The sequence below is a fragment of the Peromyscus maniculatus genome, chromosome 1, assembly GCF_049852395.1.
Source record: "Peromyscus maniculatus bairdii isolate BWxNUB_F1_BW_parent chromosome 1, HU_Pman_BW_mat_3.1, whole genome shotgun sequence".
Classification (NCBI taxonomy): Eukaryota; Metazoa; Chordata; class Mammalia; order Rodentia; family Cricetidae; genus Peromyscus; species Peromyscus maniculatus.
The window spans coordinates 115170322-115428845 of record NC_134852.1 but is presented as its reverse complement, the minus strand read 5'-3'; the positions used below and the strand labels follow the sequence as shown (position 1 = coordinate 115428845).

Here is a 258524-nt window from a genome sequence, read left to right as displayed (position 1 = left end):
TAGAGAAAGCTGAATTCCTATGGTGTTAAATCCCTAAAGTATAACAAGGAAATTAATTTAGAGGCATGTTTCTTATTAATGTAATCTGACACCTTACATTAATAGAAAAAACATCCTCCTTCAGGAAAGCAAAATGATCCTATACTGGATAGGAACTTTTTTACCGTTTAAGTAACTTTTTTACTTTTTTAACTTTTTTACTATGCTTAAGCATAAAAATTCAAACAACTATAAAATCTGTGATTATAAATCTTTGAAAGTTTTTAAGAAATATTCGGAGGCTGGAGAGATGGCTCAGAGGTCAAGAGCATGGCTGCTCTTCCAGAGGTCCTTAGTTCAATTCCCAACAACCACGTGGTAGCTCACAACCATCTATAATGAGATCTTGCTCCCTCTTCTGGCCTGCAGGGATACATGCAGGCAGAACACTGTATATATAATAAATAAATAAATCTTTTTCTAAAAAGGAAAGAAAAATTACTTCAGTGTCAAGGAATTTTAAAAAAGCAACATTCATTCATTCAAAAACAAAGTGATCATTACTCTTAGTCTCCTAAAATTTATTGTCTAGTGGGAGTAAGGGAGCATAACATTAAATTTAAAAGGAAACAATTACATGAATATAGATTAGATAAGTGTCTTCAAGCCAAAGTACTTAGTGAGGCACAAAAGCAGACACACAGACAAATGCAACAGAAGAGAGAATCTGAAAATAAACTCTGCATAGCTACAGCCACTGTGTCAAGAAGATACACTGGAATAAAGACAGCCTCTTCAGTAAATGGTTCTGAGAAAACTGAATATCCACCTGCAGAGGAATTACACAGATCCATGCTCCTTATCATATATATATGCAATTAGTAGTTGTTAGGAGTGAGGGGTTCAAGGGGCCACACAATTACCCTCTGAGCCTATGAGCAGTTCATTGCTGGGGGAAATGTAGAGGTATTTCTTAAGTGGTATAACCACTATTACATTGCCCAGACTCTGACAAATAACTCCTCACTCACATTTCTGTGAGAAATCCTAATTGAACTAGTTGGGTCACCAAAAATATATTTTTAAGACATAAAAGTAGAAAAAGGGATAGAGAAGGAGAAGGAGAAGGAGAAGAAGGAGGAGAAGGAGGAGAAGGAGGAGAAGGAGGAGAAGGAGGAGAAGGAGAAGAAGGAGGAGAAGGAGGAGAAGGAGGAGAAGGAGGAGAAGAAGGAGAAGAAAGAAGGAGAAGAAGGAGAGTAACAGGAGTGGAAAGGATGAAAAAGGTGGTGGCATGAGATTAATATGATCAAAATCCATTATGTACATGCATGAAATTTTTACAATTAAGCTTGTTATTACAAAAGATTAGTGTATACTAAAAATCTTTTTGAAAAAGAATGGTTCTTGGTTAAGAATATAATTCAGTAGCAAACAATTACTTAGTGAAATGTATAAGACTAAGCTTGATCTTTATCAACACTAACACACAAAGAGATATAGAAGAAAATTAGCTATGAAGAAAACATACCAGTGAACTCAAACAAATTGTGAACCCAAGAAATAGAAGTGGATGATGGGATGAGGTTTCATCAGCATATTTCAGGCTTTCTTGAACACGAAAGGAAGTAACAAAAAATGAATACATCAAGAAAAGAATAATGGTTATAGATGCCAAGTTTCATACACAGATTGGAATTTGAAGTCGCTTATTTGAATCATTTTATTTAACTCTATGGTACGGAAATTAGTGTACATTTTAAGTATGGAGGAAGGTATTGTAGAAGGCAGTTGCGTGTGGTTTTAAAAAATGTTTCATTATAAAACATGCAGTGAGTAAAACCCCAGAGAGAGAGTGCTGAGAGCCCCATTAACATGAGAAGTCATGAGCAAGTAGAAACACCTTTGTGTGCACTTGCAGGAGTTTATTCGGAAGCATTGCAAGCCCCTAGCTCAAGAACCGGAGACAGAGTACAGAAAGTCCTAGAGTTACAAAAGTAGGTTGGGGACTTTGGTGCCAGAAAGATGTCAATTCAAAGAATGAAAAACTAACTCAGTAAAGAAGTGTCATATTTAGACTTGTATGTACTTTTTTTTTTCTTTCTCTCTTTTCAGGGTGGAAGTAGGAATTGAGACAGAGGTTTGTTATATAGCACAAGCTGGTCTTGAACTTGTGATTTTACTGCCTCAGTTTCAAAAATGGTGATATCATAGGCCTATACTACTATGCCCATCTGGAATTAGACACAATTCTTAAAAATATGTTAAGGTTATCTCAATACAAGGACTGACATGCAAAGTGACAACTGGCGAGAGCCTGTGAATTCTTTTTGGTCTTCCCATTGACTAGTATAATGTTTCCCTTAAAAACAGTACCTTGCATACTTTACTACATTAAAATATATGCAAACCATTTTCTCTGCCTGTCTGAAGTACCAAATCAACAATACTTATTTTCTCAAACATGGGAATTTTCAAAGGATAGATCTTAGTTTTTCTCTCTCAAGACTGATGCTTTCTGAGGACAGGAGAATGTGTAAATGTCCAGGAGTCTTGTGTCCCATCAACATAGGACAACAGGATGACAAAAAAAAAAAATGTCTCCCGTCAAACTAAAGATGATTGTTTTTAGTGGCATATAGTAACACACCAACTGTTTGAAGTTACTCTTCTTGGAGACCTGGAGGCTTGTGTGTATAGCAACCAGTTTCTAATTCCCATTTCACTGATGCGGTTAAGCACTCTTTACCAGGGACTGGAAAGATGGCCTGCTGGCTAAGAGCTTGCTGCTCTTGTAGAGGACCTGAGTCCAGTCTCTAACAGCCACATATTGCAGTTTTCAACCATCTCTAATGCCAGTCCCAGGGGATCTGATGCCATCTTCTGGAGTTCACAGACAATACACACAGAAATACACGCAGGTTCAACACCCATAGAAATAAAAAATAGCTCAAAAGAATTTTTTAAAGACCCTTTTACCACATTCAGTTAGCTAAGAGTAAACTTGCCCATTCTTCATTATTAAAAAGCAATTGAGCGCCCGGCTATGGTGGTGCATGCCTTTAATCCCAGCACTCGGGAGGCAGAGGCAGGCGGATCTCTGTGAGTTCAAGGTCAGCCTGGTCTCCAAAGCGAGTTCCAGGAAAGTGCAAAGCTACACAGAGAAACCCTGTCTCGAAAAACAAAACAAAACAAAACAAAACAAAAATAAAAGCAATTGATTAATAAATATTGGGTGAATAAAAGAGTAACTAAGATTTCCCAATCTGGTTTGTTTGTATACATGATTATTCTTTCCAAGATCAGGGGATAAAAGTCAATGGCTTTACAAGGGCCCTCCTAGTGATGACATGCAAGTACATCTTAAACATAAGTACATATTTTCAGGGATAATATGCATGGTCATTTGGATTTATGTTGGTTCCTTAGAGACTGGAGGCAGGGAGCTATGTGTGAGATGGACAGCTTGAAGTTAGAAATGAAGGTATGTCCCAATCTCTCCAGTCCGCTCATCCACAGAGGTTCTAATGTCTTATGCAATGTTCTCAGTTCAAGCCTCTGGACAGCTGTTCACTCCCATTGTGTTTATTGAAAATTCACTTCTCTCTTTTCCTCTTGAAGGTCTAATGGGGAAAGACAGGGTTTGTGAAAAAGCTTAAGAATTTCCTTGCCATTGTCCTGTCTTCTGATTCTTCCTAATGCTGTGAATTTGAACTTCATGCGTGGGATGCTGGGAGAAATCCAGAAAGTGTGGGGACCCTGTGACTATGCAGAAGCTCTTCTGAACTGGGTACCTATCCAGGGCAAGAGAAGCTTTTTCTATGTCTAGATGGAAGAATGTTCTTATGTTATACTTCTCTGAATCAAGGAGAAGAAACAGAACCCCCTCCCCTCTTGTGTGATTTATGGATATTGTAAATGAACACAAGTTTTTACAGAGGATCTTATCGCAGCATTAAAATATTTTTCCAGTTTCAAATACTAAGAATTTCTTAATCTCGAAAAGATGTTTTTTAAGTTTATGTACTCTATATACTCCATAATTACTTAGATGCTTTGAGTCCAGTTCCTTGTCCCCACTGAAACACCTTGGCAACCCTTTCACGAATCTCCCTGGTCTTCACTCCGTATACCATGGGGTTAAGAGCTGGTGGGAAAAGCAGATAGACATTTGCTAAAAGAATATGAATGTGGAGTGGGACATGGCGGCCAAAGCGGTGTGTAAAAAAGGAGAAGAGGGCTGGTGTGTAAGAGATAAGGATGACACAGACATGGGAGCCACAGGTACCTAGGGCCTTGGATCGGGCTTCTTGGGATGAGAGGCGAAGCACAGCTTGTGCGATGAGGGCATAGGAGAGACCAATGCAGAATAAATCAACCCCAATGACCAACAGTGCGGCTGTCAATCCATACACACGGTTGGGCCTGGTGTCTCCACAGGCCAGCTTCACCACGGCCATATGCTCACAGTATGTGTGTGGGATCACATGGCTTTGGCAGAAGCTCAGACGACCAATGAGGAAGGGACATGGAAGCATGAGCAGGGAGCCTCTCATCATAGCTACCACCCCAATGCGAGCAATGATGGTATCAGTGAGGATGGTAGAATAGCGGAGTGGGTGGCAGATGGCCACATAGCGATCAAAGGCCATGGCCAACAGCACCGTGGACTCCATCATGCAAAAGGCGTGAATGAAAAACATCTGTGCCAGGCAGGCGGAGGCAGAGATATGTCCAGCTCCACACCAGAGAATAGCCAGTAGCTTCGGTACTGTGGAGAAGGAGGCAGCCAAATCAATGGTCGAGAGCATGCACAGGAAAAGGTACACAGGTTTGTGCAAGGCTGGCTCTGTGGCGACAACAACCAAGATGGTTATATTGCCCACAATTGTGGCTGTGCCCAGACAGCACACTGGAAGTGAGAGCCACATATGGAATTTCTCTAGACCTGGGATGCCCAGGAGAAAGAAGAGAGAAGGATCCGGGTCTGTATGATTAGGAGACTCCATGGTCTGGGCTATGGTGCTGGATATCATCTCTGGTCAGAAATCCCCATACAGTATCACATTGCCTGGAAAGACAGCATAAGATGAATATATGAATGAGATCACAATAACTTTCACCAGCTACAGAATGTTTGGAAAACTATTATTCTTAAAATGATAGTCATAATCATACCATTTATTTCTTAAGTTAGAGGAATTCTATATATTAATATTTGCAAAAATGTTTGCATAGTGCCTAATAGATGAGTGTTTAACAAAGTAAGTAACTATGGGAAAGCGTTTAAGTCAGTACTTAAATGAACTATGATTGCAGCCTAGTTAATAGTTCTTGTCTTCAAAGAAAGGAATACAACCCTTTCTTTGAATGTAGCTGAATACTCATGCAATATAGGAAAATATTAGTTTGGGGCCAACAGTCCTGAAAACACAGCTTACTGGTCAAATTGGACATCATTTTTTAATATCTAAGTTAAAACAGTATCTGATTTGAGATCTGCTTCTTAGTAATTAGTTTTCAAGTTGCACATACAGTAGTTTCTATTCTTCATTAATCCAAGGATTTTTTGTGTAAGTACATATTTATTTTTGTTTGCACACATATATTGATATTTATATTTTGTATATACTCAATCACATTTACATTGCCCATTTAGTTTTTAGCAATTTCCATTGAAATATAAATGAGCAGAATAATAAGACAAGGGGCCATGTAACTGTCTCTATGTTAGCTTATGCTAAAGACTTTCTTGATGTCTACATGTAACTTAAAGTTACTGTAAAGGTTCACAGAAATTTAAATACTTAGTTCCTCCACTCTCATCAGAAACCCAGTAAGATATTTCACCTCCCCCTTACATAGTGAAGTTGATTCTCTTTCAAACTTCGTTGTATTTCTGAAAGGAAAGTGTCATCTTTATCACCTCTCCATCAGGTCTCTATTGTTGCTCTATCTATAGTACATGGTCATCTGAAAGACAAAATTACATCAAATCCTACTCATTCTGACTCTTGCATAACAGCAAGGAGAGATTTTTGAAGATTACCTCGATTTGTACCTAGACAGTAATGACTCATCTCTGTGAAAATCATTTTACCTGAAAGTTTTCAAAATAGGAATAAGAGGCTCACTGCCTAGAAGTCTAAGTGTACTTATTCAATTGCAATGTGCAGTACTGTATATAACTGGCCCTATTCCAGATGCTGGAGATGACAGAAAAATCTGTACAGAAGGACCAGGATGTGTGAGTGATTGAAGACAATTCATCAGGAAGGAATCGCTTCTTTGCCACAATTCTTTCTCACTCTGTATATATGTTAAAAGTAATGTGTAAACTTTCCCGATCCTTAATGCATCAACTAGCTACTTGGTTATAGTCACTAGAAAACAAGTTCTCAGAAGACACTTCCTGGCTGTCCGTGAAACCTTTCCTGGCAGGTGAAGCTGGCAAAGAAATTTGAGTTGATTTTGTGTCTGAAAGATTTTGACTCAACAAACCAGACATCTGCACCCCCATCCTTGAGTATATCTGTGAAAGTCTAAATTTACCATCCATACACAGGGACAGTCAGTCTAGCTAATTTTTCCTGTCAGCTTAGCTAATTATAGGAATCAGTCTTCTAAGTTTCTCACTGTTTTGTGGAACAAAGGCTGAACTGTGAGGGCTTGTTTTATTTACCAGAATTACATAGTGTGGGAGAAGACATCCTTCTACTAGTACAAAGAAATAACAGTGCCCAAAAAGTGAAGAACACAGTGCCAAGGGTGTGGGACAAATCCCAAAGCTGTTTTAGGAGGGAATTAGGGTAGCACAGAAGAGAATTACAGACAGTATTCATAAGCAATATTTTTCATAAGCCTTGCTTATGAATTTCCTCCATCAGATTAGTTGATCATCTGGTGGATTTGCCTTATAAATATCAGCTGTTATCTACTGCGTATCTTTTCGGACCCCGACAACACTTCCCTACTACACAGGTGTTCCTTTGATACAATATAAAGAGATATAAGAAAAACTAAACTAGGTCAAAAAGCCCAAGTATGTTGGTAAACAAGATCAACTATTGGTAGTTTTTAACTGTTTTTCTGAAAGACATGGAGATTACCAAAAGAAATGGAGCTTGGTGATAAACCTATTCTAATTACTGATCAATGTCAATAAAGCACATGACTCAACAGGAGAGAGATAGAGAACTGTGGCTTATAGCATAGAATTTGTAAAGGGTTGTAAACATGCTGGTATATGAGGTCATGCCCTGGAGACAAGGTTGAGCAAAGATCTTCGTGTCCAGTCCCTTTGAGCCAGGGACTTGTCTTCTCTAAGGAAAAGCACATCAAGAAGACATTTGGGGACTTAATCAAATATATGGCCTTTATTGATGTGATTTGCATTTTCTAGACATCTACTTGGTTATAGTCAAGCAAGAGTATAAACATCTCATGCAATACATATGTGAGTCCACCAGGGATAAATCTTTGAGTTTACCTCTTGTTAGTAGCATTAGTATTTTTCTTTGGATCCCTATAATTTCCTGAACCATAAGATAGAAATAATGATACATTGCAAGATTATGAGAATCTAAATAAAAGGACTTACTGAACTCTGTGGCCCATATAAGTTGCTTAATAAATGCTATTTACTATGCTCAATCTAATCTGTACTATTATCAGTCAAACATTCATGAACAAATACCTTTTCGGATTTTCCTGTATGTCTTTTAGTGTCTGATTAGGATGCTGGAAATCAGATTTCCAGACTGCCCTTGGACAAACTGGAGGCACTCAGCTATAGTATATATGAACCAGATTTGCTTCCTAGGCTAATATGCATCTCTATTTAGCACAGATCATGGACCTAGAGTCAGACTGCAGAAGCCCAGAGGTCCTGCTTTCCATATTTCCTCCAACTGAGTCTACATCATACAATACACATTCTTGATTTTCAGTCTTCTCTCAAAGCCGCTCACCCATATCCAGTACGCTTGACCTGGTCATTCTTAGTGCTTCCTTCCTTCTCAGTAGTTTTCTGGCTCTATGCTTTAGGGCTTGATTTCCTGTAGATGCTGCAGGAAGTACAAATTACCACATATAATTTAACTAGCTGTCCTAGCTTAACATAACTGAGCATGACTTACATGCCCTTTTCTTTCCTAAAAAAAACACTCTGAACTTTACACTTACTAGCCCTTCAGAGGGCCACACATTCTCATCCTCTGTTCAGTCCCACGATCATCATCCCACCTCCCTCCCATATCTGCAGTTTCACACATACCCTGCCCAAAACACTTTGTGAAACTGCTGAATGTTGGCCATCATTCTCACTTTCCCAAGAGAACTCGTCCCTTTATCCCATCACTATTCCAAGTCCTACTATGCCATTATAGCCAATGCCTCCAGAGCAGTAAAAGTTCTAACAACCCAATTGGGGCTTGAAGCCTCAAAACTGTGCCAATACCAAACCCTGTCAGTCTGTTTTCACAAGAGCACACCTAAACTTGGGCTTCCTCTGTCAATTGTGAAAATCAAAGTGCGTGGGGCTGGGGGCAGGGGGGGGGGGAGTCAAGATCAGGAATCACTGAAGTTAGGCTGATTTCCTCTACCCAATTTTTTGCCTTTGATCTCTACAATGTCTACTTCACACAAATTTCCCTTAAGAATTATTTTTTTCTATTTAGTAATTTGCAAAATGTTAAGATGAATAGATTCCATAATCTGTCTTCACAGTGCCTCCCATTTACAGGTCTGGATAGCATGTACCTTCCTCCTTCCTCTATTGTCCTGAGCCCCTTTGTGCTGGTTTCAAGGACCCAGCCAAATGGCAAACTAGAACTCCTAAAGGAAGCTGCTAACTAAAACCTCAAATCAGACTATACAAAGATGATTTCTCAAGAAATTCCACTTCTTTTAAATTTCCCAGTTTTCATGATCATCATGGGGAAATCTACAGAGACAACTGAACCAAGCTCATAGGAACTCACAAACTTTAACTGACAGCTGTGGAATCAGCATGAGACTGGACTAGACCCTCTGTATATGGGAGTCTGTTTGAGGGCTCCCTGGCAGTGTGATCAGAATTTATCCCTGGTGCATGAGCTGGCTTTCTGGATCCCATTACCTTGGTCAGACACCTTGCTCACCCTTGATGCAGAGGGGCATGAGGGGGGGGGTTGGTCCTGCCTCAACTGAATGTACCAGGCTTTGCTGCCCACCCCCCATGGGAAGACTTACTCTTTTGGAGGAGGAGATAGGGAGGGGGGAGAAAAGTGGCGGGGGGTAGGGTGGGAGGAGGGATGGGAGGGGGATCTGTGGTTGGTAGGTAAAATGAATAAAAAGTTTAAATTAAAAAAAAATCTCAAAACAAAAAAAAAAAGAAATTCCTCATTTTCTCTGCTTTAAAGCAAATTTCTCATGACCAGTTTCATGGACAGAGTTCTCTCAAAGGATAGATCATCCCCTTTTTTTAGAGTTTCTTCCCACCCAAACTCACATGATCCTGGAAGAGCATAAATGAGAAGGTGCTGCATCCTGGAAGCGCCTCATGAAATCAAAGAGCCTTTCTTGTTTCCAAACATCCTCAGCCATCTGAATGAAGAGCTCAGAAACTGTTACACTGAAGAAGCTATTATACTGGACCTCAGGGACCCAGGGGAGTTTGGTGGGTTGCACTGAGTTTAAAACTTACTGCCATCTAGGGAGCATCTGTTTCCTTGGAAATTAAGCACCATATTTTGTTTTTTTGTTTTTGGTTTTTGATTTTTGTTGTTGTTGCTGTTGTTTGTTTGTTTTGGTAGCTCTACAGTCTCTTTTATTAAGGAATTTTTTTATTCATTTTATGCTGTAGATATCATTCTATATAAATAAAACACTGATGGCCAGTGACCAGGCAGGAAGTAGGTTGCCAGGCAGGAAGTAGGTGGGACAAGGAGAGAGGAGAATTCTGGGAAGTGGAAGGCTGAGGGGAGAGACACTGCAGCCACCACCAAGAGAAACAGCATGTGAAGACGCCGGTAAGCCACCAGCCACGTGGCAAGGTATAGATTTATAAAAATGGGTTAATTTAAGATAAAAGAACAGTTAGCAAGAAGCCTGCCACGGCCATACAGTTTATAAGTGATATAAGCGTCTGAGTGATTATTTTATACGTGGATTGTGGGATTGCGGGGCTTGGTGGAGCCTGGAGAGAAGCCCTCCAGCAACAATTTTACATACCAACCCAGATCCCCTTCTCTTCCCTCCTCCTGCCTCCCCTCCCGCCCCCTCGCCCCTCCCCAGCCCTCTCCCTCAACACTCCCCCCCAATTCTCTCTTCCAACAAGGTAAGGCCTCCCATGGGGAGTCAGCAGAGCCTGGTACACTCAGTAGAGGCAGGTTCAAGCCCCTCCCCCTGCATCAAGGCTGAAGCACCATGTTTTCAATCCTGGCTGACCAGGTCAGAATGTATAGACCAAAGCAAGGAAGACAACATTTTAGTCTATTCCCTAGGCAATTTTACATCTCTTTGTTTTGCTTTGCTTTTTAATTTCCCACATTTCAATGCCAGTTTAGCAAAGGACACCTGACATTTTTAAGCCACTGAGGCTATCAGAGATCATGTGATCCTAGTCTCTTTCCATTTCTAATGCAGCTCCATTCTGTGAGGATCCTAAGACTTGTTACTCTTCTTTTTGCTCTGTGATTATCCCTGTCACTTTCTGCCATGGTTTCTGTTTTCTATTTATAGTGTCCCCAGACTGGCCTTTGTTACTCAGCCCTGCTGGCTTTGTGAGATGCCTCTCCACCTGTGAAAGATAGAGCAAGATGGTAGAGAACTCAAGAGGCTATTATACTCATTTGTAAAACCTAGGTGATGTGACTTGTTAATGGTGTTTCACTACATGGAATTATCTTAGGAACTGAGAAAGATGGAGAAGGCTTATACATTAAACATCACTAAATCTGGATCTCCAATACATTCTTCTGGGAACCTATACATATACCTATAGCATCATTGTTCATCTCAGTAAAATGTTTTGTCCAAGAGATCTTTTGCTTTAAGCCTATAACCCAGTTTTCCACAGGACTCAATCACTAGCACTCCACCACATAAATAATACATTTGAAAGAACCTTACTGTGAATATAATTTACTTCAGTGTACATCCCAAAGCCCCTCCAGGACACAAATGAGTATCTTAACATCCTAATTTCAGAGAAATAGCTCCTGCAAAATTTAGGTCCTGACATTATACAGAGAGGCTCCATAGATTTACAGATCTTTCTGTGAAGTACAGCAGGTGGTCTCCTCTTGACCTGTGCAAATGCTCCTCTTATTTATCCTTCCAAAAATAACTCAGCCATCATGATCTATCACCACAGCTATTAGTTAGGTCTGAGTTCTGGTCACCTGCATATGCTTGATCACAGTTTCTGAGGGACTCTCTTAGCCAGTGGCATACAAATTCTACTGCACTTCCATCTTACCTAGGGCTTTTGTTAAACACACATTGCTAAATTATACCATTGCAGTTACCACTTAGTTGAAATTTTCCAGTGTAAATAACAAACAAAACCCCCAAATGTCCCTTTCTAAGAAGGTTTCAGCCAGGCGGCAGCGGCGGCGGCGGCGGCGGCGGCAGCACACCTTTAATCCCAGCACTCGGGAGGCAGAGGCAGGCGGATCTCTGTGAGTTCGAGGCCAGCCTGGGCTACCAAGTGAGTTCCAGGAAAGGCACAAAGCTACACAAGAGAAACCCTGTCTCGAAAAACCAAAAAAAAAAAAAAAAAAAAAAAGAAGAAGAAGAAGAAGAAGAAGAAGAAGAAGAAGAAGAAGAAGAAGAAGAAGAAGAAGAAGAAGAAGAAGCTTCCAATTAATTTTGATGCTTCGAGTGCTGGGCATGTAACTAACCACTACTCTAAGACAATGAACATTCAAGACAACAATTGGCTGAGTGTTCCTCCACAGCTGCTAGTTAATTTCACTCTGGATGTGTTTGAGAGAGCAGAGTAACAATCAGTTTTAGTGAGTTATCTTCAAAATCTAGAGCAGAATAGAACATGAGGAACTTTCATTTCCCAAGACTCCACCCACCAAATTTCATATCTAACTAGAGATAAGTAGTTTAATCCATCTCATTTCAAATAATTAAACAATTAAATAACGCAATAATAAAAACAAAAGAGAGAAGAAACAGCACATGATTTAGGTGGTTGGTTGGTTGGTTGGTTGGTTGGTTGATTGAGGTAAGATCTCACTATGCTGCCCATGTTGATTTGGAATTAGCTATATAACCAAGCAGGAAGGCATTGAACTCTTGATTATTTAGCCTCCAGTGCTAATATTTCAAGTCCTGTCAAGAAATGGACTTTGAAACTCTTTTTCTCATCCTCCATGAGCAAGTCGACTCAGAAAGTTCTGAGGAAAGTCCCAGATAGCATATTCTGGAAGAGGAAATTGTAGGTTATTCACCAGGGAAGACTGCTTGGACATGATTTAAGTCAATATAAAGTCTTTATTAGCCAGCTTGTGACTACACTGGTTGCTCAGGATCCCAGTGTAGCACTGAGCCTTTTTCAGGATGAGCTTTTAAGAACAAAAACCTTGGCCAGGATTGACATATTTCAGTTAACAAGAACAGTTAGCCAGAAGCAGAACTACAGAAGCCAAAAGGCAAGGTTAGTATATTTAGAGGCCTTCCCAGAACTATGAACTTTGATGGATTAGGCCTTTCTGTTAGTTTTGACAGGTGAAACTGTCTACATGCTGAGTTTTATATCCTGAATGGTATTTCCATTATGGATTCAGTTGTGCTGAGGTTTCAGGGCCTACTAAGTTCCGGGGCCCTGTTACAGAAATAACATCTCCTATGGCAGGTCAACTTGATGAGGCTGGAATGAATTCCTTAGAGTTGTCTTTCTAATGTGATTTTATATAAAAGGGCTAGTAGAGATAGCCTCTGGTGTCAGTGAGATAGAGTGAGCCAACAGCCACATGCACGCACACAATTTCCAGTTGTTCCAATGCCAACATTGGTGCTTTGCAAATGGAACTCCATAGATATACTAGAACATTCTAATCAGATGACTTTAGATTAGGGGCTGGCCAGTTAGTCCTGAATGATCAGAGGGAAGATCTTGAAAGTAAGTTTGGGATTGCCTTGGGAAAAGAGACCCATGTCCAAAAAACTAGCTTCATCTCATGCCTGGAAATTGCCAGCCTTCTTGTAATCTTTACTTTCTGACTGCCTGCTCTCTGGATTTCAGTGTTTTCCCAGCCAGCCCTCAGACATGTGTAAGTTAATCCATGCAGTGTGTGCTTGTCTGCGTGTCTGTGAGAGAGAGACAGACAGAGACAGAGAGGCAGAGACAGAGAGACATGGAATGAAAAGCTTTAATACAGCAACCAAAAAAATAATAGTAATCTCAATTTATTTCATTGTTTCAGAGAGGGAAGAAAGGAGAAGGGAAGGAAGGGAAGGAGGAGGGAGGAAGACAAGGGAGGGTGAACACATCAGCCACAGAAAATATGAAAGTGCTGTACGATGTTAACAGAAACCTGATGGAAATAGGTAGAAATCATAGGCCATCGTATACTTTTAAAGAAAATATAATGAAAAGCACATATGGTAAGATATGGAGGAATCAAAAATGAGGAAAGTATCAGAAGAACTGGGTGTTGCATGCACACCTGTAATCCCAGAATTCAGAAGCCTAACAGAATAGAATCACCAAGGATTCAAGGTCAGCTTTGGCTACAGAATGAGACTGTGTCTCAAAAAGGTAATGCCATGAGAAAGAAATCCAATCTCACCTTGCACGATATGGCTTCAGTTAAATATCAAGAAGAATTACACAGAACTTGACAAATAAGGAAACTTAAATGTAAAAAAGTTGTCTAGGAATAGTTAAGCTCCTTTCTTCTTTCCTTCCTTCCTTCCTTCCTTCCTTCCTTCCTTCCTTCCTTCCTTCCTTCCTTCCTTCCTTCCTTCCTTCCCTCCTTCCTTCCTTTTTTACAACCTGGAAAACTGAATTGTTTTATTGACACAACAAGAGACAATGTCACGTTCTAACAATATTATACTATAGAATAAGGCCTTTAACCATTAAATTCTACAATAGGCATTAGTGAGTTTTTCTTCTCTAAACTTACTTGGATAAATATTAGCAAATGAACTAAAAACCTCTTTCAAATTTAAATGAATGTAACTGATAGAAATGAGTGCTTTAAATCACTTAAATAAGATAAAGGTACTCCTTAAGTTTCAGGTAGAGAGTCAAGATTACCAAACTATCCTATAATTTTTATATCTTTTGAAACCTCACTGTCCACAACCAGTGACACACCTTGCAACAAGGCAACACCTAATGTTTCCCAAACAGTCCTACTAATTGTGCATCAGTTATTCCAATATATGAGCTTACAGGGGACGTTCTCGTTCAAGCCAGCACAGTGTCTGCCTCATGTATATGTGTTTCTGAGGAGGGTGCCTGTAGAAATCAGAAGAGGCCGTCAAATTCAGTGGAAGCGTAGTTACAGACTGCTGTGAGCCTCCTGAAGTGGGGCTGGGAATCCTACCATGCACTCTGGGGAGCAGGAAGGGCTTTTTTTTTTTTTTAATTAAAAAATTTTTTTCAGACAATATATTTTGATTACAATTTCCCTCCCCCAACTCCTCCAAGATCCTTACCACCTCTGCACCCACCCAGTTCCATACCTTTTTTCTCTCTTTGTTTAGAAAACAAAACAAGAAAACAACAACAAAAACCCAAACAAATCATAATTTAAAAAACACAATAAACACACACACACACACACACACACACACACACACACACACACACACACACACACACACACACACACACACCGAGATATCTCTCCAGCCCTGAGATTTTAATTTTTTAGTTAATTTATTATTTTTATGTATATGTGTTTTGCCTATATGTATATATGTGTGCACCCCATGCATGCAGTTCTAGCTGAGCCCAGAAGATGGCATGAGATCCCCTGAAACAGGAGTTTCAGGCAGTTGTGGTTCTGGAATTGAAACAAGGGTCCTCTTGAAAAGCAGAAAGCAACCCCCCAGCCCCACCCCATTATTATTGAAAATACATTCTTTTCTCATATAATATATACCAATTATAGTTACCCCTCTGGTTAATCCTCCCAGCTACTCTCCCCTGTCACCTCCTCCTGGATCCATTTCCTTTCTGACTTTGGTTAGAGAACAGGCTTCTAAGAGATAACAACCAAACATGACAAAGTAAAATATAAGATAGAACAAAAACCATTACACCAAAGTTGGACAAGGCAAACCAGCAAAAGGAAAAGAGCCCCAAGAGAAGACACAAGAGTCAGAGACCCACTCATTCATACACTCAGGAGTCCCATGAAAACATTAAAGACCTGGCACAGCCTCATGCAGGCTCTGTGCTTGCTGCTTCAGTCCCTGTGAGTTCTTATGAGCTTTGCTCAGTTGATTTAGAGGGCCTTATTCTCCTGGTGTCCTCCATCCTCTCTGGCTCTTACATCTTTCTGCCTACTTTTCCATGGGTTTCCCTGAGCTCTGAAGCGAGGGATTCTCTGGAGACATCCCATTTAGAGCTGTGTGTTCCAAGGCCTCAGTCTCTCGCTCTTTCTCTGTCTCTCTCTGTCTCTCTCTGTCTCTCTGTCTCTTCTCTCTCTCTCTCTCTCTCTCTCTCTCTCTCTCTCTCTCTCTCTCTGTGTGTGTGTGTGTGTGTGTGTGTGTGTGTGTGTGTGTGTCTGTGATGTCTAGCTATAGATCTCTGGTTTTATTCCTATCTGCTGCAGGAGGAAGCTTCTCTGACGATGGTTGAATAAGACGCTGATCTGAGTATAGGAAAATATCATTTAGGAATCATTTTATCACTATTTTTCAAGACAAGTAGTATTTGGTTTTACCCTAGGTCTCTGGGCTATGTAGTCTCAGGTTCTTGGTTACCCAAGTAGTGTTAGGTATGGGTTCCGTCTCACGGAGTGGGCTTTAAGTCAAATCAAGTTGGTTGGTTATTCCCACAAGCTTTCTGCCACCATGTCCTAGAATATTTTTCATGAAAGACAGCGTTGTAGACAAAGGATTAGTGGTTGATTTGGTGTTTATGTTGCTCTTTTGGTAGCCTGCAGAGTACTTTCCCATACCAAAGACACTAGAGTGTAGGAAGGAAAGGTTCTATATAGGCACCAGCTCAACCTCTCCATGTTCAATGAGTCGTATGTATATTATCTTCAGCAATGGGGCCTTGGAATCAGTTTGAGAATAGCCTTTTGTCTTGGCAACAGTAGCTTAAATAATGAGAAATTAGGAAAAAGTGTGTGCAGAAAATAATATGCTAACACATATCAGTAATGATTCAGATGAAAAGAGTGCCCTAACCCTGGCATTTACTGAGCAGAAAGCACATGTATAAAATTCTGCATGAAACTGCCCTATGCCCACTAATATTTATTCATGTAAGTAAAATATCTTACTCAGCACTTAGGCCAAAACTAAAATAAATACAAAACACTTTGGTCTCATGGTTTTATTATGATACTATTGCATAATGATATCTGAAACTCAATAGATCACATGGTAGCCAAACTGCAACCTTCACATACCCAGAAGGGGCCCACTCTGCACTTCTGGCCACTAGAACAGTAAGATAAAAAAAAGTTGTGTTGCTTTCTGTTATGAGAGCAATGTCAGTCTGTAACAACTAGTATTTTTTTCAGTCCTAGATAGCTAGATTGACTCTAGACTAGGCAAAGCTGGACAGCTATGTAGATAAGGAACATTGTTAGAAGGTGTCCTCAGGATCTGACTGTTTATATATTAGTTCCAAATATGTTCACTCGGGGCTGAAGAAGCAATTCCTGGAGCCTCCTCTTCTCAGACTAGATGCTTAGCCTCACCAACCACTTAAAGTGTCTCCTGTGTCATTTCTGCAAAGATCCCAATGTTCAAAGCAAGTCACTGTCACCCAGATCAAAACCACATGAACATGCTTGCTTGACTTTATTAACATGGAATTTCTAACAAATGAAAAAGAACATGACATTGAGAGGAGATATGTTGAGGGAGCATTTCATAGGTAAAGTGTAGAGCAGATATGATCAAAATACTTTGTATATGTATATGAAATTTTCAAATAATAAATAATTTTTTAAGATCATGGTGTTTCTATATGAATCTACCTAAAAACTTATGACTGTTTCTTCTTTAACTTATGTAGAAATTTACCAAAAATAGTTTAAATGCTGATAGAATGTAATTTATTTTACTTAAATAGCCCACAACATGCACCTTTGTCTATGTTTGGTATCTAACTTCTTCCCTGTAATTCTCTTCTTGCTATGCCTGAGCATTACACAAAGACATGTTTCTATTGTATATATTACATGTATCATCATATATATACATGTTTATATGTATATTATATGGATTATATATGCAACTCTTACTTGTAATATTTTTTCCAATGCTATGTTACAATTAGGATAGTGTGCATACATGTCTATTAAGTGATTATGCATACAGTTCCATAATTTGGAATTCATTAAGGCAATGTTGTATTTGAGCAGGACATTGAAATATTCAGTAATGAGAAAGAGCAAAATTTTCTCAATACTATTTAGATCTCCAGAAAGAACTATAGCCAACTCCCTACCACCCGAAAATGAAAAACAATACTATTAGTGAAAATCAAAAGAGGAAGAAAGTTGAACTGGAAAATCTAAATTATTAAATGAACCTTTACTTTCATAGAGTGAAATCATCACTGAAAAGCTGTTCCTAGCTTCAGAAAAGTGATAAGCAATAAATAAAACTTACCACTACATGGAAACTGGGAATGGTCAAGACAGTTCCCTTTCCTCTGGGGCTTTTCATGACATGCTAGCCTTCTAATAAAAGACGCAGTGGGATTCCCTAATGGGCTATTCTGTGTCTCCCTTTTTCCTTGGTCTCTGAAGACCCATCACTATGCTCAGAGTTCTCTGAAGATGAAATCATAGACTGCAACACTTCCCTTATATGGTGAGAGAGCCTTGGCTCACAGAAACTAGGAAACTTATATGTCATCTTACAGAAAGAAATACAGGGAGGAAACACTTTTCCTTTCCAACACAATAGAAAATCAAAAACACACTGATGTTATGACCCACTGATGGGAATACTCTGCTTGTCAGGAGCAAGATGGCTGGTAAGAAGGCAATAGAACGTTTCCAGGTAAGCTCTAATTTAAAATTTAAAAAAAAAACCTACATTTCTTTTGATAAGACTGCCTTCTCTAAATGTCTACCTGTAGCTCCCATTGATTCTGTTTAACTGGCACTTACTCCCTAGTCAGCCAGCAACTTTGACATCGAACGCTTGAAAGTGCTTCCTCCCTTCTGAAAGATGAGAACGTTCACGGCAGATTTAAGGGGTGAGGAAGTACAGATCCAAGAATCTAGGTTTGTTTTTTAGTGGTGAAGAAATGTGACATACGATAGGGCAAGTATTTTACAAATCCAGCCTCATAATGAGTACTTAATCAGCACAAGTTAAATGGAAAAGATTTCTTAAAGAAAGGAAACTTGAACTGATTGATGCTTAAGAGAAATATAAATGTAGGAAAAGCCGTAGTGTGGGCAGAGAGGAAAGATGAAGATGGAAGAGGCTATGAGTTCATCAATAAAGGAATGTAGAAAGCATGCTGTCAATCAAAGATACACTTATGAACCTGCCCCCTAAGACTCCATGTTGTTGCAGCAAGATCACACTTTGTTTCTAACTAAATTTTCTGACATTGTGTGTCCACCCACCTACCCACATCCAGAATGCTCCCTGCCCCCCTGAAAGTCTGGTAAATGTTACTTCTTTACACTTTTCTTTGTCCCTATACAAGGAAGTCTCCCTTTAAGTGCCACAAACTCTTGTCCATCTCAGTTACAACACTTACTAAACTTTATAGTCACTATCTGTAAATTTACATAATGGATAAAGACAGACAAGTCGGATGAGGTAAAGGAAGAGAGCAAAGGAAAGGGGGAACACCTAGTTTCATGTGCCATGAACCACAATGTATTGGGTTGGTCGTTCTCAACATGGTAGCACAAGGAATAATTTCATGTGCTCTAGAGAACAGAACTGCTAGGCTCCAATGCTGCACATCTGGGTGCAGTTATCTGGGTCTAGGTATGAGCTGTGAGTCACCTTGTGACTCCATGAAGTATAAATGCTTTCAGAAACAAAAGCTATTTTAAAAGTTTGGGTTTAGTTTTTTTTTTTTTCTAAGAGAGAGAAAGAACATGAAGTTAGATGGGTTGAGAGGAGTTGGGGAATGGGAAAGAATATGATTAAAATATACTGAGTGAAAAGTTTTTTAAAAAATTTAAAGACCTTTGATCAACAACAAGATTATATGTGGTTTGGTATCATTTACACAGATACTGAAGAAGCAATAAGATTTTCATGGATTCATATACAATAAGAAGTGAATCATACAACATTTTGTGGGGATAGAATAAGTAATAAAAGCACTGGAAGGCTATCAAAGTTTATCATGCTGAAGGATGATCAAAATGACGAAGAATGAAGTGAGCCTGGGGGACAGTGGCAACAACTGAGACTAATGAGATGAGCCCGGATGCTACATTAGGCATCCTGAGTAGTGACCATTCACGATGAGCGCAACTGAACATAACTTCTGAGAAGCAGAATCAGGACCATTGGTCAGTTGCTCTTGGGAGGTGCGGAGCAGATCAGGTGGGTGTGACAAGGGTTGTGTTGTTGCTCTGTGAGTACTAGCAAGGGGTGGAAACAAAGCACAGAAAGTGATCATAGTGATGTTGGGTAACCTGATGAGGAGGTAACATGTAATATGCAAAGAAGTGATAGTACTCTAGGTTGGAAAGCCTTTTGATTTCAGACTATTGAATTACTGGAGTAAAAATGTGCTGAGAAAATGAACTGGGAAAAATAAGAAAGCTGATTTTAAAAAATAAGATTAGAAGGTGGTATGGTTGTTCTATAGATTAATTTCAATAATGTCAGTGGCTGAGCTAGGTGAAGAGAAGATCCCTGGAAGTCAGAAGTTCAAAAAATAAAAGACCATGATTCTTATCTCATGGATGATATGAATTAATTTTAGGCAAAATTATGATAGAATGACTGACAGAGAGAGAGAGACCAAAGCAAAGAAACAACTTTTTTCTATACAAATAGCAGAAAATAAATGTGATAAGGAAAGATGAGTGAACAAAGACTGAAAATGGAATGGTCTGATGGCTGGTGAGTTTGGTGGGGGCTGGGTTTGGAAGGGAAAAAAGAAGCAAATATCTAGGCAGCATAACAGAGAAAAAGATCTCACGCATGCCCCACTTTTACGATCTGTAGTCTATGAGCAATGAAATGCATAAAAGCATCCTTCATTTGACTATGCATAATCAGTCTATGGCCTGAGCACATTGGTTTACCCAGAAGAAACTTAAAGTAAAACAGAATAATATGGTCTATAACTTTTCTTTCTTTTTTTTTTAGCCTTTATACAAGTCCGTCTTTATTTGTAAAAAATAATATGTAACTAAAGCTAACTTATCAAAGTTCATTTAGTGATAATGCACATTTTCTTTTTAATGGTACCTCCCATTTCTATATCTGTACTATTATTCCCATTCTGTGTTTATGTCTTTTTAACTCCATAATCAATAAAAATATTGGTTTGTGCCATGTTAATTATTTTTGTGCTGAATGCTTAATTCAAACCTAGTCCAAATACTCTGACTAGAGATCATTTTTAAAGATCTCTTAAATTCTGTGTATTCTTTTGCTTTCTACAAAGGCATTGATTTTATGAGTGGGTTAAAAGAGTAAGTGTAAGAGGCAAGGGGTGATGCTGCCAAAGTACTTCAATTGTGAAAGTCAGTTTGGATCAGCTAACTATATGAAAAGCAAGAAAATCTTTGATAATTTTATAAAAGCAACAACAGCAACAATAAAAGGAAATGTAAAATAATTGTGGATAAACTCGGATTCTGTAGTGTGAATCAAAAGACATATCTATGGATTTTTGAAAGACAAAGACTATGCAGAAAATATTTACAATAAGTTTAATATTTAAACAAATACTTAAATATTTGTTTCTGCTCCACACAGGAAGTTATAAAGATCCCGACCGAAGTATAGTTTGCTCAAATGACAGTGTCAGCAAACGCACAGATTTACAAGGTCTTGTCAGAAAGTCACAAAAGTGTCCCATGTCTCAGCCGTTGGCTTCTACTATAACAAAGGAGCTCAACCTGCACAGCCAGATAAATGCCTCCATTCCATCTTGTGTTGTGCAGATCTGTAGATTATCCTCAGCTGCCCTCATCTGGAATGTTCTGGCCTGAATCAGAATGAACTGTCTTCAATGCCTGCTTATCATGCAGGCAAGGTCCCTTCTAAGGGCATCCCACGTCATGTTCTCGCTAACATGTTTAAAGTATTGATAATATTACTTGTTCTGCCAAAGATTTTCCTAGTTTGGGTCCTCTCCTCCCTCCCTTATTACACATTCTGCAGTAAAGATTAGCTTCTTATTAGAAGTCCAAGGGAAGTACAGATTCTGTCTTTATGCAAATAAAGTGATGCTACTCTCTGAAAGAACCATCAATCATCCTCACAGCTGCAACAGCTCAGAAACTTTCTGAATGTCACGTCACATCATAATATCAAATTTCCCTACATATAGACACACAAGCAGAGATTATAGACTTACACTGAAGTCTGTGCTTTTGAAAAAAATAGTTGGAATGGACAAAGTGAAAGATAGAAAAAAATAGATAAAATAGAGGTTGCTATTTTCTTTTTTAAGAAAAGGCCATAAAGTGTAAGAACTCACTTGAATATAATATCTTACATAGGCTTCTTTTCTTTTCTTTTAGTTATTGTGCAAAGTAATGGGTTTCATCTTTTACATTTTCAAACATCATGTTTTATTTTTATTCACCTTAACCACCCTCTCTTATCCTCCCATTTCTGGTCTCCTTGTCTTTCCAAACAGTCCTCTTTGTGCTTTCCCATCATGTACATTCCATTACCCCGAAGTTGTTATTAGTGGAGCATGGTCCTGATTTGATTACTACTTAGATTGTTCCCTGGAAAGAAAATACCTGCCGACTGATGATGAAAACTGATGAATGAGTGAGTACTCCTAGGGGACCCAGTAAACTAATATAAAGTAAATATTCATAATTAAATATAAAAGAGTCTACATTCTTCATATGAAGGACAGATACAGTGGAAAAGAAAGTGATACCTCAAGGAATTATCCAGGGAGTGCATATATGTACAGTTCAAGAGATGAGGAGAGGCAGTTCTCTCATAAGTAGCCCTGTATAGATTCTTGTCTTCCATATTTTTTTTATCCACCAAGCAGAGGCCCCAGGAAGAGAAAGGATGTTACTACCAGAGACATCCCTGAAAGAAGGATAGTGTGTAAAATTAAAAGATCTCAAGTAACATTTCCCTTAGCAGTTCAGCCTTCCTGGAACAAGGAGTGAAGAAGTGTACCCACCCCTCCCCCTTTCACTCTCTATATACAAATGAAAATATGAGATTCTATCAGGTTGTCTCAGCCTTCATTCAAGGATAAACATAACATGTTTCTCCTATTATTGTTCAGAACTTGAGAAATTTTTAAGTTTTATTTATTTTTATTGAGTGTGTGTGTGTGTGTGTGTGTGTGTGTGTGTGTGTGTGTGTGTGTAGAGGTCAGAGAACAACTTGGTGGAGTCATTTCTTTCTGCCATTATATGGATTCCAAGAATTGAAAGAGGTCATCAAAATCGCACAGCAAGCACTTTACCTGCTCAGTCATCTTGTATCTGGGGGCTTTTTTTTTTTTTTTTTTTAGCATAGGATTGCTGAGCGGCCAAAGGTGAAAATGAAGACCATTTACATCCTTTATATTGGAATCCAAACTCCATAAAAATTGATTATGCGAACAATGAGAAGTCTTAGAAATGGGACTGGAGATGGGCTGTGGATTTCACGACTGTAAGACATTTTCCTCTGGGTCCCAAATCAACAAACCATTGGAACCAAAACAGTAAAGCAACCAACACCATGTCTCATTGGCAGGTATTCCGCTTTCTTTAACAGCTGCTACCAGTTTCTGCCATGTTATTCTTCAACCACTCCAGCTCCATGACTTTTACTCTCATGGGCGTGCCTGGCTTAGAGTCACAACACTTGTGGCTCTCTGTTCCGTTTGCCTCCATGCTCTTGGCCATCCTCATTGGCAATGGTGCTATCCTCTTCCTGGTTGCCACAGAGCCCACACTTCACACACCAATGTATCTGCTTCTGGCTCTGCTGATGATGGCTGACCTTGTCTCTACTCTAGCTCTTATGCCCAAGGTCCTGTGCCTCTTTTGGTTTGATGATCGAGATATAGCTGTCCAGGCCTGTTTCACACAGATGTTTTTCATCCACGGAGCTTCAGTGGTTCGATCAGCCCTACTTGTTGCAATGGCCTTTGACCGCTTTGTGGCTGTGTGTGAGCCACTACGCTACAACACAATCCTGAGCCATTCTCTAGTTGGACGTGTAGGACTGGTGGCTCTCGCCAAGGGTGTGATCCTTATCCTGCCCATGCCTCTTCTACTTCAAAGGCTGACTTTCTGTCACATGATCATTCCTCATACGTACTGTGACCACATGGCTGTGGTAAAAATGGCCTGTAGTAACACCAGACCCAATCGAATTTACGGGCTCTTTGTGGTCTTGCTTGTAGTGGGACTTGATCTGCTTCTAATTGGCTTCTCATATGCCCTCATCCTGCATGCTGTGGTACGCCTCAACTCTCGAGACGCTACCTTCAAAGCCCTCAACACCTGCTCAGCCCACCTCTTTGTCATCCTCATCACTTATGTACCTGCACTCTTTTCATCTATCACCCACCGCATTGGCCGCAACATTCCACCTCATGCCCACATTATTCTCGCCAATCTCTATCTTCTTGTACCTTCAATGTTCAATCCAATTATCTATGGTATAAAAATGAAGGAGATACGAGACAAGGTGGCCAAATGCTTGTGCAGATGAGCTTCATAGGATATGAATCCAAGTAACAATCCATTAACTAAATGAATGATGGAAACATCTGACAAAACCTTTGACAACCATCTAAGTCCCAGTAATATCTCCAGATAAACTGTGAAAAGTCTGGAAAGAGTAGACCACAAAGAACTGGTCTCCCTTCATTTTTTTTCTATGCATTATTTCTCAACTTACGTTTATTTCTAATTACTATTTTCTTGCTAAAAGAATCCTGGTGTGCCTCTCATTGGATCTCACTTTATGATAACTGTTCAGGAGCTGAAGAGTAATTATTCAGTTTGTTGGGACTTTTTAATTTGATAGTGATGTGGAATTTTCCCAAGACTAACCAGATTAGTGTGATAATGTATACAATAATATATATATGGATTATTTATATATGGATTTGTAGACTATAGAAATACATAATCTGAATGGTTTTGTTGCAACATAAGATAGATCTAGATCCTTAATTCAAAATACTCCTGTGAGAGGGAACTCTACCCTAAAAAAAAAAAATGCAGGTGAGGTGGACTACTTGTTCCTGAAATGGCACTAGACGAACATGAATTCACCCACAGTGGCTTAGCTCATGCATAAAGATCAGCTTACATTATTTTGATGAAGTATGGCTCTGTTGCTATATTTTAAAACATTCTATGAGTAAACTTTCTGATAATGGATTGGTGTAAAAAGGCAATTATAAAATGTCATGTGCCAGGCGGTGGTGGTGCACGCCCTTAATCCTAGAACTTGGGAGGCAGAGCCAGGCGGATCTCTGTGAGTTCGAGGCCAACCTGGTCTACAGAGTGGGATCCAGGACAGGCACCAAAGCTACATAGAGAAACCCTGTCTCAAAAAACCAAAAATAAAATAAAAAAATAAAATAAAATGTCATGCCTAAAACAAGGTGCACAAAATAAAAGTATGAAATGTAAGAATAATTTTTAATCATCATCTTAGTATAAAGTTAAACAGATGTGGCCATTGAGCTTAAAGTTGGGAGAACAGATTTTACATTTCTGAACCCCAATTTCAACATGTGGCATTGTGCTTGAAATTCTTAAATGATAAAATGTTTGTAGTCTTTATCTCTAGCCATCACCTTTAGCCTATCTAAATTTCTTCTTTACTTAGAGTAGGACCGTCTATAAATTCTAATAGCAATTTCAGCTGTCTGAATGCTCTACCCTGGATTTCACTTGGTCTTGCTTAGACTAGGAAGATGCCCAAAACAAAACATATATGCATTTTTCAGATAAGGTGTTAAAGAACCCACTGATCAATCTGTTAAAACAAAACCCATTTCATTCATAACATAAACATATTTTTATGGAGTGTTTTAGGGGGAGTGTTGTCATGGGAGGAAACTGTAGCATTATCATGAGTCTACGGTGGCTTCTTCAAGTCTTTTATTTCCCAATAAAGGTTCAAGAATGCAGAGAGGATTTGCACCTGATGCTAACTTTCAGTCACCATACTGATCAGCATGTCAGAGTGCACAAAGAGACTAAGAAAATTCATGACTAAATTTTTTGTTATCATCCAAGTATAATCTCATTTATGAAGGATCATAGGATGCACTTACATTATGGGGGCAAAATTTTGAGCAAGTAGGTCAATATACTCAGTAATAAGAAACTCTAAGAAAAGTTCAGGGCAACAGCTAAGGTTGGAATGTTTCTCCATTAATGGAAGGCCACATTTTCTATGTTTTACTTTCCACTGATTCCAAAAGAAAGTATCATATGTTAGTGCAGTTACCTTAGGTACCCCAGGAATTTCATATATAGTATTTCAAATACAAATCAAACTGTATGATAATATGCCTTGCATAGTGACTTTAAAGGGCTTGACTTCTTTGTATATTTTCCCCTATGGTCATATAGGCAATAAACAGTTAAACCTCCATTCAGATCCTGACCCATCTGACTCTATCTTCCCATTCAGTTATTCTGGGGTGAGCAGTTGGACGGAGATGGTAGAATGAGTAAAAAAACATGCAAAATGTCATAATGAAACTTACTGCTTTGTACACTAACTGAAAAAATTAACTAAAATATAATTTTTCAAATGCAAAATAAGAATATTGGAATCAGCCCATGTGTTTGTTAATGTTGGGTTGGTTGAAGACTGCAGGCACACCTAGGAACTCACAGCAGTTGTGACTGCAGCTACAAGACCTTCACAAGCTACCCAGTTTGTGACAATTTTTTATACCAGCGCTGAGATCCTGACACATGTTATAACAGTCATCATCTGGGGGATGTGTAGGTTCAACATATTTTATAGTTAAGAGTTTATGTTGTGTTTGATTTTTTTATGATCTGTAAAAAAACTGCTACATTAAGAAAGAAAAAGTAAGGGCTGGAGAGATGGCTCAGCAGTTAAGAGCACTGGCTGTTCTTCCAGAGGTCCTGAGTTCAACTCCCAGCAACCACATGGTGGCGCACAACCATCCGTAATGAGATCTGGTGCCCTCTTCTGGCCTGCAGGCAAACATGCAGGCAGAACACTGTATACATAATAAATCTTAAGAGTTTAAAAAATATATATTTAAAAAAAAAGAAAGAAAGAAAAAGTAAGCTGAGGAGGGTGGTGCACGCCTTTAATCCCAGAGGCAGAGGCAGGCGGATCTCTGTGAGTTCAAGGCTAGCCTGGTCTACAGAGCGAGTATTAGGACAACCAGGGCTACACACAGAGAAACCCTGTCTCAAAAAGCCAAAAAAGAGAGAGAGAGAGAGAAATGTATATACTCTTTTCTCCTATAGTGTCATTTCTACATACTTATTCTTCAATAATACTTATTTGTGCAAATAGTGAATGAATGATCTATATAACAGAATCCTCATGTGGTTCTTCTAAGCAACAAAACCCTGGAAATAAATATCTCTCAATAGGTGACTGCTTAAACTATGTTAATAGACATAAACACAGTTCTCTAGAGCCGTGGCTCTCAAGCTGTGGGTTATGACCCTGTTGGCAAACCTCTATCTCCAAAAATATTCACACTGTGATTCATAAAAATGACAAAATTACAGTTATGAAGTAGCAATGAAATAATTTTATGGTTGAGGGTCACTACAACATGAGGAGCTGTATTAAAAGACTGCATCTTTAGCAAAGTTGAGAACCACTGTTCTGTAGCATTGAGATAACTAAGTAGATGTATTTGTGCTGGTATGGAATAGTCACAAAGAGATATAACCAAATAAACAACCCAAACTTCATTATATTCCCTGTAGCAGGAGTTTCTGCAGAGCTCTGCAGCTGGTTTGATTCCAGGTGTTAGCACCTGCCTTTTGTGTCCGGTACCTTTTGTTTGAAGTATGTAAATCTTAACTGAGAGTTTTCTAAAGGCTCAAAACCCATACAAAACTTGGTTGGGGAAGGACTCAGAGAACAGATGTCCTGTGACTGGGAATTGCTTTGACATTTGTCTTTTTTGGGGAGCTTCAGATAAGAGGTTTTGGGGTGCAAAAACTGACTTGCTAAGGTGTAAATTGTATAACAATAAAAAAGCCTTTTGCAGAGCTACAGTCAGTCAGTTCACCAGAAACTGACTCCCCTGTGGCTGCAAAGGCTAAAAATCATCCTAGAGTGATCCTGATTCTTGCACAGACCTGTGTGAACCAAACACCCAACATATTTACTGAATGCATGTCTTCTAAATGAGGTGTCTCCATCAGATAGATACCTCCCCTCACATCTCAGGGAACTCCACGGAAGAGGGAGCAGAAGGAATAGGGAGACAGAGAAGATGGAGAACACCAGGAAAATAAGGTCCTCTAAAACAACTGAGCAAAGCTCATGTAAACTCCCAGAGACTGAAGCCGTCCTCACAGGGCTTACACAGGTCTGCACCAGGTCCTCTGCACATATACTATAGCTTCCGGTTTAGTACTTTTGTGGCTCCCCTGAATGTGTAAATGAGTGGGTCCCTGATTCTTGTACCTTCTTGTGGGGCTCCTTTATTTTTTTCTGTTGGCTTTTATTTTTTGATATGATGGTTTTTGCTTTATTTTATTTTGTTAAAAAAATAAAGGGATGAATGTGGCCCCTCCCTTAAAAAAAGAAAGGAAAAAATCATATATTGTATTAACATTTTTAAATTCTTGGTCTATCAAATCAGTAAAAATTTCTTTCAATCACAAAAAACACATTTGATTTATATCTTGTCTTTTTCATATATTAGATAAAAAAACTTCAGTTTTTCACACAACTAGCTAGAAGACAGCTTTTATATTATATTAAACATTCTAGTACACTTGACTGCCTTATCAAATACACATATTTCTTTAGTAACAATGTAATGGGAACAATAATAATGATAACGTTTTTATTTTTCTTTGCATGAAAACTAAGACTTGGAAAGATGTAAATATTGAGAATGATGTCACCTGTAGAAGATCTTTCTAGAATTGTTTTATTTGTTTCCTAAAGAACACCTTCTAAAGCAGCCCAGATGAACTAGATCTGTGGATTCTGAATTTTCTTAACAAAGATAAATGATTTTTGTATTAAAACTTAGAATTTTTTTGAAAATGTGCTGCTGGGTGTGAATACACACCAGTTTAATCTCAGCACTGGGAAGACAGAGGCATGCAGACCTTTGAGTTTGAGGCCAGCCTGGTCTACATATTAAGTTTCACATCAGTCAAGTACATAGTGGAAGAGGCAAACCCATGGGATGAACTGGCTACTAATCCCAGAGTAAATCTTGTGTCTGTACTCAATCCATGGATTTCTATCAGACAGTCCTCAAGCATAATTTCACAATCAGTTCCAGTGCAAAGCTGAGTTTCACAGCTTTGGCTCTTAAGACGGTCTCAGAGTTGTTCCTTCACAAGAGATGGCTCAGTGGTTAAGAGCACTGATGGCTCTTTCAGGGGACCTGGGTTCAAATCCCAGCACATGGCAGCTCACAACTGTCAGTAATTCCAGTTCCAGGGCTTCTGACACCCTCACACAGACATACATGCAAGCAAAACACTAGTGTGCATAAAATAAAAGCAAACAGTTTTAAAAAAAAAAAAAACTACTTCTTTAAAAAAAGAGAAGGTCTTCTCACATGCTGGTTTTGGTTGTGAGAAACAGAAGCATTGACTAGCAGTTTTTGATAGAATGAAATTAATTAAAACCCATATCAACCTTTTCATTCTAACAAGAGTTTCCCAATGTTTTTCCTTCTCTTCCAAAGTTTCTCTATAAATCTGAGCTTGTGTCCAATATACAGACCATAGACTCAAAAAGAAGCAATAAATCCTGTCGTCCAAATGTGAGTGCAAGTCTGGGACGATAAAATGATGACTCTAAATTCATCTTCAAACTTCCTTGACACTTTCACTCCTCTCAAACACCTTTTCCATCTCCCAAACTCCTCTCCACCACATAAATACACACAGAAAGCCCTGCATCCGGCTTGACTGCGCACGCCTTCGCAAAGCATGATTATATTATATTATTATATTATATATTATATTATATTACATTACATTACATTACATTACATTACATTGTATTATATTATATTATATTATATTATATTATATTATATTATATTATATTATATTATATTATATTATATTACCACTTATTGAGAATGAACAAGTTTCTCTGTGGTACTCTGTGTGAAAATGTTCCACACTCTCTCACATGGACTGAGTATATGATGGCATCCAAAGTGCTTTTACATACATTATCACAAGTAGTTTGCTCAACACTGTTAGATATTAAGAGCAGATATCGCCAGGCGGTGGTGGCACACGCCTTTAATCCCAGCACTCGGGAGGCAGAGGCAGGCTGATCTCTGTGAGTTCGAGGCCAGCCTGGACTACCAAGTGAGTCCCAGGAAAGGCACAAAGCTACACAGAGAAACCTGTCTTGAAAAACAAAAACAAAAAAAAAAAAAAGCAGATATCATTATTTTATTCCATAAGGGATAATTTCATTGCCTTTTCTTTACTGAAACCAAGAAGTTCTCACCTGTCTAAGCTTCTCTATCCAAGAATAAATACCATGGCTGCTAACCTGACATCTTTTTTTTTTTTTTTTTTTTTTTTTGGTTTTTCGAGACAGGGTTTCTCTGTGTAGCTTTGCGCCTTTCCTGGAGCTCACTTGGTAGCCCAGGCTGGCCTCGAACTCACAGAGATCCGCCTGGCTCTGCCTCCCGAGTGCTGGGATTAAAGGCGTGCGCCACCACCGCCCGGCTAACCTGACATCTTAATGTATCTCTACCACTAGTCAGTTTCCCTTAGACATTTACCATTGCTTCCTAATACTCACAACTGCCAGATTATCAAACAACTTTCTGACTGTGAGAAAAAATGATAGACTCCTTCCTCCTGCATAAATATTTGGTAACTTTGTCCCGAAATTCCTTGGTTTTCACACCATAAATAATAGGATTGAGCATTGGCGGCACAAGGAAGTAGAGGTTGCCAAGAATGGTGTGGACATGAGGTGGAATGCCTCTTCCAAAGCGGTGAGTTAGAAAGGAGAAAAGGCATGGGGTGTAGGAGACTAGCATGACACAGATATGTGTGGTGCAGGTGTTGACTGCTTTGTGGTGGGCCTCCTTGGAAGAGAGATGCATAATAGCTCGTATGATGAGCACATAAGATGAGGCAATAGCTGAGATGTCTATCCCGACCACCAACAAGGCCACGACCAGACCATATATCCGGTTGACTGTGGTATCCACACATACCATCTTCACCACAGCCATGTGTTCACAGTAAGTGGTGGGGATGACTCGATTGGCATGAAAGGGCATACGTTGGAGGAGGACAGGCATGGGGAGAATAAAGAGGATCGCTCGCACCAAGCTCACTAGGCCAATGAGTCCAATGCGACTATTGGAAAGGATGGTGGAATATTGCAAGGGCTTGCAGATAGCTACGTAACGGTCAAAGGCCATGCTCATCAGGACAGATGACTGCATGGCTGAGATAGAGTGGATGAAGAACAGCTGCACCAAGCAGCCTTCATAGCTTATCTCACTCTGCCCAAACCAGAATATGCAGAGAACCTTAGGAATGGTAGTCGTAGACATGCCCAAGTCTGTGAGAGCCAAGAGGAAGAGAAGCAGGAACATGGGCTTGTGCAGTGAGCGCTCCATGGAAATGGTGAGAAGAATGGTACAGTTCCCCATCACAGTGATGAAGTACATGGAGGAGAAGGGGATAGATATCCATCTGTGCTTGTCTTCCATCCCAGGAATGCCTTGAAGAATGAAGAAAGAAGGGTGGCCAGTGCTGTTACAAGGCATCATGGTGGCACCCGGGTGAAGTACCTGAAGGTAACAACAAAGAAACTACCTAGGCTTAAAGTTCTTTTAAAAATTCAGATGTTTTAAAAAGAAAAAAATTGGAATATTAAAACACACAAAACAATCTGAAATAATAATAGTATATGTTATGCAACATGGCACTATACTATGATGTGCAGTAATAATGTAGTGTTACTATGACAGCATCAATGTCTGAGAGAATCTATGCTGTGAGAAAAGCTTTTAATAGAGAAAAACTGTTGATGACTCATTGTTAAAACAGTATAAAATGTAGGTGAATATATGGTGAAATAGATACATTGTCACTAAAGATCAGCTTGAATTGTGTCAGAAAATGAACAAAAATGCAAAAAAGAAATAGATACATTTACTTCCAGAAACAATCTGGGAAAAAAAATGCACCAACAAGAAAAAATTTTTAATTTAAGAACACTTTAAAATTTATACAAAATTCTACATCTGAAAATTAAAGAATATCCATTTCTAGCTGACAAGGGATCTGGAAGGTTTTGTGTGTGAGAGAGAGAATTTGGCGGTGGTAATGAAGGTAGAAAGAGGCACTGGGTGACTGGGCAGCTGAAGCTCAGTGGGCATGCTGTGCAGTACATTGTGAAGGTAAAACCTACTCACCTACACCCTCTTACCTGAATGTGAGGCCCTGAGAACCTGGGCAGCTGGTCACAGCCGTCTTCAGCAAGTATTTTGAGGTATGTATGTACATGAGTATGGAGGTGTATTTTAAGAAGCATCCACACTCATTGCCCTGCATCTCTCCACTCTCCTCTCAGGCACAAGAAGCCATGATGTGCCTCTTTAAGCCACCTAAGAAGAGGCCCCCAAGGTCTCCAGAATTAGCTCCTTGACAACCCCACCCTGCAACACAGAACCACAAGGCAACACAGCTGTTATGGGTAAGACTGACCCTGGAGATGGACTGAACTCCCTCAAGATAAAGCTGGTTGATCTTAGGGATTCTGGAAATGCTCAGTCTTCACTGGAGAGATCAAAGTTAATGACGAGAAAATGAACGAGCAGTGAGAGAAACTCTGCAGGGTGTTTGTGTCTGAACATTGTCAGTCTTGAGGGGAAAAAATCCTGACTCTGGCCACAACAGAGACAGATTTGGTGGAAACTACGCTAAATAAAATAAGACATATATGGGGGAAAACCATGTTGTGAGCTTACTTATATGTATAATCTGTAGAAAAAAACATACAAAATTCAGACAGACAATAAAATGATACTTCCCATGGAGCCAGGTGGAGGAAGTTTACAACAAACGGAGCAGATAGGTCAGATAAGAACCACAAAGCTCTAGCCACCAGTGAGACCTGGTGATGACACAGTGCCCTGTGTTCAAGACTTTTGCTGAATAAGTAGATTATAGTTTCTTGTGACCCTGGGAAGGAACAATGAATAATTAAGATGATGGGATGACTTCATTTGTTCCTTATACTATTTGACCAAATCAAAATCACAAAACCAGGAAAACTCAACAAAAGCTGGACTCGGTCAAATTCTGATGAAGCCCTGCTTGCAGACAGATCTAATAGAATGATGGCAGTAAGAGATGACTGTTGGGAATATTGAAACAAGGGCACAGAAAGGGGACTAGAATTGGATGCCTTGTGACATGCTTAAATAGAGGAGTACAGATGTCCTTGACTATAAACACGTACCCTCATCAGATACCATAGAGCTATGGTTATTTCAGCAGAACATCATGGCTTTCCTAACCTTCAGAAACCCAGACTTCTGCCATGTATCTCCTGTGTGTTACAGGTGATCCTGACAACTAACAGTGGCAGGTAGATGTCAGTGGCTGGAAGCAACCAAATGAATCATTTCTCCTAGTTCTGCTTTCCCATATTACATCCATAGGTTCATCATATCCCCGAAGGCAGCTCCTTAAGCAGAAAATCTTGCGTTATAGGCCAGAATATTCTAGCCTCTTTAGGAGAAAAAAAAAACTTAACCTAGTTCTTTAGATAATCACAATAAGGATAAAAACCCAAGCCTTTGTAATCCTAACATTTGTGAAATGCTTGGCACAAAATAGGCATATAACAAGCATCTAATAAATCAATACACAGATGAGTATCAAACAAATAAATTCATTTAGAAATAAACTAAAAGTGTATCCTAGTTCATCAGTTCTTATTCATTTTAGATATCTAAATGCTTAAAACACAACTAGTATGAAGGCTATTCCTTCTTAAATGAATTTATAACATGCGTTGTAAAACCAAAAAGTGTCAATGTATGTCAAAGCATAACGTCCACACTACTTTTTTCTCCTCACAATCTGACTATTCTCATGTGTTCCAGGGTTTTGAATCCTAGGAAAGGCTCTTTAGCTCAGATCTGACTTGTACTTCCTTTCTCTTGCACCCTCCCTGCTGTAAGCAGCATCAAGACTACACCTCCATCTGGTCCACCCATTTCCCCACTTTCCCTGCCATATCAGAAGCTAGCATACAGGATAACATTTGCATGTTTTTCTCATTATAATTCCTCCCTTACTCAGGCATGTTCTTTTGGGCAGACAGCGGAGCCTCAGCATCATGTCTTATGATCCACAACAAAGGCTAACTAACAGCTGCTACCGCCTACCTAGGATCCTGTCTTATCTGTGCTACTTTCAAGGACTGCAATAAGTTATTTAGTCCATCAGCCACTTTCAATATGTACTCATACTGACAAGGTGGACCCCATTCACCAAAGAGACATGATACCCTGCATTATGTAAATAGAGACAGCCACCATTGGACTCCCCAAAAGGTTGCTCGAAAGGTTGCTCCAAGCTCAGATAGCTCAGCTTAGAATGTCTTGCCACCCATCATAGGGAACACACAATTGCCACTACAGCAAGGAGGTATACCTTCCGATGCCACATGGGAGAAGGTCATCACCTTCGGATTGTCCCCATGTACTCTTTACTCTAAATGGATAAATCATCAATGAATTCTTATTACTCACTACATGGCCCACAGAACCACTCCTCCTTGGCTCATTTTTTGGTTCTGTCAGATCCAGTTTGGGCACCAATGTGTTGCATGACTTTTCCCGGGGTGACAGGAACAAACATCTATCCATGTCATAGGACACCAATGGGAGATCAAAGAAACAACTGAACCCAACTCTAACTTAGTGAACCAAATAGTTTACTGGAATTATTTCAGGAGCACATGCCTAGTGATCTGAGCTCAATTCTTGGAGCCCACATAAAGGCAGAAACTCCACAGAGTTGTGTTCTGATCTCTACACACACACTATAGCATATGTGCCCACATGTCATGTGTGCATACACACAGACAAAAATAACAAAATTAATATAAAAATTTAGGGACCAGTGAGGTGGCTCAGAAGGGACAGGTGTTTGCCATCCCTCAGCCTCCGTGTTAGATCCCTGTAAGCCACATGGTAGAAGGAGAGAAATAGCCCTGAAAGTTGTCCTTGGACCTCCACACATATGCCGTGGTTCACTTGGGCCCACATGCATACACATACACATATATTCACATTACAGAGACAGATGGAAGAAAAAAGTTAAACTAAAAGTGCATATTCATTACAAAATCCTATGTTTATTATAAAAGCTGTTATAATTTATTGGGGTTACAAATTTAATGTAATATACATGCTGTTTTAGTAATGTATTGCTATAAGTGATCATACTTTTAAAACTAATGTTGATAGTTCTGCATTTGCAGTTTGCTCATTTGTTCATTATATTCTTACATTACTGTTTTTCTAGTTATGTATTTCTATTTCTATAAGTCTATATTAAAATAATTTTAGAACCTTAAGTTAGTGAAGAAAATAATTTAGGAGTTCAAAAATATGGACCTTTAAAAATTCTCTTGGGAGCCGGGCAGTAGTGGCACACACCTTTAATCCCAGTACTGGGGAGGCAGAGCCAGGTGGATCTCTGTGAGTTCGAGGCCAGCCTGGTCTACAGAGCGAGATCCAGGACAGGCACCAAAACTACACAGAGAAACCTTGTCTCGAAAAAAAAATTTTTTCTTGGGTTTAGCCATACTGAATCATTGTACCAAAACTCCCTCTTTTAAAAAAAATAAAATTTTCATAAATAAATTTTTACGACTTTGTGTTTTTAATACATGGTTTACAATTATTTTTTGACTTAACTGTTTTTATATTCATATCTTGTGTTTTGTTTGTTCTTGGTTTCACTAAGGCCCTAGTTTCAAAGTAATAAAAACTATTAAGATGTCTTTTGTACTTAAACTTTAGAGACTCTACATGATGACTACATGTCATAAAAATTTGTTTATGTCTTTAAAAGGGGTAACAGATGAGCTAAATATGATCAAAATACACTATATGCATCCATGGAATTCTCAAAAAATTAATTTAAAAATCATATATTTTTTAAATGATAGAAATAATTAGGCATTCTATTCTCTAATCCAAGTAATGCTATCATGAGAGTTTTGTTCTTTATACAGTATAGGAGAAACATATTTTGATGAATGTTTGTTTCTGGAATTTAATGAAACATTCATTTTCACTGTTACTGTAAACTCAAACTCACAAACTATTCATCAAATACATCATCAAATAAATAAGAGGCCTTGGTGATTTAACAAAGGTTTCAGTGTCTCTAATTATTTTCGCTATCAGAATAATCACATGCTAAAGTTCTTAAAACTTAATTGCAACTTATACAGAAATTGGATGGCCTATTTTGTAGTTTTGTTAATGCTGGTTGATATGACAAACTGATGGATGTTGTTTAAAATTACCTCCAACAGGTAAGGGCCACCTCCTTTTACCAAATTCCTGCTTACCTTCTACCAAATAATCTTAGAAGGGAATAGTGGATATTTTATAAACCAAGAAACAAAAGGATTGCTCTTGATTCTGATGAGAGCAGATTTCTCAGGTGCAGATAACAACCAGCCACATTCTGAGAAGTTCATTCCTGCACATGTGTTTTCACCTGACAACGCCTTTGTCCTTTTCCAGTGTATGTTATTAGTGAATTACCATCCAGAACAATTAAGATTTGTATCACTGTCTTTGTTTCATGACTAATATTATTTGTTACCTTAATTTAGTGTGTCTTAGTGTCTGAGGGTTGTTCAGTTCACTGAAACGTCTTTACTATAATCACAGCCTAATTTCATTAAGTATTTTCTTTGCTATCTAATGTATAATGCAACTCATGAGCATGGGTGTGTGTGTGTGTGTGTGTGTGTGTGTGTGTGTGTGTGTGTGTGTGTGTGTGTGTGTTTTCAAGGCTGGATCTTGACCATAATCAGTTGAGTTCCTTATCTGAATTCACACACCACTGACAGTATAGAAGACTCCCATGCCTTTTATACTGAATCATCACAAACAACATGGTTTGCTGAAACCACATCATCATCTCTTCACCCACCAAGGTGGTGACTTTACCAAAGTCTGGCACTTAAGCCTATTTACCTGTAAACTCAATTGTATACCCGGTATACAGTTGGTCCTTGATAAGTATTTTTAATAGAAGCTCAATTACAATAAATAAGCCACACTCTCTTAAAGCTCTTACAACAGATTTGTTCTCTGTGAACTTCCTTGGCAGAGCAGACTGAGGAATGGGTAGTTATTGCTGACTGGTTACAGAGTTTCTACTTGTAGTGATGAAAAGCTTTACAAATAGAGTTGAAGGTCTCCCAACCTTGTAAGCATAAGTCACTGAATTGTAAGGCTTAAGATGGGCAAAATGACAAAGTTCCTGGAATGGATAGTTTTATGATACCAAAGTAGAAGTTCATGTTCTCTGTTCACATGACTCTTAGTAACCAAACCCCTGATAATAAATTAAACCAACTATGGATAGGCGGCATGCTTCATCATTGAAAAAGAAAGATACTGAAGTTGCAAAGTAGGATGGATGCCCTCGATGATCAAGAATGTCTAGTAATGGGACTACAGTGCTCAGTAGTTAAGAGCACTAGCTGATTGATCTTCCAGAGGACCTGGGTTTGATTCCCAGCTCTCTTACCACTTTTATTCCAGCTCCAGCACTCAAAGGAAATATGCATGAAGGCCAGTTGCTTGAGGATTCTTGTCACCCTAACTGGGTGCCACTAGCAGGAAACTGTCCATGGAATCCTTGTACATCCAGGCTACCTACTGAGGTAAATCACAGATTATACCAAGTCCACCATGGCCTCTAAGATGTTTTGCATATTGAACTCATCATGATTAGAAAGCTAGGAAGCAGAGGCCACAAGTCATGAGGTGAGTATGTCCTTTACAGAGTGGCATCTTTTGAAGTAATTCCTAGAGAAACTTCTGCTCTTCCCTCCCTCTGCAATCACATGTTTCCAGACTTCTCACAGTGACTCTCCCAACTGCCATCTTCATCTGGGTCAAACCCCACCTCAGGTCCAAAGGGACTTAGCCTGTTATAGCTTTCTGTGGCCAAGGCTGAGACTCTCATTGATGACACTGGTTCTAAGAAAGTGATGATATCAGCTAATTAATAAATATACATGTGCATTCTGAATTCTTTGAAGTGAAAAGTAAATAGGTCTTTAACCCTACTTTTCTTCTTCTTCTTCTAACACATATATAGAGACACAGAAAATCTCCATGGCTCTTCTTTCAAGTATTCTACATTTCCCCCTGACCTATTACTTTTCCTTTCAAGACCTGAAGATCCATCCATAGCCTACACTTGACTTTATAGATATGAAGGAGTTGCTCTGAGATCTTCAAAATCTCAAATATTACATTATACTGACTTACTGAGGTCAATAGAAGCAGCAGCCTCAAGCCCAGAACTCATTAGTCCCTGGTACATGTAGAGATTATTGTCACCTCCTCTTTATAAAAAAGTCAAATATTCTCAGTCGGATTTGTTTGGTATTGATTCCATAGACTAAGGGGTTGAGAACAGGAGGTACAAGGAGATAAAGATTTGCAAGTATGATGTGAACCTGAGGAGGCACGTGGTGGCCAAAGCGATGAGTAAAAAATGAAAAGAATGCAGGGATATAGAAGACAAGAATTACGCAAATGTGGGCGCCACAAGTGCTGAATGCTCGGAACTGGGCATCCTTTGAGGGCAGTCGCAGCACTGCCTGCAGGATCAGGATGTAGGAGGTGGCAATGAGGACCACATCCATTCCAGTGACTGAAAGTGCTACAGTAAGACCATAGATGGTGTTAGGCTTAATACTGGCACAAGCCAGCTTGGCTATGCCCATGTGCTCACAGTAGGTGTGAGCGATGATGTGATGCCCACAGAAAGGTAAGCGTTCAATGAGAATGACAAAGGGGAAGACAAAGAGAAGGCCACGCATCACACATGCCAGACCGATCTTCCCAATCACGATGGCATTGAGGATTGATGTATAGTGAAGTGGTCGGCAGATAGCCACATAGCGGTCAAAAGCCATGGCCAGCAGAACAGCTGACTCTGTGGCAAAGACCGCATGAACAAAAAACATCTGGGTGAGGCAGCCATGGTAGGAAATGACATGGGAGCTGAGCCAGAAAATTGCCAGCATTTTAGGCAATGTTGTTGAACAGAGGACTAGGTCAGTAATAGAAAGCAGGCATAAGAAGAGGTACATTGGCTCATGGAGAGCCCTGTCAGTTATAATGATGTAGAGGATGGTGCCATTTCCTACTAGAGCCAGGATGTACATGGAGCAGAAGGGAATGGCAATCCACACATGCTGGTCCTGCATCCCAGGGATTCCAAGCAAAACGAATGTGGCAGGGTGGAAGGCAGTGTCATTGAGGACAGAGGCAGAGAGCATCATGATGCAGGGAACACACCTTCTTCCTAAAAGTAGTTAAAAAATGAAAGGATGTTATCCTGTGTCATCTGTCTACTAAATGCCCATTTGATTTCTTGTCCTACATTTACACCAATTCTGTTCAAATTCATGCCTTTCTTGCTTCTAGTATACATTATTAAAACGCTTTAAGTAACAGTGTTTATCTCATTTCCAGGATTTCCATCTTCCAATAAGACTTCTACATCATGTCCCAAACATTCTAATATGAATACAGTCAATGTCAATTCAAACTTAACCTTTTGCTTAACATTTTGTATTCAATGTCTCTAGCCTGCCCTCTAGCATCTTGTATTATGTCCTGGGCCCTGGGTCACTGGCATGGATTGTATTCTCCACTTTTTTTTACTAGTAAAAGAATTTGACCACAGAAAATAGCAAGCTTCTGCAGGAGATGAGGGAACTGAAGGGTAGGCATTTATTTCTCCTACTATCTTGAAGAAGTGTTGTTAAAGCTTTTGGCTTCCTTAGCTGAATTGTCATTTTGGCCCTAGCTTACTCTAGTGATCATATCTTCCTTTTATTTCTTCAGTCCAAAGGTTGTCATAGTTCCTGTGTTACTTACCTGTGGAACTCCACAGCATCTGTAATGGCCCTACACATACCCACCACTTTGTAAATGGTTTCTTAATTAAGTAGAGTCTAAATATAGTATCTAAATAGAATACTTGGTATCTTTCTTTTGGGGATGCTAACACAAGACATGCAAGCCTCTTCTTAGGCTTGCTTCTGCCTTCCTACCTAGCATATTTCACCTCATACTTTACGACATACTTCATATTTCTATCATAGTGAGTGCTGTGAAATATCTGAGGATTGTGAAATATCAAACCACATGCCTTTCATATGGCATTCTTTCTACTCAAAAGACTGTTTCCATTCGTCACCTGATACATTGTTGTTAATTAGATGTTAGCTGAATACATTTTCTTCCAGAGAGAGAGAGAAAGAGGGGGGGGAGATAATTGTAATTGCTTAATAATTATGTATATGTTTCCACACACAGACCTCATTACACTGTGAAGTTTCCGAGTTTTAATTTTTCTTCATGTCCACCATGTCTGCCTTACTGACATTAGGACAATAAATAATGTTTAATGAATAATAAATAAAGGCTTGAACTCAGCACTTAAGTTTTCTAATAGACTTGGAAAGGTGACTAGAGTTAAAAAATGGGAAATTCCTCCTGGAAACCCCTTTTAAGAACAACATAAGACTTCCCATCCCTAGATGTGTGGTTTCTACCACATTCTCTTCTGTATATATATTTCAGAATAATAAAAATAATAAAAAATAAAAATAATAAAAAGGCTCTTTTTCACCTTTTTTTAATATACTATATCATATATAATATTAATTAACTTTTAAGATTAGTAATACATAACTTAATTGAATTTAATCTAGATAATACATTTCTGTCTGTTTCTAGATATGGCATAGGCATGGGTTTGCTTATAGACTATCTCCAGACTGTTGTGCTTAGTATGCAATATGTCACAGCCACTTACTCCTGACATTACACACATGGATGCTCTGGGACAGGTGCCAGGCAACAAACAAAAAACAGACTTGTGGTCAGGCAGTGATGGCATATACTTTTCATCTCAGCACTAGGGAGGCAGAGGCAGGCAGATCTCAGTGAATTTGAGACCATCCTGATCTACAAAGCAAGTTCCATGATAGCCAGTGTTGTTGTTACACAGAGACACCAGGTCTTTAAAAAAAAAAAAAAAAAAAAAAGACTTATGTGAGAAGCGTGCCATGTAAAAGGCATGTCGGTTTGAGATAGCCTGTCTCAGATATTTCACAACTTGATACTACATTAAACTTGTAGATGAAAGTAAGAAGATAGACTAAACCAACAAAACCAACAAGAAATGTCAATGTAAGAACAGAATGCTGCATTGGTGTGTGCTGTGAAGAAATGTTACCTAAGCCAGTTTGTACTCACAGAAGTCTTCCTGGAGGAAATGATAGCAACTCTCCAAATCCAAATCTTCAAATTCTTCAGACATCTTTCAGGCAGCCTGGCTTCCAGTATTATTCCTCTTTTGTAGCTCTGTTCTGTGGTCCAGTCTGAAACAGGAGAGCTAGAACCTAGATGTAAACCGCCTGGATTAAAAATATGTCTCTACTACAGTTACTTGCTAATGGTACTAACTTCAGTCCCTTTTTTAAGTTGCTCTCTGTTCTTAGATTCTTAGTAAAATACAGATTATAGTACTTCATGCATATATTACTAATTCAATGATTAGGCCTGTGAGATCGGTGATGTAGCCTAAATGACTTAATGTACATTAGTTAAAATGTTCACTGCTACTTCTCAGGATTCAGAAATCTGATTCCTTGGCTTATGTACTTAGCTCTAAAAAAAAAATTTTATTTGAAATGCTCAAGTTGCAAGATGTATCATCTTTTCTTGAGTTGTGTTCTCGGGTGTGAGGGCCTATGGTTTCACCATTCCTCAAATCAAGGTCCCATTTTGAACATATTCAAGGCTGGTCCTCCTTTGGTTAGCTGGGCTAGGTAAATGCCCACAATATATAAAATAAGAAAACTCCCCAACAATCCCAGTCCTACCAAGTTGCCAGTGTTGTTGAATTCCTCTCAATTTTTTGGGAGGTCAAAGAACTATTGCAGCATTTGGTGTCCTTCACATATAAGGAGCAAACATGTTCTATGTGCTATGAAGAGTAGAGATGTAAGAATGATTACATTACTTAATAATGGAAATTTTCTATTGCTATGTTTAGTCAGTCACCAGTTTTCACCAGGAAAATGTTGCAGCAAGGATATATTTGGTTGGTGGATCTTTAAAATTTATAGACATGAAATTCTAGGGCTATCTACATAAGGTGAATTAAATTTAAAAGGTACCATCTATGTTTAGATACTGTGTAGACAAACTGGACTTTCTGGGAATACTGTTTCTGGGTTCTAAAGAACTCAAGAACAATGCTACCCATTAGTAAATATAAAAGGTGCTGTTTATATCCAGTTGGTCTGATGTGAGAGAGAGCAAGATATGATTAAGGTTTTCCACTGTAGTGATCATTTTACTATCTATAATTCCTTATAACATTATATTTTATACCTTAAATATGCACAATGAATATTTTTTTAAAACTCCAGAAATGCTGACCTCATTGTTTTAAGGATGACTGCTCCTAGAGATCCATCCACCTTATCTTGAGATCACAAGGAAAACAGCTAGAGATTGAAACCTCAGACTGCCACATAAAGGATTCATACACACACATGCACGCACACACACACACACATCACTTGCTTATGAAATCTTGATATGCATTATGCATTGTTGTTACCCAAATACCTATGGGATTCAAGGAACTAATTTCTGTAGAATAGAGATCAGTCTGAGATGACCTATAGAGGAGTGAAAACAAACAAAAAGTGTCAGTATTTCTGCAGAGCTCTCATCTCTCCTGCCCTCCCTACCTCTCTTCCTGCCTTCACAGAATTATTCTTGACATTATTTACAGTCCATTGTATTCATCAAACACTCACCCCAGATTCGGTGGTCAACAGAAAACTGTGGACCCAGCACAAATAACATAGTTCCTGGTATGTGAGATCAGGTCCTATTTACCCCTAACTTGTGGTGGTGTTCTTGGTCCAGAGAGGCTGAGGTTGACTCAAAGCACTAATGGTCCCAGATGCTAAAAATAGAGGTACATTTTCAGATATGCTCTCAGGGGATACACACTAGCCATGGTAAGATCTGCTTTTAAAGTGTGAACAATGTTTTCTAATTCAAGGGAAGAAGTTACCATAGCTTTACACTAAAAGGATAACAGACTCTCAGACTTTGAACAAATAGTGTAACCAAAATGTGCCAGGCTGTTGGAGAGAGTAATTTAGGAAAAAGGAAGGAATTTCTGAGTAAAGGAATAATGCAAAGGGATAGACAGTGAGTTCAATTTACAGTTTTGTTGCGTTGCCTGACCTAATCCCCCATATTAGTTATTTTCAAGAAGAGATGTATCTAATCTGAATTCCTGCCAGATGATGTTGAAGTTGATCATTTCCCTTTAACATTTTGGTATATTTTTCAGGGTGATTCTTTTTTCTTATATTTTCTACCCAAATCTACAAAGTGATAAACCATTTAGTTACTGTTTATTATGGTTCAGTGTGAGTCTAGGGAAAAAAGAGCCAAGGGAAAAACACTCTGCCCCTGACTTGACCCCAAGACCAGGGCTAAGGGAAAAATACCCTTCCCCTATCTGACCCACAGCTCCTAGTCTTGGAAATCCCTGGCCCCATGACTCAATGTTGATGGCCAAACAATGTTTTAGAGTTAACTGCCAAGCTGTATTTACTTCTGGCTCCAGAATCAGTTTGGTAAGAATGTCTTCTAAGGTTTTATTCATCCTCTCTTTCTGTTCTGAGCTTTTTTAAGGATGATACACACAAGGAAGTTTCCAATCTGTCTGTAGACGCTTGGCTACAGCTTGAGTCATGTGTGCCATAAAAGCTGGCCCATTGTCTGACCGTAGCTTTAAGGGAATTCCAAACCTGAGAACTACCTCACTTACGATCTTTGTAGTGAATAGGGCTGATACCATCCGAGTATGGAATGCTTTAATCCAACCAGAGAATGTGTTCACCGGAACTAATAGGTATTTGTGTCCACTTAGTACACTTTTTAATTCAATGAAGTCTAATTCCCAGTGTTCTCCTGGAGCGGCTCCCCTTAGATTCTGACCTTCTGGCAATCTTTGTGTCCTTTGATTAACATTAGCACAAATGAGACATCTCTTTGAAATAGACTCTATGGTACTGTTTAAATTGGGAATATGAAAGTCTCTTCTCACCAGCTCAGTGATCATGGTGGTTCCCAAGTGAGTGGCTTCATGTACCTGTTGTATACATTCTTTCCCCATAGCTTGGGGTAAAAAGATCCAGCCATCTAACAGGACTTTCCATCCTCTCATTTCTTCTTGGGCTTTTACTTCCTTGATTAGCCACAACCCCTCTGTGGTTGTAAGAATGCTGAAGAGGAAGGTGCTGAGGTAGGAAGAGAAGGATCCCTGTTTGGGGGCTGACCTTCTAGAGAACCACGTGTTTGGTCTCCTTGTCAGCCAGATAGTTTCCTTTTGTCACTTCATGGGAACTCTTTTGTTGGCTCTTGCAGTGGATGATAGGTAGTCCCTTAGGCAACCAAACAGGCTATAGGAGCATGAGGAGTTCTTCTCAGTTTTAATCTCCTTTGCAGCAGCAGTCAGAAGCCCTTGTTCTTTGTAGATGGCCTCATGCCCATGTTCCTTGACAATGGCATAGTGACTGTCAGTGTAGATATTGACAACTTTTCCTTCACCCCATTTGAGTGCCTGTTCAAGGCTATCAGTTTGGCCCTCTGGGCAGATATTCCTTTTGGTAATGGCTGTGACAAGATCACAGTTCCATCAGCCAGTGTGATGGCTGCCCCAGCATAGTGAAGTCCCTCTACATGAAATTGCTCCCATCTGTGAAGAAAATGGTGTCCAGACATGGAATGGGTATATCTTTTAAATCATCCCACAAGCCCATTATTGCTCTGACTGTTTCCAGGCAATCGTGTATTGTGTGAGAACCAGAGAAGGAGATGGTGATGTGGCATAGGAGGAAAATGTCTCCTCCAAAAGAAAAAAATCAACCCAAGAGTTAAATTGTTTTGGACTCAGGTTCAATATCCTGTGAGGGAGGTGCAATAAGGTGAGGAAATGGGGATCTGGGGTTGGTATGTAAAATGAATAGAAAATTTCTTAATAATAAAAAAAGAAAAAAATAGTAACAGACATAGTTCCCGGTGTGATCCAGTTTGAACAACTTCAGCTGTTTTCCCTTCCTGCATGACTAGGTCCAAGCAATCTTCGATGCAATCCATTTCCTTCATTCTAGACACAAGGCCACCTACTTGAACCTGACAGAGTTTTGGGGGACCTATCTCTCCTCATTCCCCTATTTTCTTGGTAGGGAGACAGCCTTACTAACCTCACCAAACCCTACCACTTATTTGTATTTTTAGGGGCCTCCACGTTGCCAACTCCTTGCTAATGGTACCAACCTGCCCTGTCCCCTTGCGAGGAAGGGACCTCCTAGCCAAAGCGGGAGCCTCTATTTCCCTCACTCCCCCCCCCCATCCACTTGACCCTAGGCTCCCTAGCCATTCCCTCCTTCTCTACCAATCACACAACCCAACATACCTTTTCCCTTGCCGGCCTCCCAGGTGCATCCCTGAGTATGGGACACCCAAAACCCCTCTAGAGCCAAATGTCATCTTCCTCCCATCATTCAACTACAAAACTCTTTCACCCCCATCCAGAGCAAAAAGCAGGACATCACCCTCCTGTCTGGTTGTTTGGAAAGTTTTGTCTGTCTGTTTTGTGTGTGCAAACGGGTCTGTGATTTCTGGTGTGTCCTAAGTCTTGAGGCAAACATGGAAGCTGAGAAAGAAACGGGCCAGGCTTAGTTGAGTGTATGAATGGTGGCGGCACTGCAGACTGGCTGCTCTCCTGTACGCAGGTGAGCTTTCTGGGCTCTGTAGGTATTAGTTTGCGGGGGTGGGTTGTTCTGCTTTGTTTATTTGCTGGCTTGCTTGATTGCTTTCTCTGTTGCTGCCAGTCACCAGCCACCACTGCTAATGCTGCTTTGACAGCCAGGGCTCAGAGTTTAACTCTGGGGTTTCTGTTCACTGGATTCAGTTTAGCAGAGTTTCAAATTCTGAGTGTGGATAATATTAAAGTTGTTTTATGTTGTTTGGCTCTGGAGTTGGGTTATGTCCCTCCCTCCTCTATACCCAAGCATGTTTATTTAAAGATTTCCTTCAAAATCTCTGTCCCTTGTCAGCTGGGCCACCAGATGGTGACAGAGAAAGGAAAGGAAAATGAGACAAAAACTTAAAGGAACTTGGCCTGGCAGTGGTGGTGCACGCCTTTAATCCCAGCACTTGGTAGACAGAGCTAGGTAAGTCTCTGTGTGTTCAGGGATATAGCCAGCATTGGAGACACACGCCTTTAAGACCTGGAGGGCTGTACTTACAGGCAGTGACGAGGCAGTCATGTGTTTGGGTTTAGAACCAATGAGAAGGCAGAACAGAAAGACTATGTAAAGACAAACACACAGGAAGTAGGTCTCTTTCGGAGAGCTAGGAGCACCGCAGGGGGAAGGGTAAGGTTTTAGCTCTGAGCTCTGACCTCTTGACTTTCTTCTTTACATTGGTTCTGTGTTTCTTATTTAATAAGACAGTTGGTTACATCTACAGGTTAAATCTACTAACAACAGGGAAGGGTGGCCTTTGCCTCTTCTTCAGGGAGGAATGTTGTCCAACAACTCTAGACATATCTCCATAAATGTAAGGAACAGCTCTTTGTCTCTGGCCAAAGGAGTATTGACAGTTCAATATGGAATTGGATACTACCTTTCTTAACTCCTCTTCTCCTCCTTCTCCTAATTCTCCTCCCTGTTTTATAAACTTCTTGTCTAGATTTTTTTAACAACAAATTCAAAAAAATTCTAACTAAACTTTTAATTAGTTGTTATTACAGGATTATCAGTCTGTGAGTACAGAACCAGAAGCCAGCAGCTCCTGATTATACCTCAAATATCAAGCTTGCCAACATGGGCTTCAACACCCCATACAACAGCAAAGAGTTTAATTATAATATTGCCCTCTTTCCTGGCCCCTAATTAGTTATCAATAGTAAACAAAAAAGTGAGGAATATAGGGGAAGGGGGGTCAAGGGAAGAACACCCTGCCCCTGACTTAAACCCAAGCCCAAGACCAGAGCCAAAGGAAATACACTCTACCCCTGTTTTGATTCTGAGCTCCTTGATTTGGAAATCCCTACCCCCATGATTCAGCATTAATGGTCAAACAATTTTTCAGCATTAAGGCCAAGCAGCACTTCTGGCTGTGCAGTACTGTTCCACTAGCTCACTGTATATGCTCCAAAGACCCTATAAGTGCTTACCCCTCCACTGAACCCTCTGCTGTCTCTCTTTCCATTCAGAGGCAGCTGCCATTCTGTGTTTCTCTCCAATAAATCTCTGTGTAAGGTTTGTTGCATGATGTAACTTTGTGGTATTTCTTAGCTCCAGACTAACCAAGATGCCTTTGTGCAGGAAAAACACTTACAATGAGGTGTAGATTTTTCCCAAAATCTACTAAGGGATTTATAAATTGGGAGTTATTGTGCTGTACGATGGACTTTTCCTGGGGAGATGCAACAGCAACACACACAGATACTCACATACACACACACACACACACACACACACACACACACACACACACACACACATCTACTCTCCTCAAAAGTAGAACCCACAATAGAGCAAAGTAATGATCATACCAATATTCAATTTGGTGGGTTTGGGGGGGCGGTTATAAATAGGAATATGAGTTAGGGGTTACTTATCAGGGGCAGAGATGACTCAAAAGCAGCTGGATCACCAGAAAGCCCACTGTAACATGAATCTTAAAAGGGTCTTATTAATAAAAACAAACCCAGAGCCAGGTATCGGGGTGAACGCTGGAAGATCAGAGAAACAGAGCACGCCACAGCCAACCTCACCTCGCCAATTCCTCAGCTGATCTTGTTTCCTCAGACAGAAAGCCTCTGAGTCCTCATCCAAATGGCTCTCCGCTGAACTGCTGCTAAAAGACTAAAAGCTTAACAAATCAAAAAAACCTCTAGTTCCTGGTCTTTATGCCTTATGTACCTTTCTGCTTCCTGCCATTACTTCCTGAGATTAAAAGTATGTGTCACCATTCCTGGCTGTTTTCAGTGTGGCTTTGAACTCACAGAGATCCAGACAGATCTCTGCCTCCTGAATGCCAGGATTAAAGGCATGTGCTACCACTGCTTAAGCCTATGTTTAATATAGTGGCTGTTCTGTTTTCTGACCCCTAGATAAGTTTATTGGGGTGAACAATATATCAACCACAGCCCACTCCAACACAGGAGATGACTTATAAAACCTACAAGCCCGGAGTTCTACCTGCAGCTTTCAGGAAGTTCTGCTATCCCAATATCTTTCTTTTTACCACTTTCTTGATCAGAATTCCTAGTTCCAGATAATGCTTATTAACTCTTATACTGGGTAGAGGGTCCTCAAAAAAATTGTCAGAGTTCATGCTGTTTTCAACATATGACCTTTTGTTTATCTCCTGAGGCTCATGAGTTCCCTCTCCTTGGAGCAAATGCTTCAATTTGGAGGGGATGTTACAATCTAGGAGAAAAAAATGCTATAGGACAGACATATTGATAAACAAGAGAGGAAGGACTTCAGAGAAAAAGTCCAAACTGGTGATGGATACATTTTTAACACTTTGATATATGTATACAACATATTGTGATTGTACTAACCCTCCATTATCTCCTCTCTTCCCCCACTCCTGCTTAACCCTTTCTTCTTTGCAACTAATCGTGCTCCTTAAGAAGACTGAATCTTACAGTATTCCGCTCCATCTTCTGGTTCTTACAGTCTTTCTGCTCTTCTTTTGTCCTGTTGCCTGGGCCTTGAAGTGGGTGCTATAGACAAGGTGGGCACTTTCAATCATTATTATAATGAGAATAATTTAAAGCTATGTTATTGAATGAGATCATCATGCAGGGAATATCTATAAAAAGTACCAAATAGTAACCCTAATATTTACCAGATGAGAAGAATCAGTGAAGGAGATACAGAAGGAGTAGTCACAAGATAGAAAAAAAAAATGCCACTGAAACCAGCTGAGGAGGACAATTTGAAAGGATGCAGAGCTCTGAGGTTGGCTCAGTTGCTAAAACGTTTGTTCTATAAGCATGAGGGCCTGACTTCAGATCTCCAGCTCCACATAAAAGCACGTGCTACAGTGCCTAACTATGACTGCTGTGCTGGGAAGGAGAGAACAGGTTCCACCTGTTCCATAGAACAGAGCCAGTGAGTCAAGCCAATCAGTGAGCTCCAGGTTCAGTGAAAGACCCTGCCTCAAAAAGTGAGGTGGCAAGCTAATGAAGAAGACATCCAACATTGATCTCCAACCTCTACATGCATGTGCACACACATGGTACACAGATATACCACACATACAAACAAAATGAGGACATGTATATAAAATAATACATAATGATGTAAAATGTCATCAAAGACTAGAAGAACTTATAGTTACCAACTGAAGTGATAAGTGGTTATTGTCTTTCACTAAAAGACAATAAATAATAATGCAATGTAGATGGGAGCTAGTTAAGGAGAATGTTGGGGGAAGAATGGGAAAGAGTGGATGTAAGCAAATGTTTCAAGGAGATGCTCTTCTGGGGAAGGTACAGAATCAGGGCAACATCTGGAAGAAAATTGAGGTCAAAAAAGAGTGTCCAGGGAAGACAAAAGCTACCAAATGCTTGTGCTGACAGGGAATAAAAATCCCATGGAAAGAATAAATTGTTCATCAAGAATGAAGAGAGAATCCACGGGCTTGTGGCTGCAGGCACAATGTGGGAGCAGAGTTAGACTGAGCTGTGTTTGCTGTGCTGCTTTAAAAGCCTAAAAAGTATGTTTTAGCGGGAAAGGAGGAAAAAGAGAAAGGGGTAAATAAGGAGAAAATTTTTATATTCAAGATGAATTCTAAGAATTGACCATAAAATTAATGTTGGCAAAAAGGATAATTAGGAAATGGGGAAATTGAGTGAGTGTGAAAAGGCAGTGAGATCAATTTATCATTGATATCATTGAGGTCAAAGAGTGTTGAGAATAGGCTCTGGAAAGTAAGAAATAATGTGGTAGGGATTAAATGCCTGAATGTTAGATTAAGAATAATTTGCATATAATGAAACAAATTCAAACTCCAAGGCATTTCCAAGGGCTGAAGTAGCAGGGGTGCAGGTGTTTGAGCTTTGAAAGTCAGGTCAGAATTCTGAGGATTGAGCTGCCTCAATCATCTGTATGAATAGAATGGTAAATGTCTGCTTTGAAAACTGTTTATTACCATCTCTAACATAGCCTCATTGAGACCTGTTGGAAATTTCTTACTTTGATTTTCCTCTTGGGTATCTACACTGAGATATTTGATGAAGTTATAATCAGGACCAACCTTGATCAAAATTAATGCAGCAGATGCTGACTGTTAGCTTGAAACCTGGCTAAAATTGTCAGCTTCTGCATATGACTTAATAGTCTCACAACACAGTGGTTATGGACTAAAAATTATCCAAAATGTAAATGTTTAAATGCATTAAAGAGAAGGCTGTGAAGTTTCTTTCTTTGGCGGGGTGTTGGGGTGGGGGTGGGGGGTTAGGGAGAGACAGTGCTTCTCTGTGTAGCTGTCTTGAATTTGCCTTGTAGACCAGGCTCTCCTCGAACTCAGAGATCCACCTGCCTCTGCCTCAAGTGCTGGTATTAAAGGTGTGTGCCACTCCCCAGCAAATGAAGTTTCCTGGAACGGAGTGATGGGACTTGGTGCCTCTAGCTGAACTCGGGCCCAGAGCACTGTGAGAACTGACTAGGGGAGGTCCCACATCTTACTCCCAAGGAAGCCTTCATGCAAATGTGTGGGGTAAGGGGCCCCCATAAACCATGGTGAAACCAGCTAAGATTCATAAAGAGAGCAAAGGGTGACAGAGGGCGGGGGGCGGGGGATTGGGGTGGGGAGCTGACCTAAATCAAAGCTTAAGAACAGCTGTGGCCTCAGAAGGGAAAGGACCCCTAGGAGGTCAGGTCAGGCCTCCCCTGGTCCTCTTCCTTGGTCCTCTCACCCCAGCATCTGGGGTGTGATTTCTACACTAGTGGTTCCTATTCATAGCTAAAATAAAATATAAATTTAAAAAAAAAAAAAGGTGAGTGCCATTACCACCTGGCTTGCTGTGAAGTTTCTTATAACATTGCCTCGTGTATCACAAAATGACACTTCCATTTTTCAAGAAATCAGTAATATCATTCAAGAGACAAAGGGAAGAGTCAGGGTACACATCTTGAAGCAGTAACAAGTAATACTGCAGTTAAGTGTATGGGACACAAAATATTTTATCCATTCTTGGAAAAAAAACTAAATGAATTAATCTTCCAGTTGTAATTATATGTATCTTCCCCATAACCATTCCCAGTATGGAATTAGCAAAAATCCAAACTGTATAGACGTCGAGAGTAGAATAGTTCCAGAGACTGGAGCAAGGAGAAGGGGGGATGGGAGAGTAGTTGGAAAAGGCTACATTACCATTGGATAAGAATAAATGTAGCCAAGTGGTGGTGGTATGTGCCTTTAATCCCAACAGCTGGCAGACAGAGGCAGGTGGATCTCTGTAAGTTCAAGGCCAGGCTGGTCTACAGAGCGAGTTCCAGGGCAGCCAAGGCTACACAGGAAAGCCTGTCTAAAAAAATGAAAAAGAAGAAGAGGAGTAGGTTTGAGGTTCTATGGTTCATTGGCGTAAATATAGTTAGCAATAATGAATCTATACATCATACTTCTGTCTTCTTGATATGAAATATCTGTTGCACATGTGAACTCACACAACTTGCAAAAGATCAAACCAGTTTAAACTTTCAGTTGGATGGGTGAGGGACTACCAAGGCCTACCCCTCGATGAGGAACCATTGGCAGTTTATGGCTGCCAGGGGAGGAAGAGTCACTTTTCTTTGGAGGAGTAGCCTCTGGTAGATTGCCTATGCTCCAGTGGGTGACCTCACACCAGTGCACACATTGACGCATTAATTTGGTTCAATAGATTAAAAAAATAAATATATAACAATATTTACCCAATACATAGTTACATATGTCATTAAAATGATAAATGATCTGTAGTTATATCTGAAAATATTTTTAAGCTCTCCCTCTGCTGTAGGGAAAATTGTAAGCTCAAAGATTTCTGTTCATTGGACAATGCCTATCTGTGCTCCTTTAGGTAGTCACTGGATGATGTTATGTTCCTAAGTAGTTCTCCTAGAGACTCTGGGTTCTCTGTGGGTGTTGTAGGGTTGTCTCCATTAAACAAGCATCATTCCTAACAAACACTTTTACATTGTCTACTGTCGGGTTTGGGCAAACAGTTATAATGTTATAGGGAAATATCTGTTAAGATCCTTAGAAGTTTCTTTGTCCAGATGAAAAGATTTATTAGATGCACTCTTAATATTTCTCTGCTTTTAATGAAGAATATTCTTACAGCCTTTTGCTAGAGATGATACTATATCCTGTGACCATATTTGCTTGTATAGTCTTTTATCATTTGGAATTGCTGGGAGGGAGGAAGTTTTATTTGAACCTAGCTAGTCATGACATCTTTGCATTTATTCTGCTTGAAATGAAATCGGTTCATTTTCATCTTATCTCTTAATCTTATCACATGGTAAAATAATATTGTACATTCAGTACTACAATATTCTTTAGGCAAATGCACCAGTGAATTGAGTACATTTCTGTCTTCCATATTACTACTATAGCTAGCTAGAGTCTCAACTGAACTGATGTCCAAATTGAGCCACTAATACAGACTGCAGCTGTTATTGGCTGTCAATTAAATTCAAAATTGGGACCATTCACTAGAACATTTAGAAAGGGCTTCACATGTTGCTTAGGATGTATATGTCACAGTAGCTAGTGTCCAAAGGGAATCTAGTAAAATAAAGCTCATTAAGAGACCCAGTTGGAGGCCTGCCCCTTTATGAACAAATACAGAGGAGGGGTGGATTGGGAGGACAGAGGTGAGATGGGAGGAGTGAATGGGAGGAGAAGAGGGAGGAGAGGCTGTGGTTGGGACATGAAATTAATTAATTAATTAGTTAATTAATTAATTATTAAAAAGAGAGAAACCCACATGGAGGCAGGCGGTGGTGGCACACATTTTAATCCTAGCAATCAGGAGGCAAAGATAGGTGGATCTCTGTAAGAGGCCAGCCTGGTCTGCAGAGTGAGTTCTAGGACAGCAAGGACAAAGACTACACAGGGAAACCCTGTCTCAAACAACAGCAACAACAAAATCTCAAACAATTAAACAGACAAAGAGACCCAGATGGAAATTGCCAAGATTTTTTTTTATGATATAATTTTATAAGCCTCCAAAGTCACTTCTACTGAACATGATTTGTCAAAGAATGCTGCAGTTCGGCCTATATTCAAGGTGATTAGACTGTAAATGTTGCCATGAAAACAACAAGAAGTTCATAGTACAAGTAAGTAAAGACATCATAAGATATTGTTGTGACTAGTTTTGGGAAATAAAATCTGCCACATTTAGTAATTAAAGGATCATCTATAGAGATACTAAAATCTCCAATAATCATGTTAGCAGTATATTTTTGTGGTTGTTGTTTTGTTTTGTAGAAAACAGTACTGTACAGAAGTAAAACATCTTCCAGGAGAAAGGCTCAGGCCTGGGTGGAAGCTACAGTAAGTAGAGGTGATTAATGATATATTTGAATGTGAGGCTTAGGGGCGGGAAGGTTTAGGATAAATTGTTAATGTTAGTCCTGTGGCAGTTATGTGGAGCATAAAGAACAATGATACCTTTAGCTCAGAAAAGCATAAGAACCAACTTTATAGAATTTGTCAAAAAAAAAAAAAAAAGACTGGAACTTTTTTATCTGAAAGTGTGGCAAAGATGTGCTGGGTATCAGAATCACCTAAGGAATCATTACAAATTGTAGAGGTTCGTTAGAATAAGAGTGAATCTGAAGTTTAAATTTTATCAAGCCCTGCTATCCACTATAATTCAGAAAACCACTGTCTTGGAGTATTCATTATCACAGAATATTGTTTTAAGAGAGTAATCATTTGCTGATTCCAGCTCTTATCTGGAAAATATATATACAGAGATATACAATGTTGTGATGTTTTTAACTAATCTGCTTCAAGTTGTTTATAGTTATAACCTATCTACATTCCACGTATTCAACATACTGCCCCCCACATCTTGGGAATCTTATTTGATACTACACTTGATTTCAGCCCAAAGGCCAAGAGGTGATTAGAAATCTTATTTACAAATGAGAGCTAAATCTCCCTCTTCTCTATCTTGTCATGCAAAGATGTCGTCTTCAATTCTTTCTTGGCTTCTCCAAATATATATATATATATATATATATATTCTATCATCTAGAGTAGACTTTCTACAACTTTATATAAATTTAAGTAAGTATTGTGGGTGTTCCAGCTTTAAGAAACAAGAAGCACTCCCAAATTGATATCATTGCCTGTTTTTCTTTCCCAAGCACTCAGTGCCACATCAAGGGTTTGCTTTGGGGAAGAACAGGAGGTTGATTTTGTCCCGAATCTGCTTGGTCTTTACCCCGTAGATGATTGGGTTGATGGCTGGAGGGACGGCTACATAGAGGTTAGCAAACAGTATGTGAAAAGAGTGGGGAATATTGTGACCAAAACGGTGGGCAAGTACAGAGAATATGGCTGGTGTGTAGAATATAAGAATGACACAAACATGGGAACCACATGTGCTAAGGGCTTTGTGGCGGGCATCCCGGGAGGGAAGGTTAAAGACAGCACGAAGAATAACAGTGTAGGAAATGCCAATGAGGATCAGGTCTGACATAATAGTCATTATAGGTACCGCAAAGCCATACCAGATATTGATGGAGATGTCAGCACAGGCCAGACGAGCAATGCCTATGTGTTCACAGTATGTGTGGGGAACGATGAGCGCTCGGCAGAAAGGCAATCGCTTTAACAGGAACACACATGGGAAGATGATACAAAAGCTCCTGCTGACAATTGCCACCACAATCTTAGTGATAATCCGATGAGTGAGGATGGTGGTGTATCTTAGGGGGAAGCAGATAGCAACATATCGATCAAATGCCATGGCCAGCAGGATAGCAGAATCCATGGCAAAGCTGAAGTGGAGGAAAAACATCTGAGTAAGACATCCAGGAAACGTGATCTGCTGAGGACCCAGACAAAAGATGCTGAAGGTTTTGGGAACACATGTATTACATAGGATGAGATCTGTAGCAGCCAGCATGGAGAGGAAAAAGAACATGGGCTCGTGCAGGCTGCGCTCCATAAAAATGAGGTAGAGGAGGATGCTGTTGCCGGCAAAGGCCACAAGGTAGATAATAAAGAAGGGAATCCCAATCCATATGTGGAACTGCTCCAGCCCTGGGATTCCCAGGAGGATGAAAAAGCCTGGATTGAAGCTGCTGAGGTTGAACGTGGCCATTATCAGCTTGGGTTAAATGACTGTCGCAAACTGAAAACAAAAATGGTATGATAGTTACGGTGATCCACACAAACTTCCCCAATACTTTTCCCTTTCAGAAATGATCAATGTATCATTCTTCTCTTCTCTTTGTTCATAAACCTTTGCCAAACTTTCAACCATTTAACATACATCATTGAAATGTTTTCCCAGAGACTTAAGTCATATTATGACTGAATCCAATCCTGACTACTAATAGCAACCCAGCAAAGTTTCCTTGGAATATTGGTGCAAGAAATACTACCACAACAAAGAATGAACCAGGTACGTTGTTCAGTGGTAGAGCACTTGCCTAGCATGTGTAACTTCCTATGTTCAATCCCCACAAATGCAAAAAAAAAAAAAATTATGACAGAATGTTCCTCTATCAAACTTCAAGTATCAGTAGCTTATTCTGCCCTTCAGACATTCCTAGACTGGAGTCTATTCAAGAGAAGACAGAGTCTGACAAGTGACTATGCCAGGTTTGTCCCAGGAAAGAAGAGAGAGGCCACCTCTTACCATAAACCCCAGTGAGAGACACTCAGGCTTCTGACAACACTACACAATGGCACTCTTGTCCCTGCCTAACTTTTTCAATGACTCATCCTCGTATGACTTCATCGAAACAGCAAGATTATCTTCTAAAACTCTTCTCTTTTGTGATCTGATACACAACCCTTCTGCTCCCACTCATTTTTAATTATTTCTATTTTTTTCTCCTGTATTAGAATTCTACAGTACTCTGTCCTTATCTATTGTTTGTGCAAGCTGCACCAAAGTGATCTCCACTAATGATATGACATTAACTGGGCCCCTGTTGTGAACATTCTGAAGTTTCTGATTTTAAATACAGCTATCCCTCCTTGGTTTGAGGATTAGGTATTCTCTGCCTGCCTTCTTCATCCAAATACATTATTGGTCTTTCTATTGACCCACCCCATTCCTGTTGTGATGTTTTCCAGCTCAAAGACTGTTCAACATAATCAGTATTCCCATCTCTTCATACAATCATATCTCCCTCACACACAAGAAGCCTACTCATCTCTAAATGATTATAATCTTGCAAGTGTTCACTCTGAGTATCTATGTAACCCTATAGGATTGTTCTATCCTACTTACCATCCACTCTTGCCAAGAGCTCTGTTTTCTAGTGTAAATGCATGTTTTTCTTTTACAATTAGAAGTTTAGAAAACATCCAGAAATTATTTTCAGAAAAGGAAAAACGTATTTTAAAAATATATCCCAGCTTCCTCCCCGTAGTTTAGCTGTCAAGGCTGTCTGTGGAAGTAGGGCTTACTCTTTCTGGAGAAAAGGTATGGGCTAAGATCTTTCTTTCCCAACCGCAGAATGAAGAAGGTTGGAAGCCAATTACTCCCAGAAAGGAAGATACAAGGAGACTGGTGTCCACAAGTGATTTTCATTTATGCTGAAACATCTCCATTATCAGAAGATCCAGATACAGGATATTTTGATCTACGAAGGGGCTTCAGAAGAGTTTAGATGAAGGTGCAAGGATTCCTGTTAGATATTCCAAGGCATTAAACTGCATTCCCCACATGTCTCACGTCTAGCAAATGTACCCCTAGGTGATGTCTATAGAAAAAAGTAGAAAACTTGGAAAACCTAGACGTGGTAATGCATACTATAATCCCAGCCCTTGGAAGACTGAGGCAGGAGGATCACCAATTTGAGGACAGTCTGGCTACATGGAGAGAAAAGGAATGGGAAGGATCAGCTGTTATACAAAAAAAAAAAAAAGGAGACAACAGACTTTGTGACAAAAGTACAGTAACTAAAGTTAACTTCAAATGATGATACATAATTCTATTAATATTACAGATTACAAAGGTAAAGCCCCTTGAGCCAAAGGAAACTTGGGTATAATGGATATGAATATGATAATGTATTTAGATAATTAAGTCACATAAAATATGAAAAGAAAATTCTGTCTCTTCATTAAATTTGTTGTATAACAGATGAGCAGTACTAGTTATCAGTTTAACAAAGATTTTCAAAGGCTGATGATACTGAGTTCTATGAAGTGTCTGTGATATAAGGATCTGTTATAGACACTTTTGTAAAGAATTTAATGTAGAGCACTCCTGAAGATTATTTTAGCTGTGTGTATCAAAAAAAATACACATCCCCCAGTAGCTTCAATATAGAAATGTCCCTGAAGATGTGGTTATACAAATCCAAAAAAGCAAGGATATACTATGACCACAATTACAACATGAAATTCAAATACAATTATAAAGTGGAAAATGAGCATTGTTCAGATGACATGCATTTACACCTCAAGTGAAAACTTATAGTGTATCCATTCACAGTGTAATGGGAAAGTATTCAGACTTTAAGAAAAATGAGGTAAAGCTGTGTGCAGGAGAGGCAAAACCACCAGATTACTTTTGTTAAATCAAGACCAACTGGAACACACTGCTGCTGTATGTCAGGAGCACTGATGGACATCACATCAGCATTTGCATCAAAATTCCACAATATAAGTCAGCTGTTCTACGAGTGTATTGATGGGGACATCATTTTTTAAAGTTAAGTGGAGAAGAAAATTTTAACTTTTAACTTTTACATACATATATTATTAATATATCTGGTATCATATATATGTACTTTGTTTTAAAAAGAAAGACACTTTTTCTGGGCATGGTGTTTCACACCTTTAATCCCAGCACCTGGAAGGAGAGGCAGGCATATGGATTCCAGGCCAGCAGAAAAGAAATTTTCTGCACAATTGAAATGATACACCTAAGTGGGAATGAATAGTAAGGGCCACCAAGATGGCTCCACAGGTACGTGTGTTTGCTTGCTACCAAACCTGACTACCTAAGTCCATCCCCAGGACCCACTTATTCAAAGGAGAGAATTGACTCTTCAAGATGTCTTCTGACCTCTACACATGTCCTGTGGTACATGTATAAACACACACACACACACACACACACACACACACACACACACACACATGCACACACACATGATAAATGTAATAAAATTTTTGCAAATAAAAAGTTAAAGAGAGGGGGCTGGAGAGATGGCTCAGAGGTTAAGAGCACTGGCTGCTCTTCCAGAGGTCCTGAGTTCAATTCCCAACAATAACATGGTGGCTCACAACCACCTGTAATGAGATCTGGTGCCCTCTTCTGGCCTGCAGTCATACATGCTGTATACATAATAAATAAATAAATCTTTTAAAAAAAAGTTAAAGAGAGAAATGGAGGAAGGAACGATTTTATAATACTAATATTTTATAGAAACTCTAATGTTTCAACAACTGAAGTTAAACTGAAGATATTCAGAAATAATATATAAATTAACAAATATTATTCATGAATACTCAGAAGTATAAATTGGCTAACTTATGCAAAATAATAGAAAAGGTTCTCATAAATGATCTCCTCCCAAGTAACACCTCATTCAGACAGTGTAATTAAGACTGTTTTTACTTGGTTTTGTTTTCTTTTCACGGTGCTAGGAACTGAACCCAAGGCTTCACACATAATCGGCAAGCATCCTATCAACTTATATTCTCGTCTATCTTTTTATGTTCAAAGAATAAATAACCTACTGAATGCACAGGTGATTAATAGGCCTACAGAAGCTTAAAATCTTCTGTGCTTACTTTAAAGGTTACTATAAGGGTTTTGTGAGAATGTAGGCATTTATTCATTCAGTCACCCAAATGAGAGTTCTCTACCGGCTGGGAGTATAGCTGAGTGGTAGAGTGCTTACCTAGCACACACAATGTCCTGAGTTCAATGTCTACTTTGTTTGTTTGTTTGTTTTTCTTAATTTTCTTGAGTCAATATGTCTCCACATGGACTAGACCATAATTATCATCTACAGGAAGTAGATTTTTTTAAATGTTTTAATGAGGTAGATAGTGACAGCCTGAATTATTGTAACAGAGAGCCTAGTAAATTGATTTGTAACATGTAAGAAGATAAACAGTGAGACTTCTTAGTCCTTGGGAAGGGGATGGAATGAATAGCATCAAGGTGTTGGAAATAAAAAAGCTCATGGCCATGAACTTCAAACCAGGTTTTCACTTGTTAATTTTTTTCTTGTTCATAGATCCCACTTTATATTTTAGCTTTCAAAAATAATTTTAATAGCTATTAAAAACATGCTCACTTCTTTGCTATCTGGCAAGAATAACAAGCTCATGTTAACTTTAATACACATTTCTTGAATGTATGAATTCTTCTCATATTCTTAACTCTCTTGTGAATATCCCCTCTGCAATACACAGTGAAGAATTTCCATAAATCTCTTGGTTCTCTACCTTACTGGATCCTAGTTGTGATTGATCTCATTGTAGATACATGGCTCCTAGATAAAGTGCCAATGATTCCCTTTGCCCAAAGTACTGCATTAACTAACAATGGTCCTAGGTGAGACTCTCAGTGACAAAAGTTCATATGGCCCTTCTCCACATCACAAGTGAGATAACTAGTTTCCTGTGTCACCCCAACTGGAAAACCCCCCACCCCTGTTTGATCTACTCAAATGTCACTCTTTTGATGAAAGCATGTATTTATCCACTGTCCCCACCAAATTTTCTCACCATATGTAAGTTGGAAAATATTTCCAGGCATTCATGATTATCAAGTCAGAGTGCTGATTACACTATCTTATTTTGTTTCCTGAGGCCAGGAAAAAATCATGGGTATTCTTAATTATATCCTCAGGACAGTATTTAATGCAGTCTCACTTAGTGTGGATAGTATGAATACATGAAGGAAGGCTCTTGATATCCCCATAGTAATTAATTTGATCAGTCAATAACAATCAATTATGTTATGAATAAAGGTTATTCTTGTCCCCAACCATGAGAGTCACTCATCTCTCTTCATCAATATTGAATCATAACATCCTACCATAATAGAACAAGATAGGCATTTTACCTCTTGGAATTGCAAGATCTGGAAGGCCATGAACATTGGCGCCCCACATTTAAGTACTCCTGAAATGGAGGAAGAGTACTACCAAGGAACCCATCAGAGCCGCTACACCTCACTAAAGGATATGGGAAATCAGCACCTTCTCCAATCACATTCGAAGTTCTAAGGTCCTAAGGCCCCTTCCAGAAATTTTGCATTAAGTATGCATGCTACTCCATGATGTCCAGAGAAGGTAAATATCTTGGTACTTGCACCCATCACCACCAAAAGAATGTGTTCACAAATACAAACCTCTTGCTTATATGAAATGACCTGTATATTTCCAAAGTGGTCTTTCAGACTCCAATTTCCAGATGGCAGGCTGCAGTCTGGGATGGTCAGGCAAAAATATATGATGAATACATATTGTCATTAATGGTTCATATTTGGGGGGGGGGTGTTAGAACATTTGCCCTCCTAAAAAGCCTAGAAATGCTTTGAGGAGAGCATTGGGATGCACTAAGATTTAAGCTGATAGGCACTCGTCTTTTACACCATTGTCATATGTGAAGGTATGTTGTAGAAATATATTCAAAGTTGTAATCTTACCCCTTCTATCTCATAGAGCCCACCTTTGTCACAGCTCTTACTCTTCACTCCACCAGCCCTAGTTCTCTCCAGACCTACCAGTTGTACTTCCTCGAGGACTTCCCACCAGTTTATACCTTGGAGGTCTGGTCCTTTTGCAAAAGCAAAGTTAGGACCAGAGACTGTAAAAACACAGCAAGGAAAAGGCAAACCATAAAACAGAAGAAGCCGTCTCAGAGTCAGGGAAGAGAGACACAGGGACAAAAGTAGCATATAGAGGACCATGCTCACAGCAGAGAGGAGCTAACGCAGAGCCTACGGGTGAAGTGTTGATAAACATGCCTTGTCTTCTCCAGGGATCACAAACTAGAGGAACAGAGAGTCTCAAAGCCTGGGAGACTTAGATACCGATCTCCCAGGTTAGCCTCGGACATGAGTAAATATCCAATCAAATTAACACCTGGCAGCTTAAGAACCGATCCTGCTCATGTTAGTGGAAGTTTGGAAGGTGTACAGTGAAAAAATCAGAATGCCTTTTCTTTTTCCTTTCCAAGATCTATGGCCAGCACTCTTATAATAAGGGCTGAATTAAGCAAAGAAAATCATTAAAAAAAAAAACATTTATTTAATGTTCACATGAGGAAGGAGAATTAAAAAACAAGGATCCCAAGAGCTGTGAATTCTGTGTTATTATTTTAGGCTTAGTTATTTTAAATATAGTAAGCCATTACTGGTACTAAATTAGGTGTCTTATCAAAGTCTACTTGACTCGTATTCTTGCTGACCTCTCTGTGTGGTAATAATTTTCCTCAGGTAGCAGATACCACACTTCCAGAATGTGGCTTTTCTGATATGCTTTCAGGAAAGGTACAGCATGACCTCTTTAGATTTTATGACTTGCTTTGGGCTAGAATTCTAGTTTCCCTGATCTGCTTTAAAGAAGAATTTTATCTTCCACAGCATGCTTCTTGGGAGTAAGTAGGGGATGGAGAGTGAGAAAGGGAAGAAGTCAGAAGGAACATTTCACTTCCGGAAGCCCTTCTCATTTCCTTCAGTTCAAAGTAGTTGCATACCAAGGAACTACACTTTGGGATGTCATGTGCAAGATATCATGAACACCAACAGAGAGACAGGGCTGAGTGCTGATCTAGAAGCTCCATGAGTATAAGAACTAGCAAGCCATCTGTCCCAGGACAGAATCCCTTAAATGACTTGTTTTTGTCACCTTCTGCATCCGTAGCTATAAACAACTTTATCATGAGTGATCATTAAGTATTGTTGAACTGAAACAAATTCTCTTGGAAACTTAGATAACAAAACTCTGGGGACATTTGTGTCATTGACTGATATCTTTGAAGGTTCAAGGTAGCCTGTATTTCTAGACTTCAGCACCCACTCTCTCTTGGTAGGTCTCTCATCCTCCTTCTGTAGTGAATCAACACTAACTTTGGTTGAGTCCATTAGTCATATTATAGGGCATTAATCTATTTGTATGGAGTAAATCTCTAGTACAGATAAAATTCAGGTTCAAAAGTACTAGATACCCAGTCCGAGTTCAGTTTAGCCCTTCTAGCAGGGAAATCTTTCCTATAACCTCTCATCAATCTAACAAGGAAATCTACTTTTCAAGTCCAGAGCTGGAATTCAGTTCTTGCTCTGTTCTATCCTTCCTTAGAGCTCCAAGTCAATTTAATCAGTTTTCATATATGTGTAAGGATAAAGATAATTTGGAAATGTTTAGAGTCAGACATGGTGGCACACACCTGTACTCCCAGCAAAGGAGCCTGAGACAGGAAGATTGTCTGAGCTAATTAAAACGTTCAAGGTTAGTCTGAACTACATACCAATGCTCTATTTCAAAGACTCCACTAAATAAATAAATATTAAAAATAAAGGGAAGTTCTGCATATTATATGCTGTAACAATTATCATCATTCTACAGGGAGGGGAAGGGGGGAGATAGTCTCTCTGTAGGAGTAGTCTCCAAGTTTCCTGACTGTATAGACTGACTAATGAGTCCAGGCAGACTATTTTCGTGAAAAATATGGATTATTCTCATTAACTAAAGGCCATTTGTGTGCATATATAAGACAAATACTTACTGAATGTTCACTGCATACCAGATATGTTGAAGATGATGGAGTGAATAAAGAAGCATGCTTAACCAATGCAGCACAGAATCTTAAAAGTCAGTACACTTATAATGACCTCACTGAAGTTGTAATAGAGTATCCAGGAAAACATATGGAAAAAAGAGAAAGGAGAAATTATGTGAATTTAAGTATCTAAAACAAGGTAAGTTGTGGTTGATACATTGTGAACCCCAATAAACTTATCTGGGGGTCAGAGAACAGAACAGCCACTATATTAAACATAGAGGTTAGGCAGTGGTAGCACAAGTCTTTAATCCTAGCATTCTGGAGGCAGAGATCCATCCAGATCTCTGTGAGTTCAAGGCCACACTGGAAACAACCAGACATGGTGACACATGCCTTTAATCCCAGCACTTGAGATCTCATGTCTTGCTTGGGAAACACACCTTTAATCCCAGGAAGTGATAGTAGGAAACAGAAAAGTATATAAGACGTGAGGACCAGGAACTAGAGGTTTTTAAGCTTTTAGGCTTTAGCAGCAGCTCAGCTGAGATCCATTCCAGTGAGGACTCAGAGGCTTCCAGTTTGAGGAAACAGGATCAGCTGAGAAGTTGGCAAGGCGAGGTTAGCTGTGGCTTGTTCTGTCTCTCTGATCTTTTGAAATTCACCTCAATAGCTGGCACTGAGTTTTTTATTTAATAAGACCTTTTAAGATTTGTGTTACAGCAAATGTGGTGAAATTGATTGTTTTAATTAATGAATAATACTATCAACCTGCCTCATGGGGTTATTTTCAGCAATTTCCAAAAAACTAGAGAAAAAGACTTTAAAGTCTAGGAATAGGGGCTAGATTATATAGGAAAGACAGGTGAGTTTAAGACACAAAAAACAATGGACTAAATAATGCACTGCAGGAAATAAGCAGGTTAGAAAAGAAAGAAAATGTTAGCAACTCCAGTTAAAAGCAGTGTGTAGCATGAATCTTAAAAGTTCTTATTAATAAAATCAAACCTGGGGCCAGTTATTGGGGTGAAATGCTGGATGGTCAGAGAGACAGAACAAGCCACAGCTACCTCACCTCGCCGGATCCTCAGCTGGTCTTGTTTCCTCAGACTGGAGGCCTCTGAGTCCTCATCCAGAATGGGTCTCAGCTGAACTGTGTTGCTAGAAGCCTGAAAACTTAACCAACCAAATGCTTAACCAGGCCAAAATGCTTCTAGTTTCTGGTTCTCATGCCTCATATACCTTTCTGCTTTCTACCACCACTCCCTGGGATTAAAGACTCGCTTTCTGGGATTAAAGGCATGAGTCACCATGCTTGGCTGTATCCTTGAACACATGGATTTCTGCCTCTGGAATGCTAGGATTAAAGGCGTGTGCTACCACTGCCTATCCTCCATGTTTAATATGGTGGCTGCTCTGTCTCTGACCCCAGATAAGTTTATTAGCATGCACAATATTTGGGGGAATACAATACCACAGCAGTGTGTCACACATGAGCATCTGTAAGTCAGAGGACAATCCTCTTTCCACCATGTGGTTCCCAGGGATTGAATTCAGGTACTCAGGCTTGGTGTCAAGTACCATTCAGAGAACTACTGAACCATCTCACTGGCCCAAATTTGAAAACTTTTTGAGTGTGGTCTAATAAAGCAGCCACCACCAGAGACTCCTGTGAGCTTCTAATAGGGTATTGGACAAAACAAGAGAAATGACACATACACACCAGGTCTAACGTGACTCTGAAGGGACTCGATATGTTCACCGTGACTAAATATGCATGATTTCATTTCCCCTGCAGATTCTAGGATATATCCTCAGGTTTGTTTTTTAAATAAAAGCAGGTTTATGCATAGCTTCCACCCAACATATATGAGATGTGCATTGCATTGGTCAATTGTCATGCTGTTTCAGCTCACCAAGAAGCTGGTTCTGAAAGTGAGGTTGCCCCACTCCCATTTTTTTTCATAAGTATATTTGCCTCAAAGTATCCTCTAAGACCACTCTAACTCTGTGACAGGAAGAAAAGACAACAACAAAACACCTCAAGGGAAAAATAATGTACCCTTCAAGGAAGATTCTTGTAGGGTGGTATCGATGACTGTAGGCTCACAGTTGAGAAGGAGAGACACAGAAGGCTTCTGTGACAATCTCTCTACCTCATCCCACATCACCCCACCCCACAAAAGAAGCAGTAGACAGGCAATCATTGAAAAGAACTCTTAGTTCGAGGCCAGCCTGGGCTACCAAGTGAGTTCCAGGAAAGGCGCAAAGCTACACAAGAGAAACACTGTCTCGAAAAAAACCAAAAAAAAAAGAAAAGAACTCTTAAAAATTGTGTTAGTGATGCTGCAGTGTAGCTCTTCACAGTTGATGGCTTCCGGTGGGGGTAAGGTTGGGGAAGGATTTTAAGGGGGTGGCCACTGGAGGTTTGACCATGCTCCAGTGAGTGTACTGGCAACACAAATTGGACTTGATACTTTTTTTCCTCTTTTTTCTTCTTCTTCTATTGTTTTGGGGGAGGTCAGAAAGGTAGGGGATGGACCTGGGAGGACTAGAAAGTGAATGTGATCAGGGTGTATTATGTGAAATCTCCAAATAATCAATAAAAATATTATGTTAAAAATTTTAAATGTATTCTTGAGAACAGCTAGAAAGCATTTCCAACAGAGGTCGCTGCTGTTTGCCCCGTGGGATGGAAGTGGCTGTGGTGTGGAAGAGAAGCAGGATCAACCAGAGGAAGCTCCTCCATAGAGAAAAAGCTCAGCCAGAACTTCCCTGACTCCACTTCCCTAGTCAGTTTCAGTAAGATGTTTGCAAGCCCCAGATTTGCTGATGTTACCTTGCTGCTGTTTGTCCTTTTCCGAGAGGACATTTGCCTGAGAGGACATTCTATTATTCCCAGGACACTGTATCTGGAACTTCAGCTGACTGGTTCAGCCAGGATCCCTTGGTGAATTTCTGCTGGATATACTAAGCATCCAATTTGATGATGTCATGTCATCTGTCTATATGTCTACCTATCATTTGATTTTTTTTTTTGCTTTGGCTTGTTATATACTTAATAAATTCACTCATTGAAAGCCCAAAGCGTGACTAGCAGAGATCATTGTCCATACTACACAGAACACCATGCTAAGTCTTGTTTCATACAAAATAACAGGGCACAGAATATGATAACACAAAAATAGAACATCTAGAGCAGTTTGCTCCAAGAGTCATGAAAGTGAAGATGAATTGGAAATAAGTTAAGCATGAATCCATGTAAATAAGATGCAAAGTTTGAATATTATGAAGAAGAACATGTATACATGATCCTAGGACAATGGAATCATTGAAGAGTTTCAGAAAGATGAAAAGTGACAAACACATTGTGAATTGTGAAATGTTCACTCTGCTGTTTGTAGATGGAGCCAATTATGGGGCAAGGTGGCAACTTCTTCCAAAAGGACCTTGAAATATTTATGGAGAGATAGACAATAGGTTGGAGCATAGTCCAAAGGTGAACAAAGGTGAAAATGTAACACGTATGCACATACACATACACTCATACACATGCATACGTACACCACACACACACACACACACACACACACACACACACACACACACACACACAAAATCACACAATCACATCTCCACCAGAATAACTTATAAGCACTTCAAATTCAAATATTCAATTCAAATGCTGGACTATTTTTGCTACAGGACAGCATAAGAGAACAGAATACACACAATCAGTTTCTGCTTTAACAGCCATGTTTTTGGTGGTGCCATTTGCTATAAAGGAAAACAAAGAGGAATACACTTTTTATGAAGGGAGGTTCTAAATCAGTTTTGAAGGAATTAATTTTGAAGGATTTATAATCTATGTGTGCATGTGAATTCACAAGATTATTATATATATTGTTCAGAGTTCAGAATTACTGAAACCCCTATATGCATACTAGGTCTATTAATATGTTGTATAATCTTTACAGCTCTTTCTTCTCATCTGTAAACTAAATTAACTAGCATTACTTTTTCAAAATTATTTTAATTAAATATACTACTACTAAATATATTACTACTAAAAAACCACAATAAGTCACAAAAAGTGATTTTTCTTCAAGCATGCAATTAAGAAAATTAGGACCAAAAGAAAAACAACTCTATTTAATCCAACAAGGGCAGGGTGAAAAGGAATTAAAGAGAGATGCTTGTCTATTTCATTCATTTTCTAAACAAGTAAAGGAAACAGGAGGAACAATGGTCTGAAGAAATGTAAGCAAAAGAAATGAATAATTCTAGCAGAAATATTAGAATTGGTAAGTACTTGAGAAGGAAAAGTACAGTACACCGCCCTTCATTCAGAAGCTGTGGAACACACAGGTGGTAGGAAACACCAGTCCTTCAAGTATCTATCAGTAAGAAATGCAAACCTCAGTTGTGGCGGTGCTCGTTAGCACGAAAGATCATCAGCTTCGTCCACCAAAGAGTATGACAACTCAAGCAAAAGAAGCCTCCGTTTTTCCAGAGGGCTGGTAGGTCTCTCCCCTCTCCTCTTCAACTGCTCTTTGAACATGGATAGAATGATCACTTGCATTTCAAATGCGCAGGAGATAAAAGTGTCACCACATCGGTGTAACCTAACTTTAGTTCTCAGTGCCCACTCATTGTGTCTTCCTCAAAGAGAAGAGAAGAAGGAATTTGTCCTGGATCTGCTTGGTCTTCACTCCATAAACAACTGGATTTAGAGCCGGAGGGATAGCCACATAGAAGTTGGCAAATAAGATGAGAACATTACGAGGGACACTGTGCCCAAAACGATGAGCAAGAATGGAGAAGAAGGCAGGTGTGTAGAACATGAGGATGACACAGACATGGGAACCACATGTGCTCAGGGCCTTTTGGCGGGCACCCTGGGAAGAGAGCAGAAAAACTGCCCTGAGGATAAAGATGTAGGATACAGCAATCAGGATGACATCTGAGATGACAGTCATGAGAGGAACAGAAAACCCATACCAGATGTTGACAGAGATGTCTGCAGAGGAAAGCCTGGCAACGCCTATATGCTCACAATATGTGTGAGGGATAACACGTGTTTTGCAAAATGGCAGCCGCTTCAGCAGGAATACATCTGGCAGGATGACTGAGAAGCTCCTCACAATAATGCTCACCATAATCTTGACCATCACCTGCGGAGTCAGGATGGTGTTGTACCTCAAGGGCAAGCAAATAGCCACGTAGCGATCAAACGCCATGGCTAACAGGATAGCCGAGTCCACTACAAAGCTGAAGTGCAGAAAAAACATCTGAGTGAGACAACCAGAGAAGGTAATTTCTTGGGAGCCAAACCAGAGGTTGCTGAGCAGTTTGGGTACTGTGGCAGTGGACAAGATGAGGTCTGTGCTGGCCAGCATGGACAGGAACATAAACATGGGCTCATGGAGGCTCTGCTCCACTGCAATCAGATAGAGGAGGATGCAGTTGCCTACAATAGCCACAACATAGATGATGCAAAAGGGAATCCCGATCCAGATGTGGAACTTTTCCAAGCCGGGTATCCCAACAAGGATGAAAGAAGTCGGGTTGTAACAGCTTAGGTTGTACATGGCCTCTGCGGGATCTGCTGGTTCTTGAGCCTGAGGACAGAGATTCTTTCAGAATCATTTATAAAAGGTAACAGTTCCACTCGAGCGCAGATTGTTGGTAACAGGCCAGCACTCCTGCATGGAAGCACTTCCTATTCCCAAGATGAAGAAATACCTGTAGATTGATTATTTATTGCCTGATCTATTTGGCAATGGCTTCACTTCATTTTGATGTGCATTTATATCAATTAGTAAACAATATAAAAAAGTCATTCATGGCGTTGGGGATTTAGTTCAGTGGCACAGCGCTTGCCTAGCAAGCGCAAGGCCCTGGCTGGGTTCGATCCTCAGCTCAAAAAAAAAAAAAAAAAAAAAAACCAGAAAAAGTTATTTATGTAAGTCAGAAAATGTGAATAAGACTCTTTAAAATAAGCTAATTTTTGAAAGTGGGGAAATGCCAAGTGTGAGGGGGGGAAAGGAGAGGAGTGAGAAAAAAGAGGGAAAAGATAAAAAATATAAGTATTTAAAATGCTGTACTGGGGGCTAGAGAAATGGCTCAGAGGTTAAGATAGAGCACTGCTCTTCCAGAGGACCTAAATTCTGTTCTCAGTACTCTTTTTTTTTTTAAGATTTACCTTTTTTTTTTTTTTTTTTTTTTGCCGCTAGCATTCTTGCTAGTTTTTGTTTGTTTGTTTTTTAATTTTTTTCCTTTTATTTTATTTTACAATGCCATTCAGTTCTACATATCAGCCACAGATTCCCTTGTTCTCTCCCTTCCCGCCACCCCTCCCCCATTCCCTCCCCGATTCCCACCTCCTCCAGGTCAAAACCAGACCAAGACCAACCTGGTAGACTCAGTCCAGTTCCCTCCTCCCAGACTGAGCCAAGCGTCCCTGCATAAGCCCCAGGTTTCAAACAGCACAGGACCCCATACCACTGCCTAGACGCCTCCCAAACAAACCAAGCCAATCAACTGTCTGACCCTGCCTGATCCAGTTGGGGGCCCCTCAGCCCTTGGTTCATATGTATACAGTGTTCTGCTTCTGCTTGCATATATCCCTTCAGGCCAGAAGAGGGCGCCAGATCTCATTACAGATAGCTGTGAGCCACCATATGATTGCTGGGAATTGAACTAGCCAGTGCTCTTAACCTCGGAGCCATCTCTCCAGTGCCATCTCGCCAGGCCTGCTCTCAGTACTCTTGTAGGGCAGATCACAATTGCTTGTAACTCCAGTTCCAGGGATCTGACTTCTTCCTCTGGCCTCCACAGGCACCTGCACTCATGTCTACATATTCACTTTCACATATACACACATATACACAGAATTTAAAATAAATCTTAAGTTTATTTTTTTTAATGCTGTACTGGATGAAGTTGAGATGTAAGAAAAAACAACTGACTTTTATAGGGCAAATCTTGTGTTTCAGACAATACATTTGATAAAATAAACTGATGGGGTTGAGTGATCAAGGAGGAAAGCTAATAAAGAAGAATGGACGAATGAGCAGGTTCTCATGCTGGGTGGTGTGGGAGCTTCTGCTTCAGTAGTTGAAATGCAGTTTGATCCAGTGTATAGGCTTTTGAGGATGCAAATACAAGAGCATGCATCTTTCAGAAGACACATGGGAAGAGGGGAGCAATATTAATTATAAGAGAAAGCCATGAACCCAAAGTATATTTTTGAAAAGTCCTAAAGTTTAGGCCCTCAGTGCCTATGTCCTAAACCTTATGTGATCTCACCTCTCCATTGTTAGCAGAGGAGATGCTTCCACCACCAGAATGGAGGAGCCTCCATAACCACAAATCCCAACAGAGGAATTTATCTAGGCAAAGTGCCTGCTGAGTCTTACCTCCTAGAGCAAAAGGAAAGAATCATAGAAAAGTTTTGCCTCAAAGTTTTCCTTCCTTGTCTGCTGGTGTCTAGACCCTAACTGTGAGAATCTCTAGCTTTACTCTAAATAGAGCCCCCATTTAAGGATGGCACGTACATGGGAAAATGCCCTTTGAATTCTAGCTCAGTTTCTGTGACCTATTTTAGACAGGTTTTTGTTGTTGTTGTTGTTGTTCAGGTGGAAGGGAATGATAATTGAACCATCAATACCAGGAAGCCCCCCATTGTTGAGGGCCCACAGATTCTGAGTCATACAAAGGTAAATGTCAGAGAGAGTCAGTGCTTATCCAAAACCTAAGCAATTAACCTTAATAAAATTACAAAGCCATTCAAAGTGTAGGGAAGTGACTTAACAGGCAATTCATAACAGTTCTGCTAGGACTATTATGGGGGGGGGGGGTCTGTAGTCTTCTGCCCAGGAAAAGAAAACCTAGGGTCTCGTAGGCTTTGTGACATGTCTTCTAGGTCCCCAGTCAGTGCTTTACACTAGTGAGCTACTCTTTCTTAATTGCCATTAGCACTTGCCTTAACCAGCCAAGCCAATACATTGCATCCACCTGAAAGAAATGCAGATGGCCATTTTCTAAGTTCCATTCCATGGCCTGGTGCAGAATAAACTGCCAAGAGCACAGAACAATTTTGAACAGTGTACAACAGCAGACACTCCATGATGTTCTCCCTAAAATGATGGCCATGTGATCTCCTTTGGCTGAGTAAACTCTGGAAGCCCCACCATGTCAAAACATCTCAGTAGTTTAGGAAGTTCAAGTTCAGCCTATTAGAGCACAGATTTGCTGTTACTTCCACCCCAGTCTCACGGAAGAGTCACGGGGAATACACCAAAGTGGGAGAGAAATAATCACTCATCATTGAAACTGTGAAGGGTCAAAGCATCAGTACCAAGGAATCTTAGTTTAGTCAGAACATATTCTAAACTCATTTCTTTTGCCAAAAAACCTCTACTGAAATCCTGGAAGTTTTTCTGAGGACATTAGCTGTTCTAACTTGAAATCAATAGCTTCCTATTAAGTGCCCACTGACTTATCATAGAATCATTGGTGTTGGGCCTGAGAGATGGCTCAGCAGGTAACGACACTGGCTGCCAAGACTTTTGATCTGTGTTAGATCCCTAGAAGCCACACAATGGAAGAAGAGAACTGGCTCTCACAAGTTGTCCTTTGACCTCCAAATGTGCACCAAGGCACAAATGCATGTATGTGCATGTGTGAATATGTGTGCACACAAGCACATGCACACACACACACACACACACACACAAACACAAATAAATGTGACTTTAAATTTTTTTTTAGAAAGGATCACTGGTGTCAGGAAGATCCTTTTCTCCCACAGACAGGTCTTCAGAGCACAGTCCTTAGACACTGAGAAGTGAACTAGGAGCCTGTGATTTGATAAGATCACAGATACAGGGCCAGGATTCTTCCTCACTTACCCACTGCAGTGGTCAACTCATCAGAGTGGAGTCTCTTGGTTTGCAGGTGTAATGGAAAGAATTTGGAAGAAGTGAGTGCACTTTCAGAAGGGGAAGATGCTAGCGAGAGGTAAATGAAAGCATTTATGAATGACTCTTCAATTCCCAGGAGATCATTAGGGTGGAGTGACCTCTCCATTCACATTTTGACACAAGGGATAGGACTAATAGTGTGTTGTTTCCCTTGAGGAGGAATGTATCTCACATGTTTTAATAGCCTTTAGACATCGTGTCCCTGGGAGATTCATCCAGAGACAAATTATACAGTCAGTTGAGGCAGAAATCTTGGATGTCTAAGAGTGTTCCTGTACCTTTAGTTCCCTTTAGTCAGTTTATACAAACTTCTACCAATCCTATGTAAACAACATTAACATGTTCTAGATATTGAAGAATAAACTCTACACTTTGGTCATCAAATTTTTCTTTGCCTTTTCCATCAGTTTTCACTGACAGTTTCTCAATTTTCAAATACACACAAATACAATTCACATATTGATTGCATAATATGGAAATATTCAATAATTTTATGGTTTAGAATATTTATATTATAAATATTAAAAATGTATTCCTTCAGCCGGGCGTGGTGGCACACGCCTTTAATCCCAGCACTCGGGAGGCAGAGCCAGGTGGATCTTTGTGAGTTCGAGGCCAGCCTGGGCTACCAAGTGAGCTCCAGGAAAGGCGCAAAGCTACACAGAGAAACCCTGTCTCGAAAAAACCAAAAAAAAAAAAAAAAAAAAAAAAAAAAATGTATTCCTTCATCAGTGGGGTCTGTTAATTTTCTCAATAATAGATTATAATCTCCATACTTACTTAAAAATTAAAACACCCTTTATTATATGAAGGTTATGTAAATATTCTATAGTCTTTTTTTTTAAGATATCACAGGGCTGGAGAGGTGACTCAGTGGTTAACAGCATTGGATGCTCTTTCAGAGAACCTCAGTTCAATTCCCAGCACTCACATGGGGACTCCGCCTACATTCCACTTCAAGGGGTTCTGATGTCTTCTTCTGGCCACTGCCAACACTGCACATATGTGCTGCACATATCTGCATGCTAAATATGTCATATAAAATAACAATAATTAAATAAATAAACCACAGAACACTCTATGGTATAAAACTACAGAAATGCATTATATCCTTTGCTATTCAATAGTACAGACTTGCAGTACAAAGTGTAAAATATGGTAAAAGCTGGGTTTCTTGGGGGAAGATGGGACTGTAAAACAGAATTCTCTTGTTTCTTCAAAATGCTCCCTTCTTATCTTCAAAGTCAGAAACATTACTTCTATCCATTCTTAACAGTTAATTTTTTAAAATTTTGTTTATAACTTCGTATGTATATCACTCCTGTCCCCCCCCTGCCGCCATCAACTCTTCCCATGTCCCCTCTCACTTCTAAGATCATGATCTCTTCACTATTGTTATGTGTCCCTGCCCGTGTTGGCTTATCACCTGGTGTTGTCATTACACCAATCTTGTTCAGAAAACAAGATTGTTGAAATTTTATGGGTGTGTTTTCTCTGTCATGTCTAGGGAACAATATATAGTGAAGGTGTGCTGGAACTGTGGCTCTGGGAAGTTGCTTCTGAATTTATAGCATAGTCAAATTGTCCTTTGACTCCCTTCTTCTGCCTTCTGGTCCACCTTTAAGAAACCTTGTGATTGCATTCAAGAAATTCAGATAAAATAAGATAGTCATCCCATTCTAGAGCATATTAAATTGACTTTATATGAATTTTATTTGAAGTTCAGACCATTAAAAGTAATAGACAAATGAAAAGTAGAAATTTTCTTTATATATGTATCTGATGAAGGATGTATGCACAAAATCTGTAAATAAAGCCTCAATTCAATAATATAAATTAGCTAAGACAACCTAGTGAAAAATGAGAAACATCTTGAACATTTCATGAAATAAATATATAAAATAGCCAGTTTGTACATGTCAAAGATCCTTACTGTTACCAATTCAACTACACATAAATAAAAGTCCCAATTAAAAAGCCATACACCCCTCTAAAATGCAATACTGCAATGACTTAAAATTCAAGTCTTGACAAGAGTGTTGACAACAGGAAACACGACAGAAGAAGAGGTGGAAAGGATCTTAGAGCTGGAGGAAGAAGTGGAGTGTTGAGAAATGTTGCCTTCGGGACATGGCATGGCCATGATACTCATGAACTCTCTGTTCTTTTCTATTTTGTTTTGTTTTCATGCACTCATGAACTGTTAGCACCAGTGATTACCTACACCAGACCTGAGCCAGTCAACATTCAATTATGGAAGTGGGAGGAGTTCCCAAGTCCCCACCCATCCTGAGGATTTATAGGCAGTGAATTGTTGGTTGCTAGAGAAATAAGACATTCTCTCCACTGGTGAGGCTCCCGTAAGAAACTCCAATAACTCCTAACCTATGAAAATGGAAGGAGACCAGTTGGAAAGAGGAAGGAAATCAGGAAAACAGGAAGCAAGGATAAGGAAGGGAAATGAGGAAGGTACACACAATCAAAATACATTTTACACATGTGTGGAAAACATCATGATGTAATCTATAATTATATGTAATTAATATGTCCTATAACAAAGGTGTAAATGGAGGCACAGCTTTCTGTCCCATCTGCCTGATTATACTCAGCAGTTGCTTCCAAAATTATCACAGAGGCTTATATGAATTATGAATGCTTGGCTGATGGCTCAGGCATATTACTAATTAGCTCTTATATTTAAATTAACCCATTTCTATTAATCTACATATTGCCACGTGGCCAGTGCCTTACTGGTCCTTTCACATCTTGCTTCTTGGGCAGCTCACAGCATCTGCCTGACTCTGACTCTCCTCCAAGTCCTCAGTTTGATTGAACCGCCTAACCTAACCTTGCCTTGCCATAGGCCAAAACTGCTTTATTATCAACAAATGAGAGCAACACACATTCACAGAGTAAAAGGACCATCCTATAGCACAAAGGAATTCAATCTTCAGGCAAATTCACAAGATAAATAACAGACACATGTACAAGAAGACTTGTATATGTATGTCCATAACACATCTTTATTTGGTAACATCTAAAAAGTCAAGACAGGATCTATCAATAGAACCATAAACAAGCTCATTGCATATAGTCTTATGAATGAATGCTAATCAACAATACAATGGAACAATTCACCAATACAGATCAGATTATATAATATATGAATGAAAAACAAAAGTGTTAAGATAGTTGAAGAAGTCTTACAAAATGGAGTTTATATTGTAAGACTCTTCTCTTTTACTGAAAATGGATTTTTTATACAATATATTCTAATTATGGTTTCCCCTCCAGTGACTCCTCCCAGTTTCTCTCCACCACCCCTTACATTCACCTCCTTTCTCTCTCTTGTTAGAAAACAAACAGGCATTAAGGAATAATAACAAAGAAAGGTAAGATAAAACTAAAAAAGAACAATTGGAATAGGACAGAGAAAACAAACAAGGAAAAGGACCAAAGAAAAAGCACTGTAGGGTCCAAAGAAGTGCTGAAGGAAGACCCCAGACTCAAATAGTATGTAAGAGCAAAGAGCATTTATTAATATTCCAGTATATGTGAGGTCATTCACCTGTACAAGATGGCAATGACCCTGAAAAAAAATATGCAGGCTCCTTTTTAAAGAACTGGAACCTAAATTCAGTTCTGAGGGTGGGAGAATTTAACCCCTTCAGCACAAGTAACACACATATAAACAGAAACATACACATTCACACCCACGGGAATCCAGTAAAGACACAAAACTAAGAACCCTAATATATACACAAAGGAGCCATAAGGTTGAAAAAATCCATGATACAACACTATGAGACAAAGAACCTCTAAAGGTGCCCTTGAATTCATGTTGTTGGCCATCTACTGCTTGGCATACACCCTAACCTTAAGAGTAGTTTGGGGCTGGAGAGTTGGCTCAGAGGTTAAGAGCACTGACTGCTCTTCCAGAGGTCCTGAGTTCAATTCCCAGCACCCACATGGTGGCTCACAACCATCTGTAATGAGATCTGGCACCCTCTCCTGTGTACATAATAAATAAATAAATCTAAAAAAAAAAAAAAGTAGTTTGTTTCTCAACTGAAGAAGGGATTAAGAAAATGTGGTACCGCATTGGCATAGGAGATCACTTCCTAAATATAACACCAGTAGCACAGACACTGAGAGAAACAATCAATGGGACCTCTTGAAATTGAGAAGCTTTTGTAGAGCAAAGGATATGGTCAACAAGACAAAGCAACAGCCTATAGAATGGGAAAAGGTCTTCACCAACCCCACATCTGACAGAGGGCTGATATCCAGAATATATAAATAACTCAAGAAATTAGACATCAAAACGCCCAACAGTCTGATTAAGAAATGGACTATTGAACTAAATAGAGAATCCTCAACAGAGGAAGCTCAAATGGCTGAAAGAAATTTAAGGAATTGCTCAACATCCCTAGTCATCAGGGAAATGCAAATCAAAACGACTCTGAGACACCACCTCACAACTATCAGAATGGCTAAGATCAAAAACACTGAAGACAGCTTATGCTGGAGAGGATGTGGAGCTAGGGGAACTCTCCTCCACAGCTGATGGGAATGCAAGCTTGTACAACCACTTTGGAAATCAATATGGTGCTTTCTCAGAAAATTGGGAATCAATCTCCCCCAAGACCCAGCTATACCACTCTTGGGCATATACCCATGGAATGCTCAATCATACCACAAGGGCTCTTGCTCAGCTATGTTCATATGAGCATTGTTTGTAATAGCCAGAACGTGGAAACAACCTAGATGCCCTTCAACAGAAGAATGGATAAATAAAATGTGGTACATATACACAATAGAGTACTACTCAGCAGAGAAAAACAATGACATCATGAGGTTTGCAGGCAAATGGATGGATCTAGAAAAAATCATCCTGAGTGAGGTAACCCAGACTCAGAAAGACAAACATGGTATGTACTCACTCATAGGAGGATACTAGATGTAAAACAAAGATGACTAGACTGCTACTCACAACTCCAGGGAGGCTACCTAGAAAACAGGACCCTAAGAAAGACACAGGGATTGCCCAATGACAGAGAAATGGATGAGATCTACATAAACAACCTGAACATGAGTGGGGGTAATGAAGGGTAAGATTTGAGGGGAAGATAGCTTAGGGGAGTGAGAGATCCCAGCTGGATCAAGAACAGAGAGGGAGAACAAGAAATAAGAGACCATGATAATAAAAAGAAAAAGAGAGAGAGAGAGACCATGATAAATGAAGACCACATGAGAATAGGAAGAAGCAAAGTGCTAGAGAGGTCCACAGAAATCCACAAAGATACCTCCACAATAGATCACTGGCAATGGGTGAGAGAAAGCCCGGACTGACCTACTCTAGTGATAGGATGGCCAAACACCCTAATTGTCATGCTAGAAATCTCATCCAATGACTGAGGGAACCAGATGCAGAGATCCACCGCCAGGCCCCAGGTAGAGCTCCAGGAGTCCAATTGGCAAGAAAGAGGAGGGTTTGTATGCGAAAGAATTGTAGAGACCAAGACTGGAAAAAGCACAGGGACAAATAGCCAAACAAATGGAAAGGCATGAACTATGAACCAATAGCTGAGGAGCCCCCAACTGGATCAGGCCCTCTGGATAAGTGAGACAGTTGATTAGCTTGAACTGTTTGGGAAGTATCCAGGCAGTGGGACTGGGACCTGTCCTCAGTGCATGAGCTGGCTGTTTGGAGCCTGGGGCTTATGCAAAGACACTTAGCTCAGCCTGGGAGACTGGACCTGCCTGAACTGAATCTACCAGGTTGAACCCAATCCCCAGGGGAGTCTCTGCCCTGGAGGAGATGGGAATGGGGGGTAGGGGAGGAGGCGGAGGGGGGAGGCAAGGGAATCCCTGGCTGATATGTAACATTAAATTAAATTATAAAATAAAATTTTTTTTAAAAAAAAGAAAATGTGGTACATATACACAATAGAGTAATACTCAGCAGAGAAAAATAATGACATCATGAAATTTGCAGGCAAATGGATGGAACTAGGAACTATCATGCTGAGTGAGGTAACCCAGACTCAGAAGGACAATTTTAGTATGTATTCACTCATAAGTAGATACTAGATGTAAAGCAAAGGATAACCAGACTACAACCCATAGCTCCAGGGAGGCTAGCTAGCAGGAAGGACCCTAGGAAGGATGCATGAATCAGCCAGTGAAGGAGACATAGATGAGATCTATATGAGCAAACTGGGGGTGAGAAGAGGGTAATAGAGGGCAAGGGATGGGGCATGAGAACATAGGGGAATAGGAGGTTTGAGCTGGAACAGGGACAGAGTGGGAGAGCAAGGAAAGAGATACCATGATAAATGAAGACATCATGGAACTAGGGAGAAACAGAGTGCTAGGGAAGTTCCCAGGAATCCACAAGGATGACCCCAACTTAGACTACTGGCAATAGTCAAAAGGGTGCCTGAACTGGCCTACTCTAGTGATCAGATGGCTGAATACCCTAACAGTCATCATAGAAGCCTCATCCAGTGACTGATGGAAGCAGATGTGGTGGTAATCTAATTGTACTGAAATGTGATTTTGATTGTATGTTAATAAATAAAGTTGCCCGGGGGTCAGAGCTATTAGAGCCATAGCAAGAGTGTGGCGGTGGTGGCACACGCCTTTAATCCCATAGATATCTGTATGTTCAGGGATATAGCCAGCATTGGAGACATATGCCTTTAAGACCTAGGGGGCTGTACATTCAGACAGTGACGAGGCAGTCACGTGTTTGGGCTTACAACCAATGAGAAGGCAGAACAAAATACTTTAAATAGACGAACAGACAGGAAATAGGACCCTCATTCGGGAAGCTGGGACACCGCAGGCGGAAGGGTGAGATTTTAGCTCTGAGCTCTGACCTCTCGGCTTTCTCTTTGCATTGTTTCTGTGTTTCTTATTTAATAAGACGGTTGGTTACATCTATAAGCAGATGCAGAGATCCACAGCCAGGCACCAGGCCTAGCTCCAGGAGTCCAATCGATGAGAGAGAGGAGGGATTCTATGAGCAAGGGACTTAGAGATCATGATGGAGAAATGTACAGAGATGGCCAGTCACACTAGTGGAGACGCATGAACTGAGGACCAATAGCTGAGGAGACTCCATGGTACTGGACTAGACCCCCTGGATAGGAGAGATAGCTGTTTAGTTTGAACTGTTTAGGGGGCCCCCAGGCAGTGGGATTGGGAACTCTCCCTGGTACATGAGCCAGCTTTTTGAAGCCCAGTACCTATGGTGGGACACCTTGCGCAGCCTTGGGAACAGGGGCTTGGACCTGCTGAAACTGAATGTACCAAGCTCTGTTAACTCCCCATGGGAGGCCTTGCCTTAGAGGAGGTGGGAATGGGAGGTGGAATAGGGGAAAGGCTGAAGGGCAGGAGGAGGGAGGAGAGGGGAATCTGTGGTTGGTATGTAAAATGAACAGAAAATCTCTCAATAATAATAAAAAAGAGGGCTAGAAAGATGGCTCAGAGGTTAAGAGTACTGACTGTTCTTCCAGAGGTCCTGAGTTCAATTCCCAGCAACCACATGGTGGCTCACAACCATCTATAATGAGATCTGGTGCCCTCTTCTGGCCTGCTGGCATATATACAGGCAGAACACTATACATAATAAATAAATAAAATCTTAAAAATAATAATAATAAAAGAAAAAACAAAACAAAACAACAACAAAGAGTAGTTTGTTTCAACAGTGAGACTCTCTTGGAGAAAACTATTTTTTTTATTTGCAAATGGTTATTAATTGAAGGTAGATTCTGGGTTGTGAATGGGCTGTATGTCCACTTCTTTCATTCTAAGACTCCATCCGGTGAAGACCTGTGCTGGCTTGTGGCATGCTGCCACATTCTCTGGTATCATCTGTGCATAGGTCCTGATGTGCTTAGAAGGCCTTGTTTCCTTGGAGCCCTCCATTTCCTCTAGCTCTTACACTCTGTCTACCACCTCTTCTGCAGGGTTCTGAGCTCTGAGGGGAGGGATTTGATGGAGACATCCCATTTAGGGCTGAGCGCCCTATGTCTCTGACTGTCTGCCTATTGTCTGTCTGTTTTCACCTGCTGCAGGAGGAAGCTTCTCTGATGATGGTTGAACAAGGCACCGATATATGGGTATAACAGAGTGGTTCTCAACCTTCCTAATGCTGCCACCCTTTGATGCAGTTCCTCACGTTGTGGTGACCCCAACCATAAAATTATTTTCATTGCTGCTTCACAACTGTAATTTTGCTACTGTTATGAATCATAATGTAAATATCTGTGTTTCCTGATGGTCATAGCTGAACCATGTGAAAAGATCATTCATCCCCCAAAGAGGTTGTGACCCATGGGTTGAGAACCACTGGTATAGCAGAATGTCTTTAGAAATCATTTCATTGTCACACTCCTTTTGTATAATAGCAGTAATTAGTTTTCCCTTAGGTCTCTGATCAACTAGTCTCAGGATCTTCGTCACCCAAGCAGTGCCAGGTATGGGTTCCATCTCATGGAGCAGGCCTTAAACCAAATCAGATACTGGTTGGCTCCTCCCACAAGCCTTGTGCCACCACTGCACTGGTGTCTCTTGCAGGAGGGACACCACTGTAGACTCAAGGCTTTGTAGCTGGGTTGGTGTTTACCTTTGTCCTCTGGTAGCATGCAAAGTAAATTCTGGTACCAAGAACACTAGCACATATGGATGAAGGTTCTGTGTAGACACCAGCTCAACGTCTCCATGCTCCCTGAATTTTGTAGCTGTTGTCTACAGCAATGTGGCCTTGCTGTCAGTTTGTGGAGAGAAACCTATGGTTTTGGCAACACCCTGAGTTCCTTGGAGTTTCTCATGGGACCTCTTTGTCCCATAACTCGATTAGATGTAATCCATTCCCAGTACTGGGATCTTCATTTGGTAAAAGAGATGTCTAGATGGGGCTCTGTCTCCCCTATTATTGGTCAATTGCATTTGGATCACCTTCATATATGTACATACTTAGGAAGCTTCTACTGTATTAGGTTTCCAAGTGACCCCTAAAATGGCCCTCAATTTTTGTTGTTCCTCAACATCTTCCTTTGCTCATCTCCCTCTTTCCTCCTTTTCCCTGTTTTATCCTCCCATTTCTTCACTCTTGTTCAACCATAACTATCTATTCTAGTTCCCTTTCCTAGGGAAATCATTCCTTCTACCTAGTCCCTTACCTGTACATAATCTCTTTGGTTCTACAGATTGTAACTTCGTTATTATTGACTTCACAGCTACCAGCTGCATAAAAGTGAATACATACCATATTTGTCTTTCTGGGTCTGGGTTACCTCACTTGGGTTTTTGGTTTTTTTTTTAGTTCCATCAATTTACCTGTGAATTTCGTTCCTTTTAAAGGTTGAGTAGCACTCCCTTGTGCAATTGTACCATCCTTTCTTTATCCATTCATCCACTGAGGGGTATCTAGGTTGATTCCAATTTCTGGCTGTTGTGAACAGGGCAGCAAGGAACATGGGTGAGTAAATGTCTCTGTGATAGAATGAAATATCCTTTGGGTATATGCTCAAGAGTAGTATAGCTGGATCTTCAGACAGAACAATTCACATCTTCCTAAGGAAGCTCCACACTGATTTCCATAATGGCACTCTCACCAACAATGAATGAGCATTCCCCTCACTCCAGCAACACCTTCGTGTTTACAATACAACCTAAGAATTACAAGGTCCCCACCAGAAGCTTCCTGGCAACTTCATTTGCAACCCCAAACGGGGAAGAGAATAAAAGCGGAGTTAGATAGGAGCTGGAAGAAATCAGAGAAGGAATTTATGTGCTAGAAATCTATCCTTACTGTGGTTAGGTGAAAACATTCCGAGCCTATCATAAATGTGCTCAAACTACAAACGGACAGGTGATAGGGTAAAGATATCTATAAATCACTAAAAATAAAACTGCCACTCTTTTTCTCTGCAACCAGTTTCCTGACAGGGCGGGGGAGGAGTACTGCTAGCTAGTCAATTTGCATCACAGCTTGAAGCACCAGGTGAGAGGAAATCCTGTTTATCTAAGAAGTTGCTCTGGGACCTCGGAAGACCTGAACTTGATTTGCACAATAAACAAAGCTATACATCTGGTAGCCTGTTAGTCTCCTAGGCTCAGCAGGAAAGGTAGTACCTAGTGGAACAGAGTCTGAGAAGCTTACCTGTTTGCCAAAATGGTTTGGAAGTATTTGGGCACGCAAGAATTTCATAGCAGATAACAGCTGAAATGTTTAAAACTGTATAACACCAAATATTCAAAATAAATGGCTTGCCTTTTGACAGACCCATGGCTGGGAAAAGGACAGCTGTAATACACAGCTGAATCTCTTAATATATTCTTGCAGCCCACAAGACCTAGTAGCCTTGGGTCTGTGTCATGACTTCCGTGCTGAGGGGAGGGACTGCTCGCCGGTGCCCACACCACCAGGGCCAGCCTCTACTGCACTGCCCACAAGGTACACAGGCTACTTTCCCAAGTCCAGGTGTGGGGCCAGCTCTCCTACAGGCAGACCACCAGGGCTAGCTCCACTGTGCTTCCCAGGGGAGGCTGACTCTCCCAAGTGCTGCAGCTGGTGAGGGGCAGGTCAGAGCCAGTTCTGTGCAGCCCTCAGACATCAACATGGCCCCAGGAAGCAGCCTAGACCAGGGTGTTCACATGGCCTTTGGTGGTGACATGGGGCACCAATATCATCCCAGACCCCTGCTGCTGCTGCTGCACAGCCATGGACCCTGACATGGCCCTCAGTGGCAGCACAGGCCTGGACACCACCATGGCCTCTGGTGGCAGTGCAGGCTACTCACATCAGGCTGTTCCTCAACATTCTTCTCAAGTCTCCAGTTCTGCCTCTCTCCATAGTATCTAGTACAAAACAAAACAAAAACCCCTGGTTTGTAGTATTTTGTTACTTTTTTTTTTTTTAATCATAGCACGAGCAGACTAGCACATTAGTAGTGGATTAAAGAGGAACCCCTGAAAGCCCAGGACTAAGCTGTGGAGAAAGTGAGAGTATCTGATCAAGTGTCCATTTCCCAGGAGCTCAGAACTGCTGGGGAAAGTGGCATGGACCACATGGTGACCTCTGCTGCTTGACAAAATTCCATCAGCTGACATGACAGATCACAGCTCTCCACTACCTTTTTACTTTCATTTTTAATAATTCTCACAGCCAGCTGCAACGCCAATCCAAAGAACTGCATATCCTCTTATAACCTACAAAGTTAAAACACCCATGTACACACAATAAAAGAAAAAAAATGAGGAAAAAAAGATTTAAAAATTAAATAATTCTTTTCATCTTTTTTCCTAATATATTTAGAGTTAATTAATCTTATAGGTGTGAGGAGCCCTAATGAATACATGGGTTACTAGGGATATATACTTTTGCTTGAATGTATGTCAGAATTCTGAAGAAATAGGCTGTAATGCCAGTGAAGGAATGGACATGGTAGTTAGAAGAAGAAAAAGCATGCAAAGAGAGGACAAGGTTCCTTAATCCATGCTCTTTATATAGACTGCCAGCAGGAGCTGTGGGACAGATCAAAGATGGATCATATGAGCACTGGGAAGAGGACTTGGTCTGTTCAGCAACAGAATATATTATCTGTAGGACTGCACTGGGCAGCTAAAGAGCCCTCTGCAGCTTGCTAGTTTACCTGTTGTGAGTGTGGGGAAGTGTTTCTGCATGGCTCTGCACAGGAATCCTCCCCATGCTGTCCCTGCTGGGTAGGAAATCTTGAGTGTGCAGCAGCTGCCCTGAACTGCAGCTTCCTTTCTGTTCTCATCCCATTAGTGTACAAGTCCAACTCCAGAGGAACATTTCAGTTCTGCCTCTCACCTTGGATTTCCTTCCTTTGGGCCACACCTGCCAAACTAAAACAAAACCCAGCCATGAAGAGGAGCCCATGGGGAAGGCTTTCTTTCTTCTGGACCAGCTTTTCCGGGGGTCGGGATCTTAGGGGTGATTGTGACATGAGCCTGACCAAGTGACATAAGTTCCTATAGCTCTGAAATATGTCCCAAGCTCCAGAAAGGCTGCGCTGACTCAAGGCGACTGTCGCCCTCTGGTGGTTGAACCGCATACACCGATGTGGTGGCATCCCATTGGTTGGTAGCTCTGTAGTTTCTCTTTCTCAGTTCCTCAAGTCTTAACTTTCATTTCTCTCCTGGTTCACCAGAGATCAGACGTAGAGACTGAATCCTCAGGGCGTTTATTCTGGTCTCCATTCGCTCCCGTCCACAGATTCAGGATCTCTTGGTTGGTGTCTAAAGGTGTTGAGAGCAATTTACAGGGCAGCGTTTGGAGGAATTGAAAAGAAAACACCCTTCGTTTTGGTGAGTTTAATTTGAAACTGAGACGGGGCGGGGAAAGAGGGCCTGCGGCTTCCTGCTGAGGGCTCAGGGCGTTGAGGAGACTGATGGAGGAGAGGCTTTAGAAAGACAGGTTTCAAGAGCCAGAGAGGTCCAGGTATTTCTCCAGGTGGAGTTCACTCTCTTCTTTCCTCATGTTTAATTTGGGCTGTACCAAGAATCCCCTGTTGCCAGACAGACGCTGCTGTCCATCCATGTCCCCTCACCCCGCCTCCGCTGAAGGAGTAAAGTCAGAATGGTGTTTGAAAACAGAGTTTAGGGTCTCTCTGTGCAATGGTGAATTACCCATGATTCTATGGGTTCGTTCCCTTTGCTGCTGTCTCTGTGACTGGAAGTCCCAATCTTGCTGCAGCCTCTTATACATTTCCTTGTCCTATGAAACAGCCTCAGGCCTGTACAGAATTGCTAATGTTACTCAGAAGTCATTACATTTGCCTGCCTTTCCCTTGGTCCATGTCTGCCATGCCCAGATGAAATTCAGTCCAGACTAGTAATTCCAGCTACAAAGAAAGCTGATGCAGGAAGATCCTAAGTCCAAGACCTGCTGGGGGACCTATTAAGGCCAAGTCTGAAGAAGAAAAGGGAAATATCAAGAAGGTGCAGCTTATTGGGTGAAGTTAGTGGTGGGGGTGGGGCATTAAGCCCAGGATTCAATCCCATAGAAAGAGACAGAGAAGGAGGTGACGGGGAAGGAGGAGAGAGAGTGTGAGAATACTGGGAGAGCACACTTTCTGGAAGTGACAGCTTTTCTGTTTCTTTTTGGACAGATTGCCCTTATATAGCCCAGGGTAACCTCATGTAACTGGCCTGTATCACCCTCCCCAGACATTGGGATTACAGGTGAACATTGCAGCCCTGGGACTTGTGTCCCTTTCAAGAATTAGAATAAGCTCCAGATTGATTTTAATGGTGTGAAAGACTGAAAGATGTCTGCTGTTAGGAAGATCTTGAGAGCCATGTATAGCCGGAGAGCTTCTCTCCAGGTCCCACCAAGCCCCCGCGTCCCACAACCCATGTAGAAAATAATCACTGAGACGCTTATATTACTTATACACTGTATGGTTGTGGCAGGCTTCATGTTATCTATTTCTTTTATCTTAAATTAAACCATTTCTATTAATCTATAAGTTGCCACGTGGCTTGTGGCTTACCGGTACCTTACATCTCGCTTCTCACGGCAGCGGCTGGCAGGCCTCTTTGCCTCAGCCTTCCACTTCCCAGAATTCCCTTCTCTGCTTGTCCTGCCTACACTTCCTGGCTGGGTACTGGCCCATCAGCATTTTATTTATACAGAGGGATATCCACAGCAGACATGAAAGGACAGGGAGCAGGGAATCCCAGCTTCACCCAAGCTAATGTAGATGCCAGAGGACACAGGCCAGGTCTCTGTATCCAGGTTGACTTCGAGGATTGTCATGAGCCCATCCTCTTTCCCTTTGCTCTCTCCTGCTCTTAATCAGTTGTGTCTTCTGAACTCAGCCATTGACTCTCTCTACCGCCATATGTTATGGGATATTAAAATGCGCATATTTGTGTTTTCCACTGTTAATTTGCCACAGGGAGGAAGTACACCTTAAGTTGCTCTGTGTAAGCCTGGGACAATTTATTTGCCCAGCCTCTTTGTAAAAGGACTGTTTCTCATATGACATTGTACTCTGAAGTTTCATAAGAAACACGTTAACTTGTTACAGAGTTCACATCCAGGAGGAAAAGACTACACACTCAAATTATAATTAAATGAATTTATTAACTACTGCTAGTAGGCCAACAACAGCCTTAAAGACAAATCAAGAGCTGTAGCAGGGTCCTTGCTGTTGTTCCCTTTGGGGGCGGGGCCAAGTAGGCACAGAGTCAAACCACACAGACTCCGGGGAAAATGTAGAAACAACAAGCTCAGTTTATTCAGGAAGAGGCAAGCCTTATATACGCTCCACCCCACCCTGGGGGGAGTTCTTGTTACACAGAAGAGGCTGGAGGAGGGGTTTTTAAGGTGGGCAGCACAATTATCTCATTTGTGTGGAATGTGTAGCTGAGGGAGAAACTGTTTGAACTCCCCTCAGGTGTGTTGAGCTCTGTCCCTGCTACACAGCAGTAAACAGGTTCACAAAAGCCAGAGGAAACACTTCATCATCTCATAGCACTTTTACAATTACGGGAAGTGTAGCAAGGAGTGAGAGTTGCCAGGAGCTTGTCTTTGAGGAATTTAGACTGGGTGTCTAGCACAAAATGGAGATTTCCTTAGCCATCACAGACTCCAATCACAAAAGAAACAAGCTGTCTGCAGCCAGATTGTTTGAATTGACCAAACCTAGTTATCATTCCTTGTTGACTCTTTAAAATGTGATTTATTTGGCTGAAATTGAGGGGCTTTGAGGGAGGATGTGGAAACCTAATGCAATGGAGACCGCCTAAAATACATTAAGGCGATCGATCTACTGAGGTCTCCTACTAATGGGTGATATGGAGTCTCAACAGGCAATGTCTTGTCATCAAAGAAGGCTTCCATTGGTAGGACTGGGGTGTATTCAGTTGAGATCTTGATCAAGGATGTCATATGGAAGTCCCCAACCAACCCAGGCTGTTGCTAAGATATAGGGTTGCCCTCTAGAAACTGAAAGTGGATTCTCATTGCCTAGGACAACACCCACAGAACTCATTGAACGTGAAGAAGTTGAGCTGGTGCCTACCCAGAGACTACATCCCTACATCTAGGCTCTGGTACAGGAAGGTACTCTGCAGGCTACCAAATGCAATGTAAACACCAACCAGGTCACAAAGCCTTTACCTACAGCTGTCCTGCCTGTAAAATATGCTGGGGCAATGGTGGCACGGAACTTGTGGCAGTCGCCAGCCAGTGTCTGATTTGACTTAAGGCCCTCTCCACCGGAAGGAACCCGTGCCTGACACTGCCCTGGTGACCGAGAACCAGAGACTGGGTAGCCCAGAGGTCTAGGGTAAAAACCAAACATTATTGGTCTGAAAAGAAAAAAGAAAAACTCAAAAACAAGCAAACACAATTTCATTGGTTTGAGTTGTGTGTTTGTGGGTCTGCCTGTGTGTATGTATGCACATCTGAAAGGATGAGTTGAATGGTCAGAGCTGCTGGATTCTCTGAAGCTGGAGTTACAGGCAACTGTGAGCTGCTTCATGTGGGTCCCAGGAACTGAACTTGGATCTTCCGTAAGAGCCGTAAGCTCTCTTAACCACTGAGCCCTTTCTCCAGCCTAAGTAGTATGTCAATTTATTGATTCATTTATTTATTTTGATTTAATGTTATTTTATGTGCATTGGTGTTTTATCTGGACATAGGTCTGTGTACCACTTGAATGCCTGATGCTCATAGATGCCAGAAGAGGGTGTCAGATACCCTAGAAATCTATTTACAGACAGTTGTGACTCACCTTGTTGGTGCTGAGAACAGAACCAAGGTCCTCTGGAATTGCAGCCAATGTTCTTTTTTTTTTTTTTTTTTTTTTTTTTTTTTTTTTTTTTTTTTTTTTGGTTTTCCAAGACAGGGTTTCTCTGTGTAGCTTTGCGCCTTTCCTGGAGTTCACTTGGTAGCCCAGGCTGGCCTCGAACTCACAGAGATCCGCCTGGCTCTGCCTCCCAAGTGCTGGGATTAAAGGCGTGCGCCACCAACGCCCATCTGCAGCCAGTGTTCTTAACCCATGAACCAACTGTTTAGCCCCAGTATAGACATTTTAACAATGTTTAAATTCATTACCTCAGGTATCATTATATATAATTGTACCGATTCAATTTCTTTCAATATTTTTATAGTTCTTGTGTGCAGATCCTTCATCTTGCAATAATCAATTTTCCTAATCACTCATTTATTCTTGGTTTTAATGGTTTCATTAATATAATTGTTCTTTTGTCTTCCTGCTTGTATATTTCTGCACCATGTACTTGCAGGTTCCACAGAAGCCAAAAGGGCATGACAGATTCACTGGAACTGGAGTTACAAGTGGCTGTGAGTAGCCATGTGAGGGTCAGGACTGGAGCATAGAGTCTCTGTGAGAACAGATGATGATGCTCTTACCTGAGCCATTCCTCCATCCCTTTCCTTGTGTTTCAAATGTAACACTGCTTTTCTACAGAGCCACAATAGCCTTGAACTTGCCGTCCTCTGGCATCAGTCTCTCAAGAAACTGGGTATAGAGGCCAGTACCACCAGGCCCAGCTTCTTAATTCATCTTTGGGTTTCTCACCATGTGTGGCTTTTCTTTTTCTTTTTTTCGAGTTTCTCACCACGTGAGGCTTTTCTTTTTTTCCTTTTAAATTTTTATTTATTCATTATCTATACAGCATGTATGACTACAGGCCAAAAGAGGGCACCAGATCTCGTTACAGATAGTTGTGAGCCACCATAAGGTTGCTGGGAATTGAACTCAGGACCTCTGGAAGAGCAGACAGTGCTCTTAACCTCTGAGCCATCTCTCCATCTTTCTTTTTTGGTTTTTTGAGACAGGGTTTCCCTATGTTGCTTTGGTGCCTGTCCTGGATCTCACTCTGTAGACCAGGCTGGCATCCAACCCACAGAGATCCGCCTAGCTGTGCTTCCAAAGTGCTGGGATTAAAAACTTACACCACCACTGCCTGCCTATTTGTGACTTTTCTATACTGGATATTACATATTGCATCTATACTGAACTTACTAGCTTTTCTTTTACCTGTACAACAATTCTTGTTTGCATGCCTTTTATTTATTTATTTTTAAGGTTTTCTTATACTGCTGGTGCTTCCCTTGCCCCTGCTGTGTTTAATAGAAATGACAACAATAAGCATCCTTGTTTTATGCATGATTTGTGTTTGGTGTTTCATTTTATTTATTTATTTTTTTATTAAGAAATGTTTGTTTATTTTACATATGAACCACAGATTCCCCTCTCTTCCCTCTTCCCGCCCCCCTCAGGATTTCCCCCCAACCACCCCTCATTCCTCCTCCTACAAGGTAAAGCCTCCCATGGGGAGTCAGCAGAGACTGGTACATTCAGTCGAAGAAGGTCCAAGCCCCTCCCCCTGCATCAAGGCTGTGCAAGGTGTCCCACCATAAGTAGTGGGCTCCAAAAAGCCAGCTCATGCATGAGGGATGGATCCTGATCCTACTGCCAGGGGACCCCTTAAACAGACCAAGCTATGCCTCGCTTATGCAACTGTCTTGCTTATGCAGAAGCCCTAGTCCAGTCTCATGCAGGTTCCACAGCTGTTGGTCTAAAGTTCATGATCTTGATACCCCTTGTTCATAGAATCCCTCTTCTGTCTCTTCCATGGTACTCCTGGAACTTGGCCTGGTGCTTGGCTGTGGATCTCTGCATCCGCTTCCATCAGTTACTGGATGAAGGCTCCATGATTATACTTGATTTTAAAGAAATGTCTTTCAATTGCCCTGCATTTTCTATGACCTTAGCAGTGGGCTTTTCATGTGTGGCTTCAATATAAGGAAACTTATATTTATACCTAGAAATGTTTAGGATTTATTGCTGAAATAATGGCGCTTATAGTCAAATACTATTCAAATAAAGAATGAGTTTTCTGTCTTTCATTTTGCTGCTGAGGTTTGGATTGTCCATTGGTTTTGTATGCTGAACCAATATTACATGTTATGGGAGGGTCGGGGAAATAACTCAAAATGGTTTGAAGTATAATTGTTGATGTGGTTTGGATCTCATTATCTTGCTGCCATTCCTAAAGGAGTCTCCCATCAATGTCTTTGTCAAATTTCTAGACCAAGATAAACTCTCAACATTTACAGACACAAGATTCCTCAGAACCCACAATGGTTGGAGGCATAATTCCACACATCCATTGTTCTGGCTACTATTCTGTCCTGCATGTCATTGCTTTTTTCTTTGGTGAACCCTGTGGGGTAGAGCAGGAACCTCTGAAAGAAGGTTCTAAAAGGATGGTTTTCATGCCTTTTGAGAGTGATAAAGAAAAATCAGGGGCTGGAGAGATGGCTCAGAGGATAAGAGCACTGGCTGTTCTTCCAAAGGTCCTGAGTTCAATTCCCAGCAACCACATGGTGGCTCACAACCATCGGTAATGAAATCTGGTGCCCTCTTCTGGCCTGCAGGGATATGTGCAGACAACACTGTATACATAATAAATAAATGTAAAAAGCCCTTAACCATGTCCACAAACACATACATTGTCATTTACTAAGTGGCAATAAGAGAAATCATTGCCTATGTGAATCAGGTATACTCATGTGTACCTGTGACCTGTGTACACTCCATGTCAGAACTAGGCAATCTAATAAGAGACTTGTAAAGAGAGAATCAGAGAGGGTCACACTGACGGGTGCAGATAAAGAAGACATGAGAAGTTCAATGCTTTTAACATGAAGATGTGCTTTTTTCCTGGGAAAGAAAGGGATGGATAGAATGTAGGTTACACAGGCTGTTGGAAGGAGATACTTTCTTTCTGTGCTTCAGTAAAAGGAAATAACAAGCCTGCATCTGAAATTTGTCACTTGGGATGAAATTAGAGTAGAGGCCTTGGAGGTATGACAAAATGCTCCTTTATCCATGTCGCTCAACTTCTGTCCCTATTTCTCTCCTGTGTTCTTTTCCCTTATCATGGAGGTCACTGTTGATGTCTACACAGTGTCCATGCTGATTTTCCCTTTCTTACTTGTCCCCCATTTCCTCATTCCAATCACAGGTACCTGAGCATAAGTGTCAGGAGTCAGAACAGACAGACAGGATCACAGCAAGAATGGCCTCATCAGTCCTGGTGATGATCCAAGAGGAGGTGACCTGTCCCATCTGCCTGGAGCTCCTGAAGGAACCTGTGAGTGCTGATTGTGACCACAGCTTCTGCCGAGCCTGCATCACACTGAACTATGAGTCCAGCAAAGTCAATGAAGGGGAGGGCATCTGCCCTGTGTGCCGAGTGAGTTACCAGTTTGGGAATCTGAGGCCTAATCGACAATTGGCCAACATAGTGGGGAAGCTAACAGGGTTCAAGTCCAGCCCAGAGGAGGAGCAGAAGGTGAATGTCTGTGCACAACATGGAGAGAAACTGCAGCTCTTCTGTAAGAAGGACAAGGTGGCCATCTGCTGGCTTTGTGAGCGGTCTCAGGAGCACCGTGGTCACCAAACAGCTCTTATTGAAGAGGTGGCCCAAGAGTACAGGGTAAGAAGTGGGAGGGTGTGGGATACAGAGCAGGAGACAGTAAGAGATGGGAAATCTCCACTTGGTGTGACAGGTCAATAATGTGGACATCATAGATTCGAGGCTTGATATATCATTCCATCCTTCCCTACCTTTAGAGTCCTAAAAACACATGATGATTTATTCCACTTACTCATATGAGAATGTGCCTAGACTACAAATAGTAAGATAGAAAAAAATGTCTTGGAACTGTCCCTGTGAAGTTGAGTCAATGACCAAGAAAAGCCAAGAGCAGAGCTGCTAATTTATTCCATATTTATCTTCTTTCAATGTTTATGTTAGATTCATTCATCTACCTAAAATCCTGTCTAGTGATATCAACAATGGAGTTAGTAAATGAATGACAGACAGCAGCAAAGAGAATGTGCATGTGGCATCTGGAAAGAGGGGAAAGAATTCCATAATGAGATACTCAGAGGCAAGCTCTGTGTTGGGTCTTTGTTTTCTGTTGTTTGTTTGTTTTTGAGCCCACATACGAACTCACATAGACTGTTGCAGCATGCACAGGACCTGGAAGGGTCCGCACCAGATGGGATCCTAGAGCTGGAGGGAAATATAGATAATTGCTGCCACCCCTAACCCAGAAGCATTCTCCAAATGATAGCTACTTATAAATGAAATTGAGTTTTTTCAAAGGGAGTCTCACTGGAGAAATAATTCATTTACTTGTAGGGACAGGTCTCATGCCCAGCAGTAGATGGATGACCAACACACAATTAACTGAACCCATATTTGGAGGTTCTTTCTCTCATAACAATAAACCTGGACTTTTTTCCCCCTGCTTTACCAGTCCTTTGCATGCATATTAAGGCTTAGGGTTTTAATGAGTTTCCCATGTGTTGGAAACTGTGTGTCTCTACATCTATATGCATTCCTTGTGCTTTTTATTTATCTCTTTTTCTGGTTTGTTTGTTTTGTCATATTCCAATGGGTTTGTTTTTTATTTCTCTTACTGTATTTTCTTTTATTCTGTTACTATTCTTTAGATGCCTTTGTTTTGTAACAGGAGACAAAAAGGGCATAGATCTGATAGGCGGGGAGGTGGAGAGGACCTGAGAGGTGTCGGGACAGGGGAATCTGTAATCACAATATATTGTATGAAAAAAATCTATTTTCAGTGAAGGAAAAAAAATCTTAACTAAAAAAAAATATACAATTTTAAAAAAGAAAAGAAAACTAGAGAGATGGCTCAGTGATTAAGAGCACTGGCTTTCTTTCCGAGGACAGAGGTTCACTTCCCTGCATGTACATGGCTCCTCATCTGTCTGTAGCTCCAGTTCCAGAGGATCCTACACCTTCACACAGATATACAGACAAAACACCAATGCACATGAAATTTAAAATTAAATAGAAAAGGAAATAGAACAGGAAAGAATGTGCATGTAGACAGTGTGGTGGTGATGACTCAATCCCAGAATTCTGGGGTTGAGGCAGGAGTTTGAGGGTATACTGGTCTACAAGGAAAGTCCAGGCCAGCTAGGCTACATAGAAAGAAAACATTTTTTTTTTTTTTAAAGCAGGTGTTGGGATGGAGAGATGGCTCAGAGGTTAAAAGCACTAGCTGCTCTTCCAGAGGTCCTGAGTTCAATTCTCAGCAACCACATAGTAGCTCACAACCATCTGTAATGAGATCTGGTGCCCTCTTCTGGTCTGCAGGCATGCATGCAGACAGAATATCATTTACATAATAAATAAATAAATTTTGGCCCGGCGGTGGTGGCACACGCCTTTAATCCCAGCACTCGGGAGGCAGAGCCAGGCGGATCGCTGTGAGTTCGAGGCCAGCCTGGGCTACCAAGTGAGCTCCAGGAAAGGCGCAAAACTACGCAGAGAAACCCTGTCTCGAAAAACCAAAAAAAAAAAAAGCAGGTGTCTAATAGGACATTGCAGGGTCATGTGATGTATGTGTATATTTATATGAAAGAATCAGAAAAGCTAACACAATTATCCCAGTTTTCTGATGCCAGAATCAAAGTGACAGGTTTGTACTGGGGTGATTGAATAAGGGAGATTCTATTCTTTGTCTGTATGGTGGTTCTGTGTATATAAATAGGAGAATGGAGCCGGGCGGTAGTGGCACACGCCTTTAATCCCAGCACTCGGGGGGCAGAGCCAGGCGGATCTCTGTGAGTTCGAGGCCAGCCTGGGCTACCAAATGAGTCCCAGGAAAGGCGCAAAGCTACACAGAGAAACCCTGTCTCGAAAAACCAAAAAAAAAAAAAAAAAAAAAAGGAGAATGGATTGAGCTGGAGACTGAAGACTTACATACTTTATGTACATAAATCATAGCACAACTTTTATAAAAGGGAACAGTGTTAGGCTTCCTGTTTTTCCAGAAGGTTTTCTTGTATTCGGTTAGAAACAACTTCCCTACTACAGCTTGACTCGGCTACAATTCCTCTCCCACAGGGGAAGCTCCAGGCAACTCTACAGAAACTGGTGGCAAAAGAAAAAATATGTGATGAGTGGAAAGATGACCTTCAAGAGGAGAGAACTTTCTGGAAGGCAAGTGGGGACCGTAACTCCTAAAGGACTTAGGCTGATGCCTGGGAGGGACCTGGACATGGAATGAAGGGTCCCTGTCTGGCTCTTCTTCCCTGATAGTTGATGAGGACAAGAGGCCTTGATTAGCCCTCTCTACCTGTTCCCTTGGAGCTGGGGCTGCACACTGAGAGCATCACAACTGAGCCTGGCTATGTGGGGAGCTGACACCATGGAGGGGGTCTGGTGAGAGTGGGCACTGAGTCCTGGATCTCACTCCTGTGGTGTTATCTGCAGCTATGACTGCTGGGGAAGATGCTTGGGAACAGGCACAGTTCTTCTATTCTTGGGGTTTAGCTTCTCCCATGGGTTCAGAGGTAGAATGAGGAGATTTACAGGCAGGAAAAAGAGTCTGGGTCAGCTGTGTGAAAACTGGGCCACACCCAGGCATCCCACTATGGCTCAGATGGCCTTAGTAAAGGTGACCTAAGATTTTGGTTTTGGAATGTCATCAACAGACACTAAGAGGAGACACATGCTTCTCTGAGACTCCCTCCCCTTCCCAAGCTCAGTTTCCTGTGAGAACTCCCCATCAGAACTGTTTTTCTGTCTTCCAATTACATTAGGATAGTCTGAATTCCTCTCCCTCTTCTTATCCCTGAAGAACCAAATACAGGGTGATGTAGAAAAAGTTCAGATGGAGTTTAAAGAACTTCGGGAATTCCTGGACTCCAAGGAGAAGAATGAGGTGCAGAAGCTGAAGCAGGAGGAGGAAGACATTATGAACAGCCTGGCAGAGTCTGAAAGTGAGCTGGTGAAGCAGAGGGAGTCAGTGAGAGACCTCATCTCAGATGTGGAGCATCAGTTGCAGTGCTCAACCATGGAAATGCTGCAGGTAAGACTGCAGGAGGTCCCAGCATCTGGAAGTCAGGAGACCTGGAAGCCATTTCCCTCCCTCTGAGCTGCTGTGACCTTCCTGGTGGGGGCAGTAGGGTTCCCTGGGCCCTCCCTGAATTCTGTCCTAAATCAGTTTCAGAGTCTGGGGAATTATTGCGTGCAAGGATAGCACGGGGAAATTGCATTTTTTAGTTTATCAAGTATGAACCTTGAAGAGAAGATCAGTTGCATCATGGGTAGTTATTACCCTGCTGTGATGTTCAGCATGTGTGAAGCACATTTCCACCTGTCAAGTTCGTCACTTCACCTGAATTTGAAATTAATAGAGGTTGTTTCTTTCCTGGAATGATTTGAAACTTTTACTCTCACTGGTTCCTGATTCCTGAGAGAGGAAGGATGGGGGTCATTGAGGGTGGCTGTTGTTAAACACAAAATTAACCTATAATCCCAAGGACAAGGTAACTTTCTGGAATTCTGGGAGTGGGAGTTCTTGGAAACTAATAGCAAAGCCTCATGGGAAAATATGGTGGCCTGTGGGTTTTCCCCTTGTAAGCTCTGCCAACAAATATCTCTGGCCACTCACCTAGAAAGTTTTCCAGGTGATGGTCCTTTCCACATTTCATCCTGGTCACTATTTAATATTTTAAATCAAATCTTGCTTAAATTCAGCCAAAATGGTGGAACTACTTTTTCTGGCAAATTTTAGGATTCATGCTATTAATCATCCAAGATCTCAGAGAGGTTTCCCTTCCTCTGTCTTCAAGTTGCTAAGATGAAAGGTGTCTTCTTTTATTCTTACAGGTATAAAGTTTGTACTGTATTTTGTCTCTATCACGTTTTTAAATAATTTAAACCAAAGTCTTATTTATTTGAATATCTCTGTACGAATTTGATTCTTTCATCTCAATTGTCAATGTTACCAATAGACCTTGGTAGTTCTAGGAATTCTTCACAAACCTTTAATTTATGGGTTCCATTGGGTTAATTTAATTATAAGTGAAAACATTCATTTATCAGCTATGTTAGATGAACTTATGTATATATGACTAAACTAAACTGGTTCATATAAATACTAACTATAGCCACCATACTCTACAAGCCTGAAATTGTATGTCTTAACCTAATAATCTGCCCACCTTTCTCTGCCTCCAGCCCCTGATGACCCAAATTCTAATCTTTACTTTTGGGAGATCAATTTGTGTACATGACACATATTTAAATATCATTTAGTGTTGTTTTTTCCTGTGCCCAGCTGGTTTAGTATAACATAAATTTTCTGAGTTCAGCCAAGTTACCACAAATGGCAATACATCTTGCTTTGAATGTCTAATATTTTAACACATATACTTATTATATCATTTTTATACATTCATCTGGTGATTAGTTCTCCAGTTGACTCTATTTTATCTGCTATGATAATGACTCAGTGGACATGAGCATACAGATGTCTCTATGTTTGAACATCAGAATTCATGTATAATTAGAATTAGTTCTTTCCCAGAATTCTTTTTACCATGGATCTAATTTTGTTAATTTATGTTATATTAAATAAAGCCATGTGTAGCCAAGCATCTACTGCCTGTGATCCCAGGACTTGAGAGCCTCTCATACACAGAGACAAAAACATGAGAAACAAAGAACATTAAAAATAGAATATAAGCTTCCCAACCTAGAGCCAGGTATGCTGGCTCACTCCTTCAATCCCAGCAATTGAAATGCAGAAGCAAATGAAGCTCCATAGGTTCAAAAGCCTGCCTGATCTATTTAGTGAGTTCCAGGCCAGCGGGGTTACATATTAAACCCCACAGCTGGTGAAGGTGGGAATAGTAAGACTTCAGAGTGTCCAGTTTTAAATGCAATGTATATACTGCACCTCTAATTTAAAGGCCCAGGGATCATTACAGAAGAAGGGCAGAAAGAGTGTAAGAGTCAGAGCTGGTGGGTGAGTACAAGGAAAACAGTGTCTTCTGCACATAGCTTAGCAGCAGCACAGGTGAACTGCAATTGGCTGTGACACCAAACCCAAGTCCCGTGTAAGCCTAAACTAAAATTCGACTCTGGAAAATGGACTTTCATAGGAAGTCCAGCCACATCCAAGGAGTTCCTGACAATTGTTAGCTGTTAGGAGAGAGGGGGTCATATTTCTCAAAGAATGTGACTTCAGGTAAATCTACCAATATCTATTGGAACCCAAACATGCAAGAATACTTGCACAGTGTTCGGTCTCAATCCCAGGACAAATGGGTAACTGAGATGCCTATTTAACTTATCAAAGTAGACCTGGTGGGTCAGATCTTGATATGTGTCCCATATAAAAGAGCAAAATTAATATTGGAAATCAGGAAAAGGATATTTATTAATGTGGCCATATTTTGAAGATGGACAAAGAGATTAAAAAACCCCCTCTGTCCATCTTCAGTTTCCCGAAGTGAGTTCAAAGTTTAAACTGAGAGTTTATATACGCATGTGAGTACTACAGGTCAAGGTGTGGTCCTGTCCATCATTCTCCTATCATTATCTGGGTTATAGTCTCACAATGTGGTCTGACAAGTAACTAAAACTGCTTAAAATCTTTTTAGACCACTATCCCTGTGGCCAGAGCTATTTTTCTTCCCCCAGTGAGAGATTCCTGGAGAAATTCCATTTCTTCTGGGTCAGTGTTTCAATAGTTTGTCAAATTGAGAGACACAGACTCACTTCTTCTCCTGCCAGGACAGTTACAGAGAGAGAAGGAAAAGAGACAGAGACATGGTTAGTTGGTTTTAAGTATCAGACAATCTAAGCTTCTGGTCCTTGTGGCTTCTTCATTACTAATATGTTAAATCATGTCTAAAGGACTAAAATAATTTATAAATCAGCTTCTCACAATGTTAGTTGCAGATACTGTAATTGATAGCTTACATGCAGCACCAAAAGAGTCATATCATGTCTTGGAGAACTGTGAGGGCCATATTTGATTCTCTTTTGACTTTGTCTCTGCAGCCAGTGAGAGTGTGAGCAGGATTTGCAAGAACATGCAGAACATGTTATTCACTGTGTTTTCTCCCTTCTCCCCAGGGTATGAATTCTGTTCTAACAAGGTATGTCTGGGCTGATGGGGAAGAATAGCACTGTTGGATGGTGAAAATGATTTAGTATTCAACTAGAATAAATATCTTATGTGTTTGGAGGAATTTAAACATAATACTATTATGAACTTCCAGTAAAAAAGGAGAGAGGGAGAGTGGGGGAAAGGCAGGATCTGCCAGTTTTGTAATATTGAGAAGAGATTTGATTGTCTTTTAGGGACCGGGTAATGGGGAGTTGTAGAGTCACACTCAGCAGTGGGATGAATCAAAAGGAGCTATAAGCCGGGCGGTGGTGGCGCACGTCTTTAATCCCAGCACTCGGGAGGCAGAGGCAGGCAGATCTCTGTGAGTTTGAGGCCAACCTGGACTACCAAGTGAGTTCCAGGAAAAGCACAAAGCTACACAGAGAAACCCTGTCTTGAAAAAAAAAAAATCCATAAAAGGAACTATAGGTGTTTTCAGACTCCTTGTGGTTCTGTCATTCTGTCCATACTGTGTGCTTGTATCTGGCTCTGGATCTGCCTTAACAAGTACTTGATTCCTCAATTCATCCTAGCTAGGGCATGTCTTCTCTGTCTGCAATGTTCACAGAATTGTGTATTGGGGGAGCTTCCTGTGTATTTATGTTTCTCATCAGAAGACTGAAAAGCTGTACCCTTGTATGTAAAGTGTAACACCCAGGCTGTTACACTTTACATACGAGCATCAGACTCATTCTGAACCTATGGGGCTCATGTTATTATTAATTTGGTGTTTCTGTCTTCTTTGCCAAATTATGTCATTGTAACAAAAGTACTTGAAGAATCAGAAGAATCAGATGCCAGCCAAGAGTGTCTGTCCATATTGACAACAGGGTTTGAACTCTTGGCTTTCTCCTGTGACTTTCCCACATTCTGTATGCAGGAGAGGTGTCTGTGCTCCAGGCTTTAGAACATTTCCTTGAACACCAACATCTTTTTTCCTCCTTTCTTTTTTTTTATGATTTATTTATTTATTTATTTATTGTGTATACAGTGTTCTGTTTGTATGTGTGTCTGCACACCAGAAGAGGGCACCAGATCTCACTATAGATGGTTGTGAGCCACCATGTGGTTGCTGCGAATTGAACTTGGGACCTCTGGAAGTCAGTGCTCTTAACCTCTGAGCCATCTCTCCAGCCCTCCTCCTTTCTTTATTTCTCTTTTCTTCTTTTTTGTTTTTGTTTGTTTGTTTTTGTTTTTGTTTTTTGCCTTTTTTTGTTTTTTGTTTTTTAACAGTATTACTCTGTGTAGCACTGGTTGTCCTGGAACTCTCTCTGTAGACCAGGCTGATCTTGATCTCAGAGATCCTCCTGACTCTGCCTCCTACCTGAAGGAATTAAAGGCATGTGACACCATGCCTAGCCCACACATTATTTTTTGAAAAACCTTAGTTTGGGTTGTTTTAAAATTTACTAATTCGGGCTGGAGAGATGGCTCAGAGGTTAAGAGCACTGACTGCTCTTCCAGAGGTCCTGAGTTCAGTTCCCAGCAACCACATGGTGGCTCACAACCACTTGTAATGAGATCTGCTGCCCTCTTCTGGCCTGCAGTCATACATACTGTATACATAATAAATAAATCTTTAAAAAAAAAAGATGTTTAAAAAATTATTAATTCATCATTTCTTCATATTTCTGGGAGGGGGTGAGTGGGGAGAGTAGGGGAGCAAGTTTGACTGTACAAGTGAGGAGTACTCTCCGCTTCTGAGAGTAAGGCTTTCCCAACATCACACAGCAAGTAAGTGGGAGGCTCATGGGTGTGTCTCTCATGTCTCCAGAGTTAGTAGTCAACCCTCTCTCCCCTTCTCAGAATTCTCAGGAGAGCTCCAGGACATCTATGGTTAGAATGATAGGGAGTCAGTGGTGGTCAGAGGTCACACTGTCTGAGATGTGGAGGTCAATGTTTTGTCCCTAGGAGTCAGACCTTAAGACTGAAACAACCTGAAATGATCCCAAGAAAACAGAGAAGGATCTTCCGCGCTCCAGATCTGAAAGGCATGCTGCAAGTGTTTCAAGGTGAGAACAGCTACATCCTGTGGGTAACTGTCAGATTCTAGGTGTGCTGGGGCTGCACTCTCTGGGAAGACAGTGGTATTTCTGAACGTAGGTCGAGGGACTCAGAAGAGCAGATACTGTTCCCCAGTAGAGTCATCATATTTCATGGGAAATCATCATTCATTGCATCCTGTATCACAATTTCCATACCTTCCCCTAATCTGCAGAGGATTGACATTAATGTTCTGATTCCTTTGCGTGAATTTAATGCTGTGAATTTTCATCCTTTCAGGGCTCATGGATGCTCAACAATACTGGGGTAAGGAGAAATCACACCATCAGCCACTCCCTTCTTACTGTCTTTCAGAGTTTCTCTACTAACCCTCATGTGTCATGTTACTTCTCCCAATCTGCCTCTTCTTGACTGTAAACAAGGATTCTCCCCCTCACTGTCTCCTAAGGATTCTGCTCTGCTGTGCCCTGCCTCTCTTGTGACTCTAATATGTCTCCTTTTTGTGCAGTTCATGTGACCCTGCATGGAACCCACGATAAAAACGTTGTCATTGATAAGGACAAAGGAGAAATACAACATCGAAATGTTAACAGAAAAAATCCGCAAGTTTCTGAGACCTATAAGTTGGGTGTTCTGGGATATCCAGCTATCTACTCAGGGAAACATTACTGGGAAATAGATGTGTCTAGAAGTGATGCCTGGCTCCTGGGATTAAATGATGGAAAACGTTCTCAACCCAAACTTCATGCACCAAATGAAAAGGGCATCAAGGTCAAATACAATCCTGATTTTAAACAATATGCAAATTTTGTGTCTAAATATGGCCCTGAATATGATTATGATTATGATTATGAACAACATGACTATCAGCCTAAATATAAAGTTAAAGATGATTCTGATGTGAAAAAGCATGTAAATTATCAACCTAAATATGGCTACTGGGTTATAGGGATGAAGAATGGGTCTGTATATAATGCCTTTGAAGAATGTTCTGTCACTCACAATGGCAGTGTCTTGGTCCTCTCTTTGATTCGTCGTCCCAGTCGTGTTGGAGTTTTCCTGGACAGAGAAGCTTGTACTCTCTCATTTTATGATGTTTCCAACCATGGAGCTCTCATCTATAGATTCTGTGAACCTTCCTTCCCTGATGAAGTTTATCCATATTTTAATCCTATGTCATGTTTAGAGCCAATGACAGTATGTGGGCCACCCTCCTAAACCCTCACCCATATCTGCACAGTGCCCCATGTCTGATGTATCTCATGCCTGAGCTCCCTGGCATCATTATAACTGTTTCTGCCTTTGCTCTTTCCCTTTTAATAAACTTCACTTGTCAGTACAAACCAACATGGATTTTTTTACTTGCTCAAGTTGCTTGCCCATTTACAAGGCAATAGTAATTTATCATCTCCCATATTCCCAAAGAAAATGACTCTTTCCTTATTAGGTGAGGTGAAGCCTCTGCTAACCCCACTTCCTGTTTTGTGGTGCCACAGAGGGAAGACAGGGCCTTGTGCATGCTGAGGAGGTGCTCTACCACTGAGTCACCTGTCCCAGCTCTGCCATGTCTGCACAAGCCCATGCCTTCTGCCACTGACAAGAGATGAAAGAAAGTTCTTCGCCAGCTTGTCTATTTAGTTTTGAAAATTATATGTAGGAGTTTCTAGCCTAGGAATGAGCCCTTAGTGGTACGTCAGGTTAACCACAATGTTTGTGCTTCATCCAAACTTAAGAAGGAAACATCTGCAATGGTACCCACTAAGACTGCGTGTTCAGAGTACCTGGGTTCTATTCTGCCACTCCACACAGCACTGTAACCCTGAATAACATCCTCAAAGGCATATCCTTATTATAATTTGTTTACCCTTTTGTATAAATAGTACACCTACACTCTAGGTTAGTGTAAGAGAATAAAGGGGGGGGCGTTGTTAGAAGACTCTGAGGGTAAAAGCAATCCTGAGGACAGTTCAATCACTCCAATCCACCTGGGAGGAGGCAGCCAATCCTCCAGATTGTCCTCTACCTCCACACACATGCTACAGTACACACTGATGCAGCATGAATGATGTAAGTTTTAAATAGAGAATAAATTCACTAAGAAAAAAGCATCCCCTACACTCAGTAGATGGTTGTTATGTTAATATGGGGGAAGAGGTGCTCTACTGGGTTTCCATGCTACAGTGGCCCACAGGGCAGGGCTCAGGGGATGACTAATGTTCGACTTTCCTGATGTCTTGCAGTTAGGTCCTTGAACTGCCATCAAATCTACTGTAGATGTACATTGTCTATTGTACATACCTACAAACATTTTTTGATTTTTGTGGAATTCCAAATCCAACAGGTCCGTGGAGCATGCCTGTACCCCATAATCTCTCAGGGATTTACTGTAGGAGTCCAGCCTTCATTCCTAACTCAGGGGAAAAACCTGGATGCCCTTCATAGAGACATGAGGTCACATCATTTTTAAAGTCAGCAATTCTTTTCCTCCCTGACAGAAAGCTTGTGCCAACATATGTTATTTTGCTGGCAGCCTGCCAGCTGCTAAACTAAGGGACCTGCCACCTCTGCTGCTGCCACATTCCTCTTCCCTCCCAGCACTTCCCCTGAATGGGGGGGGGGGTGCTCTTTGGTATTTGAACTGCTAATCCCTGCTTGCCCTCAATTCAACTGGTGAATGCAAATTAGGTGAACAATTCCACCTCTGTATGCAAATTAGATGTATTTTGTTTATTCTTTGGCTTTAAGCTACATGTTAACTATCCTGTTACCCCAATAAACAGGCTGCCTTGTATGTACACTTCCTAGCTGTTCTTTGCTCATACATAAAGCCATCCTACACCCCAGCCTCTGTTCTTCCCTGGGTCCTAAGACTACTCATGCACCCTGGAGTCTTGAGGTCAGGGGACAAATGACAGGCTTTCCAATCTTTTTTGAGAGGGTAAGTGTTGTGGTACTATTTAGTTCTTATCAAGTATGTTAAATCCTATGATTTTCCCCTCTTACACTGAATGATGATGATGACAATGATACCAGTAAACTTACCTTGTGCTGTATGGTGAAATGTACACAATAGAACGTTTCCAGGAACTTATGGCATGTAAGTGGCATCCACCATGGTGTCTGTGCTATCTCCTTCTGGCTGTGATGTAAGAAAAGATTGTTGAGATTGAGTCCAGAACCTGGCATGATGGTGTTGATGCAATCCCAGCACTCAGGAGGCAGAGAGGAAGGCTGTTCTGCCTCTGAGGCCAGGCTAGTGACAGAGGAAGATCATGCTCTGTTTTGTTTTGCTTTTACAGAGGAATGTGCCAGGTTTTGAATGAGGTAGTTGGTTCAAAGGGACATTGTAGGGATTACTGGGCGATAAAGAATTTATTTGGGCTTTGCAGACGCCGCTATCCCCTTGTCGCCGCTTGCTGCAGCCACCATGGTCAACCCCACCGTGTTCTTCGACATCACGGCTGCTGGCGAGCCCTTGGGCCGCGTCTCCTTCGAGTTATTTGCAGACAAAGTTCCAAAGACAGCAGAAAACTTCCGTGCCCTGAGCACTGGAGAGAAAGGATTTGGATATAAGGGTTCCTCCTTTCACAGGATTATTCCAGGATTTATGTGCCAGGGTGGTGACTTCACACGCCATAATGGCACTGGCGGCAGATCCATCTACGGAGAGAAATTTGAGGATGAGAACTTCGTCCTGAAGCATACAGGTCCTGGTATCTTGTCCATGGCAAATGCTGGACCAAACACAAATGGTTCCCAGTTTTTCATCTGCACCGCCAAGACTGCGTGGCTGGATGGCAAACACGTGGTCATCGGGAACGTGAAAGAAGGCATGAACATTGTGGAAGCCATGGAACGTTTTGGGTCCAGGAATGGCAAGACCAGCAAGAAGATCACCATTTCCGACTGTGGACAACTCTAATTCTTTCGACTTGCGGGCTTCCTACCCACAAGACCATTCCTTCTGTAGCTCAGGAGAGCACCCCCACCCCATCTGCTCGCAGTACCCTGTAACCTTCGCTCTCACTGAAGTTCTCTGGGTTCCGTATTCTCCTCATTCCCCTCCCAAGTCTAGCTGGATTGCAGAATTAAGTTTATGATTATGAATAAAAACTAAGTAAGAAAAAAAAAAAGAATTGATTTGGAGTTGGACTGCCATAAATAGAGAGACAGAGAGTGCACCATGATTGGGGTTCCCAGGAGAGTTCCAGCCCCAGCACCAGAGATGGTTGAATGGAGGGATGTCCAGAGCATCAGGGTCTCTGTGGCAGAACAGGACTCTTTTTATACTGTAGGATGGGGATTGAGGTTCATAGCAGGAGCCTGCAGCCAGGCTCTCAGATTACCAGACATGTGACACAGGACAGGGCACCCATCATGAAAACTCACTTAGGTTTGTATGGTACCTGCAAGGGAGCTACTGGCGACTCATTTTGACTGGAGCTCCATCTTGGCTCTGTTACAGCAGAGCATGTAGATTAGAGATTCTAGCAATACATGCTGGCAGAGTATGCATCAGTCCACTCAAAAACATCACCATGCTTTGTTTTAAGAATTAGAGCCGGGCAGTGGTGGCACACGGCTGTAATCCCAGCATTTGGGAGGCAGAGTCAGGTGGATCTCTGTGAGTTCGAGGCTAGCCTGGTCTACATAGCTAGTCCAGGACAGGCTCCAAAGCTACAGAGAAACCCTGTCTCGAAAAACCAAAAAAAAAAAAAAAGCGTTAGAATACGGCTGGAGAGATGGCTCAGAGGTTAAGAGCACTGGCCGCTCTTCTAGAGGTCCTGAGTTCAAATCCCAGCAACCACATGGTGGTTCACAATCATCTATAATAAGATCTGGTGCCCTCTTCTGATGGACAGGGATACATGCAGACTGAACACTATATACAAAATAAATAAATCTTTTTTTTGAAAGATTTATTTATTTATTATGTATACAGAAGAAGGTGCCAGATCTCATTCATTATAGATAGTATAAATAAATTAAAAAAAAAATAAAGAATTAGAATACCTGGGGCCTATCAGTTATGAGCACTGCCTGCTTTTCCAGAGGACACAGTTCAATTTCCAGCACCCACATGGCAGCTAACTGTCTGTAACTCAAGATCTGGCACACTCACACAGACGTACACAGCCTTTCCTCTGTGAAATAAATGTCTATATGTACAGTGCACATAAGAATGACCCACATTTGTGGCACTGTTCAACAACAGTGTGACCAGAGCTGTGCTCTCCTGGTCACCTTCATTCTTTTCACTGAGGTTGGAGGCTCATGGCAAACCTGAGTACAATGTCATATCTTTGCACAGAGATGGGATGGAATGGTGTCTGCAGAGAAAGTTCATGAAGAGCTAGATGGTTGTTTTAATTCCCCCAAATGAGCCTCCTACTCCAACCCCCACTTAAAAAGTCCTTTTCCACTAGGTTCCTCCCTACCACTTCCTATCAGCTGGTTGCTGACTCAGCCTCCTGACTGAAGGTTAATTTTATCTAATCAAACATTGTAACACATCTTTGCATCATTAAACAAATGTTCCAGAGCATAAACAAAAGTAACACATCTTATAACAATATTCTACCACAGTTTGAGAAATGATATCATCCTCATTATTCAAAATTCTTTTTATTTTATTTTGCTTTTATGTATACAGATGCTTTTGCCTGCACGTGCAAGGTCGGTCCTTGGTCATATTCATAACAGCAATGTGAAGTCCTTGTCTTGTGCTTCAGCTATATTGCATTACTGAGGACATACTGCAATAGGGTTGTTGGCTGGCAGGAGAGATTGATTGTGTTTCTATGCTGGCTTCTATGTATCTGGGTTTGGGATGGCTGTATTCTAGATGCTGATACAGGGTCTTGTCTTTGTTGGGTGAGTGTTTTGTTCCTTGGTTTCTGTTGTCCTCTCTGGATCTTAGGAGAGTGTGCTGGGTTGGGGTTGCCTGGTAGGGAGTGCTTCTTAAACTCTGCCAGGAGTGGCCACTGGGGGGCCCAGGTAGAGCTTGTTTCTGGGTACTGGGAGCTGGCTGGAAGGAATGGGGATGCACTAGAGGTTGGAGTCTAGGTGAGGGTGGGGGCATGAGGGTGCGGGTGGGGATAGGTGTGATACCTCAGTAAAACCCCCCACTCTATCCCCTACAGACAAAGAGAAGCTTAAACCAGGATTCCTAAGTGTAGATAAGAACTTAGACCCCTTTTCCCCAGGTGGCTGTATCTGCTACAGGGACTTTGGAAAACACAGTCAGGATATTCGACCAAAAGACTAAAAAGGGAGGCGGGTTAAAATAAATTATATGGTCTGTGCCTTTAAGAACTAGCCTCACAAAGACAGGGGAGCACTCCATCCAACCTCCCTGCTGTGAGTGAGAGATTTTGAAGAGCCTCCCTGGAGGCTTGTAAACTTAGAATACACCTTACTTTTGCATTCTGTACCTAAAGGCTCCAGTGGCAGCTTTGGGGACATGGTCTAGGCACAACAAGACCCTCACTCTATTGTCTCAAAAAGGGGGCCTTAGACAAAGATATCTCACTATAGATAGACCCAGGCCAGTTTCAAGTCCCCAGAAATGATGGCACCAGCCCCAGGAACAAAAGAACAGAGTCAGGATGTCTGATGGTAACCAATTAACCACGAGATGCCCCTCTCCAGAGATAACATGACCAGACCCTGGAGAGGAGTTGTAAAACTCCTGACAGGGCAAACAGATAAGCTAGAATAAGATAAAGTCCAGGCCGGGGAAAAACTGGACCAATGAAGGATGGACCCGTACTAACCCCCTCCCCTCTAAGAAATTTTATGGGTTTTACCTATAAAAACTAACTTCCCCAAGAAAGAGTAACTCTTCTCTGCCTCACTTGAGATGGCTTGAGATGAGATCCCTGTCATGACTTGTAACAGATAAACCTTGCTTTTGCATTCTGGTATGCTGGTCCTTGGTGGTCTCTCTGGGGGTTACGATCTGGGCACAACATAGGGACAGCTGAGAGGGTCTACTGGAGGGAGGAAAGCTGGGTTTGCCACAAGGATCTTCTGAGTCTCCAGGGAATAACAAGTGGCATGCACTTGCTGTGCTCTAGGCCTGGGTTGAGACTGGGGAACCGGAAATGGAGAGCAGGAAGAAGAATGAAGACTGTTTACCTGATTCTCAGTCTATTTGGCCAGCTGGCTCCCAGGTAGAGAGGGACTCTGAGTATTGGCGGCTGACACAAAAAGATAGAGTGAGGAAGGCTGGGCCTTGGAGGGTATGGGGAGTCCCTGGGGAATAAGTGCAGAAAGAGAAGAGTGAGCCAGGCAGTGGTGGCGCATGCCTTTAATCCAAGCTCTTGGGAGGCAGAGCCAGGCAGATGTCTCTGTGAGTTCCAGGCCAGCCTGGTCTACAGAGTGAGTTCCAGGAAAGGCACAAAGCTACACAGAGAAACCCTGTTTCGAAAAACCCAAAAAAACAAAAAACAAACAAAAAAACAAAAAAACAAAGCAAGAAACCCTGTCTTGAAAAACCAAACCAAACCAAAACAAACACAAGAACATTTTAGGTAGAGAGCAGAGAAGGCCTTGTTTAAAATTAGTTAGAGATAAGGACCTACTTCCTCATTCCTGTGATCCCTGTACTCAGAGGTTTTCGGTAAGGGTGTTGCCAGAAATTGGAATCCATCCTAAACACTTAATGAGTTCCAGCCCCATCTGAATATAGAGGTGAACTCTGCCTCAAAAACAACTCCCACTCCCCCCCCAAGCCCCCAAGCCCCGCAAAACAAAAAAAAACATTAAAAAGTTTTTACATGATTATTAACAATTCAGAAGGACAGGTGCATTGCAACATTGTGTGACATCAATTGTGTCCATAGCAAGAACAAAGGAGGCTCATGACGTCATCAAGATGTGACGTTTGGGCTAGGGGTGTAGTTCAAGGCTGGAGCACTAGCCTCAAATCCATTATAATATTCCATCCCTAGAAGTGCAAAGACCAAACTGAAACTGTAACAGCAAACGTTCATGATTCCAGCCCTGGAGAGGCTGAGGGACGAGGAGCTCAGAGGTCAGGCTGAGATGCTCACTGAGACCATGTCTCAAAAGAAAAGAAGAAGTAGGGAGCTGGGCGGTGGTGGCACATTCCTTTAATGCCATCACTTGAGAGGCAGAGGCAGGCGAATCTTGTGAGTTCGAGGCCAGCCTGATCTACAAAGTGAAATCCGGAAAAGCACAAAGCTACACAGAGAAACCCTGTCTCGAAAAACCAAAAAAAAAAAAAAAAAAAAAAAAAAAGAAATAGGAAGAAAACTGTTAAATATAATTAAAATTATAGTGACATATCTAACTGTCACACCTTATGTCACTTTGTAGTGGATCTGAGAATATAAGGAACAAATGATTAGGAGTTGCTTTATTGAAGGAGGTGTGTCATTGGGAGCAGGTTTTGAAGGTTCAGTAGAAGTGCCCATTACTGATGCTTCCCACCCTCTGCTTCATGTTTGTGTCACAAGTTGTCACCTCTCACCTCCTGATTCAACACTGTATTAGTCAGGATTCTCTAGAGCACTGATTCTCAGCCTTCCTAATGCTGTGACCCTTTAATACAGTTCCTCCTGTTGTGGTGACCCCCCAACTATAAAATTATTTTGGTGCTAATTCCTAAGAGTAAGTAGTTTTGCTACTCTTATGACTCCTAATGTAAATATTTTGGAGTTAGAGTACTGCCAAAGGGGCCACGGCCCTTTGGTTGAGAACCAATGCTCTAAAGGAATAGAACTTATAGAATGATTCTATACATGGGGGGAGGGGGTGTGGCTGTCTACCATTGGAAGGTTCAAAAATCTAGTAGTTGTTCACTGCAAGAGACTAGCCGTCTGCTGGGCAGTGGTGGTGCACGCCTTTAATCTCAGCACTTGGGAGGTAGAGGCAGGTGGATCTTTGTGAGTTCAAGGCCAACCTGGGCTACAGAATGAGTTCCAGGAAAGCTACACAGAGAAACTCTGTCTCAAAAAACAAAAAATAAAAAAAAAAAATCTTAGGGGGCTGGACAGATGGCTCAGAGGTTAAGAACACTGGCTGTTCTTCCAGAGGTCCTGAATTCAATTCCCAGCAAACACATGATGGTTCACAACCATCTATAATGAGATCTGGTGCTCTCTCCTAGCATGCAGGAATATATGGAGGCAAAATGTTTTTTTTTTTTTTTTTAAAGATTTATTTATCATGTATACAGTATTCCCTGCAGGCCAGAAGAGGGCACCAGATCTCATTACAGGTGGTTGTGAGCCACCATGTGGTTGCTGGGAATTGAACTCAGGACCTCTGGAAGAGCAGTCAGTGCTCTTAACCACTGAGCCATCTCTCCAGCCCCCAGAATTGACCTTTTTTTTTTTTTTTTTTTGGTTTTTCGAGACAGGGTTTCTCTGTTCAGCTTTGTGCCTTTCCTGGAGCTCACTTGGTAGCCCAGGCTGGCCTAGAACTCACAGAGATCCGCCTGGCTCTGCCTCCCGAGTGCTGGGATTAAAGGCGTGCGCCACCAACGCCCGGCTGCAAAATGTTGTATACATAATAAATAAATAAATCTCTGAGAGAGAGAGAGAGAGAGAGAGAGAGAGAGAGAGAGAGAGAGAGAGAATGTCTCAACTGGTCTTTGGTGTATGTCAGAATCCCAAAGAAATAGGCTGTAATGCCAGTGATGGAATGGACATGGTAGTGAGAAGAAGAAAAAGCATGCAAAGAGAGGACAAGGTTCCTTAATCCATGCTCTTTATATAGACTGCCAGCAGGAGCTGTGGGACAGATCAAAGATGGATCATATGAGCACTGGGAAGAGGACTTGGTCTGTTCAGCAACAGAATATATAATCTGTAGGACTGCACTGGGCAGTTGGAGAGCCCTCTGCAGCTTGCTAGTTTACCTGCTGTGAGTGTGGGGAAGTGTTTCTGCATGGCTCTGCACAGGAATCCTCCCCATGCTGTCCCTGCTGGGTAGGATATCTTGATTGTGCAGCAGCTGCCCTGAACTGCAGCTTCCTTTCTGTTCTCATCCCATTAGTGTACAAGTCCAACTCCAGAGGAACATTTCATTCTGTCCCTCACCTTGGATTTCCTTCCCTTTGGGCCACATCTGCCACACAAAGGAAAACAAAGCCTAGAGCTCAGGTGTAGGAGGAGCCCATGGAGAAGGCTTTCTTTCATCAGGGGCAGCTTTCCTGAGGGTCGGGATCTTAGGGGTGATTGTGACATGAGCCTGACCAAGTGACATAAGTTCCTTTAGCACTGAAAAAATGTCCTAACCTCCTGGAAGGCAGTGCTGACTCAAGGCGACTGTCGCCCTCTGGTGGTTGAACCGCATACACCGATGTGGTGGCATCCCATTGGTTGGTAGCTCTGTAGTTTCTCTTTCTCAGTTCCTCAAGTCTTAACTTTATTTCTCTCCTGGTTCACCAGAGATCAGACGTAGAGACTGAATCCTCCGGGCGTTTATTCTGGTCTCCATTCGCTCCCGTCCACAGATTCAGGATCTCTTGGTTGGTGTCTGAAGGTGTGAGAGCAATTTACAGGGCAGCGTTTGGAGGAATTGAAAAGAAAACACCCTTCGTTTTGGTGAGTTTAATTTGAAACTGAGACGGGGCGGGGGAAAGAGGGCCTGCGGCTTCCTGCTGAGGGCTCAGGGCGTTGAGGAGACTGATGGAGGAGAGGCTTTAGAAAGACAGGTTTCAAGAGCCAGAGAGGTCCAGGTATTTCTCCAGGTGGAGTTCACTCTCTTCTTTCCTCGTGTTTAATTTTGGGCTGCTCCAAAACCTCTTGTTGCATCGATGAGAGAAGAGGGATTCTCTAAGGAAGGAGCGTTGAGATCATGATGGAAAAACAACAGAGGCCCACGAACTGTACACCAATCGCTGTAGAGCCTCCATGGGAGTGGACTAGGCCCTCTGGATACTCGAGACGGTTGTTTACCTTGAACTGTTTGGGGGGTCCACAGGCAGGGTGATCCGGATCTGTCCCTGGTGCATGAGCTGGCTTTTTGGAGTCCAGTGTCTAAGGTGTGACACTTTGTGCAGCTTTGATGAAGGGGGAGGGGCTTCGACCTGCCTCAGCTGAATGTACCAGGCTCTGCTGACTCCTCCTGGGAGACCATAACTTGGGGGAAGTGGGCAATGGGAGGTGGGTTAGTGGGGGATGCTGGGAGGCAGGAAGAGAGAGGAGGAGGAGGGGATCTGTGGTTGGAATGTAAAATGAATAGAAAATTTCTTATTAAGAAACAAATAAGGCCGGGTGGTGGTGGCTCACGCCTTTAATCCCAGCACTGGGGAAGCAGGGGCAGGCGGATCTCTGTGAGGTTACAGAGTGAGTCCCAGGAAAGGCGCAAAGCTACACCCCTCCCCCCCCCCAAAAAAAAAGAAACAAATAGGGCTGGAGAAATGGCTCAGAGGTTAAGAGCACTGGCAGCTCTTCCAGAGGACCCAGGTTCAATTCCCAGCACCCACATGGCAGCTCACAACTCTCTGTAACTCCAGTTCCAGGGCATCTGACACCCTCACACCAATGCACATAAGATAAAGTTGAATAAATTATTTTTTAAAAAGGAAATAAATCAACAAAATAAAAAAAGAATCCCCTGTTGCAAGAGAGACACTGCTGTCATTCTGTGTCTCCCCCTCTCCCCTCAATGAAGGAATAAAGCCAGAATGGTGTTTGAAAACCGAGTTTAAGGTCTCTCTGTGCAATGGTGAATTACCCATGATTCTAAGGGTTGGTTCCCTTTTCTACTGTCTCTGTGATTGGAAGTCCCAATCTTGCTGCAGCCTCTTATACATTTACTTGTCCTATGAAACAGCCTCAGGCCTGTACAGAATTGCTAATGTTACTCAGAAGTCATTACATTTGCCTGCCTTTCCCTTGGTCCTTGTCTGCCATGCCCAGATGAAATTCAGTCCAGACTAGTAATTCCAGCTACAAAGAAAGCTGATGCAGGAAGATCCTAAGTCCAAGACCTGCTGGGGGACCTAATAAGACCATGTCTGAAGAAGAAAAGAATATATACAGAAGGTGCAGCTTATTGGGTGAAGTTAGTGGGGTAGGGACAGGATACCCTTATATAGCCGAGGGTAACATCATGTAACTGGCCCGTGTCACCCTCCCCAGACATTGGGATTACAGGACTTTTGTCCCTTTCACAGAACAGTGCACGCTCCTGATTGATTTTAATGGTGTGAAAGACTGAAAGATGACTGCTGTTAGGAAGATCTTGAGAGCCATGAAAGGACAGGGAGCAGGGAATCCCAGCTTCACCCAAGCTAATGTAGACACCAGAGGACACAGGCCAGGCCTTCTGTGTCCGGGTTGACTTTGAGGATTGTCATGAGCCCATCCTCTTTCCCTTTGCTCTCTCCTGCTCTTCAGTTGTGGACATCTCTCTTCTGAATTTAGTCATTGACTCTCTTTACCGTCATATGTTATGGGATATTAAAATGCACATATTTGGGTTTACCAGTATACAATTTGCCACAGGGAGGGAGTACTCATTAAGTTGCTCTGTGTAAGCCTGGGGCAATTTATTTGCCCAGCCTATTTGTAAAAGAACTGTTTCCCATATGACATTGTACTCTGAAGTTTCATAAACCTTAAAGAAACACAGTTAACTTGTTACAGTTAACTTATTCACCAGGAAAAGACCACAGACTCAACTTAAATTATAATTAAATGAGTTTTTTTAATTTAATGTAATTAATTAATTTTTTTTCTCAGAGCTGAAGACCAATCCCAGGCAAGCGCTACTACCACTGAGCTAAATCCCCAACCCCTAAATGAGTTTATTGATTAGTGCTAGTAGGCCAACAACAGCCTTAAAGATAAATCAAAGGCTTGTCATACAGAAGAGGTATTTTATTTGTGCTGAAATGTGATTTTTTTTTTTTTTTTTTTTTTTTTTTTTGAGCTGAGGATCGAACCTAGGGCCTTGTGCTTGCTAGGCAAGCGCTGTACAACTGAACTAAATCCCCAACCCCTGAAATGTGATTTTATTTGTATGTTAACAAATAAAGTTGCCTGGGGGTCAGAGCTAATAGCAAGTCATTTAGCATAAGTCTGGCAGTGGTAGCACACACCCTTAATCCGATCACATGGCAGGCAGAGTCTGTGTGTTCAAGGACACAGCCAGCTTGGTGACACATGCCATTAATCCAAGGACCAACCATAGAGGCCTGGAGGTCTGTATAGATGGACAGTGATGAAGAAGTAATGTGGTTGTGTTTAGAAGCAATGAGAAGGCAGAACAGAAAGTCAATAAAAACACAGACACACAGGAAGTAGGTCTCTTTCTGTGGGGAATGACCGCAGCGACTGGTAAGCTAAAGGCTATTCACTAGTGCTCTGACCTCTTGGGCTTTTAACTCTTTATTTGGTTCTGTGTTTCTTTCTTTTTTTTTTTTTTTTTTTTTTTTTTGGTTTTTGAGACAGGGTTTCTCTGTGTAGCTTTGCGCCTTTCCTGGAACTCACTTGGTAGTCCAGGCTGGCCTCGAACTCACAGAGATCCGCCTGGCTCTGCCTCCCGAGTGCTGGGATTAAAGGCGTGCGCCACCACCGCCCGGCTGTGTTTCTTATTATATAAGACTGTTTAGAATTGCATCTACAGAAGAGGTTGAAGGAGGGGTTTCTATGGTGGGCAACACAACTATCCCATTTGTGTGGAATGTGCAGCTGAGTGAGAAACTGTTTGAACTCCCCTCAGGTGTGTTGAGCTCTGTCCCTGCTACACAGCAGTAAACAGGTTCACAAAAGCCAGAGGAAACGCTTAATCATCTCATAGCACTTTTACAATTACCGGAAGTGTAGCAAGGAGTGAGAGTTGCCAGGAGCTTGTCTTTGAGGAATTTAGACTGGGTGTCTAGTACAAAATGGAGTTTTCCTTAGCCATCACAGACTCCAATCACAAAAGAAACAAGCTGTCTGCAGCCAGATTGTTTGAACTGACCAAACCTAGTTATCATTCCTTGTTGACTCTTTAAAATATGATTTATTTGGCTGAAATTGAGGGCCTTTAAGGGAGGATATAGAAACCTAGTGCAATGGAGACCGCCTAAAATACATTAAGGCGATCGATCTACTGAGGTCTCCTAATAATGGGCGATGTGGAGTCTCAATAGGCAATGTCTTGTTACCAAAGAAGGCTTCCATTGGTAGAACTGGGGTGTATTCAGTTGATATCTAGGCCAACGGGGTCACATGGAAATCTCCAAACAACCCAGGCTGTTGCTAAGACATAAGGTTGCCCTCTAGAAACTGGAAGTGGAATCTCATTGCCTAGGAAAACACTCACAGAGTTCATTGAACATGAAGAAGTTGAGCTGGTGCCTACATGGAGCCTTCACCCCTACATTCTAGTCTCTGGTACAGGAAGGTACTCTGCAGGCTACCAAATGCAATGTAAACACCAACCAGGTCACAAAGCCTTTACCTACAGCTGTCCTGCCTGTAAAATATGCTGGGGCAATGGTGGCACGGAACTTGTGGCAGTAGCCAGCCAGGGTCTGATCTGACTTAAGGCCCTCTCCACCGGAAGGAACCCATGCCTGACACTGCCCTGGTGACCGAGAACCAGAGACTGGGTAGCCCTGAAATCTAGGGTAAAAAAACCAAACACTAAGAAAAAAGAAAAACACAAAAACAAGCAAACAAAGTTTCATTGTTTGAGTTGTGTGTTTGTGGGTCTGCCTGTGTGTATGTATGCACATCTGAAAGGATGAGTTGAATGGTCAGAGCTGCTGGATTCTCTGAAGCTGGAGTTACAGGCAGCTGTGATCTACTTCATTGGGTTACCGGAACTGAAGTAGGATCTTCTGCAGGAGCAATAAGCACTCTTAACCACTGAGCCCATTCTCCAGCCCTAGCTAGTATGGCATTTTATTGATTATTTTGATTTAATGTTATGTGTATTGATGTCTTATCTGGATATAGGTCTGTGTACCACTTGAATGTCTGATGCTCATAGATGCCAGAAAATGGTGTCAGAAATGATTTACAGACAGTTGTGACTCACCTTGTGGGTGCTGAGAAATGAACCAAGGTCCTCTAAAATTGGAACCAGTGCTCTAAACCCATAAACCAACTGTTTAGCCCCTAGTATAGACATTTTAACAATATTCAAATTCATTACCTCCGGTATCATTATATATAATTGTACCAATTTAATTTCTTTCAATATTTTTATAGTTTTTGTGTGCAGATAATAATTTACCTCCGGTATCATTATATATAATTGTACCAATTTAATTTCTTTCAATATTTTTATAGTTTTTGTGTGCAGATAATAAATTTTCCTAATCATTCATTTATTCTTGGTTTTAATGGTTTCATTAATATAATTGTTCTTTTGTCTTCCTGCTTGTGTACTTCTGCACCATGTACTTGCAGTGCCCACAGAGGCCAGAAGGGCATGACAGATTCACTGGAACTGGAGTTACAAGTGGCTGTAAGGAGCCATGTGAGGGCTAGGACTGGAGCATGGGGTCTGTGAGAACAGATGATGATGCTCTTACCCCCTGGGCCATTCCTTTCCTTGTTTTTCAAATGTAACACTTTTTCTACAGAGCCACAAACAATAGCCTTGAACTTACCATCTTCTGGCATCAGCCTACCAAGAAGCTGATTTTAGAGGCCTACATCACCAGGCACTGCTTCCTAATTACATTTTCGGGTTTCTCACTATTTGTGACTTTTCTATACTGGATATTACATCTTGCATCTTTACTGAGCTTATTGGCTTTTATTTTACCTGTAAAACAATTTTTGTTTGCACACCTTTATTTATTTATTTGTTTGTTTATTTATCTATATCGATCTATTTATTTATGTTTCCAGTCTTCTTATATTGCTGGGTCTTCCCTTGCCTCTGCTGTGTTTAATAGAAATGACAACAAGTATACAAATCAAGTATGCATGATTTGTTTTGGTGTTATATTTCTTTCTTTACTTTTTATTAAGAAATTTTTATTCATTTTACATAGCAACCACATATCCCCCTCTCTTCCCTTATCCCACCCCCCAGCATTCTCCCCTAACCCACCCCCCATTCCCTCCTCTGAAAAGGTAAGACCTCCCATGGGAAGTCATCAGATCCAGGTACATTCAGTTGAGGCAGGTCCAATCCCCTCCCCCTGCATCAAGGCTGTGCAAGATGTCCCACCATAAGTACTGGGCTCCAAAAAGCCAGCTCATGCACCAGGGAAGGATCCTGATCCTACTCCCAGGGGACCCCTTAAGCAAATCAAGCTACATAACTGTCTCCCTTATGCAGAGGACTAGTCCAGTCCTATGGAGGCTCCACAGCTGTTGGTCTAAAGTTTATGAGTTTCCACTATCTTGGTTTGGTTGTCTCTGTAGGTTTCCCCATCTAGACCTTGATGCCCCTTGCTCAAAGAATCCTTCTTCTCTCTCTTTGACTGGACTCCTGGAGCTTGGCCTGGTGCTTGGCTGTGTAACTGCATCTGCTTCCACCAGTTACTAGGTGAAGGCTCTATAATTATTATTGATTTTAAAGAAAAATCTTTCAATTGCCCTCTATTTGCTATAACCTTAGCAGTGGACTTTTCATATATGGCTTCGAAATAAGGAAACATATCTAAACCTAGAAATTTTTTTTAAAGATTTATTTATTTATTATGTATACAGCATTTTGCCTGCATTATGTCTGCATACCAGAAGAGGGCACAAGATCTCATTACAGATGGTTGTGAGCCACCATGTGGGTGGTAGGAATTGAACGTGGGACCTCTGGAAGAGCGGCCAGTGCTCTTAACCTCTGAGCCATCTCTCCAGCCCCAAACCTAGAAATTTTTAGGATTTTTATTCCCAAAATAATGGTGCTTATTGTCAAATACTTTTCTGGGTTTTTTTTTTTTCTTTCTTTTCTTTCTTTCTTTTTGGTTTTTCGAGACAGGGTTTCTCTCTGTGTAGCTTCGTGCCTTTCCTGGAACTCGCTTTATAGTCCAGGCTGGCCTCAAACTCACAAGAGATCTGCCTGCCTCTGCCTCCTGAGTGCTGAGATCAAAGGCATATGCCACCACCGCCTGGCTCTTCTTCCTGGCATTCTTATCTGGAGTCTCCCATCAATGTTTTGTCAGATTTTTTTCTTTCTTTCTTTCTTTCTTTCTTTCTTTCTTTCTTTCTTTCTTTCTTTCTTTCTTTCTTTCTTTCTTTCTTTCTTTCTTCCTTTCTTCCTTCCTTCCTTCCTTCCTTCCTTCCTTCCTTCCTTCCTTTCTCTCTCTCTCTCTCTCTCTCTCTCTCTCTCTCTCTCTCTCTCTCCTCTCTCTCCTCTCTCTCTTTCTTTCTTTCTTTTTGGTTTTTCGAGACAGGGTTTTTCTGTGTAGCTTTGCGCCTTTCCTGGATCTGCTCCATAGACCAGGCTAGCCTCGAACTCACAAAGATCTGCCTGCCTCTGCCTCCCAAGTGCTGGGATTAAAGGCATGCACCACCACCGCCGCCCGGCTTTGTCAAATTTCTAGACCAAGATAAATTCTCAACATTTAAAGACACAAGATTCCTCAGAACCCACAGTGGTTGGAGGCATAATTGCACACACCTCTTGTTCTGGCTACATTTCTGTCCTGGCTCTCACCTCTTTTTTTCTTTGAACTCTGTGGGGTAAAGCAGGAACCTCTGAAAGAAGATTCTAAAGGGATGGTTTCCTTTACCTTTCAGTGTATTGAAGAAAAATTAATCTTGTAAGTGGCCATCTCTATACATCTAGTGCAGGGCTTCACTTAACCATGTCCACAAACACATACATTGTATTTACTAAGTGGCAATAAATCCTTGTCTGTGTATCAGGAGATGGGACTGTATACACTCCAGGTCAGCACCAGGCTTTCTGGTAAGAGATTTGTAAGGAGAGGATCAGAGAGGGTCACATTGACTGGTGCAGATAAAGGAGGAAGTAGAGAGGCAGAGACATGAGTAGCTTAATGCTTTTAACATGAAAATGTGATTTTTGTCCTGGGAAAGAAAGGGGTGGATAGAATAGGTTACACAAGGCTGTTGGAAGGAAACACTTTCTTTCTGCTCTTCAGGAAAAGGAAATAACAACCCTGCATCTGAAATTTGTCACTTGGGATGAAATTATAGAGTAGAGGTATGACAAAATGCTCCTTTAGGCATGTCGCTCAACTTCTGTCCCTATTTCTCTCCTGTGTTGTTTTCCCTTATCATGGAGGTCACTGTTGATGTCTGCACAGCGTCCATGCTGATTTTCCCTTTCTTACTTGTCCCCCTTTTCATCATCCCAATCACACAGGTATCTGAGCAGGAGTGTCAGGAGTCAGGACAGACAGACAGAGGATCACAGCAACAATGGACTCATCAGTCATGTTCATGATGGAGGAGGAGGTGACCTGTCCTATCTGCCTGGAGCTCCTGAATGAACCTGTGAGTGCTGATTGTGACCACAGCTTCTGCCGAGCCTGCATCACACTGAACTATGAGTCCAGCAAAAGCAAAGAAGGGGAGGGTGTCTGCCCTGTGTGCCGAGTGAGTTACCTGTTTGGGAATCTGAGGCCTAATCGACATGTGGCCAACATAGTGGAGAGGCTCAAGGGGCTCAAGTCCAACCTAAAGAAGCAGCAGAAGGTGAATGTCTGTGCACAACATGGAGAGAAACTCCAGCTCTTCTGTGAGAAGGACATGGTGGCCATCTGCTGGCTTTGTGAGCGGTCTCAGGAGCACCGTGGCCACGTAACAGCTCTCATTGAAGAAGTGGCCTATAAGTATGAGGTAAGAAGTGGGAGGGTGTGGGAGGGACACAGAGCAGGAGACACTAACAGACAGGAAATCTCCACTTGGTGTGACAGGTCAATAATCTGGACATCATAGACTCAAGACTTGATATATCATTCCATCCTACCTTTAGAGTCCTAAAAACACATGATGTTTTATTCCACTTAATAGTGTGAGAATCTGCCTAGACTACATATACTAGGATAATAAAAAAAGTCTTAGAACTGTCTGTATGAAGTTGTTTCAGTGACCAAGAAAAGCCAAGCGCAGAACTCCTAATTTATTCCATATTCATGTTCTTTCAATGTTTATATCAGATTCATTCATACTACCTATGCTGTGAACCACAGAAATATGAAGGAGAAATTCAGCTGAAAATGGCAAAAGCTCTTCTCTGGGAGAGTTAAGTACTCTTCCAGAGGTTAAAGCCAAAACTCTAGGAGTCTTGGTGATATTGGCTTTTGAATATGTTAGCTGTTTCTTGCAATACATTTCTTGTGTGCTATTGTAGCTTTCCCATTTGATTCTTTTCCCAAGAACTTCTAACAGTGAGGTTGATCATTCGTTGGGCACAATTTTCCCCTATACAGTTGCGGTATTTGGATAACATTTCCAGACCTTTGTTCCTTCTTTTTAGCATTAGACTCAGAAGTCTGCCTTTCTGTAATTATCTCCATTAGCAAGCATCTGGCTAGGGCCATCTCTGGATATAAGTTTTTTATCTGAGATACTTCTCAAATATCCAAGGACAGACTGCAGACAGATAAGCATTCAGACCATGTGTTAGTCTACTAAAAATCAGGTAAATATCCATACTGAGACAACTGCCAAGGCCATGCAGATGTTAGGTACAAAGCTTTGTTTCTTGTGCAAATTAAGCTTGACCCTCCTTTCTCCCACAGCCCTACTGGTATCCCTAGTTCTAAAAAGATACCCCCTTTAGCAATAAACTCAGAACAAAAGGGTTTTTATATACCAGGTGCAGCACTCTGAGGCAGGCTACCTAGCTACTGGGTACACTTCCCCCACCTTGCCCAAAAACATTGCAGCCCAGATAAACTGAGACTGATATGGCTCGCAAGAAAAAAAGGCAGTTTTATATCACTCATGACTTAGTGACATATAGACTCTTACCATTTTAACTAACCACTTCTAAAAATATAGTTTGAGCACATGAATTATCTTTTTTACATCTCTTAACCGATTTCAGCATTTAGTTGACCCCACCCTCTTTAATCACTCCCCTTTTGGATTGTAAATGAAGCTGACAATCACTGCTCTTTGTGAGGATCTTATCACCTCTCTTCTTGACCCTGAAAGAGTTCAAGCCTTGTGACCTTGTTTTGGCCAGAGAATTGATGATTGTATGGGTAAATAGCTGGAAACCTCAGAGACTTGGGAGAGCTAAAACTGGGAGAAGGGCCGGGCGGTGGTGGCACACGCCTTTAATCCCAGCTCTCGGGAGGCAGAGGCAGGTGGATCTCTGTGAGTTCGAGGCCAGCCTGGTCTCCAAAGCGAGTTCCAGGAAAGGCCCAAAGCTACACAGAAAAACCCTGTCTCAAAAAACCAAAATAAATAAATAAATAAATAAAACAAACAAAACAAAGGTTGGGAGAAGGAAGATAGAGCTGAGAGAGTACAGCAGAACAATGTAGAGAGAATCAGGCAAGAAAGGAGCTAAGTATGAGAACAGAAAATGAATCAATGTAGAGAGAGAACTGACTCAGAAGAATAAAGTGAATGGACTAAAAGTTTTGTGTGCGTAGATTCATTTGACATCCCTCAGATTAATCCTCACCACTGGTAGCATTTCTTCCAGAACTTTGGGAAAAGACTATAAGGGGCTGGACCCCAGTAGTCTTTGTTATACCTAAAATCCAGTCTAGAGATATCAACAGAGGGGTTAGTAAGTAAATGACAGACAGCAGTGAAGAGACCGTGCATGTGGCAGTTGAAACATCTGGGAAGAGGGAAAATAATTCCATAATGAGATCTACAGACATAAATTCTGTGTTGGATCTTTGTTTTCTGTAGTTTGTTTTGAGCCCACATACAAACTCAAAGAGACTATTGTAGCATGCACAGGGCCTGCAGGGGTCTGCACCAGATGGCATCCTAGAGCTGGAAGGAGAAGTGGACACATGCCCCCACCTCTAACCCAGAAGCAATCTCCAATGAAAAATTACTTTTCTCCCAGAAAGTCTCACTGGAGAAACAATTCATTTACTTGTAAGGACAGGTCGCATGCCAGCAGTAGATGGATGACCAACACAGAAGGAATTGAACCCATACTTGGAGATTCTTTCTCTCATATCATTAAGTCGGGTTTTTTGTTTGTTTGTTTGTTTTGTTTTTTTGTTTTTGTTTTTTTTCCTGCTTTACCAGTCCTTTACATTTATATTAAGGCTTAGGATTTTAATGAGATTCCTGTGTGTTGGAAACCTGTGTGTCTCTGCATCTATATGTATTCCTTGTGATTTTTCTTCAGCTCTTTTTCTGAGTTCTTTATTTTGTCATATTTCAATGTGCTTGTTTTTTTATTACTCTGATTGTATTTTCTATTATGTTTTTAGCTGGAGAGCTTCTCTCCAGGTCCCACCAAGCCCCTGCAGTCCCACAACTCACGTGTAAACTGTATGGCCGTTGCAGGCTTCTTGTTATCTACTTCTTCTATCTTTTTTTTTTCAGAGCTGAGACCCGAACCCAGGGCCTTGTGCTTGCTAGGCAAGCACTCTACCACTGAGCTAAATCCCCAACCCTAACTTCTTCTCTTTTAAATTAACCCATTTCTATTAATCTATACTTTGCCAGTGGCTTGTGGCTTACCGGTACCTTACATCTTCCTTGTCATGGCGGCAGCTGGCAGGTCTCTTCCCTCAGCCTTCCACTTCCCCAATTCTCTTCTCTTTGTCCCGCCTATACTTCCTGCCTGGCTACTGGCCAATCAGTGTTTTATTTATTACCCAATCAAGCAACACACGTAACATACAGAACATCCCACAGCAATGTCACTATTCCTTAGATGCCTGTTTGGATTCTAACAGGGACAGAAAAGGTGTGGATCTGTATGGAAAGGGAGGTGGAGAAGAGCTGGGAGGATTTGGGTCAGGAGAATCTGTAATCATAATATATTGTGTTGCAATAATGTCCGCGTTACCGATACCCGTTCACCATGTCCAAGCGAGGGGCTGCGGATTAGAAAATAAGAGACATTTGAAAATAAGAGTCATTTGCCACAGCTGAATGCCAAATGCCAAATGCCATTATTGAAAGAGGGAGGAAACCTTAAATACAGGCTTACAGCACAATGGAGTATCTCTGGAGGGTAGAAGTTCGCTAGGGAATGTTCTACATTCTTGCATCAAGCTGTTTACACCAAATGCAGGATACAGGAACAAAGAACCTCCAGTGGTCTCTCTGGTGATGGTTAGGTGAGAAGGAAACCGGCAGGGAATCTGAATAGGGAGGACTTCTGGTCAAGGTCGGCAAGCAAGGCAGCAGCCACTCACAGTCGGGGGCCGGGGCCCACAATATTGTTTGAAAAAAATATTGTCAGTGGAAGAAAGAAATATTAACCCAAAAAAAAAAATACAATTAAAAAAAAAAAGGACTAGAGAGATGGCTTAGTGATTAAGAGCACTGTCTTTCAGAAGACCGAGGTTCAATTTCCAGCATGTACATGGCACCTCACATCTGTGTATAACTATAGTTCCAGGAGATCCTATACCTTCACACAGATATACAGACAAAACACCAATGCACATGAAATTTTTAAAAAAAGAAGAAGAGGAAATAAAAGACAAAAGAATGTGCATGTGGACCGTGTGGTGGTATATGACTTAGTCTCAGACTCTGGGAGCTGAGGCAGGTGGATCTCTGAGTTTGAGAATATATTGGTCTACATGAGAATTCCAGGTCAGCCAGGCTACATAGGAAGACCCAATTTTTTAAAAAATGCAGGTATCTAATAGGACATTACAGGGGCTTGTGCTATATGTGTATATTTATAGGAAATACTAGAAAAACTAACACAATTATCCCAGTTCTCTGATGCCAGAATCAAAGTAAAGGTTTGTGCTTGGGGTGATTGAATAAGGGGAATGTCTGTGTCTTTGTCTCTATAGAGGTTGTATGTGTATAAATACAAGATTGAGCTGGAGACTGAAGACTTCTATACTTTATGTACATAAATCATAGAACAACTTTGATAAAAGGGAACAGTCTTAGGGTTCCTGTTTTTCCAGAAGGGTTTCCTGGTATTTGGTTAGAAACAACTGTCCTACTAAGCACACAGCTTAACACTTCTACAATTTCTCTCCCACAGGAGAAGCTCCAGGCAGCTCTGCAGATGCAGATGGCAAATGAGAAAAGATGTGATGAGTGGGAAGATGGCCTTCAAAAGGAGAGAACTTTCTGGAAGGCAAGTAGGGACCCTAAATCCTAAGGGAGTTAGGCTGATGCCTGGGAGGGACCTGGGCAAGAAGCTCCCTGGCTCTTCATTCTCTGATATTTGAGGAGGACAAGAGGCCTTTTTTGTTTTGTTTCTTTGTTTGTTTATTTACAGAGCTGAGGACTGAACCCAGGGCCTTACGCTTGCTAGGCAAGCCTCTACCACTGAGCTAAATCCCCTACCCCAATTTTTTTTTTTTTTTTTGAGACAGGGTTTCTCTGTGTAATAGTCTTGGCTGTCCTGGAACTTTCTTTGTAGACCAGGATGGCCTCCAAAACACTGAGATCTTCCTGCCTCTGCCTCTGCCTCCCAATAGATAGGTTTAGAGGTGTGCACCACCACAGCCCAGCAGGACAAGAGGCCTTGATTAGCCCTCTCTACCTGTTCCTTGGAGCTGGGGCTGCACACTGAGAGCATCACAACTGAACCTGGCTATGTGGGGAGCTGACACCATGGAGGGGGTCTGGTGAGAGTGGGCACTGAGTCCTGGATCTCACTCCTGTGGTGCTATCTGCAGCTATGACTGCTGGGGAAGATGCTTGGGAACATCACAGTTCTTCTATTCTTGGGGTTTAGCTTCTCCCATGGGTTCAGAGGTAGAATGAGGAGATTTACAGGCAGGAAAAAGAGTCTGGGTCAGCTGTGTGAAAACTGATTCACACTAAGGCATCCCACTATGGCTCAGATGGCCTTGATAAAGGTGACCTAAGATCTTTGTTTTGGAATGTCATCAACAGACACTGAGAGGAGACACATGCTTCCCTAAGACTCCCTTCCCTTCCCAAGCTCAGTTCCCTGTGAGAACTCCCCATCAGAACTGTGTTTTTCTGTCTTCCAGCCCCATTAGGATAGTCTGAATTCCTCTCCCTTTTTTTATCCCTGAAGAACCAAATACAGGGTGATGTAGAAAAAGTTCAGATGGAGTTTAAAGGACTTCGGGAATTCCTGGACTCCAAGGAGAAGAATGAGGTGCAGAAGCTGAAGCAGGAGGAGGAAGACATTATGAACAGCTTGGCAGAGTCTGAAAGTGAGCTGGTGAAGCAGAGGGAGTCAGTGAGAGCCCTCATCTCAGATCTGGAGCATCAGTTGCAGTGCTCAACCATGGAAATGCTGCAGGTAAGACTGCAGGAGGTCCCAGCATCAGGAGACCTGGAAGCCATTTCCCTCCCTCTGAGCTGCTGTGACCTTCCTGGTGGGGACAGTAGGGCTCTCTGGGCCCTCCCTGAACTGCCCTAAATCAGTTTCAGAGTCTGGGGAATCATTGTGTGCATGGATAGCAAGGAGAAATTGCTTTTTTTAGTTTATCAAGTATAGTATAGAAGCTGAACCTTAGAGAGAAGATCAGTTGCATCATGGGTAGTTATTACCCTCCTGTAATGCTAAGCATGTATGAAGCACATTTTCAACTGTCATTACTCACTTCACCTGAACTTGAAGTTAGTAGAAATTGTTCCTCCTGTCCAGTGTTTGGAGATCCACTTTTGTTGGTTTATGTTATATAAGACAAAGCCATGTATAGACAAGCGTGTACTGCCTGTGATCCCAGGACTTGAGAGCTTCTTATAAACAGAAACAAAAACCTGAGAAGCACAGAACACTGAATGAAATATAAGCTTCCCAACCTAGAGCCAGGCATGTTGGCTCACTCCTTCAATCTCAGCAGTTGGAATGGAGAATCAAATGAAGCTACATGGGTTATATAGTGTCTCTATAGTGAGTTCTAGGTCAGGAGGGTTACATAGTAAAACCCACAACTGGCAATTTTGGAGATAGTAAGAGACTTCAGAGTGTCCAGCCTTAAATGGAATGTATATACTGCACCTCTAATTTAAAGGCCCAGGGATCATTGCAGAAGAAGGACAGAAAGAGTGTAAGAGCCAGACATGGTGAAGGTTAAGAAAGAAAACTGTCTTCTGGACACAACTTAGCAGCAGCACATACAATCTGCAATTGGTTGTGATACCAAACCCAAGACCTTTGCATGCCTAAACCATACCAAATTCTACTATGGAAATTGGACTTTCTAAGGAAGTTCACCACACTACACTCAGAGCTCCTGGCAATTGTTTGCTGCTGGTACAAAGGAGGGTCACCTTTCTCAAAGAATGTAACTTTAGGTAAATCTACCAATATCCATTGCAACCCAAACATGCAAGAATACTTGCACAGTGTTAGGTCCTAAGCCCAGGACAAATGGCTAATCATGGTGCCTCCTTAACATATCAAAGTGGACCTGGCAGGTTAGGTAAGTCTTGATATGTGTTCCATATGAAAGAGCAAAATTAATATTGGAAATCAGGAAAAGGATATTTATTAATATGGCCGAATATCAAAGATGGACAAAGAGATATAAAAAACCCCTCTGTGCTGGGTGGTGGCGGTGCATGCCTTTCAAACCAGCACTCAGGAGGCAGAGGCAGGCAAATCTCTGAGTTGGTGACCAGCCTGGTCTACAGAGAGACTTCCAGGTCAGGTTCCAAGGCTATACAGAGAAACCCTATCTCGGGGGGGGGGGGGGGGGGGGAGGGGGGAGGCCCTCTATCCATCTTCAGTTTCCCTAAGTGAGTTCAATATTTCAATTGAGAGTCAAGGATATATACACATGAGTAGTACAGGTTAAGGTGTGGTCCTGTCCATCATTCTCCTATAATTCATTATCTGGGTTACACTCTCATACTTTAAGGTGGCCTGATAAGTAACTAAAACTGCTTGAAATCTTTTTAAACAACTGTCCCTGTGGCCAGACCTGTTTTACTTCCCTGAGTGTGAGATTCCTGGAGAAATTCCCACATCTTTCAGGTCAGTTTTTCAACAGTTTGTCAAATTGAGAGACACAGACTCACTTCTTCTCCTGCCAGGACAGTTATAGAGAGAGAGGAAAAAAGACAGGCAGATATGGTTAGTTGGTTTTAAGTATCATACAATTTAAGCTTCTGGTCCTTGTGGCTTCTTCATTATTAATATGTTAAATTGTATCTAAATGACTAAAATAATTTAGCAATCATCTTCTCATAATGTTAGTTGCAAGTACAGTAATGAATAGCTTACATGCAGCATGAAAAGTTATTTATGTGTTTAGCTTTAAGTACAGCAAAACCTACATAAGCTTTCTTTTTTTTTTTGTTTTTTGTTTTTTGTTTTTTGGAGACAGGGTTTCTCTGTGCATCTTTACACCTTTCCTAGAACTCACTTGGTAGCCCAGGCTGGCCTCAAACTCACAGAGATCCACCTCGCTCTGCCTCCCGAGTGCTGGGATTAAAGGCGTGCGCCACCACCGCCCCGGCTTACATAAGCTTACATAACAATGTTTTGAAAGCTTATTTATTTGTCTTCTGTCTCCAAATCCTTATACTATGAGACAGAAAACAGTCCATTAGTTTTCATGTAAATCAAGTAAAGAGCCATGCATCATAATTGTATCATGTCGTGGAGAAGTGTGGTGACTGGCTTCATTCTGTTTTGACTTTGTCTCTGAGGGTGTGAGCAGGATTTGCAAGAACATGCAGAACATGTTATTTACTCTGTTTTCTCCCTTCTCCTTAGGGTGTGAATTCTGTCCTTAAAAGGTATGTCTGACTGATAGAGAAAGATAGCCCTATTGGGTGGTAAAAGTGATTTTAATATTCAACTAAAATAAATGTCATGGGTTTGGGGGAATTTAAACATACTATCCTGAACTTCTGGTAAAAAGGAGGAAGGGGAAGGGGGGAAAGTCAGGATCTGACTGTGGTGAATGGGGAGTTGCAGAATCAGGCTCAGCAGTGGGGTGAGGCAAAAGGAACTAAGGTACTTTCAGATTACTTGTGGTTCTGTCATTCTGTCCATGCTGTGTGCGTGTGTCTGGTTCTGGATCTGCATTAACAAGTACTTGATTCCTCAGTTCATCCTAGGTAGGGTATGTCTTCTCTGTCTGCAGTGTTCACAGACTTGTATATCGGAGGAACTTCCTGTGTATTAGTGTGTTTGTCATGAGGATAGAAGAGATCCAGAGGTCCTTTGTGGTTATAATTAGATTTTACAAAAACAGACTTGAGTCTCTGAGGACAATATTTGGCACAGGTGAGACACCTGCTCCATGTGGACCACATACTTTAGAAGACCTTGGAAAGTAGTACCCTAGTCTGTCAAGTGTCACTCCCAGGCTGTCAGCATCAGGCTGGTTCTGAACATGACGAGCTCATGTAATTATTAATTTGATGGTCCAAATTTGTCATTATAACAAAAGAACTTGAAGAATCAGAAGAATCATGATGCTGGCCGAGAGTGTCCATATTGACAGCAAGGTTTGAAGTCTTAGCTGTCTCCTGTGGTTTTCTCACGTTCTATACCCAAGAGGAGCTTCTGCACTCAGACTTTAGACCATGTCCTTGAAAACAAACATACCCACATCATTTTTCTTCCTTTCTTTCTGTTTTTGATCTTTTTTTCTTTTTTCTTTTTGTTTTTGTTTGTTTGTTTGTTTGTTTTGGTTTTTGAGACAGTATTACCCTATGCAGCTCTGGCTGTCTTGGATCTCACCCTATAGACCAGGCTGGCCTTGATCTCAGTGATCCTTCTGACTCTGGCTCCTATGTTTAGGGATTAAAGGCATGTGACACCGTGCCTGGCCCACACATTATTTTTTAGAAACCGTAGTTTGGGTTGTTTTAAAGTTCACTAATTCATCATTTCTTAAGAGTTCTGGGAGGAGAATCAGGCGAGCAAGTCTTTTGACTGTACAAGTGAGGAGTACTCTCCGCTTCTGAGAGTAAGGCTTTCCCAACATCACACAGCAAGTAAGTGGGAGGCTCATGGGTGTGTCTCTCATGTCTCCAGAGTTAGTAGTCAACCCTCTCTCCCCTTCTCAGAATTCTCAGGAGAGCTCCAGGACATCTATGGTTAGAATGATAGGGAGTCAGTGGTGGTCAGAGGTCACACTGTCTGAGATGTGGAGGTCAATGTTTTGTCCCTAGGAGTCAGACCTTAAGACTGAAACAACCTGAAATGATCCCAAGAAAACAGAGAAGGATCTTCAGAGCTCCAGATCTGAAAGGCATGCTGCAAGTGTTTCAAGGTGAGAACAGCTACATCCTGTGGGTAACTGTCAGATTCTAGGTGTGCTGGGGCTACACTCTCTGGGAAGTGAGTGATGTTTCTGAACATAGGTCGAGGGACTCAGAAGAATAGATCATGTATTCCAGTGATGCCATTATATTTAATGGAAATCATCATTCCTCCCATGTTATTATATCATAATTTCTAAACCTTCCCCTAATCTGGAGAGGAGATTGACATTAATGTTTTGATTCTTTTGCTTCCATTTCATGATGTGAATTTTCATCCTTTCAGGGCTCATGGATGCTCAACAATACTGGGGTAAGGAGAAATCACACCATCAGCCACTCCCTTCTTACTGTATTTCAGAGTTTTTTTTTTCTCTATTAACCCTCATGTGTCATGTTACTTCTCCCCATATACTTCTTCCAATCTGCCTCTTCTCAACTATAAACAAGGCTCCTCCAAGTTCCCTCTCACTGTCTCCTTAGACTTCTGCTCCTTATATCACTAATAAGACTACACTTTGCCTCTCTTGTGACTCTTATATGTCTCCTTTTTCTGTAGTTCATGTGACCCTGAATCAAGTCCACAATGAAAACATTGCTGTTAATGAGGACAAACGACAAATACAACATCAAAATAATTCTAGAAGAAATTTGCAAATTTCTGAGACCTATGGTTTGGGTGTCCTGGGATACCCAGCTTTGCACTCAGGGAAACATTACTGGGAAGTGGATGTGTCTAGAAATGATGCCTGGCTCCTGGGATTAAATGATGGAAAATGTGCTCAACCCCAACTTTGTGCACTGAATGAAAGTGGCATCAAAATCCAATTTAATCCTCCTGTTCAACAACATTCATATCGTCAGCCTTTATTTCCCCCTAGCCCTTTTAGTTATAAACTACATGAATATCAGCCTACATATGCAGTTAAAAATAATTCTGATTTGAAACAGCATGTGAATTATCAGCCTAAACATGGCTACTGGGTTATAGGGATGAAGAATGGGTCTGTATATAATGCCTTTGAAGAGTGTTCTGACACTCACAATGCCAGTGTCTTGGTCCTCTCTCTGACTGGTCGTCCCAGTCGTGTTGGAGTTTTCCTGGACAGAGAAGCTTGTACTCTCTCATTTTATGATGTTTCCAACCACGGAGTTCTCATCTATAGATTCTATGATCCTTCCTTCCCTGATGCAGTTTATCCATACTTTAATCCCATGTCATGTTCAGAGCCAATGACAGTATGTGGGCCACCCTCCTAAACCCTCACCCATATCTACACAGTGCCCCATGTCTGATGTATCTCATATGCCTGAGCTCCCTGGCATCGTCATAACTGTTTCTGCCTTTGCCCTTTCCTTGTTAATAAACTTCAGTTCTCAATACAAACCAGCATGGATTCGTTTCCTTGATCCAGTTGCTTGTCTGGTTACAAGGCAATAATTCATCATTTCCCATATTCCCAAAGAAAATGACTCTTTCCTCATTAGGTGAGGTGAAGCCTCTGCTAACCCCTTTCCTGTTTTGTGATGCCACAGAGGGAAGGCAGGGCCTTGTGCATGCTGAGGAGGTGGCTCTACCACTGAGTCACCTGTCCCAGCTCTGCCATGTCTGCACAAGCCCATGCCTTCTGCCACTGACAAGAGATGAAAGAAAGTTCTTCGCCAGGTTGTCTATTAGTTTGGAAAATTATATGCAGGAGTTTTTAGCCTAGGAATGAGCCCTTAGTGGTATGTCAGGTTAACCACAATGCTTTGCTTCATCCAAACTTAAGGAAACACCTGAAATGGTACCCACTAAAACTGTGTGTTCAGAGTACCTGGGTTCTGTTCCTACCACTCCACACAGCACTGTAACCCTGAATAACATCCTCAAAAGCCTATGCTTTATGGGGTTTTTGTTTTTGTTCTGATTTTTTGTTTGTTTGTTTGGTTTTCATTGTTAATTTTTACAATTTTACTGTACAGAGTGCACACATCCTGTAGGTCAATGTAAGAAAATAAATTTGAAATCTGTTACAAGGCTCTGAGGGTAAAAACATTTTCCTTCAGGCCCAGTGACCCAAGTTCAATCCCTTATACCACCTGGGAGAAGGAGGCAGCCAATCCTCCAGATTATTCTCTACCCCACCCACATGCTGCAGTACACCCAGGCCTAGACACACAAATGGAAAATGAGTTATGTAGTTTTTAAAAGACAAAGGTCAATGCATATAAAGCACCCACTGCACACTCAGAAGATGATGCTTCTGTTCATTACTGGGCAGATGTCCTTAGTCTGGTGTTCCATGTAAAAGTGGGCAGCTGGGAGAAACTAAGATTTGACTTTGTGATGATGTCTTGCTCTTAGATCCTGGAATCTGTAGTCAAGTCTATTCTACTATGTTCTAGGTATATGTGATTTTTTTGGTTTTGCAATTTTTTTTAGAATAATTTTTGTGATGCTACATATGTTTCTTATCAAGTGTGTTAGATCCTATGATTTTCCTACTTACACTGAATGATAGTGCTGACAATGATAGCAGTAAACTTACCTTGTGCTGTATGGTGAAATGTACACAGAAAGTTTCCAGGAACTTATGGTGTGTGAGTGGCATCCACCATGGTGTCTGTGTTGTCTCCTACCTGTGACTGTAATAAAGGATTGTTGAAGTTGAGTCCGGAACCTGGCATGATGGTGTGATGCAATCCCAGCACTCAGGAGGCAGAGACAGGAAGGCTGCTGTGCATCTGAGGCCAGGCTAGTGACAGAGGAAGACCCTGCTCTGTTTTTTTCTGCTTGTTAAGAGGAATGTGCTGGGTTTGGGATGAGGTAGTTGGTTCAAGGGGACACTGTGAGGGATTCTGTGCAATAAGGGGCTTACTTGAAGTCAGATGTGATAAATATGAGAAACAGAGAGGACACAGCATAGTGGGTGTTCCCAGGAGAGTTCAGGCCCCAGCACCAGAGAAGCTCAATTCAGGGATGTCTGGAGAGCATCAGGGACTCTGTGGGAGAAGAACAGACTCTTCTCATACTGTAGGATTGCAGGGGGTGAGGAGGAGGTAGGTTCACAGCAGGAGCCTGCAGCCAGGCTCTCAGATTTCCAGACATGTGACACAGGACAGGGTACCCTTTCATGAAAACTCACTTAGGTTTGTATGGTACTACTGGGGACTCATTTCCAATAGAGCTCCATCTTATCTCTATCAGTGATAGTTACAGAAGAGCATGTAGATTAGATTCTAGCAATATATTCTGGCAGAATATGCATCAGCCCACTCTAAACATCATGGTGCTTAAAGAACTAGAATACTGGGGCTGGAGAGATGGCTCAATAGTTAAGAGCACTGGCTGTTCTTCTAGAGGACCCAGGTTCAATTCCTAGCACCCACATGGCAGCTCTGTAAATTCAGATCTCCAGGATCTGACACCTTCACACCAATGCATATAAAATAAAGTTAAAATTAAAATAAAAAAAAGAATTAGAATACCTGGGTCCTATCGGTTATGAGCACTGACTGCTCCTCCGGAGGACACAGTTCAATTGCCAGCACCCACATGGCAGCTAACTGTAACTCAAGATCTGACACCCTCACACAGACATGCATACAGGCAAAACATCAATGCAAATAAAATTAAAATAAATATTTTTAAAAAATTAAAATGCCTGTATTATAAAATAACATATTTTTACTTTTAGCAAATTATAAATTCATTCAAGGAAAAAATATGTTCTAACTTCATCGTTGTAACATTCTGTTTGCTTAATATTTGTTCCATAATTGTGTTTCATGAGATAGCCTTTCCTCTGTGTGAAGTAAATGTCTATATGTACAGTGCACATGAGAATGACCCTCATTTGTGGCACTGTTCAACAACAGTGTGACCAGAGCTGTGCTCTCCTGGTCACCTTCATTCTTTTCTCTGAGGCTGGAGGCTCATGGCAAACCTGAGTACAATGTCATATCTTTGCACAGAGATGGGATGGAATGGTGTCTGCAGAGAAAGTTCATGAAGAGCTAGATGGTTGTTTTAATTCCCCAAAAAGCTGAGCCTCCTTTCCCAAGCCCCACTTAAAAAGCCCTTTTCCACCAGGTTCCCCCCTACCACTTTCTATCAGCTGGTTGCTGACTCAGCCTCCTGACTGAAGGTTAATTTTATCTAATCAAACAAATGTAACACATCTTTGCATCATTAAACAAATGTTCCAGAGCATAAACAAAAGTAACACATCTTATAACAATATTCTACCACAGTTTGAGAAATGGTAGCATCCTCATTATTCAAAATTCTTTTTATTTTATTTTGCTTTTATGTATACAGATGCTTTTGCCTGCATGTGCAAGTAAGGTCCTTGGTCATATTCACAACAGCAATGTGAAGTCCTTGTCTTGTGCTTCAGCTATATTGCATTACTGAGGACATACTGCAATAGGGTTGCTGGCTGGCAGGAGAGATTGATTGTGTTTCTAAGCTGGTGTCTATATATCTGGGTTTGGGATGGCTGTATTCTAGGTGCTAATACAGGGTCTTGTCTTTGTTGGGTGAGTGTTTTGTTCCTTGGTTTCTGTTGTCCTCTCTGGATCTTAGGAGAGTGTGTTGGGTTGGGGTTGCCTGGTAGGGAGTGCTTCTTAGTCTCTGCCAGGAGTGGCCACTGGGTGTCCCAGGTAGAGCTTGTTTCTAGGTACTGGGAGCTGGCTGGAAGGAATGGGGATGGACTAGAGGTTGGAGTTGGGGTGAGGGTGGGGGAATGAGGATGGGGGTGGGGATAGGGACAGCTGAGAGGGTCTACTGGAGGGAGGAAAGCTGGGTTTGCCACAAGGATCTTCTGAGTTTCCAGGGAATGACAATTGACATGCACTTGGAGTGCTCTAGGCCTGGGTTAAGACTGGGGAACCGGAAATGGAGAGCAGGAAGAAGAATGAAGACTGTTTACCTGATTCTCAGTCTATTTGGCCAGCTGGTTCCCAGATAGAGAGTGACTCTGAGTATTAGCGGCTGACACAAAAAGATAGAGTGAGGAAGGCTGGGCCTTGGAGGATATGGGGAGTCCCTGGGGAATAAGTGCAGAAAGGGAAGAGTGGCCAGCAGGAAATTAAGACTGAGGAGTAGGAATTGAGGGACAGGAAGGAGAGTGAAGATGGCCTCCCTGATTCCCAGTCCAGATGGCCAGCATGTTCCCAGGACAGGGGTCCCTCTGTTGTTGTTGGCTGAAACAAAGGGATGAGGGGAGGGTCAGGTCCTGAGAAATCCTTTTCCCAAAGTCTAGCATTTAGACAACAGCCTGCATTCCCTCAGGGACTTGAAGAAAGTTCCTACTTGCTAAAATGGGTCATTCTCCTATCTCTGGCAAAAAGGACATGTGTCTCTTTCATATATAGATGACTGCTGCGCCTATCAGCACACCAAAGTGCATGCTGGCCTCTGGGCCCTCTGGGAAAGTACCTGCTGCAGAGTCATCCTTGCTGGCATATCCTATTCTCTACCCTCAACCACTCCAGTCCAGGGGCTTCCCTTCCCTTCCCCCAGCTCTCTTTTCTGCATAATCCTGACATGTCAGCCATGGGCTCTCTTGGCCCCCTTGCCCTCTCTTCTCCTCTCTCTGTCTTCTCTTCCTCTCTTGCTCTCCCCCACCATTGCCTCTTTCTCCTCTCATGGCCCAGGCCAGTCTGCTGGCCATGTTCAGCCCACTCTTTTTCCTCCCAGCTCTGGATTCTCCCAGATGCCTGTGGCTGTCCTTTCCCCCGAATCTGCAACAAAATCCTTCCCCTCAACTGTACCTTGGAGCAGTCATTGTCCTCATTTTCATTCAGTGAGCACCATGTTTGGTTTTTAAGAAGGAGAATAACTGGATTATAAAGTCACAGATGTTTTTTTTAACAAGTTATAAATCAATTTTTATGTTTAATAAAGTATAAGTACTTAACTTCTGAAGTCTCAGGTGTTCTTTTTGTTTAACATTCCTTTCATAATTTAGTTTTATGGGAAATCCTTTCCTCTGTTTGACGTAAATGTCAATGTGTATCGTGCAGTTAGAATCACACCCATGAGTGGCACTTCTCAACACCAGTGTGACCATTGATGTGCTCACCTGGTCATCTTCAGCCTTGTCACTGAATTGGAAGTGTAAACCAGAAGAACAAAATTTCCTCTGTGCACAGAAGGAGGGTAAAATTGTGTTTGCAGAGAATTTCAATCTGACCTAGATGCGTGTCCATTTATTTTATCATTTTAATTTCTGCCCTTCCTGCAGGAGTCCAGAACCAGTGGGGTTCAGGTCCAAATAGGAGGTGTGAAGTAGGTGAGGGAAGGGGACTGACATGATCTGGGGGTGAATCAGGATGGCTCCCCATTCACAGAAAATAGGCTCCACTTTATATATTCTGTGATTGCATTATAGTTTAACCACAAGCAATAGTGAAAGCAAACAACGATTGTAAAATGAAAATGGTCATCAATGTCATTACAGCATTTTTCTTGAAGCAAATGGCAATAAATATATGGAGAGTCTAAATGCCTACTGTCCTCTAAGGTTCAGTGACCCCTCCAGTGTAGTGGATATCTGTTCTACCTATGACTTTGAAGTACAGCCCCGAGAGATGGTGCAGGTAACCGCTCTACCCACCTATGACCTTGAAGTACCTGTCCCTGCATGGCCTTGGGGCTACCATTAATACCTGGGACACACATTCTCCACCTCTTCTCTGCCTCCTGGTCTTGGATGGTGGGGACTGACTCAGGTGGCAGAACAGTGTGGGACTGTACCTCAGCCTTCCATGACCCTGCGACAATTCTCGTATTCTATTTAGTGCATTTTCTTTCCTAATAAATTCCTTTTACCCTTTAAACAGACCCCAGTGTATTTCTTGCTATACTCCAGGTGTCTCTTACACTTTCTCTTGCACAGGATCATCCTTTGTGATCAGGAGGGGTGTGGCCATCCAGTAAGCCACTAATTGTGGGCACGATTCTTTATTTATTAACTGAACTCTTGGCTTTAATGGCCTGAGGCTCTGGGACTGGGCCTGTTGCTTCTCACAATTGTGCTTTTTTGTTTGTTTGTTTTTGTTTTTTATTTTAATTCCTGGGACCAGGTATGCCAAGTTGGTAAATCTTTAATTTCCCTATTCTTGGTGTAATTTGGTAAGAAAAACAATGAGTAACCCTGTGTGGTTTGTGAGCAGAGTTATCATGGTATATAGTTCCACGGTGGCAGGAGATTTTTCCAAAGAATTATTTTGTTTAAAGAGACTTCCAAAAAAATAAAAAAGCCAGGCGGTGGTGGCGTACACCTTTAATCCCAGCACTTGGGAGGCAGAGCTAGGGGATCTCTGTGAGTTCAAGGCCAGACTGGGCTACCAAGTGAGTTCCAGGAAAGGTGCAAAGCTACACAGAGAATCAAACCCTGTCTCGAAAAACAAAACTAATAATAATAATAATAATTACAAATTAAAAAAAGAGACTTCTTTTGTATATAATCTTATCCTTCACCAAAGCTTACACAAAATTTCTCAAAGGAAAAGATATAAAGAAACTCCCATATTGCAGTGAGAATCATCAAAAATGGAAATTAAAAAAAAAAAGAGTTCTGATCTGCCATGTCAGCTGATTGAATTTTGTCAAGCAGCAGTGGTCACCTTGTGGTCCATGTCACTTTCCTCAGCTGTTCTAAGCTACAGGGAAATTGGACACTCCATCAGATACTTTCACTGTCTCCAAAATGCTTACACATGGGTTTTCACGGTGTCCTCTTTAATCTGCTATTAATGTGCTAGTCTGCTGGGGCTATGATAAAAAATGAGCAGCAAAATACTGCAAACCATATTTTTGTTTTTGTACACAGAGTTTCTCTATGTAGCCCTGGCTATCCTAGAACTCACTCTGTAGACCAGACTAGCTTCAAACTCAGAGATCTGCCTGCCTCTGCCTCCCAAGTGTTGGGGTTAAAAATCCTGAATCCCATGCCGGGAGGTGGTGGCACACGCCTTTAATCCCAGTACTCTGGAGGCAGAGGCAGGCGGATCTCTGTGAGTTCGAGGCCAGCCTGGGCTACCAAGTGAGTTCCAGGAAAGGCGCAAAGCTACACAGAGAAACTCAGTCTCGGGAAAAAAAAAAAAAAAATCCTGAATCCCTACTGGCCCAGCACAAACCAGGTCATTTAAACAACACAAATTTATGTTTTTCTGATATTGCAGCCAGAGAATCCAAAATCAACTTTCAACCAATTATTTTTTCTAGCTACATCTTCCATTATTTTATATAAGTCATCCATAAAGGATGATCACTCAGTGTCTTGAGCCCTTCATCTTCTCGTAAACCTGAAATGTAGGTAACTAGGTATTGAATAAGTTCCTGAAACTCCTGGCATGGCTTTCCAGAAAACCACCTACTGCTACCTTTCATTCCACAGGGAAGGGCTGATGGGAACAGAATGATTTTCAATAGAGTGAGTGAGCTCAGGGCAGAGAGAATTGCTAGTGGAGTCCACTTACCTGTTACGGATTTGATGTGATCACAGGCCATTTCCCCATGGCTGTAGTGTTACTGTTGGGAACCAAGTCCTCCCCCAGCCCAACTTCAGCAACTCTGCCCCAGCAACCACATCATCACCAGTCACCAAATGGGACACCTTTCCACTGTCACCACAAGTCAATACCCTTTACAAAAGCCCAGGCCATCACTGCCTCCTCTCCACCCCTCTCTTTCTCCTATCCATGCTCAGAGGTGGCCTTCCCCCACCCCATAAATCTCTTGCATGAGGTCTGTTACATAGTATGATCTCTGTGGCTTTCCTTGGCCAAGATCTGCCAAGATGCTCCTCAACCACAAAACCCTAACGGTTGTACCATCTGTCAGGGAAGGTGTTGTGAATTGTTGAGTGAATACCTGAGGCTTCTAAGAATACATGTTCAGCTATGGAGGCCACTTTGACCAAATCTCACTGTGCTGGAGCATCACTAGGATACAATGAATACCAAAATTGTTTCATGTCCCACATTCAATAAAACTCTCAAATTGCATTAACTTCTTAAAAATTACCACTTGGGATGGCATGGTGGCACATGACTGTAATTACAGCACTTGGGAGGTGGATGCAGAGAGACCAGGAGTTCAAAGCTCCATGAGATCCTGTTCACAACTATATCAAAACACACACACACACATACACACACACACACACACACACACACACACACACACACACACACACACAGATAGAGAGACAGACGGATGGATGGATGGATATATAGATAACCATGGAGCATTCTACACTGTATGCTTAAAAGTGAAGTGATTAATATTCATCTACCTATAATAGGTGGATTTTCTCCATAACATAGAGATTACATGATTTTTGCTATTTAAGTGTTCAGTATTCTCAGTCAGAACTGAAAATGTTAAAAATCAGTAATGGTTGATTATATTGCTGTACGTAGAATTTTCCAGGCTGTGGTATCTGACTTTTTGGCTAGCTACCTGTTTAAGTGTGGCTATAAAGACGGTTTAAACTGAAATTAACATTTCAGCTAGTAAACTTTCAGTGAAGTTACCTTTCATAAGGAAGCTGGAGCCCACCACAGAGTACAGCTGGGATCAGATGCCTGCAGTCTCAGCTACTTGAACCAGAAGGCTGGAGACCAGCCTGGAAGACAAAGGGAGTCTCCAGCTCTGATACAGAGAGGAAAAAAATGGAGGAAAGAGCAGAGAGGACTTAGGAAAAGAAAGAACAGGGCAAAGGAAATGAAGTCCAGAGAGTGGGAGAATTTTCCTTAGCACTTTCCCTTCAAGGCTGAGCAGCTGCATCAACTTTTCTGAGGATTTCCTAAACCTTTTATAAAATTTAACTTTTTATCGATTCTTTGTGAATTTCACATCATATACCCCAGTCTCACTCATGTTCCCTTCCCTCCATATCTGCCCTCTGCCCTTGCAACTTTCTACCCCCCAAAAAAACCAAAAAACAAACAAACAAAAAAAAAAACAAACCAGAAAATACAAAAACAAAACAACATCAACAAAAAAAAATCTCGACATTAGAAGCTGCAATGTGTCATGGTGAACCACACAGTATGTATGTCCTTTTGCCCAACCAGCTTTATTTGCACGTGTTCATTGCAAGGAGTCAGTGATCTGAGTCAATGTTGGAGAGGATGCGGAGCAAAGAGAACACTCCTCCACTGTTGGTGGGAATGCAAACTTGAACAACCACTGTGGAAATCAGTATGGCGGTTTCTCAGAAAATTAGGACTCGATCTCCCTCAAGACCCAGCCATACCACTCTTGGGCATATACCCAAGGTATGCTCAGTCATACCACAAAGATACATGCTCAACTATGTTCATAGCAGCACTATTTGTAATAGCCAGAACCTGGAAACACCCTAGATGCCCGTCAACTGAAGAACGGATCAAGAAAATGTGGTTCATATACACAATGGAATACTACTCAGCAGAGAAAAAACAATGACAGCATGAAATTTGCAGGCACATGGATGGAACTAGAAAATATCATGCTGAGTGAGGTAACCCAAACCCAGAAGGACAAACATGGTATGTACTCTCTCATAAGTGGATACTAGATATAAAGCAAAGAACAATCAGACTGCACCCCACAGATCCAGGGAGGCTATAGAGCGGGGTTGGGGGAGTGGGGGAGGGTGTGTGTGGGGGGGGCTAGCATGACTGTGGCTTATAATAAGTTTTGGTTTTACTCAAAGGAAAAAAAAAAAAAAGAAAGAGTCATTGGTCTGGTTCAAGGCCCTGGCTTCTGCTATTCTTACCAATACTGGATCCTCTCCGGGATTTCTATCACATATTCTGTCGTTGCCCTGTGTCATGGACATCCTGCAGCTATGGTTTTACAGGACCAGCTCTTTGTGCACAACTCAAAGCCCTAGATCTGGGCCTGGGCAGTAGCTGAGTTGATCAGCCCACCCTGCTCCCCTGCATCTGTGCCACCAGGGTTAGCGCTCCCTCTTCCCAGGTGAGGTGTGGGGTCAGCTCTCCTGCCTGTGGCAGCCGGCAGGGTGTACCACTGGCTCTCCTGGGCTCACACCATTGGGACCAGCTTTCCCTCACCCACACCACAAGGTCCAGCTCTCCAGCACTGCCTCAGGAAGAGGAAGGGCTGCTCTCCTGTGCCAGCACCACCAGGGCCAGCCTCTACTGCACTGCCCACAAGGTTCAGAGGCTGCTTTACCAAGTGCTGCAGCATTCAAGGTGTGGGGCCAGCTCCACTGTGCTTCCCAGGGGACGCTGACTCTCCCAAATGCTGCAGCTGGTGAGGGGCAGGTCAGAGCCAGTTCTGTGCAGCCCTCAGACATCAACATGGCCCCAGGAAGCAGCCTAGACCAGGGTGTTCACATGGCCTTTGGTGGTAACATGAGCTAGAGATGTCATACCAGACCACTGCGGCTGCAGAGCCATGGACCCTGAAATGGCCCTCGGTGGTGGCACAGGCCTGGACATCACTATGGCCTCAGGTGGTAGTCCAAGCTATTCACAACAGGCTGTTCCTCAACATTTTCATGACTCCAGTTCTGCCTCTCTCATAGCATCCAGTACAAACTACAAGAAAACAAAACAAAGAAATAACCCTGGTTTGTAATATTTGGTTCTAATTTTTTATCATAGCACCAGCAGACTAGCCCATTAGTAGTAGATTAAAGAGGAACCCATGAAAGCCCATGGCTTGTTATGCCCAGATCTCAGGGACCCCCAAAAGACCACCACAGAGACCAAATCCCATATGGAAAAAAGCAAAGAGCCTTTTTTCCCCAAGCTCTGGGGCATGGTTTCTCTATCTGTCTGATGCAGTGGTGAGCAGAGAACCCTGAGCCCAGGCGGGGTGGGGTCTTCTTAATAGCAGAGGTTGGGGTAACTGGATTTCCAGGTTCTAGGATCCTGATTGGCTGACAATTGTCCATGGGTATCTGTAAATCAAAAACAGGTGTGAGCTAGACTCAGGGACATCTGACCACCTTATCTTATGGTTGGAATGTTTGGGATGTTAGGTACTTCTCCATCCCTGGGTTTTGTTAGCTTATGGCTTTTTCTGGATGTGAGTGTTAACTGCCAGTTAAGCCTGTCACACAAGCTGTGTCTGGGCCCCTAAGCCTGTCATGGCAGCTGTGTGGTTAAGCTGTTTTGGGGCCCCTCCACAGCTAAGTTTTGGAAAAAATGAGAGTATCTGATCAAGTGTCCAATTTCCCAGGAGCTCAGAACTGCTGGGCAAAGTGGCATGGACCACATGGTGGCCACTGCTGCTTGACAAAATTCCATCAGCTGACGTGACAGATCACAGCTCTCCACTACCTTTTTACTTTCATTTTTAATAATTCTCACAGCCAGCATTAGCTCCAGTCCAAAGAACTGGATATCCTCTTCTGACCTCCAAAGGAAAACCACCCATGTACGTACAAAAAAAGAAAAAGAAAAGGGGGGGAAAATGTTTAAAAAAAATAATTCTTTTCATCTTTTTTTTCCTGTATATATTTAAAGCTGATTAATCTTATAGGTTTGAAGCACCCGAATGAATATATGGGTTACTTGAGGTATATACTTTTGCGTGAATGTATATAATTTATTGACTTGTACTGGGAAGCAAAGGGTTCCGTCAGTGAGTGTGTCCCTGTAGGGAGCCCAGCCTGAGATCTAAGTATCCACCATGATGCTCACGGTAGATGAACACTTAATCTAAGACTTACTGTTCCACACTTCTTGCCTTACTTTATTAGAACTCCCTTCCACCAATCACATACTCATCCTCTTTTTCTTCCCATCCCTTGACTTTCTGAACTGATTCCAAATTTTGAATAGACATGTCACATGAAATCTATTATTAGAATTATAGAGAGATAAGCTAGTCAAGATCAGGTACAAAAGAGCAACAGGAAACTGGAATGTACCATGCTTTTTCCACCATGTACATGTTATCACTGGGTTAAACATGTTGGCAAGGGTCACATTCTAAGTATTGTGCAGAGTCATGGGAAAAACAATTTCCCCTCAAGACTTTCTGTTTCTTCCACAGCCCATACATGATCTGTTTGAAGATCAGTCTAGTGACATTCCTCCACTCTCAGAAAACTGTTTGGCAAAGTAGTTAATGTAGTTAGAGCATGGTGGTAGAGACAAACTCATCAAGAACACAAGAACGCCTTAGGTAGAGAGCAGAGAAGGCCTTGGTTAAAATTTGTTAGTGATGAAGACCTAGTTCCTCATTCCTGTGATCCCTGTAAACAAGGGTTTAAGATAGGGTTGTTGCCAGAAATAGGAATCCATCCTAAACACTTAATGAGTTCCAGCCCAGTCCAGGAGATAAAGTAGAATTCTGCCTCAAAAACAGAATAATTAAAAAAAAATCTAAAAAGTTTTTTGCATAATTGTTAACAATCCAGAAGGCTAGGTGCATTGCAGCATTGTGTGACATCAATTGTGTCCATAGCAAGAACACCTGAGGAGGCTCATGACGTCATCAAGATGTGAAGTTTTGGCTAGGGGTGTAGCTCAGGGATGGAGCACTAGTCTAAAATCCACAATAATATTCCATCCCTAGAAGTGCAAAGACCAAACTAAAACAGTATTAGCAAAAGTTCATGATTCCAGCCCTGGAGAGGCTGAGGGAGGAGGAGCTCAGAGGTCAGGCTACTCACTGAGACCATTTCTCAAAAGAAAAGGAGAAGTAGGAAGAAAAACGAGAATGTTAAATATAATTCAAATTATAGTGACATATCTGTTTTGTTTTATTTTACAATACCATTCAGTTCTACATAACAGCCACAGATTCCCTTGTTCTCCCCCTTCCTGCCCCCCTCCCCTTCCCCCCAGCCCACCCTCCATTCCCACCTCCTCCAGGGCAAAGCCTCCCCTGAGGACTGAGATCAACCTGGTAGACTCAGTTCAGGCAAGTCCAGTCCCCTCCTCCCAGATTGAGCCAAGCATCCCTGCATAAACTCCAGGTTTCAAACAGCCAACTCATGCAATGAGCACAGGACCCGGTCCCACTGCCTGGATGCCTCCCAAACAGATCAAGCCAATCAACTGTCTCACCTATTCAGAGGCCCTGATCCAGTTGGGGGCCCCTCAGCCTTTGGTTCATAGTTCATGTGTTTCCATTTGTTTGGTTATTTGTCCCTGTGCTTCATCCAACCTTGGTTTCAACAATTCTCGCTCATATAAACCCCCCTCTTTCTTGCTAATTAGACTCCCGGCGTTCCACCCGGGGCCTAGCCATGGAGTGACATATCTATTTAACTGTCACACCTTATGTCACTTTGTAGTGGATCTGAAAATATAAAGAACAAATGAATAGGAGTTGCTTTATTGAAGGAGGTGTGTCATTGGGAGCAGGTTTTGAAGGTTCAGTAGAAGTGCCCATTACTGATGCTTCCCACCCTCTGCTTCATGTTTGTGTCACAAGTTGTCACCTCTCACCTCCTGATTCAACACTGTATTAGTCAGGATTCTCTAGAGCACTGATTCTCAGCCTTCCTAATGCTGTGACCCTTTAATACAGTTCCTCCTGTTGTGGTGACCCCCCAACTATAAAATTATTTTTGTTGCTAATTCCTAAGAGTAGTTTTGCTACTCTTATGACTCCTAATGTAAATATTTTGGAGTTAGAGTATTGCCAAAGGGGCCACGACCCTTGGGTTGAGAACCAACGCTCTAAAGGAATAGAACTTATAGTATAGATCTATACATGGAAGGGGGGGGGGGGGTCTTAGAATATCCTACAGGCCAACTAAGCCAACAGTGACTGTCTACCAATGAAAGGTCCAAAAATCCAGTAGTTGTTCAGTGCAAGAGACTGGATGTCTCAACTGGTCTTGGGTGTATGTCAGAATTCTGAAGAAATAGGCTGTAATGCCAGTGAAGGAATGGACATGGTAGTGAGAAGAAGAAAAAGCATGCAAAGAGAGGACAAGGTTCCTTAATCCATGCTCTTTATATAGACTGCCAGCAGGAGCTGTGGGACAGATCAAAGATGGATCATATGAGCACTGGGAAGAGGACTTGGTCTGTTCAGCAACAGAATATATTATCTGTAGGACTGCACTGGGCAGCTAAAGAGCCCTCTGCAGCTTGCTAGTTTACCTGCTGTGAGTGTGGGGAAGTGTTTCTGCATGGCTCTGCACAGGAATCCTCCCCATGCTGTCCCTGCTGGGTAGGAAATCTTGAGTGTGCAGCAGCTGCCCTGAACTGCAGCTTCCTTCCTGTTTCTTCCTGTTAGTGCCTAAGTCCAACTCCAGAGGAATATTCCAATTCTGTCCCTCACCTTTTTTTCCCTACACTTTGGGCCACACCTGCCAACTAAAACAAATCCCAGCCTGGAGTAACTGCAAGAGGAGCCCATGGAGAAGGCTTTCTTTCTTCAGGGGCAGCTTTCCCGAGGGTAAGGATCTTAGGGGTGATTGTGACATGAACCTGAACAAGTGACATAAGTTTCTATAACACTGAAACATGTTTCAAGCTCCAGAAAGGCAGTGCTGACTCAAGGCAACTGACGCCCTCTGGTGGTTGAACCGCATACACCGATGTGGTGGCATCTCATTGGTTGGTAGCTCTGTAGTTTCTCTTTCTCAGTTCCAGCCCTCAGTCTTCACTTTCATTTCTCTCCTGGTTCACCAGAGATCAGACTTAGAGACTGAATCCTCAGGATGTTTACTCTGGCCTCCATTCGCTCCTGTCCACAGGTTCAGGATCTCTTGGTTGGTGTCTGAAGGTGTGAGAGCAATTTAGAGGGCAGAGTTTGGAGGAATTGAAAAGAAAACACCATTCCTTTGGTGAGTTTAATTTGAAACTGGGAAGCAGGAGGGATGGGGAATACTGCTGGCTTCCTGCTGAGTGCTGGGGGTTGGGGATGGGGGGGGAGCCTGATGGAGGAGAGGCTTTAGAAAGACAGGTTTCAAGAGCCAGAGAGGTCCAGGTATTTCTCCAGATGGAGTTCACTCTCTTCTTTCCTCATGTTTAATTTTGGATTGCATCAAGAATCCCCTGTTGCAAAACAGTCGCTGCTGTCCATCCATGTTCTGCCACCTCCCCCCCAATGAAGAAGTAAAGGCAGAATGGTGTTTGAAAACAGAGTTTAAGGTCTCTCTGTGTAATGGTGAATTACCCATGATTCTATGGGTTCGTTCCCTTTGCTGCTGTCTCTGTGACTGGAAGTCCCAATCTTGCTGCAGCCTCTTATACATTTCCTTGTCCCATGAAACAGCCTCAGGCCTGTACAGAATTGCTAATGTTACTCAGAAGTCATTACATTTGCCTGCCTTTCCCTTGGTCCATGTCTGCCATGCCCAGATGAAATTCAGTCCAGACTAGTAATTCCAGCTACAAAGAAAGCTGATGCAGGAAGATCCTAAGTCTAAGACCTGCTGGGGGACCTATTAAGGCCAAGTCTGAAGAAGAAAAGAAAAATATCAAGAAGGTGCAGTTTACTGGTGAAGTTAGTTAGTGGTGATGGGTGGGGCACTTTCAAGTTTGCACTAGGCTCAGGATTCAGTCCCAAAGAAAGAGACAGAGGAGGTAACAGGAAGGAGGAGAGAGTGTGTGAGAACACTGGGAGAGTGACACCTTTTCTGTTTCTTTTTTGACAGGATACCCCCCTTTTTTTTTTTTGGTTTTTCTAGACAGGGTTTCTCTGTGTAGCTTTGTGCCTTTCCTGGGACTCGCTTTGGAGACCAGGCTGGCCTTGAACTCACAGAGATCCGTCTGCCTCTGCCTCCCGAGTGCTGGGATTAAAGGCGTGCGCCGCCACCGCCTGGCCAGGATACCCTTATATAGCCCAGGGTAACCTCATATAACTGGCCTGTGTCACCCTCCCCAGACACTGGGATTACAGGTGAACATTGCAGACCCAGGACTAGTGTCCCTTTAAAGAATTAGCATAAGCTCCAGATTGATTTTAATGGTGTGAAAGACTGAAAGATGCCTGCTGTTAGGAAGATCTTGAGAGCCATGAAAGGACAGGGAGCAGGGGTTCCCAGCTTCACCCAAGCTAATGTAGACACCAGAGGACACAGGCCAGGCCTTCTGTGTCCGGGTTGACTTTGAGGATTGTCATGAGTCCATCCTCTTTCCCTTTGCTCTCTCCTGCTCTTAATCAGTTGTGGACATCTCTCTTCTGAAGTTCAGCATTGGCTTTCTTTACCGCCCTATGTTATGGGATATTAAAATATTAAATTTGGGTTTTTAATTGTTAAATTTGCCACAGGGAGGTAGTACACATTAAGTTGCTCTGTGTAAACCTAGGACAATTTATTTGCCTAGCCTATTTGTAAAAGGACTGTTTCTCATATGACATTGATACTTTGAAGTTTCATAAACCTTAAAAAAACACTTGTTACAGAGTTCAAATTCGGCCGGGCGGTGGTGGCACACACCTTTAATCCCAGCACTCGGGAGGCAGAGGCAGGAGGATCTCTGTGAGTTCGAGGCTAGCCTGGTCTCCAAAGCGAGTTCCAGGAAAGGCGCCAAAACACACAGAGAAACCCTGTCTCGAAAAACCAAAAAAAAAAAAAAAAAAAAAAAAAAAAAAAAAAAACCAAACAAACAAACAGAGTTCAAATCCACAAGGAAAAGACTACTCACTCAACTGAAATTATAATTAAATGAATTCCTTAATTATAATTTCAAGGCCAACAACAGCCTTAAAGACTAATCAAAGGCTTGTAACACAGGAGAGGCTGGAGGAGTGGTTTTTAAGGGGGGCAGCACAATTATTCCTCCCCCCACCCCCCCACCCCCCCGGAGCTGAGGACCAACCCCAGGGCCTTATGCTTGCTAGGCAAGCACTCTACCACTGAGCTAAATCCCCAACCCCCAAACCTCCAATTATCTCATTTGTGTGGGATGAGTAGCTGAGGGAGAAACAACTTATACTCCCTTCATTTGTGACCAGCTCTCTCCCTGCTACACAGTAGTAAGTGGGTTCACAAAAGCCAGAGGAAACAGTTAATCATCTCATAGCACTTTTACAATTATGGGAAGTATAGCAAGGAGTGAGAGTTGCCAGGAGCTTGTCTTTGAGGAATTTAGACTGGGTGTCTAGTACAAAATGGAGATTTCCTTAGCCATCACAGATTCCAATCACAAATGAAACAAGCTGTCTACAGCCAGATTGTTTGAATTGAACAAGCCTAGTTCTCGTTCCTTGGTGTCTCTTTAAAACAAGATTTTTTTGCCTAAATTGAGGGGATTTGAGGGAGGATATGGAAACCTAGTGCAATGGAGACTGCCTAAAATACATTAAGGCGATCGATCTACTGAGGTCTCCTAGTAAATGGTGATATGGAGTCTCAACAGGCAATGTCTTGTCACCAAAGAAGGCTTCCAGTGGTAGGACTGGGGTGTATTCAGTTGAGATCTTGGCCAGTGCCGTCACATGGAAATCTCCAAACAACCCAGGCTGTTGCTAAGACAAAGGGTTGCCCTCTAGAAACTGACGGTAGATTCTCATTGCTAGGACAACACCCACAGAACTCATTGAACGTGAAGAAGCTGAGCTGGTGCCTACATGGAACCATCACCCCTACATTCTAGTCTCTGGTACAGGAAGGTACTCTGCAGACTACCAAATGCAATGTAAACACCAACCAGGTCACAAAGCCTTTACCTACAGCTGTCCTGCCTGTAAAATATGCTGGGACAATGGTGGCACGGAACTTCTGGCAGTAGCCAGCCAGGGTCTGATCTGACTTAAGGCCCTCTCCACCGGAAGGAACCCATGCCTGACACTGCCCTGGTGACCGAGAACCAGAGACTGGGTAGCCCTGAAATCTAGGGTAAAAACCAAATACTGTTGGTCTAAAAAAAAGAAAGAAAAACACAGAAACAAGCACACAAAGTTTCATTGGTTTGAGTTGTGTGTTTGTGGATCTGCCTGTGTGTTTACACATTTGAAAGGATGGGTGCAGTGGTCAGAGCTGCTGGATTCCCTGAAGCTGGAATTACAGGCAGCTGTAAGCTACTTCATAAGGTTCCCAGGAACTGAACTAGATATAGATGAATTTCTAAATGGTCTTATTAAATAAAAAACATGGAGCCAGAAATTTGGGTTAAAGCCTTAAGTAGATATGGGAAATACAGAAAGCTACCAGCTAACCTCACCTCACTAACTCTGCAGTTTCCAAAGAGAGCAGCTTCTTGTCTACCCAGGCTTATATGCCTTTCTATTCTGCTAACTCCTTTCCTTTCTCCATGAAGCTACATCACTTGCTTTTCCTGCTCAGCTGTGTCATTTCTTGTCTGTCTGTACAGACCTCCACACCTCTATTGTTTGTACTGGGATTAAAAAGACAGGTGTCACCAAGCCTGACTCTTTTTCCAGTGCAGCCTTGAACAGATAGAGATCATGCCTGCTAAGTGATAGGATAAAGGGCATGTGCTAACATTGCGTGACTTCTGTGTTGTGGCTGGCTTTTTCCTCTGATCTCCAGGCAAGCTTTAATTATAAAGCACAAATAAAATATCAGCACAAATAAAATATCACCACATTTCAGCACAAATGAAATATCTTCACAACTAGGATCTTCTGCAAGAACAATAAGCACTCTTAACCACTGAGCACTTTTCTGCAGCCTTAGGTAGTATGGCACTTTATTGATTCATTTATTTATTTTGATTTAATGTTATTTTATGTCTACTGGTGTCTTATCTAGATATAGATCTATGTACCACTTGAATGCCTAATGCGTATAAATGCTAGAAGATGGTATCAGATACCCTGGAATTCAATTTACAGACAGTTGTGACTCACCTTGTAGGTGCTGAGAACTGAACCAAGGTCCCCTGGAATTGGAACCAGTGCTCTAAACCCATAAACCAACTGTTTAGCCCCTAGCATAGACATTTTAACAATATTCAAATTCATTACCTCAGGTATCGTTATATATAATTGTACCAATTCAATTTCTTTCAATATTTTTATAGTTTTTGTGTGTAGAACCTTCATCTTGCAGTAATCAATTTTCCTAATCATTTATTTATTCTTGATTTTAATTGTTTTATTAATATAATTGTTCTTTTGTCTTCCTGCTTGTATATTTCTGCACCATGTACTTGCAGGTTCCACAGAAGCCAGAAGGACATGACAGATTCACTGGAACTGGAGTTACAAGTGGCTGTAAGCAGCCATGTGAGGGTCAGGACTGGAGCATAGAGTCTCTGTGAGAACAGATGATGATGCTCTTACTTGAGCCATTCCTCCATCCCTTTCCTCGCGTTTCAAATGTAACACTGCTTTTCTACAGAGCCACAATAGCCTTGAACTTGCCATCCTCTGGCATCAGTCTCTCAAGAAACTGGGTATAGAGGCTTGCATCACCAAGCCCAGCTATTAACTTTATCTTCAGGTTTCTCACCATTTGTGACTTTTCTATATTGGAGATTACATAGTGAATCTTGACTGAGCTTATTAGCATTTCTTTTACCAGTAAAACAATTCTTGTTTGCACGCCTTTTATTTATTTATTTATTTATTTTTAAGGTCTTCTTATATTGCTGGTGCTTCTCCTGCCCCTTCTGTGTTTAATAAAATGACAATAAGTATCCTTGTTTTATGCATGATTTGTTTTTATGTAGATGTAACCAACCGTCCTATTAAATAAGAAACACAGAACCAATGTAAAAGAGAAAGCCAAGAGGTCAGAGCTCGGAGCTAAAATCTTACCCTTCCTCCTGCGGTGCTCCTAGCTTCCTGAAAAAGAGCTATTTCCTGTGTGTATGTCTTTAAATAGTCTTTCTGTTCTGCCTTCTCATTGGTTGTAAACCCAAACACATGACTGCCTCGTCACTGTCTGTAAGTACAGCCCTCTAGGTCTTAAAGGTGCATGTCTCCAATGCTGGCTGTATCCCTGAACACACAGAGATCTATGGGATTAAAGGTGTGCGCCGCCGCCGCCGCCACCACCATGCTCTTTCTATGGCTCTAATAGCTCTGACCCCCGGGGAACTTTATTTATTAACATACAATTAAAATCACATTTCAGTACAAATAGAATACCACCATATTTCCCCTTTTCTATTTTAATGAAAAGAAAAAAAAAGCAAAAGGTTATAACTAACAAAAGAAAAACTATATACAAAAGTACAATAACTATATACAATATATACAAGTAATAAATACCTAAACAATGTCTAGTCCATTTGTATTTGACAAATCAGAGAAAATAATTCCATTATCTATCCTATTTTGGTAAGTCCAAAATGTATCTAATTCACTTTCTATCCTAGTTAATCTTCAACTATAACTAACTAACCTTCAACTATAACTAACTAATCTTCAACTCCCTCAGAGACCCAAGAAGGAAATAATATTAGCTAACAAAAATAAAAACAGGAAGTGCATGCAAGCAACTTCTAAAAAATTTGTGAGTTGACAGAAACAGCCAGCTGCCTGGACAATCACCTGAGGTTTCTCTGCAGTGTTGGGGGCATCATCTTCAGCCTATAGGCTTAGCATATCTGACAGACTCATTTGTGAAGTAGGATGTATACAACAAGGTCAACAGTTCAACCTCACATTGGGTGAGAGCAGTCCATGTATTCAGAAACACCTGAATTCCACTAGTGTCATGTCATGATTCAGGATTTTAAATTCAAATTGTTGACAGTTTTTGAATTCAGCTGTTCATTCTTCTTGGCTGTGTATATATGGCTTCATCTCAGCATCCCCTTCTTCTCCACATCCCTCTATTAAATGCCAGTCTACTATCGAGAGGTGTGAGCTTTAAGCTGCTGTTCCATTGCACAACAGAAGCCATCGGCCCTCTGCCTGTTCAGGTGCCTTCGAAGAAAAGGGCACTGTACCTTTTCTGGATTGCAAAGGCCACTTCAAGGATGGGCCATATTGTCCTGGCCTCAGAAGATGCCTTTTCATAAAGCCATAACCACACTTGCTTTGGCAAGAATCAGTAGTCCTTTGTTTCGCGTTCTGTCTGTCCATTTTGTGCTGTTGATTTGAGGATACTTTGTTGTCCAGTGGCTAATTTTTGCCACAATGAAAGTTAACGCCATATGCAGTTTCTTCAATGCCCATATTTTCTCTGAAGTAGATTGGTACTGCCAGGAGCCGACATGTCTCAAAAAAGAAAAATTTCTAAGTTATTAAAACATTTTAAATGCCATATTCTGTAGATCTCTGAAGGGTTTGAAGATGACCTGTCTAAAATATATCTGCTCAATTTTTTTAAAACATATCTAATATGACTACAAGTTCTATTGTAATGTCTAACTACTAACTTTCATTTCTTTATATCCTAATAGTTGGTAATAATAACATTCAAGGATCAGAAAATTGCATTACATTGTTAAATGAATGGTATACATACAATTAGAAATATACATATAGCATTTTCTAACAATATCAGTTTCAAATTTGTATACAATATAAAACAATCCAATCCAATGCAAAGTATTTAAAACTAGTAATTGTCTTTTTCCTTTCTTTCTTTCTTTCTTTCTTTCTTTCTTTCTTTCTTTCTTTCTTCTCTCTCTCTCTCTCTCTCTCTCTCTCTCTCTCTCTCTCTCTCTCTCTCTCTCTCTCTCTCTCTCTTAAACAAGAACCTTAAATCTAATCTCCTTTGCTTAGCCTTTTTCCTACCCTTGACAACAACTTATAACCAACCCCATTAAACAATGAAAATTATCCCAGCCGGGCGGTGGTGGCACACGCCTTTAATCCCAGCACTTGGGAGGCAGAGGCAGGCTGATCTCTGTGAGTTTGAGGCCAGCCTGGGCTACCAAGTGAGTTCCAGGAAAGGCGCAAAGCTACACAGTGAAACGCTGTCTCGAAAAACCAAAAAAAAAAAAAAAAAAAAAAAGAAAGAAAAAAAAAAGAAAAAAAGAAAATTATCCCAGACCCAAAACCCATTAAAAAGACAAAAAAAACCACCCACCCCACACCACCTCTTTGGGAATGTGGGCTTCGTATTCTTAAAATTGCTTTCTGCTGGGTATGGGCGAAGTTATCTTTATCCTGAAAGAAAAATTTTAGGTTAATTGTCAAATTCTAGGAAAGGTAACTATATCCTTCATTATCCAGTCTGTGTATAATGCCAAAGTTCAGGGTTTATCTCAAGTCCTTATTCAAGTAGTCTTTGAGACTGGATTATCTCAGCTAGTCATCTCAAAATTGTTCTGAGCACCTTGTAGTTCAAAGTTGATCTGTAGATGATGTTTGTCAGCTTAGTGACATTATTATTGTCCATGTGGAATTGTTGTTGTTGTGGGGCCCCATCTTCTTTCTGGAGACTTCAGTTGATGTTAGGCCTGGCTGTGATTTCCTGCAGAAAACTGATAAGAGACTCGAACACAAAGACATATATATGCAGCTAATTGAAGCTTTTTTCTAGAATTAGTTAGTACTCTATATCACTATTCATATCTTAACAAAGTTTAAAATGTATATATATATATATATATATATATATATATATATCTTGTAAATTTTGATATAAAATTTATACTTTAAGAAAAGTTTAAAGAATCAGAATAGAATCAAAGAGTTGAGATTAGTAATAGAATAGTCCCTTGATTAATTTGGCTTTTGTCCTGTCCCATAGCAGAAGATGGCTCTTTTATTCTGGCATGATACAGGGATTTTGCATTTTCCTTTTAACAACATGCTTGAGTTTAAAGAAGGAGAGAGTCATTCTCCAACTCTAAAGTCAGCTTTAAATTTTAATTGAACTGGGACTATTAGAAGACCAATAGTGTTAAATCTTTAGAGAAAAGCAGAAACATACATTTAGGAAGACATAAAATTTTTTAGATAATATATACCCATATGCCATTCCACTCTGTTTCCTGGGATAGATGATTTGACCCTTTTCTTCAGTTGTCTCATTTGTCCAGTGTTCTTCAGATTCCTTAACCTTCATTCTCCTAAAAGACAAAAACAAAAACCTTTCCCCAAGAGTAATTTTGGGGATGTTTCTTTTTGGCAAGTTATTATCTGATTAAATGAAAAGGCATGTGTTACTGGTACAAGATAGTTTAAATTGGATGCTCATGCTGGTTAATCAACTATCACCTCTAATTAAGAGGTTTCTCTTGTTCAAATCGAACCTTTATCAATTTTGATGGTACCCACAGCTTATCTTCTCCTGTAAAAACAAAAGCAAAACCTCATCCCCAATGTAATACATACCCTGGTTTCCATTCTGAGGTCAGCACATCCTTAAAGTATATAGGCTGATTTAATTCTGTAGTTTTTTCTATTATCCAATGTCTCTCTGCAGCTTTTGTTCCTTTCTCATTGGCATTGAGAAAATTCAAAGTTAATAGAGAATTATGCAGTCTATTTCTGGGGGGTTTTGTTACCCCTTTCTGTTCATTTAGCATATCCTTTAGAGTTCTGTTTGCTCTTTCTATAACTGCTTGACCTGTAGGATTATGTGGTATACCTGTAATATGCTTTATATTATAATAAGCAAAAAACTGTTTCATTTTAACAGAGACATATGATGGAGCATTTTCAGTTTTGATTGTGTAGTTATGATAGCCATAACTTCTAGCAAATGAGTGATTACAGAATCAGCTTTTTCAGAACTCAAAGCAGTTGCCCATTGAAATCCTGAATAAGTATTGATGGTGTGGTGTACATATTTCAATTTTCCAAATTCTGCAAAGTGAAACACGTCCATCTGCCAGATTTCATTCCTCTGAGTACCCTTTGGGTTACATCCTGCTGGTAATGGCATTTGATTGTAGAAGGAACAAGTAGGACATTTCTTTACTATTTTTTTAGCTTGCTGCCAGGTTATGGAAAAATCCTTTTTTAAACCTTTACTATTGACATGATTTTTTTTTATGAAATTCTGAGGCCTCTAGCACATTTCCTAACAATAATTTATCAATCTCATCATTGCCTTGTGCTAGAGGGCCTGGTAGACCAGTATGGGATCGAATGTGAGTTATATATAAAGGATGACTCCTTTTCCTGATTGTATCTTGTAACTGAATAAATAGTGAAGTTAATTCTGAAGCATCAGGGATAAATTCTGCAGTCTCAATTTGTAATACCACTCTTTCAGCATACTGAGAGTCAGTTACTATGTTGAGAGGTTCTGAAAAATCCATTAATATCAACAGAATAGCATACAATTCTGATTTTTGAACTGAATTATAAGGACTTTGAACCACTTTACTTAAATTTTCTGATTTGTAACCTACCTTTCCTTGTTTGTTGGCATCTGTATAAAATGTACGAACTCCAGGTATGGGTTTTTCTCGTACAATTCGAGTCAAGATCCAATCAGCTCTCTTTATAAGATCAATTCTATCACTTTTGGGATATTTGCTATTAATTTCTCCAAAAAAATTACTGCAAGCTCTTTGCCAAGGTTCACTTTCTGTCCATAATTTTTCAATGTCCTCCTTAGTTAAAGGTACGACAATTTCTGCTGAGTCTATTCCTGCTAATTGACGAAGTCTCAATTTTCCTTTCCAAATCAAGTCAGAAATTTTTTCCCCATAAGTTTTTCATTTTTCATTTGGTTTATTTGGTAAAAATATCCATTCCAATATAATATCTTCCCTCTGCATTAATATTCCAGTAGGAGAATGCCTAGAAGGTAAAATAACCAAAATGCAATCCAGCTTTGGATCAATACGATCCACGTGCCCTTCATGTACTTTCTTTTCTACCAAGGCCAATTCTTTCTCAGCTTCAGGTGATAATTCTCTTGGACTATTTAAGTCCTTGTTACCTTCTAAGGTTTTGAACAAATTAGTCAGTTCATCATTTTTTACCCCAACACTAGTTCGTAGATGAGAAATATCTCCAAATAATCTTTGAAAGTCATTAAGAGTCTGTAGTCTATCTCTCCTAATTTGCACCTTTTGGGGTCTAATTTTTTGTAGCTCTATTTTATATCCTAAATAATTAATTGAATCTCCTCTTTGTATCTTTTCAGGATCAATTTGTAATCCCCAGCAAGGCAAAATTTTCTTTACTTCTTCAAACATTCTTTCTAAAGTATCTGCATTTAAGTCAGCTAGTAAAATATCATCCATATAATGACAAATTATAGATTTAGGAATTTTTTATGTATCACTTCCAATGGCTGTTGTACAAAATATTGGCACAGAGTTGGACTATTCAACATTCCCTGTGGGAGGACCCTCCATTGAAATCTTTTAACCGGTTGAGAATTATTATAAGTAGGCACTGTAAAAGCAAATCTTTCTCTGTCTTTTTCTTGTAAGGGTATTGAAAAGAAACAGTCTCTTAAATCAATAACTATGAGAGGCCATCCTTTTGGTAACAGAGTAGGCAAAGGCATACAGATTGTAGAGAGCCCATTGGCTGAATTACTTTGTTAATTGCTCTAAGGTCTGTTACCATTCTCCATTTACCAGATTTCTTTTTAAAAACAAATACAGGAGAATTCCAAGGGCTGGTTGATTCTTCAATATGCTGAGCATTTAACTGTTCTTCTATCAGCTCTTCTAAAGCCTGGAGTTTCTCTGTTGTTAAAGGCCATTGCTGAACCCATACAGGCTTGTCTGTTAACCATTTTAAAGGTAGAGCTGTTGGTGTCTTTGGAAGATCATCAGTTGTTGTGCCCTGTTCTTGTATAATATGGATGGCTGGTGACCACTCATTAGAACAATATCTTCTAATATTTCTCTCGGAAACATGTGCTAGTTTATGATTTGTTTCTGAGATTGGAGGGATGTTAATCTGAGTATTCCATTGTTGCAACAAGTCTCGACCCCACAGGTTCATAGCTATGTTAACCACATATGATTTTAATTTTCCTCTTTGACCTTCTGGACCTATACATTCGAGCCATCTTGCACTCCGTTTCACCTGAGATAATGTCCCAATTCCTAACATTTGAACGTCTACCTCCTGAAGAGGCCAAGTTGGATGCCAAAATTCTGGTGCAATTATGGTAATGTCCACACCTGTGTCTACCAGACCAGACAACAAAACACCATTTATTTTTATCGTTAATTTTGGTCTCTGTTCATTAATAGAAGTTTGCCAAAAATTTTTCTTTATGTTTTCTGCTGAATTTTCTATTCTCTCTGTTTCATCATCCTGACCAGCATGATTTATTCCAATAGGCATTTGGTTATTTAATCGCTCTGAACAGGGGTTTCCTCTACGGCTACAGGAAAGGTTTGAACTGGATTTGCTATGAGGGCCTGCCTGAGGCCCCTCTGGGAGTTTCCCGAAGACTGAGGCAAAGGATTACCCTGTCTGTCCTTTGTTGATCTACATTCGGTGGTCCAGTGTTTTCCTTTACCACACCTTCTGCATACTCCAGAAGGAAGGGGCATTCTGTTGCCATTGTTCCTTGAAGAAACATTGTTTCTAGGAATGACCTGTTTACAGTCCCTTTTCTTTTTTCTTTTTTTTTTTTTAAGATTTATTTATTTATTTATTATGTATACAGCATGTATGACTGCAGGCCTGAAGAGGGCACCAGATCTCATTACAGATGGTTGTGAGCCACCATGTGGTTGCTGGGAATTGAACTCAGGACCTCTGGAAGAGCAGTCAGTGCTCTTAACCTCTGAGCCATCTCTCCAGCCCCTACAGTCCCTTTTCAAATGTCCTTGCTTTCCACATCCAAAACATCTAACATTCCTCAAACCTTTTGAAATTGCTTCTCCTACCCACATATCATCATGCTCATGAGCCTCAACTTTAACCGTGTCTCTAATCCAATCTTCCAAAGGTGCAGATCTTGCATTTAATAGCCTGATTATTCTTTTTCATGCTGCATTCGCATTGTCAAAGGCCAAAGATTCAATTATTATCTTACTAGCTTCTGAATCCGAGACCATTCTCTTAACTGCTGAAGCCAGTCTTTGTAAAAAAATCTGTGAAAGATTCTTTTGGGTCTTGCATAACCTTTGTAAATGACTCAGTTTTTTTTTGTTTTTTTTTTTTCCTGGTTCCTCAACTCTGTGCCATGCATTCAAGGCTGCCATTCAACATAAAATTAGGATTTGGACATCATATAAACATTGTGTTTGTACTGAAGCATATTGGCCTTCTCCAATAAGCTGATCCTGGCAAACTTGTATTCCTTTATCCCTCCATTGTTTTTCTATGTTTTTAGCTTCATCCTTGAACCAAGTTAAAAATTGAAGCCTCTGGCTGGGTTCAAGAACAGCTTGTGCCAGCTCCCGCCAGTCCTGTGTTACAATCCTATTATATGTTGACCAAGAGTTTAACATTTGCTTTATATATGGGGAATGCATGCCATAAGATACTATTGCCCATAAAGATACATGCTCAGCTATGTTCATAGCAGCACTATTTGTAATAGCCAGAACCTGGAAACAACCTAGATGCCCATCAACAGAAGAACACACAGAGATCTACCTAGCTCTTCTACCAAGTGCTGGGATTAAAGGTGTGTACCACGACCGCCACGCTCTTTCTATGGCTCTAATAGCTCTGACCCCTGGGCAACTTTATTTATTAACATACAATTAAAATCACATTTCAGTACAAATAGAATACCACCATATTTTTGGTGTTATATTTTATTTATTTTTTTATTAAGTGTGGTGGTAATCTAATTGTATTGAAATATTATTCTGATTTGTACTGAAATATTAATTTGATTGTATGTTAATAAATAAAGTTGTCTGGGGGTCAGAGCTATTAGAGCCATAGCAAGAGTGTGGCGGTGGTGGCACACGCCTTTAATCCCATAGATATCTGTGTGTTCAGGGTCAGAGCTATTAGAGCCATAGCAAGAGTGTGGCGGTGGCGGCACACGCCTTTAATCCCATAAGATCTCTGTATGTTCAGGGATACAGCCAGCATTGGAGACATATGCCTTTAAGACCTAGGGGGCTGTACATTCAGACAGTGACCAGGCAGTCATGTGTTTGGGTTTACAACCAATGAGAAGGCAGAACAACATACTTTAAAAATACGAACGGACAGGAAGTAGGTCTCTTTTCGCGAAGCTGGGACAGCAGGAGGAAGGGTGAGATTTTAGCTCTGAGCTCTGACTTCTTGGCTTTCTCTTTTACATTGTTTCTGTGTTTCTTATTTAATAAGACGGTTGGTTACATCTACAATTAAGAATTTTTTTTATTTATTTTACATATGAACCACAGATTCCCCTCTTTTCCCTCCTCCTGCCCCCTTCAGGTATTCCCCCAAACCTACCCTTCATTACCTCCTCCTACAAAGTAAAGCCTCCCATGGGGAGTCAGCAGAGCCTGGTACATTCAGTCGAGGAAGGTCTAAGCCCCTCTACCTGCTTCAAGGCTGTTCAAGTTGTCCCACCATAAGTAGTGGGCTCCAAAAAGCCAGCTCATGCACGAGGGATGGATCCTGATCCTACTGCCAGGGAGCCCCCTAAGCAGATCAAGCTACACAAATGTCTCTTTTATGTAGAGGGCCTAGTCCATTCCCATGGAGGCTCCACAGCTGTTGGTCTAAAGTTCAAGAGTTCCCACTAGTTTGGTTTGGTTGCCTCTGTAGGTTTTCCCATCATGATCTTGATGCTTCTTGCTCAGAGAATCCCTCTTCTGTCTCTTCCAGTGGACTCCTGGAGCTTGCCCTGGTGTTCGCCTATGGGTCTCTGCATCTGCTTCCATCATTTACTGGATAAAGGCTCCATGATTATGCTTGATTTTAAAGAAAAGTCTTTCAATTGCTCTGCATTTTCTATGACCTCAGCAGTGGGCTTTTCATGTATGGTTTCAAAATAAGGAAACTTATATCTATACCTAGAAATGTTTAGGATTTATTGCTGAAATAATGGTGCTTATAGTCAAATACTTTTCAAGTAAAGAATGAGAGAGTTTCCTATCTTTCATTTTGCTGCTGAGGTTTGGATTGTCCATTGGTTTTGCATGCTGAACCAATATTACATGTTATGGTGGGGGGGGTCGGGGAAATAACTCAAAATGGTTTGAAGTATAATTGTTGATGTGGTTTGGAGCTCATTATCTTGCTGCCATTCCTAAAGGAGTCTCCCATCAATGTCTTTGTCAAATTTCTAGACCAAGATAAACTCTCAACATTTACAGACACAAGATTCCTCAGAACCCACAATGGTTGGAGGCATAATTCCACACATCCATTGTTTTGGCTACTATTCTGTCCTGGATGTCACCGCTTTTTTCTTTGGTGAACCCTGTGGGGTAGAGCAGGAACCTCTGAAAGAAGGTTCTAAAGGGATGGTTTCTGTCCCCTTTCAATGTGTTAAAGAAAAATTAACCTTGTAAGTGGCCATCTCTATACATCTAGTGCAGGGCTTCACTTAACCATGTCCACAAACACATACATTGTATTTACTAAGTGGCAATAAGAGAAATCCTTGCCTATGTGTTTCAGGAGATGGGATTGTGTGCACTCCAGGTCAGCACTAGGCATTCTGGTAAGAGACTTGTAAGGAGAGGATCAGAGAGGGTCACACTGACTACTGCTGATAAAGGAGCAAGTACAGCTGCCAGATACATGAGTAGTTTGATGCCTTTAATGTGAAAATGTTATTTTGTCCTTGGAAAGAAAGGGATAGATAGAATGTAGGTTACACAGGCTGTCGGAAGGAAACACTTTCTTTCTGCTCTTCAGTAAAAGGAAACAACAACCCTGAATCTGAAATTTGTCACTTGGGATGAAATTAGAGTAGAGGCCTTGAAAGTATGACAAAATGCTCCTTTTGCCATGTTGCTCAACTTCTGTTCCTATTTCTCTCCTGTGTTCTTTTCCCTTATCATGGAGGTCACTGTTGATGTCTGCACAACATCCATGCTGATTCTCCTTTTCTTACTTGTCCCCCTTTTCATCATCCCAATCACACAGGTACCTGAGCATAAGTGTCAGGAGTCAGGACAGACAGACAGACAGGATCACAGCAAGAATGACCTCATCAGTCCTGGGGATGATCAAGGAGGAGGTGACCTGTCCTATCTGCCTTGACCTGATGGTGGAACCTGTGAATGTGGATTGTGGTCACAGCTTCTGCCGAGCCTGCATCAAACGGAACTATGAGTCCAGCAAAGGCAAAGAAGAGGAGGGCATCTGCCCTGTGTGCCAACTTTGTTACATGTTTGGGAATCTGAGGCCTAATCGACATGTGGCCAACATAGTGGAGAGGCTAACAGGGTTCAAGTCCAGCCCAGAGGAGGAGCAGAAGGTGAATGTCTGTGCACAACATGGAGAGAAACTCCAGCTCTTTTGTGAGAACGACATGGTGGCCATCTGCTGGCTTTGTGAGCGATCTCAGGAACACCGTGGTCACCAAACAGATCTCATTGAAGAGGTGGCCCATGAGTACAAGGTAAGAAGTGGGAGGGTGTGGGACATAGAGGAGGAGAGTGTAACAGATGAGAAAAATCCACTTGGTGTGACAGGTCAATAATGTGGACATGATAGATTCGAGGCTTGATGTATCATTCCATCCTTCCCTACCTTTAGAGTCCAAAAAGACATGATGATTTATTCTATTTACTCATGTGAGAATCAGCCTGGACTACAAATAGTAAGATAGAAAAAAATGTCTTGGAACTGTCCCTGTGAAGTTGAGGCCATGACCAAGAAAAGCCAAGAGAAGAACTGCTAATTTATTATGTATTTATTTTCTTTCAATGTTTATGTCAGATTTATTCACCTACCTAAAATCCAGTCTAGTGATATCAACAATGGAGTTAGTAAATGAAAGACAGACAGCAGCAAAGAGAATGTGCATGTGGCAGTTGAAACATCTGACAAGAGGGGAAAGAATTCCATAATGAGATACACAGAGGCAAGCTCTGTGTTGGATCTTTGTTTTCTATTGTTTGTTTGTTTTTGAGCCCACATATAAACTCACAGAAACAGTTTGCAGCATGCACAGGCCCTGCAAGGTCTGCATCAGACGTGATCCTAGAGCTTGAAGAATTGGACACATGCCCTCACCCTTAACCCAGAAGTAATCTCCAAATTATAGCTACTTATAAATGAAAAATTATTTTTCTCCTAGGGAGTCTCACTGGAGAAACAATTCATTTACTTGTTGTAATGCTCAGCAGTAGATGGATGACCAACACACAACAAAATGAACCCATATTTGGAGGTTCTTTCTCTCATAACAATAAATCTGGGCTTTTTTTTTCTCCTTTACCAGTCCCTTGCATGTATATTAAGGCTTAGGGTTTTAATGAGATTCCCATGTGTTGGAAACTGTGTGTCTCTGCATCTATATGCATTACTTGTGCTTTTTATTTATCTCTTTTTCTGGTTTGTTTGTTTTGTCATATTCCAATGGGTTTGTTTTTTATTTCTCTTACTGTATTTTCTTTTATTTTGTTACTATTCCTTAGATGTCTCTTTGTTTTCTAACAAGAGACAAAAAGGGTGTGGATCTGTATGGGAGGGGAGGTGGAGAAGAACTAGGAGGAGAAGGGGCAGGGAAGTCTGTAATCACAGTATATTATATGAAAAAAGTATGTTTTCAGTGAAAGAAGGAAATCTTAATTACAAAAAAAAATGTATATACAATTTAAAGAAGAAAAGAAGACCTAGAGAGATGGCTCATCGATTAAGAGCACTGGCTTTCTCAGAGGACCAAGGTTGACTTCCCAGATTACACATGGCACTTCACATCTGTCTGTAACTCCAGTTCCAGCCAATCCTACACCTTCACACAGATATACAGACAAAACACCAATGCACATGAAATTTAAAAAAAAATAGAAAAGGAAATAGGAGAGAAAAGAATGTGCATGTGGACAGTATGGTGATGATGACTCAGTCCTTGAATTCTGGGGCTGAGGCAGGTGGATCTCTGAGTTTGAGTGTGTAGGGATCTACATGAGAATTCCAAGACCACTCGGGCTACATAGGAAGACCCAATTTTTATAACTGCAGGTGTCGAATAGGACATTACAGGGGCTTGTGATGTATGTGCATTGTTATATTAAAGACCAGAAGAGATAACACAATTATCCCAGTTTTCTGATGCCAGAATCAAGCTAACAGGTTTGTACTTGGTGGGATTGTTGACTAAGAGAAATTTCTGTGTCTTTGTCTGTTTGGGTGTTGTATGTGTATAAGTACAAGTATGGATTGAGCTGGAGACTGAAGATTTACATACTTTATGTACATAAATCATAGCACAACTTTTATAAAAAGGGAACAGTCTTAGGTTTCCTGTCTTTGCAGAAGGGTTTCTTGGTATTCTGTTAGAAACAACTGTCCTACTAAGCACTAAGCACCTACTAAGCTTGACTCTGCTACAATTCCTCTACCACAGGAGAAGCTCCAGACAGCTCTGCAGGAACAGATGGCAAAAGAGAAAAGATGTGATGAGTGGGAAAATGATCTTCAAGAGGAGAGAACTTTCTGGAAGGCAAGTGGGAACGCTAACTCCTAAGGGAGTTAGACTGATACCTGGGAGGGACCTGGCTGGGCAAGAAGCTCCCTGGCTCTTCATTCCCAGGTAGTTGATGAGGACAAGAGGCCTTGATTAGAACTCTCTACCTGTTCCTTGGAGCTGGAACTGCACACTGAAAGCATCACAACTGAGCCTGGCTATGTGGGGAGCTGACACCATGGAGGGGGTCTGGTGAGAGTGGGCACTGAGTCCTGGATCTCACTCCTGTGGTGCTCTCTGCAGCTATGACTGCTGGGGAAGATGCTTGGGAACATCACAGTTCTTCTATTCTTGGGGTTTAGCTTCGCCCATGGGTTCAGAGGTAGAATGAGGAGATTTACAGGCAGGAAAAAGAGTCTGGGTCAGCTGTGTGAAAACTGATTCACACTAAGGCATTCCACTTTGGCTCAGATGGCCTTGGTAAAGGTGACCTAAGATCTTTGTTTTGGAATGTCTCAACAGACACTGAGAGGAGACACATGCTTCCCTAAGACTCCCTTCCCTTCCCAAGCTTAGTTCCCTGTGAGAACTTCCCATCAGAACTGTGTTTTTCTGTCTTCCAGTCCCATTAGGATAGTCTGAATTCCTCTCCCCTTTCTTATCCCTGAAGAACCAAATACAGGGTGATGTAGAAAAAGTTCAGAATGAGTTTAAAGAACTTCAGGAATTCCTGAACTCCAAGGAGAAGAATGAGGTGCAGAAGCTGAAGCAGGAGGAGGAAGACATTATGAACAGCCTGGCAGAGTCTCAAAGTGAGCTGGTGAAGCAGAGGGAGTCAGTGAGAGCCCTCATCTCAGATCTGGAGCATCAGTTGCAGTGCTCAACCATGGAAATGATGCAGGTAAGACTGCAGGAGGTCCCAGCATCTGAGAGTCAGGAGACCTGGAAGCCATTTCACTCCCTCAGTGATTCTGTGACCTTCCTGGTGGGGACAGTAGGGCTGCCTGGGCCCTCCCTGAACTCTGTCCTAAATCAGTTTCAGAGTCTGGGGAATCATTGCGTGCATGGATAGCAAGGGGAAATTGCTTTTTTTAGTTTATCAAATGAAGGATAGAAGCTGAACCTTGGAGAGAAGGTCTGTTGGATCATGGGTAGTTATTACCCTCCTGTAATGCTGAGCATGTGTGAAGCACATTTTCAACTGTCATTAGTCACTTCACCTGAATTTGAAATTAGTAGAAATTGTTCCTCCTGTCCAGTGTTTAGAGATTTACTTTTGTTGGTTTATGTTATATAATACTAAGCCATGTGTAGCCAAGCATGTACTGCATGTGATCCCAGGACTTGAGAGCTTCTCATACACAGAAAAAAAAACCAAACACGAAACAAACAAACAAACAACAACAACAACAAAAAAAAAAAACATGAGAAGCATAGAACAATGAAAATGAAACATAAGCTTACCAACCTAGAGACAGGTATGCTGGCTCACTCCTTCAATCCCAGCAGTTGGAATCGAGAATCAAATGAAGCTACATGGGTTATATAGGACCTATATTGTGAGTTCTAGGTCAGCAGGGTTACATAGTAAAACCCACAACTGGCAATTTTGGAGATAATAAGAGACCTCAGAATATCCAGCCTTAAATGGAATGTATATACTCCATGTCTAATTTAAAGGCTCAGGGATCATTACAGAAGGAGGGCAGAAAGAGTGTAAGAGCCAGACATGGTGAAGGTTTAGAAAGAAAACTCTCTTCTGGACACAACTTAGCAGCAGCACATACAATCTGCAATTGGTTGTGATACCAAACCCAAGACCTTTGCAAGCCTAAACCATACCAAATTCTACTATGGAAATTGGACTTTCTAAGGAAGTTCACCACACTACACCCAAGAGCTCCTGGCAATTGTTAGCTGCTGGTACAAAGGGGGGTCACTTTTCTCAAAGAATGTAACTTTAGGTAAATCTACCAATATCCATTGCAAGAATACTTAACATATCAAAATGGACCTGGTAGGTTAGGTCTTGATATGTGTTCCATATAAAAGAGTGAAATTAATATTGGAAATCAGGAAAAGAATATTTAATTTTGTGGCAAAATTTCAAAGATGGACAGAGATATTTAAAAAAAAAACAAACCCTCTATGCTGGGTCGTAGTGGCACATGCCTTTCATCCCAGCACCCAGAAGGCAGAGGCAGATAGATCTCTGTGAGTTCGAGAGCAGCCTGCTCTACAGAGTGAGTTCCAAGACAGGCTCCAAGGCTACACAGAGAAACTCTGTCTTGAAAAAAACAAAGGAAAAAAAAATAAAACCCTCTATCCATTTTCAGTTTTCCTAAGTGAGTTCAATATTTAATTTGAGAGTCAAGCATATACGCATGTGAGTAGTACAGGTCAAGGTGTGGTCCTGTCCATCATTCTCCTATCATTCATTATCTGGGTTACACTCTCATACTTTAAGGTGGTCTGCCAAGTAATTAAAAGTGCTTGAAATCTTTTTAGGAGACCACTAGCCCCATGGCTAGAGCTGTTTTCCTTCCCTCAGTGTGAAATTCCTAGAGAAATTCCATTTCTTTCGGGTCAGTGTTTTAACAGTTTGTCAAGTTGAGAGACAAAGATTCACTTCTTCTCCAGCCAGGACAGTTACAAAGAGAGAGGTAAAAAGACAGGCAGATATGGTTAGTTGGTTTTAAGTATCATACAATTTAGGCTTCTGGTCCTTGTGGCTTCTTCATTATTAATATGTTAAATTGTGTTTAAATGACTAAAATAATTTAGAAATCAGCTTCTCATAATGTTAGTTGCAAGTACGGTAATGGATAGCTTACATGCAGCATGAAAAGAGTTATTTGTTTATGTGTTTAGCTTTAAGTACAGCAAAACCTACATAAGCTTTCAAAACATTGTTTGTCTTCTGTCTCCAAATCCTTATACTATGAGACAGAAAACAGTCCATTAGTTTTCATGTAAATCAAGTAAAGAGCCATGCATCATAATTGTATCATGTCATGGAGAAGTGTGGTGACTGGCTTCATTCTGTTTTGACTTTGTCTCTGAGGGTGTGAGCAGGATTTGCAAGAACATGCAGAACATGTTATTTACTCTGTTTTCTCCCTTCTCCCTAGGGTGTGAATTCTGTCCTTAAAAGGTATGTCTGACTGATAGAGAAAAATAGCCCTATTGGGTGGTAAAAGTGATTTTAATATTCAACTAAAATAAATGTCATGGGTTTGGGGGAATTTAAACATACTATCCTGAACTTCTGGTAAAAAGGAGGAAGGGGAAGGGGGGAAAGTCAGGATCTGACTGTTGTGAATGGGGAGTTGCAGAGTCAGGCTCAGCAGTGGGGTGAGGCAAAAGGAGCTAAGGTGCTTTCAGATTCCTTGTGATTCTGTCATTCTGTCCACGCTGTGTGTGTGTCTGGCTCTGGATCTGCATTAACAAGTACTTGATTCATCAGTTCATCCTAGGTAGGGCATGATTTCTCTGTCTGCAATGTTCACAGATTTGTATATTAGGAAAAATTCCTGTGTATTTGTGTGTTTTTCATGAGGATAGAAGAGATCCAGAGTTCCTTTGTGGTTATAATTAGATTTTCCAAAAACTGACTTGAGTCTCTAAGGACAATATTTGGCACAGGTGAGACACCTGCTCCATGTGGACCACATACTTTAGAAGACCTTGGAAAGTAGTACCCTAGTCTGTCAAGTGTCACTCCCAGGCTGTCAGCATCAGGCTGGTTCTGAACATGACGAGCTCATGTAATTATTAATTTGATGGTCCTGTCTTCTTTGCCAACTTTGTCATTATAACAAAAGAACTTGAAGAATCAGAAGAATCATGATGCTGGCCGAGAGTGTCCATATTGACAGCAAGGTTTGAAGTCTTAGCTGTCTCCTGTGGTTTTCTCACGTTCTATACCCAAGAGGAGCTTCTGCACTCAGACTTTAGACCATGTCCTTGAAAACAAACATACCCACATCATTTTTCTTCCTTTCTTTCTGTTTTTTATCTTTTTTTCTTTTTTCTTTTTGTTTTTGTTTGTTTGTTTGTTTGTTCTGGTTTTTGAGACAGTATTACCCTATGCAGCTCTGGCTGTCTTGGATCTCACCCTATAGACCAGGCTGGCCTTGATCTCAGTGATCCTTCTGACTCTGGCTCCTATGTTCAGGGATTAAAGGCATGTGATACTGTGCCTGGCCCACACATTATTTTTTAGAAACCGTAGTTTGGGTTGTTTTAAAGTTCACTAATTCATCATTTCTTAAGAAATGATGGGAGGAGAATCAGGCGAGCAAGTCTTTTGACTGTACAAGTGAGGAGTACTCTCCGCTTCTGAGAGTAAGGCTTTCCCAACATCACACAGCAAGTAAGTGGGAGGCTCATGGGTGTGTCTCTCATGTCTCCAGAGTTAGTAGTCAACCCTCTCTCCCCTTCTCAGAATTCTCAGGAGAGCTCCAGGACATCTATGGTTAGAATGATAGGGAGTCAGTGGTGGTCAGAGGTCACACTGTCTGAGATGTGGAGGTCAATGTTTTGTCCCTAGGAGTCAGACCTTAAGACTGAAACAACCTGAAATGGTCCCAAGAAAACAGAGAAGAATCTTCAGAGCTCCAGATCTGAAAGGCATGCTGCAAGTGTTTCAAGGTGAGAACAGCTACATCCCTGGGTAACTGGGCGGGGGGGATTCTAGGTGTGCTGGGGCTACACTCTGAGAAGTGAGTGATGTTTCTGAACATAGGTCAAGGGACTCAGAAGAATAGATCGTGTATTCCAGTGATGCCATTATATTTAATGGAAAATCGTCATTCCTCCCATGTTATTATATCATAATTTCCAAACCTTCCCCTAATCTGGAGAGGAGATTGACGTTAATGTTTTGATTCCTTTGCCTCCATTTTATGCTGTGAATTTTCATCCTTTCAGGGCTCATGGATGCTCAACAATACTGGGGTAAGGAGAAATCACACCATCAGCCGCTCCCTTCTTACTGTATTTCAGAGTTTTTTTTTTTTTTCTCTTCTAACCCTCATGTGTCATGTTACTTCTCCCCATATACTTCTCTCAATCTGCCTCTTCTCAACTATAAACAAGGCTCCTCCAAGTTCCCTCTCACTGTCTCCTTAGACTTCTGCTCCTTATATCACTAATAAGGCTACACTTTGCCTCTCGTGTGACTCTTATATGTCTCCTTTTTCTGCAGTTCATGTGACCCTGAATCAAGTCCACAATGAAAACATTGCTGTTAATGAGGACAAACGACAAATACAACATCGAAATAATTCTAGAAGAAATTTGCAAATTTCTGAGACCTATGGTTTGGGTGTCCTGGGATACCCAGCTTTGCACTCAGGGAAACATTACTGGGAAGTGGATGTGTCTAGAAATGATGCCTGGCTCCTGGGATTAAATGATGGAAAATGTGCTCAACCCCAACTTTGTGCACTGAATGAAAAGGGCATCAAAGTCCAATATAATTTTAATGTTAAACAACATATACTTCGTCAGCCTACATTTACCTTTGGCTCTCAAAGTTACTTTGATTTTAATTTTAAACATGATTATCAGCCTACATATGCAGTTAAAGATAATTCTAATGTGAAACAGCATGTAAATTATCAACCTAAATATGGCTACTGGGTTATAGGGATGAAGAATGGGTCTATCTATAATGCCTTTGAAGAATGTTCTGTCACTCACAATGCCAGTGTCTTGGTCCTCTCTCTGACTCGTCGTCCCAGTCGTGTTGGAGTTTTCTTGGACAGAGAAGCTTGTACTCTCTCATTTTATGATGTTTCCAACCATGGAGCTCTCATCTATAGATTCTGTGAACCTTCCTTCCCTGATGAAGTTTATCCATATTTTAATCCTATGTCATGTTTAGAGCCAATGACAGTATGTGGGCCACCCTCCTAAACCCTCACCCATATCTGCACAGTGCCCCATGTCTGATGTATCTCATATGCCTGAGCTCCCTGGCATCATCATAACTGTTTCTGCCTTTGCCCTTTCCCTTTTAATAAACTTCAGTTCTCAATACAAACCAGCATGGATTCTTTTCCTTAATCCAGTTGCTTGTCTCGTTACTTGGCAATAATTCATCATTTCCCATATTCCCAAAGAAAATGACTCTTTCCTCATTCGGTGAGGTGAAGCCTCTGCTAACCCCCTTCCTGTTTTGTGGTGCCACAGAGGGAAGGCAGGGCCTTGTGCATGCTGAGGAGGTGGCTCTACCACTGAGTCACCTGTCCCAGCTCTGCCATGTCTGCACAAGCCCATGCCTTCTGCCACTGACAAGAGATGAAAGAAAGTTCTTCGCCAGCTTGTCTATTACTTTTGAAAGTTATATGCACGAGTTTCTAGCCTAGGAATGAGCCCTTAGTGGTATGTCAGGTTAACCACAAATGGAAAATGAGTTATGTAGTTTTTAAAAGACAAAGGTCAATGCATATAAAGCACCCACTGCACACTCAGATGATGGTTCTGTTCATTACTGGGGAGATGTCCTTAGTCTGGTGTTCCATGTAAAAGTGGGCAGCTGGGAGAAACTAAGATTTGACTTTGTGATGATGCCTTGCTCTTGGATCCTGGAATCTGTAATCAAGTCTACTCTAATATGTTATAAATATCTAATGCTGAGGATGGCCTTTGAGATCCTGACCCTCCTGCTGCCAGCTCCAAGGCAATGTGTCCTGTGGTGGTTTGAATGGGAATGGCCTCCATAGACTCAGATCTTTGAATGCTTGGTTCCCAGTTGTTGGGACTGTTTGGGACAGATTAGGAGGTGTGGCATTATTGGAGTATATGTGGCCTGAGTGTGAGCTTTGAGATTCAATACACTCTGGGCATTCCCAGTGTCTCTATCTTTGCCTCAGGTTTGTGTCTCAAGTGTGACCTGTCACCTCCTGCACCAGCACCATGCCTCCCAGCCTGATCCCATACTACCTACTGTGGTGGTCATGACCTCTGACCCTTAAAAACTGTAAGCCCTAAATCAAACACTGTCCTTCTATGGTGCCTCAGTCATGGTGTTTTTCATAGCAATCTAAGAGTGAGTAAGACAGAGTCCATGCATGTGTCTCCACAGCTGGGTTTGTACAGAACTGAGGATCCACTCCAGGGCTCCAGGAGTGCTGGGCACGCTCCATGCCAACTGAACCTCATTCAGAGCTCTACACATTTTCAACTTCTAATTCAGGGGGAGCTGAAGCATTATCACAGGTCTTAATCCAAATATGATGTCAAATGGGGACTGCCTGGGCAATTAAGGTGAGGGACTCCTGGAGGGGAGGCAACGAGTCGATCAGATCAGCACTTTGAAAAGGACTATGTCTGTTCAGCAGCACAATATATAATCTGAAGGAGACAATGGGGCAGCCAGATAGCTCCCTATGGAGCTTGCTAGTTTACCTGCTGTGGGTGTGGGGAAGTGTTTCTGCATGGCTCTGCACAGGAATTCCCCCACCCCCGCCCCTGCTGTGTGGGAAATCTTGATTGTGAACCGAGTTTCCTTTCTGTTCTCATCCTGTAAGAGTCCAAGTCCAACTCCAGAGGCACACTCTAGTTCTGTTCACCTTGTTTTTCCTTCCCCTGGGGCCACACTTGACACCCAAAGCAAAACCCAGCCAGGATTCAGGAGGAGCCCATGGGAAGGCTTTCTTTCCTTCAGGGGCAGCATTCCAGACGGTCCGGATCTTGTTAGGTGAATCCGATCTGGAAATTCCAGAGAAACTTTTAAAAAGCCAGTTAAGGGTAGGAGAGTTGAGGGTACACGCTCTCCAGCGAGAGCCAGTGCTGATCTGAGGGCAACGCCTTCATTAGGTGGAGTCAGGCATGCTCATGCGGAGGCATGTCATTGGTCTGTCCTTCCGTAGTTTCTCTTTCTTTTTCTGCGCTCAAACTTTCGTTTCTCTAGCTTGCAGTAGGAAGTACCTTAAAGTTCTGGATTGGTGCGTCAATTCTCCGTGATTTACAGCCTTCGGGTGTCTGGTGGTTGGTTGAGCAATATTAGGGGACCGAGTTTTGGAGGACTTTTGAAGAAAAACATCGCTTTTGCTTGAGTGAGTTTGTCGTCTAAAAAGGGGGTGGAGAGGGAGGGGCTGCTGGCCTCTGGCCGAAAATGCAAATGGAGGAGCATGAGGAAGGGGCTGCCAGGAAAAAAGGAGTAATTTAAAGGTGGCTTTGACCCAGATCCTGGGTCCTCCTGCCACTTCATATTCTATACTTTTGACTTGTACCTTGTCCGAGAGATCTGGAGCGGGGGATCGAACCCAGAGCTTTTTGTTTGCTAGGAAAGAGCTTTACCACGGAGCTAAACCCCCTACCCTGGAGCTCTGTTTTCTAATACAGTCCCTTTCCCTACAGCTAAGCTGAGTCAGAGCCTCTGCTCTTTAAGGCTTTTTTTGTGTGTGATAATATGGCATTTCCTCATACTCTAGAACAGTGGTTCTCAGCCTGTGAGTCGCGACCCCTGTAGGGTGGAGTGAGCCTTTCACAGGGGTCACATATCAGATGTTTACATTACAACTCCTTACAGTAGCAAAATTACAGTTAGAAGTAGAAACAAATATTAGTTTATGGTCGGGAGTCACCCCAACATGAGGAACTGTATTAAAGGGTCACAGGCTTAGGATTGTTGAGAACCTAGGGACTCCTAGGGCTTCTCTCTGTGTTTAGTAATAGAGGCTGTGGGCCTGTTGTCTAGCCACTGACCTTTTGTTAATGCCCCAAGCCAGGAAATGACTGCTGTTACTTCCTTCTCCTTCAGCCATTTCCTGAAAAGTGAAGTAGTGCTCCACTCAGCCTGAGAGTCCAGCTACACAGAAGGCAAGAGGATCAGAAGTTGAAGGCCTTTATGGGCAACTCAATAAGACTCATTCATAAAATATATATATATATTTAAGACTTATTTATTTATTGTGTAACAGTGTTCTACCTGCATGTATGCCTACAGGCCAGAAGATGGCACCAGATCTCATTATAGATGGTTGTGAGCCACCATGTAGTTGCTGAGAAGTCAGGACCTGGGGAAGAGCAGCCAGTGTTCTTAACTCCTGAGCTGTCTCTCCAGCCCCTCATAAAATATATCTTAAAATGTTTGTGACTTAGCGCAGTGTTAGGGTGCTCCTCAGGTTTTTGGTTCAATTCCAAGGTAGGGAGAAGAGCATGATTGAAGATGGGAAAATGAAGGACTAGGATAATGCTCAGAGGTAATAGCAAGCCATAGCAGAAGTCTGGCAGTGACAGCACATGCCCTTAATGCGATCACATGGCAGGCAGAGTCTGTGTGTTCAAGGATACAGCCAGCATGGAGACACACGCCTTTAATCTCAATACCAACCACAGAAGACCTGGAGGTCTGTATAGACAGGCAGTGACGAGGAGGTCATGTGGTTGGGTTTACAACCAATGAGAAGGCAGAACAGAAAGTCAATAAAAAAGATACACCGGAAGTAGGTCTCATTCAGAGGGGAAGGATGGCAGCGGCAGCAGTGAGGGGTAAGAAAGGGTTTTAGGGGCTGGAGAGATGGCTCAGAGGTTAAGAGCACTGACTGCTCTTCCAGAGGTCCTGAGTTCAATTCCCAGCAACCACATGGTGGCTCACAACCATCTGTAATGAGATCTGGTGCCCTCTTCTGGCCTGCAGTCATACATGCTGTATACATAATAAATAAATAAATCATTAAAAAAAAAAAAAAAAAAAAAAAAAGCCGGGCGGTGGTGGCGCACGCCTTTAATCCCAGCACTCGGGAGGCAGAGCCAGGTGGATCTCTGTGAGTTCGAGGCCAGCCTGGACTACCAAGTGAGCTCCAGAAAAGGCGCAAAGCTACACAGAGAAACCCTGTCTCGAAAAACCAAAAAAAAAAAAAAAAAAAAAAAAAAAAAAAAAATAAAAAAAAAAAAAAAAGAAAGAAAGGGTTTTAGTCTCAGCTCTTAGCTACTGTTCTGACCTCTTGTGCTTTTAACTATGCATTTGGCTCTGTGTTTCTTATTTAATAAAAATATCTACATTAGACTGGTATCAGATGTGGAGTTGGTAAAAATCTTTCCCCATTCTGTAGGCTACTGCTTTTATGCTTTTATTGTCAGTGTCCTTTGCCCTACAAAAGCTTTTATTTATTGACAGTGTCCTTTGCCCTACAAAAGCTTTTCAGTTTCATGAGGTCCTATTTGTTAATTGTTTATCTTAGTGCCTGTGCTATCAGTGTTCTATTCAGAAAGTTGTCTCCTGGGCCAGTGCATTCAAAGCTATGCCCCACTTTCTCTTCTATCAGGTTCAGTGTTTCTGTTTTTTGGGGTTTTTTTTGTTTTGTTTTGTTTTGTTTTGTTTTGTTTTGTTTTTTCAAGACAGGGTCTCTTTGTGTAGCTTTGTGCCTTTCCTAGAACTCGCTTTGTAAACCAGGCCTGCCTCTGCCTCCTGAGTGCTGGGATTAAAGGCATGCACCACCACTGCCCAGCTGTGTTTCTGGTTTTATGTTGAGGTCTTTGATCCACTTGGATTTAAGTTTTGTGCATGGTGATATTTATAGGTCTATTTGCATTCTTCTACACTCAGCTGTTCAGTTAGATTAGCACCATTTGTTGAAGATGATTTCTTTTTTTTTTTTCCATTGTATATTTCTGGCTTTTCTTTTTTAAATCAAAAACTAGGTGTCCATAGGTATGTGGATTTATGTCTGGGTCTTCAGTTCAATTCCATTATTCAACATGTCTATTTTTATGCCAATACCATGTGGTTTTTATTGCCATAGCTCTGTAGTACAACTTGAAATCAGGGATGGTGATGCCTCCAGCAGTTCTTCTATTGTTCGGGATTTGTTTTCCAGATGGATTTGAGAATTGCCCTTTCAAAGTCTGTAAGAGTTGTGTTGAAATTTTCATGGGAATTGGTTGAATCTGTAGATTGGTAAGATTGCCATTTTTTACTATGTTGATCCCACAGATCCATGAGCATGGGAGAGCTTTCCTTCTGATACCTTCTTCAAAGACTTGAAGTTTTATCATACAAGTCTTCCAGTTGCTTGGTTAGAGTTATCCCAAGATATTTTATATCATATGAAGCTATTGTAAAGAGTATTGTTACCCTGATTTCTTTCTTAGTCTGTCTGGCATTTTGTATAGAGCTCTTTTTCATTCCTGAATCTATGATGGTGCTCTGCCCTGCCCTGCTACAGAGTAAGAGCCATAGGTAGCTACATTCCTTCTCCTTAGACTTGAATTGCTATGGTGGGCCTGAGGGTCCCAGGTCATGCTTTGTAGTAATCTCCATCTGTGGTGGTTTGAAAGAAAACGGCCCCCAAAGGGAGTGGCACTATTAGGAGGTGTGGCTTTGTAGGAGTATGTGTGGCCTTGTTGGAGGAAGTGTGTCCCTGTGGGGGTGGGCTTTGAGGTCTCCCGTGCTCAAGCTATGCTTAGTGCATTAGATGGTTTGCTTCCTATTGCCTGAGGATCAAGATGTAGAACCCTCAGCTCCTCCTCTAGCACATGTTTGCCTGCATGCCACCATGCTTCCCACCATGATGATAATGGACTAAACCTCTGAAATTGTAAGCTAACCCCAATTAAATGTTTTCCTTTATAAGAGTTGCCAGAAAAAAAAAAAAGAAAAAAAAATTAAAAAAAAAAAAAAGAGTTGCCAGGTCATGGTGTCTTTTCACAGCAACAGAAACCCTAATGAAGCCACCGTCTATCAGCATTTGTTTGTTTGTTTGTTTTTTGGTTTTTTGAGACAGGGTTTCTCTGTGTAGTTTTGGTGCCTGTCCTGGATCTCACTCTGTAGACCAGACTGGCCTCAAACTGACAGAGATCCACCTGGTTCTGCCTCCCGAGTGCTGGGATTAAAGGCATGTGCCACCACCGCCCAGCCTATCAGAGATCTGCCTGTCATGTGATCAGGATTAAGGGCGTGTGCTACCACTGCCAGACTTCTGCTATGGCTTGCTATTAGTTCTGACTCCCAGGTGACTATATTTATTAACATACCAATAAAATCACATTTCAGCACAAATAAAATATCACCAGAGTCTAATACCCAAAATATATAAAGAACTCAAGATATTGGGTATCAGAATCCCAAATAATCCAATTAGAAAATGTGGTACAGATCTAAACAGAGAATTCTCAACAGGGGAATCCCAAATGGCTGAGAAACTCTTAAAAGAAATGTTCAACATCCTTAGCCATCAGGGAAATGCAATCAAAAACTGCTTTGAGATTCCATCTTATACCTGTCAGAATGGCTAGAAAGAAAACCACAAGTCAACAGCTCATGCTGGCGAGAATGTAGAGCCAGGAGAACGTTGTACCATTGCCAGTGGGAGTATAAACATTTAGCCACTATGGAAATCAATATGGCAGTTCGTCAGAAAGTTGTGAACTGATCTACCTCAAGACCCAGCTATACTACTCTTGGGCATATACCCAACGAACACTTAATCCTGCCTCGTTGAGGCTTTATTCATAATATCCAGGTGCTGGAAACAACCTAGATGTTGTTCAACAGAAGAATGGATAAAGAAAATGTGGTACACTTACAAAATGTAGTATTATGTAGCTGTTAAAAAATAATGTGAAATTTTCACACAAATGGATTGAACTGGAAAAAAAATCATCCCAAGTAAGGTCCCAGAAAGCCAAAATATGGTGTATATTCACTTATAAGTAGATATTAGCTGTTAAGTAAATGATAATCAAACTGCAATGCACAGACCCAGAGAGGGTAGGTAAAGAAGAGGGCTCTAGAGGGAAGCATGGATTTCCCTGGCAAGGGAATATGAAATAGATTTTTGCAGGTGGACTGAGGGCAGGAGTGGGAGGGAACACGTTGTGGGAGAGTCCAGGAAGAGGCAGCTAGAATTGATGTGAAACCTAATGCAGTAGAAACTTCCTGGACTCTATGAGGGTGACCCTAGTGAGGACTCACAGTATTGAGGGTACAGAATCTGAACTGGCCAACTTTTGTAGCTAGACAAGGCTTCCCCTCGTGGACTGGATTGCATTCAGTTCTTGTTGGCCAAGAGGGTCCTGTAGAGATCCCTAAATAACATAGGATGATGCTAGGACAGAGGGTCACTCTCCACAAATGGGCAGCAGGGCCCCATTGCAGAGGACAACATCGACACAGCTCTTTGAATGTAGAGAGGTTGAGCTGGTTCCTACATAGAGCCTCTACCCCTATGTTCTATTCTCTTTGGCATGAAAAGGTACTCTGTAGGAAAGAGAAACCTGTATACTAACCCAGCCATAAAACCCTCAACCTACAATCTGTTCTTTTTGAAAGATGTGCTGGGGCAATGGTGGTGTAGAACTGTTGTAGAATATTACTTTAAGGTGTGTTACTTTTGTTTATGTTGTATTTGTTTAACTCGGTGAAGCTGTGTTACTGTGCCTGTCTAAAACACCCGATGGTCTAATAAAGAGTTGAATGGTTAATAGCAAGGCAGGAGAGAGGAATAGGTGGGGCTGGCAGGCAGAAAGAATATATAGAAGGAGAAATCTGGGAGAAGGAGGAGGACTTCAGGGCCCAGCAACCCAGCCACCCAGCTACACAGCAAGCCACAGAGTAAGAGGAAGATTTACAGAAGTAAGAGAATGGGGAAAGCCCAGAAGCAAAAGGTAGATGGGATCATTTAAGTTACGAAAAGCTGGCTAGAAACAAGCCAAGCTAAGGCCAGGCATTTGTAAGTAAGAATAAGCCTCTGTGTGTGATTTATTTGGGAGCTGGGTGGCACCCCTCCCCAAAAGAGCAAGAAACAAACAACAACATAGAACATGTGGGAGTGGCCAGCCAAAGTCTGATTTAACTTGAGGCCCAAGCATGATAGGGAGCACTGGCCTGCACTGCTGGGATGGCTGGGGGACTGGAGACTGGACAGCTAAAAGACCTTGGATCAATGCCTGTTCATTTGTCATCAGAGAGGCTTCCTCCATCAACAGATAGGTACAAGTGCAGAGACGCACAGCCAGACATGCGGAAAGAGAGTCTAAATCAGGTCTGCATCAGGTCCCTCCCTTCAGAGATCAAGGAACTCTGAGTAGAAGGAGAGAAAATATTGTAGGAGTCAGGGAGGTTAAAGACAGTAGGAGAACATGGCCTACAGAATCAACTAAGCAGGACCCATACAGACTCATGGAGACTGAAGCCTATATGGGGTCTGCTGTGGGATGTTAATGTATGTCCTGTGGGAGCCCTTCTTGGGTTCCTTGTGGCGTTACCCAGCAGGTTTGCATAGAGGATGATTAGGACCATGGGCCTGAGTGCAGGTGTATGAGATGGTCTGCACTTGGCTGTACTGGGGGATGGTCTGTATGTCAAGTTGCTCTGATTGGTCAATAAATAAAACCTGATTGGTCGTGGCTAGGCAGGAAGTATAGGCGGGACTAACAGAGGAGAAATAAAAGAACAAGAAGGCAGAAGGAGACGCTGCCAGCCACTGCCAGGACAAGCAGCATGTGAAGATGCTGGTAAGCCACGAGCCACGTAGCAAGATATAGATTTGTAGAAATGTGTTACTTTAAGATATAAGAATAGTTAACAAGAAGCCTGCCACGGCCATACAGTTTGTAAGTAATATAAGTCTCTGTGTTTACTTGGTTGGGTCTGAGCGGCTGTGGGACTAGCGGGTGACAGAGATTTGTCCTGACTGTGGGCAAGGCCGGAAAACTCTAGCTACAGGGGTCTGCATGGGTCAGCACCAGGTCCTTGGCATGTGTGTTATGGCTGTTAGCTTGGTCTTTTTGTGGGACTCCTAATAAGGGTGTATCTCTGACTCTTGCTTGCTCTTGAGACTCTTTTCCTCCTATTGAGTTGCTTTGTCCAGCTTCAATATGAGGGCTTTTGCATTGTTGTCTTATTCTTGTTTTGTTGTGTTTGGCCGTTGTCTCTTGAAGACCTGCTCTTTTCTGAAGTGGAAACAGAGCGGGAGAGGATCTGAGGGAGAAGGGAGGTGGGAGGGAGCTGGCAGGAGTTCACAGAAGGGAAACTGTGGTCTGGGTGTATTGTATGAGAGAAGAATCTATTTTCAATTAAAAAAATAGAAGAAAAATAAAACAAGAAAGAAAGAAAAAGATCTCTAGAGGCTCAGCCTTGGGTAGCAGAGCATGTTGGCAGCTTGGACTTCAAGGAGGAGAAAAAGCTTAGAATAGTACACATTATGTTTTGACTCTGCCCACTAAAATTCATAGTAAATTTAGTCCTCAAAATTAAAAGTTGAGGCCTCTAGCCCTCCTGAGAGGACTCTTGTGACTGTTGTAGGAATAACTACTCCTGTATGGGTTTGATTCCTGGTGAAAGTGTGAGTTTGGCTTCCTCACCTCAAACACCCTTGGTTGCACATATCTCCTCTTTCCCATCATGAAGTGATACAGCAAAATGATCTCAGCAGCTGAGTGTTTGAAGCCAGTTCAGCCTCTTTAGTGAGTTCCAGGCCAACAGGGCTACATAGTGAGATTCTGTCCTTTAAAAAAAAAATGCATATACAAAAGTAAACAAAAGCAAGAAAATGAAGGACTCATATCTGGTGAGCCCTTCAGTCTTAGACTTCTTCTGTCTTAGACCTGTAAGAAACAAATCTTTATTCTTTATAAATTACCAAGTTTCACGTAATCTGTTATAGCAGTGGAGACAAAAGCAGTGAAAGGCTGTGTTAGCCCCTTATGGAGTGGACAGTGCACAACAGCAGTGAGGACCTCAGATGGGGCTCTGACCCCAAGAGATCTGGAACAGTGTGGTTGGCAGTTCCATGCAGTGGAAGATAGAGTGGCAGAGTCCTCAGCTCTCAGGAGGTGGGATGCTGAACAGAGGTGGTGGCTCCGGGAGAAGACAGCAATCTCAGTGGCTCAGGGGTAATTTCCAGGGGCAAATGATAGTTCTGAAGACATAGGGTTCCAAGACACTTCAGCATAGAAGCCAGGATGCCATGGCTTAACCAGGGCTCTTTTTTCATGAGAGGTGGGCACTGTGTCAGGTGGGCACTGGGAGAGACAGCTTCATGACTCAGTCAAATTCTGTTTGCTGGGATGGCAGGGTACTCTTACTGGTAATTAGCATTGGTGGTTTTGCCTTAATTTTAGGAAAGACCTCCGAGTTAGTTACCTGTTTCAGAATCTGAGGCCTAATCAGTAATTTGAGAAGTGTCACATAGTCTGTCTTCTAGAGGCTTATGCGATACCAGACACCCTCCAGCTCTCTGCATACCAGCCACACTGGCAGTTCAGAATCAAAGAAGATGCATAAACTTCTGTGGCAGGATGTTCACGCATGCCATTTCTCTCTCTCTCTCTCTCTCTCTCTCTCTCTCTCTCTCTCTCTCTCTCTCTCTCTCTCTCTCCTCCCCCCTCTCCCCCTCTCCCCCTCTCCCTCTCCCTTCTCTCTCTCTCTCTCTCTCTCTCTCTCTCTCTCTCTCTCTCTCTCTCTCTCTCTCTCTCTCTCTCATTTTTTGAAACAGGGTTTCTCTGTGTAGCTTTGGAGCCTGTCCTGGAACTTGCTCTGTAGACTAGACTGGCCTCGAACTCACAGAGACCCATCTGGCTCTGCCTCCTGAGTGCTGGGATTAAAGGCGTGTGCCACTACCGCCCGGCTATTTCTGATTTTAATTATTTGTTATTTTGATTTTGTTTGTGTAGTGATTGGGCCTGTGCATTCTAGGCCAATGCTCTATATTGGAACTATTTCCTTGGCCCTTGTTCTAAGAATTCAGTTTAGGATATGAAACATAAGGAAATATTTAGATGCATGTTGCTTCTGCATGGTTATCTTAGTTGCTTGTATTGTTTCTCTCCCCTGGCTTCTTTGCCTTGTACTGTTGTGGTCATGGCCCATCCTTGATCTCTGCACAGTGTTCATTCTGTTCCTCCCCTTCTTACTTGGCCTTCTTTTTGTCTTCTAAATCATGCAGGCACCTGAGCAGGGGTGTCAGAAGTCAGGACAGGCAGACACAGGATCACAGCAACCATGGCTTCAGAATTCTTGATGAATGTAAAGGAGGAGGTGACCTGTCCTATCTGTCTGGACCTCATGGTGGAACCTGTGAGTGCTGATTGTGGTCACAGCTTCTGCCGAGCCTGCATCACATTGAACTGTGAGTCTATTAAAGGCAAAGAGGGAGAGTTCACCTGCCCTGTGTGCCGAGTGAGTTACCTGTTTGGGAATCTGAGGCCTAATCGACATTTGGCCAACATAGTGGAGAGGCTCAAGGGGTTCAAGTCCAGCCCAGAGGGGGAGCAGAAGTTGAATGTCTGTGCAAGGCATGGAGAGAAACTGCAGCTCTTCTGTGAGAAGGACAAGGTGGCCATCTGCTGGCTTTGTGAGCGATCTCAGGAGCACCGTGGTCACCAAACAGCTCTCATCGAAGAGGTGGCCCAAGACTACAAGGTAAGAAGTGGGAGGGTGTGGGAAACAGAACAAGAAACAGTACCTGCCGTGAAATCTCTACTGCTTGGAACCCTTTGGTTACTTGATCATCATGGAATAGAGGCCTGGGATTTCCTTCCATCCTGTTGCCTTCTGAGGCCTGAAAGAATAGGACTATCCACTGAGCTTAATCATAAGAGAATCTACCTGGGCTCAAACTCTAGAACTAGAGCAAATGTTTTTACACCTTGTTGTATACTGTTGAGATTTTATGTCCAAGAAAAGCTCTGATTATTCTTTAGCTGTCACAGTAAATGAGATGAGGGTTGGAGAGATGGCTGAATAGCTTGTTGCTAAGCATAATGACCTGAGTTCAAACCCAGAAACCACATAACTCAAGGCGATAACTGATTCCTGCAAGTTGTTCTCTGACCTCTACATACCTGGGGTGACGTGAGTGTGGGTATACACAAGCACACACTACACACAGGTGCACTCACATACAAAATCAATTAGTTAATTAAAAAGACTAAATGAGGTGAGTCGTTACACCGAATTTCCTCTTTCCTTGCTATCAGCTTCCTCTTTTTTTTTACATATTAGTGTAAAAAAAAATCAGTTTAACCGGGTGTGATAGCAGATGCCTGTAACCTCAACATTTCTGAGGCAGGAGGAACAAGGATTCTTTACATAATGAGACCACCGTATTATTAGTTTGTTTGCTTGCTTGTTTTTCTCTGTGCAGCCCTGACTGTCCTGGAACTTTCTCTGTAGATCAGGCTGGTCTTAAACCCAGGGATCCGCCTGCCTCTGCCTCCTGAGTGCTGTTATTAAAGGCATTTGCCACCATGCCTGGCTTGAGACCACCTTTTTAAAAGAGGTTGAGAGGATAGGGAATCTTTTTGAGTTGATGGTGACCTTATTCCTTTCTTCCAACTACTAGATTTTAGTTGCCATTCTCTCTGTTTCTGTAAATTCTGCTGAGACCAACTTGATTTTGTCCATTTGCCTTCTTTTTAGTGTTTACTATCTATATGTTCATAATAGATTAAAAAACCATACGTGTAGTTGGGCGGTGGTAGCGCACGCCTTTAATCCCAGCACTCTGGAGGAAGAGGCAGTCAGTGAGTTTGAGGCCAGCCTGGTCTACAAAGCGAGTTCCAGGACAGCCAGGATTGTTCCACAGTGAAATTCTGTCTTGAAAAAGCAAAAAAAAACAAAACAAAAACCAACCAAAAAAACCCAACAACAACAACAACAAAACCCCCAAAACTATATGTATGTATGTATGTGTATATGTGTTATGTACATCATTCTTAACACATTCTTTTAAAGAACCGTAGCAGTTTTAGGCTTCCTGTCTTTCCAGAAGGGTTTCTTGGTATTCTGTTAGAAACAACTGTCCTACTAAGCACACAGCTTGACTCTGCTGCAATTCCTCTCCCACAGGGGAAGCTCCAGGCAGCTCTGCAAAAGCTGATGGCAGACAAGAAAGAATTGGAGAACTGGAAAGATGACCTTCAAAAGGAGAGAACTTTCTGGGAGGCAAGTGGGGATGCTTCCTAAAGAGTTCGGCGGATGCCTGGGAGGGACCTGGGCAAGAAGCTCCCTGGCTCTTCTTCCCTGATAGTTGATGAGGATAAGCGGCCTTGATTAGAACTCTCTACCTGTTCCTTGGAGCTGGGGCTGCACACCGAGTGCATCACAACTGAGCCTGGCTATGTGGGGAGCTGACACCATGGAGGGAGTCTGGTGAGAGTGGGCACTGAGTCCTGGATCTCACTCCTGTGGTGCTTTCTGTAACTATGATGGTTGGGGAAGATGCTTGGGAATGGCTGGATCATGAATATGTACTTAGCATTCAGCTTCTGCAGGAAGTTAAAGAGCAGAATGAGATGCAGGTGTGGTGGCACATGCCTTTAATCCTAGCATTTGGGAGGCAGAAAGAGACAGATCTCTGAGTTCAAGGCCAGTCTGGTGAACATCGAAAGTTTCAAGGCAACTAGGACTACCGGGTGAGAATCCCTCTCTCCCCAATTAAACAAAGAAACAAAATAAGAAATAAGAAACCTAGTGGTTTGCTCTTCCAGAGGACCTGAATTTGGTTCCCTACACCCACATGGTGGATCATAAGCATCCATAACTAGTTCTGAGGACATCCAATCCTCTCTTCTGGCTTCTTGTGGGTACCTGGCACACATGTGATGCAGGCAGGTAAAACACACACTAACAAAATAAATAAATATGTATATAAATAAAAATAAATGCATTTTTAAAGTTTTTTTAAGTCCTTCTTTAAATTTTTTTTAAAGATTTGTTTATTTTTACTTGATGTGTATGAGTGTTTGCCAGCATATGTGTGTCTGGTTCCTATGGAGGTCAGAAGAGGGCATCGGATCTCTTAGAACTACAGTTATAGGTGGTTGTGAATAGGTGTGGTTGCTAGGAATTGAGCCCTGGTCCTCCAGAAGAGCAGCCAATGCTCTTAACCACTGAGTTGTCTCTCCAACCCTAAAGTCTTTTAAAAAAGTGGAATGAGGATTATTACAGGCAGGAACGAGCATCTCGGACAGCTGTGTGAAAGCTGAATCATAGCCTAGTGTATCGTTTTGGTTTAGGTGGTCTTGGTAAAGATGACCTGAGGTCTTTGTATTGGAATAATTAACAGACACTAAAAGGTTATACATGCTTCCCTAAGACTCCCTTCCTTTTCTGAATCTCTATTCCTCATAAAAACTCGCCCACAAAGCCTGGAGGTGGTGACTTATGCCTTTAATCCAAGCACTCAGAAGACAGAGGCAGATGGATCTCTGAGTTTGGATCTCAGTCTGGTCTACACAGTGAGTTCCTGGACATCCTGGACTATACAGAGAAACCCTATCTAGGAAAACAAACAAAATAAAAGAAAGAAAAAAAAAAACAACAATTTCCCACATAGCACATTTGACAGACTGAATAATTCTCCCATTTCTTTCTTCTTCTTTTTTTCTTTTTTTTGTTTTGTTTTGTTTTTTGAGACAGAGTTTCTCTGTGTAGCCTTGGCTGTCTTGGAACTCACTCTGTAGACCAGGCTAGCCTCTAACTCACAGAAATTCATCTGCCTCTGCCTCCTGAGTGCTGGAATGAAAGGCATGTACCACCACCAACCGGCTTAATTCTCCCGTTTCTTATCTCTGAAGAATCAAATACAGAAAGATGTAGAAAATGTTCAGATGGAGTTTAGAAGACTGGGAGACATCCTGGACTCTGAGGAGAAGAATGAGGTGCAGAAGCTGATGCAAGAGAAGAAAGACATTATGAACAGCCTGGCAGAGTCTGAAAATAAGCATGCCCAGCAAAGCAAGTTGCTAGGAGACCTCATCTCAGATGTGGAGCATCACTTGCAGTGCTCAACCATGGAAATGCTGCAGGTAAGACTGCAGGAGGTCCCAGCATCTGAGAGTCAGGAGACCTGGAAGCCATTTCCCTCCCTCTGTGCTGCTGTGACCTTCCTGGTGAGGACACTAGGGCTCTCTGGGCCTTCCCTGAACTCTGTCCTGTACCAGTTTCAGAGACTGGGAATCATTGCGTGTATGGATGGCAAGGAGTGGAATTCTATTTTTATTAGTTTATCAAGTGCAGCACAAAAGATAAACTCTGGGGAGGAGATCTGTTGGATTCGTGGGCATTTATGGCACCAGCTCTTTACAGAGCTGTGTGTGGTTCAAGTACTTTTATCAACTCCAGCTAGTCACTGGTAAACAAGGAACTTCCAGTTACAAGAGATGTTTATGTTGTCCACCATAGGATGAGGTGAGGCTTCCCCCATCTGCAGTAGCTGAGCAATTAAGAGCACTGGCTGCTCTTCCAGAGTGCCTGGGTTCAGTTCCCAGCACCCACATTATAGTTCAAGACTGCCTGTAACTCTAGTTCAAGGAAATCCAACACACTCTTCCGACCTCCACAGGTACCAGGCATGCTAGTGCTGTGCAGAGGTATGTGCAGGCAAATGTCTATACATATGAAATAATAATAAAAGTTAAAAATAATGAACTGATATTACTTTAAAAAGTATTTCAACTAAGCCGGGTGGTGGTGGCCCACGCCTTTAATCCCAGCACTCGGGAGGCAGAGCCAGGTGGATCTCTGTGAGTTCGAGGCCAGCCTGGGCTACCAAGTGAGTTCCAGGAAAGGCGCAAAGCTACACAGAAAAACCCTGTCTCGAATAATAATAATAATAGTAAAGTATTTCAACCAATCAAGCAACTGCACATTGTGAGTTTTTTTGTTTTGTTTTGCTATTTAAAGAAGTGTAAAATTGTATATTATTTTATATCACATTTATTTAGGTCATTTATACTTCTTAAAAATATTTTATGTACCAGGTGGTGGTGGTCACACCTTTAATCCCAGAACTCGGGAGGTAGAGACAGGTGGATGTTTGTGAGTTCAAGGCCAGCCTGGTCTACAGAGCAAGTTCCAGGATAGCCAGGGCTTCCCAGAGAAACCCTGTCTCACAAAAACAAGTGTGTGTGGTGTGGTGTGTGTGTGTGTGTGTGTGTGTGTGTGTGTGTGTGTGTGTGTGTGTGTGTGTATTATTTATGTGCCAGTGTATAGGTCAGAAGACAACTTTGGAAAGATGGTTTTCTCCTTCCACCTTTCCATGGCTTCAGGGATTGAATTGAAGTCCATCTGCTTGTATGGTGAAAACCTTTACCAGCTGAGCCATCTTGCCAGCCCAGAGTTAGCTTCCTGTGTCATTTTCTGGTTTTATATGTTTCCATGGGAATGTATTTCTTCCATCTAAGTTGTAAAATTTATAGGCAATGTTGGTTGTAGGAAGTCCTCACCATCTTTTCAATTTCTCACTTTCCTGTTGTGTTCATTTTAATTAAAAAAAATGTATAGATCACATGGTATTTTGCAATATGCATACATCATGAAATGCCTACATGGTGCTGGTTCACATATGCATCACCTCACATTGTTACTCTGCTTTTTTTGTGATGGCAACAGTTTGAGTCTTTTCGTAATTTGAAGAATATATTATTTACTATACCCACTCACCGTGCTTACTTTACAATACTAGAAATTTATCTTTTGAGCAATATCTATCCCACTTTCCCCCACCCAACTTCTGTCTACTCCCATTCTAGTCTCCTATGAGATCAGTTTTTGTACCTTCCATGTGGTCACATGATCTCATGCAGTATTTATTTAGTTGAACCTGGCTTGTTTCATGTGACCTAGACTCTGTAGGTTCATCCATGTTACCACAAATGGTAGTACTTCCTCGCTTATAAGAGCTGTCTCGTAATCTATTGTGTACGTGTACCGCATTATTTTTGTCTGTTGATTGCTGCTGAGGTTGAGTCCATCCATCAGCTATTGGAATAATGCTTCAGGAGACAGGAGTGTGCCAATGACTCTAGGATGGCATGTTTTAACTCCAGAATTTAGCTGTAATTGAAATGATTAGTTTTCTTGTGATTTTTTTTAAACCATTTTGTATAGCTTTCTTAGTTTATGTACATTTACTGTAGCCAGCTTTGCTGGCAGACATGTGTATTCTTCGCCCTTTGGAGACAGAGCAAGAGAACTGTCACAAATTCCAGCCAGTGTGACCTTTGTAGTGAGTTCTGTAACTCCAGTTCCGGGAGATCTGATACTTCTGACCTGCATGGGCACCAGGCAAACATACATGTGGTGCACAGACAAAACACACATAAAATAAAATATAGAAGAAACTTAAAAAGAAGTTAAAACAGGAGAAGTAATAATGAGAGAAAGAAAAAAAGTGGAATAAGAAGGGAAGCCTATGAGATGTGGGTGAAAAGTCTTGCAAAGAATGTGATCGAGTAGACTGTGTGGCGAAGGAAGCATCTCAAAGCCTAACTGAGCAAATCACAGATAAAAGCCAAACCGCAGTGAGGTGTGTGCAAGAGTGAAGTATATAATGATAGAAAAATAAGTAAAAAGAACACTGTTGACGTGAATTGTGCTGAATTGAAAGATGAGCATCTCAGATCCCCTTTGACTCCATCTTTTTTTTTTTTCTTTTTCTTTTTTTTTCTTTTGGTTTTTCCGAGACAGGGTTTCTCTGTGTAGCTTTGCGCCTTTCCTGGGACTCACTTGGTAGCCCAGGCTGGCCTCGAACTCAGAAAGATTCGCCTGGCTCTGCCTCCCGAGTGCTGGGATTAAAGGCGTGTGCCACCACCGCCTGGCTCCCTTTGACTCTAAAAGGTTCTACTTGGTGCTGTGTAGATCCCTGCAACCCACATGTTCCCTGTGTTCTGGTGTGTGAGGAAGGATAGGTTCTGAGTCCTTTCCAAGTGGTTCCTTCAGACCCCTGCACCCCACCGTGATGTCTTCTGGTCTTGTGGGTCCAGTGTATGTGAGGAGCAGCACTTCCTAGTGCTGCTGACTGCTTTGCTGCAGGCAGCTTCATTTTTCCAGCACATGTGCACTCTGGCAGTGGACTTGGCTCTGGGAGTCCATTTGTGGGGAAGCTGCCTGCTTCCCTACAGTGATTCTGCTGCCTTAATCAGCTCATTTACAAACTACCACTTGCAGGAAATGGCTCCTTGTGTGTTATCATGACTGTTTTCTTTCAGTTTCAGTTGCAAGGGTTCTCATCTTAATGAGAAGTCTTAACTCCTATTTTTTCTGTTCCTATCTAGGGTGTGGATGGCATCATAAAATGGTATGTATGGCTGCCAATGGCAGTTTTTCTGTGTGGTAAGAATGACTTAGTTTTCAAGCAGAATATAATTTCTCCCAGGTTGGGGCAATTTACATGTAGTATTGAATTTCTGTAACAAAAAAAAAAAAAAAAACACCAAAAAACAGGGACTGAGTGTTTTGCCACTATTGAGAATAGATTAGAGTCTATGATAGAGAAATGGGTTGTGGGGAAGTATTCGGCTCAGTAGTGGGATTTTTTTTTTTTTTTTTTTTTGGTTTTTTCGAGACAGGGTTTCTCTGTGTAGCTTTGCGCCTTTCCTGGGACTCACTTGGTAGTCCAGGCTGGCCTCGAACTCACAGAGATCCTCCTGGCTCTGCCTCCCGAGTGCTGGGATTAAAGGCGTGCGCCACCACCGCCCGGCTAGTAGTGGGATTTTTGATAAAAAGAATAGGGTACTCTTAACTCCATTGTAATTTCAGCATTTTACTCATCCAATGTACCTGCATGTGGCTCTGGATCTGGATTTAACAGGTGCTTGGTTTGTGGTAGATGGCATGTGTCTTCTATGTTTGCAAACTACACACACTTGTCCATTGGGAAAATTCCTGTATGTTCACATTATTTTCTCCTGAGACTAGAAGACATCCAGTCTTTATGGAAGTATTTAGATTTACAAAAAATAGTCTTGAATCTCTTCACAAAGCACTTTGATACGGGTGTGACCAACTGATCCATTTCCATCCCATACTCTCCAGTGGAAAGAGGATCTCCTTGGGTTTAGATAGCACACTCACATGGCCACACCAAGGAATTTCCTAAGACACTGGGATCATATTAATATTAGTTTGATGTCCTCATCTTCTCCAACTGTTCATAATTTTTCCACAAGAGCCTGAAAAATCAGATATTATCTTTGAGTCTCTGTGTTAGCTAAAGGTGTTGATGACATTGGACTTTTCCAGGTGTATTTCCCACACTTTGCCTTGAGCACCCAGGTGTGGGTTCTGTACCCTACTGTTTGATCCTTTCCCAAGAACCCACATTCATGAAAATATTTTTCCACAAATTTTTCCCCAAGTACCTTAGTTTTGGTTTGTTTTAAGATTTATTATTTTATCGTCTCTTGTGAGTTCAAGGAGACAGAGTGGCAGAAAAATAATTTTAGAAAGCAAGAACCATGATTCTGAGAACATAAGTTCTTCCCAACATCACACTGAAAGTAGGTTGGAGAGCACATGATTGTATTTTTCAAATCCCCAGATGGCAGGCTACCCTTTTCAGCATCCTTAAGAGAGCTCAAGTACATCTGTTTTGAAATGAGAGGAAGTCAGTGGTGGTTGGGGGTCATTAAGAGAGACTAGAGGTCAGTGGTGGTTGGGGGTCATTAAGAGGGACTCGAGGTCGATTGTTTTCATCCCCAGGAGTCACAGTTTTTCACTCACGAAGTCCAAAACCATCCCCAAGGAAGGAAGAAGAGTGTTCAGAGCCCCTGACCTGCGAGGCATGCTGCAGGTGCTGCAAGGTGAGGAGACGTATGTCACATGACTTGCCTCTGGGAGTCTAGTGCTTCCTAGATACAGACGAGGAAGAGTAGATACCATGGGCTGATGATTTGACCATCTCTGATGGGAAATGACCATTCATCTTTGACCCTATTATGGTTTTCAACTCTTCCCCTGATCTGGAGAAGAAATGGATTTTAGAATACCTTTGCTTGCATTTAATATTGTGAATTTTTATCCTTTCAGAGCTCATAGAGGCCCAACGCTACTGGGGTAAGGAGAAAACACAGTGCCATAAGCCACCCCCTTTCTCACTGTCTTGCAGAGCTTGTGTTTCTGTGAGGCCTCATGTTGCTTCTCCCAGAATATGTTGTATGCTTCTGCAATGTTCTGCCTCTCCTGTGACTTCTACACAAAGTTCCTTCCAGTTCCTCCACATTTTCTTCTTAAACTTCTAACATCACAAATAAGGCTGTGTCCTGTCCTCATGACACTCACTCCTGTCATTTCTGTGCAGTTCAAGTGACACTGGTCAAGAACAACAATCCAAACATTGCCATTACCGAGGACAAGAGACAAATAAGATATGAAGACCGTCAAACAAGAAATTTTGCACCCGGGGGTGAGAGCTGTCATGAAGGTGTCCTGGGCTACCCAGCTATCCAGTCAGGAAAACATTATTGGGAAGTAGATGTGTCTGGAAAAGGTGCCTGGGTTCTGGGATTAAGTGATGGAAGCTACCTCTTCAATCCGATATTTCGTGCAAATGCTGAAAGACACCTAGATCCCTTATTCCGCTTGGGTATTAGTAATGATTCACGTTATCAACCTAGATATGGCTTCTGGGTTATAGGGCTGTGGAATAAGTGCGTGTATAATGCCTTTGAGGAGTGTGCTTTCACAGGCAAGCCCAGTGTCTTGACTCTATCTCTGATGGTTCCTCCCTGTCGTGTTGGCATTTTCCTTGACTATGCAGCTGGCACCCTCTCGTTTTACAATATTTCCCACCATGGGACTCTCATCTATAGATTCTGTGCAAATTCCTTTCCTGATAGGGTTTTCCCATATTTTAATCCTATGGGATGTTCAGAGCCAATGACAGTGTGCTGGTCAGACTCTTAAACCTTCATCTATTTCTGTGCAGGGCCTCTGGCTCTGGTGTGTATCTCATATGCCTGAACTCCTGGACACCATTTTACCCTTTATTTTATATATATACCTATAGATATATTTTTTTCTGTCTCTAGTCTTTCTCTGTGAACATCTTTCACTGGTAAATAGGATATATTCATTTCTTTGGGCATATTCTCCAGATCCTTGTTTTGTTTTTGTTTTTGTTGAGAATAGTAAATCATGTCCCATATGTTCCAGGACAAATATTTGAGTCCTCACTGTGTAAGATATCTCTGCTGCCAAGTTCTTCTTTTGTTCTCTGTGCCCAAGATGGATCCCAAGCGCTGCACCACTGAGCCACTTCCCTCTGTTTTGTCTGTATAACCCCTTCTGCTCATCAATGGAAGAAGATTAAAGAAAGCTCTTTAACAACTTGTCCATTCATTTTGAGAATTCTGTGTAGGAGTCCATGGTTAAAAAAATGCACCCTTGCGGGCCAGTAATGGTACACACCTTTAATCCCAGCACTTGGGAGACAGAGGATCTCTGTAAGTTCAAGGAGGCCAGCCTGGTCTGCAGAGCTTGTTCCAGGACAGCTAAGGCTACACAGTGAAATCCTGTCTTGAAAAACAAAAACAACAAAAAAGAAGTGTACCCTTAGCAGTAGGCTGTTTTCGCCATGATGCTTCTTCATCAAGGAATTAAGGAGAGAACATCACAAATGATACACACTGAAGTAGATGATGTGCTCACTTAGGCAGCAAGTCTACTAAAAGTAGAATGGTAACAGATAAAATTAATACGACCCCTGCCCAAGGATGACACACAAATTCATGCTGTTCCTTTTGTTTGTTTTTGTTTTTTGTTTTTCGAAACATGGTTTTTCTGTATAGCTCTGCTTGTCTTGGAACTCTCCTTGTAGATTAGGCTGGCCTCGAACTCAGAGAGATCTGTCTGCCTCTGCCTCCCAAGTGCTGGGATTAAAGCCATGTGACACAACTGCCTGGCACATGTTCCATATTTTTGAAGAACATTAATGTCCTGAAACAGAGAGAGACAGACAAACACACACACACACACACACACACACACACACACACACACACACACACCACACACACACACACAGAGCACGACAGAGAGAGATTGAGAGAGAGAGTAGACCATGTGTATCCAGAGGACTTAAGTTCGAGTCCTGGTTCTAAACATGCCAGCAGTCCCAGCATGAATAACACACTTAACAGATGTGCTTATTCTTTTATATATAATTTTGGTGTAAATATTGCAGGTGCCTCAAGCCAGTGTAAGAAAATAAATATGAAGCTGGCAATATAGTTGAGTGGGTAATAGACCTTGTCCCCAAGCCTGGGCACCTGAATTTGATCCCCTGAACCCATACTCCTACCACCTGTCTTCTGAATTCCATACATATGCTGTGGCAGATAGAGGCCCAGACACAGACATAAACACAAAATAAGCAAATACAGTTTTTTAATAAAAAGAAACTCGGTAAGTATAGAGCATCCACTGAAGTACCTCAGTGTTTACTCTGTTAATTACTGTAAGATATACACTGTATTGTAGTATCCTGTGAAGCCAAGGAAAATGGGGAACACGGATTGCTTTCACCAAGTCTTGATTCCTAGTCCCTAGATAACTACTATCATGGCCTGATCACTCTAGGTTGCTCGTGGCTATTGTATGCTTCTTTTTTTTTTTTTTTCACACTTAAGGGTAATTTTTGTGTTGTCATATATTGGTCCTTATCGAGTACTAAATTTTGTGATATTCAGGCTTTTAGTAATAATGACAACACCGGCAAATTTATCTTTCACTGTATAATAAAACATAAACAACAGAGTATTACTAGGGACTTGCCTTGTCTCAGCAGTCCAGTATGGTGTCTTATTCCATTTGGGGGAGGGGGCACGGTCCTTATCACTGTGACTAAAATAAATGATTATTAAGATGTGTATCAGAACTTTGTGTGGTAGCACATCTGTGCCATCCCTGCACCTGGGGGGTTATGGCAGGAGCATTGCTATGCATTTGAAGGCAGGTTCATAGAGTAAGACTCCATTAAGAAAGTAAAGAATATATACTGTTTTACTTCAGAATCACTACTCTACTTTGTTTTAAGAAATGGAATAACTAGATTGCAAAATCCCAGATTTTTTTTCTGTTTTCACTATTTGTAAATGTTTCTGTTTGTTAAAAATAAATATTCTTAACTTCAGAGCTGTCCGATCTTTTATTTAAATATCTCTTCAATAATTGTTTTGGGGCTGGAGAGATGGCTCAGCAGTTAAGAGCACTGATTGCTCTACAAGAGGTCTTGAGTTCAATTCCCAGCAAACACATGGTGGTGGCTCACTACCATCTGTAATGAGATCTGGTGCACTCTTCTGGCCTGCAGACATACATGCAGGCAGAACACTGTATACATAATAATAAATCTTTGAAAGAGAGAGAGAGAGAGAGAGAGAGAGAGAGAGAGAGAGAGAGAGAGAGAAGGAAAGAAAGAAAGAAACTTACATCAGGACAGTTGAGAGCAGAATTTCAGAACTTACAAATTGAGATCTCAGTAATTACTCAGAAGGGCACAAAGCTATAAAATAGTCATGTGGCTTATAATGTTCAGAAATCATAAATATGTTTATTATGTACAAGACAGTCAAGTGAGTATATTTACTGATATTTAGATTCATATAATGATCTTAGGTGCATTTTAATTTCCAGTTTTAAAAAATCTCTTAATTTATTACACTTTGTAAGAGGCAGAATTTGAATTTGTATACCAGACAACCCTAACTCTAGGCTACACATTACTGTTTATATTTTCTATTCCTTGACTCCCTGTTGAACGTGAGATATCCTAGGCAAGCCAATGTATTCTTAAAAACTCATTGTGATGGTCAGGAGGCCAGTTATGGATTATCTTAAGTAATAGAGATGAGTGGCTAACTGGTGTCATCTCATTTCTTCAAGACAAAGGGAAATATGAAGTCAGTGGGCATGGATGTTATACTGATTGATCCAGTGGGCTTTCAGCTTGATTAGCTGCTTTTGAGGATATGAATAAGAGTAAATGGGTAAGCATCTCTCCAAAATGATGCCAGATTCACCACATCTAAGCACTACTTAAGTTTTTAAGAAGGGAGACCAAGGGGAAAGGTGTCCAAATGACACAGGTATGTCCAGATAAAGGCCTCAAGGCAAGAAGTAATACCAGAAATTGATGAGAATGAGAAGACTCAGGAGTTCAGAAGACACAGGGTCATGGGGGCTGGGCAGTCCCAAGGATTGAAGTATGGATACACAGGTTTGGAAAAGCAGCATTGAGAGAATGTGTAAATGGGTGACCCGTGGTTTGTGACATTAAAGAAGGACACTATGCCCTCTTCACAGTCAAGGAAAACCCCAACCCGATGGAGAGGGACAGCCACAAAGGGGGTCAGAACTGTAGGGTCACAGTTGGAAGAATCCTCAAAGATACTATACTTTGATCCATCCTGTAACCCTATAACCCAGTAGCCATTCTGAGGTTTGTATCTGTGGTAAACATTTGGCTGATTTTTGCCTCGTCTAACATCAAACTTTAAATTTTTACGTTTTCTAGCATAAACTCCCAGAGTCCAGGCACTCTTCTTGGACACATCCACTTCCCAGTAATGTTTTCCTGAGAAGAAACATTTGGAGCCCAAGACACCATTATTATAACACTTAAATGGCCAAATGGGCACAGATGTCACTTGTCTGTGATCTTCTGAAAGAATAAGATTCAAATTTAGGTTTTCTGGATTAAATGTGAAGTCCGCTGCAAGGGAAAAGAGAAAGAAAAAGGTCAGGCAACAGATACAGTGGTAGCCTGTTGTGAAAACCGAACACTGGAAAGGTTAGGGGGAAATAGTATTAATTGATTGTGGGAGATGGTAAAACAACACAAACATGTTATATAGTGGTTGTTTTAGGGCAGGGTCTTGCTAAGTAGCCCAGGCTAGCCTTAGACCTGCAGTTCTCCTGCCTCATTTCCCTGGTGCTCAAATTATAGGTCTGTACCACCATACAAAGCCTTAGAGGAACACAGTATGTGTACGTTTAACACAGGAGACGAAGGTGATGAGACCTCACTGAACCAAGACTTCAGAGTGGTGATCAGAACACAGTGATTTGAAGATCTGCAACTTCTTACCCCAGTAGCCACGGACAGCTGTTAGCTCTGAAACAATAAAAGATTCGGTGACTTTATTAGAAGCAAACTTTGGAAGAAGTAATACTCTCTCTAGAGGTGAGAAAGGCAACTGGTAAAGGAGAGGACCCACCAGATCCGTTACAGTGCTCCCTCAGATACAACTGCATCCTCTTCATCACAGAGTGCCCCTCCCTGGCCGCCCTCCTCTCTTCACCTTTACTTTTCAACTTACTCCCCATGACAAAGGAGCCCTCTATGGACACCCCCCGCTGTGCCCCCACTCACTTCTGAACTTGCAGAGCATGTCTCTCAGATCAGGAGCTTGGAATATCTTCTTCAGTTTCTTAGAAACTGCTTTTGGCTTCTTCAGTGTCCAGATCTGACTCCTAGGGATGAAGAACTATTTCAACCTTTCCCATCTCTGCCCCACTGTTGTCTCTGTAACCCAACTATCCCCTCCCACATCACTGGTGTGGGACACCCGAGGAGCCTCAGGGAAAGCCCCGACTCTGAACAGAGACATAGGAGGCCTCTGCGAAATGTCCCCGCTTACCTGAGGTGTGTCACTGGGAGTATCTATACTTCGTGAAATCACAGTTGCCTCACCTAAATACGGGGTGACTTCTACCTCCCTTGAAACCTCATGGAAATAATACAAATTCGGGTGAGAAGCACAGGGAAGCCTTTGCTGCCTCACTGAAGGTAGGGTGCAGATATATGAGTTCTCAAGGAAACTAAGGGCAAAGCCACAGGTCCTGCCTGTTTCCCCGGGCTCTGCACAGACAGCCTGTGTGTGGGTGAGTAGTTCAAAGCCAGGATTCTAGCAGTACCCCACATTAGAGAGAACAGATGCTTAGGGGAAGAACAAAGCCTGGACTCCAGTGGTGGCCCACATCAGAGATAGCAGACTGTAGTGGGGGAAAGTTTACACAAGAAAAGTGAGGGCTCAAAATGAATGTGGGCAGCCAGACATGATGGCTCCTGCCTGCAATCCCAGCACACAGGAGGCAGAGGCAGGAGGCTCAGCAGCTTGAGGTCAACCTCATCTACTTAGCAAGTTCAAGAGCTCTCTTGGCTGCATGGAACCCTGTCTCAAAAACAAAACAAAAACAAAAACAAACACCAACCCCCAAATGGGCCTAGTTCTAACTTTATGTGTTTTTAAAGGAAGTTGATGCTGTCAGGTTGACAACTATAGATTCAATGATAATACTTTAATATAAGCGCTTGTAAAGCTTGCCAAACAAGAGATCCATTATTGGAAACTTAGGTAAGAATTACAAACCCCAAGGTGTGTGTGTGTCTGTTTTTAAAAGTCAGTAATCGTCTATTCTCAGTGAACACAGTAAGAATGATGAGCAGTGCCCATGGCCTCTCTGAGGCATTGGTCAGGCTTTCTGTGTACAAAACACCTATGAACCAGGAGATTCGGGACTGGCAGCAGGAAGGGAGTGTGAAATAGTGAAGTTAAGTCACAGGAAAATGACTCTGAAATCTCTAATGCCCTTTGTGGCCCTAACTCTGGCTTAAACTGCCACATTCACTACCATTGAGTCTAGTTCATTCTCCACGGGGATGAGACGATCAAGTCTTTACCTAGGACCAGCAGTTCTAGGTAATGCGGCATCCAAATGCCCTCCATCTGGGAGAGATTTTCCCCACTGGCATAAAAATATTTGTAGTGTCTCCTGTTTTAGTTTGGGTTTCTATTGCTGTGATAAACACCACGACCAAAAACAACTTGGGGAGGAAAGGGTTTATTTCAGCTTACACTTTACAGTCCATCATGAAGGGAAGTCAGGGCAGGGACAGGAACTGAAGCAGAGACCGTGGGGGTGGGGTGGGGTGCTGCTTGATCCTCATGTCTCACTCAGCCTGCTTTCTTATATAATCCAGTACCATACAATACAACCCACATCAACCATTAATCAAGAAAATGACTCCTAGGCTTTGCCTGTGGGCCAATCTAATAGGTTCATCTGCTCAATTGAGGTTCCCCTTTCTCAAATGACTCTAGTTTGTGTCAAACTGACAAAAAAAAAAAAAAAAAAAAAAACCTAATAGGGACAACTACTAATCCATCTTTACTACACAAAAGCACCACTTGGAGTCAGCCATACGCACCATTTCAAGACACCGCTCATATCCTAGGGAAAAGGAAACAAAAACACAAGTCACAAAGTGTGCAAATTAGAGCAGGATTAGTGAAATAAAGCAAAGGAGGAGGAGGAAGAATCAAGAGTAAGCTATTTTATCTTTATTCTTTCCTAGTTAGCTTCTCTAAACGTGGCCCAGGACAGCGCTGAACTGTTGACCCCCTGCTTCACAGCTGAGGTTACAGATATTCACCACCCAAACTGGCTAAACATATGCTTTCTTTCCTTCTCCTTTTTTAAAAGTTATGTCAAAATATCAACAAAACCGGCAACCCTTAGGCTACACGTGCCAGGAAGAAAATAAAGAAGAGGTGCAATTTTCAAATGGGGAAGAAAAAAAAATGAGACATTGCTACTGACCTTGAAGAAATTAAAAAAGAATCATGGTGGCACATGCCTTTGATCTCACTCAGGAAGCAGAGAAAGGAGTTGGGATATATAGTGAGACCCTGTCCCAAAATAACCACAGCAAACAAAAAAATTAGAAAAGAACCCGTGGGGCCCCTGGCAGTGGGACCAGGATTTATCCCTAGTGCAGGAACTGGCTTTTTGGAGCCCATTCCCTATGGGGAAGGGCTTGGTCCTGCCTCAACTTGATATGTCAGAATTTGTTGACTCCCAATGGGAGGCCTTACCATCTCTGAGGAGTGGATGGGGGATGAGATAAGTGGGTGGTGATGGGGAGCGGGAAGAGGGGAGGGAGGGGGAATTGTAATTGGTATGTTAAATGAAAAAAAAAAAATGGAAAAGAACCACAGGAGCTGGGGTGTGGCTTGGAGGCAGAATTCTTACCTAAGAAGCCTGAGGCCCTGAATTCAATTCCTCAGCGCCTCCCCACTCCAGTTTGTTGTGTTATAAACAAATTAGATAAGTTAGAGGAGATGAACAAATTCTCAGAAGTACAGAACCAACCAATACTAATTCAAGAAGAGAGAAAATATGTATAGAATGAAAACATGTAAAAAGATTAGGGTGGTGGTGGCAAATGCCTCTAATCCTAGAGCCAGGCAGATCTCTGTGACTTCAAGGCCTGCCTGGTCTACAGAGTTAAGTTCCAGGACAGGCTCCAAAGCTACACAGAGAAACCCTGCCTCAATGCCCCGCCCCCCAAAAAAAGATTAGATTGGAAGTCAAGCTTCATGCAAGGAAAGACCAACCATGGCTTCACTTACTGAAAGTTTAAAAGAATAAATAACGCCAGTATTTTTAAAATTCTTTTAAAAAAATGTAAAATGGCTTTGTGTCATACTAAAATTGTTAAAGCATCACAGGGCTGGAGAGAGATGGCTCAGAGGATAAGAGAGGTGACTAGGTCCTGAGTTCAATTCCCAGCAACCGCATGGTGGCTCACAACCATCTATAATGAGATCTGGTGCCCTCTTCTAGCAAGTAGGCAAACATGCAGACAGAACACTGTATATATAGTAAATAAATAAATCTTAAAAAAAAATTGTTAGCCAGTGGTAGTGGCGGATCTCTGTGAGTTCGAGGCCAGCCTGGGCTACCAAGTGAGTTCTAGGACAGGTGCAAAGCTACACAGAGAAACCCTGTCTCAAAAAACCAAAAAAAAAAAAAAAAAAAGTTGTTAAAGCATCACAAGAAGAAACAAACAAAAGCACAAAAGCGTCATGGGGCTGGGGAGATAAAGCTTGGCAGTAGAGAGCTTGGGGACAAAACTTAAAAAAGGCAGTCAAGATGGCTCAGTGGGTAGAGGCGCGGGCTGCCAAACCCCATGATCTGAGTTCAGTGCCTGGGACCCATATAGTGAAAGGGAGGCCAGACTCCCACAAGCTGTCCTGTGATCTCTACATGTGGGCTATGGCACATATGCATGCATACATGTGCTCGTACACACACACACACACACACACACACACACACACACACACACACACACACAATAAAAAGAAATGCATTAAAAATTTAAATCCCAAAACAAATATAAAAACTCATGGCCATTATAATCATGACCAAATGGGATTTATCCCCTAAATGGAGGCTTGGTCCAACATAAATATATCAGTTAATGTGATAGACCATATGTTAGGATCCTGCCCTCACTCCCGCACATTTGCAGCTTGGGGTCTTGCATCTTACATCATCAGTAGACACTGGTGACTACGTACCTGCCTTAAAAAGCTGGACGCAGACCCCCACACTCTCTCTGCTCCCTCTCTGCTCCCTGCTCTCTGCTCTGTTCCGGCCATCTTTCTTTCTCTCCAGGCCTGGCTCTCCTCCCTCATATACCCTACTTCTTTCTAATAAAGCTCTTTGTAACTCTGGTAGTCGTGGCCGTGCCCCTGACTTTTCTGCTAGTAACCAGCGCCACCACCAGCACTGTTTATCACAACCATTACCATATTAATAGAATAAAGAATTAAAAAAATCACACAATCTCAGTGATGGTGGGGAAAAAAGCATTTGACAAATTTCTGTATACGTTGATGTAAAAACAAAAATAAAGAGAGCATACAGGATTAGAAATAGGCAGCATCTTCAGCCTGTCAAAAATATATAAACCCACTGGCTAACACACTTAATGGCAAAAACGGAATGGTTTCCCTTAAGACTGGAAAAGAGAGCTGGGCAGTGGTGGTGCATGCCTTTAATCCCAGCACTTGGGAGGCAGAGCCAGGTGGATCTCTTTGAGTTCGAGGCCAGCCTGGGCTACCAAGTAAGTCCCAGGAAAGGCGCAAAGCTACACAGAGAAACCCAGTCTCAAAAAAAAACTGGAAAGGAGACAAGAATATTATCTTCCACGACTTCCAATCAACATTGTTATTAGCTACAGGAAGGAAAGAGGCAATGTCTCTGCACTCTGAGGCAAGGGGCTCATTCCTACCTGTAGCAGCTCTGTAGTTGACCACTGGCACCGGCGCTCCAGATCTGAGATAAGTTCCTCCACCAACTGGCTCTGCTGAGCTAGCTCAGCCTCGGCCTCTGCCAGGCTGGCAAGTATCAGCTGCTCCTCTTCCTGAAGTCTTTTTAGCTCTCTCTGTTCCTCTTCATTCAGGATTCTTCTGAGCTCATTAAAACCCGTTTGTATCCTTTGTCTCTCAGTCTGGATCTGGCACTGCAGGAATGGACAGGGGGAGAGAGAGAGAGAGAGATATGTAATGAGTCTGTCAGGCTGAGGTAAGATGTCTGTGTAAGATAGTAGAACTTTGGGTGGAGAGATGGCTCAGTGGTTAAGAGCATTGGCTGTTCTTCCAGAGGACCCGGGTTCAATTCCCAGCACCCACATGGCAGCTCATGACTGTCTGTAACTCCAGTTCCAGGGGATCTGACACTATCACCTCCATACTTGTGGACAAAACACCAACACACATAAAATTAAGAATAAATTCTTAAAAAAAAAAAAAAGATAGTAGAACTTCAAATGAGGGCAGATGTAGGATAGAACAGCAGTCTGGGGGATGTTATAGTCTTCTATTTTCCCTTTAATACAAGCAAACCCAAACAAAAACAAAAACCAAACAACCCCATACTTGATTTATCTAGGCAACCTCCAAAAATAATACAAGACTGGAATAAGGTGTAGATTGCAGACAAATATCTTGGGCACTCACAGCGCCCCGCATTAGCACACCTGGTTTTGAAACCTAGAGAAAATTTTCTTTGCCTGGTGTCTTCCAGCAGAAGTGTAAGAGCCTCAGAGGAAAAGAGAAGAGCAAAGACTCTTCCAGCCTTTAACATTATACAGTTTATCTTCGCATTCAGTTCCAAATATTTACGTGTATTTACAAGTCGGCTCCCCATCCCTCATCCCTAAAAAGGAACTTATCAGATAGCTTTGGACTCAAGGTGAGGGGCCTAATTAGGACCAAAGGCTAAGGTTCCTCTCAGCATCTCCTGCCTTCCAAGAAATTCTGTCTTCTTTGATGTCAGCTTCCAATTTCTCCGCCTTCTTGTGCTCCTCCCTCAGCCTCTGGAGAGCTGTTTGGAGATTCTCCTGTGAGAAAGGAATCATATCTGTCATGCTTTCCACCTGGACAGAGAACTAACAAAGAAACCAGGCTGTTCCCAGAAAAGACCAGTTTACAGAAGACACAGAAGAAAATCTGAGGCGAAGGCATTCTTTATCCCTAGAGGAGCAGAGCCATGGTTTGCACACCCACCAGAGCCCGCACCTTCTTCCTTAGAGTAAGTATAGACCATGCAGCAAGTGCCATCTTTTCCTCACACTGATGATCTTCCCACAACCTGTTCACAGTATTCCCCAGCAGCAGCCTTGCTGGGAGGATTGCTGAAATCATCCTCTCACCCATGCCACGAAAGGGAAAGGTAACCCAGAAACCTTCTGCTCCTGGCCAAGAGACTGTGTGTGTACTGCGGGCCAACCCGTTATGTAAACGGGAAGAAAAGACATTTCTAGGCATTCCTCATGGCCTTACCTGACACTCCTTGACTGCTTCCTCCTGGAGGAAGGTGTGGTGACCATGATGCTCCCGAGAACGCTCACAAACCCAGCAAATGACCTTCCTGTCTTCCTTACAGAAGAGACGTAGTTTCTCTCCATGGTGTATACAGAGATCTCTCTTTTTCTCAAGGTCAGGGTTCAACTCGACTTCCCTGAGTCTCTCTACTATGTCTGCCAGATGCTGACTGGACTGTAGATTTTCAAATGAGAATCTAGTACCACACACAGGACAGCTGCTTTTTCCTCTGGGGTTGATCACTGCATTCTTTCTGTTCATGGTGATGCAGGCTTGGCATACATTGTGGCCACAGCCTAACCTCAGGGGTTCTTTCAAAAGCTCTTGGCAGACGGGGCAAATGGCCTCCTTCTGTACACGCATTGGAACTGCTGAAGCCATTATACTGCTCCCCGGGTTTTTCTTGTCCTAACTTCTGAGGCTCTTCTTTCTTAAGGACTGCTGGCTGGCTGGCTAGGCAGATTATAAAAGGACGGTATATCAGTCTGAAAAGGCAACTTAAAACAGCACGGCCACTTCGTATCCTTCAAGGTGGGTGATACAACAGCAGAAAGCACTTAATTTTCAGCTGTGAATGGACAGAATCTGAAACAAAGAACAAACCAATAATAATTTGGTGAATGGAACAGAAATACTCCAGATGCAGAATGTCGTGGCAGCAGAGAAGAGTAGGCGCTGAGGTGACATGAAGAAAGAATGAGGAGCCCAGCCAACACAATAAGCACAGGCCTCCGCACCGTGCAGAGGGGCAGTCTGACAACAGAAGACCTGGAATCTGCACACACACACACACACACACACACACACACACACACACACACACACACTGGCAATGGGCAAGGCCTCTCTTTTCTTCCTAGAATTTGGCCACAAAAAACAATCTTCGAGTCACCCTGGTAAGTTTGAGAGTATGTTTTCCTGATTCCATCATCAAAACAAACAAACAAACAAAAGCTGGGTGGTGGGGATGCATGCCTTTAATTCCAGCACTCGGGAGGCAGAGGCAGGTGGATCTCTGTGAGTTTGAGGCTAGCCTGGGCTACAGAGTGAGTTCCAGGAAAGGTGCAAAGCTACACAGAGAAACCCTGTCTCGAAAAACCAAAAAAAAAAAAAAAAAGAATAAAAAGGATCAATTAAACAGAGTTCTTTAAAAGGGTAAACAGGCCGAAAATATCTTAGCCAAAGGAGCAAAAAAAAAAAAAAATGAGAGGGGGTGGAAGCATGTGATCTGGACACACTGTATAAATGCACACAATTTAAAAAGAACAAAATATATTATTTTTAAAATGTAATAAAAGCTAATGAACATAAAACAGATGTTCAACCTACTGTTTATTAATACATAATAAAAAGAAAAGCTTAGGCCACAGAGTGAGTTCCAGGAAAGGTGCAAAGCTATACAGAGAAACCCTGTCTCGGAGGGGGGGTGGGGGGGGATCAATAAGGAGTCTGGAGAGATGGTTCAGTAGTTAAGAGCACTTTTTGCTCTTCCAGAGGATCCAAGTTCAGTTCCCAGCACCCATAGCACCCCTATAGTGACTCATAACTATCCATAACTCATGTTCCACAGGATTTGAAACCCTCTTCTGACCTCTGAAGGTACACATCCTTTCTCTCATGCTCCTTTTTCTTTCTATTATTTTTTTTCATTTGTATTTTGTTTGTCTGTTTTGTTTTTCAAGACAGGGTTTCTTTGTGTAGTCTTGGCTATCCTAGAACTAGCTTTGTAGACCAGACAGGCCTGACTCTGCCTTCCAAGACCTGGGATTAAAGGTGTGCACCAACGCCCAGCTTAATTTGTATTTTTGAGACAGGATCTCAAGGAGCCCTGGCCAGGCCTCAAACTAGCAGGATAACTCAGGGTCAACAGACAGAGAAAACTTCTTAGCAAGAACATGAACACCAAAGGCTCTCCTCAGCCATGCTAACTCTGGTTAACTAGCTCTGAGCAGGAAACAAGGAACTGACATAACCTTCAGTGCAAAGACCCAAGCAGGAAGAATGAGTGACAAGCCCTAAGGCAGGTGAGGACACCAAGGTCACTTCAACAGAAGCCATCATCGAGATGGGGGCTGGGGAAGGCACAGGCTTGCAAGTCCCACCTACTTATGAGGATCATGCAGGATGATGTTTGAGCCCAGAAGGCCAAGGCCAGCCTCAGCAGTGCAGTGAGATCAGTCTCAAAAATAATAAATGAATACATTAAAAAAAAATCAGTGTTAGGTAAAAACAAATAGAATCCTAAGACTGCAGTGCATAGGTACACAGGCTAAAAAGTGTTCACAGGGTTCAACTTCTTGTTCTCAAGTAGGTCAAGGGCTCGGGATGTCAGGAAGGTCACTGATAGCCCCTTCGTGGGAGCAGGAGGGGGGTAGAGGTTCTTCTTTGTCCAAGTCCCTGAAACTACAGTAGGTAATTTCTAGTAGGTAGAGGGGAGAGCGGGGAGAAGGATCACGGACAAGGGGGGAGGGGAGATTAGTTCTTGAGATTCCAGACCTGTTTGCAAGGTAGCACATCACAGCTGCAGAGCAGGAGGAAATGGGAAGGGCTTGCCCTGGAGAAAGAAGGGCTCCTCTGGAAAACAAGGCCTTCCTCTTCAACTTTCAAGTCGATTCCTCCCCAAACTCCTTTTCTCCCTTCACGGCACAATGGTTTCTGCGCGCTAAATGGTCTCCCCTAAGCTTCACTGAATTCTCTCCTCCCAAGGTCTCCCTCCCTCAGCCCTGCACAAACCTTCGTACACACCTTTAGACCCTCACCGCTGGGCCCCGCAGGTGAAATCTTTCCTCCAGGCTGAAGCGCTGAGGAAAGCCAGGGGTAGGCTTGGCTCAGCACCCGGGTTCAGCCAACCAGCGGCCCCTCCCTCTCCCGATATCGGGGAAAAGAAACTGAAACTCCAGACCAGCCCGGAGCAGGGAAGAGGAAGAAACTTCTGGGCCCAAGGGCTGGCAAAACTCTAGGCCGCCGATAGAGGGCGATGCAGTAACCTTGGTGATCCAGGGGGAACGGAAGACTTGACCTAGAGTTGAAATTTTCAGTGGCCAAGAGGTTTTTGCTGATAGTAGCCAAGAGCTGGTAGAGGCCATGTTAAGGGAAGATTCCACTCAGTAAGAAAGCAGCCACGGCCGGGCGGTGGTGGCGCACGCCTTTATTCCCAGCACTCGGGAGGCAGAGGCAGGTGGATCTTTGTGAGTTCGAGGCCAGCCTGGGCTACCAAGTGAGTTCCAGGAAAAGGCGCAAAGCTATACAGAGAAACCCTGTCTCGAAAAACCAAAAAAAAAAAAAAAAAAAAAAAAAAAAAAGAAAGCAGCCACGAACTCAGAAGAGGCAGGAGAAACCTTTATTAACGTAAGAGCCGGAAATCAAACAAATGGTCCAGTGAACTTTACAGTCTCTTAGAGCATTTACACGCCAGGCAGCAGCAGCATTTCTGTCTAGGCACTCGCTGAGGGTGGTCTCTGAGTTCCTTTGTCTTTAAAGGAAGTTCAGTTAGGCGGGCTTACAGGAATAGAAATCGCAGGAAGACATAGTTTGCGGCCATAACAATGCACAGGTGTTTCTGAATAACAATAGCCCTTTGGTTAGTTAGGTGTTTCTGAAGAACAATAGCCCCTTGGGTGTGAAAACAGGATCTGCAGCAAGCCCTTTGACTACTGTGACTACTTCAAGTGTCCCTGTCCCCACACCCCCAAGACATAGTGGCTTTTTTTCCTTTCCCAGATAGGGTTTTTCTGTGTAACAGCCCTAGCTGTCCTGCTCTGTCCTTGCTCTGTCGCCTAGACTGGCCTCAAACTCACAGAGATCCACCTGCCTCTGCCTCCCGAGTGGCTGGGATTAAAGGCGTGCACTGCCAATACCTGGCCATATAATGGTTTTTAACAAACAGGCAGAACTCTCACTTACTTCTAGGCTAGAGTTTCTCTTAAACTACCATAGCATTTTATATATATATATATATATATATATTCTCTCTCCCTTTCTACTTCCCCCAACCCAAGCTGGGGAAGCTGCTAAATGCAGAAGAGACAGCTCTGTATACAAAGAATTACCAAGTCAACCCACTCAACAAGAGGGAAACGATGCCTGGTACTGGAAACCTACCCAACTACTCGGTGCTAGTGAAGTCACAGATCTTGAAGGAGAACCTACAGCCACTAATTTACTAAACCATCACAATCCCGACAACAATCTCAACATCTGTCCCTCTGCCCTTGCTGTATGCCATTAAGTGTAGATAGATAAGTGTAGTCCCTGTTGTATGCCAGGGGTGCAGTAAAGGAACCACAATGGCTGCTCCATGATTAAGGGGAAGGTTTTGACTATAGGTAAGAGATAACATGCAGAGGCATTTGGAAAGAATCCAGAGCAGAAACAGACTGGACATGCCCAGGTCTGTCTTGGAGAGAAGGGAGAAGAGCAAGAACAGTGAGAGAGAAAAGTGGATATGGCAAGATAGTGGTGGTGGTGGTGGGAGCTAGTTAGATAGAGAACAAAGGAATATCTGGGAGGAGGGCAAGCCTGGGAAAGCAAGAGAAGGGCCAGAATGCTAGCATGAGGCCTTTAAATGTATAAAGGGTACCTGAGAATAGGGACTGAGAGCATGGAGGCCAGCAGGGGCTATGATATGCAGCCACAGGTATGTCAGTGGAGAGCCTTATGTCCCTTCTACCCGAGGCAAGGGAGATCAGTCCTTTTCACTAGTTCTTATTTCACACCAGCAATCCTTCTATCGTTCAGACTGAATTGGGAGAGGACTGTCATTTCTGGGCATATGAACTGCCTGAGACCTAACACCCACCCACCGCCTCATCAAGGAAACTCTTTGTAACAGATGGAGACCATTACAGACAACCACAACCAATCAAAATGCGGAGTTGTGGAGTCCAATCTCAACTGATCTACAAAGTACTCCTATACCCAAGGCTCCGGGAACATGGCGGAAGAGGGGAAGGAAAGATTGTAAGAGTCAGAGGATCAGGGGGTTGGCTGTGAGACTGTCTCCCCGTAATGTGAGCAGCTACACCCATAAAGTCTCACCATCATGGCTGCCTAAACATGAGCTGAACATGGAAGACACCTAGAATTAAAGGTGGGGAAAGGTTCTGTGTCAGGAGGAGTTCCCAGGGAGACTGGAAGACAGCAAGGGAGAAGTGCCATCATCAGGCTCGGCTCTGGCAGAGCTTTGGGAATTATCAGACAGAGGATTTAAAGTAGTCCTGGTGTTGATACAAAGGGACTACGAGTTTATTCAGGAGCCATTTCTGAGTGACCTTGGCTCAGGAACACCAGCTCTGGTTGCTTCAAATACCATATTTCAATGTGGAAGCAGCTTGATAAAGTATAGTAGCAGAAGAAACTAGTCAGTCAATACATTTTCAAATCCATTGGTGCACACAGGTGGGCGGATTAATGAAAGAGGGGAAATCTCTGCTACAGGCCTCAGATGCTACCTGATGACACTCTCAAGCCTTTTGCTTGGTTGGAAAACCAGTGTTTCTGTTTGCACTTTCTAAATGCAACAGCACAGACATGTGCAGACGAGGGCAGTGCATGGCTACTAACGGGGCTAAAGACGTCCCCAAATAACTTGACTGTGACTTTGTAGCATTCCAATGTTGCAGAGCTCCTGGTGGGGGAAATGGAAGAAGTTTTTTGTTTTTTGTTTTTCCCCTAGGAAGCAGGTTATTGTGTATGCACAAAGGTGTGAGAGCCCATTTTCAGATTCCTGGTGGCTTTACCCAGCAGGTCTGCATAGAGAGGATGATTGGACCACGGGCCTGAGTGCAGGTGTCTAAAATGGTCTGCACTTGGCTGTGCTGGGGGAGGTCTTTTGCTCCACCCCTTGGCATTTCTATAGACACCCAAGGGCAGAGACAGTCAGGGCCCGTTGTAATAGGTTCCAGACTCTCCTGAGGCTATTCTGTATTTTCTATCTGTTTATCTCCACAGTCTAAATCCTTCTATCTAATGTTTCTTGCTGCTCTCACTCAAGAAAACTCTGGGGAACTGTGGGGTTGGTGGGTAAATGCCCCACACAAAGGCTCAGTAAGTACATTAGTATCCAAAGGCCAAGCTCTGAATGCAATGGGGCTACCTTTTTTCTACAGGTTTGGCTTCTGTGTCTCCATATATGGTAAGGTAGAATCTGATTGGGTATCCTAGATTATCAGGTTATGGTACTAAAGATGTGAAGAGAAGGGGGCTACTTGGGGAGCATGGCAAGGCTCCAGGTAAGCATAGTGGCTAGACCACACAGTTTTCAGTTCTCTTTTTCTTTGGCCTCTGGAAAACCCCACTAACTGCTTCACCAAACTTGCAGCACTCACTGACATGCTCATCAATCAATCAGCCTTGCAAAGGTTCTTTTTGACTTTTGTTGACACTAAGATGTTAGACTAGAATGTTTGTTTATTGTTGTTTGATTGTTTTTTCAAGACAGGGTTTCTCTGTGTAATAGCACTGGCTGTTCTGGAACTTACTCTGTAGACCAGGGTAATCTCGAACTCGCCGAGATCTGCCTGGCTCTGCCTCCTGAGTGCTGGGATTAAAGGTGTGCACCACCAGTGCCCAGAGCAGCAAGCACTCTTAACTGCAGAAGCAGCCATCATCTCTCCAGGCACTGTCAGAATTTTGTTTTGCCACTGATTTTGGGGGATGCTCAGGATGAAAGCCAGAGTCTTCCTTACACATGCTAACCTGGTCTACCTGTGAACTCTAACACCACACTTTGAGAAAACTAATTTATATTCTAAAAATGACTATGTGAAGTTGCAGGAAAAAGCCAGAATAAAGTAACTGATAATATTTTGGGCCACTAGTTATGAGCTAGAACTAAAAGTTATCCAAATATTCGATTACTTAATCTCTGTAATATCCCAGGAGAAATATTTTTGCATGACACAGGGGAGGGGCAGACAGAAGCCACTTGAGGCTTGATAGCCGAGTGGAGCAGGGTTGAGCCTGGAATAGACCCCACACACACATGACCAAGCTGGTGGACAAAGTAGGCTTTCAACAGCAAGTGGTTTTGGGAAAAACTGCATCTATATAGACAAAGAGACGGATTTTAATCCATACCTTGCACCATTTATGAAAATTATCTCAATGAGGATCATGGGGTTAATCTAAAATTATAAAATATATAAAACAAATTAAGACAAGCAATGGTGGCTCACACCTTTAATCCCAGCACTTGGGGGTGGGGGAGTACTCTTGATCTTAGATTTAAAAAACTTTTCATTCATCCTTTTCTTTTTGTTTTTATTTCTTTTAGTTTTTATTTTTCATTTTTTGAGACAGGGTCTATATAAACCTGACTCTCCTGGAACTATGTAGAACAGGCTGGTCTTGAACTCGAGATGTGTGCTACCACACCCAAATATACTTATTTTTAGAGATACTCTTGCTCTATCGTTTGGGCCTACCTTCACACTCATGTTAGATTTTTTTATGTAAGAAATAACATCCTTTTAGTATTTATCTATTTCTTTTTCACAGTCCCTTAACTTACTCCATAAAGGTGAGAAGACTTCTGCCTCAGGATCCTTCTGGATAAGGTTAGGGCTGAAAGCATGTCCTTCTATGATTAAGCAAGCCTCCCTTGAGGCTTACAGAATGACTTGGGAGCTGGGTGGCGGCACACGCCTTTCATCCCAGCACTCAGGAGGCAGCGCCAGGCAGATCTCTGTGAGTTGGAGTTCAGCCTGGGCTACAGAGTGAGTTCTAGAAAAGGTGCAAAGCTACACAGAGAAACCCTGTCTCAAAACAAAACAAAACAGAATGACTTTGGTATGTAGGGTCATTTTCTGGATACCTCTTAGGAGCCACCTTCAAGTCAATTTAAGGTTTAGAGGTTTGGACTAACTCCTTTGGCCTGGAATTTTTGCGTGAGAAAAATAAACGAGAAGGGGGCCACTACTTGGGCAGATCTTTCTTCTCTCTGGACTTCTGCCAGTGCCCCTGGCCCACCTGCTCTCTTATCTCTTCCGTGCAGGTCAGATGAGGAACCTGTACCTGTCTTCTGCCATAGATGGGGTATGGTCCAGAACAGACCTGCATTAGGCTTTTTCCAGATGCCAGAGCCCTCAAGAGTAGACATGTTCTCTAGGCACCTCTCCAAACATCTTCTGGAAGTTCATGTTTCCTGTCAGTGTTCAATTATGACCTTTTTTTGCCACACTCTTGGGGGTCTGGAGAGATGGCTCAGTAGTAGGTATGCTTTCCTCTTCAGAGGACCAGAGTTCCGTTCTCAGCACCCATGTGAGGCAGCTCACACCTGCCTGGAACTTCAGAGCCAGAGGATCTGGTACCCCTGGCCTCCTCACTCACACAGATAAACACATGTACACATGATTAAAAATGAAATCTTAAAAACAAAACAACAAAGGCTCAGGGTTCAGGGTGGGTGTGTAGATAGGTCCTTTTATGAACGGTGCACCTCCAAGATTCCCTTGCCACTCTGGTCCAAGGCTGTGTTTTTCTAGCATTTCCTAAAGGATGTAAAGTTCACCTCAACAGAGTTGTCCAGTAGAAGTGTAATAGGAGCCAATGTGTAACTGAAAATTTTCTAGTACCCACATGTAAAAAATTACAATGAGCCAGGTAGTGTTGGTATATGCTTTTAATCCCAGCACTTGGGAGCCAAAGAGGCAAATGGATCTCTGAGTTTGATGTATCTCAGCCTGGTCTACAGAGTGAGTTCCAGGATAGCCAAGGTTACACAAAGAAACCCTGTCTCAAAAAACAAAAACAAAAAACAAAAGTACAACAAAAGCTTCCCGTGGTGGCTCATGCCTATAACCCCAGCAGTTGGAAGGCTACAGTAGAAGGCCCACCACCACGGTTTTGAGGCTAGTCTGGGCTACATGGTTAATTTTGGGCTATCCTGGGCTACAAACTGAGCCTCCATCTCGAAATAAAAACAAACAGCTGAAATAAGTAATTCGTTTTATTTAAGATAATGTATCCAAAATATCATCCTTGTAAGTCAGTTGTTAGTGAGATTATTTTACATTGCTTTTATGGAAATCCAGGGTGAGGTTACACTATTACCGTCCATCTGAGGGCACTGAAAAGCCACGAGTGGCCCTTGGCTGCAGCTCAGCTGCCAAGCTGTCTCCCTGACATCCATTTCTACCCTCACATCTGTAACTTTTTCACAGCTGAGTAGGAAAGCTTGTAGCACCTCTTCAACGAAGTCACAGCAGCTCACCCATCTGGAATTTGAACCTGAGCATTAAGTAGACGTTCTGGGGTGAGATGAAGAGGCAGTATAAGCCTGTAAACCTAGTTACTCGGGATGCCGAGGCGAGCTTAAAGTCAGCTGGCCCTTGAGTGCAATCAAGGCCAGCCTGGGTGACATGGTAAGACCCTGTGTCAAAAGAAAACAATAATAACAGAAAGCCAAACACACAAACTGGGGTTGTCAAGCTTGGTGCTAGAATGCCAGCCTGACAGGAGAAGCCCTGAGTTCAGTTCCGAGGTCTATAGCAGAGAGGAGAGGGGCTGAAGGAGGTCAGAACACACCGCTCTGTGAATGCTTTTCTTCCTCTTCTGAGATGACAATTGGCATTGGTTGACTGTCATTTTCTCCATCCTTATTTCCTTTTCTCCTTCTCAAGCGCATTTTCTGATTTGATTACTATTAAAATCTTAAGATGAAGACTGAAGGCTGAGGTAGCATTTATTTACTGTGAAAACCAAAACTATAATCTCTTCTTGAATCCATCAGAACTATAGTGGTCAGTGGATTTTTATTATTATTTTTTTAAATCAATGGTCAGTTTGGTTTTTTCCATTATTGTTATTTATCAATGGTCAGTTTGGTTTAAGCACTCAATCCCATATATACATATATAATCGCCTTGCCCATTATTACATTTTGTATAATGCGCCAGATATTACAAGAATGCAAAATTAGAGGCAGTTTTGTTTCTAAAGATAGGCGAAACCCAAACCTAAGCAATAAGTCAGCAAAAATTAAGTATTGAATGTAACACATAATAACGGTTTCCTTAGGACAGCAAACAAGAGACTCAACAACAGAGACAACTCAGTGTAGCTGGCCCAGGAGCACAATAAAAGGGCCATAAATTATCCTCATGATTAAAGGAAAAAAAAATCTGCTGAATTCAATATTTAGTACAAAAACTCCTATCTAATTTATAGAGATTTTTTTTACATTTAACCACAGACATCAATTAAAAATGTCATCAAATACTATTCTTAGCCAGGTGTTGTGAGATAGACCTATAATCAGTGTTTGGGAGCTGAGGCAGAAGAATTAGGAGTCTGTGGCCAGCCTGGGCTATTTATGGAGACCATATCTCAACACTAAAACAAAACCACAGCCAGGTATGGTGTGTGCTTGTAATCAGGACTTGGGAGGAAGCAGGAAGATCAGTTCAGGGTCATCCTCAACCACACAGAGATCAAGGTTAGCGGGGCTATAGCCCATTTCAAAACAAACAAAACCCTTGGTGGTAATTCCAGCACTAGGGAGGCAGAGGTAGGCTGATCTCCATAAATTGGAGGCTAGCCTGGAATACAGGGTGAGTTGCAGGACAGCCAGGGCTACACAGAGAAACCCTGTCTGAAAAACAAACAACAACAAGGTAACGATTAAATGATTAACAGAGAAATGTTAAAAAGTTTCCCATAAGACCTGTCAAGAAAATTCACTATAAGCAGTGGGACGTTGTCCCACAAGGACACAGAGAACGGAGGCTCCCGGAGGAATGGCATGTGTTTGCAGGAACCTGCTCAGCTGCAGGCAGGGGTGCTAGACCTCAAGAGCTTGGGCGACGCAGAGTCATGGGGACCACACAGCTGCAGGGATTGAAATACGGACAAAGGGCAGTAGGAAAGTAATACTTAGAGAAGGTGTAGATGGGCAGGCCATGGTTTGTGACATTATAAAAGGAGACAGTGCCAGCCTCATAGTCTAAGAAAACCCCTACGCGGCGAGGGGGCACTGTCATGGAGAGGAGCAGGGAGGTGGAGGAGTCCTCATAGGCTCTGTACTCATGCTTATGTTGCAACCCAATCACCCAGTATCCGCTCTGGGGCTGATACCTGGAGTGGGCACTCTGCTTGCTGGGATACTGGCTGAAAGAGAACATGGGTTCCACCGGGTTACTGCATACACCCAGGATCCAAGCCGTCTTCTTGGTCACGTCCACCTCCCAGTAGTATTTTCCTGAGGAGAAGTGCTGAGAACCCAGGACACTACAATCAAAATGTTCTTCCAGACAGGAAGACTCGGACAGCTTGGCACCTACAAACCTCACCTGCCTCCGGTTTTTAGCCAGGACAAGATTTAAATTAGCCGTCTGTGGATTCAGGGTCACGTCCACTGTAGGAGAAGGGAGAACAGCAGCCGATGAGAATGGGCACATGGGTCCCATGTCTCTGAGAGGAGAGGACAAAGGAAATGGTGGTGGTGGTGGGGGGAATGACTTAGAATTAGGTGGTGGAGGAGAGGTATGGACACCTAAGACCCGAGAGAACATGCAAGTCTGTTGGGGAGAAGCATGTGAAAGGGGTTCAGAGAAGCCATGGATTCTACTCACCCCAGTAGCTTTGGACGTCTGTCAGCTCTGTAATGAGACGGTAAAACATGTTAAAGGGAGCGGGCGGTCTCAGGGCTGACACCTGAGGAGGCCTGAGAATGGTGGGGAATTCAGAAGGCACGAACTGGTCACTCCATTTCCCCTTAAATAGGTACCGCATGATCTTCAGCATACCTGACCCCCCCCTGCTTCTCTCATAACTGCTATTCTCCAATATCCCCCCCCCATTTCTCCCCACTACAGTAATTCCACATCCAAACTCACCTCTAAAGACTCGCAGCATCCTTTTCAGATCTGGGGCTCGAAACAAACTTTTCAGCTTGGTGGGAAGAGCTTGGGGCTTCCTCAGGGTCCAGAACTCACTCCTAGTGAGGGCACACCTTATGAGAGCTTCTGGGGGTGACTGTCTCCCCATCCCTCAGACCCCCTGATGAGCTTCAACATTCTTTCCTGAGGAAAGTCACCATTCTGCCAAGGGCCTTCCACTGGACCGGAAGACGTGGACTAGAAACCACTATCTGCATACCTTGCTCCAGTAAATGTTAACTTATTAAGGCCTCATTTTGTTTCTTTGCTATCGTAAGTTCTATAAGATATAATGATTTTCCTTTTCTCTCTGTATCCTAAAGAAAGCAGGCAACTGAGAAGAACTGAAAGAACTCCAGTGGCTGTAGAGTCCTTTGCTACAGTTCAAACGGAAACAAAATGTCAGTGCCATACCAGAACGTCCACTAGGAGGCGCTGGAGACGCCCACGTTGATCAGAAACCCTGCTGCTGAGAGTAAAGGAACACCTAAAGGACGGGCTTGCTTCAGAAGGCAGTGCGGGCTTAGAATTCACAGCCAGAATCCAGGTACACTGTGTCTAAGAGGCCTGAAGGTGCTCCGTCTGTGGGCAACTTTAGATGTCACCTTGGTGGATGACTTTGTAGATTCAATGCTACTGAAGAGAACTAGTCCCGTCCCAGAGCCAAAGCCATTCCCCTCATGGCTCAGGTCTGCGTTTTCACTGGAAATGACAGACAAGGAACTCTAAGCACTAAACAGCAAGACCTGGACTGGAGAGCCGGGGAGAAATGGAAAGTCACAGCTGGCATCTGAAAAGCCAATTCTCAAACCTGGGGCAACACACAGACGGTGATTTCCCTCTAAGAGGCACAGCCAAGAACAATGTGTATGGAGGTAGCTGTAACTAGGGAAACCGCATGGCATCAAAGGCAGGTAGAGAGGCTGGTGAAAAAGGAATCCAGTGACAGTTCTGTCTCCGGTTCCAGTCCCCTTCCATACCAATTCCATGACCACGGATGCCAGCCTACTACTCCTTTATCTTTGAGATCTCTAGATTCACATGCAATTCAATGTACCGGTCGCAACCCTACCCTGCCTGTGACCTTCCCCCTTCCCCACAGGTAATTCTAGAGGGGCAAGCCCAAGAGAATTAATTTATATTCTCACATACCTTTTTGTGACATCATTCACATCCTAGGGAGGAAAAGGACAAATTAAGTGAAGGAGTATGTCTTCTTCCCACTTTACCACCTGGTGTAATGACTAACCCCCCTTCCCAAAATAACAACAACAAAACAAAAACAAAAACCAGTCCAGTTGATACAAAGTATAGATGAGAACTCAGAGGAAGCCAGATACCGCGTGGTGCGCGCCTCTGATCGCCTGTGATCCTAGTACTTAAGAGCTTGAGGCACAAGTACTGCGTTTGAGGCTAGCCTGGGTTACATCTCAACAGTCTGTTTCAAAACAACTAAACACACACAAAAATAAAAAACGGTAACCCCATCTCAGAGCAGAGTTCCTGGGGACCCGTGTACAAATTTCGATAAGTTCCTTTTGTGTGTGTGTGTGTGTGTGTGTGTGTGTGTGTGTGTGTGTGTGTGTGTGAGTTTTGTTGGTTTTTTGGCAATGCCCAGGATGGAAACCAGGGCTTCACGGATGTTAGACAAATGCCCTCGCACTGAGCTCTCGCCTCATCCCTGTGGTTGAAATGCTATGCACATGTATTGACGGTAATTTGCCACACATCACCTGACCTTGCCGAGTGATGATAGACTAACATCTACCCTTGAGACAGTCACAGGTTTTATTGTTGTTTGTTTGGTTTTGGAGAGTTTCTCTGTGTAGCCCTGGCTGTCCTACAATTCCGTCTGTAGATCAGGCTGGCCTTGGATTCAGAGATCCGCCTATCTCTGCCTCCCCACTGCTGGGACTAAAGGGATGTGCCACTGCCGTCTGGCTTTGAGACAGCCATAGGTTTTATTTTATTTATTTATTTATTTATTTTGGTTTTTCAAGACAGGGTTTCTCTGTGTATTTTTTTTTTTTTTATGCCTGTCCTGGATCTTGCTCTGTAGACCAGGCCTCGAACTCACAGAGATCCACCTGCCTCCCGAGTGCTGGGATTAAAGGTGTGCACCACCACCATGCGGCTATTTTATTTTATTTTTTAAAGATTTATTTATTTATTATGTACACAGTGTTCTGCCTGCATGTATGCCTGCAGGCCAGAAGAGGGCACCAGATCTTATTGTAGATGGTTGTGAGTCACCATGTGGTTGCTGGGAATTGAACTCAGGACCTCTTATAGAGCAGCCAGTGCTCTTAACCTCTGAGCCACGTCTCCAGCCCCAGCCATAGGTTTTAAATGTGGCTCTCTCTCAAACTTCATCCCTTAGATGATGTGCATGCACTCACACATAGGCCCAACCCCAAATACCTGTTAAGTGTCTGTTACTCTAGGGGAATTCTACTGAAGAAAAAGCAGGGGTGAGACAGACATCCTGGGGACACAGGGCAATGTTAAAGGGCTCTGGAATGCCGTATCTGGGGTGGTACTGCTGAATTCTGGTGGGAGGGCGCCACGAGTGCTGGGAAGTTCCCTACAATGTACAGAAGAGTCCTTAAAAGCTAAGATTTATCTGTATTAGAACAGTCAGTTTGAGCCGGGCGGTGGTGGCACACGCCTTTAATCCCAGTACTCGGGAGGCAGAGGCAGGCGGACCTCTGTGAGTTTGAGTCCAGCTTGGGCTACCAAGTGAGTTCCAGGAAAGGCGCAAAGGTACACAGAGAAACCCTGTCTTGAAAAACCAAAAAACAAAGAAAAAAAAAAAAAAACAACCAATCAGTTGTCCTGAGATTGGTAAAGCCTCCTGGAGAGCATTGAGGGATACAATAGGACTTCACAATTCCAGATAAACTTCTGGGCTACTCAGTGACTAGTAATAAGTAACTCTACAGGGCTTCCCTTAGCATTTGCATCTGAACTGTTTCAAGACTTTAGCAGGTGGCCTCCTCGAAGTTCAAAACAAGAGGTAACAGAAAGACAAAGGAATACTTTTTTTTTTTTGGAGCTGAGGATCGAACCCATCGCCTTGCGCTTGCTAGGCAAGCACTCTACCACTGAGCTAAATCCCCTACCCTATCTTTTTTCCTTCTCATTTCCATCATGATGTTAGTCCTAGTGCCACACGAGATGGAAAATGGTTTTCTCTTTTTCTCGATCCCCAAATCTGGGGGTCCGGCCCGAGTCTCACCTGCAGCAGTTCCACTGCAGACCCCTGGCACCGGTGCTCCAGGTCTGAGATGAGATCTTTCAGTGACTGGCTCTGGTGGATCAGGTCCCCCTCAGCCTTCTCTATGATGCTCAGCCCCTTCCTCTCTTCCGCTTCCAGTTTCTTCAGTTCCCTCTGCTCCTCCCTGTCCAGGATGCTCCGCAGCTGCTTAAATTCAGTCTGGATCCGGTGTCTCTCAGGCTCTACCTGATTCTTCAGTACCAGGGAAGAAAAACAGGCTGCTGCCTGCAGGCCCAAGGGTTCTCCCCCGGGGGGGGGGGGGGGGGGCAGGAAACAGGCCACACACTGCTTTCCTGGGCCTGCCGGTCTGAGAGTGGAGGGACACAGGCCTGTAGGGCCTGTTCTCAGGCCCTCAGCCTCAGGCTGCCTTATCTAGGGTTTGGAGGTATACTGTGCTTCTTGGGTGAGTTTAGACTCCAAGAAGCTCGTGTAGCCTCTTAGGCTTCTAGGTCAGACTCAGCTCCCAATTTTGAGCCCTGAATTACTGGCTCACAATTACCCTACCATTTCCAGGAAGTTAGGCTGGAAATAAGATTCAGAATTATTCCTTCTTTTTTAGTTTTTGTTTTTTTTTTTTTTTTGAGACATGGTCTTACTATACAGCTCTAGAGGGCGTGATACTCGCTCTGTAGACTATAGCCACCCGACTGTCCTCGTCTTCCAAGTGCTACAATTAAAGGAGTGTACCACCTTGCCTGGGAAGCCATTCTTTCTCATGTATTTGCCTTAAGAACCTGGGAGGAGCTGGAGAGATGGCTCAGGTGTTAAGAGCACTTCCTGCTCTTCCAGAGGACCTGGGTTTAATTCCCAGTACCTGATGGTGGCTTACAGATGTCTTTAAATCCAGTTCCCTCTTCTGGCTTCCTCAGGCACCAGGCATACATGTGGTATACAGTAATATATTCAGGCGAAACACCCACACACATAAAACGAAACAATGGAATAAAATTTAAATTAAAAAACAAAGCAAATAAAAAACAATACAAAAGCCAAAAGAGAACTGGACTGACTTTCGACGTGTTTGTTACCTAACTTCCACCCCAGTTCCCCGGCACAAGGAAAAGGGCCAGGCCAGGGGAAGTTCTATGCAGAAGCGGGAGACACTGAAGCAGGAAGCCCTGGTCCTCAGCTCCCACGGTCACCTCTGCTGTTGTCCCAGATCACTTTCAGGAGAGTCCTACTTGCCTTCCAGGATTCCCTCTTCTCTTGGATAAGAGCTTTTAGCCTCTCAGCTTCCTGCTGCTCCTTCCTCAGCTTCTTCAGAGACTCCTGGAACATCTCCTGGAAGGAAAAGACCAGATAGAGAGGGTCCAGCCTCAAACCGTCTTAGTAGCTACACACAGAACGAACTAGGGTGAGATTATGCCGACCTCAGGCTTCGAAGTGCCTTCTCTACACCGGAATGCAAACAGGGGACTGGAGCAGCAGGCAAGCAAGAAGACGAGCAAGTCTCTGCTATTGATCAGGGAGCCACCTTCTAGTTCAACTTCTAAGTAAACAAGAGTTCTAGAAGGAAATCTGGGCTTCAGGTATAGTTCAGTTGGTACAGTGTTTGCCTAGCATCCAAGAAACACTGGACACTTGTAATCACAGAACTCTGTAAATGACGGCAGTAGGACCAGAAGTTTAAGGTCATCATTAGCTACACAATCACTTTGAGGCAATAATGGATTACTTGGGACTTTGTCTCAAATAAGAAGAAAACAAACCAAACCAAAACTACAAAACATGAGATGAGAACATGAAGTAAGGTCAAGCCCTGGACTTGTTCCCACCTGGTACTCCTGGGCCACCTCCTCCATGAGGAACGTGTGATGACCATGGTGCTCCTGAGATCGCTCACACAGCCAGCAAATTAACTTCCCATCCTCCTTGCAGAAAAGCTGGAGTTTCTCTCCATGAACTGCACAAAGAATGACCTCCAGCTGCTTTCCAGGGGCCAAAACGACCTCTCTGAGCCTCTTCACTATGATAGCCAGGTGTCGATTAGGCCGGAGGTTCCCGGGCTGGTAGGCGGTCCGGCACACAGGACAGCTGCTCTTCCCTTCTGGGTTGAACACTAACTTGTCACTGTTTCCTGTGATGCAGGCCTGGCAGAAGCTGTGACCGCAGCAATCTATGCTCAGGGGTTCTGTCAAGAGCTCCAAGCAGATAGGGCAGGTGACCTCATCGCGGATGTCCACCAGAACTGCTGACGTCATTGTAGCCACTCTCTTGGCTCCTACCTGCCCAGCTCTGACTGGGAGGCCGTTCTTGCTTGTGGAATCCTAGGTAGAGAGCAGATGAAAAAAAGCACAGGCTAAGGAAGGAGAGAGAAAAGGTCGGCACTGTGCACACTAAGTAGAGAGAGACGCCACACACATGGGGTAACAAAGGCCTCTCTGTCCAGTTCCAACACTTACCTCAGCTCATATCCAACACCACCTTCCCCTCTTATTACACCACTTACTGTGTCCTTTACCTCCTATTGGGTAGAAAGATAAACGGGGACACTGGAGAGGCCTTACAGAGTTGCCCACCCAAGCATGTTTCCAGTGTTAAAAATAATAAACACACGACTGTGCCAGGACTTTTGGATTTGCTGTTCCTGTTGCAAGGGGATCGATCCTTCCTTCTGGCATCTGCACTGATGACTTCTCTCAGGTTGTCTTATCAGAAGGCAGGCTCTCACTAGCTTCTTATCGTCACCTGCGTTATCTTTGATGGTCTGACTCCGCCCACAGAAATGTTAAGCTCCCAGAGACCACAGCCTTGCATTTTTTTTTTGTTCATGGTTGTACCCACAGAAGCTAGCATAGGATCTGGGTGAATGAAAAGCCAGAACTCTCCTTTCCCATGAGCCTTTTCACCTTGTGGATATCATTCCCCTATGCCTGGTCTCCAGGATCATGGTATCTAAGCTTGTAGACCCTGCCTCTTCTGCTCCACTCAGGCCTCTTGCTCAGCTACTTCCCAAAAAACCCAACACAGTCAGGAATGGCCACAACAGGGAGAGGCAATAGGTTTTACAACTAACACGCCCCTCCCCTCCTTAATGTATACGGGTGTTCTGCCTGAATGTATGTCTGTGCACCATGTGCATGCCTGGTGCCCAAAGAGGCTAGAAGAAGGCATTGGATCTACGGGAACTGGAGTTAGAGACAGTTGTGAGCTGTCATGTGAGTGCTGGAAATCAAATCTTAGTCCTCTCCAAAAAAAATGTCACTTTCTTGTTTCAGGCAAAACCATTTGCAATCCACTACTCTCTTGAGAAAGTTTCTACCGCATGAGAGAATCTATGAGAATACTAACTGGCAAAGGAACAAATTGTACTCTACTTACAATGACAGTAATATATATTGTCAAAAGACAAAATCACAGGAGCTGGAGGGATAGCTCAATGGTTAAGTGCACTGACTGCTCTTCCAGAGAACCAAGGTTCAATTCTCAGCACCCACGTGGCTACTCACAATGGTCTGTAACTTCAGTTGCAGGGGATCTGACACCCTCCTCTGGCCTCTGAGGGCACCAGACACATGAGTGGAGCACAGATGTACATGCAGGCAAAACACTCATACACACAAAACTAATTAATTAGAGCTGGGCGGTGGTGGCGCACGCCTTAAATCCCAGCACCCAGGAAGCAGAGCCAGGTGGATCTCTGTGAGTTCGAGGCCAGCTGGTCTACAGAGGTAGTTCCAGGATAGCTAGGGCTGTTACACAAAGAAACCCTGTCTCGGACCCCCCTCCCCCCAGAAAAACCAAACCAAAAAAACCCCAAACCAAAAAAGAAACAAATAATAATAAAAATAAATGTGGCAGGGGTGGGTGTGGGTATCATTTCAATAATACAGTTTGGTGCCTGATCTAAGCATAACTTACAGCTGTAAGCATAATTTACAGCTGTGCTGTTAAATACAACAGCTACTCAGAGCTGTCATTTCCCATTCTAATGGGAGACATTAGATAACCAAGGTAAGAATCAGGGGACACTGGGGTCAAGGCTGGGGACTCAGAAAAGGAACAAGAAAGGCAAAGGAAAAGACTTGTCGACCAGGCTGGTCTTGAACTCATAGAGATCCATCTGCTTCTGCTTCCAGAGCACTGGATTAAAGGTCTGTGTCACCATACCTGGCTGTTGTTATTTTTTACCTTTATGCAGGCCTACATTCCAACTTAACCTATTATCTGGAACTGATCTCACAGCACTCAATGGACATAAAAAAAAATTAGTTTTAGGCATTTCTGAATTTACCTTCAAAGAGTCATTTGCTTACGCATTTAAAAAATTATTAACAACAGAAGTTCCTAAAATACTAACCTCCACAGGTTTTTCTTTTCTTCTACTTAGTGCTAAATAATCCATTACATTTTTAAAGGGTAGAATATAATCTCTGCATATTTATTAAATTTGTGGTAACTCAATTGTTATTCCTAATGTTAAAAATGTCATATTTTACCTTGTTTAGACGTTAACAAGTAGAGGTCATATCCTTTTTTGTAAAAATATACTATAAAGCATATTTAACACTTTTTTTTTTTTTTGGTTTTTCGAGACAGGGTTTCTCTGTGTGGCTTTGTGCCTTTCTTGGGACTCACTTGGTAGTCCAGGCTGGCCTCGAACTCACAGAGATCCGCCTGGCTCTGCCTCCCGAGTGCTGGGATTAAAGGCATGCGCCACCACCGCCCGGCAACACCTTTTTTTTTAAAACCCTTTTTCTTATTTTCTTTTTGAGACTCGGTCTTACATATCCCGGGCTGGTCAGCAACTCACTGTGTAACTGAGGATGACCTTGGACTTTGGACCCCCTGTCTCCGCATCCCAAGTGCTGGTATTATAGGTGTACACCTTGTCCCCCCAGTCCTCACATATCCCACAGCATCACCCCTGCTCTTCTATCTTTGGTGCTGGGGATCCAACGAAGGGCTTTGTGCATGCCAGGCAAGCACCCTACCAATTGAGGCCCGCCCCCCAACTTTTTAGCATATTATTTCCAAAACTTTTGATTTCGCATTTTCTAAAGTTAGGCCTGGAGTTTGTCAATAAGTAACTTCGTGTGAGAATTTACCACACCAGGTGGTTTGCTATGTATTTGGAACTCGGCTCCAGTTAACTGCCACCCAAACTCTAGGATCCATACATTGTATTGCTCTGCTCATGCTATATATTAAGTGTTAAAACTCAAAAGCTAAGTAACAGGCTTAGGGTACACAGTGTCCGAGTGTCAGTTCCTGAGGTATATCTGTAACACCCATTCTCTTGAGTATGCATTTCTTTTAGCAGACCGATGAAATAAATGTCACTTTAGCCGGGCGGTGGTGGCGCACGCCTTTAATCCCAGCACTCGGGAGGCAGAGCCAGGAGGATCTCTGTGAGTTCGAGGCCAGCCTGGTCTACCAAGTGAGTTCCAGGAAAGGCGCAAAACTACACAGAGAAACCCTGTCTCGGAAAAAAAAAAAAAAAGTCATTTGCTGCGCTGGTAGCCCAGGCCTGTAATTGTGGCACTAGGTAGGGAAGCGGAGCGCAAGCAGGAGGATGGTTAGTTACAGGGCAGCTTGGGTTACAACTAAAAAAATAAAATTAGAGTCGATAAATTGTTACACACATGCTGATATAATACTTAAATACAATGCTCCCGATCTCAGCGTACTTATTCACAATAAAATACAAATGATCACCTCACTGTCCCTGACCACGCCAGAGGTGACACAGGAAAGTAATGGGGCAGTAAGCATCCCCAGAGAAGGTCCACATATGAAGGGTATCTTGTGAGCAAACTTCTCCAGATCATACCCGGAGGCCTTTAATTATTTCCGAGGGCCAGAAGGCCTCGCTTAGGTCTTTTCCCAACTCCGCCCAGCTTGCCTCGGCTTCCTCAGAAGCCCCATGGCTCCTAACTTGGACTGGCTGCAGCCGGTGCAGACCGGGGCGGGGCAGGCCGAGTGGCTCATCTCCCAACTCTTTCTGGGAGAAGTCCGGCCTGCTGAGGAGGGGGATAAACCTACTTCCTGGAGCAGCCGGGAGGGAGCTGGGGGAGGGGATGTTGACCTCTGAATCCACGCGGGACCCCAAACGGGAAACTTCCAGAGCAGCGTGCTTTCGCCTCCAGAACCCAGGTTCAACGCCCGTTACCCCCTTACATAGCCTATTCCCAGCGGCAAACGTGCCTCTTCCATGCTTCCCAAACTCAAAAATTGCAGTCCCGCACGTTTCCTCCACTCTTGAATCCCAACACAATCTGTAAGGTGGCGCAGACTCTCGACACCAGTGGGACAGCAGCGACTGGTCAGAAAATGGGTTTATTCACCAACCTGTAATCCGTGGCCAAGATCAGTGCCGAGGACTCGCAGGCAGACTGTTCCCAGCAGCACCGGAGCAGGACTCCAGGCAAAAGGGGCGGGGCTGGTGGAGGAGGCGGGGCTGCCTCTGGACTGACTGGATCCCTCAGTGACTAAGCCCCCGGCAGAAATGCGAAGACATCCCTAGGAAAGTATAGGGAACAGCAAGTGTTGATGCCTATGAGAACACTATCATTTCAGACTTAAGCTTTCGGCTACCATGTAAGTGTTTAATACACCTGCTCTCGCTATCAATATATTGAAATGTCTAAAGAATAAAAGGTTCAGCCATATAATTAAATGGTGACTGCATTTGACGGATCATTAAAATCTATCAACTTTAAATTAAAACGTGTGTGTGTGTATATATACACAGACCTGTGCGCATCTGTAACGCATAACGTACGAAACCAAAACACCATTTACCTTTTTAACTTAAGTTTTATTATACGTTACATATACAAAACTTACGGCATTTAGGAACTGGGCTACAGATTTTGTTAAAGGCAGGGCGACTCTGAAAAGCAAAAGAATGACAAACTTCCGGCCCTAGGAGATTAACAACCCTACCTAGTATCACCTGACCTTAGAGGGTGGGGGTGGGGGAAAGACTTGAGGAGGAGCTAGGGATGTGGCTCAGTTGATGGAATGTTTGCCTAGCAAGCGGAAGTCTGTAAACTGGGCTTCCTGGCTCGCACTTGTAATTCGGCAGTAGGGAGGCTGAATCAGGAGGATCACTGTAAGTTTAAAACTAGCTACAGAGTGATTTGGCCTCAAAAAACTAAAAGACAAAACAAAAGACCAGTCCAGGAATATATGCTTGGTGTGAGGAGTGGGAAAGTATGGTCCAAGTTTTTTGTTTTGTTTTGTGTTTGGAGACAGGATTTCTCTGTATATAGCCCTAGCTCTCCTGGAACTCACTATGTAGACCAGGCTGGCCTTAAACTCAGAGATCTGCCTGCCTCTGCCTCCTGAGAAGTAAGAATCATGGAAAAATGAAACAGAAGACAGGGCATTGAATGTCTAACATACATGGGTCAATATTTATTTTTGAGAAAGGGTGATGATGATGATACACACACACACACACACACACACACACACACACACACACACACATCCTAGGCTGGCTTTGAACTTGCTATGTAGTTGAGGAGGATCTCAAACTCCTTATCATTCAGTTTCTGCTTTTGTAGTGCTGATATTGGAATAATGCATTACCTTGCCCAGTTGATGCAGTGTTGGGGATTGAACCTAGGGCTTTGTGTATCTGGACAAGCACTCTGCCAATGGGGCTAACCCCTAAAAGACATTTCTGGTCAGCACAAATAGGTGTTGTCTAATGGAAGAAGAATTTGACAAGGTCTCAAAGTCAGGGAATGTGGAATAAAAGGACCTCAGAGTTGTGGTTCTCCCAGATTCCTGTGTTTTACACTCCCTTGATCACTCCAAATGTAGTTGTTGGGTTATGTAACAACTGCTGTAGAGCCTTACTTTGCCTTCTAGTATTATCAGTGGGAGCTCTCTGGCTTGTTTGTTTCTTCAAATTCCAAAGCAGTTCTCAGAATTCTGTTCCTTTATTGTTGAAGGAAGACCTGGGGTTTTCCTCTTGGACTGTACATACAACTTTTAACCTTGTCGACTGTGCATACAGCAGGACTTGAAATAGCTCCCTATAGGTTATAAGCCATGTACTGTAAGGAATAAGTTTCAGTCACTTCATAGTACGAGAGGGTGAGGCTTTAAATCTCACCTGCAGGGTCACAGGCTGACAATGGACTCTTCTGCTTTATCTGAATCATCCATATACTGGTGCTGTTCTGCTAACTGGGCTTCTGTGGGTTCCAGACTTCTCAACCTCCTCTGTTCCTACAGCTGCTACATCTATTTCTTCTTACCCGAACTTCCTAGCTGGCTTAACTCTCAATGAATCTGCTGTCCCGGGGCTTTGCCTGACTTAGTAGGGCAAAGGTCATGTTCTCCAAGGAGAAGGGGACTCATGGCCCTGTGGAGACTGAAGAGGGTTTGACTGCAGGAGGAGTAAGCAAAGGAGCCCTGTCAGGAATCTGCCCAACTTTTACCTTGTCTTTATTGTACCATGTGTCCCAAAATCTCCTTGTCTAACTCCTTTCTTGAGTGCAGAGACAAGGCTAAAGATGTTTTCTGGAATGACCACAGAAGCCTCGTTCTATGCCAAGTCCTGGGTACAAGTTCTTCTCCATATTGTGTCCTTCCCTGTTCCGAGTCCCATGGAGTCCTTGGTCAGCCTATAGTACCCTGCCGCCATGCTAAATATGAATTCTTACTATAGGGGCATGGATGTGGAAAGCAAGAACTACTATCAGCCAAGACCTCTTATGTGTTTCTCTTTGAGATTGTGTGTTGTGTCAGAAGCCCCCTCCCCAACTCATTTAGTTGTCCCTAAAGAGAACATCGGGGTTGGCTTTATATGACAGGTTACTCAAAGTGGTTTGCAGTCCTGTGTGTGCAGGTACCTGAGGAAACCAGAAGAAGGCATCAGATTTCCTGGAGCTAGAGTTACAGGCAGTTGTGAACTGTGTGATGGGGGCCCAGGAAGTCCATCTTGGTCCTCTGGAGGAACCCATATGCCATCTTTCTATCCTTAGAAGAAAACCTTACAGTTTAAAATTCACCCATTTATTGCACTGTGTTCGTCACTGTGATACAACCTATGATCACATAGGCACACCCTTTGCCCAGTGAACTGAATCCATGTAGAAAAGCCAAGCGTGATGGTGGGCACTTGTAATTCCAGGGCTGGGTAGGTAGAGAAAGGGGGTTCCTTGAGGCTCACTGGCCAGCCATCCTAGACTAATGGGCGCTCTTGAGGACATTGAGAGCTCCTGTCTTAAAAATAAGGTAAATTGCATTGGAATGCTAGCTGAGATTGTCCTTTGGCCTACACACACACACACCACATGTGTCCCTGCACACACAAGAATGCATACATGCCATAAAAGTATTGAAAATAAATTAATAACTTGCTGTCCAAACTTTTAAATACAACACATATGTGCCATAAGTCTGTTTTTGAACTGCCTTTCTATACAGGATATGATATGCTACAATTTCAATTTCTTAAATTCTTATGTATTTTTTATTTTTCTTAATATTTGTGTGTGTGTAGGCAGAGGAAATTATTGGGAATCATCTTCAATCTCTTCTCTACCTTATTTTTGGATAGAATGTCTCTTCCTGATCCTGAGGTCACTGATTGGTTAGATTGGCTGCCCAGTGAACCCCTGGTATCCTGTGTCCACCTCCCCCCAATCTAGAGTTACAAGTACACACCTGCCCATACACACCTTGCTTTTTTGTGTAGGTACTGGAGATCCAGTTCTTATGCTTAGACTGACCCTTTTCCCATTGAACCAGCTCCCTAGTCCCACATTCTCAGTAGTCTGTTGTTGTTTGTTTGTTTGAGATAGGGTTTCACTATGCATCCCTGGCTGACATAGAACTCTCTATGCAGACCAGGCTAGCCTAGAATTCTTTATCTTTCTGTGTAGACTAGGCTTGCCTTGGACTCACAGTGATCCTGCCTGCTGCTGTGCTGGGACTAAAGGTGTACGCCACCACCAACCAGCTCACTAGTATTCTTAAAGGCAGTAATTTTCTATTGAAACAGTTCTGTTCATATTATGAAAGAAACTGCATAAAGTGACCTTTTATCCTTTTAGTATTTTACGGTAGTTTTCACTTGTGACATAACTCAACCTATTAAATTGCACTGTACATAGTAAACTTAAATTGACTTTTATATATATAGAAAACTAACTCCTAACTCTGTGTTAGACTGAACTTCAACCCAGGCCAGTATTTTTCTAAATTAGCCTAGTCAATTAGTTCTCGAAAATATTTCCATTCTGAAATAAGTATTTTGTGTAAAATGCATTGATATGTTTCTAATATATTGAATATAAAATGCTAAATTCTGTATAGGCATTGTGCCTCACTGGAAAAATGTTCATAAGATATCATTTCTAAGATCCACCTGAATATTAGATAATGGAGAGGGCAGAAGCTTACCAGTGTTCAGGTTTTCTCAGGAGAAGGCAGAGCGTACTCTTACGGTTCCATTAACTGACCTCTGTGTCTTTGTCTTAGCCTGTTCACTGTGCCTTAGAAAGCAGGCCACCTCCTTTCCAAAAGTAGTTCACTAAAGCGGTTTTACTTCATCTTTAAATCACTGAATCAGTGTAACTCCAACAGGCAAACAAATCTTACTTCTCCCTCTCCCTCTCTCTCTCTCTCCCTCTCTCCCTCTCTCCCTCCCCCCCCTCTCTCTTTCTCTCTCTCTCTCTGTGCCAGTGCTTATATCTATAATAAAATGGCTTTATAATGATCTGCCCTGAACTTTTCTGTGTGATGAGAATTCTGGCTTCACTTAAGGTCTGTGAAAAGAGTCTGCCCAACATTTGGCAGCAGTAGAAATAATTCTATTCTGTGTCTGAGATGGGATGGCTCAATTTGCAAAGTTGGGAAAGAGGGAGAGGCTAGTGCATGATACATTAGATATAGGCTAGCCGTGTGGTACCAAAGAAGTCTTAAGAGTTTTGCCTTGACCTTAGAGAATGGCAAATCATTGAAAGCATTTTTTTTTTAAGGTTTATTTATTATTTACTACGTATACAGTGTTCTGCCTGTATGCCAGAAGAGGGCACCAGATCTCATTATAGATGGTTGTGAGCCACCATGTAGTGGCTGGGAATTGAACTCAGGACCTCTAGAAGAGCAGCCAGTGCTCTTAACCTCTGAGCCATCTCTCCAGCCCCGAAAGCATTTTTAATAAAATCAAACTTCAGATTTACATTTTGAACATTGAATCTACTTCAGCCACAGAAATTTGGAAAAAAAACTCAAAAGAAGAAAATTTAAAAATAAGTGCCTATATACGAAGTGTATTCACTCATGGACATGTAGCTGAAGAGCTAGTTGGATTTGAGATAGCTAAACCTTGAAAACATGACAGTGTGAGGGGTGTCTGAATTAAGAGGGGAAAGCAGGGGAGATGGGATGACTAGCCCACTCAGCATGTGGCTCTGGCAGGCCTTGCTCAATTCCCTCTGCTGTGCTAAAAACCCGTAGATTACATTCTGAAAGCTAACCCCAGGTCTATTCCCTTATTTAACTAATGCCTCCTCCTGAGGCTGACTACCAAGGTCCAGCTGTTGAAGTACTGAAGTCCAACAATCAAATGCTCCCTTTGGGGGCTGGAGAGATGACTCAGAGGTTAAGAGCACTGACTGCTCTTCTAGAGGTCCTGAGTTCAATTCCCAGCAACCACATGGTGGCTCACAACCATCTGTAATGAGATCTGGCACCCTCCTCTGTATATATAATTAATAAAAAATATATATGTATATAAAAAAGAAAAACAAAAAAACCCAAAACAAACAAACAAACAAAAAACAACAACAACAAAAAACCAAATGCTCCCTTTGGCTCACCTAATTAACATGTCCAATTAACGCTAAGCACCTCATCCTATTGCAGGTTTCCCATTTTACCTTTTTAAACCTCCATTTGCCTGGGAGCCGCATCTGTCTCCTCTCTATCCAGAGGCAGTCCTTTATCCCCTGGGACAAATACCCCTCACCCTCTCCCTTGCTCCTTTTCTCCCTCTCCTTTGTTCCCTTCCCCTTCTCCCTCTTCCTCTATCTCCTGTCTTTGTCCTTTATCCCTGCCCTCTGTCTCTCTGGGGCAAATAAATTTTCTTGTTGAGAACTTGGTCTTGAGGGTCCTGAGCCAATACTTTTCCTTTCAACTCCTGATTTTTAGCACTGAAAAAACAAAACGAAAAAGCAGAAAGATGGACACGATTTAGTAACTAGAACGGTTTAGCAGCTAAAAGAAGATGGATCAATTAATTATTGTATTATGACAAATTTTCACATAGAAGTTTACCCCAAACTTTTAAAAAGGGTTTTGTTGTTATTAGTGTCCTTCCTTCCTCCCTCCTTTCCTCCCAGCCGTTTCCTCTCCCTCCCTCCACCAAGGAAGTTCCTACAGTCTCAGCCCTTCCCTAACTTTTTTACCTTGATCATGTTTTCTGGGGTCTGTGCCCCTGAGTATCACAAAGCATGTGTAAGTTAACTAAGCAGAGCTAACGTGCAAACACTTAATGAATGAACACACATTTAATGACACGAAAGCACAAGAAATATAAGTAGCATGTGAAGCTGGAACTTTTTCTGATGTGCTTTTATTAATTAAGGATCTCCAGAGAATGAAAAAAAATATATATGCATATGATAGACTAATAGACTTCCTGATAGACAGACAGATAAAGGAAGACGCCGTGACTAGGTAATAAAGATGGTGAACTGCCAAGATGGCCCCCAATGATGTACTGGCTCAATGAAGTCAAGGTTGTGGGCCAATCAGCCATCCTGTCTTTCTTTAAATTGACCAAACCTAAATTAGGGGAAGAAAACCCTTTAGAGATTTAAAAACCTCCCAGCCCTCAAGAGGAAGCTGGGTTTCAGCTTCCTTCCCCCACCCCCTCTGCTTTGTGGAGGTCTCTATCCTTGTGTGGGTTTTCTCACCTTTAATAAAAGCCTTCTTGAACTGCTGATTCTGTCCTCTGCTGTCTCCCGTGTTCTTGATTTCTCCCCTGATACATGTTGCAGTCAGTTCTTTTACTGGCAGAGAAAATGAACCTGATCAGGTTTAGAGAGTCTGGCAAGGCTGTATCTGCAGGGTAAGGCAGCAGGTCCAGAAGAGGAGATGCAGACACTCAGGTTCAAAGGCCATTTGGAACACAGTTCCCTTCTGGTGGTCCAGGGTCAGTCTTTGATTCAGTTCAGGCTTCAGAATGAGGTCCACCCACATAATGGAGGCAAATGTGCATTACTCAAAATCCACTATTTAAATAGTCATCTCATCTTAAAAAAAAAAAACAAAACCCAAAAACTCACAGAAACATCCAGAATGTTTAATCACAAATATGTCAGGGTACCAAGGCAAGCTGACCCATAAGATTAAGGGTCACAATAACAGCAACTGGGAGGCAGAGGCAGGTGGATCTCTGGTTTGAGGCCAGCCTGCTCCACAAAGTTCCAGGACAGCCAGGGGTATATAGAGAAACCCTGTCTCAAAAAAAAAACCAAAAATAAATAATAAATAAATAAGTAAAAAGAAGAACATAACAAAAATACAGACAGTGAGAGGCTTTGGTGAGGATGCTGAGAAAGTGGGACCTTCATATATTGCACATAGAAATCTAATATGATGTGGTCATTTTGGGTTTTTATTTATTATTGTTTCAAGACAGGACCAGGCAGACGTGAACTCCTGATCTTCTTATCTTCATTTCTCTCTCTCTGTCTCTTTTTTAAAAGAAAGGTTTAACTTTTTTCTTTTAAATGATTTATCTATTTGCATTTTGTGTACATTGGTGTTTTGCCCACATGTACATCTGTGTGAGGGAGTCAGATCCCTTGGAACAAGAGTTACAGACAGTTGTTAGTTGCCATGTGGGCGCTGGGAATTGAACCCAGGTCCTCTGGAAGGGTAGCCAGTGCTCTTAACCATTGAGCCATCTCCCCAGCCCTCTGTGTTCACTTCTCAAGCGCTGGCTCACTGCATTCTATCCAGTTTAACAAAGTGGGAATGCAAGCTAGAATATAGATGAACCTTAAAGTCATTATGCTAAGAATACCAAAAAGTGATTCCTTTTATATGAAAAAATCCAGAATACACACTCCTAGTCTGTCTGTGAGTGAGATGGGTAAAAACAGAAATGAAGGCTCAAACGGTATCACTAGAAACAAGTTAATGGCACTTGTTAATGTGGCAATGGGTGGCAGACCTCCATGGACATAATAAGAAACACAATTATGACTCCCTGTCTGATGCAGTTCCACTCAGATGGGGACTACTAGCCAGCTGGGGTCCTTAAGGCCCTGGCTGACTACAAGACATCCATGGGCCTGCCCAGTGCCTTGTGGTGCCAGGCAGGAGGGCCTCGTTATGAGAAGCAAATATGTGGTGGAGAAATGGGAGAGAAAGAGAAGCAGAATGGTTCATGCACTGTGGAAAGATGCAGAAAGGAAGAAATAAAGATGGTGAGGAGTGGGCAGATGTTGGAAGCCTGCTTGCCACCTGGGGTCATGGTAAAGTCGGTGAGGAGTAGACTGAAGGGGAAAGTCTGCTTGCCACCCAGGACCATGGTGATGTTTAGGTCAGGCTGCTGCCATGGGCCTCATCTGGGTCCCTGGTTCTACAGAAACCAAGGTCTGTGTTGATGTCTGTGGCCCCTGTTGTCATCAAGGGCTGTGCTGATGCCAGTGGTCTGGGCTGCCTCCTAGGGCCGTGTTTAGGTCCAGGGGCCACGTTGTCATTGGGGTTGTGCCGATCTCAGCAGTCTTCCCCGCCACCTGGGGACATGGTGACAACCAGACCCAGGCTGCTGCCAAGGACCATGTCTGGGTCTACGGTCCTACCACAGCTGAGGTCTGTGTTGATGCCCAAGGCCCATGTTGCCACCAAAGTCCACATGAAGCCTGGGGTCTGGGCTGCAACCTGTGGCCTTGTTGGTGTCCAGGGGCCATACTGCTACCAGAGCTATACTGATCTGAGTGGCCAGAGCTACCACTCAGAGCTAGGATGTCGACCAGGCCAAGCTGCTGCCTGGGGCCATGTCTGAGTCCATGGCCCAGCTGCAGCTGGGTTCTGTGTCAAAGTCTGTAGGCCAGGTTGCCACAAGGGTCCACACGGAGGCCGGGGATCTGGGCCTGAGTCTTCGGCTTGGTTGGAGTCTGGGGTCCGTACCACAGCAGGGACCATACATATACGGGTGGCCTGTTTTGCCACCCAGGACTATGGTGTCATTTGGCTCAGGCTGCTGCTGAGGGCCATGTCAGGGTCTATGGCCCTACTACATCCAGGGTCTGTGCTGATGTCCAAGACTCCTTTTCCACTGAAGACCGTGCAGACACCCGAGATCCAGAGCCAAGTTGGTGTCCGAGGGCCATACTGCCGCTGGGGCTGTAGCGTCAGAGAAAATGCTGAAGGAAGACTCAAACAGTGTGCAAGAACAAAGAGCATTTATTAGAGCAGCATGTATGTGGGGTCGTTCACCTGTGCAAAATGGCGATGACCAAGAGAGACATGTAGGCTCCTTTTAAGCACGGTTAAAGGGAGTTTCACAGTCAACCACATAATTGATTAATCAAGCAGTGGTTACATTAGCATATTTTTAATTGGCTGAGGTTTAGTCTTATCATTTTTGGACACATATCATTTGGACACAAGCATAAGCTTGGATGTGACTCAGAAGGGGGCTTCTGGGTTTGTCCTTGAGATGCTGTGAGGCTGACTTGGGCCCCTCTGTATTTGTTCTCCCTCGACCCTGAGTGTAAGGGCCTTGTAGATAAATGGCCCTTTGTTGGAAAAGACACTTGTTTGTTCTTCTCAGAGAACTGGAACCCAAATTCAGTCGTGAAAGTGGGAGAGTTTAACTCTTTCAGGGTCTGTGCCTGAGTAGCCCACACTGCCACCAGGGGCAGTGGTGACATCCAGACCCAGCTGCTGCCGAGGACCAGGTCTGGTCCGTGGTCCTACCGTGACTGGGGTCTGTGCTGAAGGCCGAGTCCAGTGTTGCCACCAAAGGTCACATAGAAGCCCGAGGTTGGGGCTGCAACCTGAGGCCTTGGTGGTGTCTGGGGCCATGTGGCCTCAGAGCCTCCCAACCCGAGTGGCCATTGCTTCCACCCAGAGCCAGGATGTCATCCAGGCCCAAGCTGCTACTGAGGACCATGTCTGGGTCCATGGTCCAGCTGCAGCTGGAGTCTATGTTGAGGTCTGTGACCTGTGTCACTTCAGGAGGCCTTAGGAACCATGCAAGATGAAATCAGAGGGCCATGCTGAGCCAACCTCACCCTTCACTGGCCCTGGGAAAGCAGGCTTTGCCTCTTGCTGGACACTACAAGGAGAACGATGGCCCCTGCACTTGTGAGAGATGGCCCCACCCCTCACTACAGGTGAGGCTGAATGGACCTCTAGGGCATGCACATAGGGAAGCTGATTCTACCCCCTCACCTGAGGCGGGTGCCCCAATGGCCCGGACTGACTAGCTCAGCTACTACCCAGGCCCACAGCTGGGCCTTGCGTTGGCCCACCCTAGCATCTACCCCATCTAGGACCTGTTCCTGAAGGGACTGGTCCTGTGGAACAAACCCCACAGGATCTTCAAGACTGGGGCAACAACAGGATATTGTTGAACAGAGGAGTTCCAGTGATGACGGTGTACTAGAAACCAGAGGCCTCGAACCAGACCAGTGACTCATTCAATGAGAATTTTCTAGTAAAGCTGATAGGACAAAGGGTATACTATATGACACACCAAGGCCCCCAGTGCCACCAGGACAAAAGAAGAGGTGTTGGAGAGGCAGGAAAGAAGTGAAGAGTTTGTTGTTGTTGTTGTTACTGTTTTGTTTTAGTTTTTTTTTTTTTTTTTGGAGTTTTTTGTTTTTATTTGTTGGCTTTCTTTCTTTGTTTTGTTCTCTTTTGTGTGTGTGTGTGGGGGGTACTGCAGGGGTGAGGGGGGATATGAGGGAACCAGGAAGTAAGAAGAATTGGGGTGAATGATGTGAAACTCCCAAAGAATCATTAAAGAAGTATTAAAAAAAAAAAGAAACGCAATTATATATAGTGCTTTGAAAACTAGTTGTATGGGCTGGAGAGATGGCTCAGTGGTTAAGAGTGCCTATTGTTCTTGCTCATTGCCTGGGTTCATTTATTTTATTTATTATTTTTTGGTTTTTTGAGACAGGGATTCTCTGTGTAGTTTTGATGCCTGTCCAGGATCAAGCTCTGTAGACCAAGCTGGCCTCGAACTCCCAGAGATCTACTTGGCTCTGCCTCCTGAGTGCTGGGATTAAAGGCGTGTGCCACCACCACCTGGTGCCTGGGTTCATTTAAAAGAGATGACACAGAGAGACTACTGAGCTAGACTGCTTCATGAGCAGAAAGAAAGATTTACTGGGGTTCAAACTGCCATCTGGGGGTGGGGCACAGTGGAAAAGTAAGCAGATTTTATATGACAGTCAGCAGGGTGGGGAGGGATCTGAGCTGATACAAGATATTGGGATTGATCCTGAACTAGGTGCCCTTGACAGAGGTAGTTGACTTTTGGTGGAAAGTTAGGGGGTTCCTGGAGGAAAAGATGGAGTCCCAAGATCCCAACAGAGATCTTGAACGCAGATCAGTCCCCACTCTTTTACAGCTTTCTGCCTTACATGGGAAAAATCATAATGGAATTTTTCTCTCAATTTTATTGTCATTATTTCAAGGATGTAGAGAGCTGTGGGAAGAAAGAAGGTGGAAAATGAACTACTTATGCACTGACTGCTGTGCTGTAGATGTGTAGTGTCTGCATCCTTCTCATCTTCTTTACAGATGAGTAGAAAATGAAGTTCATTGGAAGACAAGCGCTTACAGTGTCATTAACGAAGCAGTGCATCTGGATTTTAAGTCTACACCTCTTGGTCCCTGACACAGTTTCCTGACTGTATACACAGGTTATAATGTCATAGCCTATCAAGATGACTGTGTACAAGGTGCAGGAGGGAAGGGCAACCACACATATAGGTGTTCCCCCAGGGATGCCTGGAGGAGGCAGCCTGCTGAGCAAGTGTTAGGCTTCATAGCTGGTAGTGTTAGCATGCAGAGGTACGAAAATAATGGTTTTCTGTAGATCCGGTGTCACAGAGGAAAATATCCCAAAGCTGAGAACTCTCTCAAAGAATGACTGCAAAATGGAAGCAGTGATGTCAAATTCTTTAGTAGAGGTTTGCATACATATAGATGTATATTTATATTACATCTCTGTTATTAGCAGGTTGTCATGCTTTGAGGCGATGGGGAAAAAACCCTTGCAAAGTATCCTTTCCCAAAGAACACACAGCTCAGATGGAGTTAAGTAAGGAACATGAATAACAGAGTTACTAATAAAACAGGAAATAAACAAAATATTGCTTTAGATAAAACGTGGCATAGAATCTCTAAAGATGGGAGTTGTTCTCCATCATAGCAGGCTGGATGGATACTTGGTGTTAATAATTACTGATAAAGGATCAAGTTATTAAAGCACACATTAGTGGTTATATTTATTTAACTAGTAACTAAGTAATACAGAAATTCAAAGACATTAGGTAAAAGTAGATATTGCATGTTTATGGACTTGTGCAGTTGCTAAGAAACAAGAATATCATCTCATGGGACTATAAATATTTGGATGTGACAGTTCTCTGGGGTTACAATAAGGAATAAGTTGAACCAGAACATAATTGTCAATACTATACTGAAATAATTAAGAAACTATTAAGGAGCCAATCAAATGGATGTTGAGTAAAGTCCCGTTTAGATGCTAAACTAAGAGTAAGTTATCATGTAGCTCTCGGTTACTGAAGTGATGGGGAGGAGACCATATTTGAAGAATATGAGAGAATGGAATATACTATAGTTTTCAAAGAAAAGCAACCAGAGGTTGGTTTGAATAAATGACATTTTTGGATAAATGGGGACATGGGTGAGAATCACATAGGGATAACTAGAAAGTGTAGATGTGAGGATGCACTAAACACAGGACATTTGATAAATACAGAAGAGGAGTCAGTTGAGGCCACATTGTGGGCATTTATTTAACTTCTTTGGTAATATTTGCAAACATTTGCTTAGCTCCTTCCAATATCTGCTTCGTTCTTACTCCATAAATCACAGGATTGAGCATAGGTGGGATAACCACATAGAGGTTGGCCAGCAGGATGTGGACATAACGTGGGATGTGTTTCCCACCAAACCTGTAGGCAAAGACAGAGAAGAGGGCAGGGATGTAGAACAGGAGGATGACACAGACATGGGATCCACAAGTGCTCAGGGCCTTGGACCGGGCTTCTTGGGAAGAGAGGCGGAATACAGCGTGGAGGATGTGGACATAGGAAACAGTAATGAGAATGATGTCCAGGCCTGTGGAGAGGAGAGCAGCTGCCAGCCCATACCAGACATTGATGGAAATGTCAGAACAGGACAGACGGGCGATACCCATGTGCTCACAAAATGTGTGTTGGATGACATTGATCCGGCAGTAATGCAACCGCTTGAGGAGAAAGATGGATGGGAACATGATTATAAAACTGCGGGTCAGGGTAGCCGCAGCAATCTGTCCCATGACCCGCCTCGTCAGGATTGTGGTGTATCGCAGAGGAGAGCAGATGGCCACGTAGCGGTCAAAAGCCATGGCCAGCAGGACAGCAGAGTCAGCCACAAAGAGGAAGTGGATGAAGAACATCTGAGTCAGGCAGCCATCAAAGGAGATGTGGCTAGAACCTAGCCAGAAGTTGGCCAGGGTCTTGGGCATGGTGGAGGTAGACAGCAGGACATCAGCACTAGCCAGCATGCACAGGAATATGTACATGGGCTCATGAAGGCTTGACTGGGAGAGGATGACACACATTAGAATGCCATTGCCTACCAGGGCAGCGATGTACATAGTACAGAAGGGAATGGACAGCCACACATGAAGGTACTCCAGCCCAGGGATGCCAGTGAGGAGGCAGCCTGCTGTGCGAGTGTCGGAATGGTTCACAGCACCCTCGCTGTGAGCAGGTAAGAAAGCCATGGCTTTCTGCAGAGCCTGTGTAATAGAAGGAAAGCATGTTCAGAGTTTGACCACACCAGCAGAGTGTAAGCAGGCTTGTAAACAGACCAGCTCATGCTCACAGGCCCTGCCACAATTCAGGGATCAGCATATAAGCCCATGCTCCATACACAAAAACACACAGATTCTACCCACAGTGCACTATTGCAGGCCTTTCTCACAGATCAGCTCTGCATCCTCATTCAGGAACTCTATCCATCTGTCAAACTTTCAGGAAGCTACCGAGTTAAGGCATGTTGAATGGGTTCTGAACAGTACCAACATCTAGAACGCTGAAAGCAATCTCTTGAGCTGCAGATATAGTACATCAACTTCTAAATAAATGATAACAACCAAAAATCACTAATGGGCCTGAGAGATAGTTAAGCACACTTGTTGCTCTTGCAGAGGACCAGGGTTCAATGCCCATGCACCTGATGGTTTACATCATTTACATTACAAGTAACTTCATTTCCAGGCAATCTTATTTCCTCTTCTGGCCTCTGCTGGCATTAGCACACACAGGGTGTACTTTTATACATATGTGCAATAAAACACTCATACCTGGGCTGGAGAGATGGCTCAGAGGTTAAGAGCACTGGCTGCTTTTCCAGAGGTCCTGAGTTCAATTCCCAGCAACCATATGGTGGCTCACAACCATCTGTAATGAGATCTGGTGCCCTCTTCTGGCCTGCAGGCATACATGCAGGCAGAACACTATATACATAATAAATAAAAATCTTAACAAACAAAACAAACAAACAAAAAACACAAGCCGGGCAGCATGCCTTTAATCCCAGCACTCAGGTGGCAGAGGCAGGTGGATCTCTGTGAGTTCGAGGCCAGCCTGGTCTCCAAAGCAAGTTCCAGCAAAGGCGCAAAGCTACACAGAGAAACCCTGTCTCGAAAAACCAACAAAACAAAACAAAACCTCACTCATACTTGTAAAGTAACTTTTAAAAATCTAAAAGAACATTTTTTTCAAGACAAGATTTCTCTGTGTAGTTTTGGTGCCTGTCCTGAATCTCGCTCTGTAGACTAGGATGGCCTATAACTCACAGAGATCCATCTACCTCTGCCTCCTGAGTGCTGGGATTAAAGGTGTGTGTCACTACTGCCTTACTGGTTTTTCTTTTTGTTGTTGTTGGCCTTTTTGTTTGTTTGTTTTTGTTTTTTTAAATATGGGTGATGGGGATCAAACTCAGGTCCTCTTGTTAGCACAGGAAACACTTTACCAACTGATCTATCTCCCCAGCTCTCATTTTACAATTTTTAGGATGAGCATAATTTTTTACCTTGTTGGCATATTAAATTAAATTTTATCTGTTGAAGCCATTAAATCATCTGGCCTGTCCCCAGTGACTTGTGTGGCTTGCAGTATGTATTACTTCCCAGTGCCAGAAGGGAGGTATATCACCATGTTTCTGCAGTACGGTCCCCAAATTCCTGCCATTAGTATCATCGGAGAACATCTGAATTCTTTGGCCTGAATACAAACCTCCTGACCTAGAAAATATGGGCTGAAGGATAGCAATCTGTGCTTTGGTAAGCCCGTAGGTGAATCTGACTCAGCTGAAGTTCGTGACCACGGATGTAAGGACTATGCTTTCTTCCTTATAGAGTCTAGTTGTCCCCACTTCTGCAGGCATCCTTAACTTTTTACTCTTCCTTGATTTCTACAGCATCAGCCCTGCTCATGCTCAGACTTGGTTGAGTCTAATGGCCTCCTCCTCTGCTTAGAGAGGCACAACATAAAGAAAATGCCATTTGTACTCAATGTCTTAACTACATACTAGGTTCCTCGAATACTTCTCAATTCTTTTAAATTATTCTAAATCAGCATGCAACTCTGACCACTGTCTGAATCCTGCCTCTCTCTCTCTCTTATTTTTTATCATGTGTATCTTTGTAAATGTGTGCCATATGTGTGTATGTACACATGAAGGCCAAAAGAGGGTTTAGGATCCCTGGAACTGAAGTTACAGTTGGTTGTGAGTGCCTGACATGGGTTCTGGGAACTGAACTCAGGTCCTCTGAAAGAGCAGTATACGCTCTTCATTGTTGAGCCATCTCTCCATCTCTCTCCCACGACCTTTTACATGCAATAATTACATGTTTATGCATGTGAGCACACACACTCTTACTAGTTTCTCCCTTCAAACTTATATGCCAGTGAATCTGCCCTCTTCCTCCTCTGTAGCATCCTGTGTCTTCTGTTTCCTTTACTTTCATTGTCTTACCTAAGAAAGTCTAGACTTTTTATGCAGAAATATTTTTTTTCCTCATTCCCAGAGTGACTGAGATTGAGACAGTAGTAGTGTCCCCCCCCCCCCCCCCCCCGCCCCGAGACAGGATTTCTCTGTGTAGCTTTGCGCCTTTCCTGGAACTCACTCTGTAGCCCAGGTCACGAACTCACAGAGATATCCGGCTGCCTCTGCCTCCCAAGTGCTGGGATTAAAGGCATGCGCCACCACCGCCCAGCATTAGTAGTAGGTTCTTTATACTCCTGTATTCCCTCCAGATCCTCCGCCACTCCTTCTCCCTTCTTTTCTCTCCTCTTAACACATCGGGAAACTTTCAGTTGTACTATATGATATGCTCCCTGAGTCAGAACTGTCTTCTTCACTGGTGTCTGTCTTAGAGTTTCTACATGGTGGATGTTGAGAGGATGAGGGAATAGGTGTATTCCTCTCACCCAGCCAAGTTCCTAGTGATGAGAACACCCTTGGACACCACAGGACTGATGGGTTCGTGATCATAGTCGTCTATTCTGTTCTAGTCTGTGCTTGATGCCATTTGAACTCTTTCTTCCCACGGTGCACCCATCATCTTCCTCTGCTGCTGGTGTCTACCTGTGGGTGACATCAGCACCTGTACCAGCCTTCTTCTCCACCTTTGAAGCTGCCTGCTCCTCCAAGGCAGCCTGAGCTCCCTGAATCTCCCTCTCTATTCCATTGATCTCTGCACTCCAGTTCAGGCACCCACGGACCCACACCTCGTGACTCCCCAGCAAGTCCAGCAACCCCACTTTAAATACCCATCAAGCAATCCTTTCTTTCAGCCCCTCTCTTTTCATGTGCCCGAGACTCTTATGTACCGATTCCTCCTTCTGTAACATCAGAACCTCCTCTCCCTTTCAGTGTGTCTCCTCCATCTAAACATCCCACCTTGAGTAGAGTCAGAGCAGAGGCAAACTCTTCAGAGTAAACTATGCAGAGTGCAGATTTCTTTTTTTCCTTAGCTTGGGCTTCCACTCTGCCAGAGACAGAGACCCACAGTGAGCAAAGTGCATGCTACTGATTTCACACGATTCCCCCGGCCCCCACTGATTTCTCATCCTGGCTCCTTCTCTGTTTCCTCTCGTAGGCAGTAGATTCCCATTAGATAGCTGTATACATCTCATCTATTACAAATGCAGGCAGTTACTGGAACTTCTCTGCCATCCTCTTATTCATTGCTGATTTCTTAGCCAATGAATGTTGCCCTAAAGCTTTCTTCTCTCCTCTCTTCTAAGCCTGAGCACAGCACCTGTGCTCCCTTTGTCTGCAGAAATTTAGGCAAATAGAGAAAACAAGATATAATGCTTTAGCTACTGTATCCTGGCTGTCCTCCTGCACATGTGGAGGTCAGAGGACAACTCGCAGGAGGAAGGGTCCTCCTGATTAGCTCAGGCTTGACCGCGGTCACCCTTACCCACTGAGCCATCTCACTGCCCCCTCCTCCATCCTTTAATTCTCTTCTTTCAGCTGGAAAAAAAAATTCCTTCTACTATTCTACCCTTCACCTGACCATGTGTCCAGCTTGGCATGTCCTCTCCAAATGGTCCACAGCACCTTCCTTTCCCGTCTGTTCTTCCTCGGTGTCTAACGGTAGCACATGTATGACATTTATGATCTTCTGTAGGAGCTAAGGACCAGCTACCCACCTATCTCTCCTTCCTCACTTGAAATGTGACCCCCCAAAACTACTCACCATACCCACTCCCAGGAAAATACAGCTCACTACAGCTACCCTTTACCGTACCCTCCATCCATCTCTGAAGAGCACCAAGGACTTGGGAACTTCTGCAATGTCTTCTTGCTCCTTCTTCTGTCTTAACACTTCCCTCCACCCTAGAAACCTCTTCAAGACTTACCTGTCCCTGAGGCACCTTCTCATTCAATTTCTCAGTGCCACACTTCATCTGTAGCTCCTGCTTCTTAAATGGATGGATATGGTCTCAGGCTGACCTCACAGTGTTTATCCTTTCCTGTCCCTTGGGAGAAGTAATTCTCCTGGTTTTGTGTATCCCTCTGTTCCTCAGCTTCAGCTGCCTCTCCCATCATTTGGGGCAATCTGAGGCCACGCCAGTTAACACAGGTATCTACTGAACATGCACAAGGGTAGTTTGGCATCAGCCAAATGGAACAGAATGTTTCTGATAGACAGGCCAAACAGATGATGAGTGGAGAGAGGGAGAGGGACCCCAGCAACAACTCAGGCTCTTGGCCCCAATGTGTTTTTTTGTTTTGTTTTGTTTTGTTTTTTCTTTTTAACTTTGCTTGCTTTCCCTGTTCCAATGTTACTCTCTTTTCTGACTTCAATACCACTTTTTTCTTTCTTCCTATCTATTATCCTTGCTGAAGCATTTTCTTCCAGGGCTTTTCTCAATCACTTTCCTCATGGCTTTTCAAGCCCAGATTTATCTTTTGAAGCATAGAAAATCAAAGAAAATTAATGGTGCCATGGGGAGGAAAGGGAATACCCAACTTCAGAATCTGGTTGAAGTTTCTTGCCAGCTGAGAATCTAGAATTCCAGTACAGTTAACAAAATTTCCTCTGAGAGTTACCTACCCTTTTCTGTAGAAATAATCTCAGTACTTGGGAAGCAGAGGCTGGAGGATCTCTGGGTTTGAGGCCAGCTTAGTCTACAGAGTGAGTTCCAGGACAGCCAGGGCTACACAGAGGAAAACTGTCTTAAAAAACCCAAAAAACAAGCAAGCAAGCAAGCAAACAAACAAACAAACAAAAAACCCAACCTCTCCTTCCCTCCCCAAAAAACCGAACAACAACAAAGACTGTTACATATAGCACTGAGCCGTGAGTTTGGTATTACTGTTTTCCCAGACATTTTCTGGGAATCTTACAGACAAGACTATCAACTTAGGTTTACAATAAAAAGAGTCTAACTTCCCTTTCAGTTTCTCTTGATCTAGTGTGTTGCCTTAGTAGCTGTTAGCTTATTCAGCACACCTTAGGACAGGCCCTATGATCTCACTGAAAAGCAACCTTTTGATGGTACAACTTTAGAACCAAACCAAATCTCTCTCTCTCTCTCTCTCTCTCTCTCTCTCTCTCTCTCTCTCTCTCTCTCTCTCTCTCTCACACACACACACACACACAGACAGACAGACACACACACACAGAGACAAAGACAGACAGACAGGCAGACACACACACACACACACACACACACACACACACACACACACACACACACACACAACTGTTACAAAAACAACTGAAGATAGACTTTTAAGAAGCCTGGATAGAGCCGGGCGTGGTGGCGCACGCCTTTAATCCCAGCACTCGGGAGGCAGAGCCAGGCGGATCTCTGTGAGTTCGAGGCCAGCCTGGGCTACCAAGTGAGCTCCAGGAAAGGCGCAAAGCTACACAGAGAAACCCTGTCTCGAAAAAAACAAAACAAAAACAAAAACAAACAAACAAACAAACAAAAAAAGCCTGGATAGATGGCTCAGCAGTTGAGAGTTCATGTTGCTCTGTCATGGGGACTAGAAATCCCACCACCCACATTGTGTAGCTCACAGATGACTCTAACTTCAGTCCCAAAGGATCAGAAGCCTCTGAAGTCACCTGTGCACATACTCAAACTGACACATCCTTTCTATTTTTCAAAACAAGCCATACTGACCGTCTCCTGAGTGCCTCTCTTTTAACCCTTGTGCTTAAATCTATGTTAAAATGTCTTCCTAATAAACAGTGCTTCATGCTGACTGGTCCTGAAATCCTTTTCTGTGGGGAAGGCAAGAATTGCAGCCAGGCGGATCTTTGAGAGTTCGAGGCCAGCCTGGGCTACAAAGCGAGATCCAGGAAAGGCGCAAAGCTACACAGAGAAACCCTGTCTCGAAAAACCAAAAAAAAAAAAAAAAAAAAGAAAAAGAAAAAGAAAAAGAAAAATAATTGCATCTTCACCTGAGTGGAGGCCCGTGCCCTGCTGCCACTGACTCTTCACTTCAGTTCTTTCTCCCCCACTTCCTGACCTGGAGAACTCCTTACACTTATACGCATTTTGATGGTGTGTATTGTTTGTATACATCACGATCTAGGGGACAAATCTCTGGGCTTGTTTGTGAGGGATTTGCTAGATAAGGCAGAGATGAGAGGACCCACCCTATCTGACAGATTAGATAAAAAAGAGAAAGTGAACTGAGCACCAGTATTCATCTCTCTCTATTTCCTGACTCTGGGCACAATGTGACCAGATGTCTTGAGATCCTGCCACCGTATACCTGAGCCATAATAAACCCTTCTTTCCTTACATCTGGTATTCCATTGCATTAGCCAGACAACTAATGTAGTGTTTAAGCAACTAATGTATAGATACATAGGAACTGCTGTTTTATTCAAACATTTGACAATGTTTTTTGTTTTGTTTTAAACAGGGTTTCATGTAGCCCAGGCTGCCTTTGAAATCACCTGTATAGTTGAGGATGACTTTGAAGGTTTGATCTATCGTCCTGCATCCACCTTGCAAGCAGAGGATTACAGGAGTGTGATACCATCCCTAGTTAATGTGGTGTTGGGGATTTGAACCTGGGGCCTTGTGCCTGCTAGGTAGACATTCTACCAACTGAGATATGTTTTTAGTCAGTGATGTTATTTTTAATGTCATTATGTTTTCTGGTATGAGTTTTTCTCTCTTTATGGTCAAAAGTTGAAAGCAAAACAAGCAAATTCTTCAGTATCTGCAGCAGTGGTCTACCTCTTGTTATGGAATGATCTTTTTGTACACTGCGAAGATGTGTCTTTGCCAAGGCACTTTCTGATTGGTTTAATAAAAGAGCTGACTGGACAGTAGCTAGGCAGGACACAGTTTAGGTGGGACAGCAAGACACAGAGGACACTGGGAAGAAGAAGGGTGGAGTCTGAGGAGTCTTGATCGAGACGAAGATGAAACAGGAAATGAACAAACATGCCTTGCTGAAAGAAGGTTCTGCCACGTGGCAGAGGGTAGATAAGAAATATGAGTTAATTTAAGTTGTAAGAGCTAGTTGGTAACAAGCATAAGCTATCAGCTGAGCATTTATAATTAGTAAGAAGTCTCTGTATGGTTATTTGGGATTGGCTGCCAGGACATAGAAAAGCTCTGCCTATAACCTTATCCTCCTTTCTGTCTCCATCAGGCTCTCCTCAGCTGTAGTAGAGGTGGCAGCACTATATGGGTACTCCATTGGCACCACCTATCTACCAGTTGGTGCCAGTTGCTGCTGGGCTCTTCCCATCCTTCAGAAGTCCTATGTGATTTTGATAGAAACCTTACTTTGCTCTCCAATCAGGGACATTGCTTCTTCCTAGGTGAATGCTTAGATGAGGCAAAGTGTGTGGTGCAAAGAAAATGTTTCTACATTTGTCCCGGTCTAGAATAAATTTTTATTCCATCAGAAGTTTGGGATGTTGGACTAAGTAAAGCTTGATAATTAATTTATAATTATATGGCTATTAAGAGAACCCCAGAGAGTTACCTAATGTTAGAATTATGGAGACATTATTGACTTGTAAAGATGCTGGCAATCTTAGAAAGGATGAGCTCCACAGAAGCTTTCTCAGGAAGGGAAGTGTGTAGAAGAAGGGGAGAAAGTGTCCTTATATCTTCTTTTTTTCTTCATTTCATGCCTATGACAGAGATAGGGTAGAGGGAGGGCATTTGACTTGTTTGGCATTCAGTGCATCTTTCCCAGAATTAAGAATCGGATGTGAGAATCTATGCAATGTATTTTTTTTTTAATTTTTAGAGCCTTATACAGTATATTTTATCATATTGTATTGGCTGGTTTTCTGTGTCAATTTGACACAAGCTAGAGTCATCAGAGAGAAAGGAGCCTCAGTTGAATAAATGCCTCTGTGAGATCTAGCTGTAAGGTGTTTTCTCAGTTAGTGATCATTGGGGGGAGGGCCCAGCCCATGGTGGTTGGTGCCACCTCTGGGCTGGCAGTCCTGGGTTCTATAAGAAAGCAGCCTATGCAAGCCTTGGGAAGCAAGCCAGTAAGCAGCACTTCTCCATGGCCTCTGCATCAGCTCCTGCCTCCAGGATCCTGCCTTGTTTGAGTTCCTGTCCTTACTTCCTTCAGTGATAGACAGTGATATGGAAGTATAAGCCAAATAAACTCTTTCCTCCTCTACTTGTTTTTTGGTCATCGTGTTTTGTTGAAGCAATAAAAACCCCAATTAAGACACATATTCTTTCCTGTCCTCCAACTTCTCCCAGCCCCCCCTTCATGTTCTATTAAAGAAATAAGATAAGAAAACAAAAAAGCCACTAAAATCATGGAGTACTATTTATGTTGGCCATCTACTCCTGAACATGGAGCTTGCCCTGGAGAAATCTGATTTACCCTCTCCCTGAAGCTATCATTTATACATAGTTTCCTGGATAGGGGTGGGATTTTGTGTCCACTTTGCCTCCTTTGTGCTAGAATTTTTGTCTAGCTTGAGGTCTTGTGTGTACTGTCACAGACTCTGTGCATATTGCATCAGCCCTGTTGTGGAGACATCCATATTTAAGCTGAGTGTTCCAAGGTCTCCCATTTTCTACACATTGTCCAGTTGTGGGTGTCCCCTGTTAATTACCATCCACTGCAAGAAGAAGCTCCTGTACTGAGGGTTGAGTGATGCGTTAATCTATGAGTATAGCATTTTGTCATTAGGAGTCATTTCATTGTTATGTTGATTTAGTAGAATAACAGTAGTAGGTTTTCCTCTAGGGTTCATGAGTCTCAGGTTCTTGGCCTTGTTAGCAATACTGGTTATGGGTTTCATCTCCTGGAGTAGACCTAAGATCTAATGGGAAAGTAGTTGGTTAGTCCTATAACACTTGTGCCACTAGTGGGCATATCTTGCAGGTAAGTCGCTGGGATAGCTCATAGGGTTTGTAGCTGGGTGAGATTGATTGCTGTTTTTCTCCCATAGAATCCAGCTATACCACTCTTAGGCATACACCTGAAGGACTCTACATCTTACTGAAGAAGAGATAACGTGCTTATCCTTGTTAATCGCTGCTCTGTTCAGAATAGCCAGAATTTAGTAAACAGTCAATATGCCCACCAATTGATGAATAGATGATGAAAATGTGGTATATTTACAAAATGGAGTATTATTCAGTTGTTAAGACAAATGGAATTATGAAATTTGCAGGTAAATGGATGGAGCTAGAAACAATCACTGTGAGTGGCAGTAACAACCATCCTGAATGATCTAACCTAAACCCAGAAGGACAAACATGTTTTCTCTTATACATAGATGTTAGCTTTCACGATTTATGTGTGTGTGGGGAGAAGGGGATTGTCCTAAGAATACAGGATATATAATATAGTGTTATAAAGGGATAATGGGGAAATTTGAAAAGGGGGACTGAAGGGGGTGACAGGTGGGAGGGTCATGTAGAGGAGGGAATGGGGAGACACAGCCAACACTAAAGGCTTTTTGAGAAGTCATATGAAAACCACTACTGTAGAAGCCTCATAAATTGTATGTCTTAGTTAGGGTATTTTTATTGCTGTGAAAAGACACTGTGACCCCAGCAACTCTTACAAAGAGAATATTTAATTTAGGTGGTGACTTACAGTTTCAGAGGTTCAGTCCATTATCATCATGATGAGGAGCATGTCAACATGCAAGCAGATATGGAGCTGGCTACATCTTGACCAGAAGACAGCAGGAAGTTGACTGACTGTCACACTGAGTGAAGCTTGAGAAGAGACCTCAAAGCTCGCCCCCACTGTGACACACTTCCTCCAACAAGACCACACTTCCTCTAACAAGGCTGCATCTCCTAATAGTAGCACTCCCTTTGGGGGCCGTTTTCTTTCAAACCACCACAGTATACATATATAAAAGGAATGTAAATGGAATCACTAAAATGGGGAAGACAATACCCCAACTAGAACCATGCAGTTTTTATTTATGTTTAAATTCAATAATGAAAAGGTATCTTTGGTTTAGAGAACATTTGTGTCTATTAATTTATTAATTGATAAAGGGAATATTTAAAACCCAGAACAGCTCAACCTAACTTGTCAAATATAAGTTTTCTATTTCCATAAACTCAGCTCTGTAATTCTTTTCTTTTTAAAGATGTTTATGTGTAGCTGTCAGTGTGTGTGAGTGTATGTGAACATGTTTCTGTGCACAGAAACTTGGTTGAGTGTCTTCTTCTATCACTTTCTGCATATTTCTTTGAGGCTAGTTCTCTTCCTGAATCTGAGACTTGCATTTTCTCAGCTAGGCTAGAATCCAGCAAGCTGCAACAATTCTCCCGACTGTTCCCCTTGGAGCAGGTATTATCAGGGTATATGGGCTACTTAGCGTCATATATGGTGCTGCAATCTGAACTTTGGTTCGCATGTTTGAATAGCAAATACTCTTAACCTCTGCCCTCAGCTCCATGATTCTCATTAGCTGCTGCACCCTGCACCTATCTCCGTCTTACATGTCCACCCTTTTTTCTTTATTCTTTGCAGCCACACACATAAATAAATGTAATCAAATGTTATCATACTCCAAGAATACTGCCAAGCTTAGAAATTTGAATGATGATGGTAAAAGATGTGACCAAGCACCCCCGCCCCCCCCAAATAGATCCCAGAAAAAAACTATTTACATGTCTGAAGCTCAAGGGCAGCTCAGATTGAGTCAAGAGGATGAGGCAGAGGTTGGGTTGGTATATGTTTGTCTTCCAGCTTTCAGGTTGATTTGCAAGGTTTCTGAGTCCCAAGGTAGACATATTCCTACCATACTTATTTTAAGCTGCCCACATGGTGATGACTTGGCTGCAAAAAATTTTTTTCATTGATGTTGATTTTATTTTCTGATTTGGGTAGGTAATTAAAGATTTGATCTAGAAGTCAGATTTGAAAATGCTGTATTAAAGAGTTTTACCTAGGATAAATTTTGACTTATTCTGTCTTGCTCTGAGCTTTTTACATGCCCAAAAATTAAGTGTTTAAGAATTAGAAAACTGCCGGGCGGTGGTGGCTCACGCCTTTAATCCCAGCACTCGGGAGGCAGAGCCAGGTGGATCTCTGTGAGTTCGAGGCCAGCCTGGGCTACCAAGTGAGTTTCAGGAAAGGCGTAAAACTACACAGAGAAACCCTGTCTCGAAACAAAAAAAAAAAAAAAAAAAAAAAAAAAAGAATTAGGAAACCAATATTACGTTTCTTTCCTTCTCTATCTTATTTTATAACTCTATAAAGCTATAGCTGCATCATGTGTGAGGAGGTAGGTGCAGAAGTACAAACTATTTCAAATACAAGTTTATGGCACACATAGAGCCCCCTGAAGGTTGTTGTATTTGGCAGTGGAGACGGCATAGTTTGAAATCCTCCTGGGACTTTCTTCTCTCAGGATATCAGCTGTCCTGGAAGAGCTGAGACTGCAGTGGAGACTCAGTGCACCTCAGCCTTTGAGATCTCCGGTCCTTACCAGCTACACCCTTGGGATGGGTATTCGTACAATCCCCAATTCACTGATGAGGTTCATATGTATGGTCCCTCAGGGACCTGCAAGCTCAGAGCGGGCCTCTCCAAAGGTCTAGGAAGAAAAATAAGAGGATTTCCTTTAAATAGCACTATTTCTCTTTGTCCTTCAGTCCTCATCAAGGATCTGGGTTTTGGGAAGTGTTAGGTTTGGACAAGGCAGGCAAGAATGGCAAGCCAAAGTGAATGAAGTTCTGGAGGCCAAGGAGGGAGCGGAAGAAGAGAGCTGAGAGATACAAGGATGGGCCTGGTCTAGTTCCTGTAAGTAAGTCTTCAAGGCTGGGAGTCAGATTATAAGGTATCAGAGAATGGAATGACTATGGGTAAGTGGGACAGAGGAACGATGAGGCTTGCTAGAGAGCTTGGATCCAGAAGGATGGATTCTGACTCTGGCTCTGAGGCTTTTATGCATTTTGAGTGTTTCTAACATCCATGCATATTAGGATATGTCTGTGATAATGAAAATATTACATAACAGTTTGTTATTTATTAAAATTTAAAATTTTATTTATTATGTACTTGTGTGTGTGTGTGTGTGTGTGTGTTTATGTGAGGTGTGTGTGTGTGTGTGTGTGTGTGTGTGTGTGTATGTGAGGGGTGTGTGTGTGTGTGGTGAGAGAGGGGTAGTAGTGGTGGTGGTGGTGGTGGTGGTGGTGGTGGTGGTGGTGTGTGTGTGTGTGTTACACATGTCACAGCATGCTTATGGAGGCCAGAGGACAGCTTGTGGCGTCAGTTCTTTTCTTCTACCTTATGTTAGGATGCTGGGTACTGAACTCAGGTGGCAGGTGTCCTGAGCCATTCACCTGCCCTAAGCTTTGCTATTTATTAGGAGCTTGTAATCTCCGCACTTCTATCAAGAGCTTATAGATTCCCCAGTTCTATGAAGAAAAAGACATTTTGGGGATATCAACTCATGTGTTCAGTGTAACACAAGTAGGAAACATAGATCAAACTCATACGCAACTTAGCTCTAAAAGTTGTTTTTTAAATTATCACATATTTTACTTTACTAATTTGGTTTATGAGACAGTGTCTTACTCTGTATTCTAGGTCTGGAACTCACTATTTGATCCAGGCTGGCCTTAAACTTGTGGGAACCTTCCAAGTGCTCAGATTATATTCATCTACAGTTGGCTTTTAAGCTGTTGTGTGTACTATACTGTGACTGTAAATTTTGTGAGTCTGCACGTGTCTGGGCATATGTATCACTGCATGTGCATTTGCACTCCATTCTGTATTCACCCAATCATTTTAGCCATCTATTAATTATAGTGACTCATGAGAGCAGACGTGGGGCAGAAAGGAAGGTAAATAGAATCCAGTGTGCTGTGCTTTACATATAATCAACTTAGGGTAATTAGTGTTTTATAGCAATTGAGCTTTAAGCAAGACAGTAAAGCTGTAATGTGGAAATATCTCAACCTTAAGCAAGATAAAGGACTAAATCAAGGCACAGAGCTGTGCTCAGTGCTGCCACACACTGGTGGGACACTTCACGAAGTGAAACGTTTTCTGGAAAACTTTCAGGGAAGCTTGGTGCTCCAAGACCAGCTTTCAGCAGGTCAGAGAAACTGGAAAGGAGGTGTGGCATGGGAGGAACTACATACACACAGGAGACTTTTTTCTGAGGGCCAAAGCTTAATTCTTCATTTTATTTTTCTCTCTGTTGGTTTTCCTGTTTTACATTTTTCTCCTACCCCTTTTTTTTTTTTTTTTTTTTTTTTGGTTTTTTTCGAGACAGGGTTTCTCTGTGTAGCTTTGCGCCTTTCCTGGAGCTCACTTGGTAGCCCAGGCTGGCCTCGAACTCACAGAGATTCGCCTGGCTCTGCCTCCCCAGTGCTGGGATTAAAGGCATGCGCCACCACGCCCGGCTCTCCTACCCCTTTTATACCACCTAAGGCAAATATTTTTTAATTAAATTTTTTAATTCATTTTACATATCAGTCACAGATCTCCCTCTCATTTCTCCTCCCTCTCCCCACATCCCTGCCTAACCTCCTCCCAACCCACCCTCATCCCCTCCTCCAGAAGGGTAAGTTCTCTTATAGGGGGACAGCAAAACCTAGTACATTCAGCTGAGGCAGGACCAACTCCCCCGGACCCCTGCATCAAGGGTGATCATAGGTAATGGGATCCAGAAAGCCAGCTCATGCACCAGGGATAGATCTTGATCACACTGCCAGGGGCCGCTCAAACAGACCCAGATGCACAACTATCCCCCATATGCAGAGGATCTAGTCCGGTCCTGTGCGGGTTCCACAGCTGTCGGTTAAAAGTTTGTGTTTCTATGAGCTTGGTTCATTTGTTTCTGTAGATTTCCCCATCATGATCTTGAAAATTGGAAAATCTAAAAGAAGTGGAATTTCTTGAGAAATCATCTTTGTATAGTCTGATTTGAAGTTTTCGCTAGCAGCTCCTTTAGGAGTTCTAGTTTGCCATTTGGCTGGGTCCTTGAAACCAGCACAATGGGGCTCAGGACAATAGAGGAAGGAGGAAGGTACATGCTATCCAGACCTGTAAATGGGAAGCACTATGAAGACAGATTAAGGAATTTATTCATCATAACACTTTGCAAATTACTAAATAGAAAAAAAGTTAATTCTTAAGGGAAATTTGTGTGAGGTAGACATTGTAGAGATCAAAGGCAAGAAATTGGGTAGAGGAAATCAGCAACTGTCTCTTGTATGCAGAGGGTCTAGTTTGGTCCCATGCAGGTTCCACCACTGTTGGTCTAAAGTACATGAGTTCCTGTGAGCTTGGTTCAGTTGTCTCTGTAGATTTCCCCATCATGATCTTGACCCCCCCCCCCCCCCCCCGCACCCCCCCCCCCCCCCCCCCCCCGCCCCTTGCTCACAGAATCCCTCTTCCCTCTCTTGGACTGGACTCCCATAGCTCGGCCTGGTACTTGGTTGTGGATCTCTGCATCTGCTTCCATCAGTTACTGGATGAAGGTTCTCTGATGACAGTTACGGTATTCACCAATCTGATTACCAGGGTAGGCCAGTTCAGGCACCCTCACCACTATTGTTAGTATTCTAATCTGGGGTCATTTTTGTGGATTCCCGGGAATTTCCCTAGTGCTAGGTTTCTACCTTAACCCATGATGTCTCCCTCTATCAAGATACTCTTTCATTGCTCTCCCATTCCATTCCTCCCCAACTCGACCATCCCATTCCTTCCTTCTTTTTTTTTTTTTTTTTTTTTTTTTTTAAGATTTACTTATTATGTATGCAGTGTTCTGCCTGCATTATGCCTGCAATGCAGGCCAGGGGAGGGAACCTGAATGCATTATAGATGGTTATGAGCCATCTTGTGGTTGCTGGGAATTGAACTCATGACCTCTGGAAGAGCAGCTAGTGCTCTTAACCTCTGAGCCATCTTTTCAGTCCCAAAGCAGATATTTCTATGCAAGAAAAGATTACTTCACAACCACAAGTTACATATTTTCCAAAAACAAATTAAAATCTATACATAAGAAGTCACATTAAGATCACAAGTTACATGTTTTCCTTAGAAGCCAAGTGGTTAAACATTTTTCTTCGTATTGATTTCCCCACCATAACATCTTCACCCCAAAGTAATGATTCTTTTATTTCGGATTACCAAAGTTTTAGGCAAGCTAAGTAGATTTCAGCCAGTTTCTTTTGTACTGGCAGGCAGCTGTTTGTGATTTCAGTGTAGCAGATTTCTATTTTCTGCTCTAGAGAAACTTTAAACAAGTGGCCAGTTAGCCATTTACTTTTCTTTATATACTATATATAGGTTCATATAATTTCCTTTCACAACTTTGTTTTTTCTAGGTGCACACCAGGGCCTGAGATTAATTCTGTAAGTCACTAGACCAAGGAACTCAGTTCTAACCTTAGGTTTAGGGACCATAATTGGTTTCTTTAATCATCAGCCTGGTTTTCCACAGGCAGAATTCATGGGTCATCCTTGTTCTTACTTTCCATAGTCTGCAAATCTCACATCTAACAAACGGGAAGGTGACTTTTAGCCTCCCCCCCTTTCCGTATCTTTTATTGCAGCAATCTGCAGAATAACCTAAACCATTCCCCTAATTATCTTTCCTAACTGTCCTAACCACCTGTATCTTTTAGGATAATTCAGAAAGTTCAATTAAATCATAGATCTAACTAATCGTCATTGCTCTTGCAAAAATCATCTTCATCATGACCTGCAAGTAAATTGCCCAGTGAGGAGTGGGATTTTCCCAAGGACCAATCACACTACACTAGATACAGTGGGATGCCTTCACATAGAAATCCCACCATGCCAAATACAGCAGGAACATGGCAGCAGCAAACAGAAGGAAGAACAGCAAAAGCAAGGAGCATTCTGGAAACATTCCTTCCGGGGCTTTGCCTCTCCAGGATGCACCCAGGGTAGCTTTGCTACACACTGGGCTGTATTCCATAAGCTCCATTGCTGTCTGTAGCTCCTCTGACATGGCCACCACCTGCAAAAGCCAAAATGAAAGGAAGTGTCAATAAAAATGACAATTGCAATCTTACTTATCTTTAATGAAAATGCTTCTAGTGTTTGCATGTGGCTTGGTACAAACTGGCTTCCAATTTGTGTAAGCTTGTTTTGCTTTACATGGAAAGTAATACAGATTTAATATATGAAAATTTATTGTCAGAGACACTTAGACTATGAGAATATTCACTTTTATTTGGCTTAATTAATGATATTCAGTTTATAAATGTTCTTTAATTTTTTTTCTTTGGTTTTTTGAGACAGGGTTTTTCTGTGTAGCTTTGCACCTTTCCTGGATCTCGCTCTGTAGACCAGGCTGGCCTCGAACTCACAAAGATCCTCCTCCTGCCTCTGCCTCCCGAGTGCTGGGATTAAAGGTGTGTGCCACCACCGCCTGGCAAAGTTTTTTTTTTTTTTAATTTTTTAATTTTTTATTTTTTTTAATATAAATGTTCTTGAGTGACACTGTTGTATAGGCATTGAGGATGGTATGAAAAAAGAACAACATTGACACGATTTTGTCTTATAGTCTAGCATGGAAAAGAAATGGTAAGTAATATAAATATTATGAATTTCCTAAAAGAAGAGATATACTTTTTAAATATAGAGAAACCTGGAAACTCTTTCCAGGGATGTATCATTTACATGCATGGAGAGGAATGGGCTTGCCTGAAGCTGAAGCGAAGAGTGGAACACAGCTTTGCTGGGTAGGAGAAGGGATGGGAGAACGTCCTTTCAGTGGGTGGAGACATATGTGCCCGGCCTCATTAAGAATGGTATGGAGATGTACCTCACTGTGTTTGCACAGCACATGTCATCTGCGTCGACTTCTCTTTATGGACTGATCGGTTTTGAGTTACAGTGCTTCCCACTGTATCTCTGGAGTTAGGGCACAGTATGACACTTCAGTCACAGTATGAAGAAGAACTTTAAGGAGAAGGTTTTTGTGGGTCGCAAGAGTGCAGACATCTGCAGTTAATGAATAGATGTCAAAAAATTAGAAAGATTTGTTTGGAGGGTCATAAGAAAACAGGGGAAGTGGCTGTGTGAATGGGGTCTCACTAGGGGACAGTTAGTTCAAATAATTACATGAAAGACAAAGATTCGAAAAGGCTGGTGAGGTGGCTTCGTGGGTAAAAGTGCTGGCCGAACAAGCTTGTGACCTGAGTTGGATCCCGAAAACCCATGTCAAGGTGGAAGGAGAGAACTGGCTCCATAAAGTTGCCCTCTGACCTCCACGTGACCTGCACACACACAATAAACGCAATTGAATTCTAGGAAAGGCCTGTAAGTAACGTGACTTATATTTTCATTAAGGAGTCTTCATTTCAACAGTACAGTTCCCCTTTCTCTATTTAATGATTACATTCTAAAATTTACTTAAAATATTTTTAAGTAGCTTTATTTAATATGAGTGTGTGTGTGTGTGTGTGTGTGTGTGTGTGTGTGTGTGTGTGTGCTCTAGTCTGCAGAGTGGAGGTCAGAGGACAGTTTGCAGGAGTCAGTTTCTCCTTCCACTAGGTGGGTCTCATATATCCTAGGCTGGCCTCAAATTTGCTATTTACTCCCAGATGACCTTAACTTTTGATCCTCAATCCTGGGATTACCGGCAGGTGATGGCACCAAGGATGTATGCAATGCTTGTATGAAACCCACGGCTTCTGACAGGCTAGGCAAGCACTATACCGTCTGAATTAGGTCCCCAATCTTCTTGGAGAACTTTTAGGAGAGTTACAAAAGTGGTTTCACTCTAAGATCTTCAAGTGTTGTCACATGCTGAAAATTCTCAAAACAAATCTTACCAAGTTTCTTTGTTTCTACTTTGACTCAGCATTTAGAGTAAATAAATTCTGCATTTCGTCCACTAGAGGTCCTCCCAGCATTCTTTTTAAAAAGTACAATTGGCTCAAAGTCTTCTCCAATTCTTACAGATTTTCCTCCTTCATCCTTAACAGGTAGAGTGGAGGCCCAGCTTCACATGTTGTTCACCACGAGGAGGCATCCCATATCCCTGTCTCAGAACATGTTGATCTGAAAGTCCCAGGGCTTGGAGGACAGGGACTGAAATGGGTGTGGGGTTGGTGTTCGGACAAATCTCAGTTCTTTGAATTATTGTTCTTTCTACAGCTTCACGTCTCTTGTGACTCCTCAGCATTTCACAGAGCCTGCAGGCATCTCCTGGTAAAGGATAGCATCGTGAAAGAGTGCTGGTCATGGGATCAAATGATCTTGCTCTGCCAGTTACTAAAGATGACACCTTCCTTGGCCAGATAGATAACTTCACAGATGTTCAGTTTCTCAAAACAAAAGTGAAAAGACAAAATTCATTTTTTTTTTTTTTTTTTTTTGGTTTTCCGAGACAGGGTTTCTCTTGTGTAGCTTTGCGCCTTTCCTGGATCTCACTTGGTAGCCTAGGCTGGCCTCGAACTCACAGAGATCCGCCTGCCTCTGCCTCCCAAGTGCTGGGATTAAAGGCGTGCGCCACCACCGCCCGGCCAAAATTCATTTTTTTTAAAAAACGATTTGTTTATTTATTATGTATACAGCGTTCTGCCTGCATGTATCCCTGCAAGCCAGAAGAGGGCACCAGATCTCATTAGAGATGGTTGTGAGCCACCATATGGTTGCTGGGAATTGAACTCAGGACCTCTGGAAAAGCAGCCAGTGCTCTTAACCACTGAGCCATCTCTCCAGCCCCCAAAAACAAGTTTTTTTTCTTTCTTCCCCCCGCCCCCCGAGACACGGTTTCTCTGTGTAGCTTTGTGCCTTTCCTGGAACTCACTCTGTAGTCCAGGCTGGCCTCGAACTCACAGAGATCCGCCTGACTCTGCCTCCTGAGTGCTAGGATTAAAGGTATGCGCCACCACCACCCAGCAAAATTTATTTTTTAATGAGGAGCTTCTAAATAAGATAACACTTAAGAGATGTTGGAATATAGTAGGTATCCAAAACTGTTAATTAACTCATGTTCCCAGTAGTGAGACACTCTCTTTAGCGTATTCCTTTTCCTGTATGCAGTTAGAGTACTTGTTTCTATACACACCCACAGTAATGAATTATATAGACTCAGGGAAAACTTGGTCATTTAAGTAGGATTAGTAGTTTCAGAACTGGACAAGTTATCTCTCTATGATTTAGAAACTTAAGGATTAACACCAGGAGTCTGATGGCTCTTTCTCAAAGTCATGAGTATTGTTCTTTTTGGAGGGCACTTATTTATTTTATTTTGTATTATTTTTTGTGTGAATGTTTTGCCTGAATGTATATATGTGCATTATGTGTGTGCCTGGTGCCCAAAGAGGTCAGAAGAGGGTGTCAGCTTTCCTTGGGACTGGACTTAACACATGGTTATGAGCAACCACACCCACAACAGTGGGTGTCAGAAATTGAACCCAGGTCCTCTGGAAGAGCATCTGATGCTTTTAACCATGGAGCCATCCCCCACTCATGAGTATTGCTCTTAATAGTAATTTGATTTTCTTTTCTCAAATATAGGAAAGAGGAGAACTGGTTCCAAGAGGTTGTGGAGGAGTAACTACCACACAATTCCTTATGGTTACTATACACATTTGCTTTTAGCATAGAAGAGCTATTCTTCAGATATCAATGGCCATGCATAACACAAGTAGCTACAACACTGGCCCCTTCACCCTTTCAGGCATCCCTGGACTTGAGCAGTACCATGTCTGGATCAGCATCCCTTTCTGCTTTATCTATTTGGTGGCCATCGTGGGCAACAGCATCCTTCTCTACCTCATCGCAGTGGAAAACAGTCTGCATTCCCCCATGTTCTTCTTCCTTTCCATGTTGGCCATGACTGACCTCATATTGTCTACCACCTGTGTCCCCAAGACCCTTAGCATCTTCTGGTTTGTCCCTCAGGAAATCAGTTTTCCTGGCTGTCTGACCCAGTTGTTCTTCCTGCATTACAGCTTCGTCTTGGACTCAGCTATCTTGCTGGCTATGGCATTTGACCGCTATGTGGCCATCTGCTCACCATTGAGATATACCACTATTCTTACACCCAAAGCTATTGTCAAAATTGCTGTAGGAATCTCTTTCCGAAGTTTCTGTGTTTTTGTTCCGTGTGTTTTCCTTGTGAACCGCCTACCCTTCTGCAGGACACACATCATTGCCCATACCTACTGCGAGCACATCGGTGTTGCCCGTCTGGCATGTGCAGATATCTCCATCAACATCTGGTATGGATTTTGTGTTCCTATCATGACAGTGATTATAGATGTGGTCCTTATAGCCATCTCCTACACTCTCATCCTATGTGCTGTTTTTCGTCTTCCCTCCCGAGACGCACGCCAGAAGGCCCTGGGCACCTGTGGTTCTCATGTCTGTGTCATCCTCATGTTCTATATACCAGCATTCTTCTCCATCCTTGCTCATCGCTTTGGACACAATGTCCCTCGCACTTTTCACATCATGTTTGCCAACCTATATGTAATTATCCCACCTGCGCTCAACCCTATTGTCTATGGAGTGAAGACCAAGCAGATACGGGATAAAGCCATTCTTCTGCTCTTTCCCAAATTGTCCCAGTGACAGAGAGATGCCTGAGGTCTTGGATCTGCAGGCCAGTTCATAAAGTACAGTAGGTCAAAGGCTGAACCTACAACCACTGGCTTCCGAGAGAGGACACATGGAACTACTCTTCCTAATCAGAGTTGGGGTTTTGTTTTCTTAGTTATTTTATGCAGAAGCCTACTCAACCATTTTAGTTTTAGGAAAAGAACCTCCGAGGCTAGAAGAAAAAAGATATCTATTTCACTTCTGAAAATAAACAACTTATCTTAAGCAAAAATCTTGCAATTCTCTTTGGTTATGCTAAAGTAATAAAAGATTTAATTAAAGCTGGGTGGTGGGAGACAGAAACAGGTGGATCTCTGTGAATTCGAGGTCATCCTGATCTACAAAGTGAGTTCCAGGGTAGCCAGAGCTGTTACACAATGAAACCCTGAATCAAACCACAACAACAACAAAAAGATTTAATTAAAACAATAAAATTATGCTATCTTATTTTCACTTGAAATATGTCTGAGGAATCGTAATTATTTTTTACACACACCTTAATTTTGTATTCTTGTGTCACAGTAAGGTGAGGAATTAGTGCTGTTTCTGTAGTTTCTAGATTAAAAAAATTAGTCTATTTGTGTGTACATGCATGTGTTATGTGTGTGTATGTGTATGTATATGGGCACACGCATGCCACAGCTTTCACAAGGAGGCCAGAGGACAACTTGTGAGGAAGTTAGTTCTCTCTTTCCAACATACAGGTTCTGGGAATTAAACCCAGGTTTCCTGACTTGGGGGCAAGCACATTTAGCTGCTGAACCATCTTGCTGGAACAAGTTTCTAGAATTTTAGTATGGTGGTTATTATTTCTTTCTGGAAAGCATCAGTTATGTATCCTACCTGTTATCTACCAGGTGCATAGGCAACATTATCAAATAAATGAATAGAAAATCTTAATGAAATTATTAAATCAGTGTTGTAGATGTTTTTCTTATGAGAGGATTAGGACAGTGCTAAACATTTTTTTTTTTTTTTTTGAAAAGAAAAGAGACGCTGGAGATAACTGAGCAGTTAAGAGCACTGGCTTCTCTTCTAGAGGACCCAGGTTTGATTCCCAGCACCCACATAACAGCTCACAACCATCTGTAATCTTAGTTCTAGGAGACCTGACATCCTCTTCAGGCTTCTGAGGGCACCAGGCATACACAGTATATGCAGGCAAAACACACACATAGAAAAAGAAAAATGTAAAGACATTGAAGGTTATAATACTTTTCCATAGGATGATGGGACTAAGAGATCTTTTTAAAAGAACTGAATTCTATATGGTAAAAACAAAACAAAAGCTAAATCAGAGCTCAAATAATTGGCTACGCTCTAATAATCTTTAAAACACAAAAGATTGGCCGGGCGGTGGTGGCGCACACCTTTAATCCCAGCACTTGGGAGGCAGAGCCAGGCAGATCTCTGTGAGTTCAAGGCCAGCCTGGGCTACCAAGTGAGTTCCAGGAAAGGCGCAAAGCTACACAGAGAAACCCTGTCTTGAAAAACCAAAAAAAAAAAAAAAAAAAAAAAAACCCACAAAAGATTAAATCAGACATAAAGAAATGGCCATTTTAGTGATGTTTGGGTGCCTAGCCATCAAAAATAGTAACCAAGTTTCAAGTTAAACAAATTGCTCCATACAATATAGGTACCTGAATTGTAGGGCCTTCCATGTTAAGATCTTTTACTTCATATGAACTCCTCCAACACAATGCAAGAGAAGGGCCAGCTGCCTGTCAGGTTGCCACTCCTTGATCATGCTGAGAGAATTCTATTGCTGTATAGACTAACTGCTTCTTAAGGTTATTTAATTAAGGGTGAAATTCAGATGGCACATTTTGGAGACGTGAATTACAAATAAAATGGAGCATCAGAGCATGTACCCATTTTAGTGCAGTGAAAACCATTAAGATTTACTAGGGCCGTGGGTTCCGGCAACAGAATTAGGCTCTGACTTCAGTGTGACCTGATGTAACAAGGTATAAAAGAAAGGAAGAACATTGAATATTTTATGAAGGCACAGAGAAGTCTAAGAGAAGAATCATAAATGTCTGAGTCTTAAGCCTTCTTTTCTATTCATACAAAATAATGACCTAAGAAAAATTGGTTTGTAGTGTATTTTTACTGCTCTGTATTTGACTGACATTTAAATAATTAGTCTTGCACTATTGGATACTGAAAAGATACATTTGTAAAATCTAATTATTGGTAGTATTCTGTGTCTAGCCAGAAGGATACTCAAGTAAAGTTAAAAATGTGCTGGGGAGATGCTCAGTGATTAAGGGGCTTGGTGTACAAGTGTGAGGACCACAGTTTGGATCCCCTCAACCAATGTAAATATTGGGTAACTGTAGTTTGCCTGCAATTCCAACTTCAGAAGGTAGAGATAGGCTCCCCAGGAAAAGCTGGCTATGATACTAGCCATATCTGTGAGTTCTGGGTTTAACTGAGAGACCCTACTTTAACAAATAAAGTGGAAAGAATAATTAAGGATGATTCCCAACATCAACCTTAGGGTTCTATCGGCATGTGCCCACACACATGTAAACATGCATGTACATGCATGTATACCACTCATACACATGCCCACACAAACCACACACACAGAAAAAAACACTGAAGGAAAACAAATTAGCAATTTCTTGTCTGTTTATCTATCTATCTATCTATCTATCTATCTATCTATCTATCTATCTATCTATCTATCTATCTATCTATTTAAAGTCCTGATCAAACTCCCTCTTCTCCTCCCAGTCCCTCCTTCCACCTTCCTCTTTGCCCTATCCACTCCTCTATTTCTCTCAGAAAAGGACAGGCCTCGCATGGATATCAGCCAGTCATGGTATATCCAGTTGCAGTGAGACTAGGCACCTCCTCTTCTATTGAGGCTGGATGAGGCAACCCGGTAGAAGAAAAGGGTCCCAAAAGTAGGCAACAGAGTCAGAGACAGCCCCAGCTCCCACTGTTAGGAGTTCCACAAGGAGACCACGTTACACAGCTGCAAATTAGCAATTTTATTCTCCACATTTTACAGTTCTTATTGAATATATTTTCAGATATAACGTATCTATTGGTACTGGGTTCACCAAACTTAGGGACATTAGCATGGCCATTTGAATTAGACAATGAAAGCCTCTTCAATAAAAATGAATAATGAATGAATGAATGTATAAGCAAGCACATTTGAGACTTGGGCTTTCAGGAAATCTTAACAGTATCAGTAGCCTGACCTAACTGTCTTCTCACTGGAAATGTATTGTAATAGTTGTATTAATTTTATTAATGAAACATTTACAATGAAGCATCAGTTTGAGTTGGGTTTCCAGCAATGGAAATATGGCAATGACATAAAGGTCTGGATGCAGGTGACTCAAGGAAGATGAGACAGCAAACGGCTGGTCTCTGAGATGGGAGTGAAAGAGACTTCAATTAGAAAATGACACAGTCAGATCCACAGTCTGCCTGTAGCATGGAAAGTACACAGGGAGACAAAAGTGGGAGGCAGACAACCTTTTATTTATTTGTTTTAGATTTATTCACTTAATTTATTTGTGTTTTGCCTGCATGCATGTCTGTGTACCACATGCATTCCTCATGTCTGCAGAGGCCAGAGGAGGGCGTTGGATCCCCTAGAACTGGAGTTATAGATGGTTGTGATTTGCCATATGGGTGATGGCAATTAAACCTGGGTTCTCTGGAAGAGCAGCCAGTGATCTTAAACACTGAGGTATCTCTTCAGCCCCCCTTTCTTATATGGTTTTCTGTGTA

At 42.3% G+C, this 258524-nt stretch overlaps 14 protein-coding genes, 1 non-coding gene and 1 pseudogene across 23 annotated transcripts; 8 read left to right on the top strand and 8 right to left on the bottom strand.

Annotated features, from left to right (window-relative positions):
* Positions 1–4019: 4019 nt before the first annotated feature.
* Positions 4020–5003, bottom strand: LOC102912670 (olfactory receptor 52P1). Its single transcript, XM_006979034.3, has one exon. The coding sequence runs from the start codon at positions 4983–4985 to the stop codon at positions 4020–4022; it is 966 nt and encodes a 321-aa protein (XP_006979096.3). The 5' UTR covers positions 4986–5003.
* An 18094-nt stretch (positions 5004–23097) lies between these two features.
* LOC102912353 (olfactory receptor 52P1-like) lies at positions 23098–25791 on the top strand. Its single transcript, XM_006979033.4, has one exon. The coding sequence runs from the start codon at positions 23098–23100 to the stop codon at positions 24022–24024; it is 927 nt and encodes a 308-aa protein (XP_006979095.1). The 3' UTR covers positions 24025–25791.
* Positions 25792–30316: 4525 nt separating this feature from the next.
* Positions 30317–31306, bottom strand: LOC102912022 (olfactory receptor 52D1-like). The gene has a single exon (XM_042270533.1). The coding sequence runs from the start codon at positions 31289–31291 to the stop codon at positions 30317–30319; it is 975 nt and encodes a 324-aa protein (XP_042126467.1). The 5' UTR covers positions 31292–31306.
* A 6830-nt stretch (positions 31307–38136) lies between these two features.
* On the bottom strand, positions 38137–39090 carry LOC102911696 (olfactory receptor 52D1-like). Its single transcript, XM_006979031.4, has one exon. The coding sequence runs from the start codon at positions 39088–39090 to the stop codon at positions 38137–38139; it is 954 nt and encodes a 317-aa protein (XP_006979093.1).
* A 15236-nt stretch (positions 39091–54326) lies between these two features.
* Positions 54327–55571, bottom strand: LOC102905480 (olfactory receptor 52H1-like). The gene has a single exon (XM_015997732.3). It carries the CDS (start codon positions 55272–55274, stop codon positions 54327–54329), a length of 948 nt encoding a protein of 315 aa, XP_015853218.1. The 5' UTR covers positions 55275–55571.
* An 11956-nt stretch (positions 55572–67527) lies between these two features.
* On the bottom strand, positions 67528–68469 carry LOC102911388 (olfactory receptor 52H1-like). Its single transcript, XM_006979030.3, has one exon. The coding sequence runs from the start codon at positions 68467–68469 to the stop codon at positions 67528–67530; it is 942 nt and encodes a 313-aa protein (XP_006979092.1).
* Positions 68470–84078: 15609 nt separating this feature from the next.
* Positions 84079–101248, top strand: LOC102910346 (tripartite motif-containing protein 30A-like). 2 transcript variants are annotated; one of them, XM_076549317.1, is made up of 8 exons: positions 84079–84213; positions 90916–91146; positions 93838–93933; positions 94574–94804; positions 97864–97886; positions 99809–99909; positions 100181–100207; positions 100410–101248. In XM_076549317.1, exons 2-8 carry the CDS (start codon positions 90970–90972, stop codon positions 101117–101119), a joined length of 1365 nt encoding a protein of 454 aa, XP_076405432.1. In that variant the 5' UTR covers positions 84079–84213; positions 90916–90969; the 3' UTR covers positions 101120–101248. The 2 variants fall into 2 exon arrangements, with proteins under 2 accessions (XP_076405432.1, XP_006979090.1); XM_006979028.4 differs by having other exon boundaries at positions 90916–91389.
* LOC121820844 (tripartite motif-containing protein 30A-like) lies at positions 84125–129523 on the top strand. Of its 2 annotated transcripts, none has more exons than XM_076549327.1 (8): positions 84125–84213; positions 118166–118641; positions 122969–123064; positions 123980–124210; positions 126638–126660; positions 128047–128147; positions 128423–128449; positions 128696–129523. In XM_076549327.1, the coding sequence occupies exons 2-8, from the start codon at positions 118222–118224 to the stop codon at positions 129394–129396; spliced, it is 1599 nt and encodes a 532-aa protein (XP_076405442.1). In that variant the 5' UTR covers positions 84125–84213; positions 118166–118221; the 3' UTR covers positions 129397–129523. The 2 variants fall into 2 exon arrangements, with proteins under 2 accessions (XP_076405442.1, XP_015853207.3); XM_015997721.3 differs by lacking the exon at positions 84125–84213 and adding an exon at positions 110341–110478.
* Positions 103293–103961, top strand: LOC143268202 (peptidyl-prolyl cis-trans isomerase A pseudogene; annotated as a pseudogene).
* LOC102905163 (tripartite motif-containing protein 30A-like) lies at positions 110341–167454 on the top strand. Of its 3 annotated transcripts, none has more exons than XM_042281170.2 (8): positions 110341–110478; positions 158915–159392; positions 161346–161441; positions 162076–162306; positions 164537–164559; positions 165958–166058; positions 166338–166364; positions 166615–167454. In XM_042281170.2, the coding sequence occupies exons 2-8, from the start codon at positions 158973–158975 to the stop codon at positions 167325–167327; spliced, it is 1611 nt and encodes a 536-aa protein (XP_042137104.1). In that variant the 5' UTR covers positions 110341–110478; positions 158915–158972; the 3' UTR covers positions 167328–167454. The 3 variants fall into 3 exon arrangements, with proteins under 3 accessions (XP_042137104.1, XP_042137096.1, XP_076405412.1); XM_042281162.2 differs by lacking the exon at positions 110341–110478 and adding an exon at positions 143716–143903; XM_076549297.1 differs by lacking the exon at positions 110341–110478 and adding an exon at positions 157617–157798.
* A 1826-nt stretch (positions 167455–169280) lies between these two features.
* Positions 169281–190276, top strand: LOC102910020 (tripartite motif-containing protein 30A-like). 2 transcript variants are annotated; one of them, XM_006979025.4, is made up of 8 exons: positions 169281–169471; positions 178307–178782; positions 180211–180306; positions 181941–182171; positions 185421–185443; positions 186847–186947; positions 187174–187200; positions 187445–190276. In XM_006979025.4, the coding sequence occupies exons 2-8, from the start codon at positions 178363–178365 to the stop codon at positions 188047–188049; spliced, it is 1503 nt and encodes a 500-aa protein (XP_006979087.1). In that variant the 5' UTR covers positions 169281–169471; positions 178307–178362; the 3' UTR covers positions 188050–190276. The 2 variants fall into 2 exon arrangements, with proteins under 2 accessions (XP_006979087.1, XP_042137086.1); XM_042281152.2 differs by lacking the exon at positions 169281–169471 and adding an exon at positions 170452–170909.
* On the top strand, positions 188786–188893 carry LOC121826971 (U6 spliceosomal RNA). Its single transcript, XR_006069123.1, has one exon. It is a non-coding gene; the product is annotated as a U6 spliceosomal RNA (small nuclear RNA).
* A 400-nt stretch (positions 190277–190676) lies between the features above and the next one.
* On the bottom strand, positions 190677–201745 carry Trim34 (tripartite motif containing 34). Of its 4 annotated transcripts, none has more exons than XR_013043903.1 (8): positions 201570–201745; positions 198783–199409; positions 198245–198340; positions 197231–197461; positions 194357–194379; positions 192518–192632; positions 192233–192259; positions 190677–191857 (listed from the first exon to the last, which is right to left on the bottom strand). XR_013043903.1 is itself a non-coding variant. In XM_015997716.3 (8 exons), the coding sequence occupies exons 2-8, from the start codon at positions 199203–199205 to the stop codon at positions 191295–191297; spliced, it is 1464 nt and encodes a 487-aa protein (XP_015853202.1). In that variant the 5' UTR covers positions 199206–199409; positions 201558–201744; the 3' UTR covers positions 190677–191294. The 4 variants fall into 4 exon arrangements, 3 of the variants coding, with proteins under 3 accessions (XP_015853202.1, XP_006979086.1, XP_015853203.1); XM_015997716.3 differs by having other exon boundaries at positions 192518–192618; positions 201558–201744; XM_006979024.4 differs by having other exon boundaries at positions 192518–192618; positions 201570–201744.
* A 6008-nt stretch (positions 201746–207753) lies between these two features.
* Positions 207754–220374, bottom strand: Trim6 (tripartite motif containing 6). Its single transcript, XM_006979023.4, has 8 exons — positions 220269–220374; positions 215753–216244; positions 215163–215258; positions 213939–214169; positions 211853–211875; positions 210659–210759; positions 210395–210421; positions 207754–210177 (listed from the first exon to the last, which is right to left on the bottom strand). Exons 2-8 carry the CDS (start codon positions 216176–216178, stop codon positions 209612–209614), a joined length of 1470 nt encoding a protein of 489 aa, XP_006979085.1. The 5' UTR covers positions 216179–216244; positions 220269–220374; the 3' UTR covers positions 207754–209611.
* Positions 220375–232959: 12585 nt separating this feature from the next.
* On the bottom strand, positions 232960–233946 carry Or52b6 (olfactory receptor family 52 subfamily B member 6). Its single transcript, XM_006979093.2, has one exon. It carries the CDS (start codon positions 233938–233940, stop codon positions 232960–232962), a length of 981 nt encoding a protein of 326 aa, XP_006979155.2. The 5' UTR covers positions 233941–233946.
* Positions 233947–253699: 19753 nt separating this feature from the next.
* Positions 253700–254741, top strand: LOC102909077 (olfactory receptor 52H1-like). The gene has a single exon (XM_006979022.2). The coding sequence runs from the start codon at positions 253794–253796 to the stop codon at positions 254739–254741; it is 948 nt and encodes a 315-aa protein (XP_006979084.1). The 5' UTR covers positions 253700–253793.
* Positions 254742–258524: the final 3783 nt, after the last annotated feature.

What these genes read in the sequence shown, in the direction of transcription:
- LOC102912353 (XM_006979033.4), top strand. Translation starts at nt 23,098, where the DNA reads ATGTTATTCTTCAACCACTCCAGCTCCATGACTTTTACTCTCATGGGC.
- LOC102911388 (XM_006979030.3), bottom strand. Translation starts at nt 68,469, where the DNA reads ATGTACAACCTAAGCTGTTACAACCCGACTTCTTTCATCCTTGTTGGG.
- LOC102909077 (XM_006979022.2), top strand. Translation starts at nt 253,794, where the DNA reads ATGGCCATGCATAACACAAGTAGCTACAACACTGGCCCCTTCACCCTT.
- LOC102912022 (XM_042270533.1), bottom strand. Translation starts at nt 31,291, where the DNA reads ATGATGCCTTGTAACAGCACTGGCCACCCTTCTTTCTTCATTCTTCAA.
- LOC102905480 (XM_015997732.3), bottom strand. Translation starts at nt 55,274, where the DNA reads ATGGCCACGTTCAACCTCAGCAGCTTCAATCCAGGCTTTTTCATCCTC.
- Trim6 (XM_006979023.4), bottom strand. Translation starts at nt 216,178, where the DNA reads ATGACGTCAGCAGTTCTGGTGGACATCCGCGATGAGGTCACCTGCCCT. An exon ending in CTGCAGTGGAACTGCTGCAG is followed by an intron (nt 211,876 to 213,938) that starts GTGAGACTCGGG and finishes TTTCCTCCCTAG; the next exon opens with GATGTGAATGATGTCACAAA. An exon ending in GATGCTGCGAGTCTTTAGAG is followed by an intron (nt 210,422 to 210,658) that starts GTGAGTTTGGAT and finishes GTCTCATTACAG; the next exon opens with AGCTGACAGACGTCCAAAGC.
- Trim34 (XM_015997716.3), bottom strand. Translation starts at nt 199,205, where the DNA reads ATGGCTTCAGCAGTTCCAATGCGTGTACAGAAGGAGGCCATTTGCCCC. An exon ending in CATGCTCTGCAAGTTCAGAA is followed by an intron (nt 192,260 to 192,517) that starts GTGAGTGGGGGC and finishes TTATTGTTTCAG; the next exon opens with AGCTAACAGCTGTCCGTGGC. An exon ending in AGCTGTCCGTGGCTACTGGG is followed by an intron (nt 191,858 to 192,232) that starts GTAAGAAGTTGC and finishes TTTCCCTTGCAG; the next exon opens with CGGACTTCACATTTAATCCA.
- Or52b6 (XM_006979093.2), bottom strand. Translation starts at nt 233,940, where the DNA reads ATGGCTTTCTTACCTGCTCACAGCGAGGGTGCTGTGAACCATTCCGAC.
- LOC102912670 (XM_006979034.3), bottom strand. Translation starts at nt 4,985, where the DNA reads ATGGAGTCTCCTAATCATACAGACCCGGATCCTTCTCTCTTCTTTCTC.
- LOC102910020 (XM_006979025.4), top strand. Translation starts at nt 178,363, where the DNA reads ATGGCTTCAGAATTCTTGATGAATGTAAAGGAGGAGGTGACCTGTCCT. An exon ending in AGGAGAGAACTTTCTGGGAG is followed by an intron (nt 180,307 to 181,940) that starts GCAAGTGGGGAT and finishes TTATCTCTGAAG; the next exon opens with AATCAAATACAGAAAGATGT. An exon ending in GTGGATGGCATCATAAAATG is followed by an intron (nt 185,444 to 186,846) that starts GTATGTATGGCT and finishes TTTCATCCCCAG; the next exon opens with GAGTCACAGTTTTTCACTCA.
- LOC102910346 (XM_006979028.4), top strand. Translation starts at nt 90,970, where the DNA reads ATGGCCTCATCAGTCCTGGTGATGATCCAAGAGGAGGTGACCTGTCCC. An exon ending in AGGAGAGAACTTTCTGGAAG is followed by an intron (nt 93,934 to 94,573) that starts GCAAGTGGGGAC and finishes TTATCCCTGAAG; the next exon opens with AACCAAATACAGGGTGATGT. An exon ending in CAACCATGGAAATGCTGCAG is followed by an intron (nt 94,805 to 97,863) that starts GTAAGACTGCAG and finishes CCTTCTCCCCAG; the next exon opens with GGTATGAATTCTGTTCTAAC.
- LOC102911696 (XM_006979031.4), bottom strand. Translation starts at nt 39,090, where the DNA reads ATGATGCTCTCTGCCTCTGTCCTCAATGACACTGCCTTCCACCCTGCC.
- LOC102905163 (XM_076549297.1), top strand. An exon ending in AGGTGGCCCATGAGTACAAG is followed by an intron (nt 159,393 to 161,345) that starts GTAAGAAGTGGG and finishes CCTCTACCACAG; the next exon opens with GAGAAGCTCCAGACAGCTCT. An exon ending in AGGAGAGAACTTTCTGGAAG is followed by an intron (nt 161,442 to 162,075) that starts GCAAGTGGGAAC and finishes TTATCCCTGAAG; the next exon opens with AACCAAATACAGGGTGATGT.
- LOC121820844 (XM_076549327.1), top strand. Translation starts at nt 118,222, where the DNA reads ATGGACTCATCAGTCATGTTCATGATGGAGGAGGAGGTGACCTGTCCT. An exon ending in GTGAATTCTGTCCTTAAAAG is followed by an intron (nt 126,661 to 128,046) that starts GTATGTCTGACT and finishes TTTTGTCCCTAG; the next exon opens with GAGTCAGACCTTAAGACTGA. An exon ending in CATGCTGCAAGTGTTTCAAG is followed by an intron (nt 128,148 to 128,422) that starts GTGAGAACAGCT and finishes TCATCCTTTCAG; the next exon opens with GGCTCATGGATGCTCAACAA.